Source organism: Bos indicus, chromosome 19, assembly GCF_029378745.1.
Source record: "Bos indicus isolate NIAB-ARS_2022 breed Sahiwal x Tharparkar chromosome 19, NIAB-ARS_B.indTharparkar_mat_pri_1.0, whole genome shotgun sequence".
In the NCBI taxonomy this organism is placed as follows: Eukaryota; Metazoa; Chordata; class Mammalia; order Artiodactyla; family Bovidae; genus Bos; species Bos indicus.
In genome coordinates, this window is record NC_091778.1 from 51,836,319 (window position 1) to 52,074,968 (window position 238,650).

Genomic DNA, 238,650 nt, shown 5'->3' on the forward strand with positions numbered 1-238,650 from the left:
GGCGGCAGGACCAGGATACGGCAAGGGAGCCGGCCCTGCTAGTGTTCCTGGTTTGACACATCAGGCCAGAAGGGGAACACCAAGTTCCTGGAGTGCAGCCCTCATTGACAAGTGGGGGAAACTGAGGTCCAGGCACAGCAGGGGCCTTTGACAGGACACAGAGAACCTCCAGCCTTGAGATGACTTTCCCAGTGGGCTAGATGCTGATTATGGACCGGTAAGAGGGTCTCACCAGACTGTCACCTTGTCCCCAAGAAATGAGCATCCTCACAACATTTCTGATGGTTTGGGGGTCTTGGGTTTGGGAACTTTAACAATCAACCTGAGAGGCTGGGGTTATGAGGGCCAGAAGAGCTCACACCCCAAAGTCAAGATTTGGGGAGCAGGAAAGAACAGAGGGCAAGGATCCAATTTTCTTCCTGGGAAAAAGCACTCTGGAAATATATAAGAATGATAGGAAGGAGCAGGCAGGTCTCAAACAAGGTAACAGCTGATGTAGATGCATTAAAAAAAATGCTCACCCCCAATTAAAGAAAAGCAATGGGCAGCTGCCAAGTGCAATTTTCACCTGCAACTGAGCAAAAGTCTCAGAAATCTCAGAAATACAGGATTGGCAATGCTATGAGGATCAAACCCCTCACACACAACATCTTGTTTACAGAGATGAACTCAGCAAGAGACACGGGCCAAAGGAGCCCTCAGTTCCCAGCAGCTGAGAACTGTGGCTGTAAACACAGGACCTGTGGCCCCCACCACCAACCAGGAGAGGCGTGCTGATGCAGCCAGACAGGTGGGGAACACCTCACCCCTCAAACTGGCTGGACAATTCGACCTCAGCAGACGTGGAGGTTTGGGTGTGTGCCACGGGGGTATGGGGCACAGGCATCACTAATTGTTCATTTAACCGAAACCCTGCAGGGGCCCACGTCAGCCCTAGACCAGGCTCCGGGTTTTCTTTTTAAAGAAGAAAAATTGTATTAGAAATTTTAATAAGAATCTAAATACAGCCTCCGTACTTTCATCAAGTGGTTTTAAAGCACAGACATCACCAAAGATGAAAGAATATTGTCCTGGGTTGTCATGTTAGATGGTCCAGGTGCTGGTGGCGAGACACTGGGATCTGCTCCCACCGTCACTGTGGCCCGGCGCTGCTCTGTGCATCTTCTGATGCCCTTACTTCTCGTGTCAGGCTTCTCTGCGTTGCGGGCAGCAGATGGGAGATTCCAGACCCTCCACTGCATTCAGTAGAACAAACTGCAGCCACAGAGCGGGTGTCTGCATTTCCGAGGCTACGTGGGAAACTGAAGGAAGCAGCATCATCCTCTCAGGGGACGTCATCACTCTCCTGTTTTCTTGCTCGTTTAGTCATTGTGGGCACAGTTGGTAAGAGTTGATGAGTAATGGTGAAATTATTCCTGTAACTGAGCAGAGCAGCTTTACAGACACTAAACCCCCTACCAAAAGGCAGACATTCACGTCCATGAGCCCGTAGCCCCCAGTCCTTCTGGAGCCTAAGGATACTGTCAACCCCTGTGACACCTCCCAGTTACCTCACCATCAACCAATCAGAGAACTATGCCCGAGCTGATCTCTGAGGGGCACCTTGGGATGCCCCTCCCCTCACCTGGCCTTTAAAAAGGCTTTCCTGAAACCCATCCGGAGTCCGGGCTCTCCCAGCACTAGCTATCCCAGATTCTGTTTATGGTGTGCGTGCTAATTTGCTTCAGTCACGTCCTACTCTTTGCAACCCTATAGACTGTAGCCCGCCAGGCTCCTCTGTCCATAGGATTCTCCAGGCAAGAACACTGGAGTGGGCTGCCATGCCCTTCTCCAAGGGATCTTTCCGACCAAGGGATCGAACCCTAGTCTCTTACATCTAATGCATTGGCAAGCCAGTTCTTTACCATTAGTGCCACCTGGGAAAGCCCCCTTTTAAGGCTTCTGACATTAAGTGCTGCACTTTCCTTCACCACTGGGTGTCAGCAGATTGGCTTCACTGCAGCAGACCCAAGTTTGGTTGGGTAACAAATATTCCCAAGAATGATGAACTAGCAAAACGCCTCAAGATACAGGAAAAGTAAGACCAAGGTCAGTGGACCACAGTGGTGACTGCAAGCCGGGAGATGATTTATTCTATCTGGAATAGAATAAAGGAAACAAGTAACACAAGGAAACAAAAATAACCTTGTGTTCCCCTTGTGCTTTGAAGACCTGTAAACATTAAAGTCTCACAGGAGTTAGAACTGCCCACTACCTGGTGCTAAAGAGGCACTGGAGACCCCGTGTTGCACCTGGCCCCCGGAAGGTGCAGCTAGGGTGTGTGCGGGCACCACCTGGAAGGGCGGAGAGAGGATCCAGGAAGGGGAGGAGGGCAGGGTGGGGGTCACTACAGGCTGGGGAGTGGGGAGAAACATCACAGGGAGGGAGAAGGAGCAGGGTAGGGAGGAGTAAGGTGGGTGCAGAAAAGGGAGGGCGTGCAGGCTCAAAGCCCAACACCCACCCACCTGCAGGCGCTGAGGGGGCAGAGGGAATGGGGGAAGCTAGGCATCCAGGCTGCTCCAGACCAGACTGTTTTGGAGGCGCCCCTGAAGTAGAGGAGTCTGCTGAGCTGGGGGTTGCCCCCTCTGCACTGCAGGGACCACTGAGGATCAAGGGAGGGCCAGGAGACTGGCTTCGGACCAGACCAGACTCTCCAGAAGGGTTTGTGAGCATGGCACCCGGTGGACAGAGACCCAGAAAGCTGGGCACGCCTGCGAGGAGATCCCCCTCCGTGTCTTCATCAGAATGCGGAGCCTCGGGGGACCTGAGCCATCGCACCGACCCTCCGGCCAGAGCCCAGGAGTCAGCCCATGAGGGAAGGGGCTCCTTGCAGGGCCCAATGCCAACCCTCCCACACACACTGAGGGTCAGTGCCAATGCTGCTTTCTCCAGGAGAGGCGCAACGCAACTGCTCACTTTATATGCCATCTGACTTTTTGCAAAGGTGCCAGAGCAGCCCAGCAAACGAAGGTAAGTCTTTTAACATATGATGCTACAATAACCAGACCTGCATGTGGCAAAAAATGAACCCTATGCTACACTGATAATGACGGAGTAAAGGCACAAAGTGGAAAGTGTGACAGTCACTCGGTCGTGTCGGGCTCTGTGACCCCAAGGACTGCAGTGCCCTCAGGCTCTTCTGTCATGGAATTCTCCAGGCAAGAATACCGGAGTGGGTTGCCATTCCCTTCTCCAGGGGATCTTCCCAACCCAGGGATTGAACCCAGGTCTCCTGCATTGCAGGTGGATCCTTTATCGTCTGAACGAATCAGGGAAGCCCCAGAAGGGACGAAATAGGTGATTAAATAGTTAATCCCATTAGGGGATTATAAGCAGAAGAAATACATGAGACTCTTGTAAGTTAACGATTACTCAAGAGAGCAGTTTTGCTTAACCACAAAACCAAGCAGGCTTGCTTAGCAACAAACCTGTACAACAGAAGCATGAGACATGCCGCCAAACAATAAAACAATGAGGCCTACATTTTGCCCAGTGAACTCAATAAGTTAGGACATGCTCTCTGAGCATGTAAAAAAACAATAATCTGTGGACCCAGCTTGACCTTATAAGGACAAGAAAACTCCCCCGCTCAACCTGGAGGAGGAACTGATGATGGAAGCATGACGTCTACTCAAGAAAGCCAAGGACTTCTCCCCCTCCCCACTTTTCCTTTGATTATAAAACTGTAGCTCAGTACGTTCTCAGGACATGGTACCCCCTTGCCCACCTGTGTGTAGGCCTCATAAGCATCCTATTCTAAAAAATCACTTCTTATCTATCACTTTGCCTTTCGCTGAATTCTTTCTGTGCTGAGACATAAAGGATTATAGTATTATAGCTCTTCAGAACTCCCCCAAAAATGACACCCAACAGTTTCAACATTGTGTGCAAAAATTAATTTACAACGCACCATAGATTTAAAAGTGAAAGCTAAAACCCTAAAGCTTTAGAGGAAAATATCTTTTGACTTAGGGAAAGGCTTCTTAGTTCTGAGAAAATGGAGAAATTTGACTTCATTGAAATTCAAAAAAATTTCTGTTCAAGAAAATCCACTGTTAAGACGATCAATCAGCAATCCAGAGGATGGGAGAAAATATTTGCAAAACTAATATCTGACAAAGAATGATCTCCAGACTATATAAATAACTCCCACTGCTCTAAATGAAAAATTCAGACTACCCACTTGGAAAACTCCATCCTATCTCACTTTTTTTTTTTTGGTCACATTTGAAAAAGGGTCAGCCAAAGCATGGAGCTGAATGCAACTGTCTTTTACGGAACAAAGTCCATGGTTTGGGGGTTATTTCCACTGCACCTTGACGGGGAGAGCCAACCAGCCCAAGAAAGTGAATTGGGAGCTGTCATCAACTGAAGGACACAAAGCAAAAGCACCCAGGAAGAAGCTAATGTATCAGAAATTGGAATATCTGCTTTTTTCCAGACGTAACAATATTTTTTTCGATTTTTTTTTAATGTGGACCATTTTTAAAGTCTCTATTGAGTTGTAACTATATTGTTTCTGCTCTATGTTTTTGGTCTTTTAGCCACAAGGCAAGTGGATTCTTAGTTCTCTGACCAGGGATCGAACCTGCACCCACTGCATTGGAAGGTGAAGTCTCAACCACTGGACCACCCGGGAAGTCCCCAGATGTAACAACTTAATTGCCTACATGATAGAAAGTTACATAAAATATACACTAACCTCCTTACTCTTCAATTATCAAATACCCTCCTTGCAACATGAGTAAAGCTGTTAGAGGGAGGTGTGCTGCTCAGAATTACCAAAAGCCTGAAAATCCTCTTTTGCAGCACAGACGTTTAGGTGGTCCCATTAGACTAACTACACTTCTGCTATCTTAAACAAGGGCTTGATCACTGGGAGGGGTATTCGAAAATTCCTTTTCTGTGTAAAAATCCCTTTTAAAAGCCCTCCTGGAAGTTACCTGTGATAGTATGTTTCTAATATTAACAAAATGCCACTGTTGAAAAACAAATTTAAGCTAAATAACCTAGTTTTTTTAAATGGACAAAAGATTTGTTATTTTCAAAAGAAGAAAAAAGTGCTTTAGTATCATTCATTATCAGAACAATGAAAATTAAAACCACAGTGAGATACCACTTCACTTCTATTAGAATGGCTACCACTTTTTTAAAAGTACTGATGAGGATATAGAGAAATTAGAACCGTCATACACTGTTAGTGGCCTGAAAATTGAAAGTCATGATGGAGGAAGCTCTGTCAGCTTCTGGTGAAACAAACACACTCCTATCCTTTGACCCAGCCCTGGATATCTGCCCAGAGAAATAAAAGCCTATGTCCACTGGAAGGCTTCAAAAAGAATGTTTGCAGAAGCTTAATTTACAATCGCCAAAAAACGAGCCAGTCCAAGTGTCCATCAACAGGGAGTTTACAATGGGGCCCTACCAGCAGCCAAAAGGGCAAACTATCAATGCAGGAAACGAGAGTGGGTCGCAAAACCATAATACTAAGTGAAGAAACCTTACACAAGAGTGTGTACCCTGTGCTTCATTTATATGACTCCTAGAACAGGCAAAACTAGAGTGGAAATAATCAGAACAGTGGATGTCTTTGTACAGTAGAGGCGGACATGGAATGGGAAGGGCAAGAAGGAGCTTTCTGGGGTGATAAGCATGTTCTGTTTGTCCTGACTGTGTCTTGGGCCACACAGTAGTGTGTATTTGCTAAAGCTCAGCAAAACTATGATTAGGGTTTATGTACTTCATTGTAAATTTAACATTAAAAATCTATAAACAAATACTATGTGCTAATGCTATGCATGCTAAAGTATTTGGGGGGACAAGTGCTTATATTTGCAATTTAATAATATTAGAAACATTAGAAATATATAGTTTTATGTTAATGGTTTAATAATGAGCACCTGCAAATCTACCACCAGCATCAAAACTGGAGCATTTCCAGAAACTTGAGTCTATTGTGAGCTTGTCCCCATCCCTTTCCCCAAAATTTTTAGCATTTTCTTGCTTTAAAGGGTTCCCCCGAGCCTTCCTAAGTGATCAATGCAAAGAAATAGAGGAAAACAATAGAACAGGAAAGACTAGAGGTCTCTTCAAGAAAACTAGAGCTACCAAGGGAATATTTCATGCAAACATGGGCACAAAAAAACGACAGAAACAGTATGGACCTAACAGAAGCAGAAGATATTAAGAAGAGGGGATAAGAATACATGGAAGAACTATACCAAAAAAGATCTTCATTACCCAGATAACCACGATGGTGTGATTGCTCACCAAGAGCCAGACATCCTGGAATGTGAAGTCAAATGGGCCTTAGGAAGCATCACTATGAACAAAGTTAATGGAGGCAATGGAATTTCAGTGGAGCTATTTGAAATCCTAAAAGATGATGCTGTGAAAGTGCTACACTCAATACGTCAGCAAATTTGGAAAACTCATCAGTGGCCACAGGACTGGAAAAGGTCAGTTTTCATTCCAATCCCAAAAAAAGGCAATGCCAAAAAATGTTCAAACTACCATACAATTGCACTCATCTCACACATTAGCAAAGTAATGCTCAAAATTCTCCAAGCTAGGCTTCAATAGTATGTGAACCGAGAACTTCCAGATGTTCAAGCTGGATTTAGAAAAGTCAGAGGAACCAGAAATCAAACTGCCAACATCACTGGATCATAGAAAAAGCAAGAGAATTCCAGAAAAACATCTACTTCGGCTTGACTGTATGGATCACAGCAAACTGTGGAAAATTCTTAAAGAGATGGAAATACCAGACCACCTGACCCGCCTCCTGAGAAATCTGTGTGCAGGTCAAGAAGCAACAGTTAGAACTGGACATGGAAAAACAGACTGGTTCCAAATAGGAAAAAGAGTACGTCAAGGCTGTATACTGTCACCCTGCTTATTTAACTTGTATGCAGAGTACATCATGAGAAACGCTGGGCTGGAAGAAGCACAAGCTGGAATCAAGATTGCTGGGAGACATATCAATAACCTCAGATATGCAGTTGACACCACCCTTATGGCAGAAAGTGAAGAAGAACTAAAGAGCCTCTTGATAAAAGTGAAAGAGGAGAGTGAAAAAATTGGCTTAAAGCTCAACATTCAGAAAACAAAGATCATGGCATCTGGTCCCATCACTTTCATGGCAAATAGATGGAGAAACAGTGGCTGACTTTATTTTTCTGGGCTTCAAAATCACTGCAGATTGTGACTGCAGCCATGAAATTAAAAGACGCTTACTCCTTGGAAGGAAAGTTATGACCAACCTAGATAGCATATTCAAAAGCAGAGACATTACTTTGTCAACAAAGGTCCATCTAGTCAAGGCTATGGTTTTTCCAGTGGTCATGTATGGATGTGAGAGTTGGACTGTAAAGAAAGCTGAGTGCTAAAGAACTGATGCTTTTGAACTGTGGTGTTGGAGAAGACTCTTGAAGAGTCCTAGGATTGCAAGGAGATCCAACCAGTCCATCCTAAAGGAGATCAGTCCTGGGTGTTCATTGGAAGGACTGATATTGAAGCTGAAACTCCAATACTTTGGCCACCTGATGCGAAGAGCCGACTCATTTGAAAAGACCCTTATGCTGGGAAAGATTGAGGGCAGGAGGAGAAGGGGACGACAGAGGATGAGATGGTTGGATGGCATCACCAACTCGATGGACATGGATTTGGGTGGACTCCGGGAGTTGGTGATGGACAGGGAGGCCTGGAGTGCTGCAGTTCATGGGGTCGCGAAGAGTCGGACACGACTGAGTGACTGAATTGAACTAACTGAACGGATTTAGATGCCTAACAGTAGGCGGGCTTGTGGGTGTAAATACTAACGTGGTGGTGTTCACTGGAAAACAGACTTTGCTGAGTCTGAAATTATCCACTGAAGAAAACACCGAAGGGCAGGTTGGGGTGAGGCAGTGCTCTGACCTCTGAGTTGTCCACCCTGGACGAGCGCTTTGCTGGAGGAGAGAGGCGGGGATTCGAGCGCTCAGAGCTGGCCTGTTTGACCCAGTCTCCGGAGGCTACTGGGAACCCCGCCCCCACCCCCGACACCAGCCCCCCAACGCCAGCCCCAGGACCCGGATGCCTAGGGCGGACCCTTCCGACCGGACCTCCAGGCCCGCAGTAACCACAACTACCCACCGCGGTCCAGCACCTCCTAGGCACGTAACTGGACCTGACCAATCACCGTACCACAAGCTGCGGCCTTTGCGATTGGGCCAGAGGTTGACACATGATCCTACCTCACCAATCAGAGCCCAGGGAAGCCTATTTAAGGCTGAGCCGGCCTCACATCCTCAGCCCGGCCGACCGAGGTCTGTTTCCTGGAAGTGAGTTCTTGCGTTGGCCACGATCCGGCGGGACGCTGGGGGATCTGGAGAGTTGCGGAGACGCGAGAGGCGCCCGCTTGGACTACGCGGCACTTGCTGCAGGACGACTTGGAATATCTCCCTAATAAGCACGCAGGGTCTGAGCAGGTTCCTTGGCGTGGTGATCCTGACGTCCTGAGTCACCAGTCCCGAGAAAGCCCGGCCCAGGGGACCCGCCCAGAGACCGGCGATACGGACATCAGGCCTCTCTCGCAGTCCCACCGCCTCTTGGCCCCCTCAACGTGACAAGGACGCGCCCCTGGAAGGAGCACAGGGGCTCGGGATTAAATACCGGACGTTTATTGACAGCCAATACACTTACTGTAAAGTTCACTTATTTAAAGTGTGCGCTTTTGAACCAGCTTCCTTTCCTTGATCAGTTTCTAGAATTTGCATTTCTCTAGTTATGCTGCAAGGCTTGTCTGTGAGGGTTGAGGGTGTTAAGATATAGTGCAGTTGTGGTTTGAGAAAGTGTGAGAACACTCAGTCTCCTGAAAAATGTCTAGGCTTTTGGTAGCTGTAACAATATTATCAATAATAAATAAGTAAAGCGTGCGGTTTAGTGGTTGTCAGATTCAGAGTTGAATTTCTATTTTCATCATTTCAGATGGGAAAAAACTTGCGCTTGTTAGCAGCCGTTTTCCTCCCAGTCCCTCCAGCCGGGCTTAGTGCTTAGTCACTTCAGTTGTGTCCGACTCTCTGCAACCCCATGGACTGTAGCCCACCAGGCTCCTCTGTCCATGGGATTCTCCAGGCAAGAATACTGGAGTGGGTTGCCATTTCCTTCTCCAGTGATAAAGTATGAAGTGAGTGAAGTTGAGTGAAGTAAAGTCGCTCAGTCGTGTCTGACTCTTTGCGACCCCATGGACTGTAGCCTACCAGGCTCCTCTGTCCATGGGATTTTCCAGGCAAGAGTACTGGAGTGGGTTGCCATTTCCTTCTCCACCCTCCAGCCCTAGGTAACCACTAATCTATTTTTGGTTCATATAGATTTACCTATATTGCACATGCTGAAGAATTATTCCTTGTATATTTGAAGTACAAGTTTAACAGGATATCTTGTATGTTTGTTGGCTAAATTTGGCCCCCTCAAAGGGGAGTATTCAAGCACTCTGGCTTGAGGAGGAGGACCAAGGCATTGACTGGAGTGTGAGATCTGCCCATAGTACATACTTCCACAGGGTATAGTTTCCAAGAAAATGGAACTGCAAAGAGGCAGACATCCAGCAATTTCTGGCTGTGCATGGGTCCTCTGGGACTATCCCTGAAACAGTCTCCATGGAAGAAGGTACAGGAGCTCAGGGAGAGGAGCAGGGAGTGAGGGCGACTTCAGGTCTCACAGGCCCTGAAGGCATTTCGTGAATGTATTTTTTTCTGCAATGATCCTGCTTCCGTATTTTTTAGTTCTCTCTATATTTAAAAATAGTCCTATTTGTTGTTGTCCAATCGCTCAGTCTTGTCTGACTCTTTGTAACCCATAGACTGCAGCATGCCAGACTTCCTGCCCTTCACTATCTCCCGGAGTTTGCTCAGACTCCTGTCCAATGAGTCGATGATGCCATCCTACCATCTCATCCTCTGTCACCCTCTTCTCCTGCCCTCAATCTTTCCCAGCATCAGGGTTTTTTTTTCTAATGAGTCAGTTCTTCACATCAGGTGGCCAAAGGATTGGAGCTTTGGCTTCAGCATTAGACCTTCCAGTGAATGTTCTGGGTTGATTTCCTTTAGGATGGACTAGTTTGATTACCTTGCAGTTCAAGGGACTCTCAAGAAACTTCTCCAGCACCATTGTACAAAAGCATCAGTTCTTTGGCGCTCAGCCTTCTTTATGGTCCAACTCTCACATCCGTACATGACTACTGAAGAAACCATAGCTTTGTCTATATGGACCTTTGTTGGCCAAGTGATGTCCCTGCTTTTCAACACACTGTCTAGGTTTGTCACAGCTTTTCTTCCAAGGAATAAGCATCGTTTAATTTCATGGCTGCAGTCAGTATGCTTCTTAAATCACATTTCAGTTTTGTTGTTTTTGACTATTTCCCACAATTTCATGATGTGGTACTGGTCTCTGAGCAGCTCAGTGACCCTTCCTTTCACTTAGATGGTCCCGCTGATGGGGATTGAGTCTGGTGCCTCTCCTCTCTGCTCTCCTTCACAGCAGACTAAACAAGCTGGGAGGCCCTGCCAAGCTCACCAGAAGGTAAAGGGGGCTCTACGGCTTGCAGGCTAGCCTTCCAATTTCATAGCCAGTTTCCTTCTCTGAGGGTCAGGTTCATCACATGTCTCAGGTCATGGAAGATGATCATGTTTCCTAAGTGCTTGCAAGGCCCTCTCTTGTTTCATCTATTTATATTTTACTCATTCATTCTCTGCTCTCATATGCCTGACCTCATAGACAGCCCTTCAGAGGTATGTGCGCATGTATTTTTTTTTTAATCTCAAGAGTTGATAGATTTAAACACTAACTCTTACTACAATTATTAGCAAGCTAGGAATAATAAAGAAGATCTTTAACTTGCTATGGTAACAACGCCAAGCCTACAGCAAATATCCTTTTTTTTTTTTAACTTTAAACTGTTTATTTCGCTGCACTGTGTGGCTTGCAGTATCTCAGTTCCATAACCAGGGATGAACTCAGGCCACGGCAGTGAAATACCAGAATTCTAACCACTAGGCAACCAGGGAATTCCATAAACTATTTTATTATAGTACACATGTATGTTTATAGAAAGGGCTTCCCTGATGGCTCAGTGGAAAAGAATCCCCCTGCCAAGCAGGAGACATTGGTTCAATCCCTGGGTTGGGAAGATCCCCTCAAGAAGGAAATGGCAACCCACTCAAGTATACTTGCCTGGGAAACCCCATGGACAGAGGAGCCTGGTGGGCTACAGTGCATGTGGTTGTCAAAGAGTCAGACACGACTTAGCAACTAAACAACAACATGTTTATAGAAAAGCTGTGAAGAGAATACAGAGTTCCCATATACCCCACATCCAATTTTCATCTATTATTATCTTACATGAATGAGTATGATACATCTCTCATAATTCATGAGTCAATATTGATACATTATTATTAACTAAGGTCCACACTATTCAGGTGGCGCTAGTGGTAAAGAACCCTCCTGCCAATCTAGGAGATTTAAGAGACCTGGGTTTGATCCCTGGGTTGGGAAGATCCCCTTGAGGAGGAAAGGGAAACCCATTCCAGTATTCTTGCCTGGAGAATCCCATGGACAGAGGAGCCTGGAGGGCTACAGTCCATAGGGTCGCAAAGAGTCAGACTTGACTGAAGTGACTTAGCACGCATGCACACTATTCAGGCTTCCTCAGGTTTAACCTCACGACTTCCGGCTGCTCCAGGACCTGTCCCGAGCTCACATGACATGTAGTCATCACATCTCCTCCCAGGTGCTCTTGGCAGGGAGGGTCATTCAGACTTTCCTGGTTTGAACGACCCCAATGGTTTGGAGGAGGGCTGGACAGAAATGTGCACACTGTCCCTCTGCTGGTTTGTCTGATGCTTTCTTGTTGTTTTTCTGGGCTTGTGGGTTTGTAGGAGGAAGACCGCAGAGGGAAATTGCCCTTCTCATCACATCCTGTCAGGGCTGTTCTCTCAACACGACTCCTCCTGTGCCCTTGGTCACCTGACGAGGTGTCTGTTAGGTGTCACCACTGAGGAGTTCCTCTTTCTCCCCCTATCCACCCCGTTCTCCCCGGAGAGGGGACCCACACTTGTGGCCCACACTTAAGGAGGGTTTGGTCTCCCTCCCAGAGGGCAGAGCATCTACATACGTACCTTCAGATTCTTTCACACAGATTTGTCTCTTCTCCTCATTCCTGTATTTATTCAGCCATTTTTATATCAGTATGGACTCATGGATACCTATCTTTACACTGTGTTTTCATCTGAGGGCTTCCCTGTTTATTTTGTTGCTCAAGCTATTCCAGCCTCAGGCTTGGGAACTCCTTTACTTTGTATCCCTTTTAACAGAGCCCCTTTGTTCTGGGTTGTTGTTTCATTTTGGTTTTGAGCATTTCTTTCCTTTCTAGCTATATTTGCCTGCTGCTGCTGCTGCTACTGCTAAGTCCGTGTGTCCGACTCTGTGCGACCCCATAGAGGGCACCCCACCAGGCTTCCCCATCCCTGGGATTCTCCAGGCAAGAACACTGGAGTGGGTTGCCATTTCCTTCTCCAATGCATGAAAGTGAAAAGTGAAAGTGAAGTCGCTCAGTAGTGTCCGACTCTTAGTGACCTCATGGACTGCAGCCTACCAGGCTCCTCTGTCCATGGGATTTGCCTGCTACGGATACCATAACCAAGCACCACAGACTGGCAGGCTTAAACAACAGAAGTTTGTTTTCTCACTGATATGGAGACTGGAAGTTCAAGATCAAGGTGCTTGCAATTTGGTTTCTCCTGAGGCCTTTCTCCTTGGCACTTAGATGGCCATCTCCTCCCTGTGTCCTCACACAGCCCTTCCTTTATTTACTCACTCACTCCTGATGTCTCTTTCTCTTCTTGTATGGACACCAGTTCCATTGGATCAGGGCCCCACCCTTATGACCTGATTGAACCTTGTGTGCATGCTATGTTGCTTCAATCATGTCTGACTGTTTGCGACCCTGTGGACTCCAGGCAAGAATACTGGAGTGGGTTGCCATGCCCTCCTCCAGGGGATCTTCCTGATCCAGGGATCAAACCCTAGTCTCTTATGTCTCCTGCATAGGCAGGCAAGTTCTTTACCACTAGTGTCATCTGAGAAGCCCAATCTAACCTTAGTTACCTCTTTAAAGACCCCGTCTCCAAATACAATCACATGGGGAGTTAGGGCTGCAATCTATGAATTTTGTGGCGGGGTGGAGGGGGTAGATTTTTGGCCACAGTTCACTGTACTAACCTGTATATATTCACATATCTATAAATATTTCTACATGTTCCCACAAGAATCCATAATAAGCATGAATTCCTATTGCTGTCTCTAATTCTATTACATCCTCCCAGCCTTTTCCTGCCGTATCTGTAAACTCCCACTCCAATGGAGAGAAGCGGCTCACAGCATCTACCATCATACACTCAATAGTTCAATGTGCCTGCATGGTGGTTTCAGAGTTAACCAGTCCCAGTGGGAAACAGCATTACCAACTACAGTTCAGGTCTATGTACTGTTCCTTTACTTTTAGTCTTAGAGACCCACGAGTCCCAAAGTCACTTGGGTCAGCACCTTCCCTCACCCCTTTCAGTAAGATGGTCTCAGCTACAAACTGTGGTGCTGGAGAAGACTCTTGAGAGTCCCTTGGACAGCAAGGAGCCCAAACCAGTAAATCCTTTAGGAAATCAACCCTGAATATTCAGTGGAAGGACTGATGCTGAAGCTGAAGCTCCAATCCTTTGGCCACCTGATGTGAAGAGCTAACTCATTAGAAAAGACTGATGCGGGGAAAGATCGAGGGCAGGAGGAGGAGGTGGTGACAGAGGATGAGATGGTAGGATGGCATCATCGACTCAATGGACATGAGTCTGAGCAAACTCCAGGAGATAGTGAAGGACAGGGACGCCTGGCGTGCTGCAGTCCATGGGGTCCCGAAGAGTTGGACGTGACTTAGTGACTGAGCAACAACAACTTGTAACGCAGCTGGATTCTTCTGTCATTCCATCTGGAGATCCCCGTCTCCTAAATGATCCTCTTAAATTTGCATACATTAAGCCTCATATAGTCTCTGGGTTTTAACAAACGTACACTTTCATGTATCCACCATTACATTACCAAACAGAGTAGTTTCACTGTCCTAAAAATCCTCTGTGCTTCAGCTATTCTTCCCTCTCCCTATCCCCACCCCTACCCTTGGTAAGCATTAATCTTTTTGCTTTTTCCAGAATGTCATATAAAAGGAATATACAGTATATAGCCTTTTCACACAGACTTTTTTCAATGTAACATGCATTTATGATGTATCCATGCTTTGTGTGACTTGACAGCTTGTTTTGCTAAATAATATTCCATTGTGTAGATGTTCCAGTTTGCTATCCACTCATATAGTGAAGGATATCTTGGGTATTTCCAGTCTGGGGCAATTATAAACAAACTTGTTAAAACTATTTGCAAGAAGGCTTTTGTACGGATGTGCGTTTTTACCTGTTGGGTAGATTCCTAGCAGCATGCCTTGGTTCAGGCTGCTGTGACAGAACACACAGACTGGGTGGCTTAAAAACAAACATTTATTTCTCACAGTCTGGAAGATGAAAATGGCCAAGATCAAGGTGCTGGCAGACCTGGCGTCTGATGGAAGCTGCTTCCTGACTTGCAAAGATGTCTTCTTGTTGGGTCCTCACTTGGCAGAAAGCAGAGTGAGAGTGAGCTCTCAGGCCTCTTCTTAGAAGAGCGTTAATCTCATCAGGAGCTCTGCTCTCCTGACCTGTTGTTGTTCTTTAGTTACTAAGTCATGTCCAACTCTTTGTCATCCCTGGAGTGCAGCATGCCAGACCTTCCTGCCCCTCACCATCTCCCAGAGCTCACCCAAGTCTGTGTCCATTGAATCAACGATGCCATCTAACCATCTTATCCTCCACCGCCCCTTCTTTTACCTTCAGTCTTGACCTACTCACCCCACCAAAGGCCCCACCTCCTCACACCATCACACTGGGGGCTAGGATTTCAACATAGGAAATGGCAGGGGGGCAACATTCATTCAATAGCAGGGCATGACTGCTGGCTATTGTAGTCTCTGGGATGGTCTTGGTCTGAGCCACCACATGTTCTCCAACCACCAGTTCTATAGGCTTGGGGGCATGATTCCCACTGGTCTTCTGTTTCTACTGTGCTGACAGCTTTTTAATCAGAAACAAAATAGACTAGATCTGTTGTGTTCACGACACATGTCAAGTGCTTTTCTGTCCCTATCAACTTATTCATAGGATCTTTCTCCTTTATTCATGGAATGAATTTGGATTGATGTGTTTGGTGTTAAACTAGAGAAATCCAGACCATGAGGTCTATTTCTCACTTACAATCATGAACTTTTTTCATTGGCTGCTGCACCAGTGTTCTTGCCTGGAGAATCCCAGGGATGGGGGAGCCTGGTGGGCTGCCGTCTATGGGGTCGCACAGAGTCGGACATGACTGAAGCAACTTAGCAGCAGCACCTCGCAGCATGTGGGATCCTAGTTCCCTGACCAGGGATGGAACCCACTTCCCCCTACACTGGAAGCACAGGTTTTTAACCACCAGACTGCCAGGGAAGCCCCCTATAATTGGGCCTAATATTTTATTTCAGATGTTTTGCACCCACGTTCCTGAGTGAATGGGCCTCTCGTTTTCTCTTCCCATTTGTCTGGTTCAGAGCCAGACACAGTGAGCTGGACGCATCCCACACTCTTCCACTTTCTGGAACATTTTGTCCAAAGCAGGAATTAACTGGTCCCTGGAATCAGGGTGGGACTCAACTCACAAAGCAGCCTGGGCTCCAGACTGGGAGAGAGGAGGGCTTGGACCATCACTTTTTAGTCTCTTGCTGTTTGCCCTTCTTTTTGTGATTATATATTTTTTTCTAAGAATTTATCTACTTCATTTAGGTTTTCAATTTTATTAGTTTATGAGTATTCCTAATTCTATTATTTTAAAATCTGTGTTGTGTCTGCACTTATTCCCTCTTTGTATGTTTTATTTGGAGTGTCGTGCTCTCCCCTTCTTTCTTGCCAGAGTGTTTTCATGTGATTGTTCTTCCAATGAATCAGCTTAGGGTTTTGTTTATCTCTGCTCTTCCTAATCTCTCCCTCCTCCACTGATCTCTGCCCTTTTCAATTTCTTTTTGTGTTTTCTCCTTCTTGTTTCTTTGGGCTTGCCATGAGTTAAACTACATTTCTGGAAGCCATGCTTGGTTGGAGCAGAGATGGTCCTGAGTCAGCTGCCTTTCCCACCCCATCCCTCTCTGTGTTACAGAGATTATTTCCAACAGTCGTGACTGTTGCCCTTTCCCGGAGTTTGTGCATCCTGCGTAATGCAAGACCCTGCACCACATTCTCCTCCACCCCTGCCCTGCACTCCTAGGCAGGTATCCTCAGCCTCATTTGAGAATATTCCAAGTCTAGCCTTGATTTGACCCCGGAATCCTCAGCTCTTGTCCCAGTTCCCAGGGCACCTCTCCTGGAGGCCTCCCAAGGGAACAGGTTTCAAACTGGCTGGGGTTGGGTCACTCAACCAGACACCTTCTGCCAGCTGAGATGGTGGGGTGTTCTGGCTGGAGGGCCCCCTCAGAGCCCCAGCCACCACCCTGTCAGACTGTGCCATGGGACCTTCCAGGTGTGTGAGGCCCCAGGGGAAGGGGTGTTATGGAAGCGCTTGTGGTCGCCAGCTCACCGGTGGCATCCATAGAGGCTTTGCCCACCTGGGGCAGAATCTCGGCCCAGTGATTCACTGCCCAGTCACATAGTACAGCTGGAGATGCAAAGGTTGGCAGGTGAGGGGTCTGGGCTCTACCAGCTGGCCTGTCCATGGGGCACACAGGGTGGCCACAAGAAAGGGGAGACCACCCGAGGCCAGAGAAAAGCCAGAAGCTGCAGCCCATCAGAGAAGGGATTTGAGGGTGACTCCAACTTCCTTCTGTCCAGGCTAAAACCACAGGTGCCTCAGCCATGTGGGCATCACTTCCTGCCCATAGGCTGCCATCCCTGGCATCTGGGACAGCATCTACAGCCCTGCCCATCCTCAGGGTGAGGAGGAGGGGGCTCTCGAGGGAGCTGTGTGGACAAGTAGGGGCAGGAGCCGGTCTAGACCCCAACTAGAGGACAACCCCGATCTGCCTACAGGAGATGACAGTGGACAGAGAGTGGCGGGGTCAGGCTCTGGGCCAAGAGTAGAGGTGAGAACCCAGGAGAAAGGCCTCCTGCAGAAGGGGCTACCTCCAGAGGGGCAGGGTTGGGGGCCAAAGGGGTGCTGCCCTTGGACTCCAGAGAGGCTGTAGGGACCTGCTTCCTGTCCAGGAATAGGGCTGGGGACCACTCTGGGGGGACCCTCTTGCATCCACTGACCATGGGTGCCAGCAGTGCGAGCTCTGGGAAGTACCTGCTCTTTACAGGCCCGCCTGAGCCAAGGATCCAGACCGGGAACCAGCTCCCTGAGGCTGAAAAGTAATAGGGAACCACAAAGAGGGGGTGGGGAGCTTGGGATCAAAGGTCAGTGTTGATTTGCTTTCAGAGCCAGGTTGCTGCCTCAGCGCCTGCTGGCTCTCTGTCGGTCCCATCCAAGTGCTGAGCACCTGCTGAGGCTGTGTAGCCAAGTCCCTGCCCTCAGGAGAGGCTGGGGCGGGGTTGGGGCGCTCCCGAGCTGGGCCTGCTAACACAAAGATGGAAGACCTGACCTGTACCCAACCCAGGTGACCAGTCGCCTGTTGAGTGTGCCCCTCCCCAGCCCCCCACAGATCTGAGGCTCAGAACTCCAAATGTCCAGTCCCCTGCCTTACATAGAGAAGGGCAACACACTTGTGGATGTCCTTGAGCATGCCCCCCACCCCCACCAGAGGCTGACACAGTAGAGCCATCCATCGACCAGGCCTCTTCCAAGCTCCCACTCTCACCTGACCCAAGTAAAGGACCCACGTGGGAGTCAGCAGGCAGAGATGCTAATCAGGTGCTGGGCTCCGTCCAGGGCAGGGAGCTCTCCACCTTGGCCCCCATGACACTTGGGGCCAGATCATTCTTGTTGCCGGGGGGAGGGGGGCGGTGCGGTACACTATGCACTGTAGGATGTTGAGAGTGTCCACCCATGAGGTGCCAGTGACCCCCTGATTGTGATAACCCAATATTGCCAAACGCCGCCCCACCCCCACCCCATCGGTCTCCAGCAGCCCTGCCCAAGAGAGCTTTCTGGAATGATGGAAATACTCTGTTCTGTGCTGTCCAATCCAGGCATCACCGAGCACATGGAACGTGGCTAGTGAGACCAAGGAACCGGGTCTTTATTTTACTTCATTCTAATGAAGCTAAATAGCTGTGCATGGCTAGGGGCTGCCTCTACAGCAAATACCCCTCAGTCCTAGCCCAGCTCTGGCCTCCACCCCAGTCTGGCCTGGGCCTGGGCTGACTGTGGGAGTTTGGTCGGCGGCATGAACTCACTTCCGTTTCCTTCCTGGTGTGGGTTGGGGCTTCACGCCTCTACCTGATGAGTCATGAGGCTGGCACGGAGCGCCCAGAGCCTGGAAGGTTGTTCTGCCTGATCCCAAGGGTGCTCTGTCAGGCCGGGGACCCTGGATGACCCCAGTATTTTGTGGAGTTTTCCTTGGCCGGTGGCTGCATGCTAGCTGTTTGGGAAATACTCACACATACACACACACACACACACACACACACACAAGCTGCTGGAAGCCAGAAACCATAGCCCAATGCCCCCCTGTGCCCGTCTGGAGCCTGTCTGGGAGCTCCACAGTTCACTTCCTGATGGTGGGTTCAGTCCCCTAGATAGGGACTCACTGGGCAAGTTTGGTTAATTTCGTGGGGATGATCATACGAACTGGCGGCAAGGTGGGGGCATAGAACCTGCACCAGGATCTGAGCAGGAGGCTCCTGAGGAGGGCCTGGCCCTGGACTGACATGAAGAAAGCATCCCTGCCTGGAGGGCACTCTGCTGCCTGAGATGCCGCGGAGGTTGGGAGTCAAGGATGCAGCTGGAAAAGCCAGGCCCAAAGCACAGGCAGAGTGGTTGCACTCTGGGCCTGGTCTGTGGTCCCTGAGGCAGGCCCTGCTGTGGTCCCCACGATCCCCATGCTAGCCCTAGAATCATGCCCTAACCCCAGAGTCTCCTCCTGCTTCCAGGGAGAAGCTGTTAGCAGAAAAGACGTGTCTTTCAGTAACAGGGAGCAAAGTTCTTAAAGTAAGAGAAGGAGAGAGGCTGAGAGCAGGCTGCATGGTGACCCCAGGGTGATGGGGACAGTCCAGGCTCTGGGCCGCACCCCGGGAGAGTGGGAGCTTGGAACAGAGAGTGAGAGAGCTGATGTGTAGGCCTACTGTTTAAAGGTCAAAGGTGGTTTCCATCAGCCAAGGTTGTGCTCCCCATGAAGGAAGCACAGCTTCACCTTGGTCTCAGGGAGGAGTGAGGAAGTGAGCACGTCTTGTGGGCTGATCTTCCCCTCCCCCTCTACCCTGGGAGCAAAAGGAAGGTTGGTTGTGTTTATCCTGGTGGCAGTGGAACCCTGGACCCTTTATGCCCCCAGCCAGCACTAGGGGAGCTTTCCTCCCCACTAGGAAGGCCCAGAAGAGCAGCTCTCAGACAGCTCTTCCCAATGCTCAGATGAGGGCCCCAAGAGAGAGTTCCCAGCTCTCTGACTGCACATCGGGCCCCTGGATAGGGACGGGCAGCAGTGAACTGTGTGCGGAAGTGGTACTCCCACACCTGCTGACCCACCGAAGTCTCTTCATGTGCTCTCCCTTTTGAGAGGCCAGCTGCTTCATCTCTCTGGGCCTGTGAATGACTGACAAGCAGAGTCTCCTCCCAGCCATGATGGGGGATAAGCAAGAAACTCTTGCTTTTGGTCCCTGAGGTCTGGGGGCTGTTTGTTACTCAGCTTATCCATCCAGGCCCGACTGAGACAGTCTGTACTTATTGATCTCAATGTATTCAGGGCTGGGGACTGGAAGGTGGCTACCTGGAAGGGGCTGGGGACTTAGGAGCGCCCCCCCCACCCCAACTCAGGCAAGAAACACTGGCTCATTGTGGGGACCCAGGAGAAGGTCAGTCAGAGAGCAAGTGTTGGGGGGTGGCATACCAGCCCCACAGAGAGCACTGAGGGTCCAGAAGTTCGCCCACTTTCCTTGTTCTTCCTCCAGCTCCAGTTTAGTTCAGTTCAGTTGCTCAGTTGTGTCTGACTCTTTGCGACCCCATGGACTGCAGCACACCAGGCTTCCCTGTTCATCACCAAATCCCGGAGCTTACTCAAACTCATGTCCATCGAGTCAGTGATGCCATCCAACCCATCTCATCCTCTGTCTTCCCCTTCTCCTCCTGCCTTCAATCTTGCCCAGCATCAGGGTCTTTTCCAATGAGTCAGTTCTTCACATCAGGTGGCCAAAGTATTGGAGCTTCAGCTTCAGCATCAGTCCTTCCAATGAATATTCAGGACTGATTTCCTTTAGGATGGACTGATTTCCTTTAGGATGGACTGATTTGATCTCCTTTAAGTCCAAGGACTCTCAAGAGTCTTCTCCAACACCACAGTTTGAAAGCATCAATTCTTCAGCTCCAACCACCAGGGTAAAAAACCAGACACAGGAGATGAAGGGACTGTCCCCTCCAGTTCCAAGAACTGTAGGCGACCTGGGCCAGCGAGAGACTGGACCTGGGATCCCTGGAAGGCTAACTACCTTGGGGTTGGTTTTTTTTAAAATTTATTTATTTTTTATTTTTGGCTGTGGTGGGTCTTCGTTGCTGCTTGGGCTTTTCTCTAGCTGTGGCGCCCAGGCTTCTTACTGCAGTGGCTTCTCTTGTTGGGGAGCACGGGCTCCAGAGCTTAAGGACTTCAGTAATTGCAGCCTCCAGAGCACAGGCTTAGTAGTTGTGGCACATGGGCCTAGTTGCTCAGAGGCCTGCAGTATCTTCCCGGACCAGGGATCAAATGTGTCTCCTGCATTGGCAGGCAGATTCTTTACCACCGAGCCACCAGGGAAGCCCCCTGGGACTTGGGCTTTAATAAATGAAGAGGCCAGAAACCACAGATCTGCCCAGAAAACCCATCGGGCCTGGAAAAGCAGTTTTCTCAGAGCAGGCTTGGGACAGCAGGGAGGAAGTCGTAGCTGCTCCCTGCTCTGGCCCCCAGATTCAGGCTGCCCAGCCATGCCTGGCCCTCCCTGCTCCTTCCTCTCCCCACATGGGCTCCCCCGAGCTCTGCTTCTGCCCTGGAAGCCCTGCAGTACTTTCCATTCATCCATGACGTTCCTTCCCCTTCCTGACGTTAATAAGCCCAGTTTTTTTTTTTTTTCTGCTGTTATTTGAAAGGAAGACACCAACTATTTTTCTCACCAAGACGCTCTACTCCTCACCCTCCGCCCCATAACAAGATGAAATCTGTGGAACAATCTTTCCTGTTTCCCCCGCTCCTGATCACCTATCATAAGACCTGGGGAGGAGTCTATTCCCTGACCCCTTCCCCTCAATTTCAGATTTGGTAGTGCTAGCTTACTGATAGTGGCTTCCCTGGCGGCTCAGTCGGTAGAGTCTGCCTGCAATATGGGAGGCCTGGGTTCAATCCTGGGTCAAGAAGATTCCCTGGAGAAGGGAATGGCTACCCACTCCAGTATTCTTGCCTGGAGAATTCCATGGACAGAGGAGCCTGGTGGGCTAACAGTCCCTGGGGTCATAAAGAGTCAGGATGACTGAGTGACTAACTTTCACTTTCAGTCGGCTGATAGACTTCTTGGCAGCCACCTCTATGTATCAAGGATCTTTATTTTTAACACTTACTTCCCCCAGTTCCCTGGATATGATCACTACCTATTTTCCACTATATGTCAGCACGCATGTGAGTACATGTATGCAAACCACATGTATGTGCACATGTGTATCTGGGCACACATCTGCATGCATGTCTGCACAGGTATACGTGCAGGCACACACATGAACTCCCAGATGCATCCATGACTGTGGTGTGCATATACACACACGTGAGTGCTCACATGCCTATGTATAGGTGCACACATGAAGGCACGCACGATGTGCATGTCTGTCTGTGCAGGTGTGCATATGTACAGATAAGGGGCTAGGGGAAAGACAGTTCAGCACAGCTCTCCTGGTTCCTTTATGTCTCCGCCCGGAGGTCTGGCTCCGTCTCATTCTTGTTTACCAGGAGGCCTCTCTGGGCCCCTTTCTGGTTGGGCTCAGGTTGTCAGGTGCCGGCACATGAGTTGTAGGAGTGGTCCAGGCTGTTCAAAGATGCTCTTCCCCCGCCTCTGCAGGTTTCTGGTCACATAAGGAGCCCAATGCCAGTCTGACTGTCTTTCCTTTGTCAGCAACCTCTTTCTCAATGAAGCTTTGAAAATCTCTTTACCCGTGGGGTTTAGGAGTTTAACCAGGATGGGGCTGGGCGGGGCCTACCTTGGCCTCCTGCCTGGAGCTCGCCGGGGCTAGTGTGCCTACAGCCTTGGATCTTCTGGGATATGTTCTATTATCTATCCAGTGCTCCTGGTTGCACTGACCACCTGTTGCTTTTGCTCCTCTGGGACTCCATCCACAACTGAGGTCTAAGCCTTTCACCTTTTCCTGTGTGCTTTGCCTCTCCTTACATTTTCCCTCTGTGATATGAGGTGTTCCTTCTACCTGGACATCCAGGTGTTCTTTGACAGCCACCTCTCCTTCAGTTCATTTTTCTAGTTCAGTTGCAGGGAGTCCTCTCTGCGTGTGAGCACACTAGTGTGTGTGTTTGTGTGTGTGTGTTCAAATGTGTGCACACAGGTTTTCTCTGTCAGGGCAGAGGGGTGGGATGTTCACACTGCCTCCTCTGGCAGATCTTCCTCTTTGACTCCTGGGCTTGGGTCTTCGTCCCCCTGCATCGTTGCCTCGTTGGTGCCGGGTCTGATGGGAGGGGATACTGGGCTCAGCATCTGTGGTCCCACCAGCGAAGAGGACGAAGCCATCATCTTGTCCTGGATTGGTGGCTGCCCTGGGCTGGCTGCTGCCATGGACTGGCCCACCTGCCCCCTTCCTGGCACCATCTCCACGGCACCTGTGGCCTTATCCACAGTATCGGTTACAGAGTTAAAACACAAACAAACAAGCAAGACTCCAGCAGACACCACAACACTGTTGCAGCTGTGTGAAGCTCTTGACACCCAAGTGAGGAAAGCAAGAAAGACTGGAGCCATCAGAGTTATGGTGGGTGGGGGAGGGGTGTGTGTGTGCAGCGGAGGGGTAAGAAAGAGCAAGTGCTGAAGGGGGAAAGTCTTCTAGGATGAAGGGTCCCAAGGCCCCTGGAGCCTTTTAGGACAGAAAGCTGTTTACACCAGCCACTCCTCTGCCCCTCTTCCCCTCTGTCTCTTTTTTAATCCATGGATTTTTTTTTAATGTGTTAAATATACATAACATACACTCACCATTTAAACCACTAAGTGTACAGTTCAGTGGCATTAAGTACAATAAGTACATTCATGCTGTTGTGTAACCATTCAGTTCAGTTCAGTTCAATCACTCAGTCGTGTCTGACTCTTTTCAACCCCATGAATTGCAGCACGCCAGGCCTCCCTGTCCATCACCAACTCCTGGAGTTCACTCAGACTCACGTCCATCGAGTCAGTGATGCCATCCAGCCATCTCATCCTCTGTCGTCCCCTTCTCCTCCTGCCCTCAATCCCTCCCAGCATCAGAGTCTTTTCCAATGAGTCAACTCTTCACATGAGGTGGCCAAAGTACTGGAGTTTCAGCTTTAGCATCATTCCTTCCAAAGAAATCCCAGGGCTGATCTCCTTCAGAATGCACTGGTTGGATTCCTTGCAGTCCAAGGGACTCTCAAGAGTCTTCTCCAACACCACAGTTCAAAAGCATCAATTCTTCAGTGCTCAGCCTTCTTTACAGTCCAACTCTCACATCCATACATGACCACTGGAAAAACCATAGCCTTGACTTTGTTGGCAAAGCAATGTCTCTGCTTTTCAATATGCTATCTAGGTTGGTCATAACTTTCCTTCCAAGGAGTAAGCGTCTTTTAATTTCATGGCTGCAGTCACCATCTGCAGTGATTTTGGAGCCCCCCAAAATAAAGTCTGACACTGTTTCCCCATCTATTTCCCATGAAGTGATGGGACCAGATGCCATCATCTTCATTTTCTGAATATTGAGCTTTAAGCCAACTTTTTCACTCTCCACTTTCACTTTCATCAAGAGGCTTTTTAGTTCCTCTTCACTTTCTGCCATGAGGATGGTGTCATCTGCATATCTGAGGTTATTGGTATTTCTCCCAGCAATCTTGATTCCAGCTTGTGTTTCTTCCAGTCCAGCGTTTCTCATGATGTACTCTGCATATAAGTTAAATAAGCAGGGTGACAATATACAGCCTTGACGTACTCCTTTTCCTATTTGGAACCAGTCTGTTGTTCCATGTCCAGTTCTAACTGCTGTTTCCTGACCTGCATACAGATTTCTCAAGAGGCAGGTCAGGTGGTCTGGTATTCCCATCTCTTTCAGAACTTTCCACAGTTTATTGTGTAACCATTACCACCATCCATCTCCAGACTCTTTTTCACCTTCCTAAACTGAGACTTTGTCTCCATTAAACACTAACTTCCCCTCTCCCTCTCCGTCTCCCTCTCCCTCCTCTGGGAACTTCTACTTGACTGTTGCTATGAATTTGCCTGCTCTAGGGACCTCATGCACATGGAATCAGACTGCCCTTGGCCTTTTGTGACTGGCTGATTTCATTTAGTACAATGTCTTCAAGGTTCATCCACGTTAAGCACTTGTTGGAATTTCCTCCCTTTTTAATGGCTGAGTAATATTCTAATGTATGTACAGGCACACCTCATTTTATTGTGCTTTGCAGATATTGCATTTTTTAAATTTATTTTTGTTTTTGGCTGCATTGGATCTTTGTTGCTGTGTGCAGGCTTTCACTTTCATGCATTGGAGAAGGAAATGGCAACCCACTCCAGTGTTCTTGCCTGGAGAATCCCAGGGACGGGGGAGCCTGGTGGGTTGTCATCTATGGAGTCGCACAGAGTCAGACACGACTGGAGCGACTCAGCAGCAGCAGCAGGCTTTCTCTAGTTGCAGTGAGTGGGGTCTACTCTTCATGGCAGTGTGCAGGCTTCTCACTGTTGAGAAGTTTCTCTTGTTGCTGAACACAGGCTCTAGGCTCGAGGGCTTCAGCAGTTGCAGCAGGCAGGGTCAGTAGTTGCAGCTTGCAGGTTCTAGAGCGTGGGCTCAGTAGCTGTGGCACAGAGGCTTAGTTGCTCCACAGCACGTGGAATCCTCCCAAACCAGGTATTAAACCCATGCCCCCTGCATTGGCAGGCAGATTCTTATCCACAGTGCCACCAGCGAAGTCCTGCATTTTTTTTTTTACAAATTTGAACATTGATGCTCTGTATCGAGCAAGTCTATAGACACAATTTTTCAACAGCATTGTTTTAAAATTAAGGTGTAGGGACTTTCCTGGCCATCAGTGGTTAAGACCTCGAACTTCCCCTTGCGCTTCCAATGGAGGGAGCGCTGGTTCCATCTCTGGTCTGCAAACTAAGATCCCACATGCTGTGTGGTGTGGCCAAAAGACAAATAAAATTTTAAAATAAAATTGGGGTATTTTTAGCCATAATGCTTTTGCACAATTAATAGACTGTAGAATAGTGTAAACATAATTTTTACTGAGGTATAGTTGTACAGCAGTATTATATGCTACAGGTGTACAATACAGTGTTTGACAATTTTTAAAAGTTATACCCCATTAAAATAAATGGCTATTATTTTACATTATAAAATAATTGGCTACATTCCCTGTGTTGTGCAATATATCCGTATTTCTTACTTTATACATAATAGTTTGTACTTTTTAGTCCCCTACCCCTATATTTTTCTTCTCCCTTTCCTCTTCCCACTTGTAATCACTAGTTTGTCCTCTATATCTGTGGGTCTATTTCTTTTTTGTTATATTCACTAGTTTGTTATATTTTTTAGATTCCACATATAGGTGATATCATACAGTATTTGTCTTTCTCTGTCTAACTTATTTCACTTAGCATAATATCCTCCAAGTCATCCATGTTGTTACAAATGGCAAGATTTAATTCTTTGTTTTTTTTTAATTCTTTTTTTTTTTTAAAGTCTCTTAGTCGTGTCCGACTCTTTGCAATCTCATGGACTGTAGTCTACCAGGCTTCTCTGTCCATGGGATTTTCCAGGCAAGAGTACTGGAGTGGGTTGCCATTTCCTTCTCCAAGGAATCTTCCTGACCCAGGGATCGAACCCAGGTCTCCTGCATTGCAGACAGACGCTTTACCCTCTGAGCCACCAATAGTCCATTATATATATACATATCTTCTTTTTTTTTTTTTTTTCCAGTTTTATTTATTTATTTATTTTACTTTACAATTTTGTATTGGTTTTGCCATACATTGACATGAATCCACCATGGGTGTACATGTGTTCCCCATCCTGAACCCTGCTCCCACCTCTCTCCCCATCCCATCCCTCTGGGTCATCCCAGTGCACCAGCCCCGAGCACCCTGTATCATGCATTGAACCTGGACTGGAGATTCGTTTCACATGTGATAATTTACATGTTTCAATGCCATTCTCCCATATCATCCTGCCCTTGCCCTCTCCCACAGAGTCCAAAAGACTGTTCTATACATCTGTGTCTCTTTTGCTGTCTCACATACAGGGTTATCATTAACATCTTTCTAAATTCCATATATATGCGTTAGTATACCGTATTGGTGTTTTTTTTCTGGCTTACTTCACTGTATATAATAGGCTCCAGTTTCATCCACCTCATTAGAACTGACTCAAATGTATTCTTTTTAATGGCTGAGTAATATTCCATTGTATACACATCTTCTTTATCCATTCATCTGTTGATGAACGCTTAGGTTGCTTCCATATCTTGGCAACTGTAAATAATGCTATGAACATTGGGGTCCATGTATCTTTTTGAATTTGTATTTTTATATTCTTTATATTCTACACCCAGAAGTGAAATTGCTGGGTAACATGGTAGCTCTATTTTTAGATTTTAGAGAAATTTCCATACCGTTTTCTATACTGATTGCACCAATGTATATTCCCATCAACAGTGAACTGGGGTTTCCTTTTCTCCATATCCTCACCAACACTTGTTATTTGTATTCGTTTTGATGATAGCCATTCGGACAAGTGTGAGGTGGTATCTTATTATGGTTTTGCTTGCATTTCCCTGATGATTAGTGATGTTGAACATCTTCTCACTTGCTTTTTGGCCATCTACATTTCCTCTCTGGAAAAACTGTAAACACAGCTTTCATATGACTGTTGTTGTTCAGTCGCTAAGTCATGTCTGACTCTGCAACCCCATTGACTGCAGCATGCCAGGCTTCCCTGTCCTTCACTATCTCCTGGAGTATGCTCAAACTCATGACCAATGAGTCAGTGATGCCATATAACTAACTCATCCTCTGTCACCCCCTTCTCCTCCTGCCCTCAATCTTTCCTAGCATCAGGGTCTTTTCCAATGAGTTGGCTCCTCGCACAAGGTGGCCAAAGTACCAGAGCTTCAGTTTCAGCCCCAGTCCTTCCAATGAATATTCAGGGTTTATTTCCTTCAGGATTGACTGATTGGATCTCCCTGCTGTCCAAGGGACTCTCAAGAGTCTTCTCCAGCACCATAGTTCAAAAGCATCAATTCTTTGGCGCTCAGCCTTCTTCAAATGCACTGCTGCTGCTGCTGCTAAGTCGCTTCAGTCGTGTCCGACTCTGTGCGACCCCACAGACGGCAGCCCACCAGGCTCCCCCGTCCCTGGGATCTCCAGGCAAGAACACGGGAGTGGGTTGCCGTTTCCTTCTCCAATGCATGAAAGTGAAAAGTGAAAGTGAAGTTGCTCAGTCACGTTCGACTCTTAGCGGCCCCATAGACTGCAGCCTACTAGGCTCCTCCATCCATGGGATTTTCCAGGCAAGAGTACTCAAATGAGTTCTCCTCAAAAGCACTAGGAAACCCAAAAATTCAGGTGACTGACTTTACTGTGATATTTGTTTTGTTTTGATAGCCTGGACCTGAACCTGAAATATCTCCCAGGTGTCCTGCCTGTCTATGCTATATTTTGTTTATCCCTTTATCCATCTTGGGTTGCTTTCATCTTTTGGTTATCCCATCCTCTCTTGAATCTCTCTTTTTGTTGGCTTTTGTTAAAATCACAGAGAAGTTGAAATTGCAGGTGCCCCAGAAAATCTTGGAATTTTACTCAGATGGCCTCTCTGGGCCTGTTTCTGCATCTTGTAATGATGTAATGATGATCTCTAAGGGAACAACATGAATCAGCATTCCTATGGTTTGTTGACATGTAGCAGAAGGGAGCGGAGAAGGCAATGGCAGCCCACCCCAGTACTCTTGCCTGGAGAATCCCAGGGACAGGGGAGCCTGGTGGGCTGCAGGCCATGGGGTCACACAGAGTCAGACACAACTGAAGTGACTTAGCTTTGCTTAGCTTAACTTAGCAGAAAGGAGGAGAATCATTCCTGGGTGCTCCGGTAGGTCCCAGTCAAGGAAGGTAGCCATCGGCTCAGCCTTCCCTCCAGGGTGTGAGCCTGAGCCACAAAACCCCTCCTTGGTGACCCTGGGCTGCCCCAAGCTCTGACAGAGGGAAACCACAGGTGGATACAATTTGCAAATAGCCTTGGCCCCTGTAATAGCTTATGGTGAACAAAGTCAGATTTGTGATCTCTGAAGAAGATTTAGCTTCAGGACCAGGGACCAGGCTTGATCACTCAAAAACTTTTGTGTAGCAGAGTTATTAAAGTGAAAAAAGGACAGAGAAAGCTTCTGACATAGACATCAGAAGGGGACAGAAAGTGCCCCCACTCACCAGTCTTACCAAGGCCTTATATACTTTTACCAGACCCACTCCCACAACATACATCTTAAATTAATAAGATTCAGATCAGATCAGTTGCTCAGTCATGTCCGACTCTTTGCGACCCCATGAATCGCAGCACGCCAGACCTCCCTGTCCATCACCAACTGCCAGAGTTCACTCAGACTCACGTCCATCGAGTCAGTGATGCCATCCAGCCATCTCATCCCTTATCCTCCTGCCCTCAATCCCTCCCAGCATCAGAGTCTTTTCCAATGAGTCAACTCTTCTCATGAGGTGGCCAAAGTACTGGAGTTTCAGCTTTAGTATCATTCCTTCCAAAGAAATCCCGGGGCTGATCTCCTTCAGAATGGACTGGTTGGATCTCCTTGCAGTCCAAGGGACTCTCAAGAGTCTTCTCCAACACCACAGTTCAAAAGCATCAATTCTTAGGCGCTCAGCTTTCTTCACAGTCCAACTCTCACATCCATACATGACCACAGAAAAAACCATAGCCTTGATTAGACGAACCTTTGTTGGCAAAGTAATGTCTCTGCTTTTGAATATGCTATCTAGGTTGGTCATAACTTTCCTTCCAAAGAGTAAGCGTCTTTTAATTTCATGGCTGCAGTCACCATCTGCAGTGATTTTGGAGCCCCCCAAAATATAGTCTGACACTGTTTCCCCATCTATTTCCCATGAAATGATGGGACCGGATGCCATGATCTTCATTTTCTGAATGTTAGCTTTAAGACAACTTTTTCACTCTCCACTTCCACTTTCATCAAGAGGCTTTTTAGTTCCTCTTCACTTTCTGCCATAAGGGTGGTGTCATCTGCATATCTAAAGTTATTGATATTTCTCCCGGCAATCTTGATTCCAGCTTGTGTTTCTTCCAGTCCAGCGTTTCTCTTGATGTACTCTGCATATAAGTTAAATAAACAGGGTGACAATATACAGCCTTGACAAACTCCTTTTCCTATTTGGAACCAGTCTGTTGTTCCATGTCCAGTTCTAACTGTTGCTTCCTGACCTGCATACAAATTTCTCAAGAGGCAGATCAGGTGGTCTGGTATTCCCATCTCTTTCAGAATTTTCCACAGTTTGCTGTGATCCATACAGTCAAAGGCTTTGGCATAGTCAATAAAGCAGAAATAGATGTTTTTCTGGAACTCTCTTGCTTTTTCCATGATCCAGCGGATGTTGGCAATTTGATCTCTGGTTCCTCTGCCTTTTCTAAAACCAGCTTGAACATCAGGAAGTTCACGGTTCACATATTGCTGAAGCCTGGCTTGGAGAATTTTGAGCATTACTTTACTAGCGTGTGAGATGAGTGCAATTGTGTGGTAGTTTGAGCATTCTTTGCCATTGCCTTTCTTTGGGATTGGAATGAAAACTGACCTTTTCTGCCAGAAGCCGGTGAGGCATTCCACTCGTGACAAAGGTCATGAGGAAGGAGGCTCGGCATACGCAAAAGCGGGATCGAGCCTCAGGAGTCCCCCCGGATATTCTGGAGCATCTACCCCCAAAAAAACCAGAGTCTGCCTACTTTATTGCTTTGTGCTCTCACCTCTGACTTTACTGGGGGCTGTCCCCTACCACCATCTTGCTCTCTCTGTCAAAGAGTTAACTTACAGCTCCAATTAATAAAAGTTCCTGGGCAATTAGGAGTGTTTAAATCCAAACCCCTCAGATGGCTCTTATACTCGCCTGACAAGTTTACCCAGACTCCTACAGTTATGCATACGATTGTTTACAGTCTCCCAGCCTCGAGAGGCACGGGAAGCTTAAGATATTCAAATAGCTTAGAACCTCTCAGAGAGTTAGAAACTGTCAGAATAAAACTAGTAAAAGATTTCATTGATGAGCCAATGCTTGTTGCCAAGTTTTTACATCCCCTGAATTGTATCCTTGAATGTGTATTAATTAATATAGTTGGTATATAGAAAAAATAAGTAGTGGCCTTGGTGTTAGTAACTTTAGACCCTTAAGGTAATAAATTCTTTCCTTTGTTGTAAACCCATTACACATCCGCCCTATAGGAATGCAATTTTATCTTCGAAAGATGGCGCCAAACCTTAAAATAATTACTCTTAGAGAAAATAAGTCTTTGTTGATAAGTCCTTGTCAAGAGTCATAAAATGTTAATAGGCCTTCTGGCCAGAAGATGACGTAAATCACCTAAACCATTTGTATACGATAAATTTGCAGGAAAGAAACCCTGGTTTTTGATAAGGATCAAAAACTGCTGACTTTGCATCCCCTATTATCCTCTACGTGTAACTTAGGGTATAAAAGCCCCTGTTAAAAATAAAGCTACGGGCCTTGCTCACCAACGCTTGGTCTCCCCATGTCATTCTTCCCTTTAACTTCCAGCTGAGTCTCCATCTGGAGCGCGGAACCCACCATGCTTACTAATTATGCCTGGGCTTCTAAGACCCACTCGAGAAGGTGTCTAGGGTGGGGCACCTTCCGCTATTCGAGAGGGCGCCTGCGGCCTACGTAAGTGGTGCAAACTTCTTGTCTTGAAGTTTTATTGATCTCCCGCGTAAACCAAGCTACTCAGCCTCTTTTCTCCACTGAATTTTCCTACTGAGCTATCCTCATTCTATTACTCTTATATCTCTAATTAGCATATAAATAGTCGCCTAGGCCGTCTCTCCTTCGAATACCCTGGATCAGCCGGGGCTGGACCTCGGCACTTTTCCAGTCCTGTGGCCACTGCTGAATTTTCCAAATTTGCTGACATATTGAGTGCAGCACTTTCACAGCATCATCTTTCAGGATTTGGAATAGCTCAACTGGAATTCCATCACCTCCACTAGCTTTGTTCATAGTGATGCTTTCTAAGGCCCACTTGACTTCCCATTCCAGGATGTCTGGCTCTAGGTCAGTGATTATCTGGGTCGTGAAGATCTTCTTTGTACAGTTCTTCTGTGTATTCTTGCCATCTCTTCTTAATATCTTCTGCTTCTGTTAGGTCCATACCATTTCTGTCCTTTATCGAGCTCATCTTTGCATGAAATGTTCCTTTGGTATCTCTGATTTTCTTGAAGAGATCCCTAGTCTTTCCCATTCTGTTGCTTTCCTCTATTTCTTTGCATTGATCGCTGAAGAAGGCTTTCTTATCTCTTCTTGCTATTCTTTGGAACTCTGCATTCAGATGTTTATATCTTTCCTTTTCTCCTTTGCTTTTCACTTCTCTTCTTTTCACAGCTATTTGTAAGGCCTCCCCAGACAACCATTTTGCTTTTTTGCATTTCTTTTCTATGGGAATGGTCTTGATCCCTGTCTCCTGCACAATGTCACGAACCTCATTCCATAGTTCATCAGGCACTCTATCTATCAGATCTAGGCCCTTAAATCTATTTCTCACTTCCACTGTATAATCATAAGGAATTTGATTTAGGTCATACCTGAATGGTCTAGTGGTTTTCCCTACTTTCTTCAATTTAAGTCTGAATTTGGCAATAAGGAGTTCATGGTCTGAGCCACAGTCAGCTCCTGGTCTTGTTTTTGCTGACTGTATAGAGCTTCTCCATCTTTGGCTGCAAAGAATATAATCAATCTGATTTCGGTGTTGACCATCTGGTGATGTCCATATATAGAGTCTTCTCTTGTGTTGTTGGAAGAGGGTGTTTGTTATGACCAGTGCATTTTCTTGGCAAAACTCTATCAGTCTTTGCCCTGCTTCATTTCGTATTCCAAGGCCAAATTTGCCTGTTACTCCAGATATTTCTTGACTTCCTACTTTTGCATTCCAGTCCCCTATAATGAAAAGGAGATCTTTTTTGGGTGTTAGTTCTAAAAGGTCTTGTAGGTCTTCATAGAACCGTTCAACAGCTTTTTCAGTGTTACTGGTTGGGGCATAGACTTGGATTACTGTGATATTGAATGGTTTGCCTTGGAAATGAACAGAGATCATTCTGTCATTTTTGAGATTGCATCCAAGTACTGCGTTTTGGACTCTTTTGTTGACCATGATGGCCACTCCATTTCTTCTGAGGGATTCCTGCCCGCAGTAGTAGATATAATGGTCATCTGAGTTAAATTCACCCATTCCAGTCCATTTCAGTTCGCTGATTCCTAGAATGTCGACATTCACTCTTGCCATCTCTTGTTTAACCACTTCCAATTTGCCTTGATTCATGGACCTGACATTCCAGGTTCCTATGCAATATTGCTCTTTACAGCATCGGACCTTGCTTCTATCACCAGTCACATCCACAGCTGGGTATTGTTTTTGCTTTGGCTCCATCCCTTCATTCTTTCTGGAGTTATTTCTCCACTGATCTCCAGTAGCATATTGGGCACCTACTGACCTGGGGAGTTCCTCTTTCAGTATCCTATCATTTTGCCTTTTCATACTGTTCATGGGGTTCTCAAGGCAAGAATACTGAAGTGGTTTGCCATTCCCTTCTCCAGTGGACCACATTCTGTCAAATCTCTCCACCATGACCCGCCCGTCTTGGGTTGCCCCACGGGCATGGCTTAGTTTCATTGAGTTAGACAAGGCCTAGTGTAATTAGATTGACTAGTTTTCTGTGAGTATGGTTTCAATGTGTTTGCTCTCTGATGCCCTCTTGCAACACCTACTGTCTTACTTGGGTTTCTCTTACCTTGGGCGTGGGGTATCTCTTCACGGCTGCTCCAGCAAAGCGCAGCTGCTGCTCCTTACCTTGGATGAGGGGTATCTCTTCACCGCTGCCCTTCCTGACCTTCAACGTGGGATAGCTCCTCTAGGCCCTCCTGCGCCCGTGCAGCCACGGCTCCCTGTTAAACACTGGCAGCATCACGTACAGCTTCTCTTCTTGTTCCTTCTGGGTCATGTGCCGAGCGAGGAGGGTGGCACAGCTCTGTGAAGAGCCGGTGGAAACAACAGAAAGGTCTTACCAGACCCACTCCCACAACATATGTCTTAAGATAACAAGATTGGTCAGAAAAACTTGTCAAGGATAAACATGTCCTTGAGCAAGATACATTGTTATATTGACTAAAACAAAAGTGAAAGTGAAGTCTCTCTGTCATGTCCAACTCTGAGCGACCCCATGGACTGTAGCCTACCAGGCTCCTCTGTCCATGGGATTTTCCAGGCAATAGTACTGGAGTGGGTTGCCATTTCTTTTTTTGTTGTTGTTTGTTTTATTTTTTTTTAATTTAATTTTATTTTTAAACTTTACAAATTGTATTAGTTTTGCCAAATATCAAAATGAATCCGCCACAGGCATACATGTGTTCCCCATCCTGAACCCTCCTCCCTCCTCCCTCCCCATACCATCCCTCTGGGTCGTCCCGGTGCACTAGCCCCAAGCATCCTGTATCGTGCACGAACCTGGACTGGCAACTCATTTCATACATGATATTATACATGTTTCAATGCCATTCTCCCAAATCTTCCCACCCTCTCCCTCTGCAACAGGGGATCTTCCCGACCCAGGGATCGAACCTGGGTCTCCCCCATTGTAGACAGGCGCTTTACCATCTGAGCCACCAGGGAAGTAAAACAAAGCAAAGTAGAAAAAAAATTTTATCTTCATGACCCAGATAACCACCATGGTGTGATTACTGGGCTAGAGCCAGACATCCTGGAATGGGAAGTCAAGTGGGCCTTAGGAAACCTCACTATGAACAAAGCTGGTGGAGGTGATGGAATTCCAGTTGAGCTATTTCAAATCCTGAAAGATGATGCTGTGAAAGTGGTGCACTCAATATGCCAGCAAATTTGGAAAACTCAGCAGTGGCCACAGGACTGGAAAAGGTCAGTTTTCGTTTCAATCCTAAAGAAACTCAGTGCCAAAGAATGCTCAAACTACCACACAGTTGCACTCATCTCACATGCTAGCAAAGTAATGCTCAAAATTCTCCAAGCCAGGCTTCAATAGTACGTAAACCATGAACTTTCAGATGTTCAAACTGGATTTAGAAAAGGCAGAGGAACCAGAGATCAAATTGCCAACATCCATTGGAATATCAAGAAAGCAAGAGAGTTCCAGAAAAAGATCTATTTCTGCTTTATTGACTATGCCAAAGCCTTTAACTATGTGGATCACAACAGACTGTGGAAAATTCTTCAAGAGATGGGAATACCAGACCACCTCACCCAGCTCCTAAGCAATTTGTATGCAGGTCAAGAAGCAATAGTTAGAACTGGACATGGACCAACAGACTGGTCCCAAATCAGGAAAGGAGTACGTCAAGGCTATATATTTAAATAACCCTGCTTATTTAACTTATATGCAGAGTACATCATGAGAAACCCTGGGCTGGATGAAGCACAAGCTGAATCAAGATTGCTGGGACAAATATCAATAACCTCAGATATGCAGATGACACCACCCTTATGGCAGAAAGTGAAGAGGAACTAAAGAGCCTCTTGTTGAAGTAAAAGAGAAGAGTGAAAAAGTTGGCTTAAAACTCAACATTTAAAAAATGAAGATCATGGCATCCGGTCCCATCACTTCATGGCAAATAGATAAGGAAACAATGGAAACAGTGACTTTATTTTGGGGGCTCCAAAATCACTACAGGTGGTGACTGCAGCCATGAAATTAAAAGACACTTGCTCCTTGAAGAAAAACTATGACCAACCTAGACAGCATATTAAAAAACAGAGACTTTACTTTGCCAACAAAGGTCCATCTAGTCAAAGCTATAGTTTTTCCAGTAGTCATGTATGGATGTGAGAGTTGGACTGTAAAGAAAGCTGAGGGCCAAAGGATTGATGCTTTTGAACTGTGGTGTTGGAGAAGACTCTTGAGAGTCCCTTGGACTGCAAGGAGATCCAAACAGTCCATCCTAAAGGAAATCAGCCCTAAATATTTATTGGAAGGACTGATGCTAAAGCTGAAACTCCAATACTTTGGCCACCTGATGTGAAGAACTGACTCATTAGAAAAGATCCTGATGCTGGGCAAGACTGAAGACAGGAGAAGGGGACGACAGAGGATGAGATGGTTGGATGGCATCACCGATTTGATGGACATGAGTTTGAGCAAGCTCCAGGAGTTGGTGATGGACAGGGAAGCCTGGTGTGCTGCAGTCCATGGGGTCGCAAAGAGTTGGACATGACTGAACCTAACCTGCCTCTTGAGAAACCTATATGCAGGACAGGAAGCAACAGTTAGAACTGGACATGAAACAACAGACTGGTTCCAAATAGGAAAAGGAGTACGTCAAGGCTGTATACAGTCACCCTGCTTATTTAACTTATATGCAGATTACATCATGAGAAATGCTGGGCTGGAAGAAACACATGCTGGAATCAAGATTGCTGGGAGAAATATCAATAACCTCAGATATGCAGATGACACCACCCTCATGGCAGAAAGTGAAGAGGAACTAAAAAGCCTCTTGATGAAAGTGAAAGTGGAGAGTGAAAAAGTTGGCTTAAAGCTCAACATTCAGAAAACGAAGATGATGGCATCCGGTCCCATCACTTCATGGGAAATAGATGGGGAAACAGTGTCAGACTTTATTTTGGGGGGCTCCAAAATCATTGCAGATGGTGACTGCAGCCATGAAATTAAAAGACGCTTACTCCTTGGAAGGAAAGTTATGACCAACCTAGATAGCATATTCAAAAGCAGAGACATTACTTTGTCAACAAAGGTCCGTCTAGTTAAGGCTATGGTTTTCCCAGTGGTCATGTATGGATGTGAGAGTTGGACTGTGAAGAAGGCTGAGCACCGAAGAATTGATGCTTTTGAACTGTGGTGTTGGAGAAGACTCTTGAGAGTCCCTTGGACTGCAAGGAGATCCAACCAATCCATTCTAAAGGAGATCAGTCCTGGGTGTTCTTTGGAAGGAATGATGCTAAAGCTGAAACTCCAGTACTTTGGCCACCTCATGTGAAGAGTTGACTCATTGGAAAAGACTCTGATGCTGGGAGGGATTGGGGGCAGGAGGAGAAGGGGACGACAGAGGATGAGATGGCTGGATGGCATCACTGACTCGATGGACGTGAGTCTGAGTGAACTCCAGGAGTTGGTGATGGACAGGGAGGCCTGGCGTGCTGGGATTCATGGGGTCGCAAAGAGTCGGACACGACTGAGCAACTGAACTGAACTGAACTGAGCAACTGAACTGAAAACAAAGCAATGCAGAATAAAACATTTGTCTTTTTGTCCTTGAGAGCCCCAGACCCCTTTCTCCTCCTTGGGGACCCTGGACTTCTTATCAAGCTACCTAGGAACTGACTCTCTCACCTGACCCATTAATTGACTCTTGCCAGTGACCTGTGACCTGAGGCAGAAAAAGAACCAGGGACCAAGACCAGCCAGTCAGCTGGAGGAGGCACAGTAGGGAGGTCAGGGGAGCTCAGGGACAAAAATTTACCTGAAGCCAGAGCAACCAGCCAGAGGAGGAAGGAGAACAGAGGGAGTGGCTGGGAGGTGAGGGGCCACAGTGAGATACTGCAGCCAGAGGACCCAGAGCATCTCCCAGATCCTGCCCAGGCCCAGATCAGGTGTCCTTCCAAGGACACAGGCAGATTCATAGGCCTCGTGTCTCTGGAGACTGGAGTATCTATCCCTCTCCCCTAAAGGGTCTGACAACCCATAGCATGAGGCCAGGGTGGGATAAGGGAGATGTGTGCTCTCAGGGGACAGGAAAATGCAGACCTTTGCAGCCTGATGTCAGCCCTGGTCTGACCTCAGAGAACACAATGGCTTCATTCATGCATGGGATGTGCAGGAGTAGGTGTGGGGTACGGGCTTCTTTTGGGGGTGATGAAAATGTAAAATTGACTGTGATGATGGTTGCTATATTCTAAAAACCATTGAACTGTACACAAATTGTATACTCTGAAAGGGTGAAATGTGGTTTATGAACTCAGTCTTGATAAAGCCACTCACAGAGGCACACAGTCATACCCAGCAGAAGCCCAGGAACCCTCTGGGTACCAGGACACACAAGATCTCAGCTTGCTTCCTTCGCGCTCTGCTTTCACTTGAGGGCAGGGGACAGGCTGGGCAGCCTCTTCCCTCAGGAGCTTTCTCACCTACCCAGGAAGTCACAGGGAGTTTGGGTTAAAGCAAAGGGGACTACATGTTTGGAAGTGCATTAAAACTGCAGTGCCAGGTGGAGAGGGGATGGTCTGCAGAGAGAGATGCAAGGCTCTGACAGCGACACGCAGGGGATGGAAAGCGGTGTCAGGGACCCGAGGGGAAATCTGGGCAGCGGAGAGGCCAGGAGGGAGAGGATCGGGTGAAAGGCCTCCAGCCCTCCAGCCCCCACTCCCCAGCCTTTTGGATAAGACTTTCCTTCTGCAGTTTTAGATTAAAATAAAAAGACCCCAGGCAGAGGCAGATGGGCCCCCAGCCCACTGGGGAACACACCTGGGGCAACCTGAGTGTGAGTGAGTTTTTGCTGGAGCGCTGGTACAAGTCAGTGTCCATGCTGGAAGCAGAATCATGAGTCTTGGAGGGGGGCTGTGAACATGGGGTCTGAACCCGGCAGTTCTGCTTGGAAATGGCCTGGCCTAGGAGCTGGGAGTTCATCCGTACGAGTCATTCATGAAGTCAGGGTTTACTGAGTGCCTACTATATGCCAGGTGCAGGCTGGGTGTCAGCTTGGAATCAGCCTGAGCTGGGATGCTAATGAGGCCATTTCCAACAAAAAGAACACTCACCTATGTGGCAGAGTCCAGGCCACATGCCAGCCTTCTGGCCATGTTATTCCTGATCCTGACACCATGCCCCAAGGGATGGTCTAGGGCACTGACTTTGACCTTCTCAGGGTCACACAAGAGCAGGGATAGAGGGCAGAACATGAGCAAGGAGAGCATTGTGATTCCCGAAGGTGTATTAGGCCCCGTCCCAGGAGGCCAGAAGTGATGAAGCAGCTCTCACTGCACAGCCTCTGTAAGCCCTAGCCCTTGGAAGGGTGCTTCACAAATGGGAAACTGAGGCACACACAGCAGATGGCCATGGGATTACCCAGTCCAATTCTGGGGGCGGAGGGGAAAGGAGAAACAGGCAGAATCCTGGGGCATGAGAGGAGCCCAAAGAGCTGCAGCTTCTTGTTGAGAAAGGACACTGAGGCCCCAGCAGGGGACTGCTGACCAGCAATCAGCCCCAGGGCAGCTAAGGGAGTGGCCAGTCCAGTATTTCCAGGAAGCTGGGGCCAGGCCCCTTTCTGTTTCTAGCCTGCACTCATGGTTTCTCTGATGGGACTGGGCACCTCAACAGCATATTCTGCCAGCAAGGCTATTTTTCACTAGTTTGCCAAAAATCTTCCCAACGTCCTAAGACTGAGAAACTAGGTTCACCTCTGTGCATGGATATGAGGTGGTCCTGATTGCCCACCAGTCGATAGTGGTTGACCCCAGTTTGCCTTGAAGCCTCTCATTCTGTCTTCAGGCACTGCTATGTAACGTTCAGGAACTGATGCTTCCTCCTCCAACCTGACCGCCAACAGTTTTCAAACAGGGTCTGCCCTACTGTGGCGGAGCAGTGGAGAGGGAAGATTTGTGAATGGAAAGACCAGGCATTTTCCTCCTCTGCAACTAGAGAAGATGATCCTGAATCAACAGCCTGTGCAGCTATCTCACCCACACCTCTACGTAACCCCTGTGCTCAGAGTAGTATGTCTGTTGGCTGTCCAAAAATATGCATTAACAGCTTGTTCATGGTTCCTTCTTTTTGGCTGGGGCAGGAGATAGGCCAAGAGAAGAATCCAGGTGAAACTCATTTCCTTTTGGTTCAGGGGCCTCTCTGAAGAGCCAAGGCAGACTAAATGAAACCAGAGATCCAGTTTCCAGGAGACAGAACTGGAGAGGCAGGCGATGCAGGTCTCATCCTCTGAACCACGGTAGCGTCAGCCTCACCTTTCAGTCTGACACCAGAGGTCCTCGAACTGCTCCTCCTTCCGACAGAGGCTTGAGCTTGCTGTAGGCCCTTGAGCCTGCTGTAGGCCCGGGGCTTGGCTCAGAGGGTGGGAGGGGAACTGCACAGTGCACGCCCTGGCCAGCCCAAGAAACCTGTGCACACTTGTGTCCCGGCCTGTGTCACTTCCTACAGACACCTGTGCAGGGAAGGGCGTCCCCACTCCCACCACCCCAGCCGCCGAGAGTCCCGAATGCGTGGGTCTGGGGCCTGCAGAGACAGGCTGTCCCCTCTCTCCCTTCGGCAAAGGGCACTGCCTGGAAGCCTGTCCCATGCCTGTCGCGAGGAGAAGCTGGCTTCCCAGACACCTGCGGGGACAAACGAAGTCCCTGCGAGAGCACGTGGATCCTGCATGCGGAAAGGGACCAGGCAGGGGGCTCTCGGCCAGGGACTGCTGGGCGGGGGTGGGCAGGGGGCAAGGAAAGAGGAGGACTGGCCGGGACACCCGTGGATCGCGACTACGCCACACAGCACTGGCCCCAGGCCCTGCCCTCACCCAGGCTCTCTCCCGAGGCCCCGGCCGCGCCCCTAACCCCGCCCCTAGCCCTGCCCCTAGGCTGCGCGGCCTCGCCGCCTGCCCTCCGCCCGAAGCCGCGGCCCCGCCCCTCGGCCAGCGCAGCCCCGCCCCACCGGGTTGCTAGGGGAAGTGACGTCACAGCGCGATGGCGGCGGCTCCTTCAGGCAGCTGAAGGGAGATTTAGGCCCGGGAGATCCGAGTCCATCCGCGGCGGGGAGAGGGCGAGCGGGGCCGGCGGGGGCCGGGACAGGGGCGGCGGCGCTCGAACTGTCCCATCCGCCCCGTATTGAGGCGCTGGGAGCGGCGGGGCGACCGGAAAGCGATGGTGAAAGCGGGGCCGTGAGGGGGGCGGAGCCGGCAGCCGGACCCGCAGTAGCGGCAGCAGCGGCGCCGCCTCCCCGAGCTCAGACCCAGGAAGCGGCCGGGAGGGCAGGAGTAAAGCGGTCCCGCCGCCGCCGCCATGGAGCTTAGAGTGGGGAACAGGTACCGGCTGGGCCGGAAGATCGGCAGCGGCTCCTTCGGAGACATCTATCTCGGTGAGGCGCCCCTCCCCCCGGCGCGGGCCACCCCAAACCGGCGTCCGCCGGCCCCGGTTCCGTTCCGGCCTCCGCCCCGGCGACCCCGCCCCCGGCGACTCGAACCCCAGGCCCGACCCTCTTCGCCGCTGGCGGTGAGCCGGGTCCCCGCTGGTTCGGATCTCCCAACTCCCCAGGCAGGAACTTTAGGCCTTTTTGACCAGCGCCCCTCCACCCCACCACCCCACTCCGAGGGCACCTGCTTAACCTGAGCTCGCGGCCTCTGGGCAGCGGCCGGGAGCCTTGGTTAGGCCCTCGCTGCCCGCTCTGCCTGCCCCGCCTGGTGTCCGCTCCCAGTGGCCCCCCCAGGCAGACAAAGGCCGTCAGCGAGTGCGGCTCCCACGTCCTACGCCCGTGCGGCGGGCACGAGAAGAGTCCGGGGCTGGCCGAGGCTTCCTCGGCGCTCCTCGTGACGGTGCAGCCTCAGCTGACCAGCCCCTCTGGCTCGGAGCCTGGGTCGTGGACCGCAGGTGGCGCGCAGGGTCGCCTGGGGGCCAGTCGAGTGGTCGTTGAGAACGTGTTGCGCATCCAAGTTCCGTACTAGGTACCTCGGCTTAAACGAGAATGACATTCAGGTGATTCTGGACAAAGTCAGCGCTAGGGTGTTGGCAGACTTAGAGGCAAATAAAGTGGCAAAGCTCTACTCATTGGCTTGCCCTTTTGCTATGAAAATTCTTCCAGGTAGACCGGGGGGGGGGGGGGGGGGCGGGGCGAAGATTAGAACGTTCCGGATGGCTTCAGATTTCCAGTGAAAGAAAGCGCATATACACGTGTGTAATAAAAGGTTGTCTTGAGTCTTACAGTTGAAAGTTTAAAAATACCTTATTGGGTTTTCCCAGAGGAATAATTGTATATAAGTTACTCCTACCCCCACATTGGGGACGTCCATCCTGGCACGCGGTGCGTGTGCAGAGGGACTGTCATTGCGCAAGTTTGGGGGTAAACATGCTCTGTGCTTGCGCAGCCCGCTCTGGTGTTTTTGTTTGGCTGGTGTCAGGGAGGGTCAGGAATAGCTTCGTTTGTCAGTAATGCTTCTGGTTATGCCTTTCAGATGGTCCCAAGTCCGTGTGCTCACTGCCGCATCCTTGGCTATAGTTCGCAAAAGGATGCACGACCTCCTGGGCTGACAGTGTAAGAGGAATCCACACTTAGGATAGTTCCTAACTATTTTTGGTAGCCTTACCCTACGGGGAAACGTGTCACATCAGTGTGTGCTTTACTTCCCTGCTGAGTAGAATACACTTTAGAGACACTTGCATTTTGCTGTTTAAATATTTATGTCCGGTAGTCAGCAGTTGCCTTCTCAGCAGTGTTTTGGGAGGCAAAGTGCTGGGTAAATGCATGCTGTTTGCCTTATTTATAGAACAATAGATTTTGGCAAAAGTTTTAACCTAAGACCTAGGAGCCATACTGAAAAGCCAATCCATTAGCCACCTTTACACTGATAGGAAAAAGTCAAGTGTTTTGAAACTTTTTGTTCTCTGGTCTGAAACCTTGCCAGACAGCTCTCTGCTTTCCAAAACTTTGTTCAGTCAGAGTGTGGAACACTGTCACCAGGGCATTCACAAAGAAGTTGAGAGTTTTGTGGGAGACCCTGTAGGCTTATTCACAAGTGTGTCCTTTGGGCCTCACCTTGTTCTGGGCACACCAGTGGTGCTTGATACAGATCATCATGCTGACTGGTCCCAGAGGGATCTGTCTTCAGTTTTCTCCTTCACATTTATCCTAAGATGGATACACTGTGGCTCTTGAGCACTCCTTATGAGTACCCACATGGCCCAGCCCTTGGAATACACTTAGAGTTACTTGTGTGTGGTTGGATACAACCAGTTATTTTCATCAGCCATGGCTCTTGGCCCATGTAGTGGTGGCTTCAGGCTACATGCTACCTCACTGAGAAAATGTGACGTGGTCTTGTTAGATTGAGATGTGTGACTGGAAAAGTGGGTCAGAGGTGGTTCAGTTGCTAAGTTGTGTCTGACTGTTTGTGACCCTGTGGATTGCAGCACCAGGCTCTCTGTCCTCCACTATATCCCACAATTTGCTCAGAATCATGTCCATTGAATTGATGGTGCCATCCAACCATCTTATCCTCTGCTGCACCCCGTTCTTCTTTTGCCTTTAGTCTTTCCCAGCATCAGGGTGTTTTTCCAGTGAGTTGGGTCTTCACATTAGGTGGTCAAAGTATCGGAGCTTCAGCATCAGTCCTTCCAATGAATATTCAAGGTTGATTTCCTTTAGGATCGACTGGTTTAATCTCCTTGCAGTCCAAGGGACTCTGAAGAGTCTTCTCTAGCCACCACCATTTGAAACCATCAATTCTTCAGCTCTCAGTCTTTTTTATGGTCCAAGGACCATGGGATGTATTGAGTCATCTGTACCACTGTTGTTTCTGGGTTGGTTTTTTTTTCCATTTTTTAGGCAATTAATTAGTCATTAGTTGAGGAATGATGAATTTGGTTCTCATCTTAAAATTATGTCCTACAAATTACAGTATGATGACGATTAAAGTTGTTCCAGTTGCTGTCACTTTGCTATAGGTCAGATCACTCTGGACTCCTCCTCCTCCACCTTGCTTTGAGCGTGGGGTTTGGGGTCTTCTTGGACTTTCTAGTGCTTTTAGGTGTTTGAAGCTGAGGGTTCAGAGCTATCCTTCAGCTTGCTAAATGCCTTATGAACCAAGAAGGCCCAGAGCTGGCCTCCCTTTCCAGAGGCCTGCTGTGCTGACATGAGCACTCAGCACTGTGCCCTGCAGTTTATTCCAGTCTTTCCCAAACTGTGATCCCCCTGTTCTCATGGAGCTCTATTCTTGTCCATGTTTGTCTTGTAGAGGTGGTTACAGTACCTTGGACCCACCGCCTTTCATGATTGGTGGAATGAAGGAGGTTTTCTTCCTGCAAGCTGTTGGCATTTGTACTTGATCCTGACAATCGGTTTGTCAGAGGATGGCCTCATCTGTCCAGTCTTCACCCAGGTGGACTTTGCAGTTTGACTTTATCATATACACAAACACTTTGGGGGGGGGACCTAAAGCTTAGTAACCTCTTCATACTTGGTTTTCATGTTTTCCCTTCTCTGACTTTCACTTCTCTTCAGTGGGGTGTCTGGCACGCAGTAGAGGCTCCAGAATGGTAGCTGACAGGCCAGGAGAGGAAAGCAGTTGCAGTGTGAGCTCCTGCAGTCACACACCTGTGTCCTCTACTGTGGTGGCCTGAGTGTTTCTAGATACCAAGTCAGCTGCTTTGTCAGTGGTTGTCCTACAAGAGTAACTTTTGACCTGCTGTTGAGAGGCCTCTCCCTATTTCTTAAGATAAGACAGCCATCGGTGGGAGTTAACCTTTCTCTTCCAGGAAAGGGCCAAGCTTAGGGTTAAGTTCACTTCATTTATCCTCTGCCTTTGCTCTCAACTTGAGGGACATAATTTTGTTTTCCTAGGACCAGCATCAACCTGTGTCTAAACATAGACTAACATCTTTACCTGGTGAGAGGGAACTCTTGTCTGACCAGCAGTGGAACTGCGCAAAAGAGCTGAGGTTGTTGGGGGATAAAACATCTCACTATAAACAGACACTAAGAGTAATCATGATGTACCGCTTGGTTTTGACTTGCTCTGAATCTGGAACCCAGAGCTCAGTAATACCTTTCAGATTTTTTCGTTCCCCATCTAGAAGTGGAGAAGGCAATGGCACCCCACTCCAGTACTCTTGCTTGGAGAATCCCATGGATAGAGAAGCCTAGTGAGCTGCAGTCCATGGGGTCGCTAGGAGCCGGACACGACTGAGCGACTTCACTTTCACTTTTCACTTTCATGCATTGGAGAAGGAAATGGCAACCCACTCCAGTGTTCTTGCCTGGAGAATCCCAGGGATGGGGAGCCTGGTGGGCTGCCATCTATGGGGTCGCATGGAGTCGGACACGACTGACGCGGCTTAGCAGCAGCATCTAGAAATACTTCTAAAAGTTACCTGTTGTGAAGGCCCAAGCTTTGTAATTTCCAGTTGTGGCAGACCAGCACTTTTGTTAAATAAGATTAAAATGCAGCAATGTCATGTTGCCATCAGAGATCTTGGGTGCTTCCTCGCTATCCTGTGTTTTCCCTTTGTGGACTGGTGGCAGTCTGGGGACAAGACGTGGGCCAGCACTGGTGGTAGAGCACAGGGGCTGCTGTCAGCCAGGGGAGTTGGGATAGGACTGCAGGGCTACAGAGTGGTGCAAGGGGTCTAAACTAAACAAGGGGTCTCTCTTGTTTAGTTCCCATGGAACATACAGAACTTGAAGCTCTGCTCCTTCACCCAGTGGTGAAGACCTCTCAGAGGAGACAGCCTGGAGTGGGTGCTGCCCTCGAGTCTGTTTGGCACAGAACCCATGTCCAGCCTTTCCTCTTTCAGTCATCAGACTCAGGGCACCCTTTGCATCTGTGATGCTGTAGGGGGCTGACTCTGTTCTGATACGATCGTGGAGGAGGTGGACTCTGTCCTGGTGTAATCTTAGGGTAGGCTGACTCTGTCCTGGTGTAATCTTAGGGCAGGCTGACGCTGTTTGCTGGTGTAATCATGGAGGAGGTGAGCTGTTTCCTGGTGTAATCTTAGGTGAAGCTGACTCTTGCTCTGTGTGGTCTTGGGGGAGGCTGGCTTTGTTGCTGGTGTGATGTTAGGGGAGACTGGAATTCAACTGTGTTTCAGAGTTGCCTGTGGTCATTTGTCCCCAAGACTGTCAGTATTGCAGGGGTGACTCAGATGTTAGCTTTATCAACCATGATACAGTGGAGCTAGAAGTGTTCTCAGCCTTTTTGAAGGTGCAAGTTCAGTAGGTAGCCTGTGCAGGCTCAGGCTATGTTGTCATTGAGAACCTGCCTCTTGGCAAGGTTGACGGAACAGACATAGTTGAAAGAGCAAGAGTGCTATAATCACAGACTTTCTGATGCTCCTGCTTTGGGGTGGGGGAGTAGCTGAGGTAACTAGAAAGATGAGTCATCTGTTCCTCATGGGCTGGCAAGTTCAGTTCAGAGTTCCAGGTCCTCACAGGAACTCAGAGTTCATTTTCCATTTACACAGTACATTTTAAAATGAAGTCATTTCTCTTGTGATTAGGTAAATTATCCCAATCTGAGGCAGGAAGGACAAAATGTATTACCTATCTTTCTTCGGAGTACCCAGGAGTTTTTGTGGCATGGTAAAGGGAGCTCTTCAATTGAAGGTGGTCACTAACAGTGATCAAATGGTGGTTATTCCCGTGGAACCCCAGCACTGGTGACCAGCTTTGTACCTAGGGCCACTAGAAATGGATACATTTCAAGCAGCTGTCCCAGCAGACTAGAGGAGACAGTTTCTCTTTTTTGGGCATTTACTGGGTTCATGAATGTCAAGCAGACAACTCTCCTGCAGGTCTTCATTGTTCTAATGCTTGCTGACCTTACTCTGCCTTTTGTCCAGGAGTCTCAGTGTGCTTTGTAACCAGCAACTCATTCATCCCCACAACTCCAAGAAACAGACTCCTCCTGGTCTCCCCTCTGAACTCAGGTGGTGAAACTTGAGTTGCCAGGGACTGGCAACATTGCTTTGCCCAGCATGGGTCTCGGTTTCGTCTGGGCTGCTGGAGCCAGTGTTAATTTCTTCACAAACAACCGTACTTCTGGGAAGAATTAAAGTGCTTTAACTTAGAACTGGTGAGGAAAGCAAAGGGAGACCTAGGTATGTGCTTTCTAAGACTGCTTTTCCTATTCTCTCTAGTGAATGTGCCTTGGGAGGGTGAGGGGGGTCTTGTAGCATAGCTTTGAGTCAGACTGGCACTCAGGAACATTTTTGTGATAAGCCTGCACGGGTAGTGGTTGTCACGTATGTAGGTCCACATTGTAGTAAAGAAGAGAGTGGCATCGTGAGGTTAAACCTCTGATCTTCAGTCATAGGCTGGTGATCAGGAGATGTGAGCAGATATGTTGCTAGTTTTAACACAAAATTGGCAAAAGATAAGTGACAAGTACGTGTTGCGTAGGTGTGATTAGGGCTTTGCGGACAGAACCCAGTCCTGATCCAGTGTCCCTAGGAGACACAGAGCAATGTCCTGGTCCCTGGGAGGGAAGGGACGTGCTGGGTCTCCCTGGGCCTGACCTGTGTTGGGCGAATGATGGCTCCTGCCGTGTCGTGGGAACCAAGCCCCCTTGAGAACCACCCTGCTGTTTGTGACTTGGTACTTGGGCCGCATGGACTGAGATGGGCTTAGGCCATGTGGTTGTTCAGTGGAAACCCAGCTTTCCCTCTGGAGAGAGGATTGTACACCCTTGAGGCCCATCAAGGAAGCATGGAGAAATGGGGTCGACATAGAATGTGTTGCCCTGGGACTCCCCATGGTCTAGCCTAGGGTGGGTGAAGGCAGGGCTGACCAGCAGGCTGGATGAGAAGGTTCAGACCAAGTAGGGATCCTGTGGAGAGAACTGTACAGCCTGTCTCTGGGTCTCCTGGTGATCAGAGGAGGGCCATATGGAAGTGGGTGATACAACGCCATGTAAAATTTTTCTATACATATTACATACTCCTATTTTAAAAAGTGAAAATAAGGTTATTTTCCCACAAGGGTTTATCTACCACTGACACCATTTTGTAGTAGAAAGTGGAGTACATCCATCAGCTGGTTGTCCTCAGAAGATTCTGAGAGCACTCGTTGTCTCTCCAGTGTGTTGTAATGTCGGGTTAGGTGGAAGATACCAGATGATTAACATTTGTGGTTTTCTTTCTTTGCCAAGGTACGGACATTGCTGCAGGAGAAGAAGTTGCCATCAAGCTTGAATGTGTCAAAACCAAACACCCTCAGCTCCACATTGAGAGCAAAATCTACAAAATGATGCAGGGAGGAGGTATGATTTTTACCTATTAAGAAAACCAAGGTGGTGTTTGATAAGGGAGATGGCAGATGTCATGAATCACAGTCTGGTTGATTTGGAAAGGGGGCAGGAACGTTCATAGCCTTTACCCCATCCTGTGGCTTCCTTCAGATACTATCTGAGAAGCCTGCAAAGGACCTCACTCGACAAACATCATTTTATGCTCTTTGCATGAATATTCCCTTCTTAGGGAATGTTATGTACTGGTGTCTTTGAACACGAACTTATGTCAGCACTGACTTGAAGCTTCCTGCTGATCCTCCTGTGCTGTCTCAGTCATGCCTGTGGCTTTGGGACGGTCCGCGGACTCTTCCTCCTGAGTGAGATCCCTTTCAGCTCAGTTACCGTCCCGCTTCTGTGAAACCTCCCCTTGGGCCTGAGGGTACCGGATGTCAGAGAGCACCCATCCTGATTTCAGAATCTCCCTTTTAGAATTCTCTAGACTCTGAGATTGTTTGGCTAATAGAGCAGGAAGGGGTCTTATTCGTGGGGCGGGGGGGGGGGGGGGGGGGGGGGTTTCAGTCCTGAAGACACTGCAGCATTTTGAAGGATGTGCCTGTGCTGCTCCCCAAGGAGCTTGGAAAGCCTAGGCACAACCCTGAATGTCTTGAATTTCTCTGGGGACAGGGCTTTGTGTGTGAAGAATAGCTGTGTTATTCCCTCTTGGAAACCCTTCAAGGCAGAAGCCCCCATGATACTTTGAGAGTTGGAGATGGGGGGTGGGCTCCTGGCACTTTGCCAAAGGAAAGCTTGTCTTCAGAGTCTGTGTTGGCACCTTTGTCAGGTGGAAAGGGAGGACTGGTGAGGTGACTTCTTGGCATCTTTGCTTCACAAAGCAGCTTAATTTGTGCTGCTGCTACCAGAAACCAGATCTGTGCTGCTACTTCGAGAAAGCACCATAGCTCTGTTGACGTAGCACAAGGTGTCTCTAGCAGCAGGTACATCTTAAAGCAACATTCAGAGTCCTGTGAGATGATTGCAGGTGGGGTGTCCGGTGCCTCTCATCCCTAGTATTATGAGACCAGAAAAAGCTGTAGGTTCTCGGATGGCACATAGAGAGGAGACTCCCTGGCCCCTCCAGTGCCCAGGAGAGGTTGACAGAGGACCCTGTCAGTGTGTCTGCCCTCTGGAGGCCCCCGGTGAGCTTCTCAGGCACCAGGTGCAGTCTCCACAGCTTTTAAGGTGGTGCTGAATAGGAACAGGTGACTTGGGATATGGCCTTCATGGTGGGAGGAGCTTGGTAATGGGGATTGGATGAAACCTTCTGACTGAAAAGCCTGTGCATTTGAGGAGCAGCATCTCTGGGAACTCAGCAGCTGGGCGCCCAGGGACAGAGGGAAGGAGAAGAACTGATGCCAGGGAGGAACTAATATGGAGTAGATTAAGACTCAACAAAGGGAATTCCCTGGCAGTCCAGTGATTAGGACTCTGCTTTCTCCACTAAGGGCACAGGTTCAGTCCCTGGTCAGAGAACTAAGATCCTGCCTCAACAGAAAAGAGTTTATTTGGGTTAGACAGGGTCTCTCCTCCAAAGCGTTACTGTTTATTGTGGAAGCTGTCTCCTGCATGGAGGACAGAGAGCAGCATCCTAGGTGCCAGTAGGCCCTCACCCCCTCCCCCAAGTTGGGATGATCAGAAATGTCTGCAGATGCTGCTAAATGCCCCTGCATGTACTTTCTGCTTAGACCCCCTATTTTAGAATGCAAAAGATCACTTACTTTAGTCTTCCCATGCCCTTCCCGTAGGATCATGGAAACCCACCAGAATTCTAGATAAGATATTCTGCTGTCTGACCCTGCCCACACGTAGATTGGGTTTTACTCTTGCTTCAGATATACACTTGGTGAATTCTATCAAGATGTAAATGTTTGTTTTAGAAAACTGATTCTGTCCGGGAGCAGAGAGCTCCATGCTGGTACTATTTTGTGAGCTTGTCGAAGCTGGGATGGCAGAGGAAATACAGGCCTCCGCCTGGAAACCTCATAGCTCTGCTGTTGGCCACCCTGCTGTATCCATCTTAGGTGGTACATCTCTGATCATGGTTTTTTTTTCTTTTTATACTGAGCTCTGGGCTTCTTTGCAGACAGTTGATAAATTGACATCATCATAGGAGAAAGCTTGTAGCCCAGGGCTTGCTTTGCCCTCTCTAGCTCGTAGTACAGTGTTGCCTGGGTTGCTGCCTGGTAATGGTGGCCTTACAGTACTCCACTAGAGAGAGGTGCTGTGCTGGCTCACTCAGGCCACCTAAGGGAGGGAGGGGTTGGCATTTAAAAAAAACAACAGCAACATGTTTGGGGGTGTGGATGAGATGGGTGAAAAGTTTCAGTTGTATGGTAGCATTTGGCAACCAGACTTACAGTGGTGATCACCTTTTATTAGTGTATACAAAGATGAAATTGTACACATGAAACTAATATGTTTTATACCAATTTTACTTCAATAAAGGCAAAAGCAAAAAAAAAAGACACACCAGTGTCAGGTATTGTTAAAAGTGTTTTTACATGTGCCAGCATGTTCTCCACCACAGTCGTGTGCAGTAGGTGTCATCACCCTCATATAACGAATGAAGAAACTGAGGCTGTTTCTAAAGAACACAGGTTTGAACATGAGCACTGTAGCTCCCAGACCACTCCTGCAGAGCAGCCCTCTATTGAGTGTCAGCAATCAGGAACGAGCCCCAGATCTAGTTGGTGCAATAGATTAAAAAACTTGAAATAGCAGAAATAATTTTAAGTTAATTATGTTGGTGAAGGACTTGGGTGGACACCCAGTTTTTATCAAAACAAAGTGGACTGCCAGGCAGAACCTAGAGGCTGACCTAATAACCCCACAAAGTATCTTTAGACCACATTCTCCTTGGAAAACCTTCGAGTGGAGATATTTTGTTTAGTTCACAGCTGCTTCTGGTCGAGGCTTGTGGCAGGTGTGGGAGGAGAGGGTGGGCCCTTTGTATGAGAATTCAGGCCAGGGGTGAAGGGTGGGAGCTCTGCGCTGATGGTGGGTGAATGCCACCAGTGACGTGGCAGTAGAAACAGGTGGCCTCTCACCCAAGTTCACTCTCATTTTACATGCCTGGTCAGTTCCCACAGTATATTTAAGACAGTTATAATCTTTTTTATTAGGAAAGGTTTCACAGTACCTAAGAACGTGTAGAGCTCGTGGCTGTTGGAATACTAAAATGAACCCCCAGAGCCATGTGCTTGAGAGAGCGAGCAGGAAGGCCTTCTGCACCCGTGTGCCCACCCAGGACTTCTCTGCAGCTGCCCAAAGCCTGGCTCCCCGTGCCCTTGCTTAGTTTGTTTCTAATTTTTTTTTTTCTCCATTATCCTGCAAGAAGTTAGTTTTTTAAAATCTAATGACATCGCCCAGAAACATTTGGCCATGGTATTTACAGTTGTTTTAAGGTTGAATTGCCAAACACTTAATGAACTATTGTATTTGCATTAATACTGAGTCCCTATCTTTACATTGAAACTTTCCGCAAATCCAACGGAAAGCATTTACCTGGTGGTATCCCTCCTGTTTCACCCCCAGGCATATGCTTTGGTTATCTTTGGACTGAATGAGGGAAAAAGTATCAAGTGTCCAGAGCTGCACATAATAGTCCAAGTGACCCATTTCCCATGTTAAGGGCAAGTGGGCAGGGGCAGCTGAGTGTCCCTGGCATGGCTGGTCACCAGGTAGCACTCTGATGGCTGTGTCTCTCACCTGCGGCCTCACATGTCCTGCCCCAGCCCCAGGAGCGGCAGTCTGGCATCCCAGGTGCGTTTCAGCTTTCTGGTCTCGCTGCATCACACCTCTGAGGTCATGGGGCAGCTGTCTGTGCACAGGGAGCAGGGTTATTCTTGTGAGTGGCTTTAGAGTTGATTGCTGCCTGGACCTCAGCATTTAGTTTGCAAGACAGTCTGCCAAGGATGAAGCAGGCTACATAGCATCTTCCTCTTCTGGCCAGGGAACCGAGAAGAGGAGCGCCCTGCTTCTACTGCATCTTATCTTGAGGTGATAAGGTGTGTTGGGGTCACCAGTAAGAGATGGTGCTGCCAGTGAAGTGGACCGTCAGAGCAGACGAGTGGCAGGTCCGTGCCCCACGTCTCCTAGTTCACACACTTCTGGACATGAGTAATACAGTCACACTGTGTGTATTCTACAATTTTCCTCTTTGACCTGCTGTGTTCCTGAGGTTCTTCAATGTTGACACAGTTGTGGTTCGATGGATTTCATTGCAGTTTATAGGCTCTTGTGTCTCCATAAACAGACCTCCCTGTGTTGAGGAGGAGCCCTGGCTGGCTTTTAGGGTTTTGCTCTTAATCATGGTGCCACAGTGACTCCCTCGCCCATACCCGCTGGTGCAGAGCCTGTTGGTGGAAAGGCATTCTGTGAAGCAGGCAGGTGCTCGGCCTGTAGGGTGGCACCCCAGCCACAGGGATGTGTTCCCAGGTGTTTACCCACATTTGCCTTCACCTGGAAAGTCTTGGGGGCTCCTGTTACATCCACATCATCTTCAACCTTGCCATTAATCATTCTTCTCCAGTGTGACTTGGCATGTCTCAGCTAGCAGAGAAGGGGGAAGTGTCAAAGAATAAAGATGGAGAAGAAAGAAAGAAAAAATTTACTTGTGCATGATCTGACTTCCTACATAGGAAACCAACAAGACAAGTTAGAGCGGTGAGCCAGATACTTCAGATCAAAGTATAAAATTAGTTCTCTTATTACACCACCAACAGTCAGTTAGGAAATAGAATTCTTTTTCTCCTCAGTGCAAGCTAGTCTTTATTCTTTACATTTGACAGGGAAAAGAGGAAAAGAGCCAGCCCATGTGACAGGACATGGCGAGTGAGAAAGGAAGTGGGGGCACAGCAGAGTCAGCCACTGAGTCTTTGCTTTCCGGGGGTGAAGTCCCTGCAGCCCCAGGGCTGAAGTCTCCTGTAGTTGGAGAGCAAGGGGAAGGGGAACCAGAAGAGGACAAACTACTCCTTCCTCATAAATTCAAGATTTCAAACAAAGCTTTGGTGTCTAACAGAGAACATGGAGTTCTATTTGTTTCCTGTTAAACAGTCGTGTGGCCACTTGGATAGACGTTTCTTACACTTGCACAAAAGCTCTTGAGTGACCTGGAGATACATGTATCTTCCCCTGAGTGATCTCCCAACCTCACTTTCTACAAAGAAGCACCCCCACCGACCTTCTCTCTTCCCTAGGATTTGAGATTAAAGTAGTTTTGATCCATGCAAATGCAGCAGTGTGTTTGTCATGAATCATGTCAAGTAACAGCCTTGACCTGGAGTTGGGGACAAGGGATGGAATGTTTCTAGCTGCTTCAGTACTTCTGGACAAACGTTTTGAGTTGTGGAGATACGCGCACAGACTAAAGGTACAGGTGTGTTGGTGAGGATGGAGAAGGGAGTAGAATAGGAGTCAAGTTTTTAGTACAGAAGATTTGGTCTGAAATGGGGGAAGGGAACACGAAAGAAGGTCTTAAGACCCCTGTTTTGAGATGGGGGGTGGGGTACCCCCAAATTTGTGTCTCAGATCCTTTGCCTGGTGCACAACCTTTTATCCGTCTCTTCTTTGAATACAGTAGGAAGCTTGTAAACAACAAAACCCCAGAAGAACATGGGAAAAGGCCACTGCCTTATATTTACACCACCTAGGCTACCTCGTGTTATTTCCAGATCAGTGACTCATGAAGTCCTGTGAAGCCCCCACAAATAGTAAGTAGATGGGCAGACACTGGGGCGACAGAACCCAGCATCAGACATACGTCCCTCCATGTGCTCCAGTGTATCTACCCCATTCCAGCACTGAGTCCCAGCTTGTGAACTGAGCCCCTTGTCCTTCAGCTGCCACAACACTGACCACTGCTGCTGGGGGCAGGTTGCTGACGCCAGATACTAGGAAGAAGCCCTTGCCTGTGGTCGTGAGAAGCCAGGGCGAGAAAGCTCAGCGTTATTAAAGCGTAAGGATTTTGCTTCATTTTCACCTGGAGGCTCGAGCTGGTACCCTTTGAATCCACTTTTTACAGACACACAGGAACCCTGGTGAAGGCTCAGGGAGGTGAAGCAAGTCTGTGCCTGGGATCGCAGGTCCGAAACGGGAATCCCTCATCACACGTAGAGACAGCCCTTACCCAACCACGCTTCCTCTTGGTGCTGTCACCTGGTCCTGCCTCTCCTGACCTGTCTACACATTTCCTGCTCAAACTGATTTCCATCCTTCCAGTAGGAGATCAAGTGATGGGGCAAGAGTTAAAACCTTGTCTCCTGTGGAGCATTGATGGTAGAGAATGCACTGCTCTAGACTGAAATACACAGTGGAGCATTTCTATGAAGGAAAAAGTTAAAATACAGATGGTTCATTTGCACACAGCTAGTGCAGCTTGGCATCCTGAGAAAGTGGGCCCCCAGGGAGCAGTAAACAAGTGGTGCTGGCTTCGGTGGAGGGAGAGGGCTAGCAGGTCTGCAGCTGTTGCTAGCCATCTCTCTGCCTGTCCTCAGTCCCGTGTCCTATCCCAAGAACAGGTCAGGAGGAGGCCAGCAGGGGAAGCCCTGCCTCAGCCCTGAGAGAGGGGGTCCCAGAGAGCAGTGGTGTGTCCTGTGGTCTTGTGCTCCGCCTTCTCCGACACAGGAAGTGTTATTACTACATAGCCTTCCACAGGAAAACACTTCCATGTCCTGGCCACTTGGAAAAGCTGGAAATTTGGGAGTAGAGACCAAGAGGTATGCAGGTTCCGGAGGTGTTTCCTCCTCGCCCGCAAGCACTTGCCCAGAGCTGCTGCCTTCTGTCTCACCCCTCCCCTTGCCAAGAAGGAAGTGGGGGGATGCCATGGACCCTGCCTGAGGTCCATGGCAGTGCCCCTACCCACCCTTTCCCTGCTTTTGCCTCTTTGCTCCTCAAACCTTGGGTTGTGAAAAGATAGCCCCTCCCATGGCTGCTTTCAGCCCCCTGGTGACTGGAGAGACTCCATGCCCTTGGGGGACTTCTCAAAGTTCAGCTCCACTGCTTTGCCCTCCTTTAAGTTCCGTAAGCCCTCTGTGTACAGCTCACTCTAGGGCTTAGAGACATCCACTTGGAGGTCAGGTATGACCCCAGGGGTCATGGATGGGAAGCTGAACCTGGAGCATAGCGACCCACTTTCAGTTGCCAGTACTGCACAGCAGCTCCACTGGCTCCTTGGCACAGCCACCTGCAAACATCTCGTCGGACAGAGAACCAAGATCCCTGGTCAGGTGGCTGTTGGCCCCAGAGAAGTCCAGAGGCCAAAGTGGTGTTCTTATAATACTGCTTACAGTAGTGAAAGACGAACCATAAGTACAGAGGAATAAACCCTAAGCCAGGTGTGACCCGTATGTGGAAAACGCATCGGAGGATGCTGATGAGGATTCAAGCAAGCGAAGACATTCTGTTCATGGAGAGAACGACTTGGCAAGATGTTGTGTCCCAGAGCTGCTCAGAGAGAGGGCTCAGGGGATTCTGCTCACAGTCCAGCAGGGCCCTCCTCCCACAGGACAGGCCAACAGATTTGAAGAACGGTGAAGGGCCAGGTTGACCAAGACGTAAATGCCACACACTCAAGCCGGCACCCAGGTGGCAGCTTCTAGTATCACTCCACACCAAGAGGAGCCCAGATTCCAGGGTGAGCCGGGAAGAGGGAAGGTGAGTCTGAAGCATGTGGCTGAAAGGAAACAGGTACTCTGGCAGGAGTCCCGAGGACACAGGAACGAGCTTGAAGTGGCTTCAATTAAAGCCTCATCATGAATAACGGATTGTAATATGTGAAAGAGATGCTCAACACTTCTATTCAACATAGTTCTTTTGGACAAAAAAAAACAAAAGGTATCCAAATTGGTAAGGAAGAGGTAAAATTGTCTTTATGTGCACATAGGTGTACAGAAAACCCTGTGTACCGACTTCACACACAAACTACCAGAACTGATAATGAATTCATCAAGGTAGCAGGATACAAGTGTAACATACAGGAATCTATGTCATTTCTTTACACTAACAATGAAATAACACAAAGGGAAGGTAAAAAGACAGTCTTTTTAAAAATTCTATCAAGTAGTATAAAATACTTAGGAAAAACCTAAGCGAGGAGGGTGAAAGACATATGCTGAGAACGATTGAATGCTGATAAAGGAAATTGAAGATGAGTTAAAGAAATGGAAAGATATACCGTGCTTTTGGATTGGAAGAATGAATAGTGTTTAAATGGCCATACTACTTAAAGCAATCTACAGAGTGGATGTGACCCCTATCAAATTACCCATGACATGCTTCACAGAACCAGAACAAATAGTGCTGAAATTTATGTGACACATGGAAGAGGGGAGAATTCACACATCCACAATGTTCTGCATACCCACACACACAATCCTAAGATTTATATGACACATGGAAGGGGGAGAATTCATGAGTCCAGAATTCTCTACACATACACACACACACAGTCCTAAAATTTATATGACGCATGGAAGAGGGGCAAGTTCATGAGTCCACAATGCTCTACACACAGAGAATTCATGAGTCTACAGTGCTCTATACACAGGCGGCAGGTGTGAAGTTAAGCTCTACAGAGGGGCAGAAGGAACAATCAAATGGAAACTTGCCACTTTGTGGACACTGTTTTGTTACTTGATTGGTTTAAAGGGTAACTGGATGGATACAAACATATCAGGTTGGTACAAAAGTAAATTACTGCCGTCTGTGAATTTTAAAACATTTTAACTAGGCTCAAAGACATCTTTATTGATCAAAACAGGAACCATTACAATGAACACATTGTTGCAAACAAGAAATAAGTTTGTTTATTCAAATCTGTAGCATAAAAATCTGTGCTTCAGGATTGGACCAACTTTTAGAAAGCATTTTCTGCCTCTTGCTGGTTGTGGAAGCATTTTGCTTGCAAAAGAATGTTGTTGAGATGCTTGAAGAAGTGGTAGTTGGTTGACCAGAGATCAGGTGAATATGGTGGGTGAGGCAAAACTTTGCAGCCCAATTTGTTCAACTTTTGGAGAATTGGACCCATTCTGTTGACCAACACAGCCACTGCAGTTTTCAGTGCATCTCATCGATTTGCTGAGCATACTTCTCAGATGCAATGGTTTCACTGGGATTCAGAAAGTTGTAGTGGGTTAGACGGGCAGCAGACCACCAAATAGTGACCATGACTTTTTTTGGGGGGTGCAATTTTGGCTTTGGGAAGTGCTCTGGAACTTCCATTTCTTCTCAGTCCAACCACTGGGCTAGTTAGTTGTCGCTAGTTGTGGTATAAAATCCACTTTGCATTGCATGTCATAATCTGATTGAGAATGGTTCATTGTTATGTAGAGTAAGAGAAGGTGACACTTCAGAGCGACAATTTTTTTTAATTTTCTGTCAGCTCTTGAGGCACCTACTTGGCAAGCCTTTTCACCTTTCCTATTTGCTTCAAATGCCAAACAACCATAGAATGGTTGACATTGAGTTCTTTGGCAGTTTCTCGTGTACTTTTAAGAGGATCAGCTTCGATGATGATCTGAGTTTGTTGTTGTCAACTTCTGATGGCCAACCACTACGCTTATCTTGAAGGCTCTCATCTCCTTTGCAAAACTTCGCATACATTCATTAGCAGTTCCTGGGTCAAATGTGATGATGTTGCAAGTTGTCTCTGCTGCTTTCCGACCTATTTTGAACTCAAATAAGATTGCTTGAATTTGTTTTTTGTCTAGCATCATTTCCATGGTCTAAAACAAATGTAAAATAAACAGCAAGTAATACATTAGCAAAAAAACATAAAGTGAGAAATGCACATTGAAATGATGTGTAGTATAACCACATTGAAGAATGTATTCCAATATTAAACAGCAAAGTTCAACAATGCAAAACCACAGTTACTTTTACACCAACCTGATACAAGTTCAAGTATTGACACTGCCCTCAAAGCTTCATCCACAGATTACTTTTTTTTCCCTCACAGATTCAGTTCAGTTCAGTCACTCAGTTGTGTCCAACTCTTTGCGACACCATGAATCACAGCACGCCAGGCCTCACTGTCCATCACCAACTCCCGGAGTTCACTCAAACTCACGTCCATTGAGTTGATGATGCCATCCAGCCATCTCATCCTCTGTTGTCCCTTTCTCCTCCTGCCCCCCAGTCCCTCCCAGCATCAGGGTCTTTTCCAATGAGTCAACTCTTCGCATGAGGTGGCCAAAGTATTGGAGTTTCAGCTTCAGCATCAGTTGCAGATTATGTATTAATAATAAAAAGGAGAATTCCCTGGTGGTCCCCTGGTTAAGACTCTGCGCTTTCACTGCCTAGGACCCAGGTCCAGACCCTGGTGAGGGAACTAAGATCCCACATGCCCTGAAGCACAGCCAAAATAACTTACAAAGAAAAAGTAATTTTTGTTGGAGAAATCTGGCAGATTTCCATCTGTCAGGTGATGAGAACCAGCAATCAGGCAAATCCAAAATTGAGGACCATTCAATATTGACCTGAACTCTTCAAAAATTTCTCTTTGATGGAAGGTTAAAAAACTGTTCTAGACTTAACCATGGTGACTACATGGCAGTGCATGGTCCTAGGTTGTACCCTAGGCGGGGAACTTCTGTGAAGGAGATTACTGGGGCAGGCGGTTGGGCCAGTGTGAATGTGGACTCTGTCTGCGCTGCGTCACATGTGCCACCTGCAGTGCTGTGCCACCCACACTCCAGCTGCAGAAAGACCCTCGGGCACCGGATTCTGACGTCAGTGGAGGAGGTGTAATGGTCAGTGAGCGAGGCCTTGTGAACACACGTGGCCAAGGTTGCTGAAAGTCCTGCCTCCCCTCACCCCAAAATCCACTTCAGATGGCTCAGGTGACTTTAGCGTGAAAAGAAAACTAAAACATTCTGGTTTATTTTTTTTTTAATCAGCATTATTGAGAGGAATCAAACTGCATGTGTTTTGAGTGTGGTGATTTGAGAATTTTACCACGCGTGTCCTCTCAAGAAACCATTGCCATAATCAAGGTGACAAACATATCCGTTGCTCTTCAAAGTTTGTTGGGTCCCTTTGTGCTTCCTCTACCTCCGCCTTTTGTCATCTGCTTTTGTCGCTATGGGCTGGTTTGCATTTTCTAGAGCTTCCTGTGCAAGGAGTAGTACTGTGTGTCCTTTCTTTTGAGAATGTGTGTGTGTGTCATGGTTACTCCTTTTTATTGCTGAGAATTATTCCCTTGGATGCCTAGTTTCTTTATCCCTGCACCTGTTCACGGGCACTTGGATTTGTTCCAGGTGTCAGGCACTCCAAACAAAGCTGCTGTGAACTTTCGTGTAGATATGGACATTCTTATCCTTTTACTTCTGGGTAAGTGACTAGGAATGAAATGGCTGAACCAAAAGTAGTGAATGTTTTTTCTCTTTGAAGAAACTGCCAGACCGCTTGTACTTATGTTCCCACCAGCAGCATACAAGGGCTTTGTTGGTTCGTATCTTTCAAATAACTTGTTTGTTTCACCTAAATTACTGAATGTATTGGCATAAAGCTATTTATATTGCCCCATGTTTGTGCGTGCTCAATTGCTCAGTCATTTCTGACTCTTTGTGACCCCACGGACTGTAGCTCCCCAGGCTCCTCTGTCCGTGGGGGGTTTTCAAAACCCTGGCAAGAATACTAGAGTGGGTTGTCATCTCCTCTTCCAGGAGATCTTCCCAACCCAAGGATTGAACCCACGTCTCCTGTGTCTCCTGCATTGCAGGTGGAATCTTTACCATTGAGCCGCCTGGGAAGCCTGAATCTAGTGATGTTGTCTCTCGTTCCTGCGTGTTTTGTTGTGTTTTTCATTTTGTTTTGTTTTTGGTTGTACCATGCAGCTTGTGAGATCTTAGGTCCCGGACCGGGGATAGAACCTGGCCCCTCAACAGTGAAAGCACAGAGTGCTAACCAGTGAGCCTCCAGGGACGTCCCTCGTTGTTGCTGTTGGTAATTTGTGTCTTCTCTGGTTTTTCCCGGATCAGTCTCATTAGAGACTTATCAACAATCTGCTCAAAGGGCCAGCTTTGGTCTCAGTCATTTTCTCTTGTTTCTCAGTTTTCTGTTTCATTAGTTTCTGCTGTGATCTTTTATTTCACTTCTGACTGCTTAGGGTTTAACTGTTTTCTTAAGGTGGAAGGTGAGATCATTGATGTGTTTTCTATAGTATAGGCACTTAGTGGCTATAAAGTTTTCGCCTACCATAGCAACATTTCAAATCCTGATGAGTTTTCTTTTTCCTGTAGTTCAAAATGCTAATTCCCCTTTTGATTTCTTTCTTGATCCATAAATTATTTTGAACTGTATTATTTAGCTTCCAGATATTTGAGGATTTTTTTCCATAGAACTGTTATTTCTTTTTTTTTTTTTTTGGCATCAACTATTTATTAGTAGTTACAAACCAAATTTATTCCTTACCAATATCTCTACATGAAAAACCTTCATGTAATAAATTTTTAGTGCCCAGAAGATAGAAATAAATGGAACCATAACAGTATAGCACAAGGAAAAAAAGATACGCATACTCTGGTTCATTAAATGAGACTTGTCCTGTTAACAGCATACTTTTAACATCGGAATAATCTTTTATATTCAAATATTATAGGGTTTCATACAATCTAACAGTGTTATGCACACTAAGTTGTAATTTCAATACACTTTCTCTTTTAATAAATGTGCAGAGAACTGGATCAATTTTCCACTCAATGAATTTTTCTTATATAGATGAGAGAGAGAGAAGTATGGATTAAACAACAACAAGGGCTATTTGTCTTTTGAATTACATTGGTATGTTGTAAGAGTTTATTTGGCAATGATTTTCCTAATGCACGTTCATGAAGTAATAATGTGAATTATTGGGATATATAGACAATTTTCACTCTACCTGCTGCTGCTGCTGCTAAGTTGCTTCAGTCGTGTCCGACTGTGTGACCCCATAGACAGCAGCCCACCAGACTCCCCCGTCCCTGGGATTCTCCAGGCAAGAACACTGGAGTGGGTTGCCATTTCCTTCTCCAATGCGTGAAAGTGAAAGTGAAGTCGCTCATTTGTGTCCGACTGTTAGTGACCCCACGGACTGCAGCCTACCAGGCTCCTCCATCCATGGGCTGTTCCAGGCAAGAGTGCTGGAGTGGGGTGCCATTGCCTTCTCCATGTTATTTATTTCTAAATGAATTCCACTGTTTTCTGAGAAAATATGTTGTATAACTTGAATCCTTGTAACTTTATTGAAGCTTGTTTTCTGACAAGAATGTGATGTATCTTGATAAATGCCCTATGATACCTGGGGGAAAAAAAGCTTGTTCTGCTGCTGTGAGGGGTGATTGACATCTCTAGTCAGGTTGTGGATTTGTCTCTCTCCTTGTATTGCTTCATGTATTTTGAAGCTCTGTTGTTAGCTGTGTGAACACTTAGAATATATGTTTTCTTGATCAGTTGATGCCTTTATCACTGTGAGATGACTGATAATATCCCTGGAAACACTCTTCTGCACAAGTCTACCATGTCTGATGCTGACACAGCCCTTCTCGTCTGATGTTGGTGTGGTGCACAGTCCTCCTTGTGACCTAGTTAGACCTGAGGAGTGTTTGGTGTGGATCCTTTCTTTTCCATCTAATCTGAGAAAGTGTGCCTTCCCTGTGGTGTTTACATTCAGTGTGATTAATGACAGGATTGGCTTTGCTGTTATTTTTGTGCCATCTGGTCTTTGCTTCAGTTTCCTTCCTTTTTAACCTTATTTTGAATTAAATTTTTTGTGGGTTTTTTTTTTAACATTTCTAAATGATTTTTCTTGTGATGGCCTCCTCTGTTGAATTTTTTCACTATCTTTGTGGTGTCACAATGGTGGTTCAGTTAGGGTCTGTCATCGCCAACAGGATGCAGAGAAACCTGACCTCGTGGACTGCTGCTTGCTTGCCTGTGTGATAGTGTCGTGTGTTTTATTTGCATGTTGTAAACGCTGCAGTGCGTTGTTATTTTTGTTTAAGCAGTCATGTCTTAATTTTTTTTTTTTTGCTGCTCTGGGTCTGTGTTGCTTTGCGTGGGCTTTCTCTAGTCGAGGTGAGCAGGAGCTACTCTTCATTGCCTTGCGTGGGCTTCTCATTGTGGTGCTTCTCTTGTCGTGGAGCACAGGCTCTAAGCATACGGGCATCAGTAGCGGTTACAGAATTCTGGGCTCAGTAGTTACGGCGCAGGGTTCCAGGGCACTTGAGCTTCAGGAGTTGTGGCGTATATGCTCAGGAGTTGCGACTCCGGGCCCTGGAGCCATGGGCTCAATGGTTGTGGCACGCGGGCTTAGTTGCTTTATGGCAGGTGGAACCTTCCTGGAGCAGGGATAGAACCTGTGTCCCCTGCATTGGCAGGCAGATTCTTAACCACTGTGCTACCAAGGAAGTCCCATAAACAGTCATACTTTTTAAATTTAAATAATTTTTATGTACTCATGTTGTTTCCAGTGCTTTTCATTCCTTCTGTAGCCCCACACTTCGATGTGGCATCTCTTGCTTCCTGCCTGAAGGACATCCTGTAACGTGTCACAGTGCTGGTGATTGATTCATCACCCTTTTATATCTGAAAATATCTTCATTTTGTCTCTGCTGAGGTTTTTTCGGCAGATTGTCAGTTCTTTTCTCAGTTCTTGGAAGATGTTTCTCCACTCTGCTTTTTCCTCTGGCTGCTTTCAAGGTGTTCTGTTTATCACTAGTGAGCATTTGGACTGTCGCGTATGTCAGTGTTGCGTTCTTTATGGTTCTTGTGCTTGGAGCCTATTGAGCTTCTGTGTTCATGGTAGGCCACAAGCTTTTGTCACATTATGCCTTATAACCTATGGACTTTGTTAAGTTTGTTCTCATGTCACGTGTAAAATGTATTTTTTAAATATTTAATTGTAAAAATGAAAAGTTGCCCTGTTGATATCAAAATCAAAAGTATTTAGCATCTTATAGTGCCAGAAAGGAATGCAGTACTCAAACAGCCTGCAGGGATGGGGTGTTAGAGGGCCCCAGGAGCTGCTCGCTGAGAAGCATGCAAGGCCAGGATGCTTGGAGCAACAGAATAAGTGATACAGTGCTGGAGTACAGACCAAAATGTGACACAGACACTCGTGGGCTCATACTAATGGGAAAAATAGTGAAAAAGTGAGAAGACACACATCTGTGTGGAAGCATTCCAAGTCGTATATATATGAATGCTCTGCCCTCTGGGAAGGGGGCCCAAAACCCCTCTTAAGTGTGGGCCACGTGTGGTGACATCTCCACAGGGAGAACGGCATGGGTAGGGGAAGAAAGAGAAACTCCCCAGTGGAGACACACGACAGATACACCTCAGCCAGGTGACCAAGGGTACAGCCATGGTGAGGAGTCATACTGCAGCACAGCCCTGGCGGGACATGATGAGAAGGGCACTTCCCCTCTGTGGTCTTCCTCTCCAAACCCACAAGCCCAGACTAATAACGAGAAAAACATCAGAGAGGCCAGCAGAGGGGACAGTCTGTGCATCACTGTCCAGCCCTCCTCCAAACTGTCAGGGTCATTCAGACCACGAAAGTCTGAGAGACCCTCCTGGCCAAGAGCAGCTGAAGGAGACATGACGACTACTCGTCATGTGATCTTGGGACACGTCCTGGAGCAGCCAGAGGGCATGAGGTTAAACCTGAGGAAGCCTGAGTAGTATACACTTTAGTTAATGACAGCGTATCAGCATTGGGTCATTAGCTGTGACACCTTTCCCACACTGGTGCAGGATGTCAGTCGTAGGGAGACTGGGACCCGGTTGTGGGAGCCAGCGGGGCTCTTCTGCCTGAGCCCCTCACCCCACCCCCACTGTGAAATTGGCCTTCCAGCCTCTCCGCATGTCACTTCTCACTGCTCCTGCCCAGCCGCCCCCCATCAGCATCACAGGCACTGGCATCCTCAGTGCAGATGCACGGGAGGGGGACTGACGCACTCTCTCTTGCAGTGGGCATCCCCACCATCCGGTGGTGCGGGGCTGAGGGGGACTACAACGTCATGGTGATGGAACTGTTGGGACCCAGCCTGGAAGACCTCTTCAACTTTTGCTCTAGGAAGTTCAGTCTCAAAACCGTCCTACTCCTTGCTGACCAAATGGTAAGACTTCATTTTTCTCCACTGAAGGGCAGCCCACATGCTAAGCACAGGCTTGGTTTGATTCATCAATCTGATGAGGCCTTCAGGGTTGTTTGCTTCCTTTTTGTGCTATGCGTGCATACGGAGAAAACAGAAGCTTGTTAACTGTGCAAGAGATAGTGACCTGTGGAGGGAAGTGGGTGTTTGCAAGTGGGCCAGGGTTCCCTTGGTTCCTTCTGCCAGGCTGCAGCCTTGGGTTCAACCTGTCACCCCTGCTTCTCCACCTGCAGATTAGTCGTATTGAATACATACACTCGAAGAACTTCATCCACCGAGATGTGAAGCCGGACAACTTCCTCATGGGGCTGGGTAAGAAGGGCAACCTGGTCTACATCATTGACTTCGGGCTGGCTAAGAAGTACCGGGACGCCCGCACCCACCAGCACATCCCCTACCGCGAGAACAAGAACCTCACTGGGACGGCGCGGTATGCCTCCATCAACACACACCTTGGCATCGGTGAGCCCTCCCGCCCTGGCTATCCTGCAGCCTCTTGGGGGCCCTGAGGGTTGGTTGTGGCACATTGGGTATGGAGGCTGGCATCAAACCTTCATAGCAAAGGCTGGCATCTGGGCCTGCAGACCTTGTGAGGCATGGGGGACAGCATGTGCTGGGGCTTCCTAATGGGTGGCAGTGCATCTCCTAACAGCACAGCAGCATTGCTTCTGCAGAAGCAAAGACTCCAAGTGTCCTTCTCTGAGGCTCTGAGTTTATCCCCAGGCAGCATCTCTGGGGTGTTGCTGTGCATGCTCAGGCATGCTGCCCTGACCTGCTCTCCTCTCTATCCAGAACAATCTCGAAGGGATGACCTGGAGTCTCTGGGCTATGTGCTCATGTACTTCAACCTGGGCTCACTGCCCTGGCAGGGCCTGAAGGCTGCTACCAAGAGGCAGAAGTATGAGAGGATCAGTGAGAAGAAGATGTCCACTCCCATCGAGGTGTTGTGCAAAGGCTACCCTTGTGAGTGTCCGGCGGACAGTGGGCCAGCTGTAGTTCTGTGGGAGGGCAGGGGCCTGTGAGGTCTGGAAGGACCAGGGAAGTCCCCCAGAGGCTGGCTGTCCAAAGCCCCCTCAGCGTCCTGCAGAGTTAGGGAGCTGAGCTAACTCAGGTGACCTGCCCTTCGAGTGGCCACAGCCTCTGTCCCTAGTGCTTCTCTGCCTTCCTGAGCCATAACTCAGGGAGTTTTCCTTTTGTTTTTGTGAGACTTTTCCTGGGGTAAATGTCTCAGGTAAAACTGTTATGCTCTGTGGTGCTCAGTCTTATCCTCTTTCCTCAAAGCATGCCTGATGTATCAGGCTCCAGCTTTCACAGCCTCTCTCTGTGGCTGTGGGTGGTCAAGGGTTCTGTGGACAGACACCATTCTGGCTCTCAGTCAGGAATACTGCTGGTTACCTCTGAGTCTTCTGGTGTTTACAGCTGAATTCGCCACGTACCTAAATTTCTGCCGTTCCTTGCGTTTTGACGATAAGCCTGACTACTCATACCTGAGACAGCTCTTCAGGAACTTGTTCCATCGCCAGGGTTTCTCCTATGACTACGTGTTCGACTGGAACATGCTCAAATTTGTAAGTGTGCCCCCAGCTCACTGACCACTCAGCGTGGAAGGGGCTTGCCTATCATCAGAAGGCTGCCAGCAGCTGCCATCCCTTTCTGGGAGCTGTACGGGGTTGGGGCTTCAGGAGGCATGGCTGCCACATGGGGAGCACAAGGGGTTCTGAGAAGCAAAATGCCAGAGGGCAAGCCAAGGAGGCGCCTCAGTGCCATGACGGAGTCCCCAGTGCAGGTCTGCCCAGACCAGGGCTCTCATTTGAACTCTGCAGTCCTCGGGATGTTGTGACTGCACTGGTCTGTGAATTCCTTGTCAAGGGGATGTGACTCCCACCGGGTGGGGTGAAGACTTTCCCCTCCTCCCCTCACCTGGCCGTGCCGAGGCCCAGCCTCCCAGGGGTTGAATGGCCTGGGAGGTGCTGTGTGTTAGGTCTCCGTTTGGCCTTGTGAGGAGCTAGACTTAACATTTGATTTCCTTTGTCACCCAGTTTGTTCATTAAGTATGAGCCTGTGTTTGTGTGCATGCGCATTGTCAGGACTCGGGGTGGGATAGGATGGGAGCTTGGACTTCAATTTGTTTCCTCTAAAACAGGCCACCTGTCTCTGAGTTTGTTGTAGAAGTTTGTTTAATCTTTGACACTACAGCCAGAATCCCCGTTTTTTGTTTTAATTTGCACTTCCTCTTTCATTAAAAATGTGTTCTATGAGCTTAAAACAAAAATTGGCATGTTTCTAAGGTAACAAAATCTGATGGAGGAACAGAACCTCCTCCTCAGAGTGCAAAACAGGAACCCTTATCCCGTGGCCTCATGGGTGCATGGGTGCTCACACAGACCAGGTCGGGGCAGATAACTGCAGCCTCCTCAAGCTGGGGCCAGCCCACAGAGCCGGCCTGCCCTGGACCTGGCCCGTGCCATCCTGCCAGACCTCTTTATTAGGATGGCCTTCGAAGGACAACCTTTGGGGGTGGTGTTGCAGGTTCCTTGGAGTCTGCACATCAGGGTGCACTTCCTGTCAGAGTTACTGTAACAAATTTTTTGTTCTTACATCGTCACCCCTCACAGGGATTCGGCAAACCTCTTGTATAAAAGGCCAGACAATAAATGGTTTTCTCTCTGCCATCTGTATGGCATTGTGACCGCTCAACTCTGTGTTGTGTGTAACTGGAGAGCCGCCAAAGCAGTGCGTCAGTGAGCAGGCATGACTGTGCCAAGAAAACTATTTGCACGAATGAGTGTGGCTGCATTTGGCCCATGGGCTGCAGTTTGCAGACTCTTGACTTACGGCGCTGGTGTTTAGGACATAAGCTCTCCTAGGACAGGTACCCTGGCGTCACCACTTAAAATCCAGTGTCCCTGTGCTTCTGGTTTGATACTCACTGAAAGTGTCGACTAACTGTTCTGGGAGCAGCTAGTTTAGCTGAGGTGGTGCCCACTGCCTCGCCACCCGGGACGAGCCTGGCTGCCAGCCTCGTCTCATGCGCACCAGCAGGACATGGGCCCGAGCCAGGTGTCTGGGCTCTGGTTGGACCCTTCAGCTGATCTGCCTGTCACATGGGCGCCTTCCCCCGGCTGTCGCCACGTTGGGCCGCCTCTGACCTAGGCTGGTTCCTGTCCCCACGTGAATAATTGCAGAGAAGAGGGCCGCCAGGTGCTGTTGATGGTTGGGTTCTGAGGAGTGAGAATGCAACTGGGTGGAGATTTCCTCTGCTGGGAAAGGAGACAAGCCCGGTTCCGCTCCCCCTCGGTCGTGGGACGGGTCAAGTGTGCCCCTGGAGGGAGGAACGCCTGACTTGTCAGAGGCTGCAGACTTCAGGGGGACTGTTGCACACGCCCCCGTGTTTTTTCGAGTGGTGGCCAAGGGCCTCAGGTACTTTTTTACCAAACCAGTTCAGTTCTGGTGTCGCCCTCTTTCCTCCATAGGGAGCCAGCCGGGCAGCTGACGATGCTGAGCGGGAACGCCGGGACCGAGAGGAGCGGTTGAGACACTCCCGAAATCCAGCCACCCGCGGCCTCCCTTCCACGGCCTCGGGCCGGCTGAGGGGGACACAGGAGGTGGCTCCTCCCACCCCCCTCACCCCTACCTCACACACTGGTGAGTGGTCCCCGCGCTGTAGGCAGCAGGGTTCTATTTTGTGTGTCGCTTGCTCTGGACACTCCAGTGTGTGACCTCATGGGGTCTGGGCGGTGTGCCTCGTGGGTGAAGCGTGCGCGTCCTCGTTCTGTTCGTTTCTTACTCCGAAATTAGACACGCCGGGGAACCACCTGGGATAGTGCCTTCCAGAATATCTATTTCTCAGAAGTGGGCCTGTTGAAGGATTGTGTTCCCTGTGAGCTCTGTTGCTTTGCCTCTTGGTCTCATGACACAACATTTAGCCTCTTCCTTGCCTGTTGAGACAGGCAGTGTAGGCAGAGGCCCCAGCCAGCCTCCACTAGACTCCTTGTGCTTTACTCCCGGGGATCAGCCCGTGGTGCCGGCCTACCCTTAGGGTGCGGTAAGCTGTCCTGTGCCTGAAACTGAGGCAGCTGAGGGTGCTTGGTAGACATGGTTTTCAGGGAGAGACCCTGTGCTGGAGTGTGGGGTTGCATTCCGAGGCCTCACGCTTGCCCTGTCTCCCTCTCCTCCAGCGAACACCTCTCCTAGGCCCGTGTCCGGCATGGAAAGAGAGCGGAAAGTGAGTATGCGGCTGCACCGCGGTGCCCCGGTCAACATCTCCTCATCCGACCTCACGGGCCGGCAAGATACCTCCCGCATGTCCACCTCACAGGTACGCGCCCCGTGGGCCAGCACCTGAGCTTGCCCAGGCCGGGTGCTGCGGGCCTCTGACTTCATGTTTGGTCTGGTCTTAATGGGCTCCAAACAAAGTGAGGTCATAGTTTCATAGTCATTCCTTCTTTCCTTCCTTCCCTTTCTTCCCATATTGGGGTGTTTTAACTGATGGGGTAACGTTGTACCCCTTGATGCAGCTTGGCCCCTTGGTTGAGAGCCTCCTTGATGAGCTGTGTGGGGTGAGGGCTCTACACCCCTCCCCTCAGGCTGTGCTAGGCTGGGACGTGCCACGGGGCCTTCTCTCTCCTGCTGCCCTCCACGTGGCTCCCAGCCCCCGGGCAGCCTTGGAGCCTTGGCCATCTTCCCTGTGCAGGCTGGTGCTTCTAGCCTGCTCACACCATTTGTTGTGGGCACATCCAGCCTTGGAGACTCTGTCCTCGATCTTGTTGACCAGGTGTTCCCCCAGAAGAGTGCCGGGGGCGCGGGGGGTGGCAGGGGTGGCATATTGCCGGCCATCACTGTTTAGTTTATGGGCAGAGGCCTTCTAGAGCCCAGCGCTTGGCAGTGTGCTTTGGGGCGAGGGTTCCTGTCTTCTGGTGCCCCTTCTGATGTTTGTCTTCTGTCTGGCAAGGCAAGTGTGCTCAGAGGTGCAGGGCCTGATCCCAGGCCCCTTTCCCCCCATGTCCTCTTCCCACTGTGGCTTTCCTTGCTGTCCTTCTGTGCTTGCTACCGTGCCTCCCTCAGCAGAGCAGCTCTTTGCCCACATGCGGACGTTTTTCCTCAAGTCGCTTCAGGGTCTCCTCCTGAAGTCAGGGCACTAGGGGCGTACGGGTCAGGAACAACTGAAGTGGACCATTTCTCCTGCTTCAGCCAGTGTCCTGTGGGGACTGGGACTACCCCCTGGTGTCTACTCAGTGGGTAGGTGGCGGGTTGAGGAATGTCCGAAGCCCAGGTCCCGGCCACGTGCTGGGGCAGCGGCCCTGTGCTTCACCACTATGCCTCACGTTTACACTTTGCGTCCTGCCCTCCTCGTGCTTTCTGGGCTGTGGGCGTACAATGTTGGTGAATTTGGTGGGTCGAGCATTTTGTGAGAACTCCCAGAACCTCAGTCCTGTGGCATCCAGCCGGTCTTGTGGCAAAGGAACAAGGTGTGCCCAGGCACACTTTAATCAAGTGAAATAATGTTTCTGCCAAATTTACTAGTAATTTACTAGCAAGTCTATTAGAAATGGGTTTTTCTTATATGGTAACTTTCTCTAAGAGACTGAAGATGCAGGTAGTTCAAATTGTGTGGCTCAGTGGGTCAGTAATGAGATTGGGCCTCTTAGGGCTCCCAGCCCCACAATCGTCCTCTGTCACCACAGGGCACAGAAGGGGCTTAACAGGTTTCTTCCCACAACCCCTGGAATGCATGAGCTAGCAGTTGGGAGCAGGTCCCTGGAGGTGTTCACCATGCCTGGCCAGGAGGGCCTGGTAGAGGACTCCAGAACACCTCAGCTAGCAAGGACTGAGGAAGGGGCAGGCTAACTTCTTTTTTAACACGAGAAAATGTGTTTTGCTTTGAGGATCATTGAGGAAAGTGGAAGAGGCTGAGAGTCCTGAGAGTGCCAGGCAGTTATGGGTTTTAATCCAGCCTCTTCACCACCTTGTGTCCATCTTCATTCAGCCCATGACCCCTGAACGTGGACAACACACAGCTTCAGGACCTTTCCTGTAAAGTCTTTCCATCACAATTGCATGTCTTCGCCCTCTGGTTCTCTCTGCTTTCCCTTCAAAGAAACGGGCCTGAACACTGGGGTGGGGGGGGCCGGTCTCTGAAGAGATTCAATTTGTGTGTGTCCCTTCCAAAAGAAGCACTCTAGTTACCCTGGGAGTTTCCTTATGATCTTCATGTTGAGGGCAGCTGGACAGCTCTCTCCTTCAGGTTTTCCTGATCATCCCCCAGGTGCTCTTCCTTAAGAGACTCTGAAAGACTGCTGTCCACCAAGGGTGTGATCAGAGTTGCTCCAGCTTTTATGACTGGCCTCCATTCACACCCCCCACCCCCCGAACCCCCGCCAAAAGATGCAATCAGGAATAGGGCCAGTGACACAGTGATCCAGGGGGCAGCGCCACATGTGCACAGACCGCGGCCTCTTCTTACCAGCTTCCTCTTCCACAAGGGGAGGTTGCATCCTGCATCCGTGTACCCAGGCCAAGGAGGTAGCTCATCGTCAGCATACAAGTGCCTGGAGCCCCCTGCCTGCTTGGGGGACGGCCCTGCCGACCCTCTCCAGCTGGGGGTGGGAGGACGTGACATACAGGTCCCTTGCCCTAGCCACCACTCCTCACCCCCTTGTCCTTCTCCAGGGACTGCAGTCCCCGTATCCCCGACCCCAGCCTGCGAATCTGGCCTCTGTTGCTGGAGTGTCATGGAGACTGAAAGGCTTCTGGTGGCTGAACCTGTGTGTGATGTTTCTCTTTGTGAGAAGTGTCTTCTTCATCCAGTGCTGTTAATAGAACATAATACTGACCCGTGGTGCCAGTTTTTCCTTCAGGTGGGCTAGCTTGTTTTAATTCTGGCTCCAAGTGAGGTCCGCAGCCCTGTCCTTCTCCGTATGTCAGTCCTTGTGTCACGGGGAGGTGGTGTCCTCTCCACCTCCCGAGCACAAGCCTCAGGAGCCCCTGATGCCAAGACCCTGTGGAGGGGCTGCTGTCTGGGCATCCAGTTCTCTTACTGCTTGAGGAGTTGGGAAGGATCTCCCTCATTGGCCTCCCTGATGGATCCATCCTCGAGGAGCAGCGGCCACATGTCCAGGGGCCACTCTGGAAAGGTGGGACCCAGTTCCTTGTGTGGTCCCGGGATCCCCTCGAGCAGTCCCAGCCAGGGGTCCTGGACCTGGTTGAGGCAAGGCAGCACTTGTGGAAACAGGAGGGCCTTACGTGCTGGTCCAGCCAGTGGAACCCTTACCAACAGCTGTCTTTTCCCCCCACCTCAGAATAGCATTCCTTTCGAACATCACGGCAAGTAGCTGCACGTCTCCCCGTCGGAAGGCAGCACTGGGTGAGTGTGCTCACGGCGGGGCTCCTCGGCAGGCGCCGGGCCGGGTGGGAGCTGCCGCCCACTCGCCGGCCTGAGGGAGCACGCAGGGGGTCGGGCTTGCATGCCAGGTGCCCCAGGTAGAGCCAGGGCCCGGCCCAGGTCGTCTCCTTACATGGATTCCAGAGCAGCTACAGTGGGCTGTGCAGTTACAGTGGGCTGTGCAGTCTGGGGTGACCCCAGAATCCTTTCTGTTGGCCTTTGGCCCTCGCCGTGGTCTCTAGTCAGGAGCTGGCATGGGGAGCAGGAGCCCGGTCTCGGCTCCAGTGGCCCCAGAAGGCTCGGGGCCTTGTGGCCCCAGGTTGGTCGCCGGACGTGTATTGTATTTTGCTGGCTGTGGGGGGCCGCGCTTGGTGGGGGCTCTTGCGCTCTCGCTGCGTGAGACACTCCTGATGGTCTCTGCTGTCCTGGCTTTGTCGTCTCTCTTCCTTTAGCATTGATTTCTGTCCTCGTTTGCTTTTCTTTTTGAACTTGGTCTCTGCCCAGCATCTTGTCCACGCTCTCGTCTGTATTAACCCATCAGCCACAGCCGCCTGCTCCCTGCCATTGGTGCATGGCTGGGCCTCCCAAGCCCAGCTCCCCTCTCGGTGGCAACTCTTGTGGCTCCTCCCAGCTGAGGGCTTGCAGCTTCTGTCCACTCGGCACCGCAGGGCAGACCGGCTGTAGTTGTAACGTGACTGCACTCTTTGGGGACATCTTGATGGGAAGTGCTTTTCACGTCTTCCCCCAAGTGGAGTCCCGGTGCCCACTCGGGGCCTGGTCCTTTATTTCGGAACACCAGGCTACTCTCTAGGAAGGGGGCGCTGGGCATCTCTTGCCCGCTTGGACTCCGTCCGGTCTGACTGATCATGAGCTCACGGCTCCGCGGCCTCCTTGCCTGCATGGCTCTTCTTCCTTCCCCGTCTTCCTGTCACTCTTTCTGCTGCACGTGTCCTGGCCTCAAGGGACCTTCCAGAGCGGCTGGGGGCACATGTCCAAAGGGCTAGGCGGCATCTGTCCTTCCTCCTCCCCGGGCGCTGTCACTGGTGTTTTGTGCTCAAGCCTGACCGGCTCCACTCCTCTGGCCTCACGCTGACCTTCTCCTGTGCTTTGGCTCCGACAGATTCCCGGTCGGGTGGCGTCCAGTGGTCTGCAGTCTGTCGTGCACCGATGAGAACTCTCCTTTTTGCTGAGGGCAGACAATGCATGGCTGATCTACTCTGTTACTAGTGACACGCCCCCGGTCTAGAACCGAAATGTTAACACCGGGAGCTCTCCAGGCCACCCACCCAGCGACGCCCATGGGGGAAACAAAACACAAACCCAACCGGACAGACTCCAAGCGCTGCCATCGCCGGGGCTGCACTGAGCCCCCATGAACTCGGTTCTAGCGGGGCTGGGAAGAAAGCAGTGAGACGGTTGCAGAGAGAATCAAACTCCCATCCAAGAGCCTTTCAGTCCCCTCCGTGGTGGCGCACCCGTGTCCCTGCCGAGTCTACTGTAACTACCGATCTTCTACTTGGTTAAGACAGTTTTGTATCATTTTGCTAAAAATTATTGGCTTAAATCTGTGTAAAGAAATCTGTCTTTTTATTGTTTCTTTCATGTCTGTTTTTGCGGTCTTAAAGATGCTGACTTAAAGAATTCTGAAGCAGGTGCTGGTGTGGAGTTTGTGTAGGAGCGAGGCAGGGAGCAGAGCACACGTGGGTTTCTGTGGTCTGCGTCTCGTGGTTTGTTATGTGGTCCACTGTGGAGAAGGGATTTTCTCATCAGAAATTCTATCACGTATATACGCGTGTGTAAGTAACGTGTGTGTCCGTGTGCCGTGTGTCTCGTGACTTCATTAATCTAGTTTTGGCTGTCACGCTCCCTTCCCCACTGTAAACTGAAATGCCTGCTCACTGCAGACCCGCTGGGATTCTTGAATCATCAGGGCAGTTAGAAAGTGCTGGCCACACGCACAGGCGCAGCGGGTGCTTCCCGACAGAGCAGCCCATGGATCTGACCTTCCCAGACACAACGAGAAGGAAGCCGAGCCTGAAGACTGCAGAAGCCACGGCTTCGCGTCATGTTGCTGATCCCTCGGGAGAGGATTTCAAGCAGAGACTTGGGCTCCTCCGTGGAGTCATGTTTGGTTATGTTGGTGGTGGTTGCCCCAGTGCTTTCGAACTTGGGAGATTTTCTAAATAGGCTGTTGATACTACCAGTGCAGGTTGGCCCCCAGTCTGGGTTAACATCTCTGCTCAAAACCAAGGGCTGTGGTGTCCACCCTGTGTGCCAGCATTGCCCAGAAAGGCCAGCGGGCCCAAGGGAATCCACTCTGAAGTGCCAAGAAACAGGTGACTCTGACGACCTGAGGTCCAGGAGAGTGAAAGATAACACGCTTTTGTGACCTTCCCTGAGACATAGTGACCCCACAGAGGCCAAGAGGCAGAGCAGGGCCGAGTCTCCCCAGAAAGACCCTCCGGGGCAACCAGGCTCCAGGTGGGTTCCTGAGACACCCTCCCTCGCTTTGCAGCAGCAGCAACAGAAGCACCAGCTGGTAGTGGCGGCCGGTAGACAGGAGCCTCCGTCTCTGGAAGTGAGGTGCAATATATATGTTCATAGGTACTTCCACATTTCTCCCCGTCATTGCCCTGCAGTGCATTCTGTTTAGAAACAGGCACTGGTAGGAAGCTAGGGACCTGAAAGGTGTCCATGTCTGTGTTTTCCCTTCCTGCCCCCAAAGTCCCAGCACAGGGACACTGGTCCTAGGATGCCCCAACTGCTGTGTTGATGGCACAGAATGCAGCTGGTTGCTTCTTTTCTGAATCCTGAGCTGGCTACTCTGTAAGTGTTTCAGGGTATGGACACTTGGCCAGGTGGGGCTGTGTTTCTGGGAGTGTAAAGGGAGCTCGGGTTGGTTGGAGTGAGTTGGGGGCTTTCATCGTGGCCCAGTGCCTTCCTCAGAGGTGGGCGTCCCCCTCCTGGAGAGCTGTTAGCAGCTGCGGCCCCGATGTTCTGCATCCAGGTTTTCACCTGAAATTGCCAGATGGCATTTTAGAAGTGGACTCCAACCCCGAGTCCTCAGCAGTGTGGTTGTGGACAGTTGTGTCCCCCCCGCCCCCCCGTATTTAACTCCCCATCCTGACTTGCAGGAAACATAGTTGGAATGTCTGTATCAACCTGTGTATCAGCGGCCAGTCTCTGAACTGCGCTTTTGTATGACCACTGTATTTGTGTCCTTAACCACCATGTAAATAATAAATTCATGACGACTTCTGCCTTTCTTCCCTGCCCCTGCCATGTGGTCTTTATTTCATCAGTTTTGAGTTTTGATTTGTGTAGATTAACTTTGTGAAACTAATTTTCTGAGACTGGGCATTCGTGTCTGTCCTTTGGAAGCCTGTTGATGTACTTTTGTAAGCTGATCAGGAGCAGGTGGGATGAGCCTCTGGGCTGTGGCGGGGATGTGGCTGAGCTGCTGCCGGTGTGGGCCGTGCGCACACGCCAGTCTCCTGCTTTAACCACCTCTGTGGGAAGGGCGTGCTGCCACTCACCTTGTGTTCTCTGGGGAGTGAAGAGCATGGTGTTTGGCCCGTAGCCTTGTTCCTACTGCCCGTGGGGGGTGCTCATGGTACCCATGAAAGGGCTCCCAGGGGGGCCCCTGCTGGGACCCAGGGGCTTGGGCCCAGCAGTCACCATCCCAGTGTAAGCACCAGTCTGCATCCCTCACGCCCCAGGGGCTGTCCCTTCTAGGCAGGCAGTGTTGGAAGAGGGCATCGTCTCTCCAGCTGTTGGGCTCATGGCCTCCGCTTCCCCCTGCCCCTGGAGTTGTTGGAGACCAGGACACCCCTACCCCTGGGAGCTCCAGGCAGAGCCGAGTGAGAAGGTGTGGCCCCGCAGGAAAGTCCCTCCCTGTTGAACTGGGACCACAGATGTGTTCCCATAGATGTGTGGTAACTAAGCACCTTCTGGTCCACACCCACTTGTCCTGAGCGGAGTATGCCAGCTTTGCGTGTACTCCAGGGAAATTAGTGACGCCACCCGCATGCATGGTAAACGGGTGGGGCAGGTGGATCTCCCAGCTGCCACTGGTTTGTGTTTACTGCTCACAAGCCAGGTGTGCCAGGCTTGTGCCAGGTGGTCCCTGAGGATGTGAAAGAGCCTGAGCTCTTCTTTATGGGTTCCCCCTCCTCCCCTAAGCCTGCTGACACTTGGACTCAGCTGAAATGGTGATGAGGTGAACCCTGAACCACCTCTTGTTCTCCTGCCAGGAGGGAGGTCACAGGCAGAACAGGGACCCTGGCCCCTTTCACTCAGAGTCTGCCTGCCCTGTTCTCCAGCCCCCTCACCACCTCTGTCTTCCCAACATGGAGAACTCTACCCCCTGACCTGCCTGACAGGCTCCATGCTCGGGAGAGCAAGCTCTGGGTCCAAGCCGCCACCTGCCACCTGCTCCCAGGCCCTGTCGCCTCTGAATGGGGTGCTTGGAGCTCCTCCTAGGGACCATGCCCACCCCCACTGGCTGGGAGCTATGAAAGCAGCACACCCCTTGGCACCGCTGTTTGCAAGAGTGTTTAGGGTTACAGGGGAGTGTCCTTTGGGGGGAACCTTGAGGGGGCCCTGCAGGTCTAGGGAGCCGCCTCCCAGACTGCCATTGGCAGAACCCTTGGGCAGTCACTGGCAGCAGGGGCTGCCTTCCTGCCAGGCTTTCCCAGTGGGGGCCTGCACGTGTGTGCCAGGGTGTTCTCCACACAGGATGGCAGGTGCCCCAAGTTCTGGCAGGGCTGGGTAGTGCCCCAGGGCGCCTGGCTCATGTACCCCCCACTTCTGATTTAGGCTGATGTGTATGTGTCCTCCAAGGAGGTGCTAACGGCTTGTGAGAGTGGGCTTAGCACAGGCATCTGTGTCTTCATGGGAAGCTGGGTGTGAGCCTCCTCCGGTGGGACGTCTGGAGGACTAGGGAGAGCCCTGTTCATTCCAGAGCGCTGACCACTCTCCTAACTGCTTTTAGGGCCATTGGCCCTTGGCAGCCACAGCTTCCTGAGGACAGGAAGTTTTCTTTCACTGTGTCTTGGGCACAGCTGGAAACATCTGGAACCAGAAAACCAGGCAGACCAAACTGTCTGGTCACCTTCTCCCCAGGGTTAGGGTTAGACTGCAGGTCAGTCTCCAATCTGGGCAGAGCCCCTGCATGCTTTAACCAGCTGATGTAGGGGCAGGGGGCCTCAGGTGCACCCTAGGTTGCATGGATCCAGCACCAGACCAGCCGTGGGTCCCACCCCCAGGGGAGGGACTCCCACACCATCTCAGTCACTGAACGGTATACCCAGTGTGGCTGTAGAGAGTCCCAGTAGGGAGTGGGGACGAGTGAGGCAGCTTCAGGTGAGAGTGAAGGGGTGGTGGTGTGGAATACAGGGGCCCTGGTCATCCCCACAGCTGGTTCCAAGAGACCCAAGAAAACTGAATGACTGGCGACAGCCAGGCCGAGCTCTTGCCAGGAGAGAAGGGGGTGTCGTGATGAGGGCTTGGGAGGGGGTTGGGGGAAGGGCACAAGCAGGCCACCCACTTGTGGCCTTTTCCTGTTCCCCTCCAGTTCAGAGACCACAGGTGGGGCTGACAAGTTGGGTGCTCGTGGCTCAGCTCTCCCAGGGGCTGGCCCCTGCCTGGCCCACCTTGCACAGGGTGAGGTCCGTGGATGCAGGGCTACCACCTGACTTTTGCAGCTGCTAGCACTGCCCACAGCTCAGGCCCCTGGCAGAGGAGAAGGACAGAAAGGATGAGATGGGGCAGGGTGCTGCAGGCAGGCGCCCAGCCCCCTCATAGAGCTCAAGGGGCAGATGGAGGAGGGAGCCAGCAGCCCCCTTAGGGCAACACCTCTTGGGGAGGGGGGCCCAGGACGTGAGCTCTTGCTTGCTTTTCGTTTCAGAGGAGCAGGGATGTGGCATCTCTCCGGCTGCACGCGGCCCGCCAGGGTGCCCGCTGCCGTCCCCAGCGCCCTCGACGCACCACCTACTGAGGCGGCCCCAGCGGCCTCTGACCGGGCTCCCAGCCACACAGGCCACCGCTGGCCACAAGGGCAGGTGGGTGTGAGGTACCCAGGGCAAGGCTGAGCAGGGCTGTTCCAAAAGGACAGGGACCAGACACCAGCCCTGGGCACTGACCACGTGGGATGACTGTCAGCTAACCAAGGGGTGAATAAACAAAAGCAGGCAGATCATTTTCTTCAAACACACACCAGTGAACAGAAACCACATGTACATCCCAGCCTAGGTGTCCACATCCCCGCAGTGTGGCCCCTTCCCTGCCGACCACCAGGGTGCTGTGTGAACACGCTGAGCCGTTTGAGGTCCAGCAGGACAGGGTCCAGAACGAGCAGTACTTAGAAGGCTGACGTGGCTGATGAGGACTGAAACCAATTTGTAAAAATAAGCAGGCTGTCTTTTGAGAAAGAGATTTGGGGTCAACGGTTAGACCGCTGTCCCTAAGAGCGAGCAGGTTTATCTCAAACCTTTCAGAGGCGAAGGAGGGAGCTTTGTCCACTAAGACACTCAAAAGGGGTGGGCTGGGGCACACAGGAGACCCGGTAGGACAGGGCACTCATGGGCACATGGGGAGGCCTGTTGTGGCAGTGCCCGCTCCGTAGCTGTCCCCGGCCCCGCCCCCTGATTAAAGTCGTGTTGTCTCCAAAGCGTCGGGTCTCTGGGTCCTTGAGCCCAGCGGTGGGCACTGGGCTCCCTGGGGTCAGCAGGTGGGTTCCCTGGTGCAGACGGCTCATAACCTCGCGGCTTGGCTTCACCACAGATCCGCCTCGGAATGACACGTTCCCACCCCGCCACCTTCCCCTGAAAAACACTGATCGGGTGATGATCCACTGCCCGGGCAGCCGGCGCAGAGCCGAAGGCCCCGCCCAAGCTGGTCCTGTTTGTGAAATAAATACGAGCGTTGACGGTCTCTGTCCGGTTCCCTGCACCCCTGCCGTCCTCCCTGGGCTCAGACGCTCGTTTCCGGGGTGTGAACCACCTCCCCGTTCTTCTCAGGCTCTGTCTTCAGGAACTGCTCCACCTCCCGGGAGTCCACCCTGACATCCTCCGGGGGCTTGTGGCGCTCCTCCTCCGTGGCCGTCTCGGGCCTCTTCCTAATGCAGAAGAAGTTACCCAGCACCAGCACAAGGGAGGAGGCCAGCACCTCGGCCCCCGCCAGGATAAACACGTACTGGTAGACGTGCGTCGCATCCAGGAGCTTGCCTGCAGTGCAGGGAGACAGGGTCAGCCCAGGGCTGCAGCTTCCACCAAAACCCCACCCCCAGTCACCAGGATAGCCTGGGACCCTTGAGGCAGCCACCCTCACCACCCACCACCCCCCAACCCCGCCCCAGGCAGCAGAGACCCAGAGGCTAAAGCAGAGTGGATCTGACAAGGGTTTAGAGCAGAGCCTTGAATGGGGGCCTCATCCAAGGCCTCCTGAGGGGTCTGACCCTGCTGCCTGTTGCCACAGTGGCCCTCACAGGAACCACCTGGACTCCAGAAGGACCCTGGGACCCCAGTTCAGGCACCTCTTCACACCAGAACCCTGCCTCCCCACCCCAGGCAAGAAGAGCAAAAGGCCCAAGGTCAAGTGGGAGGTAGAGGGCCTACAGGGTTGGCTGGAGAGACCCAAACCCAGGTGCAGAGACTTGGCAGGGCCTTGGCCACACTAGTCTCACGTCCCCAACCCCTATCTTCTCAGCTATCAAAAAATAAAAGTCCAGTGTAACAAAAGCCAACCCTGGCCTCAGCTCTGAGTGTCCCCGGGGTGTGGGGACAGCCAGAAAGAAGGACCAGGACTCCACCCTAGAGCCATCACCACAGCTCAGGCCCATGGGCTTCCTCCCACAATGAAACCAAGTGGGTCCTGGGATGTATAAGAGGCTGTGTTCCCCCACTGAGGTCAGCTGCCCATGTGCAGAGGTACATGGTGACCTGGCTACACAGGGCTGGGAGAGGTGGTGGAGGCCTTTCCAGCTAAGAGCTCCCCATGGTGAGTCCCCTTCCCAGGAAGAGCAGCTGTGAAAACTGCCCAAGGGCCTAGCCAGGCCCAGGGAGGTGAGGCCGCTCACGCCCCTGCTGCCAACCCCCAGCACTCACCTCCGGACGGCGGCCCAATGAGCACAGCTATGGCCTCCAGCAGCAGCACGAGGCCAATGGCGCTGGAGAACTTCTGGGTGCCCACGATGGCCATGAGCACCTCGAACTGCAGGGCCCCCACCATGCCATAGGAGATGCCGAAGAAGATGCAGAAGACCACCAGCCCACCGTAGTTGCTGGCAGTGGACCCCGTGAGGTCAGCGAAGCCGTTGAAGAACATGGCGAAGCTGAAGAGGTAGACAGAGTAGGGCCGCACCTTCTTGAGCCCCGTGATGAAGCCAGCGGTGGGCCTAGCAAAGATGTCGACGAAGCCCAGGATGGTGAGCAGGAAGGCCGCCTGAGTGTCGGGCACCCCCAGGTCCTTGGCATAGCTCACCACAAACACAGGTGGTACAAAGAGCCCCAGCACCATGATGGAGGCGGCCAGGGCATAGATGACGAAGCCACGGTCCCTGAAGACGCTCAGGTCCAACAGCCGCCGGGGCGGCCGCTGGGGTGCAGGCCCCGAACCTGAACTCTGCCGGGGCGCCTCCAGGGGCCGCATGAGCGCGGCACACACGCAGCAATTGAGCAGCAGGCCACCCAGGATGAGGAAGCCGCCCCGCCATCCATAGTGGTCCTGCAGCACCTGCCCCAGCGGGGACAGGGCGCACAGGAACACCGGGCTGCCTGCTGCCGCCAGCCCGTTGGCCATGGGGCGCCGCTTGTTGAAGTAGCGGTTGAGCATGATGAGTGAGGGCTGGAAGTTGAGCGCCAAACCCAAGCCTGGAGGGGAGCAGGCAGGTGAGTGCAGGTGTCCCGGCCCAGGTTCTCCCAGGCACGGGCACCCGCCTGAACGATTCTTGTGTGGACCTGAGGCATCCAAGTGAGGGGACTCAGCGTGTCCCCGACACCAGCCCACGTGTCCGGGAGAGACGGGGAGCAAGGGACAGATGGGAGCCTGGCAGGGCCACCCCACAGCTGGCCTCCCCCGGGAGGCCCTATCTCTTCAACAGGAACCACTGCCACCCGGCCACTCCACTCCTGGCGGGGCCTCACTCACCAGTAAGGACCCCTGTGGTGAGGTAGAGCTGGATGATGCTTCCACAGAAGGACGCAGACACCATGCCCAGGGACGCCAAGAGGCCGCCCGCAAGCATGACTGGCCGGCAGCCAAAGCGATTCACACACACGCTGCAGAGTGGGCCTGGCAGGTGAGGGACAGCAGCTAAGGCACGGGACCGAGGCTGTCCAGGCCCAGGGAGACCTGCCCCTCCCCGATGCCCCTTCATCCCGGCGCAGGAGACACAGGGGACCACATTCGCGTGTCTTCCTAAGTAAAGCAACGGTCCCCAGGCATCTCTCCTGACTGGTCTGTGCAGGCAGCGAGGACGGCTCTGGGATCCAGCACAGCTGTGCAGATACGGCCCTCTGGACAGGGTCTCAGACAGCTTTGGCCGTGCCAACCTGCCCTCTGGAGACCATGGCACCCTCGAGGGCTTCCCACCAGCTGTCTCTGGGGAACCAGGGCTGCGGACACTTGGATGCACCACCCAGCCCCCAGCCCCCAGGGCTTTTTGCCCAGAAATGAACTTGGTGAACTTGCAGAGGTGGTCACCTGGCACGACAGCCCCTGCTCACCTGTCCCATACAGCATGGCCAGCAGGATGGAGGAGATCCAGGCTGTGTCACTGTAGCCTATCCCAAACTCTCGCATGAGTTCCTTGAAGAAGACGCTGACCGCCTTGGGGAAGGCGTAGGAGAAGCCCGTGATGACGAAACAGCCCCAAAGGATGGCCCAGCCCCAGCCCCCATCCGGGGCCTTGATGCCGGTCGGGCCCTCGTCGATCACTGCCCCTCCCATGGCCAGGAGGGCTGATTCTGCGTCCTGAGAAAGAGGAAGCCAGGCTGACTCAGTTGTCAGTCACCCAGCTGCAGCCCAGCAGCATGGGGACACAGATGTAGCTGAGGGCAGGCACCCGGAAGGGCTGCCCCTTCCTTCAGGCCCTAGCCCCCAGTAGGAGCTCAGCTCTGGGCTGGGCCGCCACCTGATGATACCTGAGAGCCCTGCCTCTGCCCCTCACCTGCGCTGGGTGCAGGGCAGCAGGGTGTGGGGTGACCAGAGCTGCAGCTCCTCCTCCCTCCCCTGCGCAGGCCTGGCCTGCTCCCACACAACTAGCTCTAAAGGGCAGTGGCTTTTTTGGGCTCAGCTAGGTCTCAGGTTACCTCTTGAGGAGGGCAGACCCCAGTGGGGAAATCAGCTGTGCTCTGGCCTCCCGCCTGACCTTGTGTCAGGAAGCTGCGTGGTTCTAGCCGCCAGCACCTCAGGCAGTGAAGCCAGGCCTGGTGGGGGCCTGGGGCTCGGTCTGCGGTGCTGTCCCTCGAGACCTCAGTCTAGATGTGGCCAGCCTTGCTCTCCCACTCCCAGGAGGACAGGGCTTCCCCGTCCTTCCCACTCTGATTGCACTGCACCAGAAGTGAGAGTCTGAGGAGGCACACACAAGGCTGTGCTGTGCAGGGACTGAGTGGGGGAGCAGACGGGGCAGCTGAGGGTCACTGTGCTGGCCCTGACTTGTCCCATCCTGTTATCACCCACCTACCTCTGTCCGGCTGCTGGAGTTTAACTCTTCTGGTGAGGGAACGGCAGGAAGAACACGCTTCCATCCAACCCACCAGAGCAAACCATTGCAGCCCCCAGGCTCCCCAGTGGAAGCTGGCCACACCCACTGTCAGCCCCAAACCCGCGGAAGCCTGGGGTCAACTTCCCTCTTTTAAACCCCAGGAACTTAGCTCATTTGAGGCCCAGGAACTTGATTTCCACCTGAAGATCCTCCCCTCCCCGCCCATTTTCATCCCCAACCCGTCCCTGATCCTCGCTCCAGAAATCCCCAAATCCCAGAAATCAGCCTCACCTGACAGAGGCTGTTCCAAGGACAGAGTAGGCCTCTATGCTGCAGGCGTGGGGAAGGGAGGGCTTGCTGGATCCAGCCACTCGCTGCCCACTGAAGCTCCTTGTCTCCCCACCCGTGGTGAGCTATAAGCCAGCTCCCTGGTGGAGGAAGCCCTGATATGTAGTATCTGCCGATTCCGTGGTGTAAATACTCCACCTGCGTGACACCCAAGGACCTCCTGACCAGGGGAGCTGCACAGGCAGCACCACCGCCCTCCTAGCCGCCCTCCTATCAGCCCGCCCGCCTGGGTATCGTAATCTGTCGTGGCTCCACCCCTTTCCCCTTTTCCTCGGATCCTTGTTGACCTGGCACAGCCCTCCAGGTGGCCAGTCCTGCATCGGAGGCTCCACAGAACCTGGGACAGGACTCTGGAGTGAGGACAAGGGCCTCTGTGCCCGGCCTGTCAGAGCACAGCTTCAATGTGCAGAGCAAAAGAATGTGGAGAATAAGACCCACCCACCCCCACCTCCAGCCTGCCCCCCAGCACCCTGGCCACAGGGGCTGTGCCCTCCAGGGACCCTGATTCAGTAGTCTGGAGGGATCTGGACTCTGATTCAGTATGGGGAAGGGGTATCCAGGTTGTGATCCAGCAGTGGAGGAGGGGGGGATCCTGGGCTTTGATTCAGAGGGTGTCTGGGCGGGGGCAGGGTTAGGGGCTTTGTAGATGATTACAAGCAGGAGCTGCTGTCTGAGCACCACCCTTTGATGGTTGGACCCCAGGAGCCAGCTGGCTATCAGGGTGATGACAAGGCAGATACAGCCCACTGGAGCAGAACAGCAGCCCTGCCGTCACCCACAGACTGGGCCAGAGGTCCACTTTCAGAGCCTGCGCTGGTTCTCAGCTGGGCCAGGGCCACAGGCGCCACTGGGAAACCCAAGAGAAGCCCTCACCTCTCCCTGCACTCAGACCCCAGTGCTCAGAAGACACCTGGACTTCAGTGAACAGGATGGAGGGTATGTCTGAGGGCAAGAGCCATGCAGCCATCTGGGGACACAGCCAAAAGGTGCACGGGGGCACCCTTGTCAAGGGAGCCCTCATCCTCCTGCAAATGCAGGCACAGCCCCGTGACCCAGCGCAGCCCCCTGGGTGGCCACCTCTGCATCTGAGGCCACACAGAACCTGGGACAGGACTGGAGGAAAGACAAGGGCCCCTGCGCCCCGACAGTCTGAGCACAGCTTCAGAGTGGACCACCCCAGGTTCTCCAGAGCCCTGCCGTGGGTCACATGGCCACATGCCTGAGCCTGGTAGGAGACAGGTGGACAAATGCCATCCCAAACTCACTGGAGGCCGTGGAGGCTGAGCCTCTGCCCTTCCCCTTGTGAGCATTAAGTTTAAAGGGTCTCTAAGGTACACGCAGCTGACTGATACTAAACAAAAAACAACTAAGTATATTCGTAGGAATGTGAATGCTCTGCGATGCGATGACACTAAGGCAGAAAACACAGGACTCCCTGACCCAGGACCCCGGACAGTGGTCGTGATTGTGGTCACGGGGACACTGCGGGATTGGTTGTCCTCAGTATCCTGGCTTGTTTGGGGTTATGAGCTTTGTAAAGTAAATCAAACGGATCATGTGGAGGCCAAAGAGGAGAGTGTGTGGGGGGTGAGCAATTAGGAATAGCTGGACACTTACAAACCCACAGGTATAAGACAGGGCCTCCATCTAAGATCTCCCTGGTTCCACCAGCCAGACCTGGGGCACCAGGGGAATCATGGGCACCACAACCTTTGAAGCCCTATTCTCTGCCCACCAGGGCTGGGTCCTCCCTGGAGGCCTCCAGGATCTTGAGGAGAAAGAGCATCGGGGAGGGTGAGGAGACAGAGGGACAGGTGCCAAGGCCCAGAGGCAGGAGGGTACAGTATGTTCCAGGACCTGTAGGGGTCAAGGCTCACACAAGGAGGGGGCCATCTCACATGCCTGGGTCAAGGTCCTGTGTGGTCATCTCTCCCACCATCCCCTGAACACCCCAGAGACACTGCTTTCTCCCGGCTAACCCCCCAGCCCAGGTTGCAGCCACACTGAGATGACCCCCACCCTGTTCCCCACACCAGATGGTTCTCAAAGGGAGATTTCTAGTGAACTTCAATTTGCAATGGGGAAGGGTGTGCAAGCAGGGGAAGATGGAGAGCAGGGGTCTCTAGGTTGGGGGCAAAGGGATTTCACCCAGAAGTGCTCTGTGTATTTATGGCGGGGGGTGGGGTCAGCTAAAATTTCCAAGAGCAAAATGGCCTCATCAGCCCAGCCTGTCCTGTGGAGGAGGCAGGCTGGGGCACAGGCTGGCTGATACGCCAAGGGAAACCTAGAGTGGGAGGAGCGGCCCCCTCAGGGACTGGTCGGGGACCCTCAGCACAATGCAGAGGGAGGTGGCACCAGCACATCTGTTAGCACATGCCGGCTGGCTGTCCTTTCAGTGACATTTACTCTCACAGGGAAGCACGTAAACCACGTTCCCAGCCCAGAAATAACCCGCCCTCCAGGCCTCGGAAAGCTGATCTCCCAGGTGGGTATGTGTGCCCACTTCTGGGTCAGGTGAGGCTCCAGGGGGTGCCCCCAGGTCCTGGCCCAAAGAGGTACGTGTACAGAGATCCCTCTGAATGACCCATCCCTCATGCCCTCCTACATCAGGGGCCCCTGCCAGCTGCTGCCTCAGGGGCCAACTGGCTATCTGGGTGAGGGTCCTAGCTGGGGTGAGGCTCCAAACTTCTGCATCACCCCTCTTTCCGTGGCCCCCTTCTCTGCCTACATTCACCGGCTTTGAGTGTCCTTGGTGGCGAGAGTGCCCAGCCTCACCCCCAACCCTACATCTGCACCCAAAGAGCTAGTGCAAACCTCATACCAGCGTGTTCCCAACCTGACCCCACGCCCCCACCTCAGAGCCAGCCCTGACCATGTCCTGGTGGCCTCACCACCTCCTGGGCCCCTTCTGCCACTCCATTCCAGCCACAGGCTTGCTGCCCCTTAGGCCTCTGTACTGGCAATTCCCTCACCCACCTCAGTCCAGGCCATGAACCAGGAAAGGGGCATTCAGTGTAGGGGGCCTCCAGCCCCAGAGCCTGTGGCCTGTCCCACGTGCTTAGTCGGTGCACTTTCCAGCCTGGCCAGTTACCTAACTGGACCTCTAGTCCTTGGAGACCAGCTCCAGGTGGGTGGGGCAAGAAAGGGGCAATTACATTCCTTCCTGACTCTTCCCGCACCAGGAGGCTTGGAAGACATGCCTGAGTAACAGGGAAACAGCCCAGTGAGGCTATCTCCTGACTCCTCAGGCTTCAAGGCCCCTGAAACCCATAGGGGTGGCTGTACCCTCTGGAGGAGGGAGGGGCTCCCCTTCTTCTTTTGCCTGCAGTTCCTGTTGTGCACAGGTAACCAGAGGATTCAGGACACTCTGATCAGAGTGCCTGTCTCCTTTCCAAGAGGCGGGACAGGACACATCTCAGCCCTGCCCTCATCGGTGTTTGGAGCTGTGACTGGAGGGAGGTGCCTGGGGCTTTTTCTGGGGAGGTGGAAGCTGGGCAGTGGGTGAAAGTCTAATCCAGGCCTTCTGAGCCTGCTGGGCCCTCCACCCCACTTTCTCTGACCACGCACATGCCCAGTGCTCCCACAAGCTCTCCTATAGGCTCATGTCTTGTAGGGGCCAGTGGGGTGGAAACAATGGTCTCATTCACCAGACTGGACACTGCCGCCCAGGCCAGCCCCTAGCTCTGAGTCATTCTCCACCTCCATCACCCAGTTATGACAAGAAGGCCATTCGAGAGTTGCCCCGGGGATGTTTTTTTATTTACCTTGTTGGGGGGCCCCCTCCTCTAGGAAGCTCAGAGGGCAATGAGGAGGGGCCTGAAGGTAGCTGAGCAGGCCCAAGCTAACCCCCCTCAGGTCTGGACCCAACCCTGTCCAGCCTGGCCCTGCCTGGGCTGCCCATCCACGTGGCCACCTTGTCCCACTCAACTCCCTGCAGCGCCGCCGCCCCCCCCCACCCCCGCCCCCGACCTAAACTGTACCTAAGACCAAGGCCCAGAAGGTGATCTCTGTGTCAGCAAGCCCCACCAGCAAGGAAGGGACCCTTCCACCAAAACTGGGTTCCTAGCTCCCACCACCACCACCTGGGGGCTTTGGAGCAAATAGAAGGTGAGGGAGTTGGCTGAGGAGATCAGAACGGTTGGGGAGGGGGAAGTGGAACCCCGGCCATCCCCCACCCCCACCCCAATCTCCACCCCAGGGAGCAGGATGGATGATCCTTCCTATTTCAGCTTCCGGCTGGGCAGCTGGGAATCCGGCCGACCCTGGGGGGCGCCGGGGGCGGGTGGGGGTGGGAAGAGAGGATGCTCAGGGCGGCCCCGCCCCAGCCCCGCTGCCAGGCAGCGCGCGGGACGTGGGGGACGTGACCGCGCCAAGGGAGGAGCCGCTGCCGTATTGCCTGGAGTAGAAGCCCTCCCTGTCCGCTACCGTATTGGCCAGAGCGCAAGGCCAACACGTAAGGCCACCAGGGTCAACGAACCCCTAAGCCGCACTGGACATCCCAGAGCGCCAAAGGGGACCCCGTGGTTCCCCCCGGGCGAGGCACTCTTCACTGTCCGCGCGTTGGAGCTGGGCCAAGTGGGCGCGGCCCGGCGCTCGAAACATTGACTGAGAACGCTGGGTCTCCGTGACCGGCTTCCTCGCACGAAGCCGGGAGGTCTGCGCTCGCCGAGACGACGCCGGCAGGAGCCCCAGGCCTTGTCCGCTCCCGCCCCGCCCCGCCCCGCCCCTGCGTCCGGGCCCAGTGGCCGACTCGCCGGAGGCCTGATCCCGCCTGATCCGGAGGCGCGTCCAATGGTCTGATGGCTCTGCGTGGCTGTCTTCTCCACTGGCTTCCTCCCAGAAGGGCCACGGGAGGCCCTGGGGTCGCTCTACTGGGCTCCTCACCTCGAAGGGGCGGCACTGGCCCCCTGCACACCTGCTAGGTCCCTGCGAGTCCTGCCCTGGAGCAAGCCAGCCTTGTTCTGCAGACACCACCAGCCAGTGAGTGGGACCCCACAGACCCTGTTCCACACGGTCTCCCTGGTCAGTTTCCTGAGGAGCATGAACGCCTGCCCCTCGCTGCCCTTCAAGCAGAGGTGTCCAGCTGTAGTGAGTGAGAGCTGAGTTGCCTTCTGGGTATCAGGTCCTGCCCAAGGTCACATGGGGTCATTACAGAGCCTGCCTTGGGATAGGGCCTCTCAATATCCAACCTAGGCACTGACTATACCACAGACTGGGCAGGAAGGTGCCACACCTGTCTGGGCACTGCCACCGCCATCCTCAGAGCCCCTTGGGGGCAGACCTCCCACCATGGGAGCAACTCCTTAAGCTGAGCCCAAGCCTCTGTCCATCAGTCAAGGGGCTGAGTCCATCCTCCAGGACACATTCCTCCATCTGCCCGTCCCTCCCAGCACCCATCTGACAGCCGAACACTTCCTGGGCCTTCAGAATGAAATACTGGACCCCAGAACCCTCCAACCCTCACGACACCCACTCCTCCTCTTGACTTTGGACAAACCTCTCTGACCTGGGTTGCATAAAGGCCATGGGTCCGGCTGCCATCAGCTGTCCTGCGGACCACTCAGCCTGGCCGTGTTCATCACAGAGTGATCCTGTCGTCCCAAGCACCTCTGGATGTATAGCCTAGTGCCTCTGGGACAGAGAAGCACTTTGACCCCAGGGGCTGTGCCTGCCCCTCACCCAGAATCCAGGCAGCACTCCCTGCCCCTGCCTGGCGGCCATGACCCCCACTGCTTCCCTCCCATTCACAGGCCTGCTGGCCATTGGCCTGGGCCAGCATCCAGGTGGGTGAGTTGTCAATCCACTTTTCAGATAAATAAACCAAGGCCCCGAGGCCCCACCTGGTTTTCCCAGAGCCCAGGACCTGGGAGGGGGGTGAAGTGAGCTTGGGGAGTCCAGTCTGATCCTGGAGCGGGTTCCCCATTTCTCTACCCAGAGTCTCCATCAGAACCCATTGCCTGAGGGCAGGTGTGGGTTGGTGAGTGTTTAGGGCGGCGTGAGAAGAGGAAGGAGGTGAGCCCTCGGGCACCACCACCCCACCCCACCCCCCCGGCCGGGAGAATACGTGCTCCCCGTTTCCCCCCCGGGAAGGGGCCCGGGCCAGGCGTTAGCTCCACCAAATATAGCCGGCGCGCCCAGGCCGTACGCAGCGAACTGAGCTATTTATACCCGGAACCCGCTCCTCCACCCCACAGAGCCGCCTCCTGGCGGTGCCCAGCCCCCGAGGGTCGCTCGACGGAGGGGCGCCCGGAGGAACCGGGGAAGTCGAGGTCGCACAACCCAGGTCCGAGGGCTCAAAGGGGGTGCGGCTGGCTCCCTGGGCTCCTCAGTGAGGGCCGCCGGAGGTGGGGGGCTCGTATGTGCCCGGCGTGCCCCCGAACCAGAAGGGTGAAAGGCAAAAAGCGCGGACCCCCAGGTCGCCCCCAGGCCGGACGCAGACTCAGCACCGGGGCGGCTGGGAGACTCCCGGTCCCGGAGCCGCGGAGCATCGGGCCATGCCTACCTGCTGCCGCTCGGTCGCCGCGCGCCTCTGCCCGCCTCGCTGCCAGGCGCCGCGCCGGGGGCGACTCAGTGCTCCGGCCGCTCGCGCGGCACTTCCCCAGTGCACGTCACCGCTGCCTGGCGCCGCCCCGCCGGGACCCCGCGGGAGGGGCGACCCAGTGCTCCCCGACGGCGCAGACAGCGGCGCGGGCTGAGCCTTCTCGCCGGATCAGTCCCGCTGCCCCGCGCCCTCAGACCGGCCCCCCAACCTCGCCAACCCCTGGCGCTGAGTTGGGAGCCCTGGCCCGCAGCCCCCTCCCGCCCCTTCGTCTCCCACTCTGTACGCTCTCGCCTCTCTCTGCCGGAGCTGGTACCCAGCGCGACTGGGTCCCGCGTTCTCCGAGGCACCGACCCCTGTCGCCCCCCGCGCCCGGGGGCCGCTCGCTCTGACAAGTGAGCGCGCGCACCCAGCCACACCCCACGCCACCAAGGGCACGCGGAACCCGTGGGACTCTCACCTCTCAACTCAGCTCTGGGACTTTGCAGGTCACCCTAGCCAAGCGCCCTGGAATCTGCGCCCCCACCCAAACCTCTGCTCTCTCCAGGGCGGCCGGCGCCCCTTTTCCTGGGCTGGGGAGGAGGGAGAAGGCGAACATCGCCCGTCCCCCGACCCCGCCTGAGTGATCTTGGTCAAAGATGTCATCCTCTCTGACTTCCGTTTCCCCTGTGGAGCCAAATACAACCGCTGCTCCTCCTCTCGAGCTCCCAGAACCTGGCTGTGCTGGGGGATGGTGGGGCCCCAAGGCGTGTTCCCCATCCCCATACTCCGCAGACCCTCACCTAAGGGGAGATTTAATCGCAGCTGGTCCTAGGCAAGGTGCTTCAAACCTGGGTTTTCTCATCTGCAACATGGAAAGAACTAAGGTTTAAAGAGAAACCACAGAGTGGCCTGGGCCCAGGACACCTCTTGGTGACTGGTCTCAAGTCACAGGACACTTTCCACCGAGACACCCAAGTGTTCAGGGACTTCAGGAGGCCAAGCAATGGTGTCTCTGGGTTTATCTCAAAGATTCCTGTTCATCCCAGACAGGGTGACAGGGTGAGCATCCCTGGGTGCATCCTCTGGAGGATTACCCTCTCCAGAGGCCAGTGGGGTGGCTCACCTGCCTTGGCACAGTAAAGAGGGGTGGGCAGAGGGTGGTGTGGGCCTTCTAGCCCAGAGTTCACCATCCAACCACTCCTTTGGAGACACCAAGTCCACTGAGGACTTCTGATCTTTTTTTTTTTCTGAATGCTGGGAGACCACCCACCACCATCCCCTGTCCAAAGAGCCCTGGCAATCACAGAGGCTGGGCCAGGTGTTGCTGCCACCCTGGCCTGGGGCCCAACCACCCTCACCCCCACATGCTAGAGAGGTTGCCACATAGGCATGCATATACAAGACAGCAGGCAGCCCAGCCCAAGCCCTCCCACAGCAGCTCTGCCTAGCCCTTCCAGGCGAAGACCCACTGAGTTGGCCTGGACCCTGGGTGTCTGTAGGGGCCCTTGGGAAGGAAGAGGGTCCCCATAGGGTCTCAGGTGATACCCCCACTTGCCTGCACCAACCAACAACAATTACTGGCTTCCTCACAGCTGGAGGTAGAAGGTACACCAACCTGGGAGGGCATCTGTGGGGGTGCAGGGCAGAGCTACAGAAGAGAATCCCACCCCTGTACTGAGACTTCCAACCTCTGAGGTGGGGCATCTCCCTGCTCTGCCTCAGATCATTTAGACCCACACCCTGCCCTGCGTGGGCCCCTCCTGCCATCACCTGGATGCCCTACCCCATCTTCATAAGACTTGGGAGCTGGTGCCCCACCACCACAGGAACCAGAGCCCCAGGCCTACAGCCTCCAACCCCCGACTCCTGCCCCCAAATGAAAGAGCTCAGAGTGGCCAACGAGGAAGACAGATGTGGGGTGGCTGGGGTCTTCCTGACTTCTCCCAGCTCCCCTTAGACTAGGGCTGGGTCTTCTCTGAACTATGAGACCGGGGAGTTCTGAGAACTCAGAGAAGACTGGGTCTTCTCTGGACTCTGAGTCCCCTACCCAGTGCTCTGAGAGAGTTCCTGGGGTCCACCCTTGCTCCTGCAGAAGGAGAGAGACCCCAAGGGTCCATCTGGGAGGGCTGGGGATGGTTATCCAGGGACGCTGTGGTCCTGCAGGAGCCCCAAGGAGGGAGAGAACAGTTTCCCAGACCCAGGGCCCCTCAGACATGGTCTCCCATGGAAGACCAGAGGGGAGAGAGGGGGCAGGCTGATCAGGCACCTGCTTACCAGCCCCTGCCCCCTACCCTCTAGCAGTAGAGGGACTGTCTCACCCAGAGGTTGGAAGCCCCCCTGGCTTTGACTGGGGATTCGAAGGAAGACCAAAGTGGGGTGGCAGAGTGATGGCTGCTGTGTGTGGCTCTGCATGGGAAACCAACCTGCTGCCAGTCAGTGGAAGGGCAGAGCAGACTCCTCCCCGGCCCTCCCCTGGACCGGGGCCCTGGAACGGAGGGCCAGGAACCTCCGCCACCTGAGACCCTCGGCCTTCCAAGCCCCAACCTCCCCCATGGTGCTTCAGTCTTCTTTCCAGGACCGGGAGCCCTGAGCACAGGAGGGAAGGAATGGGTGCCATTCTGCAGTGCAGTGGAGGAGCAGAAAAGGCCAGTGGCAACCCACCCTAGGCCTGGCTCCAGTGCCTGGTCCCCCACAGTCACCCTGGGCTAGCCCCCGACCCCAGGCTGCCCCTTTCTGAAAAAGGAGTGGGTGGAAAGGGAAGTGAGTAGGTGACCCGAGGAGGTGCAGCCACTCCTGGCGAGGTGGGGGGACGCTCTCCCTCATGACCCAACCTGTGCCCTCCCCAGCGGCCCACCACGCCCCTGCCAGTGCCCCCACCTGCTCCATCTCCTGGATTCTAATTCTCCCAGTTGTTCCAAATCACAGCTGCAGGTCCCATCAGGCCCTGGAACATGTACCGAGGAGCATCCAAGGCTGCCTGCACCCCCTCCCCAACTGCTGCAGCTCCTTGGGGGTGGGCTGTGCTCCACCGTCCCCAAGGGGAGAAGAAGTCTACCAGGCCCATCCTCATCCCGGTGTCTGAGCTCCAGTTCCCACCCACTATGTGGGTGGGAACCAGGCTCCACTGTGCCACTATCTCCGAAAATGATCTTTGAAACCTGGAGAGACTTCTGAGAGTCTTAGCAGCAGCACCCCCAGGGAGAGTGTGGGACAGGCCTGCTGCTCCTACACAGAGCCTGATTGTAGGTGAGGGGAAGCCTTCCTGAGCCTGATGGGGCCATGCAGATGGCCCATTCTTGAGCCCTGGGTGCACCCCACCCGACTCCAGGCCCCACCCAGTCCATTCGTCCTGCCCCAGGCCTGCCTGTGCCACTCAGCACTGGCTGCCACCACCCTGTGGTCAGGATCGGGGCCAGCACAGGCTGGGTCAGTTGAAGAAAGCCAAGTCACGGGACAGGCTTGACGGCTGAGCCGGGGCCCCCTGCTGTGGGGTCTAGCTCCTGTACCCCACTGTCCTTAGGGACCTGGAGACAGGACTGTCACAGCCGGTCCTCACTCAGAGCGCCCCTGGGCCACACCTTCCACGATGCAGGGTGGGGAGCCCACCTTTCCAGAAGACTCGAGGCCAGCGGTGCACGGGCCGCTCCTTGAGGCAGGCCATTCCCCTTCCTCCTTGCTTGCCCCTCAGCTTTATCTCAGAACAAGAGCCCTGAAAAATTAACCTGTTGACCACTTGGCTGGCCCAGGCTGTGGGCAGAGATAGAAACAGGCTACAGAGGCCAGACCCCTGCCCAGTCCAGCCAGATTCACCTGCCCTCCCCACCCAGTGTTGGGAATGAGGGGTGAGGGTATGGGTAGGGTTTGGAGGTGTCTGTGGGGGTGGGAACAGCCAACTTACTGGAAAAGACCCTGATGCCGGAAAAGACAGAAGGCAAAAGGAAAAGAGGGCAACAGAGGATGAGATGGTTGGATAGTGTCACCAACTCAATGGACATGAACTCGGGCAAACTCTGGGAAATAGTGAAGGACAGGGCAGCCTGGCATGCTGCAGTCCATGTGTCGCAAACAGTCAGACATGACTTAGCGACTGAACCACAACAAAAAGGGTGGGGATGTCTGAAGTGGGGTTCTATAGGAAAATTGGGGTGTCCGTAGCAGGAATTTGAGGTCGGGATGTGACTGGGGGTCAGGTGGGCTCTGCCTTGGGTCCTGGTGGGTGATCCCCCTGACAGCCATTGACTTTCTCCTGCAGACCTGGCTGGTTGCTGTTCCTTGGGCCAAGCTCAGTCCCAAGAGGGGCTGCCCAGTTGCCTACTCCTCCTGACCCTTCAACGGCCTGGAAGGGAGGGTATCACCTGAGAGGTGAGGAACAGCAGCACATCATGGGGGGCTGGGTCCAGGCAGGGGTAGCAGGCTCAGGCGGGCCAATGGCCCCTCTCTTCGGTGGCCACAGTGCCCATGCCATTAAGAGACAGGACTGAGATGGGGTAGATGCTGCTCCCAGAGCATTCAGAACCCAAGGTCAGTGGGGCCACTGGGTGGGTGGTGCCCAAGACTCTTCTCGTGGGGTCAAGGGGCCCAGCAGAGAGGGAGCCGTGCAGGTGGCCCAGGTCAACTCTGACACACTCTGGCCTCAGTGTCCTGCCTGTAAAGTGACCACTCTTAGGAGGGCTTGAAAGCTCACCCAGTTCACCTGTCGGGGACACCACCCTCCTGCCTTGTCTTCCAGCGGGATTGGTTGGCTCCAGGCTGGGGCTCCCATGGGGACAAGCCTTCCCCACCCCCTCCCGCACCAACATCTATCTGCTGGCTTTCAGATCGAGCCCTGTCCCAGCCTGGCATCTCCCTCCATTCTTCCCAAAGCCGCCCATCACCCTGCATCCCTGATGCCCACCCCAATCTCAACTGAGCTCTGCCTTGGGTGGCCAGTGAGGGCATCGAGGTTGGGGCATCCGCAGCAGACAAACAGGGGAATTCTTAAGGCCATGGGCTCTGAGGACAGTAGCCTCAGCCTTGAGGCCACTGCCACACCCTGTGGTACCCTGTGATGCTCTCAGGAGCTCTCCTCTGCCCTTCCCCCATCATAGATGAGGAAATGGGCTTGGCCCTGGGGGAGGAAGGACTCAAGTGCAGACCTGAGCCCGGATGTAGAAGAGAGGAAGCAGCGCAGGCAGAGGCAGGGCATGGGGAGTGGGCACAAGGCCACTGGCCTGGCCAGGTATGGATGGCATGTCTGTGAGAGGTAGAGACCAGGGATGTGGCAGAGCAGCGCCCGCCCTGACCCTGCCAGATTGAGAGGCTCCCTGGACTCTTCTGTCCAGGCCTCTGTACCTTTGCGTGTGTTGTTTGTGCCCTCTTCCCAGGGGAGATCAGTGAGCCTGCTGTGGATCTGTTACCTGGAATGTGGCTCCTCCCCAGGTGGGACTGGGGCCAGAGCTCAGGGGCCAGGTGAGTTCGGGAGGATCCTGGCCAGGGGGAGGCAGGTCTGAGCTGTCCCAAAGTGCCCGGTACTTAGCCATGCCTTCCCTTCTGCAGGACTCTGTCAAAACACTGGTGTCAAAATGCCCTGCCTCCCTCTTCCCACATCTGTATCTATATCTATCTATCTATATATATATGTGGAGACTCAGCTCCGGGGTAGATCTCAACAAGAGAAGACAAGGAGCCTGGTGTTGAGGTCCCCTCTGTACCCATAGGTGAGAGATGTTGTTATTGTCATTGTTGCATTGCTAAGTTGCATCTGACTCCTTGTGACCCCATGGTCTGCAGCATGCCAGGCATCCCTGTCCTTCACTATCTCCCAGAGTTTGCTCGAACTCATGTCCATTGAGTCGAGGATGCCATCCAACCATCTCATCCTCTGTCACCCTCTTCTACCCTCAATCTTTCCCAGCATCAGGGTCTTTTCCAATGAGTTGGCTCTTCAAATCAGGGGGCCAAAGTATTTGGACATTCAGTTTTAACATCAGTCCTTCCAATGAATATTCAGGGTTGATTTCCTTTAGGATCAACTAGTTTGATCTCCTTGCCATCCAAGGACACTCTTAAGAGTCTTCTCCAGCCCCACAGTTCGAAGACATCAATTCTTTGGCACTCAGCCTTCTTTATAGTCCCAACTCTCACATCCGTACATGACTACTGGAAAAACCATAACTTTGACTATACAGATCTTTGTTGGCAAAATAATGTCTCTACTTGTTAGTACACTGTCTAGGTTGGTCATGGACGGAGGAGCCTGGTAGGCTGCAGTCCATGGGGTCTCGAAGAGTCGGATACGACTGAGCGACTTCACTTTCACTTTTCCCTTTCATGCATTGGAGAAGGAAGTGGTAACCCACTCCAGTGTTGTTGCCTGGAGAATCCCAGGGACGGAGGAGCCTGGTGGGCTGCCGTCTCTGGGGTCTCACAGAGTCAGACACGACTGAAGCGGCTTAGCAGCAGCAGGTTGGTCATAGCTTTTCTTCCAAGCAGCAGGTGTCTTTTAATTCTGTGGCTCATCTGTCTGTTAGTCGCTCAGTCGTGTCCAACTCTTTGCAACCCCATGGACTGTAGCCTGCCAGGCTCCTCTGCCCATGGAATTTTCCAGGCAAGAATACTGGAGTGGGGTGCCATTGCCTACTCTAGGGGTCATCAACCCATAAAACCCCATAAAAAGCCTATCCAGTACTCATTAAGTCATCATTTCCTATTTTCTTCCTCCTCCATCTCCTGGGAACTGCTAACCTGCATTGTGTCTCTGTGAATTTGCCTGTCTCACATCTATCACATAAAAAGCATCACACAGTATGTGGCCTTTGTGTCTGGTTTCTTTCATTCGGCACAGTGTTTTCAAGGTCCATCCACATTGTTGTCTTTATACCTTCATTCCCGTTTATGAGTGAATAATAACCTGCATTTGGTTGCTCATTCATCTGTCAATGGACATTTGAGTCACTTCCAGCTTTTGGAGGTTGTGAGTCATGCCACTATGAACTTTCCTATAAAGTTTCTGTGTGGACCTATGTTTTCGTTTCTCCTGGGCATATACCTAGGAGTGGAGTTGCTGGATCATATGATAATTCTGTGTTTAACTATTTAAGGAGCTGCCAAATTGTTTTCTGACCCTACCATTCTACATTCCCACCAGCAATGTATAAGAGTTCTTATGTTTCTACATCCTTGACAACTCTTATTAGTTTTCATTTTTAAAAAATCAAAGTCATCTTAGTAAGTGTGAAGTGGTGTCTTATGGAAGTGGTGTCATATTGTTTTGATTTGCATTTCCCTATGACTAATGACATCATGCGAAATGCTGGGCTGGATGAAACACAAGCTGGAATCAAGATTTCCAGGAGAAATATCAATAACCTCAGATACGTAGATGACACCATTCTAATGGCAGAAAACCAAGAGGAACTAAAGAGCCTCTTGATGAAAGTGAAAGAGGAGGGTGAAAAAGCTGGCTTCAAACTCAACATTAAAAAACTAAGATCATGACATCAGGTCCCATAACTTCACAGGAGATAGATGGGAGGGAAAATGGAAACAGTGAGAGATTTTATTTTGGGGGGCTCCAAAATCACTATGGATTGTGACTGCAGCCATGAAATTAAAAGATGCTTGCTCCTTGGAAGAAAAGCTATGACAAACCTAGACAGCATATTACAAAGCAGAGACATCACTTTGCGGACAAAGGTTCGTAGAGTCAAAGCTATGGTTTTTCCAGTAGTCATGTACAGATGGGACAGCTGGACCATAAAGAAGGTTGAGGGCCAAAGAATTGATGCTTTTGAACTGTGGGGGTGGAGAAGACTCTTAAGAGTCCTTTAGACAGCAAGGTGATCAAACCAGTCAGTCCTAAAGGAAATCAACCCTGAATATTCATTGGAAGGACTGATGCTGAAACTGAATGTCCAGTACTTTGGCCCTCTGATTTGAAGAGCCAACTCATTGGAAAAGACCCTGATGCTTGCTGGGAAAGATTGAGGGCAGGATGAGAAGGGGGTGACAGAGGATGAGATGGTTGGATGGCATCATTGACTCAATGGACATGAGTTTGAGCAAACTCCGGGAGATGGTGAAGGACAGGGAAGCCTGGCGGGCTGCAGTCCATGGAGTTGCAGAGTCAGACCCAACTGAGCCACCTAACAACAATGACTAATGGCACTGAACATCTTCTCATGAGTTTATTGGCCATTTGTATGTCTTCTTTGGAGAAATATCTATTCAAGTCTTGTACCATTTTTTAAAGTGATTGTCTCTTTTGGTTGAGTCGTAAGAATTCTTTATATGTTCTAGAGCCTTATCATATATATGCTTCTCCTATTTCCTGGTTTGACTCTTCACTCTCTTATATAGTCTTTTGATATAGAGAAGTCTTATATTTGTTTCTTGGGTTGTTGTGTTTTTGGTGTCATAGCTAATAATAACAGCTAATAATAAGCAGCTAATAACATCTGCTATGAAGATGTACCCCTATGTTTTCTTCCAAGAATTTTATGATTTTAGCTCTTAGGTGTTGGCTATTGAGTGCTGAGTGGATTTTTGTGTATGATGTGAGATGGGGATTAGACTTTATTATTTTGTACACGAAGATCCAGTTGTCCCAGCACCACTTGTTGATCTATTACTTTCATAACTACAAAAATAGATTTAAAAAAATAAGCCTGCTCTTGGGTTTAAACTGGAGTAGATATTGCTGAACAAGGACATCCCTTTGGGTCTAGAGGCTGTCCTGGTCTCCCCTTCCTACTCCTGGGGCAGTAGAGCCCTGCCCCAGTCCTTTGTCCCTTCCAGCACTTGCACCTCAGTGGGCAGATCATCAGCCTCAAGCCGGAGGCCTTAGTGATGGGCATGGAGCAGGAGGCAGGCTCGCCTGGGTGCTGCGGGAGGAGCAGCCCACCCTGGCATAAAGGGCATGGATTGTCTGCAGGCTTGGCCACAGCAAAGGCCACTGGCTCTGCAGGGCTGATCCAGCCTGGGGAAGCTAGACCAGGTCAGGCAAGGCCATCAGAGAGACCCATCTCTCCCTGGGATCAGGGAACCAGTGGATGGGGGTACAACCTTCCCCTCTTAGTTCAGCCTTTTGGTCTGGAGGCTGGGTAGGGCATGGCTCCTAGGGTTTGGGCTGTCCCTGCCCCCACCTGCTGCCCCAAGCCCTTTGGATCCAGTCACCACCGCCCCCACTTTTCCTCCCACTTGCTTCATTCCACCTGTCCCACAGGTAGCCACTGGGGCTCTGCCATCTCTGCCCCATCCTGGGCTGTGGGCTGGGAGCAGGAAGGGGGTCAGGGCTCCCTGTGGCCCTTCTTGGAGCCAATCTAGGTCCTAGGGGTCAGAACTGTCACTTTGTGCTTCCTTCTGGCTGGAGCCCCCCCCATCTCCCTATTTGCTCCTTGTATCCACACACCGCCCTCTCCCTGGGTCCTCCCAGACCTGTGCCCTCCAGGCCCCACAGGCAGCCCTTCCAACCTCAGTCCCTGCTACCCATTCCTTCCTCCTTTCCTCCTGGAGGCCACCCAGTCCAGGGGCCCGATGGACAGCTCCTCTATCTGCTGCTCGCAGACTCCCTCCAGGTCCTGCAGGCTCAGAGGTTGCTGCTATGGGACATCGCCTCCCTGTGCCCCCGCCCCCTCCCCCCAACCTGTTGCTATTTGCCCCAACCCGGGGCCTGAGTGAGGCGTGGCTAAGAGCAGTGCAGTGGCCAGCCAGGGAAGGACTGGGGGCTGGAAGACCACTGGGGGCTGGCAGAGGGGATCCCTCTGCTGGTGGGTCTGGCACGGCCATCTCAGCCAGGGGCTTGGAACAGAGCTGGCAACCACACAACCTGTGCTGGCAGCGGCTGCTCACATGGCCAGGCTAGACCTGCAGCTGCACCCTGCTCTCCAGGTGAGGCACGATGCCCCTTCCCAGGTTGGGGCAGCCGAGGAGGCTGGCTGAGCCCAACACAGCACACACTCCCAGTCACTTGGGTACCTTGCCTAGGGGGCACCTTGGCTAGGGGGCACCTTGCAAATGCTTATACTCCAAACTCTTTGTCCAGGTCCCTGACCCCCAAGCGCAGTGGTGCTTTCTTAGACCCCATCTTCTTTCTCTGGCCATCTTGGGGTAGCTCTGTCCCCGCTCAGGGCCCCCGAGACAATCCTCCTGTTCGTGACCCCAAGGCACCCCTGCATCCCAGGCTCCCTGAGGACCCTCAATGCCCTGGGCCCCTTGCACAGTGGGCCTCCCCGTGGAGTCCCGCTTTACCCCACTCCCATACCTGGGCCCGGATAAGTCCTGCAGCGCCTCAGGCCCGGGCCATGGAGAGCTTTGCCTGCTCTGGGGTCTGGAACGGTGCCCGGAGCAGGCACTTCATGAATGCAGGTGAGTGAGGACATTTGAGGAAGGGCACCTTCACACACCGTCCAGCCTCCTCTCCACCCCCGTAGCCCATTTCCCATGCAGCGGCCAGAGGGAGCCTCCCAACCGCCCCCCGCCTGTGCCCCCCACCCACCCCCGGGGCCCAGGCCTCTTATCTCTCTTCATCGGCCACCATTCAGGTCTCACTTACTCAGATGGGCTGCCTGGTGGCCCAGACAACTTAGTCCTGGCCATGCACTCAGCCCCTGACCTTGCTTTGGCCAACTCTCTCAATCTTACCCTCGACGGGGATCTGCCTACTTGATTAGGGGTGAGCTGGGTGTGGGTTTTTTGATAATTGGTTTTGCTGTCTAGGGCTCCAACTTGGCTCACCTGGGCTGCCTTCTCTGAGGTGGTATCCAGATTTATAGCTCCCCACTCACCCCCTAATCTCAACTTGGAGCATCTCAGCCCCAGGGGACAGAGGTCATGCCTCAGCCCCTGCCTGGCCCCTGGAGGCCTGGGAAAGTCCTCCTGAGGTGGGGGATGGATGTCTCAGCCCACCCTGTGCTTGGCTTTCACCAGGCTGGCATGGACAACTAGAGGACATGGCCAGGTGTTGGTAAGGAGCCAGGCCAGGAGCCACTGAGGGGCCGAGAGGGTGGACTGGGCTTCGTGCCAGGCTGAGCGTCGGTACAGCCACAGAGAGGAAAGGCCTTGCTCAACCTTCCTGCACTGACCGCAGCCCTCCTCCTCCCGGTGACTCAGCACAGCTTGGTGGAATGCCTGGGGGCGCTCAGGGATGGGCAGGACACAGCCAGTCCCTTGCCCCTTGAGCGCCAGCTCGCGGGTGGTTTCCAGGAAGGCATGCAAGTGGGTCCTGTCCCTGCTCTGCTTGGCCAGTCCAGCCCCTGGCCTCCCTCTCCTTTGGACTCCTCACTTTCACCCCAGAGTGTGGACCTTATCGTCTCTGGTGACTGGAATTCTGCAGCCCAGAACCCCACCAGCCCAGAACCGCCCCACGGGCTGGAATGGACAGCAAAGTGAGGTGGACACCAGCCCCCTGGGCAAGGAAGCTGTGGGGGTCAGTTGACCTGGTGAGGCACACCCCCTCTTGGTTCCCACTCATTGGGCAGCTCGTCCCTTTGACATCGGTCTCACAAGGAATACCCTCCTCTGTCCTGCCCACGTCCAGAGCCCGGCTTCTGCCTCCAGGCCTTGACCTCTAGGAAATGGCTATCTTGGGCCCCCTCTCCACTCATCTCTTCCAGGAGCACTGTGCTTGCCACCAGAGGCCCTTCCTGGTTGTGGGCCATGAAGATGCCCTCCCCTGCCCCAGTTTGCTGCCCAGTTCACAGGGCATTGCTTGTTTGGGGACACGTGCAGGGACCATCCAGCTGGCTGACCATGGCCTGGCACATACTTGGGGGAGGGGTGAAGGACATCTCCCACAAAGCCCCCACTGGTCCCTATTTCCTTGGGACCCCAAGGATTGGCCCAGCCCCTTCTGGAAGTCCACTGGGGCACTCAGAGGTCCAGGCAGCAGGTAGCAGCCTGGCCTTTCCTGCCCTGGGGCCTGTGAGCAAGTGGGTAGGTCATTGCAGCCCAGCACAGCACCTTCCTAATCCTAGGGGAAAGTGACTTGCTCAAGGCATGTGCCCAAGCTGGCCCCATCCAGATCCCTGTGATTTTGGGGACCCCATAAGAGGCCTGCAATAGGGCTCCCACTGTGAGGTCAGCTCCCAGCACCATGAGTGCCGTGGCCAAAAATTGGAGGAAGGACCTGGAGTCATGGAACAGTCAGGACGAGGGCCTCGACAGGCAGCTCTTTGTCCTCTCTGCCACCACTAGGGGGCACTGTCCTGGGAGGACATCCAGCTGCCAGGCCAGTCTGCCCACACAGATCAGATCAGATCAGATCAGTCTCTCAGTCGTGTCCGACTCTTTGCGACCCCATGAATCACAGCAAGCCAGGCCTCCCTGTCCATCACCAACTCCCGGAGTTCACTCAGACTCACGTCCATCGAGTCAGTGATGCCATCCAGCCATCTCATCCTCTGTCGTCCCCTTCTCCTCCTGCCCCCAATCCCTCCCAGCATCAGAGTCTTTTCCAAGGAGTCAACTCTTCGCATGAGGTGGCCAAAGTACTGGAGTTTCACCCACACAGGGGTCACTCAATGATTACCCAGGACAGACAACATTCCAGGATCTGGGGGCCAGAGCCCAAGTCCAGCCCTTTGATGGGTGGCCATCCTGGTTGACCACCCCCCCCCCCAACAATGAGCTAGCCTGCCACCCAGTGTTGACATCTGCTCTGAGCTTAGGTGTGTGTGTTGGCGGGGAGGAGGGGGGGGGAGGGGAGCGCCAATGGGAGCAGGATGGCTGACCACCCCCCCTAGGCTGGCAGCCTTGGCCCACTCCTGAGGCCCCCTGGCCTCAGTTTCCTCATCTGTAAAGTGTGGAGAGTTCTAGAATCACTCGAGTGTGGCTATGAGGGCTCCATGCGATATGGGCGCCATCCCAGATGACATACTGGGAAGCAGAGCCCCTCAGAGCCCACTGGCTTCTCAGGAAGGTCCAGCACTAGCTCTTTGCCAGCCCTTCCATGGCCCTGCAGTGTTCTTATTATCCCACAGGCATTGTACCCTCATAGGCTCCCACTGTATGCTTGGGGTGCAGGGGGAGTTTGATCCTGGCTATGCTAGTCACGGAGGTGCTGGGCAGGGAGTTAACCTAAACTCCCACTGTTCTGTTACCACATCTGTGAGTATAGGGTGGCCTGTGGGGAACTGGCCCTGGATAGCTATCATCCCAGGGGAAGCAGTCTGTAGCAGGTTGAATGGTGGCCCGGAAAAGATGTGTTCTGGTCCCAGAACTTCAGCATGTGACCTTCCTTGGAAATAGGGACTTTTAAAAATGTATTTATACATTTGGCTGTTCCAACTTTTAGTTGTTGCACACAGGATCTTCAGTCTTTATTGTGGCATGAGAGATCTTTAGTTGCAGCACGTGGGATCTAGTTCCCTGATTGGGTATCAAACCTGTGCTCCCTGCATCGGGAGTTGTGGAGTCTTAGCCACTGGACAATCAGGAAGTCACTGGAAATAGGATCTTTATAGATGTAATTAGTTAAGATGAGGTCACATGGGAGCGGGGTGGGTCTAGCCCAATAGGGCTGGTGTCTTTGGAAAAGAACCTGTGAAGACAGACCTGGGAGAAGGCCACGTGATGAAGGCGGAAGAGAGTGGAGTGATGTACCAATGGGCTGAGGGGCACCAAGGAGATCGCCACTAGATACCTGAAGCTGGAAAGGGTGGGTCAGGATTCTATCCAGGGCCTTTGGAGGGAGAAAAGCCCTGCGGACACCTTGATTTGGGCTTGTGGCCTCCAGAACTGTTGTCTCACGCCCCCAGTTTGTGGTCACTATGCAGCCCCAGGACAGACACATGGTCCGTCACACTGGCTACAGTGTGGACGCAGCAGGCTGGCTGAAGAGTCACCTGCCTTACAGGGTGGGCAGAGGGCATTCTGGGTGGAAGAGGGGGTCTGGTCTGACCGGCAGGATGGTGAGCAGGTCGGGGGAGACAGACTTGGAGGATGTTGGGTCTGGCCTGACCTGTGGGAAGATCGGGCAGGGAGCTGGGTAGAGAGTGACCAGTATGTCCCTTCTCCCCTTCCATGAGGGTCTACTGAGCTCCTGGACACGGGGCACAGTTAAGGGGCTGAGCTCCAGAGCCCAAGTGGACAAAGTTGCAGACCCTAGTGGGGCTGTGGGCCCACCAGGAGTGACAAGGCCCTTTCCAGGGTGGTGAGGGCCCACCGCCGGCCTCCATCATTCTTGGGGTGGCGTGATGTGCAGGAGCAGGGGAGTACCATCCCTCTCTGGGCCCAGCACCCCAGAAGCCTTATCTGGGGCTCAAGTGAGGGAATCAGAGGTTCTGGGATATTGGGCGATTGAAGTGGTAGGAGCTGGCCCCACCATAGGAATCGAGGACTACCCTTAGGGTTAGTGCCCAGGGTCAGGGTCAGGGTGGGGTTTATTGCAGGGACAGGGTTATGGTTGGGTGGGTCAGGGTTAGGGGGTAGAATTCGTGTTGGTGAAGTCACAGAGTTAAGGTCAAGGTCAGGGCTCAGTTTAGGGTTAGTGTCGGGGTAATTGGAGGGAGAGGGTCATGGTGGGGTTGGTCAAGTTTCAGAACGTGGATGGTGAGGTGCAGAGCTCCTATTTGTTGTTAGGATTTATTTTTATTCAGAAGTGTGTATCCTCTTGGCCTTTTTGGTTTACACATACACACACATCCCAGGGGCCCTTCACTGGGGCTGACCCAGCACCCATGTAGTTCATATGTTGTTTCTGATCCTCAAATCCACAGGGAATGGAAGGCATTATTTCTACGTTATGGAGAAGAGCAAACAGAGTCCCAGAAAACTGTAACAAGAGGAGTGGGCCTGGGGTTTAAAGCCGGACTGCCCTTTGAAGCTGGGCTGGGGGCAGTGATGCTGCCCAGGGCCTATGGGATATAGGTTAAAAGTCATGCGGATCCTCTATGGCTTCCCCAGGCAGGAAGGCAGGGCTATTTTCACATGGTTTCTGTGCACTGATAGGATCACATCTTCCATTTTCCAGGAGGCTTGAATTATTGATCTGCCTGATGTTTAATAACCCCAGACCTCCCTCTAAGAGCTGCCTCTTAAAGCAGAGCCTTTCTTACTATTAACTGTGTTGAGATGTCTGGCAGGAACAGCTTGAGGACTGGCCCTGTGCAGCTAGAATGCCATCAAGGTGGAGAAAACACAGATGGAGAGGAGAGGCTGGACCAAAGACTATGTCCCCCTCTCTGCTGCCACCACTGCCTCTGCGCCCATTACTTCCTGGAGCTCCACAGTGCGATTGGCCAGGCAGGCTGAACATGGGTGTCTCCATTTGTTCGGACAGCTGGTCCTCTTCAGCTCCAGTAGACCTTCAGATACTGGGGAAGAGGGTCTCTAAGGATGGGGGCTTTGACATAATGGTTTGCTCGTTGCCTCTGTGAGGTGGTTTTTTTTTTTTTTTTTTAACTCGTAACTGGACACACAAGCACCAAAGCACACAAGTTATGAGTGCACACAAACACGAATTTTCATAAGCCAAGCACACGGTGCAACAGCGCCCAGAACAAGGGCGCTGGCCAGAAAGGCCATCCTGCCATGCTGAGCCCCGCTCTTCCCGGACACGCAGAGCTCACTGCTTGCCCGCCTCTCCCGGGGCCCCCTCGCAGTGTCTGCCTGTTTCACTGCCGGAGGATCCACGAGTGAAGACGCAGTTCTCGTGGTCTCGGACTTTCACTCCGCTCCACGCCCACGTGCAGCCTGGGCCCCTCCCAGGTACAGCTCCCTGTAGGCCCCACCCCGACCCGTCAGAGCCGCCAACAGCCTCGGGGCTACGAGACCGGCGGGATCTCGAAACCCGGCCACCTGCCATCCAATGGTCGAGTCTTCCTCGCTCTGGTGTACCTACCTGCGCGCCGGCGGGGAGCGAAGAATCCGGAACCAGATGTCAGGGTTCCCGTTTCCGACCGGCGGAACCCGAGCGCTGGACCGAGAGCGCCCGGACGGCGGCTGACAGACTCAGGTTACCATGGCATCGCGGAGGGACAAAAGGCTGCTCGGGGCCAGCGTTCCAGGTGAGGCGCGGGCGCGGGGGCGACGCGGCGGGGCGCCGAGGGGCCCCAGGGGCCCGCGACGCCAGAAGGTGTGGCCCTTTGGGTCGCTTTTCACGGGCGTCGACTCTTTTCTTGGAAAAACCCGAGACGTCCAAGTCCTGCCAGACGCCGCGCACTCCCTTGGGGCCACCCTGCAGGGCTGTGGGCACGAGAGCGGTGCCGGGCCCGCGGAGCCCGGTACACAGAGCCCGCCCGGGCTCTTCTCTGCAGCGCCCGTGTCGCAGGCGGGGTGGGAAGGCTGGGCGTTCGCTGGCGCCACACTTTGAGTGCTCTGCGTTGTTACTCGACCCCTTCAGGAATCTGAAGTGGTGGGCGCTGCAGAGATGGGAGAGTTTACCGGTTCCACAGCCAGTGAGGACAGGTTCAGACCCAGGCAGCCTGGTCCAGAAAAACTAAAGAAAAAAAATTGAGATTTACAAAAGAGTTGCAGAAGAAGGATAAAGATTGCCTCGGTACTTTTACCGAGGTGTCCCCAAATGTTAATCTCGTATGTTCAGTTCAGTTCAGTTCAGTCGCTCAGTCATGTCCGACGCTTTGCAACCCCATGAATCGCAGCACGCATCACGAACTCCCGGAGTTCACTCAGACTCATGGCCATCCAGCCATCTCATCCTCTGTCGTCTCCTTCTCCTCCTGCCCCCAATCCCTCCCAGCATCAGAGTCTTTTCCAGTGAGTCGACTCTTAGCAGTAGGTGGCCAAAGTACTGGAGTTTCAGCTTTAGTATCATTCCTTCCAAAGAAATCCCAGGGCTGATCTCCTTCAGAATGGACTGGTTGGATCTCCTTGCAGTCCAAGGGACTCTCAAGAGTCTTCTCCAACACCACAGTTCAAAAGCATCAATCTTCGGCGCCCAGCCTTCTTCGCAGTCCAACTCTCACATCCATACATGACCACAGGAAAAACCATAGCCTTGACTAAACGGACCTTTGTTGGCAAAGTAATGTCTCTGCTTTTGAATATGCTATCTAGGTTGGTCATAACTTTCCTTCCAAGGAGTAAGCGTCTTTTAATTTCATGGCTGCAGTCACTATCTGCAGTGATTTTGGAGCCCCCCAAAATAAAAGTCTGACACTGTTTCCACTGTTTCCCCATCTATTTCCCATGAAGTGGTGGGACCGGATGCCATGATCTTCGTTTTCTGAATGTTGAGCTTTAAGCCAACTTTTTCACTTTCCACTTTCACTTTCATCAAGAGGCTTTTGAGTTCCTCTTCACTTTCTGCCATAAGGGTGGTGTCATCTGCATATCTGAGGTTATTGATGTTTCTCCCGGCAATCTTGATTCCAGCTTGTGTTTCTTCCAGTCCAGTGTTTCTCATGATGTACTCTGCATGTAAGTTAAATAAACAGGGTAATAATATACAGCCTTGACGTGCTCCTTTTCCTATTTGGAACCAGTCTTTTGTTCCATGTCCAGTTCTAACTGTTGCTTCCTGACCTGCATACAGATTTCTCAAGAGGCAGATCAAGTGGTCTGGTATTCCCATCTCTTTCAGAATTTTCCACAGTTTATTGTGATCCACACAGTCAAAGAGGCTTTGGCATAGTCAATAAAGCAGAAATAGTTCTTTTTAGCAAACTGAGGAAACTTAACTCATACAAAACCATGATCTAATGTACAGGATTTATTGAGACTCAGCAATTATCCCACGGATGACTTTTCTCTTTTACAAGATCCAATCCAGGACCGTCCGTGTTTTCTTTCTTATTCTTTAATCTGGAGCACTTCCTCAGTCATTCCTTGACTTTTATGAGTCAATTATTTTGTAGAATGCCCCTCAGTTTGGGTTTATCTGATGTTCCCTTATGATTACTTTTAAGTTGTGCATTTTTGGTAAGAAGAACCTTACCTGTGAAATTGTGTTTTTCTCTGCATCAGGAGTGGTATAGTGTCGATTTGTCCCATTACTGCTGATACTAACTTCGGTCGTTTGTGTTAGGAGATATCTACAAGGTGTTTCCATCATTGAATTACCATTTTTCCCGTGGGGAGTTAGTTACTTTGAAAGTGTGTAAATATATTGTTTAAAATCACTAATTTTAGCATACAGAAGTGAGCATTTTCTGAAACAATTGTTAAGTGTTGCTTTTGCCACAGAGTGATTTTTTCATTTCCATTATTTTTACTTTTAAGTTGGAATTCTACTGTAAGGAAGAACCTTCCATATTTTAATTTATTCAGTTATTTATCTTGGCGTGGACATTTTAATTTTATTTCATAGGTTGTAGACCATTACTAACGGCTTCCAAGGTGACTCTGGTAAAGAATCTGCCTGCCAATGCATGAGACTCGAGAGATGGGGGTTCAATCCCTGGGTCAGGAAGATCGCCTGGAGCAGGAAATGGCAACCCACTCCAGTATTCTTGCCCGGAAAATTCCATGTACAGAGGACCCTGGCCAGCTACAGTCGATGGGGTTGCAAAGAATCACACAAGACTGAGCGTGCACACACAGAAATCCATTACTGTCATTTATTCTGTTGCTCTGTTGTGCAGATTGGGCCCATTCAGGTTGGCTTCCGTGTCCTTTTTAGCCTATCCCCAACATTTTGAGCACTTCCTTATTTTCTGGTACCATAGGATATTCTGGACTCAATCTTGTGCTTTCCTTGACCTAACCTGGAATCAGAAATTTCTCTAAGGAGTGTTGGTTCCTTTTAATTTAGAAGATTTTTTTTTTTAGAAACCAAGATCTTTGGAGGTATGCTCATTGCTACTGGAGGATTATTACTTCTTGGCTGTCTCAATGGGTAGTACTAGGAAACATAAATTTGTGTATACCCTATACATCTGTATCTATTTCTATATCTGTATATATATTAAAAACTGAGGTTATACCTCCAATTTCAATCAGTCACCACAGGGTTCTTTCTATTAATACATTCCTTTTTGCTCTCTAACTCTGGCTCCCATTGTCTCAGTCTGGTCTGGTCTTTGTCCCCCAGTCATGTCTGACTCTTTGCAACCCCAGAGACTATAGCCCACCAGGCTGCTCTGTCCATGGAGTTCTCCAGGCAAGAATACTAGAGTGAGTTGCCATTTCCTTCTCCAGGGGATCTTCTCGACCCAGGGATCGAACCTACATCTCCTGCACTGGCAGGTGGATTCTTTACTGCTGAGCCACAGGGAAGCCCTATTGTCCTCAGCGTGTTTGCCTTTTTGCTCAGTCCTAGACTAGTTTCAGTATTGCCAAGCCATATTTCTGTGAAAAACAAACCTACTTAAGTAGAGTATGATATTTGCATGTGATTGTTTTTTATTTTTTCTTTAAATATATAGTCAAAATCTATTTTACAAAGTTGCCTTAGTGTATTTATGTTATTAATTTGTAATAAAGTTAGGTTCATTTGTTTCTGGTTATATTTCACTTTGAGTCCTTATTGATTCCACCCCCCACCCCCACCCCCCGTGCTGTGCAGTTTGTGGGATCTTAGTTCCCCAACCAGGGATTGAACCTGGGCCCTCGGTGAAAGCACGGAGTCCTGACTACTGGACTGCCAGGGAATTCCCAAGTCCTTATTGATTTTAAGTCTTGGTATATGAAACATTTATGTGGTTCTAAAAGTATGAGCAGATTATCAGCTCTTAACTACAAGACTGTTCCGCTTATCTCCTATCATTTATTTGCTTTTTTGGGTGGGGTGGGGGAGGCATAGGAATTTGGCAGCTGTAAATTTGGATAAAAAAAAAGCGCTATATTCTCCTCACTTGAACAGTATCCCTCATCCCCAGCAAGTTCCAGTGATGGAATTAAGATCCATCTGCTGCTCTTCTCTCACCTCAGGTTTTACAAATGGTTGTGGGTACTATTTGGCAGTCCGTGAAGGACAGGAGTCACAGGCCCATAATTTTCACCCTCTGGATCCCCTTAATGATCACCTGTACTGAGCTTCGTTCACTCAGGGGTTCCAGAGGGTGCCAGCCTTGAGTTCTTTGTCCCGAATACAGAGATGAGCCGTCTCTGGACTTTCTTTCAAGTCCCACAAACATGTTTCATAGATTGAGCTTATTAAATATATTTACAGAGCACCAGTAAGACAACAGTCTGTATCTGACTTTGAGCCTTTACAAACGGCGTTTTGGGTAACTGCTTAGGTTTTATTGAGGTCATGCAATGTATTTTCAGTTAAGTACTTGTCAGTGTTTATTCTAAAACAGTTGCTCTGAGTTTTTGGTCAGGTGAACAAAAGTATGATCAGTTCCATTGTCATATCTGCAATCAGGTAGCCTGTGAGTTCCTCTCTGACTTGGACATGCGTTGCTCTAATGATTTGGTCATCTTGGCAAGGGCTGAGATTGGCAAGGACAGAATCATTTTCCCAGGCTCCTGCCCTATATATCTGGCTTGCAGTCCCAACAGACAGAATGCCAGAGAGGTGGGGCCCTGCCAGGGCAGAGCAGGGCAGGGCAGGCCCATCTGCAGAGCCCACTTGGTTTGGAAAGAAAGCCTTTTCTCTTCCATGGAGCTCCTTTTCATAATTCCTTAGGACTCATCCTTTGCCCCAAACTCTTTTTAAGTATGATACTGGCTGTCAGGAGATGCTTGGCCTTTCCTCCTCGCAGCCCTTTCCCTGTTGTTATCCGTGAAGAGACACCTCGGAGTCTCTCACTGCCTGGGCAGGCCGACTTCTGAGCCTTTTTCTTCCTGGTCCCTTTGATCTGACAAGGATGGTCCTGCACGGTCAGGGTCAACCGCTGCAGACCACTGCTGGGTTTGGGGTAAGAGAGTGAGTGAGTGCCCAAGCTCTTCCGCACTGTCCACTATCTACTGTGTAGTCTGGCGGCGTCAGTGCACCAGGGGTGCCTTCCAGCTCACTCAGGACTGAGGTGTTCTTCCAGATGGGGCTTCTGCTGCTTGTGTCTGCAGCCTGCAAATTTTCCATGTTTGGGAAACCAAGGCTTTCGTGAGGAGTAATTTCCCTCTTCCTAAAACCCAGGGGTTTCCAAGGGCCTTTTAGAACTGACAGATTACTCTTCTTTAGATTTAAAAAAACAAAAACGAAGTTTAGAAAGCTCAGCATTTTACAGATGAGAACATCAGAGTGATGAGACGACCTAGCATAGTCCTGCTGAGCCCACTGGTTCTCTTTGAAGACCGTGAGTGCTATGGGCCAAGCTGAGTTGACAGTGGGCTCCCCACCTACCACCTACCAGTTTCCCCAGTTTTGTTTGGTCCCTCCCGGAAACTGGATGCTTGCTGGGGATGCCTGCTGGCTGACAGACAGATTGGGTCCAGATTTTGAATCTGGTGTTTAATAAAAGCTGTTAATCTCAGCCTCGGCGCTTTTAGGATTTATAACGGAAGCAGGGCAGGCTGTCTGTGTTGGAGTGGGAAGGAAAGGAGCGCGAGCGCCGGGCATGTCAGGGTGCAGTGGAGCGCGCACAGTAGAAGCTGGTTTCTTTCTGGGGATTTTATTTATTTTTTGGCAGTGCTGGGTTTTCACTGCTGTGCGGGCTTTTCTCTGGTTGCAGAGAGCCAGGGCAACTCTCTAGTTGCAGTGTGCGAGCTTCTCATTTCGGTGGCTTCTCTTGTTGTGGAGGATGGGCTCTAGGACATGCTGGCTTCATCAGTTGCGGCATGTGGGCTCAGCCGTTGTGACTCGCTGGCTCTAGAGCACAGACTCGATAGTTGTGGCACACGGGCTTAGTTGCTCAGAGGCATGTGGGATCTTCCCAGATCAGGGATTGTACCCGTGTCTCTTGCACTGGCAGGCGGATTCTTTACCACTCAGCCACCAGAGACGCCCCCTAGATGTCTTCATATACTGTGCCAAACAGGTTGAACTCTTTTTTCAACAAGGCCATGTGCCGTGGGCATAGTATCACATGATCAGATTTTTATACTGGAAGCATAATTCCCATGGGTGGCTGTGCGATCGGTGCATTTAAGAGGCAAGCCTACGGGCGTCCTTAGAAGAGGGAGCCCTTTTGACCTCACAGACCTTGGCCTGCTGTCTCCATAAAGAACCATAGTGATGACTCACGGGCACTTCATCAATGATCACAGTAGCATCAGTATCATTTAAAGTTGTATATTTGCTTAAAGACTGATTCTTTGCCTGTGATTGTGCATAGGTATGTGGGTGGCCTGTGAATGCATGATTTCTGTTGACAAGTGAGTCCTGTGCCAGACCCCAGAACTTGCTAGGCCACCCACCAGCTCGCACTCACACAGCCCCACCATAGGCAGTCAGGTTTGTGCATATGTTGGGGTTTGTGGGGGCCCAGCCATTAGATGTCCAATTAGTGTGGGTGAACCTGAAATTTTAGAGGTCACAGAGTCACCTTGTTATCTCACTGAACTTTGCCTGAGCTTGGTGGCCAGCCTGACCTGCCGGAACCCTGGTTTCCCAGTGGTCCTGGGCACCCTGCACCAGGGCAGGGGCCATAGCTGAGCAGGATGTGAACCTCCTGAAGGCTAAGCAGAGCCACTTCTGCCATTTCCTGCTGCAGGCTGGGGCCTCCAACCACTCCCAGAAGTTACCTCCTCCTCCCTTTGTTTCTGTGCATCTCTGTCTTGTCCCAGCAAGGATGACAACTCTTTGGGGTGGGGACCTGGCCCCTATTTCTCCAGCAGGTGAAACAGCTCCTGACATGTAGTGAGTGCTGAATAAATACTTGTTAAATGAATAAATGAATGGATTTAAGAAAGTTTGCTATGTCTGTGCGAATTTTACAGTACTTAATATCATGTTTCTCTGGCTACAGCGATACACATCCTGCATGGAATAGAAGCAAGCATTTGTTCTCTGCTTCAGTGTGCCAGGCATTGGGGAACAGAACAGTGTACCCAGGACACACGGCAGGACATACTCGGGGAATCCCCTCAGCTGTCTGCGTGGGAGAAATACTTGGCACCTGACTGAATTTGAAGCCAGTAACTCCAGTTTTTTACTGAATTCAAAACTTGTTAAAGTGAATGTCGGTTTTCCTGTAGTTCATTGATACCTCCAGTAACACCTGTAAAGCTAAAGTTATTGTCGATCTAGAGTGACCGGAGCTGAAGGGCTGGCAATCAGAGTGTGGGGGGCTAGGGTATGTTGGAGTGGGGGAAGCCGCGGACGGGGTGGCAGAGGTGGGCCAGGCGAACTCAGTGGGTGCAGGGCTGTCCTCTGTGGCGGAGCACACAGGGCTGTGGGCACTTTAAGGAAGCCAAGCCTTTGGAGGAGGAGGAAGAAGGGTCTGGAAGGGCCCCAGGGAGCAGAGATATCTGCCTTCCCCCAGTTCCTCTGCTCTAGCCCCAGAGCCCCACGTTTATGATTGTCCTGGGATTTTTTTTTCTATTTAGTTATTTAGTACATACTTTTGAGCGCCTCCTGTGTGCTGGAGTTCCAAGTATGGAATACCAGGTGGAACGTGTAGGAAAGAATGACACATAAGCAGTAAACCGCCGGCTCCTGACAAGCGCCAAGTGGAGAATTTGAATGTGAATGGGGCTCCGTCCTTGCACCAGTTTTGGAGGACTTCCTGGAGCGACACTTGAGTTGGTCTCAGTGACAGGAAGGAGCCGACATGTTGGTTTCCAGGCAGAGGGGCAGCTGACTGACAAGAAAGATTAGGCACCTCCCAGCCCCAAGGGTGGTGATCCAGGGACTGAGGAACAGGAAGCCCTTGTGGGTGTGGTGGCGAGGGAAGGCTTTTTTTTTTAACCCATCCCTTTGGTGGCCGTAAAAGGGCAGGTGTGTAGCAGAGGCGCCAGTTCAGGGTCTGGAGTCAGCGAGGCTCCAGGTGAGAGACGAGGGCGGCTGAAGGGCGGCCTGGGTGAGAGAGCAGGAATACAGGCTAGTTCCAGGCGTTTGGCTTGGGCAGCTGGATAGGGGCGTGCCATTGACAAGCTGAGGGCCATGGGGGCAGGGGCACACAGAATCAAGGGTGGCAGGCCCCGGGGTCTCCGTCAGGTGCCTGTGGGCAGGCTGAGACTGCCTAGCAGGAGCGGGCATGGAGGCCGGAGCTCTGCCCAAGGTCGGCCCAGCGGAGCTCCCCTCTGCTCCAGAGCCCTGGGGGGAGGCCGCCACCCGTCCCTGGTTAGGATAGCGCTATCAGGACACTTGCTTCCTCCTCCCTCCCTACTCTCAGAGGCCTGCTTCCTCCCTGATGCCCCTCGTCAGGGGTGCTTCCTCCGCCACGCAGTTATCAGCACACGCCTAGTGGACTTCTTATTCAGTTTCCACACGGACTGCCAGGGATTAGTGCCGGCCCCACAGGATGCCCCTGGCAAGTCCAGGGTGTCGTCTGTGCTTCTCCCGGCTGCTCTGAATCAGGGCAGGACCCCTCTCCTCAGGTTCAGTAATGTCCCAGAGCAGCTCACAGAACTCTGGGAAGTGTTCACTTACTAGATCACCAGTTTATTGTAAGTGGACACAATTCTGAGCGGCCAGATGGAAGAGCCGTACAGGACAAGGTAGGCGGGAGGGGCTGGGAGCTCGCACCCCCTCTCCCCCAGCACACTGTCCTCCGTGTTTCCACACCTTCACCAGCCTAGAGACTCTCCGAATCTGGTAGTTCAGGGATTTTTATGGGTGCTTTTGAACATATGCATAATAATTAGTCAAGCCCGTTCACCTGCCTTCACTGATCAAGGTGGTTTTAAGACTTGGATATCCTGCCAGCAACATGTAACCTAAACAATGTTTGCCTGAGTTGTTTTCCGGGACTTGGAGCCAGCTGCATCTAGTTTGAGCTGAGCCAGTTAAGACTGGATAAGATCGCTGACCCTCCAAAAGGACAAGTAGGAATGTCCGTTTGGTGACTTTTTGACATCGTAGAGTCAAAAACCCCACCCTCAACACGTGCAGAGGGGGACTTCCCTGAGGGTCTGGGCCCTGGTCCCTGGAACTGCTGAGCCCACATGCTCTGGAGCCCGCGCACCACAACGCAAGAGATGCCCATACCCCTCAGTAAAGTACCCTGCGTGTCGCAACTAAGCCTGATGCGGCCACGTGAGTTAATGAATTTAAAATAAACTTATGAGAACATCCTAGTGTGTAACTAGGATACTGTGGATAATAATAACTAGGATAACTGTGAAGATTGATTACCGGTCTTCTTTTTAATATTGACTTACTTGACTGCACTGAGTCTTAGTCATTGATTGCAGAATCTAGTTCCCTGACCAAGGATTGAACCCAGGCGCCCTACATTGGGAGTGCAGAGTCTTAGCCACTGGGCCACCAGGGAAGTCCCATTTCCCCTTTCCTCATGCTCCCCACACCTCTGACTCCCCTGCTTCTTTATTCCTGATCTCATAAATACCCCAAGCTGCTTGCCTCTGGGGGGGTGGATTTGAAATCCATCGGTCACTTGACTGTCTTACAAATAAAGACTGCAAACCTTTTTGTCTAAGGGAGTTTTGTTGTATGGGGGCAAAATGAATATAGTTGCCAGCCAGGAGGTTAAGTCCAGAGGGACTTTTTACCTGTGGCTAGTCGGCATCCCCCCTTCGGAGAAGGCAGTGGCACCCCACTCCAGTACTCTTGCCTGGAAAATCCCATGGACGGAGGAGCCTGGTAGGCTCCATGGGGTCGCTGAGAGTCGGACACAACTGAGCGACTTCACTTTCACTTTTCACTTTCATGCATTGGAGAAGGAAATGGCAACCCACTCCAGTGTTCTTGCCTGGAGAATCCCAGGGATGGTGGAGCCTGGTGGGCTGCCATCTCTGGGGTCACACAGAGTCGGACACGACTGAAGTGACTTAGTGGCAGCAGCAGCAGTCGGCCCCTTGCCGGTCCTGAAAGACTGTGGTCAAGTCTGAGCAGCTGCCTGGTCTGTTTTTTTCCAGAGACTGGCCCCTGAATCTCCCCAGGAAGGTGCTGCTGAGATTTGGTGCTTAGTTTTGTTTTGCAGCAAAGAGACAGGTTTTGGGTTTTGAGTATTTGGGTTTGGAAAATGTCTTTTGGTTGAGTAACCTCCTTTAAGGAAATGCACTTGTGCCTAGATTGTTTGGCTGCTGCTGCTGCTAAGTCGCTTCAGTTGTGTCCGCGTCTATGTGACCCCATAGACGGCAGCCCATCAGGCTCCCCCGTCCCTGGGATTCTCCAGGCAAGAACACTGGAGTGGGTTGCCATTTCCTTCTCCAGTGCATGAAAATGAAAAGTGAAAGTGAAGTCGCTCAGTCATGTCTGACTCCTAGCGACCACATGGACTGCAGCCTACCAGGCTCCTCCGTCCATGTGATTTTCCAGGCAAGAGTACTGGAGTGGGGTGCCATCACCTTCTCCGGATTGTTTGGCAGTCTTGTGCAAATCATGGGTTGGAGGCCCACCTGGCAGGATTTTGACAATCCTGACTAGATTATACAGGCTGATTAAACCATTAGCCATTGGTAATTGATTTCAGCCTCCAGCTCCTCTCAGCTCCCTGAAGGTTGGGAGGTGGAACTGCAAGTTTCAACCCTCTAATCCTGTGGTTAGTTCCGCTGGCAACCAGCCCTCATTCATTGGTTATCCAAGGGCTTTCCAAACTCACATCATTAACTGACTCAGGTGTGGTTGAAAGAGGTTTGTTATAAATAATGGGAGACATCGTTTCACCCAGAGTTTTTTTTAGAAACTAGGAACAAAAACTCAGTATAACTAAAGACACCTGTTTAGCTCCTGTCATTTAGGAAATAAGGGTTTTAGGAGCCTGATGCCAGGAACCGTGGATGAAGACCAGTGTTTGCATCTGTTACTCTTGTGCCTGTGCCCTCTCCCTGTGGGGTGGGGCGGGGACTCCCCTCTGTGCCTCCTCTCTGGTGGAGTAACCCTGAGACTGGCTCGGCTGGAAGTGCATGCATCTCTTCTCCTCCGTGAGCCTGGCCCACACCCCCAGTGGACACCAGGCAAGAGTTGTGGATGGATATTTGTGTCCGAATTGAGCTCATCTCGGACCCCTGAGGATTTAGGGGTGCAATGACCAGTCTTAAGAAATGATGGTATTTGTCACACAGTTGCTGATGAGAGCATCTCCTGTGTAAGGTTCAGGGGGTCAGCACAGCAGGCCTGTGGGCCAAACTCAGCCTACCATTTTCTATCTTCTTTGGCTGCTTTCATGCAGAGTTAAGGCATTTCCATAGAGACCCTGTGCCCCACAAAGACCCAAATATTTACTTACCGGCCCGAAAAGGAACAAAGCTTGCCAGGCCCTGCCCTGCACAGTTCGTTGCCCTTACAGGAAGAACTACATAAGGAATTTGCCTAGATCTGTAAATGCCAGTGGCTTCGCCCGGGAGATCGCCGTACTTTTTCCACATGGAAGATGCAAATCCCATGATGGGTCCTGTCTTCCTTTGTGCTTTGCCTTCTAACAAGCCGCCCTTAGTACTTAGTAATTACCCGGCTGTTATTGCCCAATCCACTGTGCTTCATGTTGTGTTTTCTTATTTTATTTTTCTGTGTTCTGACCACTGCTGTGCTCAGCTCAAAGAAACAAATGTCTAGAAAGCTTGTTTCATTTTCCCACTGTCCACTGGGGTAGCCCAGCACACAGCACACATCTTCCAGAAAACACACCCTTACAGTTTGTTTAGTCCTGACGGAATATTTTGGGAGTCTGCAAATAGAAACCCAGACCATTCTGACAATTTCTCCTCTACTTTGTTTTTTCATATTGCTACCAGGATGTTATAGTAATAATTTTGATTACAATAGATAATTTTTTGGTGGGGTATGTATGGACTTGTTTTTTGTTTTTTTGTTGTCTTCCTCTAGAGTTTTATGTGTTGTACCATTAGTGATCACCTTTCACAGGGCAAAGAGTTCCCAACTCATCAACTAGGCAAGGCTTGGGCTGTCTGAGGACACAGGGCTGTCTGAGGATACAGGACTGTCTGCTTCTGCGGTGCTGGGGGCAGCAGCTCTGCAGGGGTCTGAGTTGAGGCCCCTCAAAGCACTCCATCACAAGAAACCCGATGCCATCAAAGCCTTGAACAACGTGAAAAGTTTGTCCATTTCTTACCTCCACTGAGTTTTGGAAAGTAAGGGTTCATGGTAGAACTGTTGTTGGTTTTTGTTAGTAATTTCAGGAGTGAAATGAACTTCATGTCTCTGAAAAAAGTAGTGTTCTTTCTGGTTCAGGGAGTGTTTACTGTCAATGTAATGCTTAAAAAAAACAAACAAAAAAAGACCCTCAGGTTCTCTTGTTCTTGTTTCTGAGTTTGCCCGTGGATATTTACTTTACTTTGACCAAGGGAGACCAATATTGATGCTGCTGGTACCCCTCAGGGGAGGGGCTACATGGAACCTTCACAACCCACAGGGTGTCTTCACAGGCCCCTGAAATCCTGTTCCTGTTAGAAATTTCCCTCTGTCAGGAGGAGTTCTGTGAATGTGTATTGACCCTGTGGGTTGAGATGGCCTGGGACCGTATGTCTTTTCATCTTAAAAAAAGACCCTCTCAAAGTGAATCGGACATTTCAGATGCTTTGAGGACAGTGATACACAGAAGTTACGGCCAGACCCCACCTGGCCTTCCTGGAAAAGCCCTCACAGAGCCAGGCATCACTCACATTCCACCCTGTGTCCCGGAAGATGCTCATGGCACCTGGGCCAGCCTGCATCCCTCTGGGCCTGCTGTGTAGCTGGTGGAGCGTGACCCATGGCCTCAGACTCGCTGCATAAATCAACCAGGGAGATATCACTCCCACTCCACCCCCACTCCACGCCCCCACAAGCGGTTTTGCACGTGACAATCCACCCCATCTCCACCGGTGCTGGGACCAGGACAGTCATGGAGGTGCCCAGGTGGGGAGCAACTCTCGGCAGCCCTGCCCCACGTGTGGGCATCCTCAGTGGACATGGGAAGCAACAGATCTCCAGACACTTGTTGGAAATTTGACCGAGTGGTTTTATGCTGTTGAATCTATTAAAAAATTGGAGTGGTGTATTATGTATTTTTTTCCCTTTTTTTCCTAGCACTTCATTGTGTTTTTAAAAACGTGTCTGTGCACGATAGATTGGACCCAAGAGCAGAAGAGTATGCTCCTGGATGGTGGATCTCCAGAGCTTCATTCCAGCTCCAGGACTAGAGCATGGGGGTGGGAATGGGGCACTGGCTTTCCGGAGCCACATGGGACTGGCTGGAGCAGCCTTGGGTTTTCATTTGCAAAACAGAGCACTTCATGAAACTGGAAATGGCAACCCACTCCAGTGTTCTTGCCTGGAGAATCCCAGGGACCGCAGAGTCTATGGGGTTGCACAGAGTTGGACACGACTGAAGTGACTTAGCAGTAGCAGCAGCAGCAGTAGCACCTCTAAGTGAGCAAACAACATTCCCCGTCTTTCCTTCTCTTCCCTCTGTGATCCTGCACTTCCTGTGTGTTCCCTCTGCTGCAGGGTGAGGAGAGGGTAGAAAGAGCCTTTGGAGTCTGGGTCTGTGTGCCCTTGCCCTGCTGGACCCTAAAGGAGCTGCCTTTGGCTCTCCAGAATTCAGGGTGTGACCAGATGGCTGGTAGCTAGTCAGAGCATCCTCCTGCCTTAGTGGCAGCAGGCACTAAGGTGGGGATCTGAGGTGGGCGTTGTGGAGCACAGGTTTCCTAGCAGTGAACCCAGTGCCCGCCTTCTCTTTGCTGCAGTTGCTGACATGATGCCCCCACCCTCAGAGCAGGACCTGAACGCCCTGCTGGCTCGCAAGGAGGAGGAGTGGCGAGCGCTGCAGGCCCAGCGCACCCAAATGCAGGAGGTGGCCCTGCAGGACACACAGCGCCGACTGGAGGAGGCTCAGGGGAAGCTGCGGCACCTGCGGGAGGACTTCATCTACAACCTGCAGGTGCTGGAGGAGCGGGACCGGGAGCTGGAGCGTTACGATGCCGCGTTCGCCCAGGCCCGAGGGCTGGAGGAGGCCAGGCAGGCCGAGGTGAGCGAGCTCAAGATCGAGGTGGCCAAGCTGAAGCAGGCGCTGGCCAGTGAGGCCCAGCGGCTGGAGGACCTGCAGCAGCAGTACCAGCAGAGGCTGCAGGAACACCGCCTGGAGCTGGAGCGGGTCCACAGGTGAGGGCCAGCGGACCCCACGCCCCTGCCCTCCATGGGCCTCCTTCCCCACAGGGCTGCCCGGCTCCCACCTGCTCAGTGTTTGTCACAGGAAGGCAGGCAAGGCCATACCTGGATGTTTTTTTCTGGGTCCCAGTGCAGCTGAAATTAGTGGAGATTGGTTTAACTATTTGAAATTTTTTCCATGAGTTACAAATCTGAATTATTGTAATAAAACATATTTGAGCTTATAATTACAGTAAGTCCCCTACATATGAATGATACTCTGTTCTGAGGGCCTGTTTGTAAGTCCGACAAAGTTAGTCCAGGTACAGCTGGTAACTCGTCAGAGCATCCTCCTGCCTTGGTGGCAGCAGGCACTTAGGTGGGGATCTGAGGTGGGCTCTGAGTACTGTAATTGGTTTATAGTACTTTCCACACAAATAATACATAAAAAACAAAAATAAAACATTAAAAAAATTTTATTGTAGTATAGTTGTTTTATAGTGTTAGTTTCTACTGTACAGCAAAGTGAATACGTGTGTGTGTGTGTGTATATACATATAATTTTTTTAATTTCCTTCCCGTTTAGGGTACCACAGAGCTCTGAGTAGGGTTCCCTGTGTTATACAGTAGGCTCTCACTAGATATCTTATACGTAGTATCAGTAGTGTATATACAGCAATCCCAGTCTCCCAATTCACCCTGCTCCCTCAGCTTTCCTCCTTGGCATTCATATGTTTGTTCTCTACGTCTGTGTCTCTATTTCAGCTTTGCAAATAAAATCATTTTTACCATTTTTCTAGATTCCACATATAATGTTAATATATGTTACTTGCCTTCCCGTTTCTGACTTATTTCACTCTGTGTTACAGTCCCTAGGTCCATCCACGTCTCTACAAATGACCCAATGTCATTCATTTTTATGGCTGAGTAATATTACACTGTATATACGTACCACTTCTTTATCTGTTTCTCTGGCGTTTTTTTGCTTGGTTGGTTTTTTGTCGTTTTAAAACTTTTTTACTTTTTAGCTGCACCATGCAGCATTGTGGAACTTTAGTTCCCCAATCAGGGATTGAACCCGCACCCCCTGCATTGGAAGCGTAGAGTCTTCATCACTGGACCACCAGCGAAGTCTCTGCCTCTTCCTCTGTTGAAGGACATTTAGGTTGCTTCTGTGTCCTGACTATTGTAAATAGTATTGCAATGAACATTGGGGTGCATGTGTCTTTTTTGAATTATGTTTTTCTCTGGGTATATGCCCAGTAGTGAGATTGCTGGGCCATATGGTAATTCTATTTTTAGTTTCTTAAGGAATCTCCATATTGTTCTCCGTAGTGGCTATATTAATTTACATTTCCCCCAACAGTTCAGGAAGGTTCCCTTTTCTTCATACCCTCTCCAGCATTTATTGTCATGGATTTTTGATGATGGTCTTCTGACCAGTGTGAAGTGATACCTCATCGTAGTTCTGATTTGCATTTTTCTAATAATTAGAGATTTTTTAACATCTTTTCTTCATGTGTTTGTTGGTCACTTGTGTGTCTTCTTTGGGGAAATGTCTATTTAAGTCTTCTGCCATTTATTTTTGATTTCTGAGCTGCATGAACTATTTGTGTATTTTGGAGACTAATATTTTGTCAGTTGCTTTGTTTGTAAATACTGGCTCCCATTCTGAGGGTAGTCTTTTCATCTTGTTTATGGTTTCTCTTGCCACTATTATTCAAAATAGTTTTGAAAGTCCTGGCCATGGTAATCAGAGAAGAAAAAAAAATAAAAGGAATCCAAATTGGAAAAGAAGAAATTAAACTGTCACTGTCTGCAGATGACATGATACTCTACATAGTAGTAGCAGCAGTTTAGTCGCTAAGTCGTGTCCGACTCTTGCGACCCCATGGACTGTAGCCCGCCAGGCTTTTCTGTCCATGTGATTCTCCAGGCAAGAATACTGGAGTGGATTGCCATTTCCTTCTCCAGGGGATCTTCCCGACCCAGGAATTGAACCGGGGTCTCCTGCACTGCAAGCAGATTCTTTACCAACTGAGCTACGAGTGAAACCCAATACTCTACATAGAAAATCCTAAAGATGCCACCAGGAAACTACTAATAGCTAATCAATGAATTTAATAAAGTTGCAGAATACAAAATTAATACTCTATAACCTTTTGCATTCTTATACACTAACAACAAAAGATCAGAAAGAAAAATCAAGGAAATAATCCCATTTACTGTTGCAACAAAAAGAAGAAAATATCTCAGAATCAACCTACCTAAGGAGGCAAAAGACCCATATGTACTAAACTACAAGATAGTGATTAAAGAATTCAAAGATGACACAAACAGATGGAGAGATATACCATGTTCTTGGATTGGAAGAGTCAATATTATGAAAATGACTATACCACTCAAAGCTATCTACAGATTCAATGCAATCCCTGTAAAATTACCAATGGCATTTTTCACAGAACTAGAATAGCAACAGCAACAAAAAAAAAATGACAATTTGTATAGAAGCATAAAAGGCCCTGGATAGTCAAAGCAGTCTTGAGAAAGAGAAATAAAGCTGAATCAAGCTGTCTGACTTCAGACTGTACTGCAAAGCTACAATAATGAAGAATCTATAGTGCTAGCACAAAAACAGAAATAGAGATCTGTGGAGTAGGATCAAAAGGCCAGAGATAAACCCATGCACCTATGGTCACCTAACCTATGACAAAGGAGTCAAGATTTTTGATGGTAGCCATTCTGACCAGTGTGAGATGATACCTCATTATAGTTTTCATATGCGTTTTTCTGATAATTAGTGATTTTGAGCATCTTGAGAGTCCCTTGGACTGCAAGGAGATCCAACCAGTCCATTCTGAAGGAGATCAGCCCTGGGATTTCTTTGGAAGGAATGATACTAAAGCTGAAACTCCAGTACTTGGCCACCTTATGTGAAGAGTTGACTCATTGGAAAAGACTCTGATGCTGGGAGGGATTGGGGGCAGGAGGAGAAGGGGACGACAGAGGATGAGATGGCTGGATGGTATCACTGACTCGATGGACGTGAGTCTGAGTGAACTCCGGGAGTTGGTGATGGACAGGGAGGCCTGGCGTGCTGCGATTCATGGGGTCGCAAAGAGTTGGACACGACTGAGTGACTGATCTGATCTGATACAATGGAGAAAAGATAACCTCTTCAATAAGTGGTGCTGGGAAAACTGGACAGCTACATGTAAAAGAATGAAATTAAAACACTCCGTAATACCATACACAAAAATAAACTGAAAATGGATTAAAGACCTAAATGTAAGGCCAGACACTATAAAACTCTTACAGGAAACATAGGCAGAACACTCTGACATAAATTGCCACGATTTCTTTTTTAAAAATATTTATTTATTTAATTTTGTCTGAGCTAGGTCTTCTTTTCTGCGAGGGCTTTTCTCTAGTTGTGAGCGGGGGCTATTCTCTAGTTGCGGTGCTCAGGCTTCTCATTCTGGTAGCTTCTCTTGTTGAAGAGCATGAGATCTTAGACCCGAGGGCTTCAATATAGTTGCAGCTCTCAGGCCTAGAGCACAGGCTCAATAGTTGTGACACCCGGGCACACATGCTTCAAGGCATGTGGGATCGTAGTTCCCTTACCAGGGATTGAACCCACATCTCCTGCATTGCAAGACAGATTCTTAACCACTGGATCATCAGGGAAGTCCCAGAAAACATTTTTAATCTTACAGTACAGTACCAGCCACATCATCACTGCTGCTTTTACGTTCGATTCTGGACATCCTGGGCTTGAAATAAAGATACTGTACTGCTGTGCTCTATACAGTACCGTAAAGTACCCGAAAGCGCAGCCACATGTAGAGGACGCACACACGTGACAGAGTATGCCAGGCACATGGACCAGCTTCTGTGGTTGGACTTGCTACCTGGCTCATCTTGGAAAGTTCGCCTCCAGAAGGTTTGTATGTAGGGGACTTACTGTTTTAATGATGTGAAATATATATTAAATCTGAAACTAAGAGCTGACTTGAGGCGGGTCGACTGAGACCCTGAAGCTGTTGTCAGGCCCATGGGCTCCGCTCACGACGAGAAAGGACAGGCCTCAGCTGCATGCTCTGCTGCAGCCTTGACGAGCTTTATATTGTTTTGTGAAGTGTCTCCCCAGAACTTCTGCTCATTCTTTTTTTACCAAATTTGGGACATTTTCAACCATTATTTCTTCAAGTACATTGTTGGCTCCACCCTCTTTTTCCTCCATCCTGGGACTGCAGAAGAACAGTGTGAACGCTGCATCTTCTGTTACCATCCCACAGGGCTCTGAGGCTCCGCTCATTTCTTTCAGCATATTTCTTTCTGTTATCAGGTCAGGTAACTTTCGTCATTCTCTGGTTCTTTTCTGTAACATGTTCATTCTGCCTTCTTTGTTGTTGTTGTTCATTCTGCCTTTGAGCCCAACTAGAATGTCCTTTGTTTCAGTTATTGTACTTCTTAGTTCTCAAGTTTCCATTTGCTTCTTTGTTGTATTTTCTTTTTCTTTTCTGAGAGTTTCTGTTTTCCGTTTGTCCCAAGGCTGTGTGAAATTGCTTGTCAGAGCGTTTTTATGATGGCTGCTTTAAAATCCTTGTTAGATCATATCAGCATCTGTGTCATCTTGGTGTTAGCATCTATGGATTGTGTGTTCTCATTCAAGTGGAGAGTTCCTGTTTGTTGGTATGATCAGTGACTTTTGTGCTCCTTTTTTCCTTTTTGGCCACACTGCTCGGCATGTGGGATCTTCATTCCTCAAACAAAGAATAAAAACCTGTGCCCCCTACAGTGGAAGCAGAGAGTCCTAGTGGCTGGACTTCCAGGGAGTCCTGGTATGACTGTTGACTTTTGACTGTATCCTGAACACTTGTGGATTGTCCTGAGAGCCTGGATCCCACGTTATGTTCTCCTCTGTAGATCCTGTCTGGATCCTGCCAAAGCCACTCTTGCAAAGAAGCAGCATTACCTGTCACCTCACGTTTGCAAAGGAAGCCCTGCAAATGTGTAGTTTGGAGACTGTTCAGTGTGACTTTTCTTAACGCTGAGCTTTTTTTGTTTTTTTTACATAGTGACAGGAACAATGAGCTGGATCAGCAGCGGGAGCAGTATGGGACCCTGAAGTGGAAGCTGGAGAGGAGGCTCAAGGAGCTGGACGGCGAACTTGGCCTGCAGCGGCAGGTAGGGTGGGGGATCCGCTTCTTCCTCAGGACCGTTGTTTTCTTGGTTCTATAGTATCAGCCTGGGGTCACAAGTTTCCACTTTGTGGTGATCTGTGGCGAAATGTGTCAGGGTATCTAAATCTTCCTCTGTGGTAACTCCCCCAGAATTCTCTTTCCTTGGGAATGAATAAACATTTCATCCTTTATTTGTTTGAGAAAGAAGTATTATGAAGTCAGAGTTATTTACTGTGGAAGAGAGCTGGGAACTCAAATTGTGATAATTGTATTTCTTTCAACAAGCAATAAATGACCCTAAGTTTAAATATAGCTGTGTCAACTGACAGGAGACACTTAAACCTGTCTCCGAAATTTCTCCTCGTTGTCCCTGAAGCTCAGCCTCCACATCCGAGAGACTTCGCTATGCTGGAGTTTGGGTGAAGGACATCCTTCACACTTGGGGCTGAGTCCGGCAGGGCTGCGTGTGTGCAGCGACATGGGTCCCCTTGTTCGCCTTCCAGGATGTACCGAGCTTGTGTTGTCGCAGCAGTGGCAGGTGTTTATGGAAACTGCCACATGTAGCTCCTCGTGCACGCGTGTGAATTTATCTGCTCAATACAACAGAGACACCATTTTGTTCTGCATTTTGCAAATAGGGAACCAAGGTCGAGACATTAAGTAACCTGCCCAAGATCCCCCTCAGTAAATCGAGGAGCCGTAATTTGAGTCGAAGACACTTCCAGCGTGTGAAGTCTTAGGCACTGTCCTCCTGCCCTGGGTTAGCGACTCACGACTTATTTTTAGACTTGTGTCTGCGATTTTGGAGAGGAGCTGGAGCTGGAAGCCAGCCTGGCTGTGTCCCCACCTCTGCCCTCCTTGGAGTGATAGTGACTGAGTGATCTGGGGTGATCCGACCTTGGACCCTGGTCTCCCGGTGGATGTGCCACGGGGCAGATATGAACTTTGTGCCTGCCTGTGCTGGCCTATCCTTTCTTGGCACTGGGGTCAGCAGTTCTCAAGGAGGGCAGACCGATCAGCTGGTGGACTGAGGCCTGAGTGTCGGGCCCTCCATCCCATAGCATGGCGTCAGTACCCTGAGATAGGACAGCATCCTGATGAGCTGTGCCCATCGGAATGGAAGATACCTGTGGACGCAAATGTCCTTATGACCGAGCTTTCGGGCCTGGCCGCATCTATTAACCACCGCTGGCGCAGGAGGAGCCCCTGTCCTTTCCTTCCCCTCTGGAAGCTTGAATTTCATTGTCCACAATGATGCCATCACTCAAAACATTCTGTAGAGCTTTTGACATTTCCTGCAGAGGACTTTCCTTTGGAGTCCTTGAGGACCTAAGAACTTTGTCTCTTATGGGTGGGTTTGACTTTGGGAAACATCCGAGGTCACTGGGGGCTGAGCTGGGCGATCAAGAGACCAGCTGTGACTCATCTAGGTCATGAGGTTTCCTCAGGTGGTGTCAGAGTCTCCTCCAGAGAGGAGTTTCAGAAGGGCTGCAGGTGGCGGTGGAATCATCCCTATTAGCAGGGCAGTCAGTGGCACATGGAGGCGGCGGTGGCCCTGGTGGGTGTTGTGGTCACTGGGCTGGGTCTCTGGATGACTTTCCAGCTTGTCCACACTCAAAGAAGTCCTTACTGTGAGTCAGGCTTGTTCAGGCTTTGAAACCCCTTGTCCACAAGGAAAGCCCCTTCAGATGTGCGTTTTCATACCAGCCCTGTCTCTTGCAGGAAGGAAACTTGACGTCTGGACTCTCCAGCTGTAGGCTTTGTCCAGGGCTGCTGCTGGGAACCTGGGCAGCCTTTGCTGTCTAGTGTAGTTCAGGGCCAGCTGGGGCCCATGCCAGCCTTGGGGCTCTATTGCCCGTGCCCGACCCTGTGACTGAAGGAAGGGTATTATGTGCTTATCGGCTTTGTGGCTTCCTTTGGACTGGTTTTTGTCTCCTTTTTCTGAAGATCTTTGTGCTCTTTACTGACTTGTCAAAGATAGAATTGATTCAATGGTAAAAAAAAAAAGAATTGATTCAATGGTAATGTTGATTATTACCTTGAGGAAAGAAATGTAAGACGACGGGAGCTGAGTTAGTCTGTTTAATGTTTATTATGTCTGCAAGTTGTAGACTGTGGACTTGTTTTTTCATTATTGGTTAGCAGTCCCAGGATTAGAAGCCTCTAGAGGAGAAACAATGACTTATTGATGTATTCATTCATTTAACAAAGAGATTTCACCAGGCACGTTCCTGGGCTCTGGGGTTAGGGCTGAGCACTAGCCCCACCTGCCCTGGGAGTGAGCTGGCCCTCGTCGGGGATGCAGTGAGCACCTGAACAGTATAGTCTCTGGCTTTAGCATCCTGGGGTCATCACCTGTGTGACACGGGCAGGGTGGGGTGGAACTGTCTTTTAATAGGCAAGTCAGGGCACCCTGAGAAGAGGACTTGTGAGCCCAGGTCTGCAGGTAGCAACAGAATTCAGGTTCAAGGAGACTGAGGTGAGGGCTATGATGGCCTCCCAGGCCTTCATGAGAATGACCTTTGCTCCAGGTGAGGTGAGAAACTCTTGGGGGCTTGTGAGCCAAGTCAAGTCTTTAAAAGAGCCTCTTCTGTGGGGTTGAGGACAGACTGTGGAGCTGGGGAGGCAGGGAGACACAAGAGGGCTGCTGCAGCCCTAGGTGAGAGGTGGGGGACTTGAGCCACTGACAGGTTCTGGATACACCTACACAGCAGAGCCAGCGGACACGCTGATAGATCAGATGGGGTGAGAGGCGGGCACCAAGGACATGCCTGCTTTGGGGCTGAGTGCCTGGCGGGACGACTTGCCATGTATTGAGATGGGGGAACTGCACAGGAAGGATGGGGAGGGCGCTTGGTTGGGCTGTGTACAAGGAGGTGGCTCCTGGGCTCCCAGGAAGACACACTGGGAGGTCAGGGCGGAGGGGGGTGGTCACAAGGTACAGAGCTGGAAGCTTGGGGCTTCCCCAGAGGGTGGCTGTAGACAGAGGAGCCAGCTGTCCAGGCTGAACCTTGAATTCAAGAACAGAGAAGTTTAGGGGACATCATCACAGGGCAGGGGTATGGCTTGGGGACTAGCAGGAGAGGGGCCCCCAGGAACAAGAGAGGAAGGTGGTCAGAAGGCAGGCCTGAGCCCCTTACCTCTGGGTTGAAGTGGGGATGGGGAGTGCAATGGGTTTCTTGTTTCCTCACCAAGGACCCTAAGTGCTTACCTACTGGTCTGGGCCAGGTTCTGCCTGTGTGTGGGCTTCCTGCCCCCTGGTGGCCATAGCCTGCACAACTTTGAGCTGAAACCAAAGGCTTCAGTATTTTGTAGTGTTAGCAGTCAAAGTAATGCTCAAACTTCTCCAAGCCAGGCTTCAACAGAACGTGAACCGTGAACTTCCAGATGTTCAAGCTGAATTTAGAAAAGGCAGAGGAACCAGAGATCAAATTGCCAACATCCGTTGGATCATTGAAAAAGCAAGAGAGTTCCAGAAAAACATTTACTTCTGCTTTATTGACTACGCCAAAGCCTTTGACTTTGTGGATCACAACAAATTGTGAAAATTCTTAGAGAGATGGGAATACCAGATCACCTTACCTGCCTCCTGAGAAATCTGTATGCAGGTCAAGAAGCAACAGTTAGAACTGGACATGGAACAAGAGACTGGTTCCAAATTGGGAAAGGGGTATGTCAGGCTGTATATTGTTACCCTGCTTATTTAACTTATATGCAGAGTACATCATGCGAAATGCTGGGCTGGATGAAGCACAAGCTGGAATCAAGACTGCCGGGAGAAATATCAATAACCTCAGATATGCAGATGACACCACCCTTATGGCAGAAAGCGAAAAGGAACTCAAAAGCCTCTTGATGAAAGTGAAAGAGGAGAGTGAAAAAGTTGACTTAAAACTCAACATTCAGAAAACTAAGATCATGGCATCTGGTCCCATCACTTCATGGCAAATAGATGGGGAAACAATGGAAATAGTGACTTCATTTTTGGGGGCTCCAAAATCACTGCAGATGGTGACTGCAGCCATGAAATTAAAAGACATTTGCTCCTTGGAAGAAAAGTTATGATCAACCTAGACAGCTTATTAAAAAGCAGAGACATTACTTTGGCGAACAAGGTCCATTTAGTCAAAGCTATGGTTTTTCCAGTAGTCATGTATGGATGTGAGAGTTGGACTATAAAGAAGGCTGACCGCCAAAGAATTGGTGTTTTCGAACTGTGGTGTTGGAGAAGACTCTTGAGAGTCCCTTGGACTTCAAGGAGATTGAGCCAGTCGATCCTAAAGGAAATCAGTCCTAAATATTCATTGAAAGGACTGATGCTGAAGCTCATACTCCAATACTGTGGCCACCTGAGGTGAAGAACTGACTCATTTGAAAAGACACTGATGCTGGGAAAGATTGAAGGCGGGAGGAGATGGGGACAACAGAGGATGAAATGGTTCGATGGCATCACTGACTTGATGGACATGAATTTGAGCAAGTTCTGGGAGTAGGTAATGGATAGGGAGGCCTGGTGTGCTGCAGCCCATATGGTCACAAAAAGTCGGACGTGACTGAGCTACTGAACTGAACTGAGCATTCAGTCTCAATGATTTTCATATTCTGATCCCAACAAGGGTTACTTGTGTGACCCCCTTAAACTTCATCTGGCTTCTCAAGGGATTAAAAAAATGTATATTTTCAATTGTACCACGCAGTGTCTCTGAGGCCCCCAGCCTCGACTTTCAGAGGAGGGGAGGGAGCCTGCCACGCATTTATCTCAGGAAGAGGCAGAGACACACCCGTTCTTGCCTGCATGCTCTGGCTGGGCTCAGCCTCCCTTGACCCTTTCCTTTGGGTAACTGAGTCTGTCCAGCTCTCTTCAAAAGCAGAGCCCTTGTTACTCGGTCAGAAACCTGGAATCCTGCTAGTGTGCTGCGCTTTTCACGCACTGTGCTTTGCACGTGCTGTGCTGGCCGGGCTCAGCCTGTCCTCACAGCTCCTCCATGGGCTGGGCCTCCTGTCTTCCCGCTCCGTGTTAACCTGTGCTCACCCTAACGACGGGTGTCAGGTAAAGTCACTGTGAGGTTTTAGGCCAGGAGAGGTGGTTAGATTCAGACTAACTCCAGGACATGCATTTCAGTTTGACTCTGTCCCTCACTGTGATTTGTGCGTCTATATCCAGACCTCCTATTCAAAGGCCACATCAGCCATGCATGTCTGCTCTCCTGACACTGCTGGAGACAGGACTGTAAAGGATTAAGGACAGTGAGAACCCATAGCAGTGGCAGGAGCAGGAGAAGGGCCTCAGCACCCGGATGGGCCTGCGCCTTCCCCGGGGCGGCATAGCAGGGGGAGGGGACCTGTGGGAGACACACCCCGTGGACCTACAGACTCAGATCTTAGGCCCCAGGATGTTGAGGGCCATGCATGTGCAGGTGGAAGTCTATCTGGGGCCACGAACCCCCGCTCACATGCAGATGGACGGCCCAGCAGCCGGGGAAGTGCCCTTCCCCAGGCAGAAGCTCAGCACAAATTTCCTGAAATAAATCGAATCACTCATGGGGAGAAGGAAGGCAGCTGTGTGGGCCCAAGTGCCTGCTGCGTAGGTCTAAGCTTAGGGAGACAGCACCCTCAGTCAGCTCTGCCAAGATTGGCTTCATTAAGCAGTCATTTCCTACAGTCCACGCAACCATATTGTGTGCAGTTCGACAGGTTTAACACAGCCAAGGTAACAGGGTAACAGCCAAGACAGAACTTTACTGCCACCCAAAGTTCTGTGTGCCTCTCTGCGATCAGGGAGCAGCGCCCCCGGCCCTGATCCCACCAGCCTGCTGCCTTCCACTTGCAGTGAGAACTGGCTTTTCAGAGTCCTGTGAGAACAGAGCCTCGAGCTGTTTCCCCTTTTTGTCTGGCTTCCCCCTCGCCGTGCGGTGTCTGAGGCGCACGGACGTCGTGTGGTTGGCGGCTGTTCCTTCTCGGTGCCTGCTGGTGCTGTGTGTTGCGTGGAGGTGCCAGTATGTTTCCATTCTCTGTCAGCTCATTCTTTGGACGCTTGGGTCTTTTCAGTTTGGAGCCAGTTTGAATAAGGCTGCTGTGAGCATTCTTGGCTGTCTTTGAATGGACACAGGCTCCACGACCAGGAGTGCAACTTCTGGGACGCGTACTACGTAACTTTTGAGAAACTGCTGAGCTGTCCTTTAGGATGGTTATAGGGTCACATCCCACCAGCTGCAGACTAGAGTTCTGGTCACTTCCCGTCCTTGCTCGCACTTAGTGTTGTTAGTCTTTCCCTTTTTAGTAGTCTAGTGGGTGTGTACCTGGGGATTGAATGCGATTATCCTTGATGATCAGAGTTTAAGCATCTATTAACGTGCTTATTGGCCATTCATATATCCTTATGAAGTGTCTGTTCAGCTTTTTTGTACTTAAAAAAAAAATTGGGTTGTCTTCCTAGTATTGATTTGTGAGTTCTTCATGTGTACTCCAGAAATAAGTCCTTAAGTATATATTTTTTTGAATATTTTCTCCCGTTCTGTGCCTTACCTTTTCCTTTTTGTAAGTCTTAATTTCAACATCCTAGTGAACTATTTCGGAGAAGGCGATGGTACCCCACTCCAGTACTCTTGCCTGGAAAATCCCATGGATGGAGGAGACTGGTAGGCTGCATGCAGTCCATGGGGTCGCTGAGAGTCAGACACGACTGAGCGACTTCACTTTCACTTTTCACTTTCATGCATTGGAGAAGGAAATGGCAACCCACTCCAGTGTTCTTGCCTGGAGAATCCCAGGGACGGGGGAGCCTGGTGGATGCCGCCTATGGGGTTGCACAGAGTCGGACACGACTGAAGTGACTTAGCAGCAGCAGTGAACTATTTATTGCCTCATTCCTGGCAATAAATAAAGGAGTGTGTAACTGAGGCAGGATTACAAGACAGAGAAATGCCAGCAACCCAAGAAGAGGCCCAGAGGAACAGGGAAGGTGATTCCTGAAGCCCACCATTGTGTGATCAGCGGGGCAGCCGGGTGGGCCCCGTGGGCCACCCGTGCTAGGCTTGCCTGTGCGTGGCATCTGGTTGTCCGAGTTGGGCTAGTTTTCTGCACGAGTGGCTCTGGTGCCGAAGCCTCCCAGGCCCCACAGGCGGTGCCAGTGATACTGCAACTCTCATCAGCCTGGTCCCGGAGGATGGGTCCGGAGAATAGCTGCCTTCCTGCTTCTGGGGCAGAGGCTGGCTATTTCCCTCCTCCCCACAGGGCTCTTCCTTTGTCCCTCCCCTGAGGTGAGAGTTCGAGCCTGCAGGGGGTGGTGGGGTGGGGAGGTCAGTACCCCCAGGAATGTATTTTTCATCCATAACTCAGATGCTAGGAGGAAGGGCCAATCAGAACAAGAAAGAATTTTGACAATTACAAGTACATATAAAGGAATAAATTCAGAAGATAGAAAAAAGACACATAAAGTCCAACAGAAGATAAGAGACATGGAAGATAAGTCCAGAATTCATCTAACAATATAAATTCCAGAAACATACAGCAAAGAACGGGAAGGGATCAGATTGTCAAGTGAACGGTGCAGTTGCTTCTTGGGGTGGGGACTTCAGACTGAAACCCCTACCCCACCAGAGCCATGAACGAAAGTGTGTCAGAGAAACAAAGAGGAGATGCTACAAACATCCACAAAACCTATAAGGCAAAGCCTGGCCCCAGCTCCTCTGCCGCAGCTTGGGATAGGCTTGAAAAGGCCTTCAGCGCTGTGGGGCCAGATGTCAGGCCAGAGCCCTGGAGTGTGAGGGTGTGGATGCCTCAGACTAGGCAGCTGCCTCTCAGGAGGTTACTGGAGTGTAACTACTGAGCGAGCTCTGAGCAGCACCTGTGGGTCAGGGCTGAGGGGTCAACCTGTAGCTGCCTCTGTTTCCCTTCTGAGTTTAGAACTTTGAGAACCAAGAGATGGAGGGAGTGGAGAAGGCTGCCGGGAGGAGGGACTGAGCTGGGCGGGCTCCCTGGATCCCCAGGACGGGGTGGCTCCAGTCACAGGGCCCAGCTGGCAGCCTCACATGGAACCCATGAGCCTGAGTGAGGTGGAGCAGGGGGTGGCTCCTGCTCCCATAACTGGGAGAAGGCCTACTGGGGCCGGGGATCCTGGGACTCTCACCCTGATGCGAGCTCTTGAGGCAGGGAGGAGGCTCCTTTCCTGCAAGAGTACACGGAGAGAGGGGAAGAGGGCATCAAGGGATCCTGGGGATCACCTGGGGAGCTGTGAAGGGCAGGCCTGGATACCGGCTGTGGGGCAGCCCAGGGAGAGGAACGCCAGGAGGGGAAAGAATCATACCGTGGGGTGTGTCCTGGGAAGCAGACACCACTCGGGAAACAGGAGAGCACCAGAGGAGTGGCGGGAGAAGGGGAGGAGGGGAAATGAAAACTCAGAAAAACAATGATGTGGGAACCATCATAATTGTTCACTGTTGGGTGTGCAGTGAATCACTAGTATAATAATTTAGGGACTTTTGGATTCAGCCCGTGAGTGAGGCATTCACAGAGCCAGGGGGTGGAGCCATGACCCTGGGTTGGGGAGTGGGGTGGGACTGCTCAGGAACCCGGCAGGCAGCATGGAGGACTGATGGGGAAGAATGGCATTTTTTTTAGAGACATAGACGGAACAAACAGCTTAACTGCTCGGAGGGGTGGTTCTGGGTTCACCGGCCTCTGCTAACCTTTCCTTGTGGGTTTGCTAGCTGCTCTGTCTGGGCAGAGCAAAACCCCACAGGATCACGGAGAAAACAGACAAACCCATGCCCGGGGTGAAAACACAGGCTCTCTGATGCCCTTCAGCCTCGGTCCCACCGTTGACCGCATCCTCCATGAGGCCCTCTGTATCCCTCCCACCCTCAGCGAGCCTGTGGACCTCTGCCAGCCCCACTGTGCTCCTTTCGCCAGCAGCCCTTTTCTGTTCCAGGAGCTGCTCCAGGAGTTTGAGTCTGAAATGCAGAAGCGGGAGCACGAGTTCCGCCTGCGGGCCGATAGCATGAGCAGTGTTGTCCTGGCGCACGAACTCAAGGTAGCGGGCCCCTCGGACTGTAACTGTGTCCTCGGCATAAGTGGGAAGGCCCTGGCCAGTTAGGGTTCACACCAAGGCCTCCCTCTCTCTTTGTACGTGGGCTGGGGTCTTTACCATGCAGGTGACATGCTTGCCACCATGCCCGCTAGGGCTCTAGCCCAGAGTGATGGCCACTCTGCCCACCAGGAGGAGCACCGGTGCCACTAGTCTGGGTCTGGTTACTCTGACTTTGAGGAAGGGCCTCCCCCAGGAGAAACCGCCATCCCGCAAACTCTGTCCTTGGCCTGTGAAATCCCGTGACAGCTCAGGAGGGGCCTGTGAGGAGGTGTCACTCGCCCCCTATTTTCAGAAGGAGGCCTGTCTGCTGTTGGTGCTCCCAGCTGTGGTGCTGGCTGCCATCCACGAGGCATGGCTTCTCTAAAGCACTGACCTGGCCAGGGGACACGTGAGGAGCACACACACCTGGCCTTTAGCACCAAGACAGGGACCAGCTGGGAGAGGAGGGGGAGGTGTGTGTGGGACAAAGAAGCAGGGCTGACGTCTGGCCCAGTCCTGCCACCCTAGCTGGTCACACCTGGGCAGCATCCAGCCAGGTGGATGGATGCTTGCCCTAGTGATACCAAGGTGCCTCCTCCAGGCTGTCAGCCTCCCACAGGGCCACAGTCCAAGGGGCAGCACTGGGCCCTGCCTGACCCTTGAACAAGAGTCTCTCTGACTTCCCCCTGGAAGAATGCTGTCCCTGTCACCCAGGGCCAGCAGGACTTTGAGGCTGGGGCTGCCACAAGGTGATCCCCATGAGGCCTCTTTGGGGACTTCTGAGCACCAGGGAACAGAAGACAAGTGGGACATGTGAAGCTAACCTATGCCTCACAGTGGAGTGGGCACTCCTGTGGAAAAGAGCGGGGAAAGGTGGGCCAGGGCATGCCCCACTCCCACCTCTGCCATGAGATGGTTCTGGTCCCCTGAACACCTATCCCTGGAGGGCATCACAGCTTGTACACAGGTTATACACAAATTTGGGAGCAGCAGTACCATCACCCCTATGTTATAGTCAAGGAAGCCAAGGCCCCAGAGAAGCTATTTAAAAATTGAGCATGTGGCTGGGATTTGAGTGGGGTCACTCAGCAGGGACCCAGATTCTTACAACCTCCACCTCCTCTGTGATTCCAGGATCCAGATCATGGCCTGGTTGGGGTGCTGGAGTACAACTTGGATTCACCCGGGGGTCTGCTCTCGATGCTGTGAGAGCATGTGAGGAGATTCTCACTGTTTTGTTGCTTCTCAAATTCCAGTCTTTCTTCTCTCCCTGTTCTGATACGATGGTAACACTTAACTCAACACCTCTGTCTGTTCCACTTACATCCTCATTTTGAATTCTCTTTTCGAAGATTAAACTGCTGAACAAAGAGCTTGCGGCCCTGAGAGAGGCTGGGGCGAAGGCTGCGGAGTCCCTGCAGGGTGCCGAGGTGGCGAACGCGGAGCTGGAAGACAGGCTGCAGCGAAGAGACTGGGAGCTCCGAGACCTGGTGGCTGTGAAGGACGCCCGGTGCGGAGCCTCCCCACCTCCCCGTGGGTGGGCATGGCCAACGAGCTGTCTGGGCTCTAGCCCCGAGGCGTCTGCCTGTCCTGGGTTATTCCAGGTTGGCTTTGCAGTAGCCTCTTATGTGCTTTTTCCACTAACATTTGCTTCTTTTCAGGATAAAAGATTTAGAGGGTAAACTTCACTCTGTGCAGCTCACCAGGAAAAGAGAAGAGGAGACATTTCGGAGGAAGTGAGTGTTTTCTGGCTCCAGTGTCAGTGTGGGGTAACGTCCCCCGACCACCTTGGAAGCAAAGCCCCCTTCTGTGGGACGTCAGGAGGGTCAGGCCTGCTCTTCCAGGATCGCCCCTCACTTCTCAGTTCTAATGAGCGTATTTGTGTGTGTTTGGAGGAATATCAAAACCCTGAGAATTACAGGACACGTGTGGTGAAACGACTTGCTGAAAGCCATCCAGGTTGACACCTTAGTGCTAATATACTTGACCCGTTGACACAGTCACAGGAGCAGGGTGCACGCACATGTTCTGTGTCATCACACTGCATGGCCCTGCAGAGTCATGTGCAGCCCAGGTGGCATTATTTATTTGGCCAAGGTGACAAGGAACCTGTGTTCCCTGGCGTAGGCAGTGGTGTCTGTGCCCTGGAGTCTTGGTGTTTGCCTCTCAAAAATAACTAACCAATGATCACAGGATGATGCGTTCAGAGATAACTCCTTCCCTTCACTAGTTGTCATGATCAAACACTTTTTGTGATTTGGTGAAAAAGAAAGGTATATCTTACAAGAAACTTAACAAGTACAGCAGCTGTTATGTGTATATTTTTTTGCTATTAGAAGGTGGAAAATACTGAACAGTTTGCAAGATGAGTAAGATGAGAACTGATCATAATTGGAATGAAAAGTACATCACATGACTTGATTAAATAAGGCTTAACCATCTCATCAAACAACGCTGATGAAATCTGAAGAGAATGCTGTAGAATTATGTTTTTTAGGGCTTTTTACTTTTCACTGAAGCCAAATAGAATAAAAGCATAAAAAGTCATGTCAGCATGGTGTTGCCTGTTAGCAACACCTGTATTTTCGAGACAAATATCTGTTCCATTGACAGAGTTTCGATAGGTTTGACATCTCTCACCGAGACGGACGTGCAGCCTGCCTCCCAAGGCCCCCAGTTCTTGGAAGTCTCCAGTCCTGGGTTGAAAGCAGCTCAGCAGTTGGGGTAGCTGTGAAGGGAGGGCAGTTTGCACCTGCACTCTTCTTCCCTAGTCTGTGAGGGTTCTGCTGGTGATGCTTTGCTGAAGCACCTGTTCTGGGTTCTTTTTCCTAAAGCACAAATATCTGCTCAAGTCTCTTTTTCCCAAGGACTGTGAGCTTGGAAGGGAGGGGGGCCAGTCTGAAAATCTCTCAGTCAGTGGTTCCTCGTGAGGAATGAGGAGCAGAGGAAGTGGGCAGAAATGCCCTCTAAAAGGACACGTATGTAGCCCTAGCAGGACGAGGGAGGTTCTGGGCTAGGGGGTCCAGAATGGGGCTGTTGGGGACCTCCCTGTGTTTCAGGCATGAGGAGCTGGACCATCTGGCCAGGGAAAGGGACGCTGTGCTGATGGCAGCAAAGAGCGCCCACGTGGAGCAGCTGCAGGCAGCGGAGGCCAGGGCCCTGGAGCTGCAGGCGCGTTGTGAGAACCTCGAAGTACAGCTCCGCAGGGCCGAGTGGAAGCAGGTGGATGCCGCCAAGGAGAAGGATGCTGCCATTGACAAGTGAGCCCGGGCCAAGGGCCTGGCTGCCTAGTTACCTGTTTCAGATGAAGGGAAGTGGGCACCGGGTGTTGGGAGTCACCCCTGCAGCTCTCCCGTCACTTTCTTAACCATTCTCTTTCCTTTTGTTTCATTTGAAAGTGTGTGTGGACGTATGTATGAATGTGTGCATTTATTTATTTATGGTAAAATACACATAGCAGGAAATTTACCATCTTGGCCACTTTTAAATTCAGTGGCATTAAGCACATTCACGCTGTTGAGCAACCGTCACTCCGTTCGTCTTCAGAACCCTTTTCTTTGTGAAACTATAACTGTGCCTCTTCAGTAATGATTCCCCATCCCCCTCTCCCAGCCCCTGGCACCCACCACCCCACCTCCAGTCTCTGTGAATCTGAGTGCCCTCAGGGCCTCACACAAGTGGAATCCCTCTGTCTGCCCTTCTCTGACTGACTGATTCCACTCAGCGTGATGGCTTCAAGGTTCATCCACGTTGCTGCAGCAGGCATCAGAAATGCTCTTCCTCTTTAAGGCTGAGTAACATCACATTGCTTGCATACAGCTACCTTTTGTTTATCATTTCCTCCGTTGACGGCGATCTTGGGTGTTTCCGCCTTTTAGCAGCTGTGACTGTGGGTGAGCAGATTTCTGCTCAGGTCTCTTTTCAGTTCTTTTGGATGTGTACCCGGAAGTGGAGGTGCTAGGTGTGACTTTTTGAGGAACTGTGTTCCACAGTAATTGCACATTCTCCACAAGGGTTCCAGTTTCTCCATAAACTAGCTGCTTTTTATTGTTTTTTTTTAATTAAAAATTCTTTTTGGACTTCCCTGGTGGTACAGTGGATAAGAATCTGCCTGCCAATACAGGGGACTCGGGTCTGATATCTGGTCCAGGGAGATTTCACGTGCCAAGGAGCAACTAAGCCCCCATGCCACAACCGCTGAGCCCTCGCTCTAGAACCCTCGAACCACAATTACTGAGCCTGCCTGCTGCAACTGCTGAAGCCCGTGCACCTCGAGACCTCGCTCACAACAAGAGAAGCCACTGCAGCAAGAGGCCCGTGCACCACAACTGGAGAGCGGCCCCACCCTCCACAGCTGGGGGAAACCCAAGCACAGCGATGAAGACCCAGCACAACCAAAAACAGAATTAAAAAAAAATTTTTTTAACTATTTATTTTTTTGGCCATGCCATATGGCTTGCAGGATCTTAGTTCCCCAACCAGAGATTGAATGCAGGCCCTTGGCAGTGAAAACACAGAGTCCTAACCACCAGACTGCCGGGGAATTCCAAACTAACTTCTTTTCAAACCCAGTTTTCTTTTTGACATCTAAGCCAGGCCATACACAACCACTCTATCCCACTGTGCTTGGTGTCTCTGAAGGATCATTGTAACTGAAGCAGTAACTGAACTCAGCCTCTTGGCAGCCAGTAAGGAAGTGATCTTCAGAGAAGCTGTGTTTACGGAAGATGATTAAGACAAATAAGTCATTTGCAAATCCTGCTGTTTAGCAACTGGCTTTTCCCCTTTGTTTGGGAAATATTTCTGTCTCTCTTTCTTACAGAGAATTCTCTGCCAAGTTATATTTCTACTGAAGGGGAAAATAGCTCTTAAACTATAAAATACCAGGAAGTCAAAGCTTATTCAGGATAGCTTCTTTAGAGTCATGCGTTTTATTGTTTGATCTGTTAAACCTAAGAGGCAATAGCTGGAGGGGTGAGGTGGCTCAGTCTCAAGGGTGTGTGTCTCCCAGCCACTCCTTGTTTGGTTTGGACAGATTCTCCCAGGGTCCTTCTCACAGACAGTAACTCAGAGCCCAGGGTCCGGGTGCACAGGCCTTCCTGAGGGGAGGCCTCCTGCCTCTGCTCTCTCGGCGGGTCCACCGTCATGTTCCTTCCCGCTTCCCCACTGGACAGTCGAGAGGCCGTGACGAGCAGCATCAGTGGGTTCCCAGGAGAAGCCTTAGTGTCTGTATCAGCGTCTTTTCCTACCGAGACGTACTCTTTACAAGTCAGCGACAAAATGGCCCATATTATGATTTTGTGGTCTCTTTGGGCCTATTTGTGCTGGTTTTCTTGTGACCATTAGTTTGTGGATAGCAGGGTAGAGAAATGATGAGCTGAGACCGCATTGTGAGAACCTTGTGTGCATGTAACCATGCAGACATATAACCTATCAAAAGGAATATGATGGGGCCAGAGGGCACTTTAACCTCCTAATATTCACAGCCCAGACGCAAAAAAGAAGTAGATGAAATTAACTTCAATAACATGTTTTAACCCAGTATGTCCAAAATACCATCTCATTGTGTGCTTGTGTGCTCAAGTCACTTTAGTCGCATCCAACTCTTTGTGACACTATGGACTGTAGCCTGCTAGCTCCTGTTCATGGGATTCTCCAGTCAAGAATACTGGACTGGGTTGCCGTGCTCTGCGCCAGGGAATCTTCCAGACCCAGGGACTGAACCCGCATCTCCTGCATTGGTAGGCCAGTTCTTTACCACTGCTGCCACATGGGAAAGTAATTGGTTAATCAGCTATACCACAATACAAAATAAAAAGTTTAAGTTTGAGAAAAAAATAAGTAATCAATTAAAAAATATTAATGAAGATGGATGCCTAAACTTGCCTGAGCAAATTGTTATTGAGGTATTTTGCATTTTTTGATGCTAAATTTTAAAGTCAGATCTCAATTCAGACTGGCTGCATGCCTGGGAGCCCTGAATGGCCCTTGGCTCAGTGCTGGGCAGCGCTGGTCCAAATGCTGGGCAGAGGCCAGGACTCAATGAGGGCAAGTTCTCTGCTCTCCAGAACACAGGCCTGCTTGTGCTGTCTTGGTCTTGGCAAAGTGGAGCGAGAACCAGGATCCCATTCATGGCCACATACAAAGCCCCTGCTGTGTACAAATCATCTCGTGAGAATTAGAAATTAAGAAGAAATAAAAATATGGCTCTCAAGCTCCAGCAACTTCTCTTATAGTTGTGGAAGCCCAACACATATGGAATCATGAAGGATCAGGTCAGGGACTATAATGGGAAGCTCAGAACAGACATCCTGCTTGATGCGTGGGGCCCGGGCAGTCGACTTCCCAGGGCTGTCAGCTGCTTCCCTTTCCTTGGGCCTTGGAGAGAGTTGCCAGTGAGTAGGTAGAGGGGAAGGAGTGCTTTGGAATTCCAGGGCAGGCTAGGCATCTCATGTCCTTTTGTCTTTTAGTGACACACAGAACAAAGAAGAACCTCTCATTTCCCTCTGTCATGTCAGTCGAGGCTCCGGGGCTAAGTGCCTGCTGGGACACAGCCAGGGTGAAGCCCGGATCCCATGAGCACCCTGCCTGCCTATACATACTGCCCCATGTGGTCTTGGCTCTAGGTTGGCTCATGGGGTGGGGGGCAGCTTTGTTACAGGCTCTTGGGCCCCCTGATAGCTCAGTTGGTAAAGAATCCACCTGCAATGCTGGAGACTCCAGTTCGATTCCTGGGTTGGGAAGATCCCGTGGAAAAGCGATGGGCTACCCACTCCAGTTTTCTGGGCTGGAGAATTCCATGGACTGAATAGCACATGGGGTTGCAAAGAGTTGGACACGGCTGAGTGACTTTCACTTCACCTGGGCCCCCACATGCTACTTTTATCACCCCAACAACTACATGGGACCAGAGCGAAGTACCCCAGCGAAGGGGTACTGGGTGGACCTGGAGAGGAACAGCTGCAGCCCCTGTTCTGACACCAGCACTGTGTCTGAGCTGGACGTGTTCTCAAGTTTCCAATGTTTTGCAGCCCCCTGTATTACTAGGCTGAGCTGGTTTATTTTAGGTAAGAGGTCAGTATGAATCTGGACGTACTAGAAGTAATTTGTTTAAATCATACTAAGAAAAATGACTTTTTCCAATAGCTAAGAATAACACTGGAAATCTCACACTTGAAAGGTCTTAATCCTTTGAGAATGTGACACTTTTATTACATACTGTATCTAGGCAGTTTCAAAGAGGGTGCCTTTTCCTAAGTTAGTAATAGAGCTGAAGAATCCTAATGCTTTACCGAGCAGCATGGCTTCCCTCTGGGCTGTGGGGTTTTGTACATTTCCCCATACTCATTCTCCTTCTTCATTCCCACCTTGGTCTTTAAAGGGTTTTCCTAAATGAGCTTCACTGCAGTCCTTTATGAACAGAGAACTCTGCTACTCAGAGTGTTGATAATCCTGGCTTGACCAGGACTGAGGTTGTGGAACCCCCCCACACCAGCCTCTGCCCACTGCAGTGGGCTTTGCCTGTGAGCAGAAAGCCCTACCCAGCCACCACATGTCTGTGCCAGGCGTGTGAGGGCACTGGGATGCCCAAGAGAGTGGAGAGCACAGGGCTCCTCAGGCAGGGACTCATAGGCCTGGGGGTCACAGGGCCAGGGTAGGAAGAGCAGAGCAGAGCCATCTCGTTCCTGTGAGGTTGGCTGACCCTTTGCCAAGGGCATTTTAACCAGCACACCAGCCTCAATGTTGAGGCCTGTTTAAGCTGAAATGTTGAAAGAAGTTTCCCATTAGGGCAGCTGCTCCTTTCTCCTTTCTGTCTCTGCCACTGTTTGGATGGAGCTTTTCTAAGTCTCAAGGCAACTGCAGTCAGGACTTTGCTCTAAGACCTTGTAGACTGATGGCCATTTGCCTTCCCGTGGCTTGTCTACCTCTGTGCCGCAGTCCATGGCCCACCCTTGGGCCTGTGGCTCTGGGCAGTGGCCAGTGCGTGACCATAGTATTTACCCCACAGCATGCTGAATGCAGCTTAGGAGGGAAACAGGCCAGAGCTGCAAATAGGGTGACTACCCTGCAAGCTTTGCGTGGTTAATACCATAGCTACTCTAGTCAATATCTCTAGATGTTTTTCTCAAGTTTTGCTTCTTGGGAGATTTATCAGATTTGTCGAGATTCTACCAATGAATGTAGAACCTTATCTTACTATTCAGTTTGGAGATACGTGTTGAAAGTCTCTATGTGGAGGGACTGTGCTAGGCATGGCAAGGGGTGCCCAGGTGTGTCAGATGGTGCTGTCTCAGGATCTCTGGCTCCAAGAGACATGTCCTGGCCCCTACTTCCTCACACACTTGGTGTTGGCTTGGCGTGCTACAGGTGTTGTACCTGGGCTGGTGGGAGGGATGGGTAGATATTTCTTCTTGGGTAGGACTACTTCTTAATCTAGGCAGGGAAGTCTGTGCCCTGATGTGTGTAGAAGAGACCTTGATCTGCAGCATTTCCTCTGAGGACTGTGTGTGTGTGTGTGTGTGTGTGTATGTTGTAAAAGAGAGCTTGGGTGAGAACCACACCCACATTCACGTCGCTTCCCTTCTTGGTTTAGACTTCGGGAAGATGCATCAGCTCTCAAGTCTAGCTGGGATGCCCAGATTGCTCAGCTATCTAAGGAGATGATCTCCAAAGACCTTCAGGTTCAGTCACTGCAGGAAGAGGAGATGAAGCTGAAGGCACAGCTGACCAGATGCCAGCAGGATATTGGAAGGTGTGTGTGATGGAGGAAGGGGGCGAAGATGGGGGCGGCAGGGCGGGTGGTCAGAGGCGGTCTTTCCCACAGAGCACAGTTCCCAGTCTGCACCAGGGCTGTAAAAGGGTGTGTGCTATTTCGTCCCGTGTCAGGAATCATCTCTGAGTTCTGATTTGTTCTAATGTCTTGGTGTCTTTTCCTATCAGCCAGAATAAAGACTTGAGTAAAGGTAGTATTCTCTCTCCTAAGGAATCATTGAACTATAATAAATGTACCCATTTTAACTGTACAGTTGATGAATCTTGACAAATATACACTTAAGTATGTGGTACAACCACCAGTGCCATCATCATGTAAAACCCTTCCATCGCCCAAAGTCCCCTCCCTCCCTGGCACCCTGTGGACTGCTCTCTGCCACTGTGGGCTTCTCCTGTTCTGGAATTTCATCTGCGTAGAATCCTACAGTTTATACTCTTTTGTGTCTGGTTTCTTTGGATATTTATTTGAATTTTCAGATTTTCTATTTTGTGCACGTGTCACTTGGTAATTTGTGTCTTTCAGTGAGTTTGTTCATTTCATCTAATTGTTGACTTTACTGACATGAAATTGTTTATAGTATTTCTTTACTGTCTCTCTATATGTGTAAAGTCTGTAACAAGGTCCTCTCCCCTTCTTGATACTGATGATACGTATTTTCTCTTTTCTTCTCATCAGTCTAGCTAGAGATTTATCCATTTTACAGATCTTTCCAAACAGCCAGCATTTGGTTTCTTTGACTTTTTTCAATGGTTTTTCTGTTTTCAATTTCAATATCTATTCTTATCCTTATTATTGTCTGTCTTCTGTTTTCTTTGCTTTAATCTAATGTTCTTTTGCTAGCTTCTGAGACTTTCCCCACAAGGCCTCATCTGCTGGAAAGACTGGTGAGGGTTTTTTTGCAGGGGGTTGGTATTTTTATTTATTTATTTGGCTACACCGGTTCCTAGATGCAGCGTGCAGGATCTTCAGTTGCGGCACGTGGGATCTAGTTCCCTGAGCAGGGATCAAACCCAGGCACCCTGCCTTGGGAGCACGGAGTCTTAGCCACATGAACCATTAAGGAAGTCCCAAGGCTGGTGAAGTTTTTATTTCACACATTTTACTTTTCATTAATCTCCTCACTGTGTGTGTGGTTGCTTTTAATCTCTGAACATATTTACAGGAGCTGCTTTACGTATTTTCCTGCCACCTCTGTTGAGAGTCTGTTTCTGTGGCACAGAGGCCAGTATCCTGCTTCCTTGTACATGTCACAGCTGTCCATGGCTGTCAGATATGTGGCCACTGTGTCAGCAGGCCTCTAGGTTGGTCATCTTCCTTTCACAGGCCCCTGCTGCTCAGCTGTAGGTAGTTGGTTAATTATAGTCCCGCTGAGCAGCTCAGAGAAGGCAATGGCACCCCACTCCAGTACTCTTGCCTGGAAAACCCCATGGATGGAGGAGCCTGGTAGGCTGCAGTCCATGGGTTCACTAAGAGTTGGACACGACTGAAGTGACTTAGCAGCAGCAGCAGCAGCAGCGGCAGAGCAGCTTGATTGTTTAAGGGTTGCTTTAAATCTTTGTTATAGTGGCTCTAGGGTCTCTTTGTGATTCAGTGGTAGAGAATCCACCTGCCAATGCAGGAGACATGGAGATCTGGTCCCTCCAGTCAGATCCTTGGACGAGGAAATGGCAGCCCACTCCAGGATTCTTGCCTGGAGAATACCATAATCCCATGGACAGAGGAGCCTGGCAGGCTGCTGTCCACGGGGCCACAACGAGTCAGGCATGACTGAGCACCACATGCACATAAGATCTCTCCAGAGGGCCAGTCTAGCCCTGTTGCCACATGCACCCCAGGGTCTCCACTGGGCGCCCTGGACATCCTCCGATGATTCCTGAGGACACTGTGCTGACTGGCAGAGCCTACCAGTTCCTCCTACTTGCATGGTTCTTTCCTTCTTCCATTCTGATCTCTCCCAACCCCCAGTAGATGGACACTGAGTTATGTTTGACCTTTCAGCTTATTGTTGACCCTCCAGCTCTGTGTGCTCTGCTAGGAACCCTCCGGCACTTCTCTAGTGCGGCTGTTTTCTTGTTTGTCTGAGTTTGCTGGCTTTCTTCCTGTCTCTTACTGAGTTTGACCTCATCTCCTATGGTGCTGAGTTTCTCAGGACTGGGGGGCCTGGCCGCCTGCTCCCCTCTGAACCTGGGCCTGTGTGAAGGTGTCGGCTGAGCCCGTGACCATGGCTGGCCAGGGGGCCCAGGAGGGACGCCTCCCATCTCAGCTACATCACAGCCTGAAGGAACCTCAGGACAATGTTAGTGTTGGCACTTTTTACCCCCACAGGTACAAACAGCAGCTGTCTCTAGCGGTAGAGAGGGAGCGGAGCCTGGAGCGTGACAAGGTGCAGCTAGAGCTGGACTGGCAGCGCCGCTGCGAAGGCGTCGAGCGGGAGCAGTACCAGCAGGCCGAGGACTTGATTCAGGGCCTGACCACGGCCAGAGACCAGGTCTGCACTCCCCTGGGCTGTCTGACTTCTTTCTGCAGAAGGAAGGGCTGGGAGTGTCCGCTGCAGCATGGAGCCGGCTTGGGCCCTCACCAAGTTATCCTTTGCACTTGAAAGCACTTGGCCTCACTGAGCAGTTTGGTTTATAACAGCAGGACTCGCAGTGATGAGTCCCTGCCCGCAGCCTTTCTCTAATGGCCAGGCAGCTGCCTGTGGGGCTGGATGCATAGGTGGCCCCAGCATTTGCTGTGCTCCTCTGGCTCCGAGGCCACATATTTCCTGGGGTTCCTCACCCTCGTGTCTGCTCTCTGCTTCCCAGCAGGGTAGGGAGCTGGTCTGGACCTTGAAAGTGGCACTGCTCCCTTCTGATCCTCCCAAGATGAACTGAGCCTGTGTTTTCCCCAGGTTGTTGCCAAGCTCCAGGAGACGGAGCGGCGACTGTGTGACCGAGAGGTGGTGCTGAAGGCTGTGACCCGAGAGAGAGACCAGGCCCTGCAGGCTCTGCGGACACGTGGGCTGCTTCCTGAGGAGGAGGCTCAGGTGAGGGGCCGCCCTCCTCCTGAGTCTCCCTTGCAGCTCTTCCTCCCTGGCCCCTTGGAGATATCTGTTCCCCCGGCCAGAGGGAAAACACGTCAAATAGAATCAGCACTGTTGAGGTAGATGTTTTCAGCCATGTTTCTTTTAAGATGACTGTTCACACAAGGTGAGACCAAGGCTCAACCAGCTAATGGGAATCTGCACTCAGTCTTCTTTGTGTCTTTAGTATCTGAAATATCACAAAACCTCAAATTCAGATATTGTACCATGGCAGACGGTAACACAGAGAACCAAAAGGTTAGGGCTTTATCCCAAAACACACTTCTTCACATGTGGTGACTGAGCCATTCGATATGTGATGATGGCCGTTCCTCTCAAAAGGCACAGACTCCCGTGCTGCTGTGTGCCAGCCAGAGCCTGACACTGACTACGGGACGACCCCAGGTTGAATGGTGGCCCCGAAAGACGTATTCTTGTCCCGGTGCCTCAGGATGCAACCTTCCTTGGAAATAGGGTCTTTATGGATGTGATTAGTTAAGATGGATGATTAATTAAGGTCACATGAGCACATCCCAGCAGGACATACTAGGCCTGATGCCCTAGGGGTCAAGCTCCAGAAGGTGTGTCTGTTAACAGACCTCTGGGAAGATTCACATTCAGCCAGTGGTCAGGCTTGGGAGCACTGGTGTTCCCAGGAGGAGAGGAGGGGCCAACCCAGTCTCCAGGGTCACCTATGGTCCTGGGGACTCATCGCTGGTGGTTTTTGCATGGGTGCCTTCTCTAGGGCATAGAGAGAAAACAAATGCCTCTTTTTTGTTGTTTTTATTAATGAGCCTCCCTACGCAAATTTTTCTTTTTGTATTTTACTGCCAGGCTGGCAATTACAAGAAGACATTTGTCTCCAAGCACCAGCTCAGCTGGTCAGGGAGGCCTGTCAGTGGCTTGTTGCCTTGTTAAGTGAACAGGAACCTTAGAAGTGGCCGGGGGGTCAGAAACAAGTGCTGTGTGCAGAGTTGGGGGGTGTGCACCTCTGTTCTGTACAGGGAGCCCTGGAGGCAAGATGAGGGGGCGTGGCAGAGCAGCACCTCAGACACCAGTGAAGGTGAGCTGGCCTGGTGGTCTTAACACAGAGATGTGGCTTCCTTACCAAGCAGGGACCCAGGGTGGTGGAGGATGCTGTGCAAGTTTCGGTTGACCCAGAGGAATGAAGTCTTGAATCCTCCAGATAATAGCAAAACACCTGTGTTCCCCCTTCAGGGCCTTGATACTGTGACCAGGTTAAAGATGTGACCACCTGGTAAAGCAGCAGATGTCGGCTGGCAGGCGGCAGTTGGTGCTGAGTTCTATAGAGGTGGGCCCTTGGCAAACTAAGTAGGGGCAGCAGGGGATCTGTCACGCTCTGAAGCCGAGACAGAGGCTGTTCAGGGAGGAAGACGTGGTGCTTCCTGGGACGCGCTGAGCCCACCACAGATTGCACTGCACAGACAGGCAGCCTCTTGGCTGTGGCCACAGCTTCCTCTTTGCTTGGCACTAGTTTCGATGATGGCGCCTCGGCAGGGCCTGAGTGATCACCCCACAGAGACCAAGGCAGCACCGCCAGGCAGGCTGCTAGGGCAAACGCAGCCACAGCCACAGGGACAGAAGATTCACCTTGGGAGTGGGCTACACTGCAACTTTGAGGTGGATCCTGTTGTTCAGGACAAGGAAGCTAAGGCCCTAAGAGGGGTGGTCCCTTCCCCACAGAGGGAGAATGTAAGCAGTGCTGGCCAGGTGCACAGCCCTGACCACTCTGCTGTCTGCCTGAGCGGGAGCAGCCTAAGGCTCTGCTGCAGAGAAGGTGGCAAATGGCCCAGTGGGCAGAGAGGGAGGTTGGATGTTTGCAGGAGGAGCAGTGGGGCCAGAGCGGTGGCTGGAAGGAGGCAGGCAGGTGCATAGCGGAGCCAGAGGTGGCTTGAAAAGCTGGGTACTAGCGGTAACAGAAGAAATAGTTTCATTTTGGAAACAAAAGTAATATATACCACTGCAGAAATTTTACAGTTTTAGTTCACTGTAGTGCTCTCTGGAATAAAGCTGGCCCAACGTTCACCCCAGCTCAACTCCATGGCCGGACCTCTCGGCATGGTATCCTAGTGGGAAGTCTTCTAGGTTTCACTGGTTCTTTTGAGAAGTTGGTAGTTTCTTTTATTTGTCCTTCTGCAGGAAGATAATGTGCCTTTTTTCCTCTGGTGGTTTTTAAGAGATTTCCTTCATCACTGTTTTTAAGTAGTTTGACCATGATGTGCTCTTTGGTGTGACTTTCTTTGTGTTTATCTTGCTTTGGGTTTGTTGAACTTCTTGGATCTGTGGACTTAGGTTTTCATCAAATTTGAAATTTTTTTGCCAACACGTTCTGAATCCTTTTCCATCCCCTCATTGATTGGGTTAGTGTATGTCTGCTTCACAGTGTTCTGTAGTCACTAGGGCTCTGCTGTTACTTGTTCTTTTGCCTTTCACCCTGTTCTTGAGTTTGGATACTTTCTGCTGCTCTGTGTTTGTGCTGACTTAACCTTTCCTCCTGTAGTATCTTATCTGCTCTTAATCCCATCCTATCCAGTGAACTTTTCCTTCAGACAATGTATTTTTCATCTCTGTAGATGCTATTTTGTTCTTTTTGATATCTTCTATTTGTTTTTTCATATTTTTCTTTAAATCCTGGAGTATATTTATGCGAACTGCTTTAAAGTCCTTGACTGTCACTCAGCATGATGTTTTCATGTTCCATCCATGTGGTAGTGTGTATAAGAACGGCATTCCTTTTATGGCTATATAGTATTTCATGGTGTTAACTTTTGTTTATCCATCATCTGTTGGTGGACATTTCCATTTTGGCTACTATGATTAATGCTCCAAACATGTCTGCAGGTTTCTGTGTGGATCTGTGTTTGCACTTCTCTCAGGTCTGTACCCAAGAGTGGACTTGCTGGGTCACGTAATAGCTCTGTGTTTACTTTGTTGAGGAACACAGATTGTTTTCCACAGCAGCTGCACTATGTTATACTTACATTACAAACCACCGAGTACTTTTACCTTTTTCAGTGTACAAGGGCTCCATTTTCTCCACATCCTCACCAACACTTGTTATTGTCCATCTCTTGATATTTATTTATTTTATGTGGCTGCACTTGGTCTTAGTTGCACCATGTGGGATCTAGTTCCCTGACCAGGGATCGCACCCAGGCCCGCTCCATCAGGAGCACAGTCTTAGCCACCAGACCCCCAGGGAAGTCTCTCTCTCTCTCTTTTTTTTTTTTTTAAATAACTGCCCCTCTAACGGGTGAATGATGGGTTTTTGACTAAAAAGGAAGAGTCCCCAAACCTCTCAATAAAACTTATCTTTGAAAAACAGTGGTCTTGTCTTTATGAAACATAAAAGAAAAAGCATTTTCATAGTTCTGTCAACATTACCCACTTCCAGGACAGATGAGGAGCCGCAGGGACAGGGGGCCTGGAGGGTGCTGACAGACACCGACACAGCCGGCCTCAGATGCACAAGGGAATCGCTGGTTCTTGGCTCTAACCATTTTCTTTTCCTTTTATTTTTCTGTATTTTACAGAGGCCTCTAAGCTATCAAGGAGAAGAAATCAATAAAAGTTTTCCATCTAGTGAGATCCAGCAGCTAAAAGAGCAGAACACAAGTTTGCGAAATGTTATTGCACAAATGAGGAAAGAAATGGAAGCTCTAAGTGACCAAATTCTTCCTTCTGCCCGGTTAGGAGGGGAGACCTCACAAACAAACCAGCCTGACCCAAAGGCAGCAGCAGATTCTGCGGTTCCTGGTGAGCAAGGGAAAGAGGGAAGATGAGGAGTCTTCTCTACTGGGTCTGTAAATAGGCTTCACTTGGAGTCTTAAAAATGAGCATCCCCATTATAGATTATGTCAAAGTATGACAGCTGCTTTCCCTCCAAGAGAAAGGATCTTAAGTCATATTTTTTATGTACAATAAAAACTTTGTATTGGTTCGTGGAGGGAAAAAGGGAAGGATACACATGTGGCACATCTAAAAACCAGAGACAGACTTGGACCAAGGGCTAGTTGGCACTGCACTCTCCTGGAGTAGGCAGTGGGCCTGGGGGACCAGGCCTTTCCTCCGGGGAGCGTCCCGAGCCACAAAGGTGGCCCCGCCTCCTACTGTTCAGGGCAGGGACTCAGGATGGTGAGTGGAGGGGCAGCACCTTTGACAGCTGCGCTCAAGATGGGATTGTCAAGTCTGCATCAAGGATCACAAGACTGAGGGCTCCTGATCGTGGGGCCCACTCGGAGAGCATGGCAAGCTGGTCTCTGGAGGGGAGACACACAGACAGTGTGGGACAGTCTTGAGGGTTGGACAGGGGAGGGCGCGGGCGGTAGATAAAGGGTGAGTGTAAACGCCTCTGCCTGTGTGTTTACTGTGTTTTTTGGAAGGTTACGTTCTGGCCCTTGAAGCAGAAATGCACAATCTAAAGCATAAATTTAAAACACTGGAGGAACAGCTAGATGTGTTAGATCCTTCGAAGACATCCTTGTCCTGTGCTTGCGCTCAACCCAGTGTCCTGGCCTCCACAGATACCACCGGTGAGAGTCCTCGTCTCGTGTGGTGTGCTCTGTCTAATGACTTCCCAGTAACGCAGCCCAAGGAGATGTTACAAAGGTGCCACCCCAGGAGCCCCACCTCCTCCTGCCGAGCCAGCCACTTTCCTGACTCCTCACCCTATGGCTGAATTTTCATATAAGTGGAATTACAAATGTGTATTCTTGTCTGACTTCTTTTGAGCAGCAGTATGTTTTGGTTGATGGTCAGACTAGACTGTTCACATCATTTCCTCCCCCATTAGCAGCTTTTGAACTGTGGTGTTGGAGAAGACTCTTGAGAGTCCCTTGGACTGCAAGGAGATCCAACCAGTCCATCCTAAAGGAGATCAGTCCTGGGTGTTCATTGGAAGGACTGATGCTGAAGCTGAAACTCCAGTACTTCAGCCACCTCATGCGAAGAGTTGACTCCTTGGAAAAGACCCTGATGCTGGGAGGGATTGGGGGCAGGAAGAGAAGGGGACAACAGAGGATGAGACGGCTGGATGGCATCACTGACTCGATGGACGTGAGTTTGAGTGAACTTGGGAGTTGGTGATGGACAGGGAGGCCTGGCGTGCTGAGGTTCATGGGGTCGCAAAGAGTCAGACACGACTGAGCGACTGAAAACTGAACTAGCGGCTGAGAGAGCCATTGCTCTGGTTACTGCCAACACTGCACAGTGAGCCATCTCCTGTGCAGTACGTCCTTGTATCTTACTTACTTTATACATAATGGTTTGTACTTCTAAATTCTCTACCATTATGTCACCCCTCCCCGCTTCCCTTTCCCCACATTAAGCGTTAGTTTATTCTCTGTGTCTGTGAGTCTATTTCTTTTTTGTTATATTCACTACTTGTATTTTTTAGATTTCACACATAGACATTATATACTGTGTTTATCTTTCTCTGACTTATTTCACTTAGCATAATGCCCTTCTGGTTCATCCATGTTGTTGCAAATGGCCACATTTCATTCTGTGATCAAGGAGTCAAGAATATGCAATGGGGAAAAGAAAGTCTCTTCAATAAGTGGTGCTGGGAAGACTGGACAGCTAGCTTCATGTAAAATAGCAAAATTAGAACATTCTCTAACACCACATATAAAAATAAACTCAAAATGGATTAAAGACCAGAAATGTGAGGCCACAAATCATAAAACTCCTAGAAGAAAACTTATAGGCAGAACCCTCTGCATAAACCTTAGCAGTATTTTTTTGGATCCATTTCCTAAGGCAACAGAAATTCATAGTGTTTAAGACAAACTTATTCATCAGTCTGTTCCTCTATGGTTGATCCAGCTTTACAGGCTTGTTCTGGTCTCCACTTCCATTTCTCTTAACTTCCTTTTCCAACGAGAAGCCTGACTCCTTGTCCTCCGTACGTTACTTCTTCCATCCAGTTCTTGGGTGTGAGCACCCTCCCTTGCACGGACAGAGGCCTTTTCCCACATAGAGGTCCCACTCTTTGACCCAGGCCCACCCTGGCTCTGACAGCCAAGCCAGGCTGCCCTCCATCCTGATTCCCTCTCCAGCTGGGTTGCAGCTCTCAGGCAGATCAGCCCCCTCAGGGTAACTTCCAGCTGCCCATCTGATGATTTATGGGCTCGATTGTTCAGGAAGGAGAGGAAAAGGCAGGCAGGACACTGTGCCTACACAGCTGGTCATCTTGTCCCAGGTAGTGGAAGTCTTACTTTTGGCTTTTCCAGTGCTGATATCTTTTACTTTTTTTTCCTTGTGTTATTTCCCCTGACTGAACTCTTTATTATGATGTTGATCATAGCTGACTTTCTTCCCGATCCCGGAGAAGAATTTTCAACACTTTACTTTTAAGTTTAATTGTTACTTTTTTGTATCAGATTAAGGAAATTTCTTCCTATTCCTATTGTAATACAAATCTGTGTTTTTTGTCATGATTCTGCCTCCACTGGGTCACTTGAACATTTTTTAGTGTTCTATTCTAATCTGGTTTTTCAGTCGGTCTCTTTAGGTACTTTTTCTAGTGTTTTCCCCAAGAATTACAGTATACTTACTTATCACGGTCAACTAATGTCAGCACTTTGCAATTTCAAGTGGAATGTGGGGATCTTAGCACCAGTCAGGCCTCAACACCCCATTTCTTTTTGCAAATACCACCTCTCTGTACATCAAGAACCACATCAGACAGGATTCTCATTTTTGCTTTTAACTGCCAAACATAATTTTAAAAACTCAGGAGTAGAGGAATGGTCCATTCTTTGCTTGAATCCTTATCCTTCCTGTGACTCTTTCTTGATTCTAGGTTCCTTCTGTCTGAAGCACTTGTTTCAGCAGATCCTTTTCAGCAAGGCTGCTGGTGACAGACTCACAAAGTTTTCCTACATCCGAGACGTCTTTGTTTCACCTTCATCCCTGAAGAGTATACTCACTGGTATAAAATTATGAGTTTAAAGTTCTTTGCTTTCAGCATTAAACCATTTTCTTCTGGGGAGAAATCACATGATTGTTTCTGATGAGAAGTCTATTGCCTTTCAATCATTTCTCTCTGCCTGCTTTCAAAGTTTGTCTTTAGTTTCAGAAATCTGATTATGATGGTCTGGGCATAGATTTCTTTGGCTTATCCTTTTGGCATTGAAACTGAACCAAATTTGAGAAGTTTCCAACCATTACTTCTTCAAGTATTTTTTTAGCTCCACACTGTCCTTCCTTTTTGGACTCCAATGCAAGAGTATTAGAACTTTTGTTTTTCTCCCCTGGGTCACTGAGGCTCTGTCTGTCTGTTTCCAATCTGTTTTCTCTATTGTTCAGATTGGAAATTTTCTGTTTTTTTCTTCAAGTTCACCAATTCGTTCTTCTGTTGAGCCCATCCAGTGAGATTTTTATTATGGTTTCGGTTCTAAAATTTATATTAAAAAAAATTTTTTTTTCATACCTTTGCTGAAACTTCCAGTATTCCATTTGTTTTGAGACTGTATTATATTGCCTGTTGGAATTGCTTTAATCTGTCTTCTTGATAGGTCTTTTATCATCCAAGGTACAATTTTTCTTGTTGTTGGTATAACGAGTGATTTTGGATTCTGTCATGGATGTTTTGAGTATTGTGTCATCCTCTATTACACACTGTTTTGTGTTTGCTCAGCATCTGCTGCTGCTACTGCTGCTAAGTTGCTTCAGTCGTGTCCGACTCTGTGCGACCCCGTAGACGGCAGCCCACAAGGCTCCCCCGTCCCTGGGATTCTCCAGGCAAGAACACTGGAGTGGGTTGCCATTGCCTTCTCCAGTGCATCTAATACTGGCTTATTCTGTCCTTTCTTCTACCTTGTTTGCTTTTTTCCTCATTTTTGAAATGGACATTCAGCCCATTTATCTTTCATCCTTCTTTTCTAAAAACAATCTTCTGTGGCTATAAATACTTTTGAAAGGACAGCTTTAGATGCACTCCTTACGTTCTGATAAGCCATGCTTTTATGGTAATTCGGCTCAAAGTAATTTCTAATAGCCACTGTGGTTTCTTCTTTGACCTGTGGATTGTGTGGACATTCTCGTTATTCCTGGCCAAATGACTAGGAGTCAACACAGGCCAGCCTCTAACAGACACTAGCTGGTAAAGCTGGATTTTTCTTCTGCAAAGACTCCTCCTTTCTTGGCATAAAGGTTGTTCTTCACGTGCATCTCGTCTCAGTCCTTGTGGGCACCCAGCTGCACCCACTTAGCCTTAGACTGTCTTCAGCGTCCCAGTGGACCAGCAGTGACAAGTAGCCATCCTCGGAGGAGGGCAGAGAACACACCCACGCACCTCTGCCCTGGACGCCACAGATGTCCTTCTCCCCAAGGGAACAGTGGGCAATTGGAAGCGCCCCCAGGACGGTAGGAATGTTATTCTGACAAAATCGCTCTTTCTGCAGGAGGAGCTGTGCCAGTCGATAGAGCGTCCATGGGACTGGCACTCAGAAGGCTTGGAGACAGAGCGCATCTCCTGAGCTTCCTGGTGGCACGACTGAGACAGAAGGTATGGCCACCCTCTGATGCTCGACTGCGTAGGTCTCCCAACTGAAGGCACTGCTGGGGTGGCAGTGAACTCCAGGAATCTGCTGTGGCCTCTTTGTGCCTCCCGTGCCCTGTGAGGACGGGGTTATTACTGGGAACAGCTGGCTCACCTGTCATGTGTCCCTGGGAGGCACACAGTGAGGACGGGGTAGACGACAGAGGGGAGTCCAGGGCGGGGGGACAGTGCTGGCCGTTGACACCCACCCAGGGTGTGCTGGGCGAGTCCAGGGACCCACGTCAAGCCCAGGCACCGAGCTGCGGCAAGAGCGTGTGCTCGTCACCACTGTCTGTGACTCCAGATGCTTCACCCGGTGCCGGCCCTTGCAGTCCCCTCGGCCCGGCCTTCTGGGGGACAGGTTGTAACCAGGCGCTGGGCTGACCCACTCGTCCCTGTGGAGGTGGGACAACTGGACAACTCCATCGCGGCGCCACCCTGGCACCTGGGGCTGGTGACCCAGCCTGTGCTTTATTGCTGTCATCTCGTGATAACTCTTTTGATACCTCTTTTATTTAGTGTTTTTTTAAATTCTGGTAAAATATACATGACAAAATTTGGCATTTTTGTGTGTACAATTCAGTAACATTAAGTATATTCACAGTATTGTGTACCCATCACCAGGGTCTATTCCGAATAGGACATTTTTATCATTTGAACAGAAACTCTGTCCCCATTGAACACTAACTCCCTGTTTCCTGCCCCCAGCCCCTGGTAAACTCTACTCTTCTGGTCTCTGTGAAGCCGGCTCCTCTGGGAGCCTCCTATGAGTGACATCACTCAGTATTTGTTCTTCTGTGACTGGCTGCTTTCACTCAGCATAATGTCCTCAGGGTTCATCCGTATTGTAGCAGGGGTCGGAACTTCCTCTTAAGAACCCCACATTCAGTGTACCCGCTCATCTGCCGGACACTTGGGTCGCTTCTGCCATTTGGCTGCTGTCAGTGTGGTGGACTCCTGTCTGTCCAAGCGCGTGGTTCAGTTCTTCCAGGTAGACGTAAAGGAGTGGAATCCCTGGTCTCAGGGTAATTCTACATTTAACTTTTGGAGAACCACTAAACATTTCCACAGTGGCTGAGCACTTTCCACTCCCAGAAGGTGCACGAGGGCCCCCGTGTCTCACGTCCTCACCAGCAGCAACTGCTTTCTGTCTTTTTGACTCTAGCCGTCCTAGCAGGTTTGAGGTGGATCTCACTGTGGCCCATTTGCATTTTCTTGATAAAAGAAATGGGGTGGCAAAGAGTCGGACATGACCGAACAACTGAACTGAACTGATAAAAAATGACGTTGAGTATGTTTTCGTGTGCTTATCAGCCATTTGTATGTCTTTTTTGAAGACATGTCCATGAGTATCCTCTGCCCATTTTTAATTGGGCTGTCTGTCGTCTCATTGTTGAATTATCAGAGTTCTTTGTATTTTCTGGGTTCAAGTCTCTGGTCAGATACGTGATTTGCAGACTTTTCCTGCCATTCCCTGCCTTATCTTTCCGTGGTCTTGATGATGTCCCTGGGAGCACAGCTCTTACTGCTGGTGTTGGCGGTGTCACACCTCCGTGTTGCCTTGTGGTATTTCTTTCCCATGGGGCCATTTTCCCGTGTCCTTTCAAGTCCATAAGTATGTAGGTTAGACCATCCTACAGACTCTGCATCTTCTGTGGAACAGAACTCCTAGCTAGTGACAGACATTGCTCAGAGTTTTCTGTCTTCTGTGGGGAGCAGGCAGTGCCTGGAAATCAGATGCCTCATCTTGACTGAAGAGCAGTTGTGCTGTTGCAGTGGGGATGAACTTGACTGCTTTTCTCTTTCTGGGGTTGCAGACCTGTGTCACATATGAGGGCAGGGGTCCTTCAGATCTGTGCCCTTTCCCAGTTCTGCCCCACCATGAGGATTTCACACACCCCACAAGCTACAAACAGGAAATAAATATGTAAATAAGAACTTTTAATTTTGTCTTGGTAATCACAGATTATTTGATTATCCTGAGGGAAAAAGTCTACCCTAAAAGGTGTTTTCTATTTGTTTTTACTTAACAATGTTTGTTTATCAGATGATCACCTTTTTTGGTGTATGTGACAAAGAATAAAATATTCATTACAAACTCGTTATAGAAATCCCTGAAACAGGAAAGTGTTAGTCACTCAGTCACGTCCGACTCTTTGTGATCCCATGAACTGTGACCTGCCAGGCTCCTCTTTCCATGGAATTCTCCAGACAAAAATACTGGAGTGGGTTACTGTTCCCTTTTCCAGGGGATCTTCCTGACTCAGGGATTAAACCCAGGTCTCCTGCATTAAGGCAGACTCTTTACCAGCTGAGCCACCAGGTGGAAGCCTGGTGGAAGCCTCCGGAATAGGAAGATGGTATCTTATCTTCCTGAGAGTAAAATGGGAAAGTTGACGGTGTAGAGAAGTGTGTCTTTCTTTTTGCCTGTCTTTCCCTCTTTATGCCGGGAGAGCAGACATCCAGAGAGGCAGCTGAAGGACAGGGTGGCCCCAGAGCTCTGGCCTGGACTCTGCTCATGTACCTCCCAGCCACCCCGCAGCTAACCCAGGCTGCTCATGCAGAAGTGCAGTGGCTTGGTTGTGGGGGTGCTGTCTTATGGAGGTTGGAATTAAGCCAGAGAGGGGAGGCTGACTGGCATGTGTCCTTCTGATCTTTCTGGACTTTCTGCCACCTAGTACCTCCCTTCTCTTGCTTCCCAGTCCTCCCTGCTGATCTGTTCCAGACCCCCTCCCAGAGCCTGCCTCCTTCCTAACATTGCCTCTAAAATGGCCTCCCAGGTGCTGCAGGAAGTCCTGGACGTGGACACCATCCAGCGAGAGCTTCCCCACGAGCTGGACCAGGTGCACCTGGAGGCTCTGCAGCTGCAGAAGCAGGTGGCCGAGCTGGAGAAGCATCTCGGGTCAGCTCGGAAGGAAAGTGGGGGCACTGCCAGCAGGCAGCAACCAAAGGCCTCAGATACTGCAGCTGTTGGAGGAGAGGTGGGTGCCCTCTGGTGCTCTGCATCCTGTGCCGGGACTTGTCTGGGGTGCAGTCTTGGCCAGTGGGGAGCCTCCCCTCCCTCCCTCTTCTTCCCTGGCTGGGCTGGCTTTGTCTGGGCTGTTCTCTGCAGACGCCGTAAAGGGCTGCCACCCCACCCTTGTCGTGCAGGTCGCTGAGATCCCTCATTTAAAACTATAGGGAGCCTGCACACATGAAGGGGGCCATTCCATGTCCTCTAGAACAGGAGGCCTTGACCATGTGCTTCAAGGGCCTGGGAAGCCCTGAAATGGATGTAACAAGGTGACTTTTCCTTCCAGAGGACCCCCAGGGGTGGACCCTGTGGGTCTCATGAGCTTCTCAGTGTGTGAGATCCTGCCTGGAGCACTGGCCACCAGGCCACCTAGTGTCCTGGTCCTGGTCAGGCCCTTGGCACCCAGTCCCCTCAAGTTCCATGGTTGGGTTTAGGCCAAGGTCCCAGGCCAGGGCATGAGTGCTACCGCAGCACGTTTTCCGTACGTACGTACCAGACAGGCTACTTTCCCGCTTCCTGAATGCCGTTATAGAAATGCTGCAAAGAATGGCTTTTGTCACAGGACATCATGTGACACACCTCCTGAGACCTGTCAGTTACCTGCAACCACAGATGGTGACCTGCAGTTACCTGTAATTATGTGTAATTACCTGTAATTGCTGCGGTGACCTGCAGTTACCTGTGTTACCTATGTTTGCAGATGGTGATAGTGATAAGCTGAAGGTTTTAGGGACAATAAGATGACGTCTGGAAGGTGCTGAGAGTCCTTGGGCAGAAACAGCATTGACTGTATTCCCTACCGACCTCACTCCCTGCTGAGTGGCTCTCATCCCACAGACCAAGCTATGAGAGTGACTTAGGGACACAGGAGGGACCCGACTCCAGGACCCACTATCGGGGGCTGTGAAGGGCCTCGAAGGGAGAATACGCAGCCCAGGACGCTGTCTGGCCCAGTGAACACGAGGGGGGCCACTGTGCCTTGGCAGAGGCAAACATGTGAGGAGTGTCTTTAGGGGCTGGTGAGGGGGAGGCTGAGGGAGTCTGAGCTGTGGGGACACTGGAAGTGTAAAGTGAACCCTCTGTGCCATCGGTAGGTGGATGCTGTCCCCAGGAGCCTCAGACATCTCCACAGTCCTGTATCTCAGGAGTCAAGTCCAGAAGCTCCAGGCCCGGCTGGGCAGCAGTTGCCAGCGGTGATGTGTCTGCTCTCCTGCCATGGCCACAGTTGCTCCGGGTGCTGCCAGGGGCTTGCTGCAGCCCCAGTGGCCCTCATAGCTCCCTTGTTAGCAGCCCTCACATAACTCACTAACCCCACCTGTTTTGAGTGAAAGAGGAAGAAACTCTGCAAAAGAGTGGAAATTAAAGTTGAGGTACTTATCCCTTGGCAGACAGCCTGGGATCTGAAGCAACTTGAGGCCCACGGCTGTTCTCCCAGGGTGGGTGTTGAGTGAGCTCTCTGGGTCTTGTAGTTTCTGCACAGCTATCAGGGTCCCACCTCCTTCCAGGTCTAGGTGTCCCATGACCTTGGTGAGGTCACTCCTAGGGTGAAAAATTGGAGGCATAGGAAACCCTTGGCCCAGACCAGGCCCACCCAATCCAGGCTCCACTTGTTGTGTGTTGGGTGCCCAGAGAAGAGGTTGTGGGCATCAGGCTTCCCAGACTGGGGGAAACGGTGGTGGAGAGGGCTGAGGTACCTCTGGGGCACAAATTGGGGTTGGAGTCACCAGGTTAAACTCGTGAGTTACTTTGAAGAGAGGGGTGTTCACACATCCTGGCTCCATCCACTGGGAGCCAAGGAACAGTGGCTCCCCAGGGTGGGTGAGCACATAGCCAGTACCTAGATCGCATTCCTGAACTTGATGCTCTGCAGAGAAGAACCAGGGTAAGAGGCCGATTCCACCGCCACAGAGACATGACAAGGAGGCAGGAGCCAGCATAAAGGGCTCCCACTGACCAGATCCAGACTAGTCACTCATGAAGTCACTGTTATAATTTGTCTACCAAAATTTGCATTCATGCTGATGCACATAAGCTGACAAGGAAAGGAAGGAGAGAGGGAAACTCTTTCTTACTTAGAACATCAGCCAAGGATGTGAAAGGAATGATACCATGGGAATGTCGTCAATGGATGCTGAAATTCTGGACAAGCTGTTTATAAGGAATCTCCCTACAAGTTCTTCAGTAACTTTCCAGTGCAGCAGCCTGTGGACACCACTTCCAAGGGATCAGCTAGCTTCCTTTGCCAACATTGGGACAGAGGGACATCGTGAGCCAATGGACAGGAGAGGGATAGCCTCACTCCTGACTCCCAAGTATGAGATTTTGGACAGATCCTGAGCGAGGGACACTAAACATGCAGCCTGTCCTGTTGAGAGCATTCTGAGGACTGAGGCGCCTGGGACATGGAAGACGTGTGAGATCGTGGACCCCAGGCAGGAGAAATAGGCCATAAAAGATGTCCTCTGGGCAGCTGATGGAGGTGCCTGTGGACTGTGCGTTAGGTCATAATGCCATGGCCCTGTGAAACTTCTGCCGTGTTCCTGTAGAGGAGGACCAAGCCTAGAGAAAGGATGGCCTAGCCGCTCCCCTACCCCCTCAACCTTTGCACCCCTAGAGGCTGTGCAGCTTTCAAGATGGGTTGGGTCAGCCATCTGGGCAGCTTTCTTAACTGATTACTAAGAGAATGTCCCTATTTTTAGAAAGTACAAACTGAAGTATCGGGGCAGAAAGGGGTGCAATGTCTCCAACTCACCCTCAGGTGGTTCAGAGAGAGATGTATGTGGAGAGGGGAGGAAGCACCAGCAGTGAGAGGGGCGTGGGGCCTCAGGCCACCCCTGCAGCTTCTCCCTGGGGATGAGATTCTGCCACATCAAGTCCAGACCCCCAACCCGGAAGGGACCTGCAGACCGCAGAGCACCCCTCAGGCTGCATGGTCACACTTGGGAACACTGGGTGTTTCTCTGCTCACCCAGGCCCCTCCCTCCCTCGGGCCCCTCTGCAAAGAGCCCAAGACGCCTACTGTACTTCTCCCGGCTTCGACCGCCAGGGGACAGTGCTGGCTGCCGGCGCTGCTCTCCCTCCCACTGGAGCCCGCACTGCTTCTCCCTGGTCCTCAGCCTCCCCACAGGGCTTCTCACGGGGTGGGGGCGGGAGGGTGGGAGGGGGGGTGGGGGGAGCCCAGGCACTCCCTTCCCTGGGGAACAGAGTCATTAGGACGCCTCAAGCTTCCCCTCTGCTGCGTGGATTCTGGCCAAGATGCTGGCACTGGCACCCGAGCAAGGTGGGGGCAGGGGGATGTGGCCGTCACAGCCTTGGCCCCTGAATGTAGCAGTGCAGAAGCTCCTAGGTGTTTCAGGTCATTATTAGCATTGTGTCACTGTGGGCTGAGGCTGTAGAGTCATCAAAATAAGCTTCATCTTACCAGGAACTGAGCTTAAGAGCGGGGGGCCCAGCTGCAGTCCCCCACTCATCGCGTGCGATCATGGTATGAAAGAACACGGACCGTTTAAGATCAGGACTCCCCAGCCCTGAGAGCTGCCACTTCCTGGGCAGCATTGGTTCCTCGGCCCAGGCCAGGGGCCATCTGCTGGGCGGGGGATGGCGGGTGGGGTGGAGTGGTGGTGCAGGGGTGCTGCTTTTGAAGAGATTTTTAGATTTCTAAGTGTCCTGAGGTTTGGAAAGTCTCTGTTTTCAGGATTTTACTTCAGATAACACAAGATAATCCTACAGCATATCCCTGTAGAGAGGGACCAAGCCTGAAGAATTGACTGGGCTGGTCCCCCAACCCCAGGGCTGCACCCCTGGAGGCTGTGCGACTTTCCAAAGGGGTCGTCATGTCAGCCGCCTGGGGCCTGTGCAGCCCCATGTGCGAATTCCCACTCCAGGTCTCCCACCAGTCCTGGTCCTGTGCCCTTGAGAGACCCTGAGCCAAGGCCTTTCTCTGATGTTCCCTTTGCCATCTCACCTCCATATGCCCCCTTCACGCCACATGCCAGGCATGTGCTGGAGGCACTGCTGTGCGGTCAGCGTGGCTCCAAGGCCATAGGAGGGCACAGGTGTATGCCAGCCCTGAAAAGACACACCAGGAAACTGGGCCAGGACAGGGTGTGCTCCTGTTCCAGGGACACAGAGCAGGTTCCTCGTTCTGGCGCCAGTTCGCTTGGCTGGGTCAGCAGCGCGCTTTTCATAGGTGTCAGCCATAGCCATGCCTAAGTAGGCCACCTGCTTCCCTCGGGGCCTTGGACACCACTGGCTCTTCCTGGGCCCCTGCCCGGCACAAAGGCAGCCACACACATTCTCCTTTTTCCCTTTCTCTTTTCCCCACACCCCACCCCGTTCCAAAAACCCCTCTAGGTAGGACAGCATGTGTGTGTAAGAGCCACACGGTTGGACCATGGGATAGCGGGAAATGGGACAGCTGGGCCAGTGGTAGAGTGAAGGGCCGCATGGTACCGCCCGGGCAAGGGGGCTCACAAGCTGAGACCTCCTGGCCCACAAGCTGAGACCCCAAGCAGCCACTGCTCCTGCCTTTGGCCTCCTTTGATTTCTGCACTCTCGTCAGGGTCAGGATGGTGGGAAACCTGGGCCAGCCTGTGATGGTTGAGGGAAGTCTGAAGGACAGGTGGAGTAAGTGTCTGAGTTAGGAGTGGACAGATGAAGTCAGAGAGGAGGCAGGGGAAGCAACGTGCTGAGCGAGTGAGGGCAGAGGGGGCACTGGAGAGGGGCCCAGCCGCGCAAATGTCCAGGGCTGGAGAAAGAGTAACCGAGGCTGGGTTCCCATCAGGGCCTCACTTCGGGTCTCCGCCGGCCCCCTTCCATACCAGACAGACAGCAGGCACCCAGCCTATGACAGAGGGGCCAGCAGAGGAGGTGGTGATCACACGTGTAGCCCTCATGGGTCCCGGGCCTGGGCTGCTTCCTCATTGTCTTCACTGGAAAGACACAAAAGCGTTGGTGGTGAGGGGGTGGGGGAGCCACAGAGTAAGCAAGGGCAGGCAAGCCTTGGCCTAGGAGCTTTGACGACCTTCATCACATACTTCTCTCCCCCCGCCCCCCCACAATGAGAGTGAAGGCTGCTGTGGATGCATCATATTGCAGGGACGCCCGTTTGTCTGTTAGGCTGGAGGGACGTCACCCAGTGGTGTGGCTTCTGGGACAGTTGGTCAGGCAGTGTCCCGCCGTCCGCACCCCAACTCCCACTTCCTCCTCCCCGCCCCACAACCCCAGGCTCATCTGATGGTCTCTGCCATGTGGGTTTGTTCACAGGTTCCTGCAGACGGGGGACCCGCGGGGACAGAGGACCATGGGACGCAGCCCCTGCAGGTCCTGTCTGTGCCCCGACTCCAGAGGAAGCTCAAGGAGGCTGCCAGGAAGATCCTGCGGCTGCGCCTGGAGAAGGAGCAGCTCCTGGAGCTGGGAAACCGGCTGCGAGCGGAGCTGGGGCACCTTACCGGTGGGTCATTCCCCCCCACTCCGCCCCTGCTCTGGGGATGGAGGTGCAGGGTGCAGGGCAGGGCTGGCCCGAGGAGGGCTGGGCGGAGTGGGGAGGCCCAGCCCAGGCTGGGGGTGGGGACAGAAGGAAGGACAGACAGGACTCTGCTTGATCTCTGCCGTGGGAGTCCTGTGAACCCACCCTTCTGGCAGCATTTTGTGAGAAAAATGCCACAGGTTAGCGAAGCAGCTGGCATTTCTATGCGGCTTTGTGGTGGCAGCAAAGGCTGCCGTGTTCCCAGGCCAGCCACAGCCTTAGCCTCCTCAGGATAAAGGCGGCAGTGTGTGCGGTGTGGCCAAAGCCTGGACCGTGGGCTGCAGATGCCCAGGCTGCCCGTCGTGGTGCTGGTTCCTGAGAAAGGGACCCATGAACTGGGCCTGAGGTCCCACGATTAACCCACTAGAGCTACTAGACATTGAGCCTCTCCCAGTGTCTCAGCGCACCAGCCTCCCTGCTTTTAAACCCCTTGGTTTTCCTGCAGCCAAGGCGCCGGCCCCTTTCTCGCAGCCTCCCCCTCACCTTCTGTGGCTCCTGCCTCTGTCCTTTTCCAGCTACAGCTTTGAGTAACTGTGATGATCTCCAAATCTCCGGTCTTTGGGATTTCACCTTGTGGATATGAAACTAAGCCACCCCTCTCTCCATGACAGCTCACCTACTTTAGGAGCAAGGTCTCTGACTTGCATTTCCTGTTGGAGGCAGAGTGCTCCAGTGTGGCTGTAAAGAGCTCAGAGCAACAGGGTATCCACAAAATGCTTCTCTCGGCTAACGAGAGCCCCGGCTTCCTTCCCAGGTCCTTCTCACCCCCAACCACTGCAGTGTCCAGAAAGCACTTCCCACTGAAGGGGAGGAGATGGGACAGAACATCCACCCTGGTCTCTCCCCAGCACATACCTGCATGAACGAGAATAGTTGTTTTGAATACATTAATATTTAGCCTTAATATGTTGACTCCTGAAATTACCAAGCGATTGAAAGTGGGACTCGAGAGCACAAAGGGGACTGCGGAACTGAGGGGAGAGGGTGTGGAAGACCCTGGAAAATCTAAGGAGGAACAGACAAGTCACTTGTGTTTTCAGCAGACATCTTTTTGAGTGGCTGCTATGTGCCAGGCGCCCGAGACACAGAGGTCAACCAAACCATCCGTGTAAAATGATCCCCAGTTGTACTTGGAGACCGCTGTACACATCCACCTTTTGTGTGCATGGGACCTGGGCGAGACTTTGCTCAGAGGCTTTGTCCTTCTAAGAACCCACCCCTGAAAGAAGAAGGGTGAGCAGCGCTCAGTGTATTTCTAGATGTCATCAGTGTGCGAGCAGCAACCGAGGGCGTCTTTCACGGGAGCTGGCTCCTTCCCTTGGGACCCGTTTGACAAAGCCCTGCTTTCGTTCAGTCCTCCTGTTCCACAAGTTGAAGGGGAAGGTTTGGCTTTGCTTGTTCCTTAGGGGCACTTCTGGGCCATCTTCTGCCAAGTTCACTAAAAACCCTATTTTTACTTTTAAGGGTCATGTCGTGTATGTGCTTCTCACCCCACATTCCTGTCATTTCATGGCCTTCATTCACTTACGGCTCCATTTCTTAATTCCACTGCATTCCCTCCCACATCTGAACCTTGCTTCTCCTTCACCTTGGCCTCTGTGCCAAGCCCTGCCACTGCTCAGTTGCCCTCTCAGCCCCCGAGGCTTCCAGAGGGAGGCACAGCCATGCCTCCCTCCCCCTCAGACCTAACCTGTCTTTCTCCTCATGGTGAATTCCTAGCCTAATCAGCTGGCCTCACAGCCATCAAGTATGTGAGTGAGTCATCCACCTACCTCTCTATCCAGCATCCACTCACTGACACACTCACACATCTCTCAACCCATCTACCCCGCATCCATCCATCCGGCCATCCATCCAACAAAGGAGCAGATCATCCATTGCCGGGCCTGCCTTCCTGTGCCTCCCAGTGTCAGAGAAAGCTACACGTTCCTCGTGGCCAAGTTTGCAGCCTTCTGTGAAAGTTAGAGAGACCTCAGCAGTAGAGCCTTCCATGCCTGGTGTTTTCATTAGTGGTAGACTTTTCGTAATATCTTCTGTTTTTCTTCTCTGGTGATCTGTCTGTATGGATTTTCTGCCTCTTCTGGGATCAATTCTGGACATGTGCATTTTGCTGGAAATCTCTCCAAAGTCCCTAGTCTTCCAAGTACTACCATAGAGCAGTACATAGTGGCCTGTAACTGTTTTCGTCTGCATCTCTGGTTATCGCTCTTTCATTTCCTAAGACTTCAGTATGTGCAGGGATGTGGGATTCTGCTCCACCTGCCCTTTCCCCCATTGGCCATGCACACACTGGCTCAGTTCACCTTTGTATGAGGAAGTCTTCCCTAAATAATGGTTAAAAAAAAAAGTCTAAAACCACCTAGAGGTGGGAAAGGCAAAAATCAACAGAGTTGATGTCGTCACATCCTAAAACATCTGTAAGGAAAAGACATCATACACAAAGATAAAAGACAAATAACAGATGGGAGAAATATTTGCAGCATACCTGACAGATGAAAAAGAACCAGTACCCAACATGGGCATTCACTGATGACAGGCGAAGTGCCGGACGGAGCGTCCAGGAGAAATCCCCAGATGTGACAAGGGTATGGATGCCACTTGCCTCTGCAGGAGTCTGAAGAGGGCAAGTAAGTCAGCGTTGAGTTCACGCCCAGACTAAAAAGTCCCATCTCAGGAGCTGTCATTGGTGAAGCCTCTCTAAGGGCAGTTTGCCTGCATCTCACAACTTTTTAAATTAGCATACCCTTTGAATACGCAAATCTTCCCCTAGAGATCTTTTAAAAACATTTTCTCACAAATCTGAAAAAGATGCGAATGCAAGGATGTTTGGCAGTGTTTTTTGTTACAGTAAGAAAGCAATTAGGAAGGTCTAGGGGTCCATCTTTGGGACATTGAAATCGGACCGTGGATGCTACTTTAACCCTCAAGGGCATGTGGGGTGGACTTCCCTGCTGGTCCCATCCCCCTGCCGATATGGGGGGCATGGATTCAATCCCTGGTCCGGGAAGACTTCACATGCCACGAGGCATCTAAGCCCCTGCCACACAACTCTTGAACCCACACTCTGGAGCCCATGAACTGCAACTTCTGAGCCCATACACCGTAACTGCTGAAGCCCGTGCATCCTAGAGCCTGTGTGCGCAGCAAGAGAACCACTGCAGTAAGCCTGCACCTTGCAAAAAGAGAAAGTCCACTCACAGCTACAAAGACCCAGCACAGCCAAAAATCAGTAAGCAAATTTTTAAAAAGAGAGCGTGTGGGCCGCTTGCATGCCCACGGGTCTCCTGCATCCCCATCGGGCACCATCTCTGCACGGCACTTCTCAAACGAGAGAGACAGCCCGTTTTCCCCCTTCAGCTCCAGTCCACTGTGGATAATTATTTTGTCAAGTACAATAAAATGTGGCCTTTCCAAACGATTTCAAAACTCCTCACTTTGTGTTGTTTCCTCGTGGGCTTGGACACTCTTTGGACCAGGCTCAGCATGCTGACTACATGATGTGTGTGCCAGCCCAGACACGTCAGCCTATGAGAAGAGCAGCCCGCAGAACAGTGTGCTCTGAGGCCCAGGTGAACATACACAGAGCGTGTGCACCCATGCACACAGAGGGCAGGCTGGCAGGAAGCACCTCCATCCTAACACTTTGAGGAGGACAGTAGATGAGAGGAGAGGGGTGAGCGGTTTGCTCTGTGAACTTGTGCATCATGGTGGTTTGTAAAGAATGCCCAGCACAGGGCTTCCCTGGTGGTCCAGTGGTTAAGAATCCACCTTGCGAGGTTTGATCCCAGTCTGGGAGGATCCCACATGCCCCGGGGCAACTAAGCCCCTGTACTTCTGAGCCTGTGCTCTGGAGCCACAGCTACTGAGCCCACATGCTCTGGAGCCCATGTTCCACAACGGGAGAAGCCACCGCAGTGAGAAGACCGAGCGTGGCAACTAGAGAGTAGCCCCAAACTCTCTGCAACTAGAAAAAGCCCGCATGAAGCCAGGAAGACCCGGAGCAGCCAAATCAATTAATTTAAAAGAGAAAAAACTATTTTAAGAATGCCCAGCACACTCCATTAGTTCCCTTTTGGGAAGGCTACCCTCCCCCAATACTGTGTGGCGGTAGGTTTCTGCTCTCCCACATAGGGAGACAGCAAAGGTTGTGACCAAGGCTGGTCTGTCTGCATGTTTTTTAACAAAGCTGATTTATCCAGGTCATCAATCATGTGACTGTGGTCATTAAGTGGTACAGAGTGACCAACCATGACAGGAGTATGTTTTCATCGCTTGACAATATTGAAAATGTGAGACCATCCAGCCAAGGCAGAGCCACGCCCACTTGGGCTCCCTCTGGTTCCAGCACCACCAGGCAGGGTCAACCCCAGGGCTTGTCCTCACGTGTCCACCTCTGGGAAGGGACTTCATCTCCCAGGGGGCTAGCAGAGCCGCACCTTCACTGGCCCTGGTTTCGTCCTGCATCCCCCACGGCCTGGGATCAGGCTCCTGTCCCAGCCACATGCCCCCTTCTCCAGTTCCAGGCTTTCAGATCTGCATTTATGGACAGGCAGGCTCATGTGGTTCAGATCTGCACTTTCAGACAGGCAGACTCATGTGATTGGGCATGTGGCCCTGACTCAGAATTTCACTCTCCTACCTCGTCTCTTGAGTGGGTAGGTGGCAATGCTGGAGCGTCACCTGTCCTCAGGTGTCCCAGCCCCATTTGCTCTCCCATCAGCCCAGCTGCAAGTGCTCACCCCTCACCTCTGAGACAGTGGCCATCAGACCATCTGCTGGGGCTAAGGCCAAGACCACGGCAGATGCCAGTACAGCTGAGCCGGCCTGCACAATGAAGGACCAGAAAAGGACAGGCCATGAGGCCAGACCAAGCGGACTTCAACTCAACCTACCTCTCCCCTACTTTGTTCTTCCTCCTGCTGCCAGTTCTCCTTTTCCCCAAAATTGGAGCCTGTGATGTTTTCTTAATCCAGTACACAGCTGGGATTCTTTAGAGTGTCGGTTATCAGGATCTTAACATCTGACCATTTTGGAAGACTTTATTTTGGAGGGCAAGTAATTTTAGATTCACAGCAAAACTGAGCAGAAGACAACAGACTTCCCATACACTCCCTGCCTGCACATGCACAGCTCCTGTCACCCACATTTACTTGGTGCGGTTTAGTTTCTGAGTCATGTCCGACTCTTTGCAACCCCAGACTGTAGCCCGCCAGACTCCTCTCTCCTTGGGATTTCCCAGGCAAGACTACTGCAGTAGATTGCCATTTCCTCCTCCAGGGGATCTTCCCGACCCACAGATGGAACCCAAGTCTGCTGCATTGCAGGCGGTCTCCTGCACTGCAAACATATTCTTTCCTGCTGAGCCCACATCCACTCTAGATGGTAGATTCATTGCAATCAGTGAAACTGCTTTGACACAGCATCACCCAGACTCCTGCAGTTTTACATCAGGGCTCACTTTCATGGTGTATGTTCTGTGGGTTTAAACCTTGTGCGCTCCACCTGGTCACCTTCCCTCCCTCCTGACCTCTGACAACCACTCATCTTTTCCCTGTCTCTGTAGTTTAGCCTTTTCCAGCATGTCATAGTTGCCTGGAAAATCCCATGGGCGGAGGAGCCTGGTGGGCTGCAGTCCTTGGGGTCGAGAAGAGTCAGACACGACTGAGCGACTTGACTTTCACTTTTCACTTTCATGCATTGGAGAAGGAAATGGCAACCCACTCCAGTGTTCTTGCCTGGAGAATCCCAGGGACAGGGGAACCTGGTGGGCTGCCGTCTATGGGGTCGCACAGAGTCGAACACGACTGACTCGACTTAGCAGCAGCAGCAGCAGCATGTCATAGAGTGGGGATCACACAATATGTATTCTCTGATACCTAACATTTCTTAAAGGCTCTTTTTTTTTTTTCCCTTGATGTTGAAAATGCTATTTGCTCACTATAAAAATTTCAATGAATGCTGAGAGATAGTTAATTTATACTGTAAAGCACAAACTGCCAACTAGGTCTCGTCTGCACTTTGCTGCCTGTCTGTTGGATTGTCTGTTCATGGTGTCACATGCACCCGAATGTTGAAACAGTGACTCCTGCCTAGCTCTGCACACCCTCCCTCGGGGCCGTCACCGAGCTGGCCCCAGGGGAGACTCCATGCACTGGGCTGCTTCTATCACATGTCTGTTCACTGGGCTCCAGCAGACATGCTCCAACCAGCCTCTCAGGGGAGTGTGAACCGTTCCTCACCTCCCCCTACCCCCACCCCGCCCCCAGGGAAAGTGCATTTGGGTGTTTTTTTACGACAGTGAAGCGCCTATTTGACCACAGCTTCACAGAAGCTAAAAATTCATTAGGAATTGGTTTTTGCCAGTTTAGTTAGGTAAAATTAGTTCATTGTTTTAATTTGTATTTCTTTACATTTCTGTGTGTGGATGTGGGTGTGTGTGTGTTGGCCATTTGTATATCATTATGTAATTTTTCTGCTGAATTTCTTTTGTGCTCTCCCCCAGCTTTCTTCTTGCTGAATCTTTGATTCATCTAGAAATGATTTGGTAAAATAGAAACAGGTTAGGGATCTAGCTTTATTTTATTTTTCCCTAGGTGGTTAGCTGGTTGACCCAGTACTGTTTATTGGGCATAAATAGGAAAATACTGCTTTAGTTTATTAATTATGATTCCACATGTGCATCTCCAGTCCTATAAACAATATTAATTGAGAAGCAGTGATTTTTGGTCACATTTCATGAATTCTTGGTGTGTTTGCCCCTCGCTATCAGCGCCCTGCCACACTCTGCGCCTCCAAACCCCTGGAAGCCCTGGGTCATGCACAGCTTCGCTCGTGTGTTCTGAGGGCCTTGGAGGGAAAGGATCTGACATTCAGGGATCTGTTCTTTCCTTCAAGAAGGGCCTGTGGGCAGTAAACTTTGTCTTCATAAAATGATTTCATTTTGACCACTTCCTGGAACGATGGCATGGCTGGAAGGAGACTTCTGATTGGCATTTTCTTACAGCTTTTTTGTCAGGCAGGGCCCCGCTGTCCTGTGAGAAGCCAGCGTCAGTGTGAACCTCTCCCTCGCCAGTGGTCTGCCTTTCCTCTATGGCTGCTCCCAACCCATTTGTGCTCCTGGTCTATCATCCTGTGTCTACATGAGGGTTGTTCTGCTTTAATTTAACCTGCTCTGGAATCAGTATTTTTTTATTTTTAATATCTTAAACTTATGGTTGGTTGGGTTTTCTGGGTTTTTCCGTTCTTTAAATTTCTCAACTATTTGTCTTTTTTTTTTTTTAATTCTGTTTATTTATGGCTGTGCTGGGTCTTCGTTGTTGTGCAGGCTTTTCTCTAATTAAAGTAGATGGGCTTCTCATTGCGGCGGCTCTTCGCATTGCGACGCACGGGCTCTCGGGCTTCATTCAGTAGTTGCAGCAGGCAGGCTCAGCAGTTGCGACTCCCAGGCTCTGGAGCACAGGCTCAGTAGTTGTGGGACTTAGCTTAGTTGGGCTTCCCAAGTGACGCAGTGGTATAGAATCTGTCTGCCAGTGCAGATGCAGAAGACACGAGAGACACGGGTTCGATCCCTGGGTTGGGAAGCTCCCCTGGAGTAGGAAATGGCAACCCACTCCAGTATTCTTGCCATGGAAAATCCCATGGACAGAGGAGCCTGGCGGTCTACAGTTCATGGGGTCACAGAGAGTCAGACACGACTGAGCAACTAAGGGCACACACACGGACTTAGTTGTTCGCAGCATGTGGGTTCTTCCCAAATCAGGAAAGGACACGTGTCTCCTGCATTGGCAAGCAGATTCTTTATCACTGAGCCACCGGGGAAGCCCAGTCATTGCTTTTTTAAATACCACGTCTTCCCGTTTCTTGGTAATCTCTCCTAGAGCACGTTAAATGTGTTTATTAACCTGTGTGTTTTAGGATTTCTTTGCTACCTTCCAGGGGGTTTCCTCAAAGACGACTGCTTGGGGTCAATGGGTGGTTTTCTATGTCTTTATCAGAAGTTTCCATTTTATTTTTATTCGTTCCTTTCCTTGGGTTTATTTTATTGTTCTTTCCCTGATTTCTTAAGCATTTATTTTATCCTTTCTTGTTTAGTAATTGCATAGTTTTAAGATGTGAATATCCTTTCTGAGTATCAATTTTGCCATGTCCCAGGGTTTTGCTTTTTTTTTTCTTTTAAACTTGGCTGCACTGGGGCTTAGTTGTGGCACAAGGGATAGTTGCTGCGTGAGGGATCTAACCTGGGCCCCTGCATTGGGAACACAGAGTCTTAACCACTGAATGACCAGGGAAGTCCCACCCCAGAGGTTTTGAGGGATAATATTATCAGGATGATTAGTTGCTAGATTTTCTACCACTATAGACTCAGGTTTTCTATATCACTCAAGTTGATTAAGAGTATTCACCTAAAAACAAAAGGCTATTTTCCCAGAAGAATGAGTTTATTTGGAAATAACAAAGAACTGCAGTTTGGGACATGCAATTATGGTGAACCATATGCAAATCCAGTAAAAAAAACCAGACAGAACTTAAGTTTTCTCTCAAGTGAAATAGAAGTAATACAAGAACTACTGTAGGGGATAATGAGGCCCTGAGCCCCAGTAGCCTCTTCTGTTACAGACTTTATACGTTGAAGTGCTTATTTACCTGGGGAGGGCATTTGAGGGAATCTATTTGAATCTTGATGGGAGGATTTTGCCAATATCAATTGGACAGTTTGCCCATAAGGAGGGTGGTACCTGATTCAATAGAGACAAATGATCAGTGTTTCCAGAAGCAGTACTATCAGAGACAGAGCAAATAAAAGAAGTCAAAGGGTGGTTTAATTCACCTGATTGGTTATTTTGATGGCAACTGTCAAATTTTAGAACTGTTTCTCCCTTTTTGGGAGAAAAATTCCAGCATGATACTTTTCCAAGAAGCCCTGGCCTTATAAATTAATAGGGGTGGAGGAGCTAAGGAGAAAAGGGTGTGTACCTCTTAAATGGTCTAAGCAAAAGGGAAGAGGTTCAGAAACCGGACCCTGTTGAGGTTCATTAGAGACCCTCACTATTTGGACCATCTTAGTATTTTTCTTTAGTGATGGGGCTGAGCACTGAGAGTGTGATCTGGGGTCTGTAAAGACAGAGATTCGTTCGCAATCTGGAGAGTGGTTTCTCCAAGCTGATTCAAGGAGAGGATTGAGAGAGCCCCAGTCATTCCTCAGAGCCCCTCACAGGGAGGGGCTTAAGAGGATGTTTGAGAGGCTGGTTAGAGGGCTAAAGATGCCCAAAACACTTACACTTTTAGCAATCTTTTTCCCGTGTCCTGGCTCTTTACAGTAATAGCAGAGACTAGAAGGGTTTTGTTAAGGCGCCTTCATTTTCAGAAATTAAAGATTAAGAATTTAGTGGTCTTGACTCACCTAGGATTCGAGTCAGCTGATTTGCCAAGTTAACTAAATCTAAAGTGAACAAATCTCCCATTCCACCCTTGTCCTTCTAACTAAAAGAGAATGATCCTGGTTCAGCCATTAGTAAGTGAGGCGATAAGGGCTATCCGAGTGACTTCAACATCTGAAGGAAGACCAGTATTTTCTTTAAAGACAATTTGGAGTCAATTAAATAGTCACGAACGGGTTCATCAGATTTTTGTGTGCAAACCTGAATTTAGTTCCCATCAACAGGCTTGGGAAAGGCAGTTGTAACTGCTGGTGGGGGTTTTCAGCAAACGTTCTGACCTCTTAACAGAAGCTGTGGTGGTTTAGTCATTAAGTCATGTCTGATTTGTGTGACCCCATGGACTGTAGCCCTCCAGGTTCCTTTGTCCATGGGGTTTCCCAGGCAAGAATATTGGAGAGGGTTGCCATCTCCTTCTTCAGGGATCTTCCTGAACCAGGGATGGAACCTGTGTCTCCTGCACTGCAGGCAGATTCTTTTACTAGAAGCTAGGCGTTTGTTTTTCTAAAGCCACCCCCCCACCCCCCCACCCCCTGCCCAGGGTGATTCCTTCAGCCTAATTTCATTCAGTGTTTGGCTTGCCTCTCAAAAAGCTTGTGAACTAACTGATATAAATCTGAGAAACCAGACTGGTAGGTTTGAATAACTATGCTAAATTCTTCAGCAAATCTACCAAGGTCCTCAGTTACTTTTGGAAACTTTTAACTGTGTGTGGCAATTCAGCCTTTGTCAAGGGAACATAACTAATGGGTCTTACTTACTTACATAAGTAATGGGTCTATTTGGACCCTCAGAAGATTTCTCTATTTTTTTGTTGTTGATTATTTTATTTATTTATTTGTGCCAGATCTCAGTTGCAGCACTCAAAGGTCTTTGATTTTCATTGTAGTATGTGAGAGTTTAGTTGCGTTATTCAGACTCTTAGTTGCTGCATGCAAATTCTTAGTTGCAGAGTGTGGAATCTAGTTCCCTGAGCAGGCATTGTGCCTGGGCCCCCTGCATTGGGAGTGTGGGGTCTTACCACTGGACCACCTGGGAAGTCCCAGAAGTTTTCCCTTTAAAGGCCAGTTTCTGATAGAGCGTGGCAGACTGAGACAAAGAAGCAAGGGGAGGGAGAGTGGGGGGATAAATGAGCTGATACCAGGGACAAAGAAGTGGGGGGGATGAGCATGAGGCTTCAGAGCCATTTTGTCTTTGTTTGCCTTGGACGGTATAATTATTGTATTTGCAGAGAGACAATTTTAAATTCCTGATAATATTTGGAAGCCTCAAAATAGCAATCAACAGCAATCAAAATAGCAATCAATTTTAATTTTGATAATTTCAGAGTCATGGCTGTCTAGTAGTTTTAAGAAAGGTAAGCTTGGTGAGTCTCAAAGTTCTCCATAATGGCCAGTGATGTTCCAAATTACTTTGGGTTAAAATTTGTCCATTTCTTTAGAAACATGCGTGAGAAGGGACTGTGGTTTTTAAACATAAAATCAGACAGGGTCTTTAAATGTGGGGCACCCTCAAGACATTTTAGATAACTGGGATCCCATTTTCTGGAGGTTTCTTTCTTTCTTTTTTCTCTAAAGCAAAGGGGGCAATTCTTAAACAGCCTGCACGCCAAATAGCAGCACAGTTCCACTTGGGACAGCCTGATCCCAAAAGAATCGGGTTAAAGGCTGAATGGCACAGTTCGAAATAGGAACAGCCCAATTCCAAAAGGAATTGGACCGAAGGCCAGCACAGTTCCAGTTGGGACAGCCTGATTTCAAGTAAGGCTGAAGTCCCAAATGAGTGCTCACAGACAAAGCAAAGCCTTAACAAAAAGGGTAAAGCCTTTAAACATATCCCAGACAAAGCCTTTGAGAGTTCTAAATGCACTAAGAGCGGAGCTCCAATCCAGGAGAAAACCTTCCCCTTAAACTCCAGGGGTGACTAGGAAAATGGTGAGCCCTGTAGACTTGGTGAGTACCCCACCCTTTTGCTCACCAGTCCCAGGGTTGTCAGGAGTCTGCTCTGGATCTTGGTGGGACCTCCAGTGTTAACCTAAAATTTATTTTTTGTCAGCAAAATGAGTTTATTCAGGAGCAACAAAGAATTCCAATTTGGGACATACAACTGTGGTGAACCACATGCAAGTCAGTGAGTTCAGTCTCAGTCGTGTCCAACTCTTTGTGACCCCATGGACTGCAGCACGCCAGGCTTCCCTGTCCATCACCAACTCCCAGAGCTTCCTCAAACTTTTGTCCATCGAGTCGGTGATGCCATCCAACCATCTCATCCTCTGTTGTCCCCTTCTCCTCCAGCCTCCAATCTTTCCCAGCATCAGGGTCTTTTCCAGTGAGTCAGTTCTTTGCATCAGGTGGCCAAAGTACTGGAGCTTCAGCTACGGCATCAGTCCTTCCAATGAATATTCCGGACTGATTTCCTTTAGGACGGATTGGTTGGATCTCCTTGCAGTCCAAGGGACTCTCAAGGGTCTTCTCCAACACCACAGTTCAAAAGCATCAATTCTTTGGCAGTCAACTTTCTTTATAGTCCAACTCTCACATCCATACACGACCACTGGAAAAGCCCTAGCTTTGACTAAACGGACCTATGTTGGCAAAGTAATGTCTGTGCTTTTTAATGTGCCATCTAGGTTGGTCATAGCTTTTCTTCCAAGGAGTAAGTGTCTTTTAATTTCATGGCTGCAGTCACCGTCTGCAGTGATTCTGGGGCCCAAGAAAATAATGTCTGTCACTGTTCTCATTGTTTCCCTGTCTATTTGCCATGAAGTGATGTGACTGAATGCCATGATCTTTGTTTTTTGACTGTTGAGTTTTAAGCCAGCTTTTTCACTCTCTTCTTTCACTTTCATCAAGAGGTTCTTTAGTTTCTCTTCACTTTCTGCCATAAGGATGGTGTCATCTGCATATCTGAGGTTATTGATATTTCTCCCTGCAATCATGATTCCAGTTTGTGCTTCATATAGTCCAGCATTTCACGTGATGTACTCTGCATATAGGTTAAATAAGCAAGGTGAAAATATACAGCTTTGACGTACTCCTTTCCCGGCTGGAACCTTTCCCAATTTGGAACCAGTCAGTTGTTCCATGTCCAGTTCTAACTGTTGCTTCTTGACCTGCATAGTCCTGTAAAGCAAATAGTCCAAGTCCGCTCCTGTTGCCTCTTGACATGCAAGTCAGATAAAGCAGAAGAGAGGAAACCTTTTTATAGAGGAGTAGGGGACATTGTGGGGAGCTGTTACAGAGTCCTTTGGAGGAAACTGGGAGTTCAAAGTGTAGTGATTTTTCATTGGCTGAACTGTAATGATCTCTCATTGTCTGGGCTGCTGCCAGGCAAAGAGAGTATCTTCCTCCTCCTTGTGGCAGTAAGGCAATGTCACTTGTGTCTGGAGATCCAAAGTAGTCTCTTCTGTTAGGATCTGTATTTACATGAGTAAGGCATGCATAAGGGCTCCGCTTCTGGCCTCCTGACTCCTGTCTTGGTGAGTTCAGTTCAGTTTAGTCACTCAGTCATGTCCGAGTCTTTGCGACACCATGAATCGCAGTACGCCAGGCCTCCCTGTCCATCACAAACTCCCGGAGTTCACTCAGACTCAACGTCTATTGAGTCAGTGATGCCATTCAGCCATCTCATCCTCTGTCGTCCCCTTCTCCTCCCTGCCCCCAATCCCTCCCAGCATGAGTCTTTTCCAACGAGTCAACTCTTGGCATGAGGTGGCCAAAGTACTGGAGTTTCAGCTTTAGCATCATTCCTTCCAAAGAACACCCAGGACTGATCTCCTTTAGAATGGACTGGTTGAATTCACAAGAGAGAGTTTCAAAATTGAAGAGAGAATTGAAGTCTACTTTTGATTGTGTTCTATTAAGCAGCCTTTTGGGAAAAAAAATACCGTTTTATTAAAGATGCTGAAGAAGACCTAGATAAACAGAGGTATAGTAGTTCCACTGATAATGATACCCGTACTCGAGTGTGTCTACTAGAGTTCACTTTTTTGAGGACATCCAGTTCTCAAATAGATGAAAATTCTAACACATTTTTTTGTGGAGCTGGACAAACTGGCTTTTAGGTTCATGTGGATGAACAAACGAGCAGAACACCAAAGGTGACCCTGCTGGTCTTGGAGGGTCTCTGGGGAGGTGGGAGGCTGCCGTGGCTCTGTGGGGACAAGGACACTGGTGGCAGAGGTACTCACCAGGGTGAGCTCTCCTGGAGGCCAGCCACCACCCCAGCACCAAGACCCAGCCCCACCCAACAGCAGGTAGGCTCCAGTGCTGGGACGCCTCAGCCTAAATACAATGATTAACACTCTTTCTAAACTTCTGTATACTCGTCAACTTGAAATGCCAAGAACTATGATTTTTGCATTACAATCTTGCACTGTTCTTTTATTTCTGTCCATTTCTCCTTCTGTTCCTTACCACTGTGTTGTGTCAGTTTTCATGCCATGTTACTTAGAGCAGAAGTGCTCATGCCAGTTATAGCTCATCAAGGTTCATATTATTCAGTGTCCTTTCTGATATCTGATAACATTTTAATAATATTTCTTTAATAAGTGTTAAAAGATAATTTTCAGGGAGAAGATATGATTCTCAAACAGATATGAAAGCCAGCACATGTTTAGAATTTTCCCCTGTTCATTGAACAGTGAGGAAACCAGTCAAATGTTATAACCAATTCAAGGAAAAATCAAAAGAGCAAATGTATATGGAGTAAAGGAATTGAATTGCAAATAGAGGCAGAACCAGTTTCTCTAAAGGGAGGAGCGGGAGCCCATGAAAAAGCCAAGGGACAAGGCATAGTCTGCATGTCCAGCAGCTTCCAGAGTTGTAACTCAGGCACTGTGAGAGGCAATACCCTGACAGCTCCTCAGGATGTGCGGTAGGCAATGCAGTTTCCATAGTTGTTTTTTTTTTCCCTTTAGTTTCTCAGCTTTTGATACAATTCATGTGAAAGATTATTCTTGATCATGAAACAAGGCTGGTCCCATTTGGCCTGATTGTTTCCGTATGTGCAGTCAGAATGTTAATCCATCATGTTGGCCCTTTTGAGTTTGCTTTGCTGGAAGTTCCCGTCAGGATTTCAGGTTGGACTTTTGAAAGCGTCTTATTTGTTGTCCTGAGTCCAGGAAGCCGAGAACCCACCATGTTTCACCTGATGGATTATTTCAAGCAAATTCCTTTTTTCTTGAGGTTTCCAGAATATCCTGAGGCTCCTGGACCTGCCAGGAGATGAACTTTCTTATCCCCTCATGAGGCTGGCACCTGGCAGTTTTCCTGGGAGGGCCTTATGAGCCTTGATCCCTGAACTGCAGATCCTTACACATGCTGGGTCCTGGTGATTGAGTATCATTCTCCCCTGTGGCCACCCAGGCAAGGCCTTGGCTGTGCAATCCATGTTGCCAGTCAAATCTAAGTAGAAACAAGAAGACACCCTTTGAACCTACGCAAATTATTATATTGCCAGGAAAGGAAGAATACTCAACAAGAGTTAACAAGTTCTGGAGGACTCAGACTTAAGAGACCAAGATACCACTTAGAAATGTTTCATTTCAGTTTACAAAACCAGAGGCCACTAAATTTGTATGGACTACAGACTGCTTAAGGGTTTCCCAGGTGGCTCAGTGGTAAAGAATCCACCTGCCAGTTCAGGAGATACAGGATACGTGAGTTCAATCCCTGGGTCAGGAAGATCCCCTGGAAAGGGAAATGGCAACCCACTCCAGTATTCTTGCCTGGGAAATTCCGTGGACAGAGGAGCCTGGCGGGCTACAGTCCATGGGGTTACAAAGAGTCAGACACGACTTAGCGACTAAAACCACCACCACAGACAGCTTAAGGGGAAAGAGAAAGGGTTCCTTGTGTATCTAGAAGGAGCATTAAAGTCACATGTACAGTATTCCCAGCAGCAGCTGCATTGTCCCTCGTGGGTCCCTTCAGTCCTAGGTGATTAATCCTTATTCCACTCCATCTTGGTTCTGAAATCTCAACAATCCATCTGCTTCTTTACTAGTGTTCTGGACATCCTGAGTCAGGCCACTGGATGGCCTCACGGTGGTCTAAGCAATGCCCATGACACAGTGTTTTCCCACTGTGCTGGCCTGACTCTTTTTTTTCTTCTTTTTTTTCTTTTCATTAAAGTAAAACAAACTCTTTGTAGCTGTTCACTGAAGAGAAAATGCACAATCTAAAAGTGGAGAATTCGGTTTTATTCGAGAATATTCCTGAGGACTACAGTCCACTGTTGCTGAAGCTGAAGCTTCAGTACTTTGGGCACCTGATGCAAACAGCCAGCTCATTGGAAAAGACCCTGATGCTGGGAAAGATTGAAAGCAGGAAGAGAGAAGGATGACAGAGGATAAGATGGTTGAACAGCATCACTGATGCAATGGACATGAACTTGAGCAAACTCCAGGAGATGGTGAGGGATAGGGAAGCCTGATGTGCTACAGTCCATTGGATTGCAAAGAGTCAGACACGACTTGGCAGCTGAACCACAACAACAGTCCCGGAAGGCAGCCTATCTGACGGCTCTGAGAGACTGTTCCAGAGAGGTCAAAGAGAACAGGATATGAAGGAGTTTTTGTTAAAACAATATATATGTAGCCAAACATCAAAAGATTACTATTAATCACCAAAAAAACAGACATCTCTAGGATTTTAGTGCCTTTTTATATATGGGAAGATGCAAGAGTCTGGGCCTGTTGAAACCGTTCTTCTGATATGCATCTGAACTATCTAGGGCCAATATCCTGTTTTTGTCCATTCTGAATCCCATTAGGGTGCACAGTTGGGACAGCTGCAGCGGCTGATTGCTTGGTGGCAGGCAATATTATCTGTTTATTGAAATGGTAGACCACATTTTTTTTTGTCCACATGGATGATGAAGATGTAATATGGCCATGGTTAACTTATACGAATAATTTTCAAAAGTGAAAGATCTGAAGGGAATGCATAACAATAAAAGTGCCGCTGAGAAGTTATATTTGGTTGTTTCTGTGCCGTGCAGAGCAAAAAAGCTGCTCCCTGGAAAAGTTTTAGATAAAGTTAGTCTAAGAAGTTATGCCTGTTTTTAAAGAAGACTGTGAACACTGTATCTGATTTCTAAAAATCAATGAACATAATTTTTATAGAGGGAAAATTCCTGCGATATAACACAAAATAATCCTGAAACATAATGTACCATGAATATACCAAGAATATCAAGCAGAGGGTCAGGAGTTGTGGGGCAGGTCCTGACCATCTGCATGTTAACTATGAGATGTGAAGGCACAGCTGCAAACTCCTGGCCTCCCAAACGCTGGATTCAAGTTAAAGAAGTAAGGTTGTGACCAAGTAAATATTTAAAACAGTGACTGAGTCCACCAACTTTTAAGCTCTATACCCCTGTTCCCTCATGGCACTGGGCAGACACTTTAGGACTCTGATGAAGAAGAACCTGACAGGCACCCAGGACCCTAACAGATCTCTAGAAAGTTCCTCAAACACATGATATGAACAATATTTTACCAACAAATATATAAAATGGGATTGGCTGAACATTTCTTCGGACTCAGCAACTCTTCTCATGAAACTCATGGATAATAATACCTCAAATAAACCTAATTATTTCTAACACTTCTATTATAAGAACAAATCTGTGATTTTCCCAAGGCACAAAGATAATTTTAGGTGAAAAGAGTACCCTGGAAGTTTTATCTCCTTTTTACCCCTAGGATTCAGTTTGAAAAGGAAAATTACCAAAGGCTGTCAGGAGATTTGAACACTAAAATAGGATCATGGACGCCCAGGAAACAACAGTATTTGTCTCCTCAGGTGAAAGTGACAATAAACATTTAAAAATAAACACAGAAGTCAACGTCATTGTAAAGAACGTTAGCTCTCCCATAGGGAAGTAGCTTTGTTTATTTGTTTTTAATCATGAAGCGTAATAAAGTCAACATAAAGCAAAGAAAACTGTTCTGGTCGTCTGGACATTTTATGTAAATGGAAGCATGCATCCTGTGGCCTTTTGTGTCTGGCTTTTTTCACCAAACATGTTTTTGAGGTTTGATTACATTGTAGTGTGTGTTGGTGCTTCATTCCTTTTTATGGCTGAATAATATTCCCTTGTGTAGACAGGCTACACTGTTTATCCACTCATTAGTAATAGACATTTGGGGTGTTTTTTTTTTTTCTGTCTTTTGGTTATTGTGAATAATACTGCTATGAAAATTCTTGTACAAGTTTTTGTTTAAACTTGTTCTCAGTTCTTTAGATATATACCCAGAAATGGAATTGCTGCAGTGACATGGTAATTCAATGTTTAACTCATTGAGAAGCCACCAAACTGTTTTTGACTATAGCTGCATTTTGCTTTCCCACCAGTAATCTCTGAGGTTCTGATTTTCCACATCCTCAACAACACTTACTTCCTATCTTTTTGTTTTTGTGGGTTTTTTGGCTGTACCTGTAGCATATGGAACTTCCCTGACCAGGGATTGATCCCATGCCCTCTACAGTGGAAGCCCAGATTCTTAACCACTGGACCACCAGAGAAGGTCCTCTGTCTTTTTTATTTTAGCCATCCTAGTAAGTGCAAAGTAGTATCTCATTGTCATTTTGATTTTGCATGTCCTAATGACTAATGATGTTGAGCATCTTTTCATTGGCTTGTTACCCATTTCTGTAACTTCAGAATTGATAGCCTTTAAACTTTAAGGTATTATAAACTAAGGAAAGTATATTCATTTCCAAATATTGTTCTTCATACGTCTTTTTATCACCTGGAAAAAACATACATTACTTTAGGCCTCATCTCAGAAGGACCATGGTGGCAAAACTACTGTCATAACTACTCAGATGTTAATAACACGCAACATGTCCATCATCATTATTTTTAAATGAATGGAGAAATAAGCTTTTGAAAAATTTATCTGCTTCAGTTTCCAACATTGTAAATAGCAATAGTTATTAACCAAAAACAGTAAAACAACCAGTAATTTTACCCGCCAAATGAATTTATTCAGGAGCAGCAAAGAATTGCAGTTTGGGACCTGCGACTACAATGAACCACATGCAAGTATGTTGAGGCAAAGGAGGGGAACCTCTTTTATAGAGAAGGGGAAGTTGGGAGGAGCTGTTAAAAACAGAGTCCATTGGAACAAATTGGAACTTCAAAGCACAGTGGCTTTTATTGGCTGGGCCATTGCCAGGCAGAGATAAAATCCTTCTCCAGCTGCCAATAGTGTTACTTCCTTCCAGAGATGCAAGGTGGTCTCTTCTGTGAGAGCTCCCCTTCTGGCCTCCCAACTCCATTTTAGTGAGGATCCCATGATTAATTTTCACATAAATCACACACACACACACACCGAAAAAAAAAAACAACAACAACAACTCGGGGTCCTCAATAACCTTGTATTTAACCAAATTAATTTGTTATTCTGAAAAACTTACCTCAATGGTAATTTCTCTCTTGTAGTATGTCAGCTTAAAGGTAAATTTCTAAGGTTTTCAGGTAACATAACCCAAACTGAGTTAACAAATGAATGTTCATTTGATGCCTAGATCATACCTGATTAAGGCAGACTGCTGAAGCATTGATTACAAGAATAATCCTCAAGCATACATACGTAAACTTTTGCTTCTTATTTTTCTATGCTGCAGAGAGGGTATGTCTTTGGGTCTGTTAATGGATGTGCTCATGTCTGCCACTCTGAGAAGCTGTGTCAAGGGTATGTGACTTTGTGGAATGTTTCTGTGTGTTCTGAAGTCTGCTGAAATGCTGGCGTGTGTTGCACAGTTCACACGTGTCCATGCACCACCCCCACCCAAATTCTCTTAAAAGAGAAGTGACTTTGGTTTTAAAGATGCACATGCGGTTCTTCTTGAGTATTTGTTTTCAGCATGGGAGGAACCCAAGTGATATGCACACAAGGAATAAACTCCCTTTCCCTCATTTCGTTTACAGGGAAGCCGCCTCATCACCCCTTCCACACCCCTGAGGCGCAGGGCTCAGGTGAGGCTCCTAACGTATGCTTGGGACAGTGGCAACCCTGCCTCACAACTCAGGTAACAGTCCTTTATCTAAGAAACTTTTTTTTAATAAACTTTTTACTGATTGCTCAAATACTGCATTTTCATAACAGAAACTTTAGAATACGGTGAACACAATTTTAAAAGCTTCCAGTTTTCAGCACTTCAGCATAGTTAGCAGTAACTTATCAGTGTATTCAGTTCAGTTCAGTTCAGTCACTCAGTCGTGTCCAACTCTTTGCGACCCCATGGACTGTAACATGCCAGGCCTCCCTGTCCATCACCAACTCCCAGAGTTTACTCAAACTCATGTCCATCAAGTTGGTGGTGCCATCCAACCATCTTATCCTCTGTCCCCTTCTCCTCCCGCCTTCAGTCTTTCCCAGCATCAGGGTCTTATCAAATGAGTCAGTTCTTCGCATCAGGTGGCCAGAGTATTGGAGTTTCAGCTTCAGCATCAGTCCTTCCAATGAATATTCAGGGCTGATTTCCTTTAGGATGGACTGATTGGATCTCCTTGCAGTCCAAGGGACTCTCAAGAGTCTTCTCCAACACCACAGTTCAAAAGCATCCATTCTTTGGCTCTCAGCTTTCTTTATAGTCCAGTTCTCACATCCATACATGACCTAGGAAAAGCCCTAGCTTTGACTAGACCTTTGTTGGCAAAGTAATGTCTCTGCTTTTTAATATGCTGTCTAGGTTGTTCATAACTTTTCTTCCAAGGAGCAAACATCTTTTAATTTCATGGCTGCAGTCACCATCTGCAGTGATTTGGAGCCCCCCAAAATGAAGTCTGTCACTGTTTCCACTGTTTCCCCATCTATTTGCCATGAAGTGATGGGACCAGATGCCATGATCTTAGTTTTTCAAAGTTATAAACTATATCGTATATGTATTTTATTATATAGCTTTACCTACCTAGGTATTGTTTTCTAAATCTTTACCAATATAACAGGTTTAAAATGCATCTTCCAAACATTTCTTATATCCTGAGAGTGTTCAAATTTTAAATCTGTTCATCAGCCATATGTATTTCTTCTTTTGTGGGTTATTTATGCATGTTTTATGCTGATTTTCTACTTGAGTGTTTGTACTTTTCTTTATATATACTAATCCTTATCTGTTGGATGACTTGTACACTGTGTAGTTTGTCTTTTCAGTTTATTTAAAATAAATAGCAAGTCAAGTAACAGATAGCTGGCCTGTTACACCATGAGATGACATGTGGCTCTTAGTGACAAGCTCCATCCTGGGTAAGAGGCGCAGGTGGATGAGGGTGGGAGGAGGGGCTGGTAAGGAGGAGTAGGGCTGGGATGGTGGCTGGATCATAATGGGTGGGAGTTGGGAGGGCGCAGTGTGAGTCAGGATTCTCTAAAGAGTTTGAGGCCTGGGGAGCAGCTGGGGGTGGAGATTTGATGGATGGGCTTAGATCCGAGATGATCCTTTACCATTGCCACACCTACATTCAGTCTGAGCTTGCACATCTAGATGTGGAGTTTGAGGAAGAAGTCTTCAGCAAAGGGAAGTCTTCAGCAAAGTGCAGGGGTTCTGAGTCACCAGCACAAGGTCAGCCAGGAATGGGTCAGGGGGACAGAGAAGCCTAGGGAGGCAGTGTGCCAGACCAGGAGACACTGGCCTGAGAAACAGAAAGGCTGGCTCTGAGAGGGGCCCAGGAGGCACAGTGTTTTCCACAACAGACTCTTCCACTGACAAAAAGCCTGTGGAGGATGTATTTGGGAAGAAGGAAAGAGCATAGAAAGAAGAAATGCAGGATCACTGAGGCCTAGGCACCCTGGGCTGGGCCTCACCTGGGCGGGTCTGCTGGAACCCGATAGGCTTTGTTCCAGACTCCTCTCATGTGTGTGCGTGTGCACACAGACACTCAGAGTCCTTCCCTCTTCGCCATTCGTGGAAAGTGGTATTAAAGCATCGAAGTGGCTGCCTGTCTGAGCTGCTTGTACCTTTCAAGTCATCTGCATTAATCATTTAAGTCTCTAAATGTGTGTTATTAGAAAAAATCTCTCCCAGATCATCAAATAAATGTGCCTGCTAACTTCTGTGGTGAAACACATATACTCTTATCTAGACCTCCATTTCTTTCTAGTAAATTAAGTAGTTTATTAAACTTTATCAATCTCTCTCAAACTACAAAGCTATCCATTACATCCAATGAAATAACTCATCTTAAAATTCGAGAAAGGAAGACTCTTTGAGGTCCTCTTTTTTTGGTTCCTCTTTACTTCCACTAGTAAATGGTGCTGTGGAGGAAGAAACAAGAAGAACATACAGAAAAGAATGCCTATAGTTCAAGAAGAAAAAGACAGATAACCAGTAGAAAAATAAGCAAAGGATAACAATCAGAAGGGGCTTCCCAGGCAGCTCAGTGGTAAAGAATCCACCTGCAAATGCAGGAGACACAGGAGACGCTGGTTCGATCCCTGGGTCGGGAAGATCCCCTGAAGGAGGAAATGGCAACCCACTCCAGTATTCTTGCCTGGAGAATCCCATGGACAGAGGAGCCTGGCGGGCTGCAGTCCATAGGGTCAGGTCACAAAGAGTCGGACATGACTAAGCAACTGAGCATGCACACATGCAACATTCAGAAGCCATTGGAGAAGAAACTCATTGCGTCAGTCAACAAACATGAGAAGTTGCTCATTATCACTGCCACCTGGACACTGAAAGTTAAAATCGAAAGATACGCGTGCATTACTCTGCTCACAATCCAAACGTAAGCTTGAGCAGGAGAAGCAGCAGCCGTAGGTGGCCCTCTGCACCGGGCCCTCTGCATAGTCCGGGGCTTCGGTTCTCCTCGGCTCCCCCTCCCAAGTGCTTTTCCACAGGCCTCCCCTCAGAGGGCAGATGTGAGTGTTCAGGCCGCAGGGGGCCAGAGTGGCCTCAGCTGTGCATTGAAGATGTGCCACAAAGGAGAGCTGCAGGCCCCTCACCCTGTGCCTGGCGAGGTGCAGGGTGCCCTTGTTGGGCACCGCAGGAAGGTTATGTGACTGTCAGGTACTTGGAAAGGTACTTGGATCACTGTCTCGAGGCCTGTTAAATTTGTACTGGCTGGTGGAAGCACAAACACGTTCTCCACTTTTGGCTCATCACAGAGCTGACTCCCTAATATCAGAAATGTGGGGAAGGTGTTTCTTCCTAATCCTGAGGGAAAACCCAGTAACACACCCCATCAAAGCCCCACAAACACTGAGAACCCAGTAACACACCCTGTCAAAGCCCTACAAACACTGAGAACATGCCCCATCAAAGCCACACAAACACTGAAAACTCAGTAACACAGCCCATCAAAGACCCACAAACACTGAGTTTCTTGTACTAAAATCTCCACAACAGGACCCTAGGAAAGCCAAGAAAGAATGTTTCTCCGAATGCTCAGGAAAGAGCCAAGCCCGCCTGGCACAGACAGTCTGCAGAAAGGATGCTCGGCCAGGCTGCACAGCGGGACCAGGACTGGTACACAGGACCCACCAGGGCCAGCTCTTCATGCGGCCCACATCCTCGCTTGGGAAGCACCCAGTACTGGAGCACTTAGTGTCGTGGAGAGTGACCACTGCCTGAGTGTCTTCCCCTCAGGGCCTTGGCCCTGATTTCCAGGCTCACCTCCCTCACAATCCTGTTTCTTTGGCGGGGAGGTTGGCCGCACTACATGGCTCGTGGGGTCTTAGTTCCCTGACCAGAGATTGAACCCAGGCTCTTGGCAGTGAACGTAAGGAATCCTAACCACTGGACCACTAGGGAATTCCCCATGTTCCATGTTTGAATGTCCAGAGCTCCTCAGGCCAGGTTGACTGTCTTATCACCCCGGGAGGGCAGGGAGAGAGGGTGGCTTTCAAGGATAATTCTCTTTACTCTCTTTCACAGAGACAGCACAGGAGCTCCACAGTGACTTGCAGATCAGCTCCTCAGAAAGAAAATCGGTCCCCAAAGCCACGCCTGGCTCAAGAATTCCAGGAGGAAACTGGCCACCACACCCGAAGGTCCTCGTCACTTGCCAGCAGTTCCCTCCAGGACACGTGGAAGTTGTTGGACCTGGGATCCAGCCCTTCTGGCCTCACTTCCCAGGATGACTCACCTCCAGGTAGGCCGCTACTCTGTCAGTCAGGATACTGGCCATGAGAACAGCAGTCCTGTCCTCTTTTACCTGGTGCCTGAGCGTCCCCCAGGGAAGGAGTGTGTCTCCCAGGCCCACGTCCAGCTGACCACATTACCACATTTACTGAGAGTGGAGACCACAGGTCACAAGGACCCTCAGCCCACAAGGGGTGAATGCAGCGTGGTCAGTCTGTAACTCTAGGGGTGGCAAGCATTCTGTGTTCTGCTCAGCCACAGGAGGCCAGGACAGCCCATGAAGAGTGTGTCTTCAGCCCCCTGGAAAACTTGCTCCCGATAATGTCACTGTGAGGTAATCAGGAAAATTCATTTGAGGGGCCACAACCTTTGGGGGAACTGCATGAGACCGAGGTGTAGCAAGCATGGTGGGTGAAAGGGAGGCTGTGTGAAGACCAGGGTGGGGGGAGTGAGCTTGGAGCCCCTTGCAGATCAGTATGCAGCTAGCATCCTCATTCTCAGCCTTAATGCCTGACTGCCTCCCACTGTGCCCAGTGTGCCAATGGGCAATTTAAGGTTATTCCCGATCTTTTGCCACTACAAATAATGTTACAGTGAATTAGCTTGTACATGCTATAGTGCGTGAATTAAAGTATAAATGTAAATTCCCAGAGAGGGTTAGGGTTAGGGTTAGCTGCCGTCTATGGGGTCACACAGAGTCGGACACGACTGAAGTGACTTAGCAGCAGCAGAGAGGGGATTGTTCTGTCCAAAGGTATGTGCATTTCTGGCTTCCCTGGTGGCTCAGCAGTAAAGAATCCGCCTGCCAATGCGGGAGACACAGGTTCGATCCCTGGGTTGGGAAGATCCCCTGGAGAAGGGAATGACTACCCGCTCCAATATTCTTGCCTGGGAAATCCCATGGACAGAGGAGCCTGGCAGGCTGCAGCCCATGGGGTCACAAGAGTCAGACACAACTTAGCAACTAAACCACCACCACCACATGTGCCTGTCTAGTTCGGGAAGATATCGTTAGTTGGGCTCCATCAGACAGCAGCAGCTCCCAGCCACCCAGCAGAGGCTGAGACTCCTGTCCAGCAGTGCCGTCGAGCTGTCGTCTTCGCCAGTCTGATAGGTGTCGTTTTATTTCGCATTTTACCTGTTAGGAGGTTGTGCATCTTTTCACATGTTTGAATTATGTCTTTTCCTTTTCTTCAGCTCTCTGCTCATTGGTCTATTGGGTTTATAATCTTTTTCTTATTGATTTGTATGAGCTCATTATATATAATGGAAGTTAGACCTTTTCTGAGACATAAATTGCAAATATTTTCCTACAGTTTTTCATTTGTTCTTTTATTTTGCCTATGGTGGCTTTTTGTCATGCACATTTTTAAAAATGTAGTCTAACTTATGTTCTTGTTTTTAATCCTTTCTCGGATTTTTGCTATACCTAGGTCTTTTCCACTCCAAGATGAAAGATTATTCTGCCATGATTTCTTCTAACACAGTTATGGTTTCCTTTTTTCATATCTAAATCCATGATCCATTTGGAGTTTTATCACACTTGTAGGTTATGAAATAGGAACCAAACTTTATTTTTTAACCCCAGGTGGCAATTCAGATATCCTCCCACCCCCACCAGTTACTGAGTAACTCACATTTCCCCACTTGTTGGAAATCCTACTTTCACTATAATATTAAATGTTTTGTGTGTACTTGAGTCACTGGGCTCTTGTTCTGTCCTGTGGTTCATTGGTCTCAGTCCATGCACATGCAGTGCTGTTTGAATTGTTACCACTTCCTGGTCCCTCATAATGTCTGCTGACTTTGACTCTCCAATTATGCTTCTTAGAGTTTTCCTGGTAATTCTCACTTATTTATTTTTTACTTTTCCTGTACAGACCTTAGTCCCAGCCCCAAAACTCTGTTGTGATTCTTCTCAGGATTTGTTAACCTTGGGTCCTGCGTCCGGAAGAAGCCAAGTCCTCCTATTAGTCTGAGTTCTGCTCCCTGGGGCAGCAGTCACCCCTGTGATGCCTTCAAGTAGTCTTCTCTGATGCAGACTGGTCTGTTCTCCTCACATCTTCTGCCCAAGCTCGTGTATCTGAGAAGCTGCTGCTTCAGTATATATATTTTTAAAGCCATACTGTCTTTTATACATACATACATATATATATATATATGTATGTATGTATATATTATATATACACATACATATATGTATGTCTATATATAATATATACATATGTATGTATCTATATTATATATATAAATAATATATATAAATATATATATACATGTGTATGTATATATTATATATATATATATATAATTTTTTTTATTTATTTATTTTGGCCATGCTGGGTCTTCGTTGCTGCATGGGCTTTTCTCTTAGTTGCAGCAAGCCAGGACTGTTCTCTAGTTGAGGAGCCTGGACTTCTTTTTAGGGTTGCTCCTCATTGCACACACACTCTTATTGCAGAGCACAGGCTCCAGGGCTCACAGGCTTCAGTAGTTGAGCTCCTGGGTTCTAGAGCACAGGCTTGATAGAAGTGGCACATGGGCTTTGTTGCTCCAAGGCATGTGAGATCTTCCTGGATCAAGGTTGGAACCTGTGTCTCCTGCATTGGCAGGCAGATTCTTTACCACTGAGCTATCAGGGAAGCCATTCAGTACATTTTAAATTCAGGAAACTTTTTGCTGTACTTTTAATCGACTCTGTTGGAAGTTTTTGGTAAATGTTCATTGCCATTTTGCTGGTTTCCTTCCTCCTTTTTTCTCATAGCACTTTTGTACCTTATTCCCCCTCATCTTTAAAAGAGGTAATTTTTCCTCTACCAAGTATTTGTAGGAAATGTGTGCAGGAAAAGAGACCAGGAACATTGTCCTGTCTAGCAGTTTTCTTGTTGGTGGTTTTTAAGTAAGTTTAGCCTTGACTTATCTTTGCCCATTTTCATGAAGCTCAGCTCCTTTCCCCTCCGCCCTGGACATGCTGACTCCAGTAGTCACACACAGGCTCAGTAGCGGCGGCACACAGGCTTAGTTGCCTTGAGGCATGTGAAATCTTCCCAGACCAGGTATTGAACCAGTGTCCCCTGCATTGCAGGCAGATTCTAACCACTGGACCAACAGGGAAGTCCTAGTTAGTGATTCCTAACATACTTACATTTTGGTTAGGGAATAAGATCACCATGGTGTCAGCTCTTCTGAGAGTATAGTTTTGCTCTAGCTACAGTAACTGACGTGCCTGCTTCTGCCAGTGGCACCCGCTTGCAGAAAGCGCGGTGCCCTTTTGGTATTCCTTTCCCCGGGTCTGAAAGCCTGTTTCTGTTCAGTGTCTCCTACCCTTCCCTTACCATGCTCCTGTATCAGCGCTGTCCTCCAGCAGCTTAGTTTGTGTTTTGTCTTTAGCGTGCTTTTAAAAGTTTTTATTTCCTCCAGTCTCATCAGGGAGATCACATTTCCATTGCCTTCTGCCTGTTTTTAAGTTACATTCTCTATGCTTATTCTTCCTCAGTGACTAAGATTCCACTTATTTTCATTTTACCCGTCCATTTCTTAAATTTATCAACCTCTGTATTTTTCTAATTTTCTACTGATATCAATGAAAGCATTAGCTGTTGGGCAGGAGGTGATTGTCTTTTAAACAAAAGTGAATTTGACTAAGTCCTTTATAATTTATCCATATTTGCTTTTCAGCTCTCTCATAGTATCCTCTTAGATGTATTTTCTTCTTCCAAGGTAATTATAAAAGAGAATTTTTATATAGGAAACTTTGAGGCCTCTGTATGACAGAGTATTTTTATTTGTCTCATATTTACATATTTTAGTTGAGTATAAAACCCCAGACTTCCATTTCTCATAATGTAGCAGGCTGGGTAGCTGGATTAACACTGTCACTGAGAGCAGCTAAAACTGCTGAATAAAAAGTAAAGACACGCTTATGAGGCATCGGTAAATAGCAAGAAGGTAAAGAAGCCTCAAGCAAAGGCTAACAGGAGCAACCTGAGACTGCCTTTGACCAGGGACTTCGCCAGCCTGGGTGGGCTTGAAATCTGGTGTTGTCACCTCTCTGGCTTCAGAAAACAGGTGATGGTGATGAAAGCCAGGCCCACCCAGGGCAGGAATGTGATGGCACAATCCCCCCCACCTCCCAAAGCTGAAACTCCAAGGACCATAGTCTCCGTGTGCAGGTGGACAGGTAGACCCCCACCGCCATCAGGGGCCAGGGACGTGAGGACTGAGGACGTGATCTGGCACTGAGTGACAAAGGGAAGATTGTTACATATGTTAATAATTTGCCACCAAGAGTCAGTCCTCATGGTTTTGTCCCACTTAACCCTTGGGTGCCTAGAACCTTCATTTCAAGTGATTGTGAGCTGGTGGCATCCCCAAGAACTAGCAACAGCAAGTGGCGGCTCACTTCAGGGGGAATCACCTTTATCCCAGGCTGTAGAAAATTTGCTCAGATCAGACTCCTGTGAAAAAAAAGATCCCAAACACAAGGTGCAAGGCACGGGAAATGAGGCCAGCAGAAGCAGACCTGGGATATCAGGGTATAAGTAACTGTGTTTCATAATGAAGTAAGATACCAGCAAGAAAATACATTCAAGAAGCAAGGAAATATAAAGAAAGACCAAGCAGACTTAAAAAAAGAACCAAATAGAGGTCTAATAAATGAAAAATTGTAATTACTGAAATTAAAAACTCAGTGGATGAGCTTAACAGCAGGGTACATTACTTTGCCAACAAAGGTCCGTCTAGTCAAGGCTATGGTTTTTCCAGTGGTCATGTATGGATGTGAGAGTTGGACTGTGAAGAAAGCTGAACACTGAAGAATTGATGCTTCTGAACTGTGGTGTTGGAGAAGACTCTTGAGAGTCCCTTGGAGTGTAAGGAGATCCAACCAGTCCATTCTAAAGGAGATCAGTCCTGGGTGTTCTTTGGAAAGAATGATGCTAAAGCTGAAACTCCAGTACTTTGGCCACCTCATGCGAAGAGTTGACTCGTTGGAAAAGACTCTGATGCTGGGAGGGATTGGGGGCAGGAGGAGAAGGGGATGACAGAGGATGAGATGGCATCACTGACTCGTTGGACGTGAGTCTGAGTGAACTCCAGGAGTTGGTGATGGACAGGGAGGCCTGGCGTGCTGCGATTCATGGGGTCACAAAGAGTGGGACACGACTGAGCGACTGAACTGAACTGATATACTACAGAATTCATGAAATGATGTTATATATGAATAAATTACCCAGAGACACACAGATTAAAAAAAAAAAGAAAGAAATAGAAAAAAAAGAAAAACAGATCAGGAGCCTGGAGACTAGAGTAAGAAGGTCTGACCCATGTTGGTCAGAGCTTTAGCGAGAGAGAGAAGATGGGCAGGGGCCACATTTGAAGGGAGGGGGCTGAAGCAGTATGGCAAGATCCTAATTTCAACCCTAGGAAGTCTATCAAATCCTAATCCAAATAATTAAAGGAAATCCACACCTGGATCGGTCCTAACAAAGCACCAGAGGTGATGAGATTGTTTTGAAAACCGGCAGAGGGAGTAGACAAGTTACCCTCAAAGAGACGTGCCTGGGGAATACTGGACTTCTCACCAGCCACAGTGGGGAGCCTGAAACAGGGAGACAGTATCTGTCTGAGCTGAGGGAAGACAGCTGTCACCCTAGAATCCCACTAAGGAGGGCAAAACAAAGACTTTTCAGGCAGTAAAAACTGAGCAACTTTGCCCACACATCCCTCACTAAAAAAAAAATTCCAGAGTAGACATCAGGAAACTTTTTTGTGAAGGAGGGCCGAATGGTGAATATTTTTGGCTTTGTGACCCAGTGATCTCTCTTGCAGTCTCCACCTGCAGCTCAAAAGCAGTTGCAGACAATATGTACGGGATGGGCATGGCTGTGTACCAATAAAACTTCATTGACAAACACAAGTGATAGGAATGCTGTTTCTCAAGCTGAGTACACAGGTCTTTGTTTAGTTCTTTATTTTAAAAAAATTCTTTAAACAATACATGTATATTATATGTGCTTGATATAGTTTGGATATCTTTTATAAAGAAAAGTTTTAAGAGGGAGGGGGTGGTCAACTGGGCAGAGAGGTCAGGGAAGGTCAGGGCAGAAAAGTGTTCCATGTCACTGTGGTGGTCTTAGTGGAGTAGTGGAATGGTCATCCATCCTCTTCCCGGCTGAACAGGCTGGGGAAGAACAGGTGGAGTGCTTACTGAAGAGGTCTTGCTCTGAAAAGCAGCATTTAAAAAGCAACATTGGGGCTTCCCTGGTGGCTCAGTGGTAAAGAATCCTCCTGCCAATGCAGCAGACAAGGGTTCAATCCCTGATCTGGGAAGATCCCACATGCCACAAAGCAACTAAGCCCGTGCGCCACCACTATCAAGCCTGTGCAGCCAGGAGCTGCGACTGCTGAGCCCACGTGCCGCAACTGCTGAAGGCCTCTCAGCCTAGAGCCCCGCCTCCACGCTACAGCGAAGAGTAGCCCCCACTCGCTGCAACTGGAGAAAAGCCCCCGCAGCAATGAAAACCCAGCTCAGCTAAAAGTAAATGAACAAATATAGTTTTTAAAAAGCAACATTGGAGGAAACTGTGAAGACGCAGCCTGCCTATATGCAGGTGGGGAAGATGGGAGAGATACACCGATGCTTGTGGCTGGGGAGGAGGACGAACTCAGGAGAGAAGCGAGGTGTGCTGAGGGGCTTGGATTTAATAGGACAGGCCAGAGGCGGGAAGGCGATGGACACCCAGACTGGGAACTTTACTGACCACACCTGACAAGCAAGTCTCCACAGCTTCACAGACGCCTGCAGAAGGCAAGGAGGACTCGTCACTTGCAGCACAGCAGACAGCCAAAGGGTCTCCTCAACCCCTGTCCCACGGGCCAGGTCAGGAGTCTCAGCTGAGTTGCCCCAAATGGGCAGAACCCGAATCTTTCCTAGTGGGCTATAGGCACATCTGCCCTTTGCCCCCAAGAGAGTGGTATTCTCATCTTCTGAAGCTGTCAGCCATGCAGAGATACCCAGTGAGAGAGTCCAGAGCAGAAGCCTGCAGGGGCTGGAGGAGAACCATCCTGACAGCAGGTCCAGTGGTGGGAAAAACAGGTCCCCACGGGTTCCTTTTATTTCCTCCTTTCAGTTCAGTTCAGTTCAGTTCAGTTGCTCAGTCGTGTCCGACTCTTTGCGACCCCATGGACAGCATGCAGCACACCAGGCCTACCTGTCCATCACCAACTCCCGGAGTCTACCCAAATTCATGTCCATTGAGTCGGTAATGCCATCCAACCATCTCATCCTCTGTCATCCCCTTCTCCTGCCTTCAATCTTTCCCAGCATCAGGGTCTTTTCAAATTAGTCAGCTCTTCGCATCAGGTGGCCAAAGTATTGGAGTTTCAGCTTCAACATCAGTCCTTCCAATGAACACCTAGGACTGATCTACTTTAGAATGGACTGGTTGGATCTCCTTGCAGTCCAAGGGACTCTCAAGAGTTTTCTCCAACACCACAGTTCAAAAGTATCAATTCATCAGTGCTCAGCTTTCTTTACAGTCCAACTCTCACATCCATACATGACCACTGGAAAAACCATAGCCTTGACTAGACGGACCTTTGTTGGCAAAGTAACGTCTCTGCTTTTGAATATGCTGTCTAGGTTGGTCATAACTTTCCTTCCAAGAAGTAAGCGTCTTTTAATTTCATGGCTGCAGTCACCATCTGCAGTGATTTTGGAGCCCAAAAAAATGAAGTCAGCCACTGTTTCCTCATCTATTTGCCATGAAGTGATGGGACCAGATGCCATGATCTTAGTTTTCTGAATGTTGAGCTTTAAGCCAACTTTTTCACTCTCCGCTTTTACTTTCATCCAGAGGCTTTTTAGTTCCTCTTTACTTTCTGCCATAAGGGTGGTATCATCTGCATATCTGAGGTTTTTGATATTTCTCCTGGCAATCTTGATTCCAGCTTGGGCTTCTTCCAGCCCAGCGATTCTCATGATGTACTCTGCATATAAGTTAAATAAGCAAGGAGATAATAAGTACAGCCTTGATGTACTCCTTTCCCAATATGGAACCAGCCTCTTGTTCCATGTCCAGTTCTAACTGTTGCTTCCTGACCTACATACAGATTTCTCAAGAGGCAGGTCCTCCTTTCAAGTACAGGGCAAAGCCACAGACTCTGAGTGGAGGAGGAGGTGGAGGAGGAGGTAGAAAGAGAAGTGCAAAACTATCATCTGACAGGGCCTTCCCTGGTGGCCCAGTGGCTAAGACTCCGAGCTCCCAATGCCAGGGGCCCAAGTTCCATCCCTGATCAGGGAGCTAGATCCCACGTGCTGCAACTGAGAGTTCGCATGCCACAACTGAAGATCCCGCATGCTGCAACTAAGACCCAGCACAGCCAAATCAATAAAATAATAAATATTAGCAAAAAAAAAAGAAGGGTCTCATGTGACAAGTGAAGCAGGGACAAGTAAGGGTGGCGCCATCAGCCTAGCAGGGCCTCGTGGACAGCAGGGCCTGGATCAGGGCAAGAACAGCCCACTTGTGGCTGGAGGTGAAAGTGATGACCGTGATGGGATGAGAGGAGTATCCCCGCCAGCACCGCCCTGGAGCAGTGGAATTGGCCTGGGAAGGAGGCAGGGGTTGTGTGTATTAGTTTAAATGCTTTTGGCTACAAGTTACAGCACAACCTGATGAAAGTGGCATTAGGCATCTCCCCAACCGTTATCTGATCATGGCACCCATTGATAAGCACACATGGTCACTGAATGAGGAGGAGGGAGCCAAAGTGGCCAGCATCTTCATAACCTTTCTGACACACAGTGTGCATGCACAGCAGCGGGATGTCAAGGCCAAAGTAAATGGCTCCTCTTTTTCAAAAGCTGACTTCTCTGAGGCTCTTTTCTCCTAATGGTTTCAAGATGGCTGCGGCAGCTCCAAGCATCACATCAGAAGACCTACTTCTGTCTTCCTGCTTTTCTTTCTTTTAGTTGGAAAGTTTCCCTAGAGCTCCTGGACTCGCTCTTCCATCTCACTGGCTGCCCGGGTCATGTGGCCTCTCTTGACCAGTCACGGGAGACTGTCTTAGACCCTGAGAACTTACTGCGTGAAACTAAACAGCATTGGGATTCCTTGGCAAGAAAGCTGAGAAAGGGCTATAAGTGCGCTGCAGCTGAGTCTGTGCAGGGGAAGGTGTTGACACCTGCCTATAGCGGTTGAAGCTGCTACTTCTTTTTCTTTGCAGTAAAAAAGTAAGAATGATTGCTGCCTAGGCTTTTGGTTCACCCTGTGAAAGGTTTGGTTTGGTTTGGAAGAAAGATTGAAATTAATGCAGTTTAGCTGTTTTAAGCTCCCACAAAGCTTCTTTATGCTCTCCTTGTAATCTTGAATGTTTGAGCATGCATAATTTAACTACCTGATATGTCTACTTTGTATAAGAGTACTTTTTAAAACCTTATTGGTGACTCAAATGATAACCACAACTTGGTTTAAGATGTAAGCATGTTAGCATTTATGATAAAGGATGGTGTGGGTATTGGTCCGCAGTCAAGCAGTCTGGAAGCTCCATTCTGGAAAGTGGAATGTCTTGCCCTCTGCTTTTTTTTTTTTTTTTAACATTTTCAGCACATTAAATAGCAGACTGTGAGACCTAGCAGTCATGAACAGAGTTAAAAGTGATAATGAAATAGTTTGCCAAGTTGTGGCATCTGCATTAATAACATGAAGAACTATATGGTATTTCTCAGGACGGAGGGAGGTTTTTGTGCTGAAAAGCCACACTCCTCTTGGTTTTGAAGTGAGACCAGAGCTGACCCTCCCACCTCTGCCCTGCCCCTACCTGCCCCACCTGTCCCTGCCACCCACCCCCATCCTGCCATCCCACCCCCCCCCCCGCCCCCCCGCTTTGCCCCGCCCCTGCCCCACTCCCTATCCCGCCACAAGCACACAGAACTGCCGCTTTGCAGGTCTGGCCTGGTCTCAAGGCAAGGCTGCAGCCTGACACCCTGGGCCTTGCCACACCCCAGACCCCAGGGCCACTACAACCCCTCCTCCATCCTCCTGGATCTTTGATCTGATGGGTGTAGTCTCTCCATGCCTAGCCTCCTCTCACCTTCCCCACCCCTCTCCCCCCACTTCACTCCCTCCTCTCTCCCTCCTGCCCTCCACCATTTCCTGCCCACTGTGGCTCTGGGACTCTGATCCCATCACCCCTTGTCCCCAGACACAAGCAGCCCAGCTCCGTGCTGCACCCCCTCCCACCCCACCTTGTACAGGCATGCAGCCCCTTGTGCACGTGGGTGGGCATGCCCCACCTTCCTCTCCCTAGCAACCGCCTCTTCTCTAAAGCCCTCCCTCACCACCTCCTCCAAAATTCACCCCCTGCTTGTCTCCTGTCTTCTTCCCACTTAATGCTAGTCTCCAGATCACTTGCTGTTTTTCTCATTTAGCTTGACTCTGTCCTCCTCTCTGCTGGAAGAATGTGGAGGTGGGGGCAGCTTCCTTGATCCCTGTCCCCTGGCCAGCACAGACAGGTAGGTACACAATAGGTGCTCAGTCAGGATGTGCAGAGAGATAACTGCAAAGAATGGGAGTCCAGCAAGGCCTCGTGTCCACAGTGCAAGGATCCAGAGGCTCAGGAAGTGTGTGTGATTAGAGAAACCACCATGCATTGTCTAAGAAGTATCAGATTTGAAAGACAGACTCTTCCTGGATGGAGTATTAAATATTATAAAGACAGCTGTTTTCTCCTAATTGAAGTAAACAGTTAGTGTAATTCAATGAAATAGGGACAGAATTTTGCTTGAAGCTAAAGAAGTGGGTTTTCAAGTTTGAGAGCAATAAAATGCATGGGGAAGAGGGAGTAGGGAGACCCAGCCTGATGATGGCTGGGGGGCAGGCACGGAGCAGAAGCCCTTCCTTCCAGAGTCTACAGATCAGAGCCCCAGACCCAGCAGGGTGGGGATGCAGCATGCTTCTGTCCTCACTGCCTGCCTCCAGACCACACACTAAAATGCAGCCCAGGCCCAGCTAAATGCCTTAAATCAAACCTAAAACTACACTGAATTAGAACTACTTACAAATGACTATATCATTTGTAAAGGTTATATCATCTTAGATGTAACTTAAAAATCACAGATTTCTAAGATGTTTCTTTTTTAACCTTTTCAAAAATAACCCAACTAGAAGGACATTTTTAAGCAACATGACAAGGGTCAGCCACATATAAATAACTCATCCAAGTTGACCAGATATACGCAAAGTGGCAAAAACACTCAGCCAAGGCAGCACCAGAAAGTACGGGCGTCTAACCTGCCAGCAGAGCAGGCCTGGGGGGAGGCCCCGCCGCCTGGCCTTCTTGGAGGGCGTTTGTTGGTGACTCTGTCCCAGGGGCTGTTGGAGTCAGTGGCCTCCCTCGTGTCCGTGCTGTGTGTGCAGGCAGCCCAGCTCAGCACGACGCCGTGGCGTGTCCGCTGAAGCAGAGGGGCTCCAGACCTCCTCCAGCATGAGTGACACTCCACTGGCTAAGAAATAAACCAAAATAGCGTAGAGGGTTTTCAGTGGACATCAGTCCTCTCCACCACTCCTCCCCTGCCCACCTGGCCTTCTGTCTGGTTCCCTTGCTCTTCTCCAGATGTGCTCTGTACTCTGTGGCTATGGAAGCTTATATTTAAATGTGTGTGTGTATATCCTCTTGCTGCTGTTTAAGTTTCTGTCTGTAGTGTTTCTCCATTTTGGTTGACACTGAGCTCACAGATCTTTACAGTAAGTAGTTCAGTGGTCCTGTGTGTGAGTACTTCCTTTTACCTGTCTGACATTCACGGACACTTGGGTTGCTTCTAGTTTTCAGTACTGCCATGAGTCTGCTGGTGTGGGTGGTTGCTTATGGGAATGTGTAGACAGGTGAGTGTCTAGGAGTGAAATCTCTGGGTCAAAGATGTGAGTGGTCTGAGCTCTGGGAGGTATTACCAAATCACCCTCAGAGAGTTGGTGCAATTCATGTTCGTGGCCACAGGGTGTAAATCCCGTCTCCTCACACCTGTACTGGTAGATTTTTCTCAAGCTTTTTTTTTTTTTTGCCAGTTTCATAGGTTAAAAAAATAGTATTTCAGTATGGGTTTTTTCGATGGACATGAATCTGAGTGAACTCCGGGAGTTGGTGATGGACAGGGAGGCCTGGCGTGCTGCAATTCATGGGGTCACAAAGAGTCGGACACGACTGAGCGACTGATCTGGTCTGATCTGATCTGATGGGTTTTAGTTGCAGTTTTTAAATTATGGGTAAGATTGGGCATTTTATGTGTGGTTTGTGTGTTGTTCAGTTTTGTACCCTTTTTTAAGGTGACCATGAAAGGTGGCAACAGAAGAAAATGCATATTCATTGTGGTCTTGAAGTCAGAACACCAAGGGTAGAAAAGTGCCTTAGAAGAGGCTGTGGCCCCTGCTCTGGGGAGGGCATTGGGTGCAGGATGCGGGGAGGAGCGGGACATGATTTTTACAAATAAATGCAGTCCGAATGTTTTTTTTTTTTAAAGAGTCCAGCTAGAAGCAAATGTTTGTTGAGTGCCTGCCAGGTGCCCACCTGTGCTAAGGCAGCCACTCCCACCATAAACCCATGCCATCTAGTCAGTGGGTCCCCTTTCCAAAGGAGGACTCCAAAACCTCTGGCAGTGAGTCACCGCCAGGCCAGAGTTCCCAAGTCCAAACCCTCTCCCCACCCCCTGGAATTCCAGAGCAGAGACGCCTGACCTTATCCTCAGGCAGACGGTCCACAGGGGCCAAGGTTATCCCTGGGGTCACACAGATAATGGGCAGAAGCTCCTAAGGAATGCAAACATTCCTTCAGAAAGAGAGGAGCTGCCTTTCCCTGCCCTGGGGGCCGGACACACCTTCCCCCATTCCAGCATTCTGAGCACCGGCCCCCTGCGGCACTCCTCAAGTTTCTACCATGGGGTCTTAGATGGTCCTGAGCAGTCCGGCTGTGAGCCCTACATTCTCTTGGGTAGAGGCTCTTCCCCCTGGGTGCTCCCCACTCACTGAGGATGAACGAAAGGGGACAAAGCTTTTAAAGGGTTGGGGTTTTTTTTCTCTTTAAATGTTTGTTCTTTTGAAAATCATATTAGTTTCTCCTGAAATTAATTTTTTTTTTCCTTTAACAAGGGTTGCACAAAATTTTAAGATGAAGCATGCATGAGCCTGTTAACTGCTGCTAATCCAAAGTTATTTTTAAACCCTGTGTAATAAGAACATTTCTGTGCAGATCTCACCGTAGAGATAGCACCTAAATCCTAGTTGCCCGGCTGTTCTGAGGATCCAGGAAGCAAGTAACCAACCACTTCCTGTTCTCAACTCAGTGTCTGCTCACATAGGGCCCAGTGCTGCCATCAGCCCAGACATCACTCTGCCCGCCACCGCGGATCCTTTTCCAACAGCTCCTGGAGGCCAAGACTTGACATTCAGATGACGAGACCCAGAGATGTTAACGCTGCTTGCTCAAGGTCACACAGCCCCCCCCCCCCCGCCCCGTTCATGAATCAGGATCAGAATCCAAACTCCAACTGCTGCCCGTGAGCCCACAGAACTGAAGAAGGTCCCAGATGATAGTGCCCTGGGTGCCAGGCAACAGGTGGCTGAGTGAAGGGAGGCAGGACCATGTTGACTGCTGGGCAGTACTTGGCCAGCAGGTCGGAGGGGCCTGACCAGCCGCTGGGCAGTACTTGGCCAGCGGGTGGTGGGGGCCTGACCAGCCAGCCTGTCCAGCAGAAGCAGTTGATGATGCTACTCCATGGCAATCCCTGCACAGCAGTGCGGGTTCAATAAGCCAGATCTTCCCATTTTTTAAGAGGTGTTAGAAGTCTGGTTTTTTTATATGGTGCTCAGTCACTTAGTCGTATCTGACTCTTTTGTGACTCACTGAACTATGGCCCCCCAGGCTCCTCTGTCCATGGAATTTTCCAAGCAAGAATACTGGAGTGGGTTGCCATTTCCTCCTGCAGGGGATCTTCCCGACCCAGGGATCAAACCCATGTCTCCTGTATTGGCAGGCAGATTCTTTACCGCTGAGCCACCTGGGAAGCCCCATTTTTTTATATGGAATGTTTCAGTTTTTTAATATTGGCAACTAGTTAAAACATACAGGCCAAATTGCAGCTCAGTCTGTAAGCTACAGAAAACCCTGGGAGCCAGATCCAGCCATGCCCAGTGGTACATGGTCTGTGTGGCCTCCAGCTCCAGGGGACAGCCTCCAGCAAAGCGCCTTCCCAGACCCAGAATAAAGTGACTGCCAGGTAAACTGAGATTCTCCTGCTCTGAGAGTCGTGATTGACTGCAGAACCAACGTACGGGTCCCTTTGGTCTCATCTTTGTGGTTAGGAGCCGTTCTTCAGGGTGTCACCAGTCACTGAATAGGGCTGAGTGGGCCCTGAGGATACCAGCTTACCCTGGCATTGTGTATTTTTGAGTGGAGACTGTTCCAGGCCTCCCCTGAAGGATGCTTGGACTCAGAAGCAGCATTTGGGGCCTTTCTCTGAAGGCAGACTGATTCAGCCATGGGTCTGCCAGCTCAGCCGTGCTCTGAGGGCATACAAACACACTCTGAACACAGGACCTTTGAGTCGCCTTGCCTGCACGCTCTCAAGACCAGGAGCATCACGATCTGGCCTCCCCACAGAAACTTTATGTTTCTCAGTAAACCCAGGGGCTGAGTGAGGAGAGCAGTTTCAGGCACCCCAGGCGCGCCCACTGAGCAGCGTGATCAGGACTCTTCCAGCATCCACTGGGGAGCGGGGGGATCACAAGGGCCCTGCCCTGTTTGCCAGCATCACATTTGTCCTTTTGGCTCTGCACATTACTACTCTTAGGATGGGACTGAATGAGAGAGCCAGGTCTACCAGTGTGCACCACCCTTTAGCATCTTCTGTAATTGCAGCCAGAGAAATCTAAGAACCAGGGTTCTGGTCCAAGAAGGGAGCCGTGCAGTATCTTGAATTAGGTGAGCAACTCCAGCTTCCCGCCTTTACTGCTTATTATAACCTGAGACTTTTTAGGACGTAAAGCATCCTCTAAATTTTTTGAGAAATATAGGGTCAAATAGGAGCTTCCCAGGTGGCACCATGGTAAAGAATCCACCTGCCAAAGCAGGAGATGCAAGAGATGCAGGTTTTGACCTTGGTCTGGGAGGATCCCCTAGAGGAGAAAATGGCAACCCACTCCAGTATTCCTGCCTGGGAAATCCCATGGACAGAGGAGCCTGGCAAGGTACAGTCCAGTGGGTTGCAAAGAGTCAGAGACAATTGAGCATGTGCGCACTCGCTCACACACACACACACACACACACACACACACAGTCAAATAGATCTTTGTTAGCTCTTTTTTGAAGTTGTTATGATGAAACAGCTTTTCCTGCCACTTGGGAAAAAAACTTGTGTTGAAATAACTTTTAAAACAAAGTAAATACTTTGATGTAGCCAAGTTGGCGTCTACTTCAGTGCTGTTTTTTCTGGGGCCACAGCATGACTGGCATTCACTCCTACTCTTGGCCAGACTAAGGACTATACATTAACATCCACCTCTGCATAGACGAAATATGTGAAACAGCTGTTTTCAGACGTGGGAAAATAGGTAGCAGAGGACCGGGATCCTTGAACGAGGAAGACAAACGAGGCGCCTGTCGGGCCCCCTGGCTTTCTGCCCCGAGGCATCTTCTGGGCTCAGTCACAGGGAAGGGAGTACCAAGCAAGGCGCAGTGCCTTCTCTGGTGGAGGAAGCGGGAATGGGTGTCTGGGAAGGCAGAGGGGCTGGAAGTTGCAGGAAAGATTCGCGGGGAGGGGGTGGGGATGGGGGGTGGGGTACACAGAAGAGAGCTCCAGAAATCCTTGTAGGAATTGTCTTGAGTCTTTACCTCTTTACCGTGTCCTAGTTCATTGATGTGCAGAATAAAACTCCACAAATTCAGGCAAAGGGAAGATAAGCAGCTTGTAAGGGTAACCATTTCCAGACCTCTAAGATGGTGGGGAGATAGTCAATCTCCAGCCTTCATTCGTTGGAGACCCAGAGAAGTCACACCTTGGTCATAGAGCTATGTGTCTCTGAAGTGCAGACTCATCTAGACTTACCCTAGAAAGGCTCAAAAACAGTCTTTGAAATGACGAAATGAGAACCTGACAGCCTGTAAAACAAAGCTCAACATTCTTAAAAAGACAAATTCCAACACAATACCTAAAATGTACAATAGCCAGTTAAAAATTTCAAGACTTGTGACGAAGCAGGAAAATGTGATCCAAAGCCAAAAGGAAAAGCATTCAATGAAAAGAGGTCCAGAAATGACAGAAATGAGGAAGCAAGCAAGCAAAGATGTTGAAATGACTGTTACGACTATATTCAGGTATTTAAAGGAAAACAATGATAAGAACTGAAACTATAAAAAAGAACCAAACAACACTTCCAGAGATTGAAGAATACAGTATTTGGTAAGGAAAACACATCGGATGGGATTGACACTAGAATAGAGATAGCAGAAGGAAAAACAAGGAACTTGAAGACATAGCAATAGAATCAACCCGAAGTGACACACAGAGAGAAAACAGAGGGCACAGAAAACAGCTCTGGCAACCTGAAAGAGAGCATCCACCAGTCTAACAGGGAAGAAGGAGGGGCAGAAAGAATGTTTGAAGAAATGATGCCCTTTTTTCCCCCCTAAATTTGATGAAAACTCCTAATTCACTGATTCAAAAAATTTGTCAACCCCAAGCACCAGGATAAACACACAGGCACAAATTCAATCCAGGGAATATCATAACCAAGTTTCTGAAAATCAGCAATAAAGTAAAATCTTAAAAACAGTCAAAGAAAAGACACATTACTTAAAGATGAATGAAGATAAAAATTATGACAGACTTCTCTTCAGAAACTATAGCTACGAGACAACAAGGGATCATCAATTGTCTCCAAGCCGAAAGAAAAAGGAGCTCACAAAGTAGAATTCTGTATCTAGCAAAAAGATCCTTTAAAAATGGAGGCAAAATAAAGACGTTCACAGACAAACCAGATAGAATCCATCACCAGCAGACCTTCACTACAAGAAATAGTAAAGGACATCCTTCAGGCAAAGGAAATGATGGCAAATGAAAATTGGGGTCATCAGAGAGAAATACAGAGGCAGCAGGTGAGTTTGTGGATAAATAATGGAAATAGGCTTACGGTTTTCTTTGGAAGATCACTGGCTGTTTAAAGCACACGTGATGACAGTGTATGATGGGATTTGTGATACATATACAAGTGAAACATACGACAAGGTGGCATAAATGATGGGAAGGGGAAAAGAAAGTACGCTCCTGTCGTGCTCTTATTCGTGAACTTGTATACTACTACTTCAGGGTAGAATGTGACAAACTAAAAATGTATATACCATAGAGCAACATTCAAAAACAACAAAACAAACAAAAAGCACAAAGATGTATAGCTAATAGGGTTGTAGTAGAGATAAAATGGGATTTAAAAACACAAATTCAAGAGTAGGCAGGAAGAGACTTCCCTGGTGGTCTAGTGGCTAAGACTCTGCACTCCCAATGCAGGGGGCCCAGATCTGATCCCTGATCGGGACGCTAGATCCCACACGCTGCAGTTAAAGATCCTACATGCTGAAACTAAAAAAAGATCCTGAACGCCACGGTAAATATCCAAAATCCTGGATGCCACAACTAAGACCCAGCATCACCAAATAAATAAATATTTAAAAAAGCTATAAAACGTCTAGAAGAAATCATAGGAGATCTTTGTGACTTTGGGATAGACAAAAATTTCTTAGGATAGAAAAAAGTCTCAACCTTAAAAGAAAAAAATTTGATGGATTGGGCTTCATCAAAATGTTAAAGTTCTGCTTCTGCAATGACACTCTCAAGAAGGTGAAAAGATAAGCTGGGAGAAAATATTTGAACACATATCAAGGACCTGATCCAGAATATACAAAGAACTTTACAACTTAGTGGTAAATAAATAAGCCCAATTTTTAAAACAGCCAAAATACTACAGAAGACACTTCAAAAAAGAAGAGATACAAATGACCAGCAAGCCCATGAAAGATACTCAGTCATCAGGGAAATGCAAATTTAAACCACAGTGAGGAGGCATGGCGTGCTGTGACTCATGGGGTCGCAAGGAGTCAGACACGACTGAGCAACTGAACTGAACTGAACTGAGGTGCCACTACAGTCACTCAGACAACCGAAACCTTACAATAATATGGTGATATCAGTACAATCGTTGTAGCAAACACAGGGAGCCGCTGGAACTCACACTGCTTGAGAGAACGCAGGGTGGTCAACTGCTTTGGAAAACAGTCTGGCAGTTTCTTAAAAAAAACAAACTTGCAGTTGCTCTCGCCTCCTCAGATGGTCCACACTGTGTCTGGAGAGTGTGTTTCTCTCTAAATAAATCCGCTTCTTACCTATCAAAAAGCAAAAAACGTGCTACACGACTCAGCCATTCAGTTCCATGGTAACCATGTAAGAGAAACATTCACGCCCCAAAGGCCTTAACACGAATGTCCGATGGAAACAACACAAGTGTGCATCGGCAGGTAAATGGAAAAGCAGATTGCTGTGGAGCAGTGTGATGTGCTGCTTCTCCATTTATCTGCTGATGGTCAGTGGTAGAGAGTCCGCCTGCCAATGTAGGAGATGTGGGTTGGATCCCTGGGTCTGGAAAATCCCCTGGAGAAGGGAATGACAACCCACTCCAGTATTCTTGCCTGGAAAATCCCATGGACAAGAGGAACCTGGCAGGCTACTGTCCACGGGCTTGCAGGAGCCGGACACGATTGAGGGACCAAACAAGTATGCTGTACTCCTGCTCGACAAGCAAAAGAACTACCAGTACATAATGACAACAGGACTGAACCTCAGAAACATTGCTTTGATCTCTGGAAGAACCAGACATCAAGCAGTCCCTAGTGTACTTTTTTTTTTTAATGTTTTTATTTTTGGCTGCGCTGGGTCTTTGTTGCTGCATGGGCTTTTGTCTAGGTGCAGTCAGTGGGGGCCACTCTCTAGCTGCAGTGCACGAACTTATTGCAGTGGCTTCTCTTGTGGAGCACAGGCTGCAGAGCGCAAAGGCTTCAGCAGCTGCAGCTCATGGGCTCAGTAGCTGCAGCTCTGAGGCTCTTGAACTCTGGCTCAATAGTTGTGGGGCACAAGCCTAGCTGATCCCAGATGAGGGATCAAACCTGTACTCCTACATTGGCAGGTGGATTCTTCATCTTCTGAGCCACCAGGGAATCCCCCTAGGGTACTCTTTTTTATGTGAACTTCTAGAAACGACCTACATAGTCAGTGATGACAAAAAGCAGATCGGTGGTTGTTTCAGGCTGGGAGTAGGGATGTTTGGGGTTGAAGGAAATGTTCCATAGACATAGATGTATAGATTTTATACAACCCATTGAAATGTACCCCTAAAATGGGTGCGTTTTATTGTATATAAATTATAGCTCAATGGAAGTTATTAAAAAAAAAAAAACGCAAAAGATCTCCTAAGTTCGGCATCACCCAGACAGCAGCTGGGAGCAGCATATTCTGGAGAACTCTGGCCTTCTGCTCTCGATGTTCTGTCTCTCTCCCGCTGCATGGCCCCTCCTGATCTTGGTTTCTACGCTGGGTTATCTACGTCTGTTCCAGGCAAAATCAAGAAGAGCCAAAGTAGGACAGACACCCAGTGTCAACTCTCCTCACACCACTGCAGATCCTTGCAGAATTCTTGTAATTCGTATCAATTTACTCAGGCCCTCTTAATTATCTTCCACTGGGCACTCAGGACTCCTCAGGGAGGTCATTACTGTCGACAGTGCCCTCCCAGCGGGGCCCCAGAGCCTCTTGGAAGGGCCTCAAGAGCCCTGAAGGTGGGAGGGGTGGAAGAGCCTTTGGCATCCTACGCTCATCCCAGCCAGGGCTGTCCTTTCCCCCAAGCCTGCACTCAAGACTTTGTTTCAAGAAATAGTAACTCAACTTAAAAAAAAAAAAAAAGTATAGAATCAGTGTATAGAACAAACCCACCCACTTCTGTTTTTGTTTTGTTTTTATCCATAAGGGGTTATTTGCTCTCTGGAGAACACTGCACATTTCACACTTTTTCAAGAGAGGGAGGGCCCCGAGGCGCTGGTAGCAGAAGCAGCAGTGGGAAGAGCAGCCACCCTCTGGCCACAGACAGCCACGACGGGGCATATCAAGCTGTGTTCCAGCGAGACTTCATTTTCAAAATAGGGCAGGCTGACTTAGAGTTCTCTTACGGTTTCCAATACTTATTCTATTTGCTGGAAGGTCACAGTTCTCCAGAGAAGTGCTCTGCAGTACATGGCAGGCTCATCTGCCCGTCCTTCTTGCTGAACTTCCTTGGTGGTGGTGGTTTAGTCGCTAAGTCGTGTCCGACTCTTGCGACCCCATGGACTGCAGCCCGCCAGGCCCCTCTGTCCATGAGATTCTCCAGGCAAGAATCCTGGAGTGGGTTGCCATTTCCTCCTCCACGGGATCTTTCTGACCGACCCAGGGATCGAACCGAGGTCTCCTGCGTTACAGGCAGATTCTTTACCAACTGAGCTATGAGGGAAGCACCAACACTTTGTCTTGCGGTGCTTTTTTCCCTAAGTGGATGATCCTGGTGTCTTCAGACAGTGACTGTTTCTTTCCTTCAGTGCTTGTAGTCCTGTTTCATTTAATTTCCTTACAGAGCTGGTTGGGGCCCTGAGTGTCATCAGGGGCATCTTGTCTCATTCTCTGACTTGAAGAGACTGAGGCTGATTTTACACTAAAGTGATTGCCGTGAATTTTTTTTTTTTTTTTTGCCGTGAATTTTTAAATATAACCTCTGTCAAGTTAAAATTTTTCCCTTACGTTCTTGATTTACCAAGATTTTTCGTCATGAATAAGTGTTAAACCTCATCAGATGTTTTCCTGCATTGATTAAGATAATCATATATATATTTTTTTCTTATTGTGATGAAATACGGTGGTAGATTTTCTGATATGGAACCCGCCTTGCATTATTGGGATAAACTATACTTGATATATTTTTAATACTAATTTGGCTTGCTAATGTTGATATATATAGTTTTTATAGCTACATTTATAAGTTAAATATTCCTGTGATTTTTTTTTCCTTTGGCTTGTATTTATCTGGTTTAGAAATGTAGATTACCTCATAAAATGAGCTCTTTTTCTACTTTTCTGAGTAGTTGGAATAAGACAGAAATTGACTATTCCTTGAAATTTGGATCTCTTCTTTTGAAAATTCAGTAGAACCTCCTGTAAAGCCATCTGAGCCAAAAGTCTTTGGGGAGGGAAGTTTTTGATCATCATTTCAATTTTCTTATTAATTATTGGATATTTAAATGCTTTTTTTTTTTTTTGGTACTGGTTTTGGAACTTTCCATTTCATCTAGATTTTATTAACTTACTAGTGAACAGGTGTTTATAACATTCATTTTTACCCAGTCTTCCCCTACCATGTTCATTTTCTCTCCCTTTTTTTTTTTTTTGGATCCATCTTGGCAGAGGTTAATCTTATTCATCTCTGCAGACAACAGTTTGGGTTCTGTTGATGCTCTGTGCTGCTTGTTTTCTTGGAGTTTCCATTTCACTGAATCTTGCCTTTAATGCTACGACTTCCTTTTTCTTGTTCCCAAGTTCGTTCTGTTCCTTTCTCTCCAGTTTCTCCCCCTGAAGGCTAGTTCATCTCCTGGTAGATGAGATGTTAGTATTTCCAGATAAGTGTATTGGCAGCCGCTTGAGCTATGTCCTACAAATTGTGAGATTCAATTCTAAATATTTTTTGAATTCACCATATGGTTTCCTACATAACTCAAGGATTATTCAGTAATAAGTTAGTGTGCAAGCAGAAGGGATTTGGGGAGATTTTGATGTTGGTTTCTAACTTTATTGTATTCATATTCTATTTGGAATGAATGGAGACTTGCCCTGTGGCCTGAGGGGCTTTCCAGGTGGCAGTAGAGATAAAGAACCTGCCTGCCAGTGCGGGAGACATAAGAGACGAGGTTCGATCCCCGGGTCAGGAAGATCCCCTGGAGAAGGAAATGGCAACCCACTCCAGTATTCTTGCCTGGAGAATCCCATGGACAGAAGAACCTGGTGGGCTACAGTCCATGGGGCTGCAAAGAGTATATGTGGTCTGATTCTGTGTATGGTCTGTGTTTGGCAAAAAAAAGAAAGTGTACTATCTGCCTACTAGTTTAGACATCTCTGTGTCTAATAACTCAAACTAATTAATTCCGTTGACTAAGTCTTTGCCGTCTCTGTATGGGTTTATGATCAATAGGGGTGATTAAAACCTCCACCTACCTGTTTTTGGATTATCTACTTTGCCTTGCAGCTCTCTTTCAGATGTTATTTGGTGTGTTTTGAAGTTGTCCCTTCACCAGGACTCAGAGTTCTTCTTTACACCTTATGACAGTTTGTGCCTAATTTTATTTTTTGTTTGCTTTCAATTTTTATGTATCTTTTTTGGTTTTGTTTTTGGCCACACCACCACAAGTCATGTGAGATCTTATTCCCTGACGAGGCCCCCTGCAGTGCAAACAGACTCCTAACCATTAGACCACCAGGGGACTCCTTGTCTTTTGTTTTAAATGGGTTTAAAACATCTGTACACATCTTGTTGAATCTTGTTTGTTTGTTTTGAATAAATCCAACTTGAGAATTTTTCTTCATTGATGAATTTAACTCATTTATCTATTGGGCTTAATTCTCCATGTTATTTATTTCTCATCTGTTTACTTTATTCCTGTTTATTTTTTCTACATTCCTACCTTTCATTGGAGAATTCAAGTTTCCTTCTGCTGCATTATAAGTTACACAGTCTACTTTTGCCCAAGGATAATCTCACTCACTCACACGTGTTTACACAGCCCTATTGATTTCTCACACTTGTTACCACTTCTGCGTTTCCCCTCCATAGGCATGTTCTTTACGCGCTCCCTTTCTCCCCACATCTGGCCATCCCACCCCCATCACAGCCACAATGTCTGGAATTCTCATTTTGGGTTGTTGTGGGTTTGTATAGGTTTGATTTCCCTATTTCTCAAGTGTCTGGCAGCTTCTTCTATATTTGTTTTTCTCCATATGTAAGCACTTCTCCCAAGAGTATTCTCAATGTGGCTCCTTAGACGGAAACAGAATTTTTATCCCACTTGTTTGAGAAACCCTCCTGCCTGCATCCCTGTAGGGATTTTAAACTTTGTGTTTAACAGAGTTCAGTACAAAGATGTAGAAGTTTATGTATAAGTTTAGCAGATCCAAATTATGTCCTCCATTAACATCCTATAAGAATACCATTCATTCTTCAAGTAAGCACAGTAACAGTGAAACATGCTGGGAAATGAGGGATTTGTTTTACTTATCTGTTCTCTTTGGCTGCGCTGGGGCTTCTGGGTCTTTGTTGCTGTGCATGGGCGTTCTCCAGTTCGGTGACCGGGCGCTGCTCTCTCGTTGCGGAGTGTGGGCTTCTCTTTGCAGTGGCTTCTCTTGTTGTGGAGCACGGGCTCGAAGGTGCACAGGCCGCAGTTGTGGTGGTGTATCAGGTTAATTGCCCCGAGGTGTGTGGGATCTTCCCTGACCAGGGGTCAAACTGGTGTTCCTTTCATTACAAGGCAGGTTCTTAACCACTGGACCACCAGGGAAGCCCGGCATTTGCTTTTTAACTTGGGAAAGATGGTGAAAGATTGTCTATGCTTTGCATATGTGGCTCTCATTGCCCTGGTTTCTTGTGATTCAAAGGTTCGACCGTGAGTGCTTTTGGTACCATCACACACACTACTCCGTTTATATCTGAGTTTAAAATAGAAACCCAGTTACAGTCCTGAACTACAGATGTCACAGACGAGTGAGCAAGAGATCTCGTAGCAGAAAATTCTGTTCAACTTTGCGCAGACCCTGCTACCAACATGCAGGTTTCAGGATTCACTCTGCGACCAGGGCTGAGCCTTCTCTGGTCCACGTGGGGACTGAGGGAACCCTGTAGGTGGGCAGAAAAGCCAGCCATCCACAGAAGGAGCACCCAATTCAGGGCTGGGGACGCAGGTCGGGCGTTCAGAGCTCCACGGGAGCCCTGCTCTTGGCAGTGCCTGAGCAAGGCCTGACAGAGGGGCAAGAGCTGCGTTCTCACCTCCAGCCCAGAGGCTGCAGGTTGACATCCTGGCCTTTTGCTCTCAGCCCAGCTGCACCACCTCTGTGTCAGGCCGGGGCCCCTTATGCAGGGCCCGGGCATGAGGTGGATGTGTGTCCAGGAAGCTTCGCTAAGAGCTGGGCCTGGCACCAGGGCAGCACTTGGCACATGCCATGCTTGTGTTCACGTGGTCAGTTGTTCTGGGGCCCAGGCCCCTGGAGAGGCTCCTGGCCTCCTCGCCAGCCTCAGGCCCCCGACTTGAGCTGAAATCAGACAGGGAGCAACAGAGAAGCTGTGGGCAACTACTGGGCACACAGTAGGTCTGTGCAAAGCTCACTCCCAGCCCTGAGTGCTGTGTGCCTGCCCTGCAGTGCATGTCTGTCCTGGACAAGGAGTGAGGAGATTGGGAGGGGGTTCCCAAAGTAGCCCACAGGGTCCTCAGGGTCATCTCCTGGGGCCTGGAATAAGACCTGCAGCTACTGTGCTTGGGGCCAATTGGCAGCCCTCCCAAGGGGCACATTTCTATGGACAGGAAGAGCGTTGCTTCAGTCACAGCGTCCCCCCTGCCAAGAGGAGCAGAGGGCAGGCCCTCGAGGCATGTGTACTGCCAGTCTGCACCCTGGCTAGGTGCAGAGGTGGGCAGCCCCTCCATGGGAGGACCCTAGGATTCTTGGGTTCCTGGTCTGACCTACTGAGGGGCAGAGCCTCCACGAGCCCCTGTGAAAGTGTGCTTTTTAATGAATGTCACCTTGTTCATCTGTTTTCCATTGTTTGATCTCTATGCAAAGAAGTGTGTTAGTCGCTCAGTCACGTCCGACTCTTTGCGACCCTGCCAGGCTCCTCTGTCCGTGGGATTCTCCAGGCAAGAATGCTAGAGTGGGTTGCCGTTCCCTTCTCCACGGTATCTTCCTGACCCAGGAATCGAACCCAGGCCTGCATTGTGGGAGGATTCTTTCCCATCTGAGCCACCAGGAAAGCCCCTCTATGAAAAGAAGGCAGATCAACATCTGACCCCCCCGCCCCCGTGTGGCACCATGCCCTCCCTGCCGTCCCCACACTACCTTACAGAGGACACACATCGTCTGGGTGCAGCCTGGGTACTCAGCTGCCCTCTCCCGTCCCAGAGTGGGCACCAGCCAGGCTTGGAGGCCCAGCCGCTGCTTTCCGCCGCCTCCCCGCCCCCAGCCCCCTGCGTCCTGACCTCTGTCCTGGCGCTGTTTCCCCTTCCTCCGCTTCGCCCCTGCACTCAAGCCTACCCCCTCTGCCCACCCACCCGACGCGGCCTTTCCCAGCCCCTCTCCTCTGAGGCGCTGGGCCTCAGACAGGGCCCGAGAAGGGGTAGGGTCACGACGGAGGCAGTGCTGGCTCTCCTCTGCCACAGAACCTTTCCCCTCTAAGTCCCCTGCCTGAGGCACTTCCTGAAGCCCAGGGTGGGAGCCCCATGGGGCTGCACTGAGGGGCACTAGCAGGCAGTCCTGGGTGAGCCCAGAACCAGGGAGGAGACACCCCCAAAGATGATGGTGAGAAGGGGCAGCCAGGGGTTGGCGGCAGGCGTTAACTTCAGGAAGTGCGGGGTGGGGGGGGCGGGGGTGGTGATGCTGGTCTGTTAACCAGGGCTGTCTGGTCAGCGCCCCCAGCCCACGGCTGGGAGTGGCTGCAGGGCCCTGAGGATCTGGCATTTCCTGCCTGCCCCTCCTCCACGCTGCTGAAGGGAGTCAAGTCTGGAAGTATCAGCCCAGAGCCTCTGCACCAGGGGCCTGCAGCAGTTCCCAGGCAGGCAGGGCTGCTCAGGACAGGCTCGGGGGTCCATGTCACCCACCATCGACGCGCCTCGTACACTGAAGGCTTGGGGCTCTATCCCACAGGATTTGGGGCGGGGAGTGTAACAGAATCTAACTTTTAACCACTGATTCACAAGGATGCCCAGGGTGAGGGTGAGGAGCCCTAGGGGGTATAATTCCCCCAACTTGAGAAATGTAGAACTTGGGGACTCAAGGTGCTCCCAGGGAAGCAGGAGAGAAGTCTCAGCAGAAGCGCGGGGCCATCAGCACCCAGAGGGAATCACCCCAGAGAGGAGAGGGAAGGCCCAGCAAGACCAGCAGAGGCTGAAGTGAGCCTGAGGAGGTCCTGCCCCTTGTGGCCAAGGCTACAACTGGGACCTGAGTCTTGAGTAGTGCCCCAGCTCCACAGAAAGTTCTGGAGAACCAGGGCACACATGGCTCCATATCCCCTTTCTCAGGAGCTCAGGGAGTGCTTTTCCAACTGCCTTTAGAGGCCTAACGTGCCTGTGCTCAGAGCCACCCTGATGCACAGACAGATGGGAAGACAACTGAGAAGGGAGCTGGGCAGGAGCTCCGAGCATCCAGAGAGCTGGGACCCTTACAGGCCCCTGTGCGCAGAGAGCCCCAGGAGGCCCCGAGACAGGAGACTAACCCTCCTCCCCCCGGGGCTCTGGTCCATGAGACATGCCAGGCTCTAGGTCAGTAAGGGAAGGTCATGGGGAAGACCACCCACCAAAAGGGCCGGCCCACAAACCCCTCGACTCAGTCCGCCCCTGCCCAGCCCCCATCCTGCCCCCAGGTTCATACTGGGAGGTCTTGGGCATTTCACTGAACCTTCCCAAAGGCTGGGGCTGTAACAGCAGCCTGTAGGAGGCGAGTGCTATGCCCTTAAATGTCCCTGAAGCCTCATCAAAGTCCAGAGCAGAAAGAGAGCAGAACAGGTCAGGCAAGGAGGAGACGGCAGAGAGCACCATGGGGGCCTTGCTTCCACACCCCACCCCCTGAGTGAAGTCTGAATGAGGGCACAGACCACTCAAGCAGAGACCACGGCTCGGGCACAGGAAGTGTCCTAAGTCGAGCAGGCCTGACTTGTTCAGCTTCATGCCTGAGCCAGGACTGCCATGCTCTGGACACCTGACCTGGAGGAGCCAGTCACCCCCTCAGGGTGACTTTGCAGGGAGAAGGGCAGAAACCAGTGCCCTGCAAGGCTGGCTGTGCCGTCCTTTCAGCTTAGAGGCCCTGCTCCTAGGCAGATAAGTTGGTCAGCCCAGCCTGTGCTTCCAGCAGAAACATTGGAACCGCCTGCTTGGCATCCGGCTGAACTAGCAATCAGCTCCTAACCACTGGCCACAGGAAGCACGGCCTCCCAAGCAAAGGTCTTGGGCCCTAGGCTGGCCCTTCTCCCTACGCCTCGTCCCCCAGGCAGACAATGGGATGGACTCAGGTCATGCCCACGAACCCTTGAAGGGGCTGGTCCCTCAAGTTGTAGGGAGGGACCCCCACATCGCAGTGGTCAGACTCCTGACCCTGACCCTCCCCAATGGCAATGGCCTTCCAGAAGGAAACCGAGTTAGCAGGACAGGGCTGACCAGAGATCCCTTTACAAGCAGTTGTAAAGACGTCTAGGGTGAGAAGGTCTCTGTGTAGAGAGGAAGAATTCACCCAGGGTTGAAGAACCAAAGACATGGGCGCTTTCTCAATGAGGGAGGAGCAGCCATGGCCACAGGAAGTAAAGGGAAACCTGGGGATATCCAGGGACCCACATCCTCACCCTACTCCAGGACCTGGCGCTGGCAGGCAGGGGGCAGGGGGAGAGCAGGACCTGGCTCAGCTTTGGGTCTGAGGGCACAAGGAGAGGCCACTAGGTGTGACCCCCGAAGCCCCCAGGAAAGGAGAAGCAGCTCCAGACATCTCCAGAGGCCAGAGGAGTAGAAAGGGCACAAAATGAGAGAGGGGACCAGGGCCTGGGTACGCCTGGCCAGCGCCCAGCTTATGGTGCTGGAGTCACTGCAAGAAGCCTGGCTCACAGCCCTGTGTGTGCTTTCCAAGTCCCGGCCTTTCCTGTCACCCAGCTCCATGCCAACCCTGTTCTTTCCCTCCAGAGGCTGTGCGGCTGCTCTGCTGGCCTTTCCCCAGATTGGAGTCTGAGCCAGTTTGGTCCCTGTCGTCCACCTGTGCAGCACGTGGCCATGTGCTGGGCGGACCCCTCCAGACTGCTCCGTGTCACACCACCAGGCCCACAGTGGTGGGCTCTGTGACACTGGGCAGACGGTGTGCATCCCTGAAGTGTGTCTCACATGTGTGAGACGCCAGCACCAGGCAGCCAGGCCCCACCTATCCTGACTTGACGCCCTGTGTCAGCGTTCTTTTATTTTTTATATTTTATTTTTTTGGCTGAGCCACATGGCATGCAGGATCGCAACCCCGACCAGGGATCGAACTCATGCCCCTTGCATTGGAAGCACAGCGTCTTAACCCTGCATGCTGGGCCAGCCCAGGAAGGAGAGCAGCCGCTGAGCTTGCATCATCTCACCACTGCTTTTTATTTTTTTCATTTTTTATTTATTTGTATACAGTTTTTAAAGGTTATGCTCCATTTACAGTTATTACAAAATACCGTCCACATTCCACATGTTGTACAATACAGTCTTGTAGCCTCACAGTTGCTTTTCAATAACATCTTCCTGGTACATTTTTTTTTTTTTTAAGAAATACATTTTTAGTTTTAAAAGCTAGGAAAACAGTGAAAAGCTCAAGGGACTTTTCAAACATCACCTAGAGTGCCCTCGTGCAAAGACAGTTGTTGCCAGTATTTAGGGAGGGCTGCCCACACTTAGAGCGTCTGCTATAGCTCCAGGGTCCTTGGCCTGGGCCTGGCCACGCGCATCAGGGCTGCTGTGCCGCTGGAGATGCTCGCAAGCATGGCCAGAGGGCACAGGGTAGATGACAGCCTGGGAAGTGCCGTGAGTCAACCCTTAACCTCGGAACCTCCGAGGGACCCATTATGAAATGATCAGGACAGGAGATGTTTTCACAGCCAAGTATCCTGTGTGCCCAGTGGAGGGGCAGGTCCAGGCCCCCAGAACACCTGGAGAGCACATGTCCACACAGACCCGCTGTGCGGGACACCAGGGCCAGGACCTCCAGATACAGCCATTGCCCTGGAGGACACTGGCCTTCGTGGGCTCCCACAAGGAAGCTGACGTGGGATCTCTGGTTCCTGCTGGAGAGAAGCTCGGCCAGCACTCACTGAACCCAGCTCTCCATGTGCACCGCATCCTCCTGCCCCGTGATGACTCACCCTCCTTTCTCTTTTCTCTTCACCTGCTAGAGCACCCAGCACCGACAGCCTGTAGCCTCCAGCACCCTGAGGGGAGCCCCACTGTGACGTGGGCAGCCTTTGGCGTTGAAGGGATGAAGATGGAAGCCCAGACAAGGGGCAAGCCTACTAGACACCCCAGGGCTCATCCTCCAAAACATAAAGGCTGCCAGCGGCCCCCCAAGATTCGGAACTACAACTCCAAGGACTGACCCACCCCACTCCTCCCCCTCCCCGTTCTGATCCCTTCCTTTCTCCTCCCCCACCCTCCCGCCTTCCCCTTTCCCCTCCTGCTCCCTTCCATCCAATGTGTCAGTCCTTCTTCCCATCCTCCTCCTCGGTGCTTTTGTCTCCATGTCAGGGCTGTGCGCGCGCGCGCGCGCGTGTGTGTGTGTGTGTGTGTGTGTGTGTGTACAGTGGGGGTGGTGAACTACTAAGGCACCTCACAGACTGACCACCGAATCCCAAATTCTTCTTTGAACTTGGGAAGGACAGTAAAAGATTTCCAGGGCTTTGCATATGTGGCTCTCATGGCCTGGTTTCTTGTGATTCAAAGGTTCGACCGTGAGTGCTTTTGGTACCATCACACACACTACTCCGTTTATATCTGAGTTTAAAATAGAAACCCAGTTACAGTCCTGAACTACAGATGTCACAGACGAGTGAGCAAGAGATCTCGTAGCAGAAAATTCTGTTCAACTTTGCGCAGACCCTGCTACCAACATGCGGGTTTCAGGATTCACTCTGCGACCAGGGCTGAGCCTTTTCTGGTCCACGTGGGGACTGAGGGAACCCTGTAGGTGGGCAGAAAAGCCAGCCATCCACAGAAGGAGCACCCGATTCAGGGCTGGGGACACAGCTCAGGCGTTCAGAGCTCCACGGGAGCCCTGCTCTTGGCAGTGCCTGAGCAAGGCCTGACAGAGGGGCAAGAGCTGCGTTCTCACCTCCAGCCCAGAGGCTGCAGGTTGACATCCTGGCCTTTTGCTCTCAGCCCAGCTGCACCACCTCTGTGTCAGGCCGGGGCCCCTTATGCAGGGCCCGGGCATGAGGTGGATGTGTGTCCAGGAAGCTTCGCTAAGAGCTGGGCCTGGCACCAGGGCAGCACTTGGCACATGCCATGCTTGTGTTCACGTGGTCAGTTGTTCTGGGGCCCAGGCCCCTGGAGAGGCTCCTGGCCTCCTCGCCAGCCTCAAGCCCCCCACTTGAGCTGAAATCAGACAGGGAGCAACAGAGAAGCTGTGGGCAACTACTGGGCACGCAGTAGGTCTGTGCAAAGCTCACTCCCAGCCCTGAGTGCTGTGTGCCTGCCCTGCAGTGCATGTCTGTCCTGGACAAGGAGTGAGGAGATTGGGAGGGGGTTCCCAAAGTAGCCCACAGGGTCCTCAGGGTCATCTCCTGGGGCCTGGAATAAGACCTGCAGCTACTGTGCTTGGGGCCAATTGGCAGCCCTCCCAAGGGGCACATTTCGGCGGAAAAGAAGAGCGTTGCCTCACTCACAGTGTCCCCCCTGCCAAGAGGAGCAGAGGGCAGGCCCTCGAGGCATGTGTACTGCCAGTCTGCACCCTGGCTAGGTGCAGAGGTGGGCAGCCCCTCCACAGGACGGTGGGGTGCTCAGCCTGGCCTACAGAGGTGCAGAGCCCCCCACAAGCCCCTTTGAAAGCATACATTTCATTAATGTCATCTTGTTTATCTAGGTTTCAGTCTTTGATTTCTGTGAAGAGAGGGAAGATAAAAATCTACACAAGCACATTGACGTCCTAACCACTGATGCACTGCTTATCCTGGGCACACAGTGTTTGGGGAGCTGCGGAGAAAATGGCAGGTCTCTTCCAATGTGCCAGAAAGGAACATGCCAGGAGCAGCTTTGCTGCCGGGTGGCAGGGTCTCCATACTCTGTTTTGTCTGGCACATTGCCATGTAAGTGAGACGTGGCCACGTGACTTCCTTTAGCTGAAAAAGTGAGCCCCTTTGCTAGAAACAGATCCCGTAAGTCCTCATCCCTCTGTGGTGCAAACAAGGTCTCGAACTCAGCCACGCAGCCTGCGATCGTCGTGTCACCTGGGCCCCTGGTAGTCTGCAGTGAGAAGAGCCCCACTGACCAGCAGGAAGTGAGCCTGCTCAACACCGAGAGTTGAGCGTGTTTGTGCAGCACGGCCTACCCACTTCTGATCCAGGATACCAAGGGTCTGAAAAGCTCTTAAGTAGAAAGGAAAAGAAAATCCCACAAAGCTATTTGGGACAGCAGTTGAGCTGCGGGATCTCCCTCCCCTCTCTCCTTTTTTCCTGTCTTGCCCTTTGTTTCACAGTGTGCAAACCAGAAGTCCCCAGTGATGATGCCAAGAGGAAGACTAGAGCAAGAGAGATGAGCTGCCACTGGGACTACCTGGGGGTGTAGGGAGCACTGTAGGGTTTGAGGGAGGGGCACCTGAAGTCAAGTTATCTGGTTTGACGTAGCAGTCCCGTTCTGTCCTGCCCAGAACATCTGTGGCCAGTGCCATGCTCCACAGTCTTCAGTTGCTGAGAGCAAGACAAGAGCGGTTGCACGGAGGCAGGGGAGGAGAGCAGCAGCGTTTGATTACAAGAGGAATCGGCCAGGCACCTCTGCCAGGGCTTTTCTGACCTCCCAAGGGTCTATCAGTGGTCCCAGGAGATAGTAAGGGCCGTGCAGGGCGTGGCCACCAGTCAGTCCTTCCTGGGCTCACGTGATTCCCGATCCGTGTTGTTTTCAGTCTGGAAAGTCAAGGATTTTTGTGTGTGTGTATAAAATGGATAAACATTTGAGGACGGGAATTACAGAAGGAGGGTGTGCGGGCGAGGAGAGACGCACTTCCATCGGTTCGTGTGCGTGCTGGTGGGTGAGAGTGGCCACGTGCGAGCGCGAGTGCCTCTGCCCAGGGAGACTCCTTTGTTCAAGCCACGCCAAGAGGTGTCCGTGCAGAACCCGCTCGCCAGATGGCCGCTCCCGGTCCCCGCGGCCGTCTGCGGAAGGCCCCTGCAGGCCTCGGAGCGTCCCCCGGGTTCCCGCACTCGCCCCGCGAATTTCGGCGGCAAGGCAGGAAGGACCCGGGGCGCTGCGCTGCGGTGACCGACAGTAACCCCGCACGGGGCACCCTCGGCCGGGTCAATGACCGCGCGCGGCCCGCGCAGAGCCCGGGGCCACCCGGCCCATCACCCTATCACCTAGCAACGCCCACTCGAGGGGCGCCATTGGGCCAGCGCGCACGCCTCGGGCCCCCGATTGGCTGCGGCTGCAGAGAGCCACGCCCCCGGCCCGGCACCGCTCAGCCCGGATGCTGGCCGTCAATTCGAACGCCTGGGGGTCCGTCTAGCCCCCAGTGTGGCCCCAGTATGACCCCCAGAGTGACCCAAGTACGCCCCGTTCCGTTTCCACCGCGCGCCGTGCACACGTGGCCCCCGCGATCCCGGAGGTGGGGGCGGCCCCGGGAGGCGTGGAGCACGGAACGGAAGTTGGGGGGCGGGGGTGACACCGTGCCCCGCCCCAGAGCCCCCCGAGTCCGGGGCCCCCAACCCGGCGCCCCCTGGGCGCGCCCCCGCGCAGGGTCCCGGCTCCCGGCGGCGGCGCGCCGCATCACCCCACTGGCGGCGGCGCGCCTTGTCCCGGGGCGCAGCCCCGACGCTCATTGGCCTGGGCGGCGCAGCCAAGCTGTCAGCCCATGTGGCGTGTCCGCACGGGGACGGCCGCGGTTAAATAGCGCCGGCGCGGGCCTAGAGGGAGCCAGAGAGAGAGTAGCGGCCTCCCCTCCAACGCACACTCCATCCTCGCTCTCCCTCAGCCGTTCGCACAGCCGCCCGCGCCCAGACCAGGTACAAGCGGCCAGGCCGGGCCGGGGTCGGAAGTTGCGAGTCGGGAACCCGGTCCTGGGGCCAGACTGGATCGGGGGCTGGGGCGGGAGCAAGGCGGCCGGGCTCGAGCGGGCGCCGCCGGCCCGCATCCTCTGGCCTTGGGTGCGCATGGTTCGGCGCGCTGATGGTGAGGGCTCATCTCACACAGCCTGCCCTGGTCTCGGCGTCCGAGCCTCCGGTCTGGATGTTCGAGCCCCACGAGACGCCCGAGGCTAGGCGGCAAAGGGCCCTCGCGCCATGCCTAAGCCCAGCGAGGCAGGTGGGCGGATAGCGAGGGGCGGACGCCCGGGAACGCCGCGAACAGCCATTTTGGTCTTGGACTGGGCCGGGCGGCTGCGGACCCTCGAGGGCCTGTTGGAGCCCCCAGCCGCCACACCCTCGAGGGCCTCCTTTTCCGGCTTGGCCGCCGAGCCCCTCCACCCACGGCATCCCCATGCCTCCGGGTGCAGGATAGCCGTCTCGGCCGACCGGAGGGCCTGAGAAGAGGGGAGGGAGGTGGATGGAGGAGGCGCAGGGCCGTATAAGGTCGGCTCCTCCACCACGTGGGCTCCATTTGGAGCCCCCAGAGTTCTGGGGGGAGAGCCACTCCTGCCGGGTGCAACCTCACGGCGGCGCGCGCAGTTTCGCCAGCGCCGCAGGGGTCTCCACCCTTTTGCCTCGTCCCGCCGGACTCCGCGTGAATAGCAAGTAGGGGGAGAACAGAGCGGGCGCTTTCTGGAGAAGCAGCCGCCCCGGGAGCTGGTGCTTCTGGGCCGGCAAAGGGCTCTTTATTCAGCGCTGGGGGAGGGGGCTCCCTCTGCCGGAACGCCGGGGCGATCAGGCCACCCAAGGAAGACGCTCTCTCCACTCCTACTTTCCCATGCTCAGAGAAACCCTAAAGGGCCAGTAGTTGGCGAGTTCACCAGTCATCGGCGCCATAAGGCCCTGGAGCCTTGGTGGAAGTTTGCAGGACCAACCTTGGCCTTGCCCCCTTCCTCAGACAGGAGCCCCATCCAGGGCCCACAGGCTCAGGGTAGACTAGGTTCCCCCGTTGGTGCTGGGAGACCTGGGTCTGGATGGACAGGCAGGCTGCACAGTAGGCAAGCGCAGTCCTGAGGCCTCGACCTGTGCAGATGTGTGGGTCTGGGTAGTGCTTGCCTGGCAGCTGAGAGAGTGGTTCTCCAGGTTGGAGCCTGCTGGAGGGGCCGTACAGGCTGGGGCTGCCCACTGTGGGACAGGGACCAATTTTTCCCCAGAGCCCCGCCAGGCCTTGGCACTGTTGAGGAGACCAAGCTGTGGTTCTGGCCTGGAGGGCAGCTCGAGATGCTGAGCGCAGAGCCAGCTAGTCAGTGTGGGCACTTCTTCCCACCCCCACATTTGCCCTTTCTCCTTCGCCTACTAAATTCCCTGGGCTACCTCTTAACAGGCTGACGGCCAGGCAGTCCCTTCCTCAGAAGGGTTTGGGCCCTGCCTCCCACCATGGGGCCCCCTCCTGAGTCTCCTGCAGCAGGGCTGTGGTGGGGTCACCCCAGGCCAAGGCCAATGCCCAGAGAGCCCAATGCGAGGTGTTGGCAGGCTGGACCAGAGTGGGGACTCCCCTTTCCCAACCACCATACATACCCTTCACAAAACGTTCCAGCGGGTGCACAGCCCCAGAGCTGGCCATGTGGATCTTTGTTGCAGGGCTTTCTGAGCTGCTGTTCTCAGACCCTTGAGTGGGCCAGATGGAGGAGGGAGTTCATGAAGCCAGGGTTGGGAAGCAGCTGGGTCTCCAGCGAGGCTGTGGACTGGCAGTGCTGGGGCCCAGGCTGACTGGTGTCCGGGCCCCCATGCCACCCTCCTTGCAGAGAGAGCAGCCATGGAGGAGGTGGTGATCACTGGCATGTCTGGGAAGCTGCCTGAGTCGGAGAACCTGGAGGAGTTCTGGGCCAATCTCATTGGCGGTGTGGACATGGTGACAGATGATGACAGGCGGTGGAAGGCCGGTAAGCGAGCCTGGGGCTCCCCGCCTACTTGAGAGGTTCTTTTCTCACCCCTTCTGTGGACACAATCTCCCGGGTTACCAGGGAGGGCCTGCACTCCGGTCCCACTGGCAGAGCCAACAGTCACCTAAGGTGAGGCCGTGTTATAGCTTCTTTCTGGAGACGGTACCAGAAGGCTCTGGGCTAGGGGAACGTGGGACCTCTGGCCAGTGGGCTAGGGACTGAACTCCAGCCTGTGGGAGTCTGGAGTTCTCTGGGCATAGCCTTTGCCCCTTTCACAGACCAGGGCCATTGCTTAGGGTGGAGCCAGGGCAAGACCAGGTGGGTGAACACCTCCAGCCAGCCACTGCCTGCCCACGTGCTGTCCCAGGCGGTCAGATAAGACATCAGGCTCCCCCGGGAAGCTGGTTTGACTCCCTCACGCCCAGTAGATTCTCCCGCAGAGCGGCTCCACCTGATCTACAGGATATGAGTCAGTGTGGCAGAGCCTGGCTGGCCTTAGCTGCCAGGCCGGGATGGGGCCAGGCAGAAGGTCTTCAGCCAGGTCAGGACAGTGGCAGGTGGGAGGAGGCAGCGCTGCCCGCTACAGTGCTCTGCTCTGCTCTGGGGCCATCACCCATGAGGTTCCCCCCGGCCCAAGGGTCCCCTTCAGAAGTGGGCCCACCCATCCCAGGGAGCTTCAGCTCCCTGTTGCAGCCGGGACTCCCCCCCAGTCAATCACTCAGGGCTATGATGTTCTATGACTGATTTCTCCACCTGTGTGTGTTCCCTAGGACTATATGGCCTGCCTCGGCGGTCAGGCAAGCTGAAGGACCTGTCCCGGTTTGACGCTTCCTTCTTCGGGGTCCACCCCAAGCAGGCACACAATATGGACCCCCAGCTCCGCTTGCTGCTGGAGGTCACCTACGAGGCCATTGTGGATGCAGGTGGGCCATCTGGGGGGCTGCAGAGGGCCAGTCCCCAAGTTTCCTGCTGCCCTTCTTGAAAACCTCCCTTTTTGCTTCTAAAAGCATCTGTGTGTTCATAACAAAACATCCAGAACAGAAGGTGCTGAGGAGGGAGCGGAGCCCTGGGCTGGGGCCGACGAGGTGGGGAGGTGTGGGCCTCAGGCAGCTCAGGTTTCACAACTGCACACCAGAGGAATCCCAGACATGTCCTGTCACCCCAGTTTCCTCACTCCCCATTGCGTGGCTGATCTTGGAGGCGAGGGCAGGACACCAGGTGCCAGGCAGAGCAGGAGGCAGGATCTGGCCCCAGGACTCTCACCCTCCACTCCCCTCTGCTGGGTTGTGCCTAGCCTTGGAAAAGTGCTTCAAGGGCACAGACTTGTCCCAGGGACACTGGGGAACATGGAAATTGTGCTGAGTGGGAGAGGGAAGGCTGGCCATGGGGGTGAGGCCCCTCAGCAGGTGGGCCACAGGGGAACCCAGGACCTGCCTACTGCCACCTGTGGTTTGCAGGGCGGGTACCCTGGCCTTACAGGTCTCTTGTCCTGCAGCAGATGCTAAGTAGCCCCTGGGGTTGACCCTTGAGTGTGACAGGGTCCTGGACAGGCACTGCCTGGGGGGAGGGGCGGGGAGGCGGAGGCCTTCCCACTGCCCAGGCCCCAGCCGGAGACCTTGGATGCTGCTCTCCAGGGGCTGGCCAGTGTCCCTCCCTCCTTCCCAAGCCTGGACACTCGGCTTTTGTCTCTCTCTGTCTTCTTATCTTGGCCCGCCCAAGGCAGGCTGCTCTCAGGGCTCATCAGACCCTGCCAGCAGTACCAGTGCCCAGGGGAGTAGCCTGGGGACAGTGCTGTCCTCTGTCCCCACCTCCAGCTGTCTCTGGCCTCTGCCTGACCCAGAGACTGGAGCCCCATCTGGCACCCCGCCTGTCCCCCGGGCCCCAGTTTCCTGTGACCTGGTTATCTGTTGTCAACCCTACCTGGGCCAGCCACCCCACTCTGGCTCCACTGTCTCTTCCCTGACTCCCCAGCCACTCTAGAGTCAGGCGAGGTGGAGCCTCCTCTCCCCTGCAACGTAGGATCGAACCCTGGGTTCGATCCCGTGGAGATGGGAACGGCAACCCACTCCAGTATTCTTGTCTGGAGAATCCCATGGACAGAAGAGCCTGGGAGGCTACAGTCCATAGGGTTACAGAGTTGGACATGACTGAAGCGACTTAGCATGCACCCAGTCACCCCAGCCAGAGAGGCCAAGGGGAGACGCCTCACCTCCCAGAGCTCAACAGCAGGCTGGGCACAGCACAGCTGCAGGTTTGACTTCTGCCTCCTACAGGCATCAACCCAGCTTCCATTCGGGGGACGAACACCGGTGTCTGGGTGGGTGTGAGTGGCTCTGAGGCTTCAGAGGCTCTGAGCCGAGACCCTGAGACCCTCGTGGGCTACAGCATGGTGGGCTGCCAGCGTGCCATGTTGGCCAACCGCCTCTCCTTCTTCTTTGACTTCAAAGGTGGGTGCCCACACAGCCCTTTTGTTTCTGACTCGGGCCTGGGGTGGGGGGAGGCGGGCAGGGGCCGGATGACAGCTGAGACCCTTCCAGACTCTGACCACACCTCCCCTAGGAAGGCCAGCAGGAACAAGGTCCTGGTGGTGTGGGTTCCACGTGGAGAGCACTCAGTAGAGCTGTCAGAGCCCCAAGGTATAGGGTGGGGAGGCGGTCCCACGGCTGCATTGTGTCCTTGCCTGCAGGGCCCAGCATCACCCTGGACACGGCATGCTCCTCCAGCCTGCTGGCCCTGCAGAGGGCCTACCAGGCCATCCAGAGAGGGGAGTGCGCCATGGCCATTGTCGGCGGCGTGAACATCCTGCTGAAGCCCAACACCTCGGTGCAGTTCATGAAGCTGGGCATGCTTAGCCCCGAGGGCACCTGCAAGTCCTTCGATGCATCAGGTGAGAGCAGTGGGCATGGGGCCCCGGGCAGTGCCTCCACCCTCGATTCTATCCGGCACCAGCCCCTGAGCCCTTCCCTGAGCTCATGAGCCTGAAGTGCCCTCCGCCCCCAGGGAATGGCTACTGCCGTGCAGAGGCTGTGATGGCCATCCTTCTGACCAAGAAGTCCCTGGCCCGACGGGTGTACGCCACCATCCTCAACGCTGGCACCAACACGGATGGCTGCAAAGAGAAAGGTGGGAGCTGGCCTGGGGCAGGCGAGGGTGGGGCTACGGGTAGTCGGGCGGGGCTGGGGGTGCTGAGGCCTGGACCCGCCCCCAGGCGTCACCTTCCCCTCCGGAGAGGCACAGGAGCAGCTCATCAGCTCCCTGTATAAGCCGGCCGGGCTGGACCCGGAGACCCTGGAGTACGTTGAAGCCCATGGCACCGGTACCAAGGTGAGACCCCTGCCTGGCCCTGCTCATATCCCACGTCCCACGCCAGAGAAGCACCAGGGCGGGGTCCTGACCTCCCTGAGTTCCCCATAGGTGGGCGACCCCCAGGAGCTAAACGGCATCGTGCAAGCCCTGTGTGGCACCCGCCAGAGCCCCCTGCGGATTGGGTCCACCAAGTCGAACATGGGACATCCGGAGCCCGCCTCAGGGCTCGCGGCGCTGGCCAAGGTAGGCAGGCGAGTCTAGGGCCATCTTGTCCCTGCCCCGTCAGCGTCTTATAGCCTGCTGGGGGAGGGTCCCTCCCGGCTGTTCTGTGGGATATGGGTCAACTGAGGCCCGGAGAGCAGGCCGCCAGCATGTGGCCAGCCCCTGCCTGGCTTCACAGGGCCAGACATTTTACCCAGCACTTGCTCCCCAAGGGGCCAGCCAGAGGGAGCAGAAGCAACAGGGCAGCCCGTGTCTCCAGGCTCGCTCTCCCTGTGGCCTCCTGACCAGCTGGTAGCTTGGAGGACCCAGGTCACTACTGGTTGAGCTTCTGAGTATGATGGGAGCTTCCTGGTGGTCTCAGCTCCCTGGGCCACCATAGCCACCTGTCTGCAGCTCTTAGCTTGGGAGATGGGGTGGGGAATGGCTGAGGAGCCTTTGTCTAGATCCACAGCCAATGAGGCTGGGAGGTGGCAGGGCCCCAGGTGAGGCCTAGGGCTGAGAGGAGACAGAGCATGTGGCTTGGTCACCAGACCGCTGCACTGGGGCAGGGCGAGCTTTGGGGGAGAACGAAATTGCTTGCAGCGGGCAGGGCCTCTGGGGTGACACAGAGGGTCCTCAGGAGGGGATGTACCTGAAGCCCATCCCGACCAGCAGGGGCAGGGAGCCCAGGGCCGGCCGTCCTGCTGACCGCGAGGCACCCACAGGTGCTGCTGTCCCTGGAGCACGGGCTCTGGGCCCCCAACCTGCACTTCCACAACCCAAACCCCAAGATCCCAGCACTGCAGGATGGGCGGCTGCAGGTTGTGGACCGGCCCCTGCCCGTCCTCGGGGGCAACGTGGGCATCAACTCCTTTGGCTTCGGTGGCTCCAACGTGCACGTCATCCTCCAGCCCAACTCCCAGCCACTGCCACCGCCTACCCCACATGCCGCCCTGCCCCGTCTGCTGCGGGCCAGTGGGCGCACCCTGGAGGGTGTGCAGGGTCTGCTGGAGCTAGGCCTCCAGCACAGCCAGAACCTGGCCTTCGTGAGCATGCTCAATGACATCGCGGCCCCCTCCCCAGCAGCCATGCCCTTCCGTGGCTACGCCGTGCTGGGCAGCCAGGGGGGCAGCCAGGAGGTGCAGCAGGTGCTGGCCGGCAAGCGCCCACTCTGGTTCATCTGCTCCGGTGAGCCCCGACCCCACCCCGCCCCACCTCAGGTCATCCCCGAGGGCCGCATGGGCTGGGACTGCACGGCGCTGCCCTGACATCTCCCTCCGGGACAGGTATGGGCACACAGTGGCGCGGGATGGGGCTGAGCCTGATGCGTCTGAGCCGCTTCCGCGACTCCATCCTGCGCTCGGATGAGGCCGTGAAGCCTCTGGGACTGCAGGTGTCACAGCTGTTGTTGAGCACGGACGAGGCCATCTTTGATGACATGGTCATCTCCTTCGTGAGCCTCACTGCCATCCAGGTGTGCCCCTGGGGTCTGGGGTGAGCCGGCTGGCAGGGTGGTGAGCCTGGGGTCCCCGAGACTGGCATGACCCATCCTGTTCCCACCCCACCCCCAGATCGCGCTCATAGACCTGCTGACCTCCATGGGCCTTCAGCCCGACGGCATCATCGGGCACTCCCTGGGTGAGGTGGCCTGTGGCTATGCCGACGGCTGCATCTCTCAGGAGGAGGCCATCCTCTCTGCCTACTGGAGAGGCCAGTGCATCAAGGAGGCCAACATCCCGCCCGGGGCCATGGCGGCTGTAGGTAGGCACTGCCCTCTGCTCCCCTGTCGCGCTCCACCCCTGGGCCTGAGGGTCTCCATAGGAGGGGGTCATCTGTACTGGCACCTTTCTGTGTTGGCGCTGGGCAGAGGCCAGGGCCTGGGGGCAGCTCACCAGCCACTGTCCTCACCGCAGGGTGAGAACAACCCTGACAGCCTGCCCCGCTATGCCCCGGATGGCCTTGGAGCCCGGCATACTTGCCCATGGGTGTCAGTAGAGGCCAGCGTGATTTTCACATGAACCCCTGGGGGGGATGCTGCAGGCGGAGTGGGCCTGCTCACACTTGGGACAGGCAGGGGTGGGGACGGGAGGAGACCAGAGAGAGCCGGAGGGGCTGTTGGGAGAGTGAGGCCAAAGCCCTCTCTGGTAGGCCAGGCGTGGGACCCGAAACTGGCTCCCACCTGTAGGACGGTATTAATGACACCTCCGCCTGAGACCAGACAACGGCAGGGATGAAACTGCCTCGTAAAGGTGCCGCTCGGCAGCTGTCATTAGGGCCACCCGGGCAGCATTCCCCTCCCTGGGGAGGGCTGTGTGGGGGTGCCTGCTCCCCATGCCACCCTTTGAGGCTCTCTTCTGCTCCCAGGCTTGACCTGGGAGGAGTGTAAGCAGCGCTGCCCCCCTGGCATCGTGCCTGCCTGCCACAACTGCATCGACACCGTGACCATCTCGGGACCTCAGGTGGGCCCTGGGAGGCAAGGCCTCGTCCCCAAGTCCCCTTTCACCCCCGCAGAGCGTGCTCTGCGCAGGGAGCCCGGCACTGGCCCGGACCCGGACTGCCGTCAGCGCCCCCGTCCCTCCCCGTCTGCGCTCCCCCCAGGCCTCCATGTTGGAGTTCGTGCAGCAGCTGAAGCAGGAGGGCGTGTTCGCCAAGGAGGTGCGGACGGGCGGCATGGCGTTCCACTCCTACTTCATGGACGGTATCGCCCCCATGCTGCTTCAGCAGCTCAAGAAGGTGGGTGGCTGTCCCCGCGCTGTGTGGCGGGGGCCCTCCCTGAGGACAGGCGGGGAAGGCAGGCCCCAGCTCCCTCAGGCTGACCCCGCCCGGCCCTCCGCCTAGGTGATCCGGGAGCCCCAGCCGCGTTCCCCACGCTGGCTCAGCACTTCCATCCCCGAGACCCAGTGGCAGGAGAGCCTGGCCCGCACCTTCTCGGCCGAGTACAACGTGAACAACCTGGTGAGCCCCGTGCTGTTCCAGGAGGCGCTGTGGCACGTGCCCGAGGACGCCGTGGTGCTGGAGATCGCACCCCATGCCCTGCTGCAGGTATGCGTAGTCCTGCAGGGCCGGCGGGCTGGCCGGGCGCGGGGGGCTGAGCGGGGGGCCAGTGGGAACTGGCCAGGGGGAGGCCCAGCCCGCCTCTGCCTCTGCAGGCCGTCCTGAAGAGAGGCCTCAAGTCCAGCTGCACCATCATCCCCCTGATGAAGAAGGACCACAGGGACAACCTAGAGTTCTTCCTCAGCAACGTGGGCCAGCTCTACCTGACCGGGTGCGGCCGCTCTCCCTGCTCAACCCTGGGAGGCTCCTCCCCAGCCAGGCCACCGGGCGGCCTTGAGATGGTCCCCAGGAAGCAGACCTCTGGGTGCTGGGCCACTTCCACACCCTTGGCATGCCCCCCACCCCACCCTGTCTCAGGCGTCTCTGAGGTCTTAGGGGAGGTGGGTTGACCGTGGGTCAGCAGTGGGTGTGACAGGGCAGTCACATTTCCCCTTTTGCACCTTCCAGCATTGACGTCAACCCCAACGGGCTGTTCCCACCTGTGGAGTTCCCAGCTCCCCGGGGCACCCCCCTCATTTCCCCCCACATCAAGTGGGACCACAGCCAGACCTGGGATGTGCCCACTGCTGAGGACTTCCCCAGTGGTTCCAGTAGCTCCTCTGCCACCATCTATAAGATCGGTGAGTCCTTGCAATGCAGGCGGGCAGGGGGGCGGGGTGGCTTCCTCCACAGCAGTGGCACTAAGGCCCAGGCCCCACAGACATCAACCCCGAGTCCCCTGACCACTATCTGGTGGATCACTGCATCGACGGTCGCATCATCTTCCCGGGCACTGGCTACCTGTGCCTGGTCTGGAAGACACTGGCCCGAGCCCTGGACCAGAACATGGAGCACACGCCTGTAGTATTCGAGGACGTGACGCTGCACCAGGCTGTCATCCTGCCGAAGACAGGTGAGGAAGGTGGCTCAAGCTATGGGGTGGGAGGGCCAGCTGCCGACCCCTGCAGCTGACCTCTGCCCCTGCTGCCCACAGGGATTGTGCTCCTGGAAGTGCGGCTTCTGGAAGCTTCCTGTACCTTTGAGGTGTCTGAGAATGGCAACCTGATCGCGAGCGGTGAGCAGGGGCCCTGGACCGGGCTGCAGGGTCCCTGCTGGGGGTCTCTGGGTAGACCTTAGCTACCGGCTCAGCCCTGCCCTCACTCAGGCCCTTCTGCCATCCCTGCCCACAGGGAAGGTATACCAGTGGGAAGATCCCAACCCCAAGCTCTTTGACAACCGGTATGGCCCGGACCCTGCGACCCCCGTGGACCCCACAACTGCCATCCACCTGTGCCGTGGTGATGTATACAAGGAGCTGCAGCTGCAGGGCTTCAACTACGGCCCCTACTTCCAGGGTATCCTTGAGGCCAGCTCCGAAGGTACGTACAAGGGAGGTCCCACTTTGTGTTTTGGGGCCAACCCCTGCTGCCTGGTGTGAGGGGGCCACGAGGGGTCCCCCCAGGTTGGGGCACACAGAGGAGAGGGCCCACGGCAGGAAGAGACCTAGCCTGGCCAAACCGACAGCCCCTTTCTCCCCAGGCAACACAGGCCAGCTGCTCTGGAAGGACAACTGGGTGACCTTCATGGACACCATGCTGCAGATGTCTATCCTGGCCCCGAGCAAGCGCGGCCTGCGCCTGCCCACACGCATCACCGCCATCTACATCCACCCGGCTACCCACCAGCAGAAGCTGTACACGCTGCAGGACAAGACACAAGGTCAGCCCTGCCCTGGCCCCACACACGTGCCTCCCCGTGCCAGGCCCTGCCCACCCTCACCCAGCGTGTCCCCACAGTGGCCGACGTGGTAATAAACAGGTGTCTGGACACCACGGTGGCTGGCGGCATCTACATCTCGAGGATCCACACCTCGGTGGCCCCCCGGCATCAGCAGGAGCAGCTGGTGCCCATCCTGGAGAAGTTCTGCTTCACACCGCACGTGGAGACTGGGTGCCTGGCTGGGAACCTGGCCCTGCAGGAGGAGCTGCAGCTGTGTGTGGGTGAGTCTTTTGCACCCACCACCCTCATCCCGGGGCCCAGCTCCCAGTTCCCGGGCCCCGTTATCCCATCATAGCCTCTCCTACGTGTGGGGTCTACCTCTGCCTTCCCCTGTGAGTGCCCCTGGCTTCCCCCTACCTGGAGCTGATGTCTTCAGAGGGGGCCTTGGCAGAGAGGTGACAGATTTCGCCCCTCTTGTCTGTACCACCAGCCAGCTGCACAGGCGTGAGACCACCCTCTACCCAGGGCTCATGCCCAAGCTGAGGGGTGCGGGATGGTGGGGGGAGCTGGGGAGGGGCAGCCAGGGCCGGCAAAGCATGGAACCCATCCTCTGGGGAACCCATACTCTGGGGCTCACACCTGCATGGGGGCAGGGCTGCCCTTTGCCCACCTAGTGTACCAATGGTCAGTGCCAGTTTCCAGCCCTGGAGGACTGGACAGTCCACTCCATCCCTCTATCTTCCGTCAGTGGGCAGAACCAGGTAGTGGGTTCTGTTTCAAGCAGTCACTAGTTCCTGGTCGGGGGAGCTTCAGGAACCCCAGCCCAGCTGAGGCTCTTCCCTGACATGTGACTCTCCCCTCCCCAGGGCTGGCACAGGCACTGCAGACCAGGGTGGCCCAGCAGGGGATAAAGATGGTGGTTCCTGGGCTGGATGGTGCCCAGGCTCCCCAGGAGGCCCCACAGCAAGGCCTGCCTCGGCTGCTGGCCACCGCCTGCCAGCTGCAACTCAACGGGAACTTACAGATGGAGATGGGCCAGATCCTAGCCCAGGAGAGAGCCCTGCTGTGTGATGACCCCCTGCTCAGTGGGCTCCTCAACTCCCCAGCACTCAAGGCGTGCGTGGACACTGCCCTGGAGAACATGACCAGCCTCAAGATGAAGGTGGTGGAGGTGGGCGTCCCGCGCAGCCGCAGGCCCAGTGCTCAAGGACTCAGATATCGGCAGTCCCGAACCTAAGGGAGGGCTGGGGCCTCTCAGACGTGAGGTCGCCCAACTCAAGATGGAGCTGAGGCTGCCCGGACACCGAAGGGGAAGGGGGCACTGAAGGGACTGGTTCCAGGGGTGTGGTGGGCAGGGCAGCACTGGCCAATGACCTCTGCAGAATCGGTGGGTGGGCCTTTCTGGGAAACACCCAGCTGAGGTGGGGGGACGCCTGCCCAGGGGCAGCTGATCCAAGAAGCTATTCCATCCCAGGTGCTAGCTGGTGACGGCCAACTGTATTCCCGCATCCCCACGCTGCTCAACACCCAGCCCCTGCTGGAGCTGGACTACACAGCCACTGACCGCCACCCCCAGGCCCTGGAGGCTGCCCAGGCCAAGTTGCAGCAGCTCGATATAACCCAGGGCCAGTGGGACCCCTCGGACCCGGCCCCCAGCAACCTGGGTGGGGCCAACCTCGTGGTGTGCAACTATGCCTTAGCCAGCCTCGGTGACCCGGCCACGGCTGTCGGCAATATGGTGGCTGCCCTCAAGGAGGGAGGCTTCCTGTTGCTGCACACGCTGCTCAGAGGACACCCCTTGGGAGAGACTGTCACCTTCCTCACTTGCCCTGAGCCACAACAAGGCCAACGGCACCTCCTGAGCCAGGTACAGGCGGAGCCGGGATTGGGTGGATGGGGCTGGGGGGCGGGACCGGGAGGCTGCAGAGCCCTGACCCCCTCAACTCACAGGATGAGTGGGAGCGCCTGTTTGCTGGTGCGTCCCTGCACCTGGTGGCCCTGAAGAAGTCCTTCTACGGCTCGGTGCTCTTCCTGTGCCGCCGGCTGGCCCCGCTTGACAGCCCAATCTTCCTGCCTGTGGAGGACACCAGCTTCCAGTGGGTCGACTCCCTGAAGGTCAGTCCTTCCCAGCCCCTACCAGGCCAGGCTGACCCGGCTCCAGTGTCGGGACCTGGGGGAATCCCCCCCATCAGGCAACCCTTCCCTCGTCAACCCTTCCTTCATCCTTCTACAGAACATCCTGGCCGATTCCTCCTCCCGGCCCGTATGGCTCATGGCTGTTGGCTGCACCACCTCAGGGGTCGTGGGCTTGGTGAACTGTCTCCGGAAAGAGCCTGACGGGCACCGGATTCGGTGAGATGCCCACTGTGCTACGTGCCCCTTGCCCCCGGGACCCAACCACAGCCTCCCCTCACCTGTCTGGCTGCCCACAGGTGCGTCCTGGTGTCTAACCTCAACAGCACGTCCCCCATCCCTGAGACAGACCCGAAGTCCTTGGAGCTGCAGAAGGTGCTCCAGAGTGACCTGGTGATGAATGTCTACCGTGATGGGGCCTGGGGAGCGTTCCGCCACTTCCCACTGGAACAAGGTGAGCCCCCCGGGACTGCCCTGCTCCTCCGGGTTCCTCGCCTCCCAGCTGGGTGGACTGAGGAGAGGGCAAGAGGACTCTGGCTGGAAGCCCTGCTCCAGGCCAGGGCCACATGCGATCCTAGGGGCTCCACTTTCTGTCACCCCCTAGACAAGCCCGAGGAGCAGACAGAGCATGCCTTCATAAATGTCCTCACCCGAGGGGACCTGTCTTCCATCCGCTGGGTCTGCTCCCCTCTGCGCCACAGCCAGCCCACGGCCCCTGGCTTCCAGTTCTGCACCATCTATTATGCCTCCCTCAACTTCCGCGACATCATGCTGGCCACGGGCAAGCTGTCCCCCGACGCCATCCCAGGTACAGGCAGCCCACGGTAGGGGGACCAGAACAAAGACCCCCCCCCACCCCGGGGCCGGGGCCTGGGACGAGAAGGGTCCTCACCCAACAGTGCTCAGGAACCTGGGAGGCTCCTCCCAGTGAGGTCAGGGGCTCACTCACCCGCCATCTGCCCCCAGGAAATTGGGCCTCTCGGAACTGCCTGCTAGGCATGGAGTTCTCTGGCCGAGATGCCAGCGGGAAGCGTGTGATGGGGCTGGTACCCGCCGAAGGCCTGGCCACCTCCACTCTGGTGCCTCAGAGCTTCCTGTGGGACGTGCCTTCCAACTGGTGAGTCACCAGGGCTGGGACCTGGGGCCCGACATGGACGTGGCCGGGCATCAGGCCAGAGCTGACCCCTGCACTGTGCCCTTAGGACCCTGGAGGAGGCCGCCTCGGTGCCCGTTGTCTACAGCACAGCCTACTACGCGCTGATGGTCCGCGGGCGCATGCAGCCAGGCGAGACGGTGCTCATTCACTCGGGCTCCGGCGGCGTAGGCCAGGCTGCCATCGCCATCGCCCTCAGCCTGGGCTGCCGTGTTTTCACCACTGTGGGTAAGCCTCCAACCCTTCCCAGAGCCCAGGATTGTCTGCCTGGCAGCACTGCTAAAGCCCAGACTCACCAGGTGTGCCTCTCTCTGCCAGGGTCAGCCGAAAAGCGGGCATACCTCCAGTCCAGGTTCCCCCAGCTCAACGAAACCAGCTTTGCCAACTCCCGGGACACATCCTTTGAGCAGCATGTGCTGTGGCACACAGCCGGGAAGGGTGAGTGGTCCCCATCACTCACCACCCACCATCCGCCTGTATCCTCAGCCCCCTCCTCCTCCCATCCCCCACTCACCAGCCAAGCTGGAGGAGACGCTGGCCCATGCTGGGACAGGGTCTAGACCTTCAGACTCATGTCAGGTTGGCCGGGCTGTGACCTTCACTATGGGGACCCGGCTTGCCCCCCATCCCAAGGTGCTGACCTGGTCCTCAACTCCCTGGCGGAAGAGAAGCTTCAGGCCAGTGTGCGGTGCCTGGCCCAGCACGGTCGATTCCTGGAAATTGGCAAATTTGACCTTTCCAAAAACCACCCCCTGGGTGAGATGGGGCGGCAGGCCTGGTGGGTGGCTGGGTGGGCAGGGGGCTGTTGGGCAGAGTGGGGGTCTGCAGGGTGGTAGGCTGTGGGCTATGTGGTGAGGCCCCCCGCCTGCCCACCTGTCCAGGCATGGCCATCTTCCTGAAGAACGTGACTTTCCACGGGATCCTACTGGACTCTCTCTTTGAAGAAAACAACACCATGTGGCAGGAAGTGTCGACACTGCTGAAGGCGGGCATCCGGGAGGGTGTGGTGCAGCCCCTCAAGCGAACAGTGTTCCCCAGGACCCAGGCGGAGGACGCCTTCCGCTACATGGCCCAGGGCAAACACATCGGCAAAGTGGTCATTCAGGTGAGTGGGGGGCCCTGGGGGTCTCTGGCCCCAGCCCTGGCCCCTGCCAGCAGTGCGTGAACAGGGGCCCTGCTTGGGCTGCAGGTACGTGAGGAAGAGCAGGAGGCGGTGCTGCACGGGACCAAACCCACCCAGATGGTGGCCTTGTGCAAGACCTTCTGCCCAGCCCACAAGAGCTACATCATCACTGGGGGCCTGGGTGGCTTTGGCCTAGAGCTGGCCCACTGGCTCGTGGAGCGAGGGGCCCAGAAGCTGGTGCTGACCTCCCGCTCTGGGATCCGCACAGGTGAGTGGCCTGAGGGTGGGGCAGTGGGAAGAGCCTCCTTCAGACCCCTTTATGGTGCTCTCAGGGCACCTAGGCTTGGGACCAGACCTTCATTTGCCCATCCCCTCCCACTGTCTGTCCCACAGGCTACCAAGCCAGGCAGGTCCACGAGTGGAGACGCCAGGGTGTGCAGGTCCTGGTGTCCACCAGCGACGTCAGCGCACTGGATGGCACCCGGAGCCTTATCACTGAGGCCGCCCAGCTTGGGCCCGTGGGAGGCATCTTCAACCTGGCCGTGGTGAGGACGGCTTTAGAGGGGCTGGAGCCAGCTGCCCAGGGAAGGGCCCCTCCTAAGAAGCCCTCCAAAGGCCTGGGGCCGAGGCAGGTGCTAAGATCCCCTCACCCCAGGTCCTGAGAGATGCCATGCTGGATAACCAGACCCCTGAGTTCTTCCAGGACGTCAACAAGCCCAAGTACAATGGCACCCTGAACTTGGACAGGTGGGCTCCTCCCTTCTCCTCTCCCGCCTTCTCCCTGCACAGCCCTTGCACTGGTGTCCAGAGACCTGGCCATGGGCCTCCGCTGGGGTCTGACCACAGGTCCAGGGAAGGGGAGGCGGTTTGGCGGGTAAGCAGGAGTCCTGGGCATGACAGCCGGGGGGCTGGGGAATCCGGCTGGGGGTGACTTAAGAACCCACAGGGTGACCCGGGAGGCATGCCCAGAGCTGGACTACTTCGTGGTCTTCTCCTCCGTGAGCTGCGGGCGTGGCAATGCCGGCCAGACCAACTACGGGTTCGCCAACTCCACCATGGAGCGCATATGTGAGAAGCGTCGGCACGACGGCCTCCCAGGTGGGCCCACCTGCCACTCCCCGATTGGTGCGGTCCCACCCTCATAACTACCCCGACTCACCACAGCGCCACTGCCCACCCACAGGCCTCGCCGTGCAGTGGGGTGCGATTGCTGACGTGGGCCTCCTCATGGAGCTGAAGGGCACTAAAGACAAAGCCATCGGCGGGACGCTGCCCCAGCGCATCACCTCCTGCATGGAGGTTCTAGACCTCTTCCTGAACCAGCCCCACCCCGTCCTGAGCAGCTTTGTGTTGGCAGAGAAGGCTACATCCCGTGGCCCCAGCGGCAGCCACCAGGACCTCGTGAAGGCTGTGACTCACATCCTGGGTGAGGCAGCACCCTGCCCCCTTGCCACCGGTAGACACTCGTCTCCCGAGTCTGGTCTCCCAGGCTGCAAAGGGGGGCGTGCTGGGCTTGCTCATGGAGGGAGAGGCATAGGTGGTCTGTGCAGAGTTGGGTGGGGGCTGTGGGTCCCATGGTACCATCTGTTCAGTTCAGTCGCTCAGTCTTGTCCGACTCTTTGCGACCCCGTGAATCGCAGCATGCCAGGCCTCCCTGTCCGTCACCAACTCCTGGAGTTTACTCAAACTCATGTCCAGGGTACAATACCCACCCAGGACCCCTCCCACGTTGCCAACTGAGCTGCCTCCCCACCCCCCAGGCATCCGTGACTTGGCCACCGTCAACCTGGACAGCTCGCTTTCAGACCTTGGCCTCGACTCACTCATGGGCGTGGAGGTGCGCCAGATGCTGGAGCGTGAGCACAACCTGCTGCTGTCCATGCGGGAAATCCGGCAGCTCACAATCCACAAGCTGCAGGAGATTTCCGCGCAGGCTGGCACAGCTGATGGTAGGTATGGAGGGGGTGTCCCCAAAGCAGCACTGTCCCCTCAGGGCTCTTGGCCTCCGAGCAGGTCAGGGCTTGTCCATCTGGCCCCTTCCTGAGAGGCCTCCTTGGGCGCCCAGCGCCCCCACCCATCTGCCCTGGCCACCCGTGGCCGACGGGTGTGCATGTCTGTGTGTTTGTGGCAGGGGACCCTATGGTATCATCCCTGGTATCTGCCCCTCTTCACAGAGCTGACGGACTCCACACCCAAATTCGGCAGCCCTGCCCAGTCGCAGACCCAGCTGAACCTGAGCACCCTGCTGGTGAACCCCGAGGGCCCGACCTTGACACGGCTCAACTCGGTGCAGAGCTCCGAGCGGCCCCTGTTCCTGGTGCACCCCATCGAGGGCTCCACCACCGTGTTCCACAGCCTGGCCGCCAAGCTCAGCATCCCCACCTATGGCCTACAGTGTACAGGAGGTATGTCAGGGGCCTACGGGGCTGCCCCCCAGGGAGTTGGGGATGGCAAGGCACCTGCAGACGAGGGCTAAGCCTTATGCTGTGCCCGCAGCGGCACCCCTGGACAGCATCCAGAGCCTGGCCACCTACTACATCGAGTGCATCAGGCAAGTGCAGCCAGAGGGGCCCTACCGCATCGCTGGCTACTCCTACGGGGCCTGCGTGGCTTTCGAGATGTGCTCACAGCTGCAGGCCCAGCAGAACGCTGGCCCCACGAACAACAGCCTCTTCCTGTTTGACGGCTCGCACACCTTCGTGATGGCCTACACTCAGGTGAGGGCGGCAGCGGACGGGAGTCCGCAGGCCCAGCCCCTTGTACCTGCCACTGCAACAGCTCTTCCTCCCTTTGCAGAGCTACCGGGCCAAGCTGAACCCCGGCTGCGAGGCAGAGGCCGAGGCCGAGGCCATGTGCTTCTTCATGCAGCAGTTCACGAAGGCGGAGCATAGTAGAGTGAGTCGACCCGGCGTGGGGCCCGGCCTCCCGATGCCCCCGCCCCCGCCCCCGGCGCTGCTCGCTCACTGTCCTATCCTACAGGTGCTGGAGGCCCTCCTGCCCCTCGGGGATCTGGAGGCGCGTGTGGCAGCCACCGTCGAGCTGATCGTGCAGAGCCACGCGGGCCTGGACCGGCACGCGCTCAGCTTTGCTGCGCGTTCCTTCTACCACAAGCTGCGCGCCGCGGAGGAGTACACGCCGCGGGCTACCTACCACGGCAACGTGACGCTGCTGCGCGCCAAGATGGGCAGCGCCTACCAGGAGGGCCTGGGCGCCGACTACAATCTGTCCCAGGTGTGCGACGGCAAGGTGTCTGTACACATCATCGAGGGCGACCACCGCACGCTGCTGGAGGGCAGCGGCCTGGAGTCCATCCTTAGTATTATTCACAGCTCCCTGGCCGAGCCGCGCGTCAGCGTGCGGGAGGGCTAGGCCACCGGCCCGCCCCCCGCCTCCCACCTGCCGACCCTGGCACCGCACCCCGCGTGCAGGCGCCCATAGGACCAGCACCCCCTCGCACACGCACACAGCCCACCCCGCGGCTTCCCTGGGCGCAGGGCCGAGACCCGCGCCGCCGACTCGGAGACCTGCCTGGTCTGTGAAGAGTCGGCTGAGCCACTAGCCGGGCCGAGCTTCCAGAACCGCACGGGCTCTGCTGCACTGGTGTGGTTGTCGTTTTTCTGTTTGGATTCTCCTATTTATTGCGTCGCCATGGGGGGCGGAGGGTGGGGAGGGGAGACGCTGGTCGGTCCACCTGTGAAGCTGGCGCACGCGGGAGCCGGGCCCAGGGCCCCATGATGCCGGAGGTCGCGCGGAGCAGCCCTGGGCGCTGGGCACCCACCCTATTTGTCTGTGTTCGTTTTTCAAGAAATAAGGTTCAAATTGCTGCGTGGGTTTTGAAATTTACTGTAATTGTCTGTGTAAAGAACCGTGTCTGTACTCTGTTTCATTTTTCACGAACCTGGTAAAGATGTTGTCTCCCATGATTAAATCTCTCCTTCGCTCTGGCGTCTGGGCATCCTTTCATCCTGCCTGCTGATCAGCTCTGTGAGCCTCCACTGTCCTGGCGCCCCAGGGAGTACCACCCTCTGCTTCCCGCAGGAGTGTGTGTGTGTGGAGGGGTGATACCTGGCTCCAGAAAACAGGCTGGACACCTCCAGGGAAGGGGCCCTCGATCAAGGAAACTTGACCAGGAGGGGACAGGTAGGCAGTCTGATGATGGGCTGGCATAATTGAGGACCCCCCCACCTAGGGTAGCCTTGCCAGAATTCCTTCTCCCTCAGGGAAACCTTGGGTTTTCTTTCCTTGGCCTCAACTGAGTGCAGGATGCCCACCCACATTATTGAGAGTAATTTTTACTTGAAGTCACCTGCTTGTAGACTTGCACCGCATGGACCGGATACCTTCACAGCAACACTTAGATGAGTGTTTGCTTAACTGGCCAAGTCCAGCAGAAGACTGACTGTCACTGACACACAGGTTTCAGTTCAGTCGCTCAGTTGTGTCTGACTCTGCAACCCCATGAACTGTAGCACGCCAGGCCTCCCTGTCCACACAGGTTTAGGAGGAATGACGTCTGGATGAAAGGGAGTAAGAGGGACAGGGAGGCCCTGGGGAAGGCTTGAGTCCCTCCAAGCCAAGGGAGGAGGTGGACCCGCTGGGCTGGAGGCTTCTGGGCCAACAGAGGTGAGCTGGAACAGGGAGAGAGATGGGCCCTGCAGTGAGCCAGGACTAAATTGGGCAGGGGGAGTAGGCCCCCTGCTAGACTTCTATCAGAAATGGCAGGTGACTCAACTAAGACTATACATATATTAAAAGGCTAAGGATTTTGCAGTGGTCCAGAGGTTAAGCGTCTGTGCTACAGCAAGGCGTGTGGATTCAAACCGTGGTCTGGGAACTAAGAGCCTATGTGCTGCATAATATGGCCCAAAAAAGGCTAATGGATATTACAAATGACTTTGTCAAATAACTGGACAACTTGAAAATGAACAAATTCCATGCAAAACAAAGGCAAGAAGAAATAGACAACCTGAAAAATCCTCCATCTATTGAAAATAAATTTGTTTTTAGAAATCTTTCCACAAAGAAAGTTCGAGGCCTGAATAACAAATTCTACCACCAGTTCTATTCAGACTTTCAGAATTTTGGAAAGGAAACCAGCCTCAATAATATCAAAAGAATTCAACTTATATAAAACACTTTGGGGTGTCCTAGCCTTTCAGGCGCCATAACAAAATACCGTAGGCTCACACAACGGGAATTTGTTTTCTCACAGTTCTAGATACTGGAAAGTCCAAAATTAAGGTTCCTGCCAAGTTGGTTCCTGGTGAGCGCTGCCTTTTTGCCCTGCTAGGTCCTTTGGCAGAGTAAGCACAAGCCCTAGTGTCATTCCCTCTTGTAAGGACATCCATCCTATCGTAGCAGG

At 51.3% G+C, this 238,650-nt stretch overlaps 4 protein-coding genes across 21 annotated transcripts; 3 read left to right on the forward strand and 1 right to left on the reverse strand.

Annotated features, from left to right (window-relative positions):
* The first annotated feature begins 40,508 nt into the window (after nucleotides 1–40,508).
* CSNK1D (casein kinase 1 delta) lies at nucleotides 40,509–78,208 on the forward strand. Of its 5 annotated transcripts, none has more exons than XM_070773858.1 (11): nucleotides 40,509–40,849; nucleotides 47,628–47,738; nucleotides 63,714–63,862; nucleotides 64,132–64,360; nucleotides 64,691–64,861; nucleotides 65,318–65,466; nucleotides 67,372–67,543; nucleotides 68,077–68,216; nucleotides 70,568–70,755; nucleotides 71,197–71,261; nucleotides 72,400–74,545. In XM_070773858.1, the coding sequence occupies exons 1-9, from the start codon at nucleotides 40,774–40,776 to the stop codon at nucleotides 70,712–70,714; spliced, it is 1,344 nt and encodes a 447-aa protein (XP_070629959.1). In that variant the 5' UTR covers nucleotides 40,509–40,773; the 3' UTR covers nucleotides 70,715–70,755; nucleotides 71,197–71,261; nucleotides 72,400–74,545. The 5 variants fall into 5 exon arrangements, with proteins under 5 accessions (XP_070629959.1, XP_070629960.1, XP_019836465.1 ...); XM_070773860.1 differs by lacking the exon at nucleotides 40,509–40,849 and adding an exon at nucleotides 46,347–46,578; XM_070773859.1 differs by lacking the exons at nucleotides 70,568–70,755; nucleotides 71,197–71,261; nucleotides 72,400–74,545 and adding exons at nucleotides 77,188–77,341; nucleotides 78,063–78,208 and having other exon boundaries at nucleotides 40,513–40,849.
* SLC16A3 (solute carrier family 16 member 3) lies at nucleotides 77,458–89,499 on the reverse strand. 7 transcript variants are annotated; one of them, XM_070773854.1, is made up of 6 exons: nucleotides 89,331–89,498; nucleotides 82,276–82,412; nucleotides 81,005–81,251; nucleotides 80,427–80,570; nucleotides 79,385–80,149; nucleotides 77,458–78,505 (listed from the first exon to the last, which is right to left on the reverse strand). In XM_070773854.1, the coding sequence occupies exons 3-6, from the start codon at nucleotides 81,225–81,227 to the stop codon at nucleotides 78,252–78,254; spliced, it is 1,386 nt and encodes a 461-aa protein (XP_070629955.1). In that variant the 5' UTR covers nucleotides 81,228–81,251; nucleotides 82,276–82,412; nucleotides 89,331–89,498; the 3' UTR covers nucleotides 77,458–78,251. The 7 variants fall into 7 exon arrangements, with proteins under 7 accessions (XP_070629955.1, XP_019836461.1, XP_070629958.1 ...); XM_019980902.2 differs by lacking the exon at nucleotides 89,331–89,498 and adding an exon at nucleotides 88,835–88,946; XM_070773857.1 differs by lacking the exon at nucleotides 82,276–82,412 and having other exon boundaries at nucleotides 89,331–89,499.
* A 15,228-nt stretch (nucleotides 89,500–104,727) lies between these two features.
* Nucleotides 104,728–215,310, forward strand: CCDC57 (coiled-coil domain containing 57). Of its 8 annotated transcripts, none has more exons than XM_019981126.2 (19): nucleotides 104,728–104,835; nucleotides 118,427–118,841; nucleotides 123,908–124,016; nucleotides 132,942–133,043; nucleotides 134,432–134,589; nucleotides 134,741–134,815; nucleotides 136,139–136,339; nucleotides 141,673–141,831; nucleotides 144,178–144,340; nucleotides 144,743–144,877; nucleotides 148,468–148,690; nucleotides 149,317–149,466; nucleotides 153,343–153,446; nucleotides 156,260–156,460; nucleotides 161,758–161,944; nucleotides 181,396–181,496; nucleotides 184,812–184,994; nucleotides 185,340–185,556; nucleotides 214,805–215,310. In XM_019981126.2, exons 1-19 carry the CDS (start codon nucleotides 104,790–104,792, stop codon nucleotides 215,002–215,004), a joined length of 3,129 nt encoding a protein of 1,042 aa, XP_019836685.2. In that variant the 5' UTR covers nucleotides 104,728–104,789; the 3' UTR covers nucleotides 215,005–215,310. The 8 variants fall into 8 exon arrangements, with proteins under 8 accessions (XP_019836685.2, XP_019836687.2, XP_019836688.2 ...); XM_019981128.2 differs by having other exon boundaries at nucleotides 184,812–184,931; XM_019981129.2 differs by lacking the exon at nucleotides 184,812–184,994.
* Nucleotides 215,311–220,488: 5,178 nt separating this feature from the next.
* FASN (fatty acid synthase) lies at nucleotides 220,489–237,233 on the forward strand. The gene is made up of 41 exons (XM_070773861.1): nucleotides 220,489–220,620; nucleotides 221,391–221,543; nucleotides 222,894–223,067; nucleotides 223,307–223,507; nucleotides 223,621–223,743; nucleotides 223,829–223,944; nucleotides 224,035–224,169; nucleotides 224,853–225,315; nucleotides 225,414–225,601; nucleotides 225,699–225,888; nucleotides 226,492–226,586; nucleotides 226,726–226,860; nucleotides 226,966–227,169; nucleotides 227,277–227,392; nucleotides 227,629–227,801; nucleotides 227,882–228,073; nucleotides 228,155–228,235; nucleotides 228,351–228,539; nucleotides 228,700–228,879; nucleotides 228,957–229,160; nucleotides 229,746–230,050; nucleotides 230,354–230,746; nucleotides 230,830–230,994; nucleotides 231,113–231,231; nucleotides 231,312–231,466; nucleotides 231,617–231,820; nucleotides 231,979–232,129; nucleotides 232,215–232,393; nucleotides 232,484–232,603; nucleotides 232,799–232,921; nucleotides 233,047–233,270; nucleotides 233,355–233,556; nucleotides 233,682–233,833; nucleotides 233,944–234,035; nucleotides 234,235–234,386; nucleotides 234,472–234,714; nucleotides 235,049–235,237; nucleotides 235,463–235,693; nucleotides 235,785–236,005; nucleotides 236,085–236,183; nucleotides 236,268–237,233. The coding sequence occupies exons 1-41, from the start codon at nucleotides 220,494–220,496 to the stop codon at nucleotides 236,655–236,657; spliced, it is 7,548 nt and encodes a 2,515-aa protein (XP_070629962.1). The 5' UTR covers nucleotides 220,489–220,493; the 3' UTR covers nucleotides 236,658–237,233.
* Nucleotides 237,234–238,650: the final 1,417 nt, after the last annotated feature.

Coding starts and splice junctions, on each gene's coding strand:
- CSNK1D (XM_070773858.1), top strand. CDS start 40,774: ATGGAGCTTAGAGTGGGGAACAGGTACCGGCTGGGCCGGAAGATCGGC. Junction 64,862..65,317: donor GTTGTGCAAAGGCTACCCTT/GTGAGTGTCCGG, acceptor TGGTGTTTACAG/CTGAATTCGCCACGTACCTA. Junction 67,544..68,076: donor CACCCCTACCTCACACACTG/GTGAGTGGTCCC, acceptor CCTCTCCTCCAG/CGAACACCTCTCCTAGGCCC.
- SLC16A3 (XM_070773857.1), bottom strand. CDS start 81,227: ATGGGAGGGGCAGTGATCGACGAGGGCCCGACCGGCATCAAGGCCCCG. Junction 80,571..81,004: donor GGCCATGCTGTATGGGACAG/GTGAGCAGGGGC, acceptor CTCACCTGCCAG/GCCCACTCTGCAGCGTGTGT. Junction 80,150..80,426: donor CACCACAGGGGTCCTTACTG/GTGAGTGAGGCC, acceptor GCTCCCCTCCAG/GCTTGGGTTTGGCGCTCAAC.
- FASN (XM_070773861.1), top strand. CDS start 220,494: ATGGAGGAGGTGGTGATCACTGGCATGTCTGGGAAGCTGCCTGAGTCG. Junction 226,587..226,725: donor TGACCATCTCGGGACCTCAG/GTGGGCCCTGGG, acceptor CGCTCCCCCCAG/GCCTCCATGTTGGAGTTCGT. Junction 230,051..230,353: donor TCAAGATGAAGGTGGTGGAG/GTGGGCGTCCCG, acceptor ATTCCATCCCAG/GTGCTAGCTGGTGACGGCCA.
- CCDC57 (XM_019981126.2), top strand. CDS start 104,790: ATGGCATCGCGGAGGGACAAAAGGCTGCTCGGGGCCAGCGTTCCAG. Junction 148,691..149,316: donor AGCAGATTCTGCGGTTCCTG/GTGAGCAAGGGA, acceptor GTTTTTTGGAAG/GTTACGTTCTGGCCCTTGAA. Junction 181,497..184,811: donor AACCCTGCCTCACAACTCAG/GTAACAGTCCTT, acceptor TCTCCACAACAG/GACCCTAGGAAAGCCAAGAA.